The 288,358-nt window shown below is 33.6% G+C and overlaps 4 protein-coding genes and 1 long non-coding RNA gene across 5 annotated transcripts in view; 3 read left to right on the top strand and 2 right to left on the bottom strand.

The window, feature by feature from the left end:
• Nucleotides 1-16,046: 16,046 nt before the first annotated feature.
• On the top strand, nt 16,047-16,419 carry LOC129905248 (uncharacterized). Its single transcript, XR_008770591.1, has 2 exons — nt 16,047-16,257; nt 16,319-16,419. It is a non-coding gene; the product is annotated as an uncharacterized LOC129905248 (long non-coding RNA).
• A 13,450-nt stretch (nt 16,420-29,869) lies between these two features.
• LOC129907116 (uncharacterized) lies at nt 29,870-33,865 on the top strand. Its single transcript, XM_055983187.1, has 2 exons — nt 29,870-32,197; nt 33,800-33,865. The coding sequence occupies exons 1-2, from the start codon at nt 29,870-29,872 to the stop codon at nt 33,863-33,865; spliced, it is 2,394 nt and encodes a 797-aa protein (XP_055839162.1).
• Nucleotides 33,866-88,856: 54,991 nt separating this feature from the next.
• LOC129905228 (stomatin-like protein 2, mitochondrial) lies at nt 88,857-235,543 on the bottom strand. The gene is made up of 7 exons (XM_055980667.1): nt 235,411-235,543; nt 235,186-235,278; nt 234,906-235,113; nt 231,485-231,684; nt 231,289-231,433; nt 148,256-148,371; nt 88,857-89,157 (listed from the first exon to the last, which is right to left on the bottom strand). Exons 1-7 carry the CDS (start codon nt 235,450-235,452, stop codon nt 88,897-88,899), a joined length of 1,065 nt encoding a protein of 354 aa, XP_055836642.1. The 5' UTR covers nt 235,453-235,543; the 3' UTR covers nt 88,857-88,896.
• Nucleotides 235,544-249,471: 13,928 nt separating this feature from the next.
• On the top strand, nt 249,472-250,089 carry LOC129907077 (uncharacterized). Its single transcript, XM_055983123.1, has one exon. It carries the CDS (start codon nt 249,472-249,474, stop codon nt 250,087-250,089), a length of 618 nt encoding a protein of 205 aa, XP_055839098.1.
• Nucleotides 250,090-287,064: 36,975 nt separating this feature from the next.
• Nucleotides 287,065-288,358, bottom strand: part of LOC129905218 (mediator of RNA polymerase II transcription subunit 25) — a 2,642-nt gene continuing 1,348 nt past the window's right edge. The window contains exon 1 of the mRNA XM_055980644.1: nt 287,065-288,358. This exon is cut by the window's right edge and continues 1,348 nt beyond it. Within this exon, the coding sequence (XP_055836619.1) occupies nt 287,421-288,358 (938 nt within the window). The 3' untranslated portion in view covers nt 287,065-287,420.

Below are 288,358 nucleotides of genomic sequence, written 5' to 3'. Positions count from 1 at the left end.
CGATAGAAAATCTCAATCAGGCTTCGTGTTTCTTTATGCTGGCGGAGCGGTCCACTGGGGATCTCGAAAACAAAAAATAGTGGCCACATCTAGTACTGAGGCCGAATACATAACACTGTCATCGGTCGCAAAGGATGCGGCATATTTTCGTAGCATTTTAATCGAGCTTCAACTACACGTCGGACATGTTGAAATGTTCTGCGACAACCAAAGTGCAAAGCATATAGCAACTGATCAGTCAAACCAAGGTAGAACGAAACATATTGATGTGCGGTACCATTACATAAGAGATGCAGTAGCAGAAAAAATCATCAACATCAATTATCTGAAGTCTGAAGACATGAAAGCGGATGCATTTACGAAGCAGTTGCCATTAAAACCACATTTCAAACATTTCAAGGAGATGGGTATGATTTTTGAAGAGTAGAGTAATTTTTGATTATATTTGATTAACTTAAATGAATTATAAGATTTTTGCTTTTTGAAGTTTTAACGTAACTTTATTTAATTTATAAAATTTTGAATTTGAATTAAAAGATGTAATTTAAATTATTTCGACAATTATGAATTTGAGTAGGGGTGTTGACACCTTAAGAAAAGGCATTGTGTTTATAGAATAACAATCAACTGTCAACTTCATTATTTGCCTCTCCTATTTTATTCTTCCCTTTTGCTTTTATATTTCACCAGAGGAAGTTCACAATAAAGTAATCTCTTAAAATAAAATAAATCTATCGTTTCTTTTATCAGTTATATATCGTCGGCGTAAAGCAAAATTGTTCTAAGTACATAGGATTCCTTAAGGACTAAGAACAATTTTGCTTTACGCCGACGATATGTACATAAACTGTATGTAATTGAAAATATTTTATAAGAGAGTGTCGGCTGGTTTTGAGATTCACAGATTGTTCAATTGTGTGTAGACATATAGACATACATATGAGGTGCAGAGTGTTGGTGAAATATGAACATGAGCATAGTGTGCGTATCTGCTTATACATTAAGCCGATGTCGTTGGGCGACATGACGTCTGCGTGCATAAGGCGGCCGGCCCATAGACAAGTGTGGTGTCTGGTGTGTATGCGTCGCTTAAATCTGTGAAAATTTTGGTAGATGGATAGGTAGGTAAGCAAGTTCTTAGATGAACTTTATTTTTTTTGATAGAAGCAAGAAAAAAAAGCAGGGTTGTAAAAAATCTTTTTTAAAACAAATATTTACTGCAACTTGATATTGTTTCGCATTAAAAAAATACTATTGCACCATCTTTATTGACAAAAACAATATTTCGCCTTAAAAAAAATTGTACCTATTGCAAATAAAAAAAAATCTCCATAGAAAAAACAAATCAATGCAAAGTGTGGGGGTGTGGGCAATAAATAGTTCATTTTTAATATTCGTCGAACTTCTAACAATTTTAGTTGCAATAATTATTTTTTTTTAATGAAAATATTTTTCTGCTGTACCTTATACAATATTTTGTATTGATGCAATTTTTTTCAGTTGCAATAAAACGTTTTTTTTTTCAATTGAATTTTTTTTTCCAAAAAATATTCTTTTAAATTTAAATTCATTTTTTTACTTGCGGTTTACGATTTACGGAAAACTTAAGAATTCGTAAAAAAATCGAACTCGAGATAACAAAAAGCGAAGATTGGGTCTCGCAATAATTTTGACTGTCTGCCTCTATCTCGATCTGTAGCGATTTTCCTACTTGAAAATTGGTAACTAAGAGTGATTCCGTAGAGGGAAAATTTGCTTTAGGACCAAAATAAACCTTTTATAGAAAAGGTCGGGTTTCTCAAAAATTTTTAAATTTTTTTGAAATTTTTTTTAAACATTTAGACTTAATTAAGGATACAATAAAGTGATACCGTATTGGATTAACCCTGAATTGATCAACTTTTTTCATTGATAACACCTGAAAGCTCACCTGAGAATTTTTCTTACTATGTCTGGGGTGCTCGCTGCCCATGGATTCTAGCTGTAAGGGTCTTAAGGCAGTATAATTGTTTTATTTTTTTTATAAAAAACAATGAAATAGTACTTGCGCAAGCAGTTCAAAATAAAGAAAGGACTTTTTAAATCATATTCTTTGATTTTTAAAGGTTTCAAGAGAATCATTTTTTCTTAGATAACATTTGAATTCTTATCCTTCGTATTTGCCATTTCTTGTCCTCGATTAATCTTTTGGATGTACATTATTATTTGTTATTCAATTTCCATTAAGAAATTGCCTAAAACCCCTTAAAGCTAGAATCCATGAGCAGCGGGCACCCCAGACATAGTAAGAAAAATTCTCAGGTAAGTTTTCAGGTGTTATCAATGAAAAAAGTTGATCAATTCAGGGTTAATCCAATACGGTATCACTTTATTGTACACGGAGAGAAAATAAGGCATGTACCACCTTATTTCTGGTACATTTAACTATAATGTAAAGTTAATATAGGGATGACTCCCCAATAAGATCAAATTTACCTAATTGTTCTAGTAAATTCGTAGCTTCTGATTTACTTTACAGTAAAGCCTTTTTTATTATGAATTTCAAACAAAAATTACTAGAAGTAAGGTACATATTTTACCTTACTTTAAGGCTGAAAATACTTCTTTTTAAAGTAACTTGAACTGGTGTGGAAGGTAAATAATGTATGAGGAAATAAAGTCAATTTCATACTATTAATGTCAGTTTCCTAAAGAAGTTATTGTAATGCATGAATCTACCAATATTATAATAAAATAAAAGTACTAATAATAACAATTATTGGAAAACATAACTTAGGTAACACGTATTTCCCCCTCTAAACCATTTAGTACGAAGTAAGTGAGCGTGAGCCAGTTATCTTTTTCAATAATTATTATTAATCCAGTCAAATAAGGGTTTAACCTCGGAATGAATGTTAGTAGACATTTTTTTTGCTCAATATCTTCCTTTTGCCATTCTATAACATATCTCAAAAGTCTAGAAAAATCTCATGTCCGCTTGTCGCGATTTCAAGGTCAAATCGCGAAATGGAGATTTTTAAAATTAGCAAAAATAGGCTATGGTATTATATACACATATGATACATGATTTCAAGGTATTTTTTAATGCAAATTCCAAAAAATCTAAAATCAAGACAATCTGACGTCTCTGGAAAAAGTTATACCTGTTTTTCATCTGTCAACTCATATTATTATAACAGTTGCAAACTTACTGCCGAAAAACCCTTAAAAGTTATGGTAGATGAACCAAATTTTGCATGAAGATTTTAGAATCCATCATTATTAAAAATCAAAACAATCCATTACAAAAAATATATATACCTACGAAATAATGTTTTTTTTTATGGAGGGGCAAATTTTAGGATATGCACTAAAGAAGATTCTTGTTCATCTTAGGAATAAGTGCTAATAGGCTAATTTTTTCATTTTAATCTTTGTTTGGATATTCTTTAACTACCCTCAAAAATCTAAAAAAATCTCATGTCCGCAAGTCCTACTTTTCTTGGTTTGAAGATAAGTTGCAGATTTAAAAAAATTGAAAAACTACACTTCAGATATTTGTGTCAGATCAACATGAATAAGGTGCATTACTTTTCAAGGATGGTCAGGTTGACTTGTTTGTGAGTTTTATTGGAATAAGTGTTAAAGAATACCTTTATATCATGTCGCTTATGTTGGTATACATATAAAAATTTAAACTTTTCTTATTAATTTTTTAAAATCTGCACCTTATTTTCAAACCAAGAAAATTAGGACTTGTGGACATGAGATGTTTTTAGATTTTTGAGGGTAGTTAAAGAATATCCAAACAAAGATTAAAATGAAAAAATTAGCCTATTAGCACTCATTCCTAAGATGAACAAGAATCTTCTTTAGTGCATATCCTAAAATTTGCCCCTCCATCAAAAAATGCCATTATTTCGTAGGTATATATATTTTTTGTAATGGATTGTTTTGATTTTTAATAATGATGGATTCTAAAATTTTCATGCAAAATTTGGTTCATCTACCATAACTTTTAAGGTTTTTTCGGCAGTAAGTTTGCAACTGTTATAATAATATGAGTTGACAGATGAAAAACAGGTATAACTTTTTCCAGAGACGTCAGATTGTCTTGATTTTAGATTTTTTGGAATTTGCATTAAAAAATACCTTCAAATCATGTATCATATGTGTATATAATACCATAGCCTATTTTTGCTAATTTTGAAAATCTCCATTTCGCGATTTGACCTTGAAATAGCGACAAGCGGACATGAGATTTTTCTAGACTTTTGAGATATGTTATAGAATGGCAAAAGGAAGATATTGAGCAAAAAAAAATTTCTACTAACATTCATTCCGAGATTTACCCCTTTTTTCTCCTTATTTGACTGTATTATATCACTTTTATTTTATTACAATATTGGTAGATTAAGATTAAGATTTGGGTGAGAGGTGGGAATAATTCGCCTTATCACTGCGGCCTCTGATGGGCCTATTGTGATTTCCTCTTTTTAAAGTTCACGTAGAAATCCTGAGTTTAGAAAACTTAGTATGTTTTTGGGTGAACTAGCGGCAATGTTTTCCGCTTCGAGATAATACCCTCCGAGGTGACGTCGACGTGTATTGATTAAGCAATTACAGTGACACAGTATGTGTTCTGCTGTTTCTTCGTCTTCGTTGCACATTCTGCAGGTATCGTCTTGTGTAATGCCCATGGTCTCGAGGTGTTTTTTTACTGAGCAGTGTCCAGTAAGGAAGCCTGTGGTTATGCGAATCTGACTCCTGGTGAGTGTGAGGAGTTGTTTCGTTCTGGCGTGGGAGATGTTTGGTATAAATTTTTTGGCTTGTCTGTTACCTTCCGTATGCGTCCAGTAATGATTAGCCATATCTCTTAGCCATTTATTTATGTAATGTTTTGCAGTACTAGTTGGTATGCCACAGAATGGTCTTGGCATCATGAAAGGAGATGCGGAACCTTTTCTGGCTAGTGTGTCTGCTATTTCATTCCCAACGTGACCGCTGTGACCAGGTATCCAAATGAGTTGAACTCTGTTTGTACTGGCAAGCTGGTGTAGAAGTTGTATACAGTCCCATACCAGCTTTGAGGTGACTTCATTGCTCCTAAGAGCTAGGAGTGCGGCCTTGCTGTCAGAGAGAATATAAATTCTTTTGTTTATTACAGCTCTGTTTAAGTTTTCTCTGAGGCAGAGTTCAATTGCGAATATCTCTGCTTGGAATACGGAATTGAAGCTGTCCATGCTCTGATGCAGATAAGTTTTGGTGTTCATTCCGAATACTCCGGCCCCAACACCTTCATTTGTTTTGGAGCCATCTGTGTACCATACATGAGACTCGCTATTGAAGATGGGTCTGTTCTGTTCCCATTCATGTCGTGAGGGGAATGTGACCTTATAATTTTGGGTGAAGTTATATCTTGGGAGACAATTGTCTACTAGCGATATTTTAAGTAATTCTTCCCTATTTAATTCAGTGAGAATATCAGAGTGAATTATCTTGGAATTAGAGTTATCTTCTGCGATGAGCCTGTAGCCGTTGACCATGGCTTCTTTCTTTAGTAGGAGATGGAGTGGTGGTAGATCTGTGATAACTTCTAACGCTGCTGTGGGGGCTGTTCTCATTGCTCCTGTAATATTTATACAAGCTAGTCTTTGTAGTTTATTGAGCTTGGCTTGTACTGTTTTTTGTTTTGTTTTATGCCACCAGACCGGTGCAGCGTATGTTATAATTGGTCTGGCAATGGCTGTATAGAGCCAGCGAGAGATTTTGGGGTTGGCACCCCAGTTTTTACCAGTTAGACATTTGCTGGTCCATAAGGCAGTCCTGGCTTTGTCAATGGTTTTCTGTATATGAGAGTTCCAGTTGAGTTTTTCGTCTAGGGTAACCCCTAGATATTTAACTTCCTTTGAGAATTCTATCGCTTCACCGAATAGGGTAGGCTTTATAAGTTTGTGTTTGTTTCTTTTTCTGGTGAAGGCGACTATGGTACTTTTTTTAGGGTTGACGTTAAGTCCAACTTTTAGGCACCAGTTTGCGACAAGATTGAGTGCTCTTTGTAGAAGATTCGAGATCGTGTCTTCGAATTTACCTTTAATGAGAATCACAATGTCGTCAGCATAGCCCTGAACATAAAATCCTGCATTGCTGAGTATGACAATCAGTTCATTAACTACAATGGACCACAGAAGTGGGGAGAGAACCCCGCCTTGAGGGCATCCTTTTGCAGCTGTGATTCTGATCTTGTCATTGCCCAGTGTGGCATTAATTTTTCTGTGACTAAGCATATGTTGAATCCATCTGCATGTGGTAGTATCTACCCCTGTGCTGAGGATGCAGCGTTGTATTTGTGCATAATCAGTGTTATCGAAAGCACCCTCAATGTCTAGAAAGCAACCTATCGCAGTCTCTTTGTCGTTAAGGGATTTATCAATCCGCGTTGTTAATTCCTGAAGAGCAAGCGTGGTCGATTTTCCTGGCTGGTAGGCATATTGGTTGTTGTGAAGAGGTGTTGTTTTCAGTGGCCCGTCCCTGATATGCCTGTCTAGTATTTTTTCCATTGTCTTCAGGAAGAATGAGGTGAGACTAATTGGTCTGAAAGATTTGGCTTGGTCAGATGGTCGTCGTCCTGATTTAGGAATGAACTTGACCGTTACTTCTTTCCAGCTTGTTGGTAGGTAACCCCATGCGTAGCTTGTTCTAAATATGTTTATTAGCATAGGTGTAATTAACTCATTTCCTTTCTGAAGGAGTGCTGGAAAGATTCCATCTTCTCCGGGAGATTTATATGGGTCGAAAGAATTTATCGCCCATTTTATGTTTCCCTCATAGAATAGTTCCCTTGCTCTTTTCCAGTCTTCTCTGTTTGGTCTGGTAATCCTGAACTGGGGAGAAGAACTGGTAAGATCGGAGGGTATGACTACAGAATTTGGAAAGTGAGTGTCCGTAAGGATTTTTAACGTATCTGGACCATTTTCCGCACACGTACCATCTGTTTTCTTTAAGAGGCCAATATGATTAGTGTGCTCCTTAGCAAGAATTCTGTGGATGCGAGCACTGCTTTGTATGTCAGATAGATCATTGCAGAACTTTCTCCATGATTCTCTTTTGGCTCTTCTAATCTCTGTATTGTAGTTGGTTAGTGAGGTGCGGTATGAAGTCCAGTCTCCGTTGCGCTTGGCTTTGTTAAATAGTTTTCTGGTCACCGTTCTTAGCTTAGAGAGCTTGGCATTCCACCATGGTGTTTTTCGAGTGCCTGATTTAGTTTTCTCTGGGCATGCGTTATGGTAGGCAGTGGTGATTGTTGCATTGAGACTATTGCAGCTTATTTCGAGGCTGTCGATGTCTCTGATGCTGTTTGGACAGTTCCTGATCGTTTGCGATATTTCTAGGCAGTAGTCGTCCCAGTTCGTCGCTCTCGGTTGTCTGTACGTTAAGGAGGGTTTTTGTTCTATACATATATCAAAGCAAATTTGCCTGTGATCTGACATTGATGTTTCAGTCGAAACATGCCAGTTTTGAATAGCATTACCTATGAATGGAGTGGATAGGGTAAGGTCAAGGACTTCTTCCCTAATTCTGTTCATAAAAGTAGGGCTATTCCCATGGTTTAAGATTTCAAGATTATTTTTGAAAATGAATTCTAAAAGGTACTCACCCCTTTTGTTTATGTTGGAGCTGCCCCACACAGTGTGGTGGGCATTGGCATCACAACTGATGATGATTTGCCGGCCTGTTCTGCCACAGTAGTCTATAAGATCTTGCAGTGGTGTAAAGCTGAGGTCGGCAGAATCCCCTGCGAGATAGGCTGAGCATATGATAGCTTCTGACCTCCCCTCCGAGGTGTGCAGCTGGATGATAGCTGCAACCATGTCCTTGCTGGTGTGCTGTGGAATAGGAATGGTTTTTATAGATTTATTTATCATTATGCAAGCTCTAGGTCTACCTTCACTACTTGAATCATAAATTAGCTCACCTGATAGGCCTTTTATCTGGTCTTTCACTAAATAAGGTTCGTGGATAAAGGCTATATCGAGGTGTTCCTTGTTAAATCTGTGGCTTAGTACTGCCGAGGCAGCCTTCGCATGTTGCAGATTTATTTGGATACACCTCAATCCCATGGTTATTGTTGGTCGGGTTTACTGGCAGGGGCGCCAGCATCAGCTTTAGGTGCAGTGGAAGGGGTATCTCCAGGGGTCTCATCGGTCTGAGATAAGTCTTCAGACGTCTTAGACTTCCTGGGGTTGGTAACCTCTACCATTGACCCACTGATTACAGGAGCATCTTTGTTGGCTTCCTGTGGTTTTACAAGACCCTTAGACTCTTGTGTCCTGGTGGCTTCCTGCCTTGAACTTCCCTTGATCCTAATTTGGATCTGAGAGAAGTTCAAGAACAGTTTGCATTTGGACTTCAGTATGGAGTCCTTGGATTTATCATCGACGGAGAAAGTGACGTGTTGTCCGCCGCTTTTTTCCTTGATGATCCTGAGGACTCTCCAGCCTTTAGTGTTTAAACCGGTGTTTTGTTTACCAAGCCGATTTATAAATATGTCCTTGGTGAGGTTATCATCTTCCGGGACATATGTGACGCAAACGTGTTGCTTGGGTATATCGTTGCCCTCAGTCACACGTAGTTTTGCATCCTTCCATGGCTTTATTTTACCTGCTGTGGACATGAGCCATTTCTTGGTCTCTGTGTCGTGGCAGGTAAAAGAAAGCCATCCGTCTCTGTCCGAAACGGCCACAAACTTGATTGTTGGACAGTTTTTGTCTGCTTTGTCCATCTCTTCCAGAACGCTTTTTCTCACCAGTTTGGTTTCACGCTCAGAAAGTGTTTGTAATGGGTGGAGTAAGTGCATAATCGCGACCTTACATTGGGCTGTGGCGTCCCGATAGGAGCTCCCTGATGTGCTTGGTCGCGATTGTTCGTCTGCTTTTCCACGGTTTCGTTCAGTTTTGGCGGCACTGCTGGGTTTGTCTTTGCTAGTGCTTGGGCTCAAAATGGTCTTCTCGTGAGCACGATGCTTCTTCGAGGCTGCTCCCGCAGGGGAGTTGTCAGCCGACCGTTCCCTTTTGCCCTTATTTGTTGCCTGCACTGATACGCCTGCCTTTTTGTCCGCTAGTACTTTTGCGTATCTGGCTTTTTCTATGCGCCTAGCTTCTTCGGGCTCAATGCCGTCTCTTATCTGCGCAGCTATACGACGTCTTTGTGCCCCAGTGAAATAGTCTTTCTGCTGGGGCTTTTTGACGTGTTCGTTACCCTCAATCGTAGAGCTTGGACCTTGTGGTGCCTGAGCATCTAGATTGCCCTTTGCATTGGGAACGGGCACGGCTCCTGTATATGGGGGTGGTTCGACGAAATCCACATCCATATCAGTTCCTGGTGAGCGGAGTAGAGCTTCTTCATCTGACTCCGTTATTATTTGGTCAATCAAAAGATTTTTGTTTTTGTTTGTGTTTTTTTGTTGTTTGTTTTTGTTTTTTTCCATTTGGGTCCCACGAGTATGGCGAGAAATATGAGGTCAACTATCTACAGAGCTCCCATGTAGACGTAAGGCTAGTTACTATGCGAGGTCGCCCGGTATCGCATAGGGACAGTACGTTCGCGATGCACATGTTTTGTTCCCTGCACCATTCAGTCCTCGGCACGTATTCCAACTACCTTGACTTGGGAATTTTCTTTGGAGGAGGGTAAGGAAAGGTAAGTAGAGTAAGGAAATAGGAAAAAGGCGGGGAAGGGGGGAGGGGAGGGGATGGCTGCATCTTAGCTTCGTATCTCCTCATAGGGAATGTTTAGTCCCAAGAGTCATTGACCTCTACTAAGCCTCTGCACCGCGACAAGGTGTGCAACCACGCAAAGGATATTATATATATCAATATATATATTGGTAGATTCTTGCATTACAATTTTCTTCAGGAAACTATTATTAATAATATGAAATTACCTTAATTTGTTAAGAATATCCCAGCCGCAATTACGGAGAAAACGATGCAAAAGATAAGACAGAAAATAGGTACTGAAAGAAAAAATTATATTTTCCAAAAGAAAAAAAAAAACACATGATGATGTAAAATTCTGGTGTAAGACTTCGTTCCAGAAATCGAAGATTAAATCCTCTTTTATTGAATCCTTGAAACAGTGCTCCTCCATTAGGCATTTCATGTTAAAACTCGTCGACATGAAAAGAATCATTTCCATTGGAAGCTTAAAGAAAACAATTATTGTTTGTTTTTGTTAATGATTTAATTTATTAAAAAAATTTCACATAACTACAAATTATAAAAACAAATTGAAAAGACACTTACTTTTTCTAGAATTATTCCGCACTCAACTATGTTAAAGAAAAAAACACACAAAGGGAAAACGAAATGGCGCACTTTTAAATGTCACCATGAGTCTTTTTTTTTGTATCTAGGACACTGTTCTGTAAGGTAAAACTTGCAAAATCCACCCAGAAACACTTAAATAGTTTTAACTAGAATTTTAAATTAAAAAAAGTGATACAATGTTTTAGTTGAAAATATATTTTACCTTACATAAAGAAAATATTACTACAGGTAAAGTTTGTACTACTTTATTCTATTCACCATAGTTTTCTTGTCAAAATAACTTTACGGAGCCAAGAAATGTTCAATACGTAAGGTAAATTTTACTTAAAATCTAGGGCTTTTTACTTTAATTTCCTTACTAGTCATATGGAGTATAAAATACTAGATTCATTTTTCTCCGTGTATCCTTAATTAAGTTTAAATGTTTAAAAAATAGTTGACGAATGGTTAATGTTTCATAAATCAATTTATCAACAAGTCCAGCCATGTAAAAACAAAAAATAAAGAGGTTTCTTAGAAAAAAGTAGTTTTGGTTTTTTGTTAATTTTTCGAAAATCACAAAATATTTTTCAATTTGTTTTTTTGTTTTTGTTTAAAAATGAATAAGTGCATCGAATTTAAAAAACTAAATTAGTACTTAATTACATGAAATTTTGAAAAAAATTACTTTGAAATTTTTTGTCCACTTTTTTTTCAAAATTTTTATTATAAAAAATTAATTTTTCAAAAACTGTGCCATAAAATGGCTTTGTTTAAAATATTTGTAAAAGACTAGGGTTTTGGCTTTACAAAATGATGTAACACGTTATTATTAGTATAACCTTTGATTTTTAATATTTTTTTTTCCAAAATAAGTCAATTTTTTTTTAAATTGCCCCTCCCCGCTAAACGAAGGGGAATAGACCCTCCCTCCCATACGATGTTTCTCTTGTTTCGACCTAACCTACACGCTCTAGCTTTTTGGCACATTACTCCTGAATCACCCTGTATAAATCACTCTTGTATGCATATAATATAAGAAAAAAATATTGTTAATTAATGTACTTAGTAGCTGATGCAGAATCAATAAATGTTATGTATTAAATTATCATCTGAATTAAATTGATTAGTGAAGTAACTAAATCATTTTTTATGGTTTAGGTATCTTATAATAATTTTCATAATTTTATGGGTTTAAATTTCACTGTAATTGCTCACTACGTGACCTTTCTTCTATACCTACTAAATATTAAAAGAAATGAAAGATAAGTTCAAAATTCTGAGTTTGGGGACCAGTTTCTCAAATCGTCGCCTCAATAAAATATTTTCGTATGTGCAAAATTGAGGTTTTGAGATTTGAATGCAGTTTTGCTAATTGATTTTTTCTCCTTCATTCTGTGAAATCCGTTTTTCGATATCTATATCCGTTTCCGAGATAATCGCTATGCATTTTGTCGTATGTGTAGGTTTACAAACATTTTCAGTAGCTTTTTGTCGTAAGTGCACAGAAAACGTGCACATACGACAAAAATTACCACATACTACAATTTTTTCATACAAATCTGTGTTTTTCTTCGTTCGGTAAATAATTGTCGTAGGTGCTGTTTTTGCAACACATACAACAATATTTTACTGGAATTTCAGTAAACGTTTGTCGTTTGTCCCATAAGGAAATACACTGATGAGTGTAATTTCAGTTGCAATCAAGATGTCGAGCAGGTCGGACGAGTCGACCTGCGCCAAGTTTATCCGAGGAGCTTTATGCTCTATTTTATGCATACAAAATGCATGTTTTATTATTTTATTAATTTAGCATACGTAACGAAATATTGGAAGATGAATTCTTTGATGCCGATCCTTTAGGTTCCCCCAATGGATTTTTCTATGGGGATTGTCACTTTAGTCGCCTGCGACTTACGTTCACACGGGTCGAAAAGCTTCGCCGCACCGCAAAAATCGACTAGTGAAAAGTACCCAAAACTTAATTTTCGTAAACTGTAATCTCATTAATTCTAAAATTGCTTTAAAAATAATGTACCTATTATTTTTTTTTTCTATTTATGTGATTTTATCTTAAGGAAAGAATTTTGTTGTAAAATCAATAACCCATAGTAATATACCTACCCGAATTAGGCGAAACCTCGATTTTAACAAAAAATAAAACATTCATCTCACTTCCAAATTAAAAAAGTTCTATCATTTTATAGGTGAACTGCTTCTATCTAAACCAATTGTTTAGAAGTTAGATGTAGGTATGTTATTTTACCATTGATGTTTTTGTTAAAATCGAGTTTTGCTAAACTCGGGTTACTACCAAGAGCCAATGTGATTTTAAAAAGTTAATAAATTAACGTTAGTTATTTGTTTTTCGCATTGAATTTGACATCTATTTGTCGTATGTCGTAAACAAGTTTCGAATAAAACTTTGTTTATTTTTGTCGTATGTGTCATCAATTTGTCTTATGTGTTTGGCTAACAAATAGTTTCTGTGAAAACGTAACATACGACATCGCCATATTGGAGAAAATTGACTATTATTTGTTTCTGGATTGGAATATTGAAATAATTCTAACATAATTCAATAGACAAATATTTTTTGTATATGTCATGATATTTTTTAAAAAATTCACCGTACAGTTTTCGAGAAAAAAAAATCTGAACTTTAATTGTGTTTTCCCAAAAGTAGCCGAATGTAACATACGACATTATTTTATTGAGGCGACGAAATACACTGCTTTCAATTTCCGTATACCTACTTGATTTTGAAATTTGTCAATTTGTTAGAAAATTGCTTCTGCCGCTTTAACCCTTAACTATAGTGGTGGGTCCAGGGGACCCACATCAACTTTTAAAAAGTTAATAAAAACCGTTGAAAATGAATTTTCTCTTTTTTTTTTTTATTTTTTTATTTTTTTTTAAATTGTTATCTTTTGATGCTTAAAAACAAAATTTATGAAAAAATTCAATTTTGTATTTTATTTTATCATTTCAAAACACCACAAATTTTCACCACTATAGTTAAGGGTTAATAATGTCTTCAAATAACTCAGGCAATCTTTTCATATCATTTAGGAATTTTTTTTTTTTGAAAAAAAAACCAACAAAACACAAATTAAAGTCTTAAGTAATTTAAATTTTAAAAGCAAAACGGAAGCAGTGCAATTTTTCAAGCAATTTTTCATAGAGATAAGAGTATTTTTAAATTACCGACGTTTGTAAGAAAAGATCATGAATATCGGATCTGTTTCCGCCCTTTACAACATTTTTTAGCTTCAGTTACTTCACTAAATATTTTTATTGTTAAAGCCCAGTACGCAGATCGCGCTAAACTAAATTTTATCTTTACAATTTTTATCTCTACACGCGTTCGCTAAAAGCCAAGATAAATAATTAAAATTTAAAAATAACGGCTGAATCACAGTTTCATTTCCTTATACCAACTTACATTCAATATTACATTACATATTTTTTTTACCGGAAGAATACCTTTTTACGCTCTCATTTTGTTTTATTCCTCTTCTTTTATATATTCCAAGGTTTTTTTGCCTCTTACTCCTCGCAGCAACAACAACAACCACAAAAATGTCAAAATTTATCTGTGAAAAAATGCGCTGAGCATTATTTCGCGAGCTTAATTGAGTGGAGACTTTTTGCAAAAGTAGTAGATGAGAATTCGAATTTAGCGCGTGAACTGCGTACTACCTGGCTAAAAATCCTCGCTAAAATTTATCTTTGGAGGAAATTTGTATGAAAGATAAATTTTAGCGCGATCTGCGTACTACGCTTAAATTAGTAATTTTCTTAACTCTACACAAACGAAACAACAACAAAATTAGAATGTGTAATTCCTTTAGTTTATCTACAAGACATGAAAAATAAAAGAACTAAATAAACTAGGAATTTATTTCCTTTTTTTTTCCAATTTAGTAGGTAGTAAGGTATTTAATTTGGTTCTGCAATATGGATCAAAAACAAACCAGCCATGTGCATGTTCCCCGTTTCCGCTGTTCTTGATATATAGATAACACTGGTCAACAAGGTTTTTGTTACAGACACCAAGATATACTTTTCTATAGGTTTTTTGGGTGCTGAGCTCGAATCCGAAGTCACATCACGTTTTTGAGATAATCCCGTTAGAATATCGAAAATGCCGCTTTTTATCAGTTTTCGAGGTTATTTCCTAGCATTTGTTTATTTGTTATAAATAAATTTGTAACGGCTTCTAAAAGAACTAAATCTTGTCTTTATAAATCCGTTAAATCTCTTAAATATCTCTTTTCTTCGTCGAGAAATGTTTGTAGTATTGTAATTTTTTTTTGTATGCAGCGGTGCCCCTTTTTCATTTTGCCACCCGGGCCCTTTTGCCCCAGTCCGACTTGTTTCACCTACCTAATTAGATACTCATGATTTCATACCCCAGTTCAACAAGACAAAAAAAATACAAACCAAATCAATGCGCAAACAAATAAAACTGTGCATGCATTCTTTTTTCCTTGACTTCCAAAAAATATCCCAAAACCAGATCTCATTTGTATATTCCTAACCCTAACCTATCCTATGAAAAAATATTAAAGAACAAAATTTCATTCATTGATCAGGTAGGTAGTACTAGGTACCTACCTACTTTCTTAAAATGCATTCACAATCGTTTTGCATACCTACACACAATTACTCAATCGCGCCATCCAAGGAAACAAAAACAAAACTAAATTGCAAAAATAAAAAAACAAACAAACAAAAACAAAAAACCAACCCAAATATGTATGTAGATACAAGTACATATTCCTTATTCTTTCTTTCTCTTCTAATAGATCTTAAGGGAATTCCCTTCAAGCAAACAGGTCCGACCACGGTCCGAATCCGCTCCGCCTGAGGCGGAGCTGAGTCCGACTTCGGATCAGAAACTGGTCCGAAGGCGGCTCAAATTAGTATGGAAATTATAATCACCGCGAAGTCGATTGCATATGTATTGGTGTGGTGAAAATCTCCATTCCGAGAAAACGGAGCCGAAGGCGGACCTGAGTCGGAGCAGCGAAAACCTACCAGAAAGAGGAATAAAAAAGGGATGACGTATCGCATTTGCGACAAAAACAGAACAAGATTTATTTTTTTTTTTCACTGAAACTGTTTTTTTTTTTATTTAATTTTGGCAAACGAAATTTTCACAATATATACAATATAAAATACAATACATTTTTTTCATTTTATTTTTTTTGTTGTTGCTGCTGTTGTTGGTGTTTCTTTAGATGCCCAATCGCATGTTTCACCTTCTGCCTTTTTCTTTATCATTAGAGATTACATCTACAACACAAACAGAAACACATCACTTTAATCCAAACACTTTGAGCTATATATACAACATACCTTTTTTTGTTTCCATATTGTTAATAGTTTGATATAATTGTTTATAATTATACTTTTATTTTTTTAACAACGATACGAGACACGACGCGACTAAACACTTCAACAAAAAATAACAAAATGACACTTTTGCTCTTGTTGGATATGTCGGTCTACTTTTTTTTCCTTTTCTCAGTTTTCACCACGATGCTCTTAGACTTTGTGTTCATACACAAAAAGTTGCAAGTGTGTGAGTGCAACCCCGCTTTTCTCGGTCGGAGGTCGGACTATTTTTTCTGGACTCCGTTTTCTTGCTTGAAGGGTTTTGTCATTACCCTTCAAGCAAGAAAACTGAGTTCAACAAAGAAACTCCGACCTCAGACCGCGAAAATCGGGCTTGCACTCACAAACTTGCAACTTTTTGTGTATGAACACAAAGTCGAACGAGAATAGTGGTGAAAAATGAGAAAAGGAAAAGAAAGACAAGGCCAACAAGAGCCAAAGCGTCATTTTGTTATTTTTTGTTGAAGTGTTTGGTCGCGTCGTGTCTCGTGTCGTTGTTTGTATAATGTTAGTTTATTAATTATAAACAATTTTATTAAATTATAAACAATATGGAAAACAAAAAAAGGTATGTTTTATATATCGCTCAAAGTGTTTGGGTTAAAATGTTGTTTCTTCTTGTGTTGTAGATGTAATCTCTAATGATGAAGAAAAATCTAGAAGGTGAAACATGCGATTGGGTATCTAAAAAAACACCAACAACAGCAGCAGCATCAAATGAAAAAAAATGTATTGTATTTTATATTGTATTTATTGTGAAAATTTCGTTTGCCAAAATAAAATAAAAAATAAAACAGTTTCAGTGAAAAAAAAAATAAATCTTGTTCTTTTTTTGGTCGCAAATGCGAAATGTCATCCCTTTCTTATTCCTCTTTCTGGTAGGTTTTCGCTGCTCCGGCTCAGGTCCGCCTTCGGCTCCGTTTTCTCGGAATGGAGATTTTCACCACACCAATACATATGCAATCGACTTCGCGGTGATTATAATTTCCATACTAATTTGAGCCGCCTTCGGACCAGTTTCTGATCCGAAGTCGGACTCAGCTCCGCCTCAGGCGGAGCGGATTCGGACCGTGGTCGGACCTGTTTGCTTGAAGGGAAGATCTATTAGAAGAGAAAGAAAGAATAAGGAATATGTACTTGTATCTACATACATATTTGGGTTGGTTTTTTGTTTTTGTTTGTTTGTTTTTTTATTTTTGCAATTTAGTTTTGTTTTTGTTTCCTTGGATGGCGCAGTACCTACCCTTCAAGCAAACAGGTCCGACCTCGGTTCGAATCCGCTCCGCCTGAGGCGGAGCTGAGTCCGACTTTGGATCAGAAACTGGTCCGAAGGCGGCTCAAATTAGTATGGAAATTATAATCACCGCGAAGTCGATTGCATACCCTTCAAGCAAACAGGTCCGACCTCGGTCCGAATCCACTCCGCCTGAGGCGGAGCTGAGTCCGACTTCGGATCAGAAACTGGTCCGAAGGCGGCTCAAATTAGTATGGAAATTATAATCACTGCGAAGTCGATTGCATATGTATTGGTGTGGTGAAAATCTCCATTCCGAGAAAACGGAGCCGAAGGCGGACCTGAGCCGGAGCAGCGAAAACCTACCAGAAAGAGGAATAAGAAAGGGACGATTTATTTTTTTTTTCACTGAAAATGTTTTATTTTTTATTTTATTTTGGCAAACGAAATTTTCACAATAAATACAATATAAAGTACAATACATTTTTTTTCATTTTATTTCATTTGATGCTGCTGCTGTTGTTGGTGTTTTTTTAGATACCTAATCGCATGTTTCACCTTCTAGATTTTTCTTCATCATTAGAGATTACATCTACAACACAAGAAGAAACAACATTTTAACCCAAACACTTTGAGCGATATATAAAACATACCTTTTTTGTTTTCCATATTGTTTATAATTTAATAAAATTGTTTATAATTAATAAACTAACATTATACAAACAACGACCCGAGACACGACGCGACCAAACACTTCAACAAAAAATAACAAAATGACGCTTTGGCTCTTGTTGGCCTTGTCTTTCTTTTCGTTTTCTCATTTTTCACCACGATTCTCGTTCGACTTTGTGTTCATACACAAAAAGTTGCAAGTGGGTGAGTGCAAGCCCGATTTTCGCGGTCTGAGGTCGGAGTTTCTTTGTTGAACTCAGTTTTCTTGCTTGAGGGGTATGTATTGGTGTGGTGAAAATCTCCATTCCCAGAAAACGGAGCCGAAGGCGGACCTGAGTCGGAGCAGCGAAAACCTACCAGAAAGAGGAATAAAAAAGGGATGACGTTTCGCATTTGCGACCAAAAAAAGAACTAGATTTTTTTTTCACTGAAACTGTTTTTTTTTTTATTTAATTTTGGCAAACGAAATTTTCACAATATATACAATATAAAATAGAATACATTTTTTTCATTTTATTTTATTTGTTGTTGCTGCTGTTGTTGGTGTTTCTTTAGATGCCCAATCGCATGTTTCACCTTCTGCCTTTTTCTTCATCATTAGAGATTACATCTACAACACAAACAGAAACACATCATTTTAATCCAAACACTTTGAGCGATATATACAACATACCTTTTTTTGTTTCCATATTGTTAATAGTTTGATATAATTGTTTATAATTACACTTATATTTTATTAACAACGACACGAGACACGACGCGACGCGACTAAACACTTCAACAAAAAATAACAAAATGACGCTTTTGCTCTTGTTGGCTATGTCTGTCTACTTTTTTTTCCTTTTCTCAGTTTTCAACACGATTCTCTTAGACTTTGTGTTCATACACAAAAAGTTGCAAGTGTGTGAGTGCAACCCCGCTTTTCTCGGTCGGAGGTCGGACTGTCTTTTCTGGACTCCGTTTTCTTGCTGGAAGGGTGAACTACTGAGTAAGTTTTTGAAGTTATACTTCTTATGTGTCGTTGGACCAAAAATTTTCTTTTTGACAAGAACTGTCAAAGGGATTATCTAACTAGGTGCGCCCTCTAGATGCAAAAGGCCCCATGGACTAATATGGAATATGAAACAAAGGGTGCGTGGTAAGAACATCTTGATGTTTCAATGATTAAGCTGTAAACGCATTTGAAATAATTTCTATGTAGTGTTTATTACACACTGCGATTGGGTTAAATATTTAGCCGAGGCTAATTTATTTGACATTATTAAGGTTAATGAAAAAAATTCTGCTGTTAAAAAGTTACCCTGCTCTGGGACCCGGTTAAGTTTTTATGTTCAGAGGATAATTTTTTTGCAGAAGGATTTAAAGGCTTCGCCAAACCGGAGACCGGAGGGTACAAGCGGTAGCGGTACGGGTAATTGTATGAAAAGAATTCCAAAGTGACACATCAACGTTCAGATGTGGAATTTTTTTCATATAAATACCCGTACCGATACCGTATTTTTTTTTTTTTTTTTTTTTGATAAAAATAATAATCAAAAACTGAAAATGAAGAAAGAAAATCAGGAAAGCAAATACAACAGTATTAGTGTGTTTAGGGAAACTCAATATTTTTGACTATTTATTGATGATGGAAAAAAAAAAATTGTTAGTGAATGTAAACACAAAAATATAATTCACGCTTGGTGTTGGTGGAAGTTTGTAAATTGTATAAATATTTATAGAATAGGCGCGTCCCACCAAGAAAAAATCTCTGAGGGCTAAATGTCATTTTGAAACAAAATAATTTTGTGAGACAAGTTTCTAGAATGAATCCAATATTTTTCTAATCCAACACTTCAACTCAAACTTCACAAAAATGCAAAGTTTGTTTAAACACTCATTTGTGATAAAAATTATTTCAAAATAAAGTATTTCGTGAATCATGCGCCAAATAATAACATTTTCTTCAATTTTTTCATGTTTTTAACACTTTTATAACTGCACACCACCTAAAAACAAACGTCAAAACAATAAGGAAACAATTCAAAGAAAGGGAAAGAAAACTGAGAAATGAATCCAAAAAATGTTCGTCTCAGAAATCTCCGAAGAAAAGTGAGAAAAGTGAGTTTTTCAAGATTTATGTATGTGCTTGTGCATTTGTATGTACAAGCCGACCCAGCCTTCGAAATTCGAGTGCCAATTTCTTTATTTTGTTTTTATTTGCAACAATTTTGAACACAATTATACCAAAATAGTTTCTTTATTTTTTATTGTATTTGTTGTTGTTTTCTTTCGATTAACTACACTTTTTGAAGACAAAATACACATACACAGGAATATATAATATTCCTACTTTTTGATATATTTCAAACCTGATTTATATATTTGTTGAACTACGTTTAAACTAAGCTCAACTACGTAAAAAAAGTATCGAAAAAGAAAATGCAAAGTGAAATCGCCTCAAGGGCATTGTGTTTGCACCTTGCATGTTGGGATTCAATTCAAGCTGTTTCATGTTCCATTCGTTCAAATTCCATCATTCAATCATTCAACCTCCACCAACTTCACTCAAATTTGTCTTTCACACATCACACTTCTTTTTTTTTTCATTTAGCCTGTACCTGTAGAAGTTTAAATTTTTTGGAAGGGAGAGGGCATTATTTATCGCACAAAATAAAAAAAAAATGTCGCTGGTTTTTCGTTTTGTGGAAAGTTAGTTTTAGATAATAACAATTAAATAATAAAACTGAATGATAAGTGTTGTGCTAGTGAAAAATATTATTAAAATGTTTTTTTTTGTGTGTGTCAACATTGTAAAATGTTGTTTCCATTGGCTTTTTTATTTTGTTTTTCATTATTTGTTTTCAGAACCATTCAGGCTTGCCATGGGAATCAGTGCTGGTTTAATTGTTGTTGTGTGAATATTGAACAAAAAATACAAAGTCTGTCTTGAAATGGAATACCTACGAATTTTTAAATTTTACAAATAAAGTATAAAGCCCGAATTTTTTTCAAGATTCACACAAACGCAATTTAATCAGCACTAATTCACATGGCAAGCCTGAATGTTTCTGAAAACAAATAATGAAAAACAACAACATAGCCAATGGAACACAACATTTAACAATGTTCACACACAAAAAAAAAAAACATTTTAACACTTTAAATACATAATATTTTTCACTTCAACACTTGTGCCCTTAATTATGAAAGTGGACTAAGTCACTTTCAAAAATGGTCTCAAATCTAGTCTTAAAATAATTATTATTTAAGGGGTAAAGTTTATTTGAAAGCAAAATTGCAGTAAATAAACTTCTTTATTGCTCCTCTAGTGATTTTATAAAAGAAACATAATTAAATCGTTATAAGAAAATTATTATGTAAGTTTTTCTTTAAACAATGCAAAAAGTGACTTAGTCCACTTTCATAATCATGGGCACACTTATCGATCACATTTATTATTCAATTTTTATAATTTAATAATTAATTTTCCACAAAACGAAAAACCACCGACATTTGCTTCTTTAGAAATTATGTAATAAACTAATAAGACATTTTTTTACATCATCCTTATTTTATTTCCTACCATTAAGCTAAGGGTGGTATAACATTGCCATATTTGAAAGTGCAGGGATATGATCTTGTGGATTTTGCCTTTTTGAAGTTATATTTCTTTTACGACGCGTCGGGACCAAACATCTACTTTTTAACAAGAAATATCAAAGTAAATCAGTAAATCAATTATGGTCTGAGCCTTAGTGAATTTCTGTGAGACAGAAGTATAACTTCAATCGCGTGTACATGTGTACACACACGCTTTTTTTTTGTGTTGTTTTTTAATGAATCGTTCTCATTGAGGCAGACTGACCAGCGTCAACCGTATATTCTTTTGATAGAAAGAAACAAAAACGTGCGCCAGGACGACTCGATACTCGAGCTACAAGGTCTACTTCTATGGACAGAAAAAAAAAACACATATGTGCACAACGGTTTTGAGTTGTAATCGTATCTGAGTACTATTTTACTTTGTGCTCTTATACTTCAAATACGAGGATTTTCTGTTTGCCTTTCCATTTTTTTAATTGACAAACAATATTGCAACACCACAGATCACCTCATATTTTTATTCCTCATCTCGACCTGAACCTAGCTTATAAAAAAAATATTAGAGAAAAAAATGCATTTATTGCTCAGGTTTTTATTTTTAAATACGTCCACAATCCATCTGCACACACACAGCTCTATTTTTCTTCCAAAAATCCCGCCTTAAAAAAGAAACAGTTAAAGCGCGATTTTGCAATGCAAAAACACAACAAGAATACAAGAACAAATTTCAGAGATACAGAAAAATAACGATTCCAACTCAAGAGTCAAGACCGTTATGCCCATGATTTTTTTTTCTTTTCTATCCATACAAAAAGATCTTCTCGCTCTGTCTGAGGCAGAGCCGTGAAAACACATGATACTCACTCTCAAAGACGACGTAAAAGAGAATCAGAGCATAAATAATCAAAATTCCAAAGAGAAACAAAAGCATTTTAAAATTTCTCAAATTTTGTATTGAAAAGAGCTTTTTTAAAAGCTCTTCAAAGTGGTGATTTTCAGTTTCATATGTCACTTTTTTCTATGAAGATGAGATATCTGTATATAATTATTTGTGTTCCAATCGTGTGGTGGGTACATACAAAATGATACTTACCTTTCGATTTCATAGGAAATAACGATATTGTGGAAAATTCACAATGATCGGTTATTGAAAATTTAAAAATAATTGGGTAAAACTAAATAATAAATAAAAAAATAATCAATAAAAAAAAATATAAAAATAATAAAATAAGTAAATTATAAAAAAAAAAAAAAATAAAATTAAGGTTAGGGTGGGTATTGAACCGGCGATAGTTGAGTGATGATGTGGGTCGGTTCACAGAACCATTGAGCTATCGGAGAGTTGTAGTAAGCTTGATAGTGGTTTAATTTTATCTGTAGAACCATAGGTTCTAAATTAATGTAAGATAAATTAAAGAAAAATAATTAAAAAGAAAAAAAAAGGATTACTGATACAAAGAAAGGCAGTAGTATGAGTGATGGCCTGATTTTTGTTTGTTTGGCTAAATTCTTAGATTTTTACTAAAAATCAAAAAATTTCAATCCTAAAAATAGCAAAAATTCTAAATATTATTGCATGATATAGTCAAAATTACATTTTTAATTGGGATATAAAGATGACCGGATCCACTCCTATGTTTTTAGTACATTATACGTACGAGTACATGTACAAGGGTACAGGTACAAGTACAAGTACTAGCACAGGTACAAGTACAAGTACTAGCACATAGATAGATCATAGATCACAAAAATCATCAGTTGGTTTCTGAAGTTTAGTGCGGCTAATTGTTCGATCCCGGTCTTTGTATAAATTTAAAAATAAAGTTTAAAAAAAAAAAAAAAAATTCAAACAATTAATCCTAAATTTTTAAACTATGATAGTGAGAAAACAAAAAAAAATAAAATCTGTGAATTTACATCGTAGATCTGATTACGTATAGAATATAGGAAAATTCATCGAAGCCATAAAACCAATATCTTGGTTAAATTTATGCTAACAATTCGAAACCATCCAATGCAATCGCAATGCATACGGGTCATAAGAAAACTATTGAAATCAGTGAGCATTGGTTTGGATACGAATATCTTCTAAACGGTTAAAGCAATCAATTTCATTCCAAGGAATTTTTTGTAGAACGTTTAAGCCCCTACAAGAATATATCTTGCTAATTTGAAAAAAAAATGAAGTTTCAGTGAATTAGAAATTTTTTAAAAATATAAAATGCTTTTATATTTTTTTTTAACTTTGACCTCGAATATCTTTAGAATGGTTAGATTAATGAAAAAAAATAATAAGACCTTTTTTGTGGAGCAATCAATTTCCAACAAGAATATGTCTTGCGCGTTTGATCATTATAAATTTTCAATTTGTTACAAAATTAAGAACAAAAAACGAATTTTTAAAGATTTTCTCGATTTTTGGACCTTAAATATCTATTCAACGGTTAGATAAACGAAAAAAGTGTCTAAGGCCTTTTTTGTAGAGCGTTCAATTTCCTACAAGAATATGAAAAGAAATTTGCTAAAAAGTCAATTAATAAAAAAATTATTTATTTTTAGTAGAAGCTTCATGTAAAAATGGAAAATTGCAAAGCGGAGGACCTTCCCATTAATATAAAGAGCTCATATTTGGTGTGTATATTCTAGAGGGGTCTAGCAATCGATTTTTCGGAGTACCAATTCAAAAAAAAGAATTTCGATTTTTTTGACCCACCCTAATATACATACCTACTATATGGTTGTAGATAGTTCATTTATATTATATCAATTTTTTTTTAAAAACCATCCAGGTTTCGAATTTAAACGAAACCCAGAAACCAACGATACAAAACAAAATTTAAAATAAGAATAAAGGCCATAAACATATGTGGCTCAAAAAAAAAACCAGCCGTAATCATCCATCACGCCAAAGTCAGCACGAAATCGACTTCGTTACGACCAACGAAAAAGCAGCAAAACCCAACGACCCAACAACTAGCAGCAGCCTAAAGCACCCCGCATTGTACCACAGCAAAAGCGCACAACAGCGACTGCCTAAAGCAGCTTCCTACAACGTGCGAAAGCATAAGTGCACGACAATATTTGCCTCATGCAGCGAAGCCCTACAACAACGAGTCCATACAACAACACATAAATCAACCCTTAAATCCAACCTCCAATTCACCAAACATCTACGAAAAAGTCAAACAACAAGTTTTCATCTTTAAAACAACACAACAACATAGAAATTACTAGCTACAAAACACCACAGAACAAAAAATCTTAAAAGCTAAGTACCTACACTTATTCGAAAACAAATTTTTTATAAAAAAAAATACATAGTCTAGTAATATACATAAAATCAAAACTAGAATTCTATAAAATCAATCAATTCAACTAGTTTAAAACTTGAAACTTATTTATCTAAATTAAAAATTTAACTAAATATTATAAACTACAATCTAGGAAACGAAAACTTACATACTAGCTTTAAAACTTAAATATCTAAATTAAAATCTACAAACTAGAATAAAACTTAAATAACTAAGCTAAAACTTACAAACTAATTATAAAACTTAAATATCTAAATTAAAATTTATCGAATTTTATTTCAAATCTAATTCTATTTTAATAGGTAATTTTATTAAGATATAACAAACCAACAAACTACAAAATATACGAGCAAAGCATACAAAAAAAAACATAAAATCATCAATCCCATCGAAGCGGTGCACCTCCTCGACGGCGAACGCCATCTACATAAATAAAAGTCAAGTAAGCAGTAAAGCTCGGTAAGTCAATTCTTATTAGAATATATTTGAATGAATTTGATGATCGAAATCGAAAATTGCTTATCATATACATACATCAACCTGAACTTTATATCCGAAAATAAAAAGCTTTTTCATATAAATTTTATTTTAAAGCATACTTTGAGGCTAACATTTTTTATTTTTGGAGAACAGATTTTTTTTTCTCTATTGAAATTGATTTGCATAAAATCAGGCTAAAAATTGGCAAAGATAACAAATCGTCGTTAATTCGAATATAATTCAAAAGTCATTGATACACACACACTGTATATACGACGTCGGTTCGATTAGTTTTTTTTTTATTAATTCGAACCAAAATTCTTTTTTTATTTCGTTATCATCTCACACTAATTCGGCATGATATTAAACGTAACAAACGTTCTCGGTTACTATGGCAAGAATCCACCCATTTCGACGAGTTAAGCCTTGGCTTCAAGCAAGCATGCCGAGCCGTAGTAACCAGGACACCCTTCACTTCAGCTGCCAGGATTGGCCTATAGGATCCTGTAGCCTATGGGTCATAATGGTGGCATAAGAAGTGAAGGTAAATAAGTACACAAAATTTTAATAGTGATAATTAATTGTACTTGGGTATTGCTATTTTAAGAGTTATAGTACCTCCCCTTTTTGGGAGATTCGAAATTTTATCCTTATTAAGATGAGTGCTTATTCGAACACCATAGGTTCCGTTACAAGTGGCGCCCAACGTGGGGCCCGAATTCGTCCTTTTTGATATGAAAAAGGATATGCCAAAAAAACAAAAAAAAAAAATTATTTTTGATTTTTTTTAATTCTTGGTTTTTTTAGGTTTTCAGTTTAAAATTTTTTTTGATACATAGATGCTGTCAGCTGACGTCCAGTGGGTGGATGATAGAGTCTCTGCTCAGACTGTTGCGTTCAGCTAAGGCACATGTGAACTACAAAAAATTAAACATAATTATTTCAAGGACTAAAACAAATCCGAATCTTGGATTGATTTCATTCGATTTTTGTTGTTAATTTTTAGAATTTGATTTTAAGTTAGAGGAACAATACAGTGCTTGACCCAAGTATTCGAGTCTTGTATTGTAGATATTGGTAGCAAGTACTTAAAAGTTACCTCAAATCTTTAAAATAATTTATAATAGCCAGACCAAACTTGTTTTTATTTAAAAAGTAATTTTTTTTATGGCAATTGTTTGTGTTTTGTTAATTTGAGTAATGAGTGAGTTGATGAAGAATAAGGTGCGCTGGTAGAGTGGAACACTGACATGATGTAGCTGCTTTTCTTAAAGTTTTTAACATGTCACATCCACCCTTAAATTTTATGATAAATACACTTTTTTTAAACGTAGTTTTTTTTTATTTCTTTTTTTTTTGTTATATACCAAATTTTTTTATTTGTTTTAATTTGTTTTTGATACAAAATTTTTTAAAATTTTTTTATTTCGTTTTCATACCATATATTTTTTTGAAGTTGATTGAAAAAATTCCTTAGTTCTAATTTTTTTGGTAATTTTATTTTTACAATATATTTTTTTTTGATTTTTGAAATTTTTTTTTCTTCGATTTTTTTTTTTGTTTATATTTTTTTTATACTTTTTTGGGTATTATGTTTCTTGCGTTTAGAATTGTAAGTTTTTCTTTGGTATTGAAATACCTAAAAAAAAAATATAAAACATTAAATTTTCTTAGGTGATCGGGAGTTTTCTTTAAGACATTTTTTTTGTTGATATTTTTTATTTTTTTTTACTTTCTTTGAATTTTTTTGTTTTCATTTCGCCTAGATTTAGTTGATTGTTTTTATTTTCAATTGTTTTTTTTTAAAGTGAAGTTTCTAATTTTTATTTGAAATTCATCTCTACAAAAAAAAAAAAAAAATTTTTTTTTGAATTTTATTCACCTACAACTTTTTGATTTTTAGTACGTAATATAGAGACATACAAAGATTTTTTTTTATTCGGTAAATTTTGATAAAAAGGTTAGTTGATTTTGTTACCACAAAGATTTCGAAATGAGTAGTAGAAGATTATCCTTTGTTGAATTCAGAAAGCGTCGTTGTTTACGGAGTAATCCAAATGCACTAGCTGAAAGCATCGACGAATCAAACCAAACTCAAAACCAGTCCACCGACAGTAACAATCCAACTAAGGAAATTCCGGAACAAGGTGTGGCAGGACAGGAAGGGGCTGCTTCGTTGTCGGCTCAAATGGTTCAAAACGGAACAAATGGAAATACAGTTCCAAATCAGGATGATCCTGCAGCTATAAACACTAATAATCCTCCACAATACAACACCACAGAGTCCGAGGAAGATGAGCTGTTGGGTGATTACATCGAGGAAGTCGTTACTGCTGCTATTGGTTTGAATCGAGCACAGGACTTGGAGTTTTTGAGGGCGGAAGCTGAGCGCAGTAGAGTGTATCTACAGGAACAGGTGCAAAACATAGTGCGCCAAACTCTAGTGGCATTGACACCGACGGCCACTCCACAACGCTATAATCCTCCTCCCGTGAATCCACATCCTGTAAACACCGAAAATCATGGTTTACACCAGCAATACGAATCAACCTTGCATCCACCGAATCCTAACCGTGTGAATCCCGGTCAAACTTATAACGCGGATGACTTTTTGCGACGAATAAACAACCTTTCGTTAAGTGACACGCTGGGAAGTACTTCTCATCCTGCTCCTACAATTGGTCCTACTACTGCTCCTATGACTTCACCTACAGCTACTCCTACAACATCCTTGCCACAGTGGTTCCATCACTACCACAAATGGGAAACAAAATTCGATGGTAAAAATATGACCGTGGATGATTTCCTGTTTAGGCTTAATAGGTCGAGGGTGGGTTATAATCTCAGTTGGGAACAAATAAATAAAAACTTTCAATATTTTATAACTGGGTCTGCCGAACGTTGGTTTTGGGTGTACATAAGGTCTAATGAACACGCTGACTGTAATACCCTTAAATCTGCTTTAATAGAACAGTTTCGAAGTTTGGAGACCGACTCTGAACTGTGTAGAAAACTTTTTGACAGACGTCAACAGCCCACGGAGTCCTTTGACGACTTCTATTCAGCCATCTTGGAAATAAACAGCCGATTACGAATTCCTAAACAAGGCCACGAGCTAGTGGAGTTGTTGAAACTGAATGCGAAGATTCGAATGGGTGAACTCTTAATTACGTTCTCTACTCATAGTTTGGCGGAGATGGTCTACGTCTGTAGAAACATTGAGAAACACCAAAAAAGTAATGACGTGAATTCGCAGAGGCCAAAAATTCAGTTTCAACAACCTCTACAAACTCGGAGGAACGTGTCTGAGTTAGATGTCGAATATTCCGATAATCTTGAAACAAATGATCCAACAGTAGAAGCATTCCTTGTTTGCTTCAACTGTAAAGGAATAGGACATACTCGTCTTGAGTGCCCCGTGCCTCAACAACATCTGTTTTGCTATAATTGTGGTCAAGATAATACGACAGTGTCTCACTGCCCGCGTTGTTCGGAAAACGATCCCAAGAGCAGTCCCATGTCCAAGGCAAACTGCTCTCAAAAAACAATCCAGGACAAACAATAAACAATAATTTTTCTCAAACTCAAAACTTGACAAAATCTGAAAAACCGGTTACCATCTTGAAACCGGATATAAAAACAGAACCAATTCAACCTCAGAAACCAATAGAACCTCGTAAAACTTTGCACGAACGACTGCAAAACTATTATAAAGTTAGGGAAAGAATTTTCGGAACTGAAACAAAAACACCAGTTTCAGCGAAAGTCCTTAAACTCAGACAGATTTTCAAGGAAAAGAAACGCGAAATCAAAGCCATAGAAGCCACAACTTTTTGTAGTTCGGAAGATCCTAGACCCTACGCCAACGTAAAAATCTTCGGTAAGTCCATGTTAGGTTTACTCGATAGCGGGGCTAGCATTAGTTACTTAGGAGAGGGAGGAGAGGAGTTTCTTGCCAAAAACAATCTTCAATATGTCAAATTGAACCAAAATATCAAAACCGCTGACGGAATGAAACAAGCTATTGTAGGCAAAATCTTGGCTAAAGTTTCATACAAGGGAGTAACTAAAGAGATACATTTGTATATAGTACCTTTGTTTTGTGATGCTGGCAACGTCAGTCTAATATAGTTTCAGTCTCTTCTTAACTTTCACATAAAACAGTCAATAAATACTCGTCCAATAATAAATGTGTTTTGTTTCATTTCAACTTGTGTGACCTCACATACGATAAAACATGGTCCTTCGAGCTATTTTAACTTTAATCAATGTCAATCGTGTTCGCATTTTATATTTCAATTAATGTTAAATTTATTTTTTACTTTGCAAAATATAGTCCACTGCCATACATTAAATTAAATAAATTCAAATCGTTCGTATATACCAGCATACATATGTACGTACGGTTATCGTTTTAGCCGTAACAAAATACACTCGCAAATTATCTATGCAAAATTTTTATAATATAACACAAATAAATTCTTAAACTATACAAACATACACAATACCTACATCAGATTCCAACAATTCACGCACACAATCAACAAACAAAAAAAAATATATTTCAACACACTCAAGTCACACAACTCATTTCTATGAGAATATTCACACACACAACTTTTATACCTGCAATAAAATTATACAGAAACACACAATAGCATCAGAACAAATTTCAAACACACACCTAATTCCAAAGCACTTTCACACATTCACACATTCACACATTCACTCATCAACACATTCACACACCGCAAACACACATCCAAGTCACAAAAAACCTACTAATCACAAGTTTACGAAAGCGAGCTAACCTCCAAAAACCAAAAAAAAAAAAAAAAAAATTGCAATAAATTAATATAAATCTTAAAATAATATTTTATTCAAAAATTTTCATAATTATGACGACCGATTTACCAACGCTGAAACAAAAAAGAGGTAGAGCGCAAGGAACAATTTCAAGACTGAAAAATTATATTTCTACACTCGCTGAAGGTTCCGATGCAGTGGATATTGAAAGCCGCTTCAGTAACCTCAAAGACTCATTCCGTGATTTTTGTGAATACGATGATCAAATTGCAACATTTCCAAATGAATCATCTAACATAGAGATTGTGGAAGAAATATTCTACACAGCCCAAGCTGCATTTCGTCGTCATATAAACCCAGCAAATACAAATCAACATGACATTTCTCAACATCAACAACCACACGTATCACTTGATGAGACCCTCAATCTTTTAGCCTCACAACAGCTGAACTTAATTGGTGCATTACATGAACGTCCACAAAGTGAACTCCGGATGCCAACTCTGACAATTCCCCAGTTTAATGGGTCATATGCCACTTGGCCTTCGTTCCAAGATCTTTACAAATCCATAGTTCACACAAACTCGAGACTGTCCAAAATACAAAAGTTCCAATATTTAAAAGGATTGCTTATTGGAGATGCTGCGGATCAAATTCGTCATATACTCGTCACCGAAGAAAACTATGACACTGCATGGGAAAAGCTTGTTGACAGGTATGATAAGAAAAAACAAATTATCAATAATTATATCAAAACTTTCATCGAACAACCTCAACTCAATTTTGCAAGTGCAACCCAGCTTAGGCGACTTGCAGACACATCGGATGAAGTGATAAGAGGATTGGGTACAGTTGGACCTGATGCACAAAAACGTGACCCATGGTTGATATACATCTTGCTTCAAAAAACAGACGATTACACCCGACAGCTATGGGCTATCAAAGCTTCAGAAAAAAAACTTCACTCATTCGACGAATTTATACAATTTATCAACGAAAGGTGCGATGCACTAGAAGCTTACACTGCACATAATCCATTTTTTGAGTCAAATAACAGTCAACAACAACAATATGCAGTATATACACAATCAACTAACAGGTTTGGCTCAAGTTCACAACCAGGTCGGTGCCCCAAGTGTAGCGGTGCTCATCCACTGTTTAAATGCCAGCTCTTTAAAACATTGCCTGTCCCAGAGAGACGAAAATTAGTTCTTCGTGCGAAGCTCTGTTTCAATTGCATGCATGATGGTCATCAGACATCGTCGTGCAGTTCAACATATAGATGCCATTATTGCAATGATAAACATCATTCTTCTCTTCACCAGCATGAGCAAATTAGAACGCATTACACTGATGTCCCAAGCATTACTGAAAGATCAACACCCAGCTACAGCTTGACAGAAGCACAACATCAGGAGGAGCACCAAGAACCATTTCCCACTCAATCATACTCAGCATCACACATCACACAATCAGCTTGTCCAACTGTACTACCAGCGGCGTTGGTGTACGTTCAAGACGAACAGGGCAAATCAAGACCATACAGAGCCCTGTTGGATTCTGGTTCGATGGTATCTTTTGTATCAGAGTCATGTGCACAATTACTGGGTATCAAACGTAAACATCATCGTTCTTCTGTTTGTGGCCTCTCATCGATCGAAGTTGCAGTCACCAAAGGTGAAGTCGTACTCAAACTATATACATTAAACGGCATAATTAACTTAAGAGCGTTGGTTCTTCAAAAAGTTACATCGCCATTGCCTTCGGTTGACATATCTACGAAAGCATGGCCATGGATTCACAAACACAAATTAGCTGATCCATTCTTTTACAAGAGCCAAAATATCGACATACTCATAGGAGCCGATTACTTTTTCCAAGTTCTTGAGAATGGACAGATTAAATTTTCACCTAATGATCCCATTCTCCAGAAAACGGTTTTCGGCTGGGTAGTAGCTGGTCCGCACTATCAATGTGAAAATCAATCAAATGATAATCCCAAGTCGTATCAAGTAACCATTATTTGTGACATCGACAGAACTCTAACCAAATTTTGGGAAGTAGAAACTGTTTCAGCAACAAACAACTATTTGACCGATGAAGAGAAGCATTGTGAGACTCATTTTAAAACTCACCTTTGCTTCAACTTGGATGATCGTTTAATTGTGCGCTTGCCATTTACAAAATCATCTGAACATCTTGGAAATTCTAAAAGAACAGCAGTATCATGTCTTCTTTCTATGGAGCGTCGACTGGCTAACGATCCCGAACTGTATCAACAATATCGCAACTTTATGAATGAATACATTGCTATGGGGCATATGCAAAAAATTCCTTCAAGTGAAGTCAACATTGCTGACAATAAGGGATTTTATTTACCTCATCACGCTGTTGTGAAACCGTCAAGTACAACGACGAAGGTAAGAGTTGTTTTTAACGCCTCACGTAAAACATCGTCTGGTGTGTTATTGAATGATATCTTGGGTGTTGGCCCTACAATTCAAAGAGATTTATTTTCAATTTTAATTAATTTTCGACAATATATGGTACCAATAAGCGCAGATGTGACTAAGATGTACAGACAAATTAAGATGAATTCTCAGGACTGGAATTATCAAAGAATTGTGTGGAGAGATGATCCATCAAAAAAAATACAAGATTTTTGGCTTACAACTGTGACATATGGCACGTCTTCAGATCCATTCCTTGCTACTCGTGCATTATATCAAATAGCTGACGATTGCAGTTCAACTCACCCAACAATATCAAGCATAATTAAAAATCATTTCTATGTGGATGATTTGCTAACGGGGGCAGACAGTCCCGAGGAAGCAACAAATATTAGAGAGTTATTGGAGAGCATCTTAAAAAAAAAGGGGATTTGAACTTCGTAAGTGGAAAAGCAGTTCAAAGGAATTTATCAACAAAGTTCCCACTGATAAAAGAGAATCGGAATGTATAGATTTTGATTCCGAGCCCACAAAACTTTTGGGTCTATATTGGAATCCCGACGGCGATTACTTCAGTTTCCATGCTTCGCTCTCCGATAAACTTTTAATTACGAAGCGAACAATCTTATCCGAGTCCGCAAAAATCTTCGACCCACTCGGATTGCTGTCACCTGCAACTATCACCTTAAAAATTCTTTTCCAACAGCTTTGGGTAGAGCTACCAGATGGGACGAAGTTAAACTGGGATGATATCGTGCCTGAAAGGTTAGCTGAAAAGTGGCGTGTTTTTACAAACGAATTCAAATTTTTTAAGAACATTAAAGTTGACCGATGGATTCATACCAGAAATGTTACAAATTGGGAGTTTCACGGATTCTGCGACGCTTCTGAGTTGGCATATTCAGCCGTGGTTTATTGCAGAACCGAGCATCAAGGAAACATTTTCGTCAAAATTGTCGCTGCCAAAACTAAGGTAGCTCCACTTAAACAGCAGTCACTTCCACGTCTTGAACTCTGTGGAGCTCTTTTACTTGCTAAACTATTCAAGTCCATACGAAAGGCCTTCAACGATGATAATCTGCAACGCATGACAGCTTGGACTGATTCTCAAATAGTTTTGAGTTGGTTAAATTCGCAGCCGCGGCGGTGGACAACATTTGTCGCAAACAGAACGGCAACAATATTAAACATCTGCGATGCGAATTCGTGGCGATACGTCTCCTCACAAGATAACCCTGCTGACAGTGCATCAAGAGGAGTATCTCCAAAGACTCTTACATCTTTAGAAATCTGGTGGCAAGGTCCTTTATGGCTAAAGAAATCAAAATCACACTGGCCATCGCTACAACCATCATCTCCGTACCAAACCAAAATTGAGGAAAAACGAATCAACATTCAAACATTCCACACAAACGTGTCAAATTCTTCAGTCTGTGAAGTCATACTGGCGATGTCATCATCGTTTGGGAAAATTATTCGCACAGTGGCGTACTGGTTGCGCCTCAAAAGCATGCTGCAGTTCAAGGTGATTCTAAAAAAAACTGATATTAAAACACCATTACCTACTTTCAGCTTTCTCTCGACACTCGAACTGAAAGCTGCTACAATCATTTGCCTTCGTTGGGTACAACAAGCTGAATTTTCCGAAGAACTAAGGTGCCTTAAAACTAAGAAGTCAGTTCAAAGCAGCAGCAAACTGTCGTCTCTTTTTCCGTTTGTCGATTGTGATGGCCTCTTGAGGGTTGGTGGCCGACTTCACAACTCATCGTGCAATTATGACGCCCAGCACCCAATCATATTACCAAAGCAACACAGTATAACTCCGAAATTGATAGACCAGTATCACAAACGACATTTGCACCCAGGTCCAACCCTACTTCTTTCAATCATGAGGCAAAAGTACTGGATTATCGTCGTTATATACACAAATGTCTCAACTGCTTTCGACTTAAACGCATCAAACAACAACAACTTACGGGAAGCCTTCCCGAGCAGCGCGTCCATCCAAGCAGGCCATTCTTACATTGCGGCGTAGATTACGCTGGTCCAATCAAGATTCGCCTCAACAAGGGACGATGTGTCAAAACAAGTAAAGGATACATCGCACTGTACGTTTGTTTTAGTACAAAGGCAATACATGTGGAGATGGTATCCGATCTTACAACCGATGCGTTTATTGCATCATTGAAACGTTTCATTGCGCGAAGGGGAATTCCAGCCGGGATTTACAGCGACAATGGGACCAATTTTATTGGTGCAAAAAGAAGGCTGTCAGATGTCTACAAAATGGTTTTATCGAACAACTTCAACAGCATCGTAGCGACGTTTTTATCACAAAATGAGTGCCAGTGGCACTTCATCCCTCCTGCGTCGCCCCATTTTGGTGGATTGTGGGAATCCGGAGTAAAAGCAGTAAAAACACATCTGAGACGTGTAATAGGTGATGCTTTACTCACGTTTGAAGAGATGGCCACACTACTAACACAAATTGAAGGAATTCTTAATTCCCGGCCATTATCTCAAATCAGCGACTCCGATGTTAGCAGCTTAGACCCTTTAACACCGGGGCATTTTTTAATAGGCACAACCATCGCCGCACTCCCAGAAACGAATCTTATAGAGACAAAACCACACAGACTTAATCGATGGCAACAAATTCAGAGGATGGTACAATCATATTGGAAGCAATGGTCACGTGATTATCTAGTAGATAATATCTACATACTCTCAACCAACGTCCTAAATGGAGAAAAGAATCTAAAAACATTGCAGTTGATGATCTAGTCCTTGTACACGAAGATAATCTACCTCCAACCGCCTGGCTTCTCGGGCGAATCATCGCCGTACATGGGAGAACTCAAGCGTCCCATCGTAAAAATTTCAAAATTACCTATTAATTAAAGGGAACTTTAATGGGGGCAGAATGTTTTGTGATGCTGGCAACGTCAGTCTAATATAGTTTTAGTCTCTTCTTAACTTTCACATAAAACAGTCAATAAATACTTGTCCAATAATAAATGTGTTTTGTTTCATTTCAACTTGTGTGACCTCACATACGATATTTCAACCTTCGCTGCAGCAACAGCTTTACTTAGGTATAAATTTTTGGCGTGAATTTAATATAGCTCCAAACCTTCTCTCTGAAATTTCGCTTGATATGCCAGCACGAGAACTAGATGCAAACGCACATATTTTGACGGATTATCAATCGGAGGCATTAAGGAAAAGTATCGGCAGGTTTCCTTCCTCGGTTGTATAAGGCCTTGGAAAAACTTCGCTTTTAGAACATACCATTGACACGGGGGATGCCGAACCCATCAAACAACGTCACTATCCGATTTCTCCGGCAGTGCAAAAGCTGATGTATGAGGAATTGGACCGGATGCTGGAGCTAGGAGTGATAGAAAAAAGCTCTAGCGCATGGAGCTCTCCAGTAGTCCTAGTTCAGAAGCCAGGAAAGAATAGACTATGCCTTGATTATAGGAAAGTGAACGCAAAGACAAAAGGTAATGCGTATCCAATGACTCATATAGAGGGTTTGCTCGCGCGTCTTCCAAATACTCGCTATATCTCAAGTATAGATTTGAAGGACGCGTTGTGGCAAATCCCTCTGGAGAAATCGTCTAGACAAAAGACAGCGTTTACGGTGCCAGGCAGACCCTTGATGCAGTTTACAGTCATGCCATTTGGTCTCAAAAACGCTTGTCAAACAATGTGTGAAGTCATAGACAAAGTGGTACCGTATGAACTGCGAGATCAAATTTTTCCTTATGTTGATGATTTGCTAGTAGTTTCTAGTGATTTTGATGAGCATATCAAGCTTTTAGGGATCCTCGCGGATAGGCTTAGACAGATAGGCTTGTACAATAAATGTACAGAAATCTAAGTTCTGCTTTAAAGAATTGAAGTTTCTAGGTTATGTAGTGGGGGATGGTTGTCTTAAGACAAATCAAGACAAAGTATCAGCGATACAAAATTTTCCGGTACCTACAACACAAAGGCAAGTTAGGAGATTCTTGGGGATGGCAGGCTGGTACAGAAGATTTGTCAAAGACTTCAAGAAAGGTACAAAATTTGTCTTTGGAGAAGAAGCTAGGTTAGCTTTCGAAAAATTGAAAGAGACTTTAACATCTGCGCCTGTCCTGATAAATCCTAAATACGACAAGGAATTTATAATTCTCTGTGATGCATCTAACACAGGCATCGGTTGTGTGTTGTGTCAATTAGACGATGAAGGGAATGAACGTCCGATCTTTTACCACTCTCAAAAACTAAACAAGGCACAGCGTAACTACAGTGTTACGGAGCGTGAATGCTTAGCCGCAGTTGTGGGTGTTAAACAGTTTAGGCCATATGTAGAAGAACAACAGTTCAAGATAATCACCGACCATGCAAGTTTAAAGTGGTTGATGAATCAAAAGGATTTAGCAAGATGGAGCTTGAAGCTTCAAGGATTCGTCTTCACAATCGAACATCGGAAAGGAACACAAAATGTGGTTCCCGATGCGTTATCTAGGGTTTATGAAGTTGATGCTTTGAATCCCGATGCTTTAATTGTGGACGAAACCTCTGACGTACTGCACATAGATCTGGAAGATCCCAGTTTTAAATCTGAGGAATACTCCAAGATCGTCGACACCGTCATAAATCAAAAAGATCAGCTACCAGATCTTCGAGTATCGAACTGTTTCGTTTATAAGAAGGTCAAACATTGCACAGGTAATCCGTTAGAGGATGACCTTGTTTGGAAGCTTTGGGTTCCGGAAGCATTGACCCATCGCTTATTGACCTTGGCTCATCAATCACCGCGTGCATCGCATGGCGGTATATCGAAAACCTTGTACCGACTACGCACTAGATTCTTTTGGCCCGGCATGGCAACTCAGGTTAAAGCATTCATCGCGAATTGCGATATCTGTAAGACTTGTAAAGCACCTAATAGTACCCTTCGACCACCAATGGGGAAAGCCTTTACGGCGGAGAGACCGTTTCAGATGATTTACATCGATTTTCTAGGTCCTTAGCCTCGCTCTAAAAGCGGAAATACACATATTGTCATTGCTTTAGACCAACTCACGAAGTTTGTGATGATCAAGCCACTCAGGAAAGCAACCACGGAGACGGTCAAGAAATTCTTAATTGAAAACATTCTGTGTTTATTTGAAGTGCCAGAGACAATACTATCCGACAACGGAAAGCAGTTTACAAGTAGGGAGTTTGACAAGCTGATGTCCTCGTATGGTATAAACCATGTCAAGACTGCTGCATATTCCCCTCAAGCTAATGCGAGTGAGAGGGTGAATAGATCGATTTTAGCGGCCATTCGATCGTATATCGACGCAGATCAGCGTAATTGGGACTTACATCTTCCCTCGATCTCAAGCGCGCTTTGCACGACAGTCCATTCTGCGACTGGGGTATCACCATACGAGGCTCTGTTTGGTCAAACTATGGTGGAACATGGTTCCGATTACAAACTGTTAAGGGACCTTAACGGTCTAAACAACTCGGAAATCAAATTTGTCGAAAGCCTCCCAAATGAATATTTTGCATTCCTATATAAAAGAATCATTAGCTAAGGCACACACCAAGTACGAGAATGTATATAATACTCGCAGTAAATCTGTTAAATTTTCTGTAGGTGAAACAGTGTATAGGAGAAATTTCATCCTAAGTGATGCGTCGAAGAAAATCAATGCCAAATTGTCTCCAAAATTCATTAAAATGAGAGTTAAAAAAGTTATAGGAAACAACCTATATGAATTAGAGGATATGAATGGGAAAAGAATAGGTATCTATCATTGTAAAGACATTCGTCGATAAGACATTTTTATTTTGCCCGGCTGTCAGTCTGTGCACGAGACTCTTGTTAGGATGTTCACGTTTCCTGTTCCTTTTGCCTCGTTTGCACTCGAAAAAGTAAGCAGGTTTGTAAGAAAATTAATTATATCACATGTATAACAGTTTAGCATTTGAATTCGAAACTCATTACTAAGTGGTAATACGTTCCAAAGGGTTGGAAAGTGTTGCATACCTTTGGGGTTATTTTCAATTTGTTCCAATCGTGTGGTGGGTACATACAAAATGATACTTACCTTTCGATTTCATAGGAAATAACGATATTGTGGAAAATTCACAATGATCGGTTATTGAAAATTTAAAATTAATTGGGTAAAACTAAATAATAAATAAAAAAATAATCAATAAAAAAAAAAATATAAAAATAATAAAATAAGTAAATTATAAAAAAAAAATAAAAAAAAAAAATTAAGGTTAGGGTGGGTATTGAACCGGCGATAGTTGAGTGATGATGTGGGTCGGTTCACAGAACCATTGAGCAATCGGAGAGTTGTAGTAAGCTTGATAGTAGGTCAATTTTATCTGTAGAACCATAGGTTCTAAATTAATGTAAGATAAATGAAAGAAAAATAATTAAAAAGAAAAAAAAAAAGGATTACTGATACAAAGAAAGGCAGTAGTATGAGTGATGGCCTGATTTTTGTTTGTTTGGCTAAATTCTTAGATTTTAACTAAAAATCTGAAAATTTCAATCCTAAAAATAGCAAAAATTCTAAATATTATTGCATGATAAAAATGAAATTTTTGTAGTCAAAATTACATTTTTAATTGGGATATAAAGATGACCGGATCCACTTCCATGTTTTTAGTACATTATACGTACGAGTACATGTACATGGACAGGTACAAGTACAAGTACTAGCACAGGTTCAAGTACAAGTACTAGCACAAGTACAAGTACGAGTTAAGGATAGATCCTAGATCACAAAAATCATCAGTTGGTTTCTGGAGTTTAGTGCGGCTAGTTTTTCGATCCCGGTCTTTGTATAAATTTAAAAATTAAGTTTAAAAAAAAAAGAAAAAAAAATTCAAACAATTAATCCTAAATTTTTAAACTATGATAGTGAGAAAACAAAAAAAAAATAAAATCTGTGAATTTACATCGTAGATCTGATTACGAATAGAATATAGAAAAATTCATCGAAGCCATAAAACCAATATCTTGGTTGAATTTATGCTAACAATTCGAAACCATCCAGGTAAATCTCGGCACTAGGCCTTTTAGAATTTTATATTACATATATACATACTATATGGTTGTAGATAGTTCATTTATATTATATCAATTTTTTTTTAAAAACCATCCAGGTTTCGAATTTAAACGAAACCCAGAAACCAACGATACAAAACAAAATTTAAAATAAGAATAAAGGCCATAAACATATGTGGCTCAAAAAAAAAACCAGCCGTAATCATAATCATCCATCACGCCAAAGTCAGCACGAAATCGACTTCGTTACGACCAACGAAAAAGCAGCAAAACCCAACGACCCAACAACTAGCAGCAGCCTAAAGCACCTCGCATTGTACCACAGCAAAAGCGCACAACAGCAACTGCCTAAAGCAGCTTACTACAACGTGCGAAAGCATAAGTGCACGACAATATTTGCCTCATGCAGCGAAGCCCTACAACAACGAGTCCATACAACAACACATAAATCAACCCTTAAATCCAACCTCCAATTCACCAAACATCTACGACAAAGTCAAACAACAAGTTTTCATCTTTAAAACAACACAACAACATAGAAATTACTAGCTACAAAACACCACAGAACAAAAAATCTTAAAAGCTAAGTACCTACACTTATTCGAAAACAAATTTTTTATAAAAAAAAAATACATAGTCTAGTAATATACATAAAATCAAAACTAGAATTCTATAAAATCAATCAATTCAACTAGTTTAAAACTTGAAACTTATTTATCTAAATTAAAAATTTAACTAAATATTATAAACTACAATCTAGGAAACGAAAACTTACATACTAGCTTTAAAACTTAAATATCTAAATTAAAATCTACAAACTAGAATAAAACTTAAATAACTAAGCTAAAACTTACAAACTAATTATAAAACTTAAATATCTAAATTAAAATTTATCGAATTTTATTTCAAATCTAATTCTATTTTAATAGGTAATTTTATTAAGATATAACAAACCAACAAACTACAAAATATACGAGCAAAGCATACAAAAAAAAACATAAAATCATCAATCCCATCGAAGCGGTGCACCTCCTCGACGGCGAACGCCATCTACATAAATAAAAGTCAAGTAAGCAGTAAAGCTCGGTAAGTCAATTCTTATTAGAATATATTTGAATGAATTTGATGATCGAAATCGAAAATTGCTTATCATATACATACATCAACCCGAACTTTATATCCGAAAATAAAAAGCTTTTTCATATAAATTTTATTTTAAAGCATACTTTGAGGCTAACATTTTTTATTTTTGGAGAACAGATTTTTTTTTCTCTATTGAAATTGATTTGCATAAAATCAGGCTAAAAATTGGCAAAGATAACAAATCGTCGTTAATTCGAATATAATTCAAAAGTCATTGATACACACACACTGTATATACGACGTCGGTTCGATTAGTTTTTTTTTTATTAATTCGAACCAAAATTCTTTTTTTATTTCGTTATCATCTCACACTAATTCGGCATGATATTAAACGTAACAAACGTTCTCGGTTACTATGGCAAGAATCCACCCATTTCGACGAGTTAAGCCTTGGCTTCAAGCAAGCATGCCGAGCCGTAGTAACCAGGACACCCTTCACTTCAGCTGCCAGGATTGGCCTATAGGATCCTGTAGCCTATGGGTCATAATGGTGGCATAAGAAGTGAAGGTAAATAAGTACACAAAATTTTAATAGTGATAATTAATTGTACTTGGGTATTGCTATTTTAAGGGTTATAGTACCTCCCCTTTTTGGGAGATTCGAAATTTTATCCTTATTAAGATGTGTGCTTATTCGAACACCATAGGTTCCGTTACAGGTGGCGCCCAACGTGGGGCCCGAATTCGTCCTTTTTGATATGAAAAAGGATATGCCAAAAAAACAAAAAAAAAAAAAATTATTTTTGATTTTTTTTAATTCTTTTTTAATTACATAGATGCTGTCAGCTGACGTCCAGTGGGTGGATGATAGAGTCTCTGCTCAGACTGTTGCGTTCAGCTAAGGCACATGTGAACTACAAAAAATTAAACATAATTATTTCAAGGACTAAAACAAATCCGAATCTTGGATTGATTTCATTCGATTTTTGTTGTTAATTTTTAGAATTTGATTTTAAGTTAGAGGAACAATACAGTGCTTGACCCAAGTATTCGAGTCTTGTATTGTAGATATTGGTAGCAAGTACTTAAAAGTTACCTAAAATCTTTAAAATAATTTATAATAACCAGACCAAACTTGTTTTTATTTAAAAAGTAATTTTTTTATGGCAATTGTTTGTGTTTTGTTAATTTGAGTAATGAGTGAGTTGATGAAGAATAAGGTGCGCTGGTAGAGTGGAACACTGACATGATGTAGCTGCTTTTCTTAAAGTTTTTAACATGTCACATCCACCCTTAAATTTTATGATAAATACACTTTTTTTTATACCTAGTTTTTTTTTATTTCTTTTCTTTTTTTATATACCAAATTTTTTCATTTGTTTTAATTTGTTTTTGATACAAAATTTTTTAAAATTTTTTTATTTCGTTTTCATACCATATATTTTTTTGAAGTTGATTGAAAAAATTCTTTAGTTCTAATTTTTTTTGGTAATTTTATTTTTACAATATATTTTTTTTTGATTTTTGAATTTTTTTTTTTCTTCGATTTTTTTTTGTTTATATTTTTTTTTATACTTTTTTGGGTATTATATTTCTTGCGTTTAGAATTGTAAGTTTTTCTTTGGTATTGAAATACCTACAAAAAAAATATAAAACATTAAATTTTCTTATGTGATCGGGAGTTTTCTTTAAGACATTTTTTTTGTTGATATTTTTTATTTTTTTTTTTACTTTCTTTGAATTTTTTTGTTTTCATTTCGCCTAGATTTAGTTGATTGTTTTTATTTTCAATTGTTTTTTTTTAAAGTGAAGTTTCTAATTTTTATTTGAAATTCATCTCTACATTGAACCGGCGACAGTTGAGTGATGATGTGGGTCGGTTCACAGAACCATTGAGCTATCGGAGAGTTGTAGTAAGCTTGATAGTGGGTCAATTTTATCTGTAGAACCATGATAGGTTCTAAATTAATGTAAGATAAATTAAAGAAAAATAATTAAAAAGAAAAAAAAAAGGATTACTGATACAAAGAAAGGCAGTAGTATGAGTGATGGCCTGATTTTTGTTTGTTTGGCTAAATTCTTAGATTTTAACTAAAAATCTGAAAATTTCAATCCTAAAAATAGCAAAAATTCTAAATATTATTGCATGATAAAAATGAAATTTTTTAGTCAAAATTACATTTTTAATTCGGATATAAAGATGACCGGATCCACTTCCATGTTTTTAGTACATTATACGTACGAGTCCATGTACAAGGACAGGTACAAGTACAAGTACTAGCACAGGTTCAAGTACAAGTACTAGCACAAGTACAAGTACGAGTTAAGGATAGATCCTAGATCACAAAAATCATCAGTTGGTTTCTGGAGTTTAGTGCGGCTAGTTGTTCGATCCCGGTCTTTGTATAAATTTAAAAATAAAGTTTAAAAAAAAAAAAAAAATTCAAACAATTAATGCTAAATTTTTAAACTATGATAGTGAGAAAACAAAAAAAAATAAAATCTGTGAATTTACATCGTAGATCTGATTACGTATAGAATATAGGAAAATTCATCGAAGCCATAAAACCAATATCTTGGTTAAATTTATGCTAACAATTCGAAACCATCCAGGTAAATCTCGGCACTAGGCCTTTTAGAATTTTATATTACATATATACATACTATATGGTTGTAGATAGTATCAATTTTTTTTTTAAAAACCATCCAGGTTTCGAATTTAAACGAAACCCAGAAACCAACGATACAAAACAAAATTTAAAATAAGAATAAAGGCCATAAACATATGTGGCTCAAAAAAAAAAACCAGCCGTAATCATCCATCACGCCAAAGTCAGCACGAAATCGACTTCGTTACGACCAACGAAAAAGCAGCAAAACCCAACGACCCAACAACTAGCAGCAGCCTAAAGCACCCCGCATTGTACCACAGCAAAAGCGCACAACAGCAACTGCCTAAAGCAGCTTCCTACAACGTGCGAAAGCATAAGTGCACGACAATATTTGCCTCATGCAGCGAAGCCCTACAACAACGAGTCCATACAACAACACATAAATCAACCCTTAAATCCAACCTCCAATTCACCAAACATCTACGACAAAGTCAAACAACAAGTTTTCATCTTTAAAACAACACAACAACATAGAAATTACTAGCTACAAAACACCACAGAACAAAAAATCTTAAAAGCTAAGTACCTACACTTATTCGAAAACAAATTTTTTATAAAAAAAAATACATAGTCTAGTAATATACATAAAATCAAAACTAGAATTCTATAAAATCAATCAATTCAACTAGTTTAAAACTTGAAACTTATTTATCTAAATTAAAAATTTAACTAAATATTATAAACTACAATCTAGGAAACGAAAACTTACATACTAGCTTTAAAACTTAAATATCTAAATTAAAATCTACAAACTAGAATAAAACTTAAATAACTAAGCTAAAACTTACAAACTAATTATAAAACTTAAATATCTAAATTAAAATTTATCGAATTTTATTTCAAATCTAATTCTATTTTAATAGGTAATTTTATTAAGATATAACAAACCAACAAACTACAAAATATACGAGCAAAGCATACAAAAAAAAACATAAAATCATCAATCCCATCGAAGCGGTGCACCTCCTCGACGGCGAACGCCATCTACATAAATAAAAGTCAAGTAAGCAGTAAAGCTCGGTAAGTCAATTCTTATTAGAATATATTTGAATGAATTTGATGATCGAAATCGAAAATTGCTTATCATATACATACATCAACCTGAACTTTATATCCGAAAATAAAAAGCTTTTTCATATAAATTTTATTTTAAAGCATACTTTGAGGCTAACATTTTTTATTTTTGGAGAACAGATTTTTTTTTCTCTATTGAAATTGATTTGCATAAAATCAGGCTAAAAATTGGCAAAGATAACAAATCGTCGTTAATTCGAATATAATTCAAAAGTCATTGATACACACACACTGTATATACGACGTCGGTTCGATTAGTTTTTTTTTTATTAATTCGAACCAAAATTCTTTTTTTATTTCGTTATCATCTCACACTAATTCGGCATGATATTAAACGTAACAAACGTTCTCGGTTACTATGGCAAGAATCCACCCATTTCGACGAGTTAAGCCTTGGCTTCAAGCAAGCATGCCGAGCCGTAGTAACCAGGACACCCTTCACTTCAGCTGCCAGGATTGGCCTATAGGATCCTGTAGCCTATGGGTCATAATGGTGGCATAAGAAGTGAAGGTAAATAAGTACACAAAATTTTAATAGTGATAATTAATTGTACTTGGGTATTGCTATTTTAAGAGTTATAGTACCTCCCCTTTTTGGGAGATTCGAAATTTTATCCTTATTAAGATGAGTGCTTATTCGAACACCATAGGTTCCGTTACAAGTGGCGCCCAACGTGGGGCCCGAATTCGTCCTTTTTGATATGAAAAAGGATATGCCAAAAAAACAAAAAAAAAAAATTATTTTTGATTTTTTTTAATTCTTGGTTTTTTTAGGTTTTCAGTTTAAAATTTTTTTTGATACATAGATGCTGTCAGCTGACGTCCAGTGGGTGGATGATAGAGTCTCTGCTCAGACTGTTGCGTTCAGCTAAGGCACATGTGAACTACAAAAAATTAAACATAATTATTTCAAGGACTAAAACAAATCCGAATCTTGGATTGATTTCATTCGATTTTTGTTGTTAATTTTTAGAATTTGATTTTAAGTTAGAGGAACAATACAGTGCTTGACCCAAGTATTCGAGTCTTGTATTGTAGATATTGGTAGCAAGTACTTAAAAGTTACCTCAAATCTTTAAAATAATTTATAATAGCCAGACCAAACTTGTTTTTATTTAAAAAGTAATTTTTTTTATGGCAATTGTTTGTGTTTTGTTAATTTGAGTAATGAGTGAGTTGATGAAGAATAAGGTGCGCTGGTAGAGTGGAACACTGACATGATGTAGCTGCTTTTCTTAAAGTTTTTAACATGTCACATCCACCCTTAAATTTTATGATAAATACACTTTTTTTAAACGTAGTTTTTTTTTATTTCTTTTTTTTTTGTTATATACCAAATTTTTTTATTTGTTTTAATTTGTTTTTGATACAAAATTTTTTAAAATTTTTTTATTTCGTTTTCATACCATATATTTTTTTGAAGTTGATTGAAAAAATTCCTTAGTTCTAATTTTTTTGGTAATTTTATTTTTACAATATATTTTTTTTTGATTTTTGAAATTTTTTTTTCTTCGATTTTTTTTTTTGTTTATATTTTTTTTATACTTTTTTGGGTATTATGTTTCTTGCGTTTAGAATTGTAAGTTTTTCTTTGGTATTGAAATACCTAAAAAAAAAATATAAAACATTAAATTTTCTTAGGTGATCGGGAGTTTTCTTTAAGACATTTTTTTTGTTGATATTTTTTATTTTTTTTTACTTTCTTTGAATTTTTTTGTTTTCATTTCGCCTAGATTTAGTTGATTGTTTTTATTTTCAATTGTTTTTTTTTAAAGTGAAGTTTCTAATTTTTATTTGAAATTCATCTCTACAAAAAAAAAAAAAAAATTTTTTTTTGAATTTTATTCACCTACAACTTTTTGATTTTTAGTACGTAATATAGAGACATACAAAGATTTTTTTTTATTCGGTAAATTTTGATAAAAAGGTTAGTTGATTTTGTTACCACAAAGATTTCGAAATGAGTAGTAGAAGATTATCCTTTGTTGAATTCAGAAAGCGTCGTTGTTTACGGAGTAATCCAAATGCACTAGCTGAAAGCATCGACGAATCAAACCAAACTCAAAACCAGTCCACCGACAGTAACAATCCAACTAAGGAAATTCCGGAACAAGGTGTGGCAGGACAGGAAGGGGCTGCTTCGTTGTCGGCTCAAATGGTTCAAAATGGAACAAATGGAAATACAGTTCCAAATCAGGATGATCCTGCAGCTATAAACACTAATAATCCTCCACAATACAACACCACAGAGTCCGAGGAAGATGAGCTGTTGGGTGATTACATCGAGGAAGTCGTTACTGCTGCTATTGGTTTGAATCGAGCACAGGACTTGGAGTTTTTGAGGGCGGAAGCTGAGCGCAGTAGAGTGTATCTACAGGAACAGGTGCAAAACATAGTGCGCCAAACTCTAGTGGCATTGACACCGACGGCCACTCCACAACGCTATAATCCTCCTCCCGTGAATCCACATCCTGTAAACACCGAAAATCATGGTTTACACCAGCAATACGAATCAACCTGGCATCCACCGAATCCTAACCGTGTGAATCCCGGTCAAACTTATAACGCGGATGACTTTTTGCGACGAATAAACAACCTTTCGTTAAGTGACACGCTGGGAAGTACTTCTCATCCTGCTCCTACAATTGGTCCTACTACTGCTCCTATGACTTCACCTACAGCTACTCCTTCAACATCCTTGCCACAGTGGTTCCATCACTACCACAAATGGGACACAAAATTCGATGGTAAAAATATGACCGTGGATGATTTCCTGTTTAGGCTTAATAGGTCGAGGGTGGGTTATAATCTCAGTTGGGAACAAATAAATAAAAACTTTCAATATTTTATAACTGGGTCTGCCGAACGTTGGTTTTGGGTGTACATAAGGTCTAATGAACACGCTGACTGTAATACCCTTAAATCGGCTTTAATCGAACAGTTTCGAAGTTTGGAGACCGACTCTGAACTGTGTAGAAAACTTTTTGACAGACGTCAACAGCCCACGGAGTCCTTTGACGACTTCTATTCAGCCATCTTGGAATTAAACAGCCGATTACGAATTCCTAAACAAGGCCACGAGCTAGTGGAGTTGTTGAAACTGAATGCGAAGATTCGAATGGGTGAACTCTTAATTACGTTCTCTACTCATAGTTTGGCGGAGATGGTCTACGTCTGTAGAAACATTGAGAAACACCAAAATAGTAATGACGTGAATTCGCAGAGGCCAAAAATTCAGTTTCAACAACCTCTACAAACTCGGAGGAACGTGTCTGAGTAAGATGTCGAATATTCCGATAATCTTGAAACGAATGATCCAACAGTAGAAGCATTCAACAAGGATGTCCGAAAACTTGTTTGCTTCAACTGTAAAGGAATAGGACATACTCGTCTTGAGTGCCCCGTGCCTCAACAACATCTGTTTTGCTATAATTGTGGTCAAGATAATACGACAGTGTCTCACTGCCCGCGTTGTTCGGGAAACGATCCCAAGAGCAGTCCCATGTCCAAGGCAAACTGCTCTCAAAAAACAATCCAGGACAAACAATAAACAATAATTTTTCTCAAACTCAAAACTTGACAAAATCTGAAAAACCGGTTACCATCTTGAAACCGGATATGAAAACAGAACCAATTCAACCTCAAAAACCAATAGAACCTCGTAAAACTTTGCACAAACGACTGCAAAACTATTATAAAGTTAGGGAAAGAATTTTCTTAACTGAAACAAAAACACCAGTTTCAGCGAAAGTCCTTAAACTCAGACAGATTTTCAAGGAAAAGAAACGCGAAATCAAAGCCATAGAAGCCACAACTTTTTGTAGTTCGGAAGATCCTAGACCCTACACCAACGTAAAAATCTTCGGTAAGTCCATGTTAGGTTTACTCGATAGCGGGGCTAGCATTAGTTGCTTAGGAGAGGGAGGAGAGGAGTTTCTTGCCAAAAACAATCTTCAATATGTCAAATTGAACCAAAATATCAAAACCGCTGACGGAATGAAACAAGCTATTGTAGGCAAAATCTTGGCTAAAGTTTCATACAAGGGAGTAACTAAAGAGATACATTTGTATATAGTACCTTCGCTGCAGCAACAGCTTTACTTAGATATAAATTTTTGGCGTGAATTTAATATAGCTCCAAACCTTCTCTCTGAAATTTCGCTTGATATGCCATCACGAGAACTAGATGCAAACGCACATATTTTGACGGATGATCAATCGGAGGCATTAAGGAAAAGTATCGGCAGGTTTCCTTCCTCGGTTGTATTAGGCCTTGGAAAAACTTCGCTTTTAGAACATACCATTGACACGGGGGATGCCGAACCCATCAAACAACGTCACTATCCGATTTCTCCGGCAGTGCAAAAGCTGATGTATGAGGAATTGGATCGGATGCTGGAGCTAGGAGTGATAGAAAAAAGCTCTAGCGCATGGAGCTCTCCAGTAGTCCTAGTTCAGAAGCCAGGAAAGAATAGAATATGCCTTGATTATAGGAAAGTGAACGCAAAGACAAAAGGTAATGCGTATCCAATGACTCATATAGAGGGTTTGCTCGCGCGTCTTCCAAATACTCGCTATATCTCAAGTATAGATTTGAAGGACGCGTTTTGGCAAATCCCTCTGGAGAAATCGTCTAGACAAAAGACAGCGTTTACGGTGCCAGGCAGACCCTTGATGCAGTTTACAGTCATGCCATTTGGTCTCAAAAACGCTTGTCAAACAATGTGTGAAGTCATAGACAAAGTGGTACCGTATGAACTGCGAGATCAAATTTTTCCTTATGTTGATGATTTGCTAGTAGTTTCTAGTGATTTTGATGAGCATATCAAGCTTTTAGGGATCCTCGCGGATAGGCTTAGGCAGGCGGGGCTTACAATAAATGTACAGAAATCTAAGTTCTGCTTTAAAGAATTGAAGTTTCTAGGTTATGTAGTGGGGGATGGTTGTCTTAAGACAAATCAAGACAAAGGCAAGTTAGGAGATTCTTGGGGATGGCAGGCTGGTACAGAAGATTTGTCAAAGACTTTTCGACTGTAGCCAGTCCCCTAACCGATTGCTGCAAGAAAGGTACAAAATTTGTCTTTGGAGAAGAAGCTAGGTTAGCTTTCGAAAAATTGAAAGAGACTTTAACATCTGCGCCGGTCCTGATAAATCCTAAATACGACAAGGAATTTATAATTCTCTGTAATGCATCTATCACAGGCATCGGTTGTGTGTTGTGTCAATTAGACGATGAAGGGAATGAACGTCCGATCTTTTACCACTCTCAAAAACTAAACAAGGCACAGCGTAACTACAGTGTTACGGAGCGTGAATGCTTAGCCGCAGTTGTGAGTGTTAAAAAGTTTAGGCCATATGTAGAAGGACAACAGTTCAAGATAATCACCGACCATGCAAGTTTAAATTGGTTGATGAATCAAAAGGATTTGAGCGGTCGGTTAGCAAGATGGAGCTTGAAGCTTCAAGGATTCGTCTTCACAATCGAACATCGGAAAGGAACACAAAATGTGGTTCCCGATGCGTTATCTAGGGTTTATGAAGTTGATGCTTTGAATCCCGATGCTTTGATTGTGGACGAAACCTCTGACGTACTGCACATAGATCTGGAAGATCCCAGTTTTAAATCTGAGGAATACTCCAAGATCGTCGACACCGTCATAAATCAAAAAGATCAGCTACCAGATCTTCGAGTATCGAACTGTTTCGTTTATAAGAAGGTCAAACATTGCACAGGTAATCCGTTAGAGGATGACCTTGTTTGGAAGCTTTGGGTTCCGGAAGCATTGACCCATCGCTTATTGACCTTGGCTCATCAACCACCGCGTGCATCGTATGGCGGTATATCGAAAACCTTGTACCGACTACGCACTAGATTCTTTTGGCCCGGCATGGCAACTCAGGTTAAAGCATTCATCGCGAATTGCGATATCTGTAAGACTTGTAAAGCACCTAATAGTACCCTTCGACCACCAATGGGGAAAGCCTTTACGGCGGAGAGACCGTTTCATATGATTTACATCGATTTTCTAGGTCCTTAGCCTCGCTCTAAAAGCGGAAATACACATATTGTCATTGCTTTAGACCAACTCACGAAGTTTGTGATGATCAAGCCACTCAGGAAAGCAACCACGGAGACGGTCAAGAAATTCTTAATTGAAAACATTCTGTGTTTATTTGGAGTGCCAGAGACAATACTATCCGACAACGGAAAGCAGTTTACAAGTAGGGAGTTTGACAAGCTGATGTCCTCGTATGGTATAAACCATGTCAAGACTGCTGCATATTCCCCTCAAGCTAATGCGAGTGAGAGGGTGAATAGATCGATTTTAGCGGCCATTCGATCGTATATCGACGCAGATCAGCGCGCTTTGCACGACAGTCCATTCTGCGACTGGGGTATCACCATACGAGGCTCTGTTTGGTCAAACTATGGTGGAACATGGTTCCGATTACAAACTGTTAAGGGACCTTAACGGTCTAAACAACTCGGAAATCAAGTTTTGTCGAAAGCCTCCCAAATGAATATTTTGCATTCCTATATAAAAGAATCATTAGCTAAGGCACATACCAAGTACAAGAAGGTATATAATACTCGCAGTAAATCTGTTAAATTTTCTGTAGGTGAAACAGTGTATAGGAGAAATTTCATCCTAAGTGATGCGTCGAAGAAAATCAATGCCAAATTGTCTCCAAAATTCATTAAAATATGAGTTAAAAAAGTTATAGGAAACAACCTATATGAATTAGAGGATATGAATGGGAAAAGAATAGGTATCTATCATTGTAAAGACATTCGTCGATAAGACATTTTTATTTTGCCCGGCTGTCAGTCTGTGCACGAGACTCTTGTTAGGATGTTCACATTTCCTGTTCCTTTTGCCTCGTTTACACTCGAAAAAGTAAGCAGGTTTGTAAGAAAATTAATTATATCACATGTATAACAGTTTAGCATTTGAATTCGAATCTCATTACTAAGTGGTAATACGTTCCAAAGGGTTGGAAAGTGTTGCATACCTTTGGGGTTATTTTCAATTTGTTCCAATCGTGTGGTGGGTACATACAAAATGATACTTACCTTTCGATTTCATAGGAAATAACGATATTGTGGAAAATTCACAATGATCGGTTATTGAAAATTTAAAATTAATTGGGTAAAACTAAATAATAAATAAAAAAATAATCAATAAAAAAAAAATATAAAAATAATAAAATAAGTAAATTATAAAAAAAAAAAAATAAAAAAAAAATTAAGGTTAGGGTGGGTATTGAACCGGCGATAGTTGAGTGATGATGTGGGTCGGTTCACAGAACCATTGAGCTATCGGAGAGTTGTAGTAAGCTTGATAGTGGGTCAATTTTATCTGTAGAACCATAGGTTCTAAATTAATGTAAGATAAATTAAAGAAAAATAATTAAAAAGAAAAAAAAAAGGATTACTGATACAAAGAAAGGCAGTAGTATGAGTGATGGCCTGATTTTTGTTTGTTTGGCTAAATTCTTAGATTTTAAATAAAAAACTGAAAATTTCAATCCTAAAAATAGCAAATTTTTGTAGTCAAAATTACATTTTTAATTGGGATATAAAGATGACCGGATCCACTTCCATGTTTTTAGTACATTATACGTACGAGTACATGTACAAGGACAGGTACAAGTACAAGTACTAGCACAGGTTCAAGTACAAGTACTAGCACAAGTACAAGTACGAGTTAAGGATAGATCCTAGATCACAAAAATCATCAGTTGGTTTCTGGAGTTTAGTGCGGCTAGTTGTTCGATCCCGGTCTTTGTATAAATTTAAAAATAAAGTTTAAAAAAAAAAAAAAAAAATTCAAACAATTAATCCTAAATTTTTAAAATATGATAGTGAGAAAACAAAAAAAAAAATAAAATCTGTGAATTTACATCGTAGATCTGATTACGTATAGAATATAGGAAAATTCATCGAAGCCATAAAACCAATATCTTGGTTGAATTTATGCTAACAATTCGAAACCATCCAGGTAAATCTCGGCACTAGGCCTTTTAGAATTTTATATTACATATATACATACTATATGGTTGTAGATAGTTCATTTATATTATATCAATTTTTTTTTTTAAAACCATCCAGGTTTCGAATTTAAACGAAACCCAGAAACCAACGATACAAAACAAAATTTAAAATAAGAATAAAGGCCATAAACATATGTGGCTCAAAAAAAAAACCAGCCGTAATCATCCATCACGCCAAAGTCAGCACGAAATCGACTTCGTTACGACCAACGAAAAAGCAGCAAAACCCAACGACCCAACAACTAGCAGCAGCCTAAAGCACCCCGCATTGTACCACAGCAAAAGCGCACAACAGCAACTGCCTAAAGCAGCTTCCTACAACGTGCGAAAGCATAAGTGCACGACAATATTTGCCTCATGCAGCGAAGCCCTACAACAACGAGTCCATACAACAACACATAAATCAACCCTTAAATCCAACCTCCAATTCACCAAACATCTACGACAAAGTCAAACAACAAGTTTTCATCTTTAAAACAACACAACAACATAGAAATTACTAGCTACAAAACACCACAGAACAAAAAATCTTAAAAGCTAAGTACCTACACTTATTCGAAAACAAATTTTTTATAAAAAAAAAATACATAGTCTAGTAATATACATAAAATCAAAACTAGAATTCTATAAAATCAATCAATTCAACTAGTTTAAAACTTGAAACTTATTTATCTAAATTAAAAATTTAACTAAATATTATTAACTACAATCTAGGAAACGAAAACTTACATACTAGCTTTAAAACTTAAATATCTAAATTAAAATCTACAAACTAGAATAAAACTTAAATAACTAAGCTAAAACTTACAAACTAATTATAAAACTTAAATATCTAAATTAAAATTTATCGAATTTTATTTCAAATCTAATTCTATTTTAATAGGTAATTTTATTAAGATATAACAAACCAACAAAACTACAAAATATACGAGCAAAGCATACAAAAAAAAACATAAAATCATCAATCCCATCGAAGCGGTGCACCTCCTCGACGGCGAACGCCATCTACATAAATAAAAGTCAAGTAAGCAGTAAAGCTCGGTAAGTCAATTCTTATTAGAATATATTTGAATGAATTTGATGATCGAAATCGAAAATTGTTTATCATATACATCAACCCGAACTTTATATCCGAAAATAAAAAGCTTTTTCATATAAATTTTATTTTAAAGCATACTTTGAGGCTAACATTTTTTATTTTTGGAGAACAGATTTTTTTTCTCTATTGAAATTGATTTGCATAAAATCAGGCTAAAAATTGGCAAAGATAACAAATCGTCGTTAATTCGAATATAATTCAAAAGTCATTGATACACACACACTGTATATACGACGTCGGTTCGATTAGTTTTTTTTTTATTAATTCGAACCAAAATTCTTTTTTTATTTCGTTATCATCTCACACTAATTCGGCATGATATTAAACGTAACAAACGTTCTCGGTTACTATGGCAAGAATCCACCCATTTCGACGAGTTAAGCCTTGGCTTCAAGCAAGCATGCCGAGCCGTAGTAACCAGGACACCCTTCACTTCAGCTGCCAGGATTGGCCTATAGGATCCTGTAGCCTATGGGTCATAATGGTGGCATAAGAAGTGAAGGTAAATAAGTACACAAAATTTTAATAGTGATAATTAATTGTACTTGGGTATTGCTATTTTAAGAGTTATAGTACCTCCCCTTTTTGGGAGATTCGAAATTTTATCCTTATTAAGATGTGTGCTTATTCGAACACCATAGGTTCCGTTACAGGTGGCGCCCAACGTGGGGCCCGAATTCGTCCTTTTTGATATGAAAAAGGATATGCCAAAAAAACAAAAAAAAAAAAAATTATTTTTGATTTTTTTTAAATCTTGGTTTTTTTAGGTTTTCAGTTTAAAATTTTTTTGATACATAGATGCTGTCAGCTGACGTCCAGTGGGTGGATGATAGAGTCTCTGCTCAGACTGTTGCGTTCAGCTAAGGCACATGTGAACTACAAAAAATTAAACATAATTATTTCAAGGACTAAAACAAATCCGAATCTTGGATTGATTTCATTCGATTTTTGTTGTTAATTTTTAGAATTTGATTTTAAGTTAGAGGAACAATACAGTGCTTGACCCAAGTATTCGAGTCTTGTATTGTAGATATTGGTAGCAAGTACTTAAAAGTTACCTAAAATCTTTAAAATAATTTATAATAACCAGACCAAACTTGTTTTTATTTAAAAAGTAATTTTTTTATGGCAATTGTTTGTGTTTTGTTAATTTGAGTAATGAGTGAGTTGATGAAGAATAAGGTGCGCTGGTAGAGTGGAACACTGACATGATGTAGCTGCTTTTCTTAAAGTTTTTAACATGTCACATCCACCCTTAAATTTTATGATAAATACACTTTTTTTTATACCTACCTAGTTTTTTTTTATTTCTTTTCTTTTTTTATATACCAAATTTTTTCATTTGTTTTAATTTGTTTTTGATACAAAATTTTTTAAAATTTTTTTATTTCGTTTTCATACCATATATTTTTTTGAAGTTGATTGAAAAAATTCTTTAGTTCTAATTTTTTTGTTAATTTTATTTTTACAATATATTTTTTTTTGATTTTTGAATTTTTTTTTTCTTCGATTTTTTTTTGTTTATATTTTTTTTATACTTTTTTGGGTATTATATTTCTTGCGTTTAGAATTGTAAGTTTTTCTTTTGTATTGAAATACCTACAAAAAAAATATAAAACATTAAATTTTCTTATGTGATCGGGAGTTTTCTTTAAGACATTTTTTTTGTTGATATTTTTTATTTTTTTTTACTTTCTTTGAATTTTTTTGTTTTCATTTCGCCTAGATTTAGTTGATTGTTTTTATTTTCAATTGTTTTTTTTTTAAGTGAAGTTTCTAATTTTTATTTGAAATTCATCTCTACAAAAAAAAAAAAATTTTTTTTGAATTTTATTCACCTACAACTTTTTGATTTTTAGTACGTAATATAGAGACATACAAAGATTTTTTTTTATTCGGTAAATTTTGATAAAAAGGTTAGTTGATTTTTTACCACCAAGATTTCGAAATGAGTAGTAGAAGATTATCCTTTGTTGAATTCAGAAAGCGTCGTTGTTTACGGAGTAATCCAAATGCACTAGCTGAAAGCATCGACGAATCAAACCAAACTCAAAACCAGTCCACCGACAGTAACAATCCAACTAAGGAAATTCCGGAACAAGGTGTGGCAGGACAGGAAGGGGCTGCTTCGTTGTCGGCTCAAATGGTTCAAAATGGAACAAATGGAAATACAGTTCCAAATCAGGATGATCCTGCAGCTATAAACACTAATAATCCTCCACAATACAACACCACAGAGTCCGAGGAAGATGAGCTGTTGGGTGATTACATCGAGGAAGTCGTTACTGCTGCTATTGGTTTGAATCGAGCACAGGACTTGGAGTTTTTGAGGGCGGAAGCTGAGCGCAGTAGAGTGTATCTACAGGAACAGGTGCAAAACATAGTGCGCCAAACTCTAGTGGCATTGACACCGACGGCCACTCCACAACGCTATAATCCTCCTCCCGTGAATCCACATCCTGTAAACACCGAAAATCATGGTTTACACCAGCAATACGAATCAACCTGGCATCCACCGAATCCTAACCGTGTGAATCCCGGTCAAACTTATAACGCGGATGACTTTTTGCGACGAATAAACAACCTTTCGTTAAGTGACACGCTGGGAAGTACTTCTCATCCTGCTCCTACAATTGGTCCTACTACTGCTCCTATGACTTCACCTACAGCTACTCCTTCAACATCCTTGCCACAGTGGTTCCATCACTACCACAAATGGGACACAAAATTCGATGGTAAAAATATGACCGTGGATGATTTCCTGTTTAGGCTTAATAGGTCGAGGGTGGGTTATAATCTCAGTTGGGAACAAATAAATAAAAACTTTCAATATTTTATAACTGGGTCTGCCGAACGTTGGTTTTGGGTGTACATAAGGTCTAATGAACACGCTGACTGTAATACCCTTAAATCGGCTTTAATCGAACAGTTTCGAAGTTTGGAGACCGACTCTGAACTGTGTAGAAAACTTTTTGACAGACGTCAACAGCCCACGGAGTCCTTTGACGACTTCTATTCAGCCATCTTGGAATTAAACAGCCGATTACGAATTCCTAAACAAGGCCACGAGCTAGTGGAGTTGTTGAAACTGAATGCGAAGATTCGAATGGGTGAACTCTTAATTACGTTCTCTACTCATAGTTTGGCGGAGATGGTCTACGTCTGTAGAAACATTGAGAAACACCAAAATAGTAATGACGTGAATTCGCAGAGGCCAAAAATTCAGTTTCAACAACCTCTACAAACTCGGAGGAACGTGTCTGAGTAAGATGTCGAATATTCCGATAATCTTGAAACGAATGATCCAACAGTAGAAGCATTCAACAAGGATGTCCGAAAACTTGTTTGCTTCAACTGTAAAGGAATAGGACATACTCGTCTTGAGTGCCCCGTGCCTCAACAACATCTGTTTTGCTATAATTGTGGTCAAGATAATACGACAGTGTCTCACTGCCCGCGTTGTTCGGGAAACGATCCCAAGAGCAGTCCCATGTCCAAGGCAAACTGCTCTCAAAAAACAATCCAGGACAAACAATAAACAATAATTTTTCTCAAACTCAAAACTTGACAAAATCTGAAAAACCGGTTACCATCTTGAAACCGGATATGAAAACAGAACCAATTCAACCTCAAAAACCAATAGAACCTCGTAAAACTTTGCACAAACGACTGCAAAACTATTATAAAGTTAGGGAAAGAATTTTCTTAACTGAAACAAAAACACCAGTTTCAGCGAAAGTCCTTAAACTCAGACAGATTTTCAAGGAAAAGAAACGCGAAATCAAAGCCATAGAAGCCACAACTTTTTGTAGTTCGGAAGATCCTAGACCCTACACCAACGTAAAAATCTTCGGTAAGTCCATGTTAGGTTTACTCGATAGCGGGGCTAGCATTAGTTGCTTAGGAGAGGGAGGAGAGGAGTTTCTTGCCAAAAACAATCTTCAATATGTCAAATTGAACCAAAATATCAAAACCGCTGACGGAATGAAACAAGCTATTGTAGGCAAAATCTTGGCTAAAGTTTCATACAAGGGAGTAACTAAAGAGATACATTTGTATATAGTACCTTCGCTGCAGCAACAGCTTTACTTAGATATAAATTTTTGGCGTGAATTTAATATAGCTCCAAACCTTCTCTCTGAAATTTCGCTTGATATGCCATCACGAGAACTAGATGCAAACGCACATATTTTGACGGATGATCAATCGGAGGCATTAAGGAAAAGTATCGGCAGGTTTCCTTCCTCGGTTGTATTAGGCCTTGGAAAAACTTCGCTTTTAGAACATACCATTGACACGGGGGATGCCGAACCCATCAAACAACGTCACTATCCGATTTCTCCGGCAGTGCAAAAGCTGATGTATGAGGAATTGGATCGGATGCTGGAGCTAGGAGTGATAGAAAAAAGCTCTAGCGCATGGAGCTCTCCAGTAGTCCTAGTTCAGAAGCCAGGAAAGAATAGAATATGCCTTGATTATAGGAAAGTGAACGCAAAGACAAAAGGTAATGCGTATCCAATGACTCATATAGAGGGTTTGCTCGCGCGTCTTCCAAATACTCGCTATATCTCAAGTATAGATTTGAAGGACGCGTTTTGGCAAATCCCTCTGGAGAAATCGTCTAGACAAAAGACAGCGTTTACGGTGCCAGGCAGACCCTTGATGCAGTTTACAGTCATGCCATTTGGTCTCAAAAACGCTTGTCAAACAATGTGTGAAGTCATAGACAAAGTGGTACCGTATGAACTGCGAGATCAAATTTTTCCTTATGTTGATGATTTGCTAGTAGTTTCTAGTGATTTTGATGAGCATATCAAGCTTTTAGGGATCCTCGCGGATAGGCTTAGGCAGGCGGGGCTTACAATAAATGTACAGAAATCTAAGTTCTGCTTTAAAGAATTGAAGTTTCTAGGTTATGTAGTGGGGGATGGTTGTCTTAAGACAAATCAAGACAAAGGCAAGTTAGGAGATTCTTGGGGATGGCAGGCTGGTACAGAAGATTTGTCAAAGACTTTTCGACTGTAGCCAGTCCCCTAACCGATTGCTGCAAGAAAGGTACAAAATTTGTCTTTGGAGAAGAAGCTAGGTTAGCTTTCGAAAAATTGAAAGAGACTTTAACATCTGCGCCGGTCCTGATAAATCCTAAATACGACAAGGAATTTATAATTCTCTGTAATGCATCTATCACAGGCATCGGTTGTGTGTTGTGTCAATTAGACGATGAAGGGAATGAACGTCCGATCTTTTACCACTCTCAAAAACTAAACAAGGCACAGCGTAACTACAGTGTTACGGAGCGTGAATGCTTAGCCGCAGTTGTGAGTGTTAAAAAGTTTAGGCCATATGTAGAAGGACAACAGTTCAAGATAATCACCGACCATGCAAGTTTAAATTGGTTGATGAATCAAAAGGATTTGAGCGGTCGGTTAGCAAGATGGAGCTTGAAGCTTCAAGGATTCGTCTTCACAATCGAACATCGGAAAGGAACACAAAATGTGGTTCCCGATGCGTTATCTAGGGTTTATGAAGTTGATGCTTTGAATCCCGATGCTTTGATTGTGGACGAAACCTCTGACGTACTGCACATAGATCTGGAAGATCCCAGTTTTAAATCTGAGGAATACTCCAAGATCGTCGACACCGTCATAAATCAAAAAGATCAGCTACCAGATCTTCGAGTATCGAACTGTTTCGTTTATAAGAAGGTCAAACATTGCACAGGTAATCCGTTAGAGGATGACCTTGTTTGGAAGCTTTGGGTTCCGGAAGCATTGACCCATCGCTTATTGACCTTGGCTCATCAACCACCGCGTGCATCGTATGGCGGTATATCGAAAACCTTGTACCGACTACGCACTAGATTCTTTTGGCCCGGCATGGCAACTCAGGTTAAAGCATTCATCGCGAATTGCGATATCTGTAAGACTTGTAAAGCACCTAATAGTACCCTTCGACCACCAATGGGGAAAGCCTTTACGGCGGAGAGACCGTTTCATATGATTTACATCGATTTTCTAGGTCCTTAGCCTCGCTCTAAAAGCGGAAATACACATATTGTCATTGCTTTAGACCAACTCACGAAGTTTGTGATGATCAAGCCACTCAGGAAAGCAACCACGGAGACGGTCAAGAAATTCTTAATTGAAAACATTCTGTGTTTATTTGGAGTGCCAGAGACAATACTATCCGACAACGGAAAGCAGTTTACAAGTAGGGAGTTTGACAAGCTGATGTCCTCGTATGGTATAAACCATGTCAAGACTGCTGCATATTCCCCTCAAGCTAATGCGAGTGAGAGGGTGAATAGATCGATTTTAGCGGCCATTCGATCGTATATCGACGCAGATCAGCGCGCTTTGCACGACAGTCCATTCTGCGACTGGGGTATCACCATACGAGGCTCTGTTTGGTCAAACTATGGTGGAACATGGTTCCGATTACAAACTGTTAAGGGACCTTAACGGTCTAAACAACTCGGAAATCAAGTTTTGTCGAAAGCCTCCCAAATGAATATTTTGCATTCCTATATAAAAGAATCATTAGCTAAGGCACATACCAAGTACAAGAAGGTATATAATACTCGCAGTAAATCTGTTAAATTTTCTGTAGGTGAAACAGTGTATAGGAGAAATTTCATCCTAAGTGATGCGTCGAAGAAAATCAATGCCAAATTGTCTCCAAAATTCATTAAAATATGAGTTAAAAAAGTTATAGGAAACAACCTATATGAATTAGAGGATATGAATGGGAAAAGAATAGGTATCTATCATTGTAAAGACATTCGTCGATAAGACATTTTTATTTTGCCCGGCTGTCAGTCTGTGCACGAGACTCTTGTTAGGATGTTCACATTTCCTGTTCCTTTTGCCTCGTTTACACTCGAAAAAGTAAGCAGGTTTGTAAGAAAATTAATTATATCACATGTATAACAGTTTAGCATTTGAATTCGAATCTCATTACTAAGTGGTAATACGTTCCAAAGGGTTGGAAAGTGTTGCATACCTTTGGGGTTATTTTCAATTTGTTCCAATCGTGTGGTGGGTACATACAAAATGATACTTACCTTTCGATTTCATAGGAAATAACGATATTGTGGAAAATTCACAATGATCGGTTATTGAAAATTTAAAATTAATTGGGTAAAACTAAATAATAAATAAAAAAATAATCAATAAAAAAAAAATATAAAAATAATAAAATAAGTAAATTATAAAAAAAAAAAAATAAAAAAAAAATTAAGGTTAGGGTGGGTATTGAACCGGCGATAGTTGAGTGATGATGTGGGTCGGTTCACAGAACCATTGAGCTATCGGAGAGTTGTAGTAAGCTTGATAGTGGGTCAATTTTATCTGTAGAACCATAGGTTCTAAATTAATGTAAGATAAATTAAAGAAAAATAATTAAAAAGAAAAAAAAAAGGATTACTGATACAAAGAAAGGCAGTAGTATGAGTGATGGCCTGATTTTTGTTTGTTTGGCTAAATTCTTAGATTTTAAATAAAAAACTGAAAATTTCAATCCTAAAAATAGCAAATTTTTGTAGTCAAAATTACATTTTTAATTGGGATATAAAGATGACCGGATCCACTTCCATGTTTTTAGTACATTATACGTACGAGTACATGTACAAGGACAGGTACAAGTACAAGTACTAGCACAGGTTCAAGTACAAGTACTAGCACAAGTACAAGTACGAGTTAAGGATAGATCCTAGATCACAAAAATCATCAGTTGGTTTCTGGAGTTTAGTGCGGCTAGTTGTTCGATCCCGGTCTTTGTATAAATTTAAAAATAAAGTTTAAAAAAAAAAAAAAAAAATTCAAACAATTAATCCTAAATTTTTAAAATATGATAGTGAGAAAACAAAAAAAAAAATAAAATCTGTGAATTTACATCGTAGATCTGATTACGTATAGAATATAGGAAAATTCATCGAAGCCATAAAACCAATATCTTGGTTGAATTTATGCTAACAATTCGAAACCATCCAGGTAAATCTCGGCACTAGGCCTTTTAGAATTTTATATTACATATATACATACTATATGGTTGTAGATAGTTCATTTATATTATATCAATTTTTTTTTTTAAAACCATCCAGGTTTCGAATTTAAACGAAACCCAGAAACCAACGATACAAAACAAAATTTAAAATAAGAATAAAGGCCATAAACATATGTGGCTCAAAAAAAAAACCAGCCGTAATCATCCATCACGCCAAAGTCAGCACGAAATCGACTTCGTTACGACCAACGAAAAAGCAGCAAAACCCAACGACCCAACAACTAGCAGCAGCCTAAAGCACCCCGCATTGTACCACAGCAAAAGCGCACAACAGCAACTGCCTAAAGCAGCTTCCTACAACGTGCGAAAGCATAAGTGCACGACAATATTTGCCTCATGCAGCGAAGCCCTACAACAACGAGTCCATACAACAACACATAAATCAACCCTTAAATCCAACCTCCAATTCACCAAACATCTACGACAAAGTCAAACAACAAGTTTTCATCTTTAAAACAACACAACAACATAGAAATTACTAGCTACAAAACACCACAGAACAAAAAATCTTAAAAGCTAAGTACCTACACATATTCGAAAACAAATTTTTTATAAAAAAAATACATAGTCTAGTAATATACATAAAATCAAAACTAGAATTCTATAAAATCAATCAATTCAACTAGTTTAAAACTTGAAACTTATTTATCTAAATTAAAAATTTAACTAAATATTATAAACTACAATCTAGGAAACGAAAACTTACATACTAGCTTTAAAACTTAAATATCTAAATTAAAATCTACAAACTAGAATAAAACTTAAATAACTAAGCTAAAACTTACAAACTAATTATAAAACTTAAATATCTAAATTAAAATTTATCGAATTTTATTTCAAATCGAATTCTATTTTTATAGGTAATTTTATTAAGATATAACAAACCAACAAACTACAAAATATACGAGCAAAGCATACAAAAAAAAACATAAAATCATCAATCCCATCGAAGCAATGCACCTCCTCGACGGCGAACGCCATCTACATAAATAAAAGTCAAGTAAGCAGTGAAGCTCGGTAAGTCAATTCTTATTAGAATATATTTGAATAAATTTGATGATCGAAATCGAAAATTGCTTATCATATACATCAACCCGAACTTTATATCCGAAAATAAAAAGCTTTTTCATATAAATTTTATTTTAAAGCATACTTTGAGGCTAACATTTTTTATTTTTGGAGAACAGATTTTTTTTTTTCTCTATTGAAATTGATTTGCATAAAATCAGGCTATAAATTGGCAAAGATAACAAATCGTCGTTAATTTGAATATAATTCAAAAGTCATTGATACACACACATTGTATATACGACGTGTCGGTACGATTAGTTTTTTTTTTTTTTCTCTTTGTGATTTTTGTGAGATACGCTTTATGAAGCTTGAATTTAAGACAAAATTAAAAGCTATACAAAACCATACATTACAAAAACAATTAGAATTACAATTAAACCAACAAAAGCAAACAAATTATAAAAATAATTTTTAATCATTTCAATCATGTAAATATAATATTTTTCTTTATTATTTTTTTTGCATACTATTTTTATTTATATTTTTGTAATAAAATGATTTATAACGTTTTATGAAAAATAATGTATCCTTATTTTCGAAATTGAATATGGGAAGTTATTTGAGAAATTTTAAATGAATTTTTTTTTAAGAAAACTTAAAATGGAATTTTAAGAACATTTTTTAGGGTGGATGTGGCGGACTTAAAGGACCTTTTTTGGGAAAAAGGCAATACATCATGGTGTCCTAAGTATATTTTTTTAGGACACAACGGAATTCATTTAGGGGGCCTTTGCAAATAAATAACGAGGTCTCAATGGCCATGGACGCTTTATTAAATATTGCGTGGGGGGGGACTTTGGACTACAACACCAAAGTCCTTTCCACTCACCAGGGTTGCCAAGTCATCATTTTTCTCTCTCATTTCACATTTTATTAAAACACGAATAGTAATCTATTTTTGTTTCAAAATTGGATGAATTTTGGGTCTCGTTTGTTTTTTTTATTAATTCGAACCAAAATTCTTTTTTTATTTCGTTATCATCTCACACTAATTCGGCATGATATTAAACGTAACAAACGTTCTCGGTTACTATGGCAAGAATCCACCCATTTCGACGAGTTAAGCCTTGGCTTCAAGCAAGCATGCCGAGCCGTAGTAACCAGGACACCCTTCACTTCAGCTGCCAGGATTGGCCTATAGGATCCTGTAGCCTATGGGTCATAATGGTGGCATAAGAAGTGAAGGTAAATAAGTACACATAATTTTAATAGTGATAATTAATTGTACTTGGGTATTGCTATTTTAAGGGTTATAGTACCTCCCCTTTTTGGGAGATTCGAAATTTTATCCTTATTAAGATGTGTGCTTATTCGAACACCATAGGTTCCGTTACATATTTTATGATATTATTAAGTCTTAAATATGTTGAGCAGACGTTTTATCCTTGTGACGTACTTCAGATACGGATAAAATGCATTATTGCAACATGTTGCTAGCTGCAAAATGTTGCGAGAGCGAGGGAATTCCTTTCGTTTTATTTCTTCTGTTTTTTTTTTATTTTGTTTTGCTTCTTACGGCAAGTGTGCCGATGACGATCACTGTGGTGGAGTTTCTTTTTTTTTTACTTTTTGCCAGTTCGTCTACCCAGATCTTCCCTCTTGTGAAAGGATATTTTGCATTCCCGTTTTTTCCTTTTTTTAGATTATTTTTTTTATATGAAGACTACGAATTTAATATTTTGTAGAATATTTTTTAGCCGAGGGTGTTTTCTGCTTTTTATTTTTTTGTTCTCTTTTTTATGGGATGGCAACGCACAGGTGCATTGGTTTCAGGTGTGTCTGTGTATGTATCTTTTTTTCGTTTGCCACGGCAATCGTCCTTGAAATTGTTGTTTTTTTTTTTTTTTGTGGTGGAGGATAATTGCCTGGCAAAATCTTCTCTTTTTTAAGGATTTTCTTCATTCCAGTTTTTTTTTTCTTTTTTAGATATTTGTATATTTTTCGTGGAAAATTTTTATTTATAAAATGATTTATTACTATTACAGGTAAAATAGGCTTTAAATAAAATTGTTACACTCATGAAACTTGGCAAAAAGTCAGACACTTTTTTTTAAATTGTTATGTTTCAGAAAGCTTCTAAGCTATCTTAACCAAACTTTGAAGACATTTTAAGACATATTTTATCATAATGTTGCAACGAAAGTTATAATTATAGAATGAATGAGAGCATCACATTAAACTAAAATGTAGAAAAGGTCAAAACCCCTCACTGTTTGCAAAGGGTGTGATCAGTGAGATAGGCTAAGCGCTAAGACGAACAGTGAGACGGACGAATAAAACAGAAACAAATCTCCCAAAACGTCAAATAAGTAAGTAAACTTATATAACTATGTTGTTTTAACTCATTTCTTCAAAAAAGTTACAAGAAAACAGAAAAAATTAACAAAAGGAAAAACACTACAAAATCAAACTGAAACCTTTTCCAATTCATAGATTTCTGTAAATGTACATATGTATGTCTCACATAGCTTAATCATTTTAACTGTTCAAAAACCAAAATTTTACAATTTCATTATTTTATTTTTCTCTTAAAAATTGGGGATTTGTTTTCTGATAAAATGATGATTAATTTTACAAAGGCTATTTATTTAGCTTCAAGATTCTTTTTGTTTCAAACTTTTAAGATATTTTTTAGACTGCAAAATCAGTCATCAAACCAAAAGCCAACTCTTGACTTTTACTATCAATACCTCAGCCACGGATCACTTTACAGAAAATTCAAATATACATTTAAAAGCTTTATTCAATTTTCTACTTTATTTTTAATTTAAAATTATTAGTATTTTTGGATAGTTTTAATTATTTTGAAAATTATTGATTTCTCATTGGTTTATGTAGAATTTAAACCTTAAACGATATTTATTAATAAAAAAAAACAATATGTAAATATTTAGTTTTTCCATATGTGGGTTTTTATTGTCATTTAGTTTCATTGCAATAATTGGCAAATATGTACATTATTTTATTACTTTTTATTTCTTATAAATCGATGAACCAGGGTAGCTACCACGAAAAAGTGACGCCATTTTCTCCGGTTCCACTTGAAATTTTTAGCAGTGCGGCAAAAATTTCAATTAAAAATTAAAAATCAATTGACCTAATTTGGAAAAAAAAAGATTAAAAATCAAAGTAAAACCAAGTTAAATCAAAATCTTTCGAATTCTGATGGTTTTAAATTTTGTATTATTGTAACAAGATAATTTTCACTACGATCCGCACTAAATAACTCCTTAAATACCTTTTCTTCCCTTCCAAAGTAAAAATATCAAAGCTCACAACAAACCAAGAAAATATGTATACCTATTTCAACAAAAAAAATTCAACTTGCAATTCCAAGGACGATTGCCGTTGCAAACGAAAAAAAAAACCTACGTATTATCCCTGCAAACCAAACCTCAGTAGTTTAGGAGAAAATACAACCACCAACAAAGTCTACTTTGTAGATGTATGTGTTTCCTTATTTACCAAAATCTTTCCCCTTAAAAGATAGTAGTTTTGTTTCTCCTGAAAAAATAAACTTTTCTTTGGCAAATGGGAGGAAAAGAGCGCAATATATGCAATGCACAGTTTTGTCTCTTTTGTTCGCGTTTGTTTTGGCTTTTGCTGCATTTTGTATTTTCTAGTGAAACCTTGATAGCCGTAGCCGTAGCAACATAACTTTGTTAAGCAAATAATTTTGAATTGTGTGTTCGATTTTTTCTCTGTACAGACAAAAACGAAAAATATATTAAAAAAAAGACTTGTGTCACTCGAGGACTGCCGCGGTAAAGCTATTGCATTGCATTTTTTATCGACTTATGCAATTATAATTTATTTACCTACCCTACACAAAACCAATGATTATGTTTTTTTTGTATCTACCTATCAATTCATATACAACAACAAGGTCACATTTGAAAACATGCATACACACAATCTCATGTCATAAACTTCTCCAGACAAAAAAAAAATAAGAAAACACAAGAATACTCTTTTTCTCTTCTGATTTAATATCGCAAGCGCATTGCAACGCTTTACTCGTTCACAAATCACAAGAAGTTGAACAAGAAACAGAAGAATGGGAAGAGAAAAGAAAATACAGATAATTTTTTTTGCTTCTGATTTATTCTGCAGACACAGCATTTATGGTCTTCTTCCTTACTCCTCTCTTTGTTGTCTAACACAATTTTTATAACCCTCTCTGTCTGACTTAAGGAAGTTGAACAAGAAACAGAAGCAAATAATAAAATACAGATCATTTTGTTTGCTTCTGATTTATTCTGCAGACACAGCATTTATGGTCTTCTTCCTTACTCCTCTCTTTGTTGTCTAACACAATTTTTATAACCCTCTCTGTCTGACTTAAGGAAGTTGAACAAGAATCAGAAGAAAATAATAAAATACATACACACCATACCATACACGTATAGCGAATTATCTATGTGTGGGGTGTACTAATTTTTCGTTACGAAATTTCTTGGTTAGCTCCCCATGCCAGGCCTGCGTTAAAATCTGTGCAATAGCTTAAAAATTCCACAAAAATTGATTTCTAGTTTCCACCATCTAAATGCGTTGTAAATTATATTTTGCTGTTTACTCGGGAAAGTTTGACATCGCTTCTCAGCTTCAGCCTTAGGCTTTTATAAAAAAAAAATCCTAAAAAAGATACAAAAACCACCACCAAAGTGCAGAGTAATTTTTTCTTTTTCACTATTCTCAACTGGCCAGGCCAGAGATTTTTTTAAATTTATTTAGTTTTCAAAAAAAAAAAACTATTTTGTGTGTTTCCAATAAATATTAAATAAATATTAAATATAAATATATTGTTTGTTTTTTTTTTAAGATTTTTTTTTTTATTTAAAGGGAAATTACAGTTTTATTCTTAATGAGACAAAAGTTTTTTTGAAATAACATATTTAACAAATTTATATGTTAAATTGAAGTTTATAAATAATTTTTTACTTAAAGCCAGTGAATTAAAACTATTTATAAAATTCAATTTATCATATAAATTTGTTTCATGTGTACCTAATTTCAAAAGATTTAGTTTCACTAGGAACAAACTACTTCCTTTACGTACAAATTTCACCACTTCTTCTAGAATCGAGCAGCCATGGAATTTTAGCTGATCCGTACAGCAGGTGAAATATGTACTCCTAATAAGTACTTTTAAAGTACAATTTTCAGTGGTTTTTCTGTATCTAAAAAAGTACTGGCAAATATACATCAGAAGCACTTCCAGATGTGCTTCGCTGATGTACTTTTAAAGTACATTTGTCTGTACTTTTGATGGAGGGGAAATTTATTTCATCTTGCATGCGAGAAAGAGATAGTTGCTTCACGTATTCTTATGTTCAGGAAGTATATAACTGAGTTTTTTCCCGAGCTCCTATCTTTTTTCAGTGGGAAAGAAGTACTTCTTTTAGGTACATAATTCACCGGTTTTTTTCTGTAGTTCTACGTTTGCTGGGATGTGTGTACACCTGAAAGCGATGCGCCTGTGCATCACGATCATACAAAAGAGAAAACAAAATTGTAAATAAAAATCAAAACAGAAAACTACCCTCGACTTCTGTTAAAACAATTTTTTTGAAGTAATAAAAAAAACAAAATGGCGGCTCTACAGCCGTTTAAAGTTGATGCTCCGCATTTGCGCCGTGCAATGCCCAGGTCCAGTTTATTATTATTATAATCAAAAGAAAATTTTTTTTCCATTAAAATATATTTATACGCAATGCATGAACCTAAATTTAGCAAAAAAAAAGTGCAAAATTAAAATTAAAGACCAAAAAATCGAAAAAACACACAAAAACAAATTGTTAAAAAAAATATTTATTGTGAAAATTATATTAAAATTTTAGGTTCATGCAATGACCAATGAGTTAACGAGTGATTTGCACTTTATTTCAAGTAGATAGCTTTATTAGTTTTTGAGTTACGTTGCACGGCACGGAAAAAAAAACTTGTTTCGAGAAAAATTCGTTTAAGGTTTTCATTTTTGTACTGTGGTAGGCTCGGAACCCATGGGTTTCAGGACTATCTGGGGACTTTTGAGGTTTTATTTCAGGCTAAGACTACTAAAAAAGTTTCTTCGGTTGATAAATGATTTTTTAGGCAAAAAATTAATAATGCAAAAATAAAAAAATTACAGAGGGTTTTCTCCCCTTAAGAGATTCCAATTTTTTAAGGAATTCCCTCGCTATCGCAACATTTTCCTACTAGAAACATGTTGTGGTACGCCATATCACGTACCACCCGAAAAATTTGAGGTTCCGATAATTTGTATGGGATGCGACATCTTTGTATTCTATAATCTTTGGTTTGACACATGATTTTCGCAAAAAGTACGTTTTGCAACAGTTACAGTGTAAACTCCGATTAATTTTATAGAAAATTCTGAAATTTCATTGAAAGTTTTGTTGACACATGTTTTTCGCAAAAAGAATGTTTTGCAACAGTAACAGTGTGAACTACGAATAATTTTATAGATAATATCGTAATTTCATTAAAAGTTGTGTTTGAACAAAGATTATAGAATACAAAGATGTCGCATCCCATACAAATTAACGGAACCCCAAACTTTTCGGGTGGTATGGCGTATCACGATATGTTGCTAGTAGTTGCGAGAGCGAGGGAATCCCTTTAAAAAATTGGAATCTCTTAAAAAAAATTACTTTGACGTTTGACCTTCTTGGCTTGGGTTTATTTCTTTTTTTGTTCTTATGTGCTCCTTGTGGCAGAGGTGATGGTATTTTTTTGTCTTTTTTCTGTTATTCTGCTGAAGTATTTCCTAAGGATTTTATTTATTTTGTATTTTTTTTGTCCTTGTTTTGATTTTTTTGTAATCTTTGTATTGAAGACTTTTTCAGAAGCCGAGGGTAGTTTTCTGTTTTGATTTTTGTTGACAATTTTGTTTTCTCTTTTTGCCTGTGCATCACGAAGGCGCATCGCTTTCAGATTTACACACATAATACGTGTTTATTTTTTTTTTCTTTTTTTTGCTACCGCAATCGTTCTTGGAATTGCAAGTTGAATTTTTTTTTTGTTGAAATTGAAATAGGTATACATATTTTTTAGGTTTCTTGTGAGCTTTGGTATTTTTACTTTGGAAGGGAAGAAAAGGTATTGAAGGAGTTATTTAGTGCGGATCGTAAGGGTAGGAAAGGTTTTAAAAAGTATTTAGTGCGGATGGTATGGGTAGGAAAGGTATTAAAAAGTTTTTAAGTGCGGGTAGTAAGGGTAGGAAAGGTATCAGAAGTTATTTAATGTACGTAGGTAGGTGAGTAATTCCATGTGAAAAGAATATACGAAAAATACCTATGTCATAAAATCTTTTTGTGTCATATTTTACCGGTTCCTTAGCTCAAAATATGAATTTCTGTATATGAATAATTTCCCAAAAAAATTAGCAAGTGAGTAGAATGAATTAATTCCCTAAGTCACTCAATTTTTGAGAGTAAAAAAAAACATTATCTTAAATTACTTTTTTGCATATTTCTTGCGCCTTTATACATAATTGAATGAATGTTTTTTTGCATTTGTAGGGTGATATTTAGACCTTTCCTACCCTTACGATCCGCACTAAATTACAATACCTTTTCTTCCCTTCCAAAGTAAAAATACCAAAGCTCACAAGAAACCAAAAAAATATGTATACCTATTTCAATTTCAACAAAAAAAAAATTCAACTTGCAATAATTCCAAGAACGATTGCGGTAGCACAAAAAAAAAAAAAAATAAACACGTATTATGTGTGTAAATCTGAAAGCGATGCGCCTTCGTGAATCGTGATGCACAGGCAAAAAGAGAAAACAAAATTGTTAACAAAAATCAAAACAGAAAACTACCCTCGGCTTCTGAAAAAGTCTTCAACACAAAGATTACAAAAAAATCAAAACAAGGACAAAAAAAATACAAAATAAATAAAATCCTTAGGAAATACTTCAGCAGAATAACAGAAAAAAGACAAAAAAATACCATCACCTCTGCCACAAGGAGCACATAAGAACAAAAAAAGAAATAAACCCAAGCCAAGAAGGTCAAACGTCAAAGTAATTTTTTTTAACAGATTCCAATTTTTTAAAGGGATTCCCTCGCTCTCGCAACTACTAGCAACATATCGTGATACGCCATACCACCCGAAAAGTTTGGGGTTCCGTTAATTTGTATGGGATGCGACATCTTTGTATTCTATAATCTTTGTTCAAACACAACTTTTAATGAAATTACGATATTATCTATAAAATTATTCGTAGTTCACACTGTTACTGTTGCAAAACATTCTTTTTGCGAAAAACATGTGTCAACAAAACTTTCAATGAAATTTCAGAATTTTCTATAAAATTAATCGGAGTTTACACTGTAACTGTTGCAAAACGTACTTTTTGCGAAAATCATGTGTCAAACCAAAGATTATAGAATACAAAGATGTCGCATCCCATACAAATTATCGGAACCTCAAATTTTTCGGGTGGTACGTGATATGGCGTACCACAACATGTTTCTAGTAGGAAAATGTTGCGATAGCGAGGGAATTCCTTAAAAAATTGGAATCTCTTAAGGGGAGAAAACCCTCTGTAATTTTTTTATTTTTGCATTATTAATTTTTTGCCTAAAAAAATCATTTATCAACTGAAGAAACTTTTTTAGTAGTCTTAGCCTGAAATAAAACCTCAAAAGTCCCCAGATAGTCCTGAAACCCATGGGTTCCGAGCCTACCACAGTACAAAAATGAAAACCTTAAACGAATTTTTCTCGAAACAAGTTTTTTTTTCCGTGCCGTGCAACGTTACTCAAAAACTAATAAAGCTATCTACTTGAAATAAAGTGCAAATCACTCGTTAACTCATTGGTCATTGCATGAACCTAAAATTTTAATATAATTTTCACAAAAAATATTTTTTTTAACAATTTGTTTATAAAAAAACATTGTGTTTTTTCGATTTTTTGGTCTTTAATTTCAATTTTGCACTTTTTTTTGCTAAATTTAGGTTCATGCATTGCGTATAAATATATTTTAATGGAAAAAAAATTTTCTTTTGATTATAATAATAATAAACTGGACCTGGGCATTGCACGGCGCAAATGCGGGGCATCAACTTTAAACGGCTGTAGAGCCGCCATTTTGTTTTTTTTATTACTTCAAAAAAATTGTTTTAACAGAAGTCGAGGGTAGTTTTCTGTTTTGATTTTTATTTACAATTTTGTTTTCTCTTTTGTATGATCGTTATGCACAGGCGCATCGCTTTCAGGTGTACACACATCCCAGCAAACGTAGAACTACATAAAAAACCGGTGAATTATGTACTTAAAAGAAGTACTTCTTTCCCACTGAAAAAAGATAGGAGCTCGGGAAAAAACTCAGTTATATACTTCCTGAATATAAGAATACGTAAAGCAACTATCTCTTTCTCGCATGCAAGATGAAATAAATTTCCCCTCCATCAAAAGTACAGACAAATGTACTTTAAAAGTACATCAGCGAAGCACATCTGGAAGTGCTTCTGATGTATATTTGCCAGTACTTTTTTAGATACAGAAAAACCACTGAAAATTGTACTTTAAAAGTACTTATTAGGAGTACATATTTCACAGCTAAAATTCCATTGCTGCTCGATTCTAGAAGAAGTGGTGAAATTTGTACGTAAAGGAAGTAGTTTGTTCCTAGTGAAACTAAATCTTTTGAAATTAGGTACACATGAAACAAATTTATATGATAAATTGAATTTTATAAATAGTTTTAATTCACTGGCTTTAAGTAAAAAATTATTTATAAACTTCAATTTAACATATAAATTTGTTAAATATGTTATTTCAAAAAAACTTTTGTCTCATTAAGAATAAAACTGTAATTTCCCTTTAAATAAAAAAAAAATCTTAAAAAAAAAAAACAAACAATTCTTTTAATCAACCATTATATTTATTTAATATTTATTGGAAACACACAAAATAGTTTTTTTTTTTGAAAACTAAATAAATTTAAAAAAATCCCTGGCCTGGCCAGTTGAGAATAGTGAAAAAGAAAAAATTATTCTGCACTTTGGTGGTGGTTTTTGTATCTTTTTTAGGATTTTTTTTATAAAAGCATATGGCTGAAGCTGAGAAGCGATGTCAAACTTTCCCGAGTAAACAGCAAAATATAATTTACAACGCATTTAGATGGTGGAAACTAGAAATCAATTTTTGTGGACATTTTTTTTAAATATATTTTTCGTTTTTGTCTGTACAGAGAAAAAATCGAACACACAATTCAAAATTATTTGCTTAACAAAGTTATGTTGCTACGGCTACGGCTATCAAGGTTTCACTAGAAAATACAAAATACAGCAAAAGCCAAAACAAACGCGAACAAAAGAGACAAAACTGAGCATTGCATATATTGCGCTTTTTTCCTCCCATTTGCCAAAGAAGAGTTTATTTTTTCAGGAGAAACAAAACTACTATCTTTTGAGGGGAAAGATTTTGGTAAATACGGAAACACATACATCTACAAAGTACACTTTGTTGGTGGTTGTATTTTCCCCTAAACTACTGAGGTTTGGTTTGCAGGGATAATCGTAGGTTTTTTTTTCGTTTGCTACGACAATCGTCCTTGGAATTGCAAGTTGAATTTTTTTTGTTGAAATAGGTATACATATTTTCTTGGTTTGTTGTGAGCTTTGATATTTTTACTCTGGAAGGGAAGAAAAGCTATTTAAGGAGTTATTTAGTGCGGATCGTAGTGAAAATTATCTTGTTACAATAATACAAAATTTAAAACCATCAGAATTCGAAAGATTTTGATTTAACTTTGGTGTTACTTTGATTTTTAATTTTTTTTTTCCAAATTAGGTCAATTGATTTTTAATTTTTAATTGAAATTTTTGCCGCACTGCTAAAAATTTCAAGTGGAACCGGAGAAAATGGCGTCACTTTTTCGTGGTAGCTACCCTGGTTCATCGATTTATAAGACGTTATCACGTCAAAAAATAAAAAGTAATAAAATAATGTACATATTTGCCAATTATTGCAATGAAACTAAATGACAATAAAAACCCACATATGGAAAAACTAAATATTTACATATTGTTTTTTTTACAGAAATCTATGAATTGAAAAAGGTTTCAGTTTGATTTTGTAGTGTTTTTCCTTTTGTTAATTTTTTCTGTTTTCTTGTAACTTTTTTGAAGAAATGAGCTAAAACAACATAGTTATATAAGTTTACTTACTTATTTGACGTTTTGGGAGATTTGTTTCTGTTTTATTCGTCCGTCTCACTGTTCGTCTTAGCGCTTAGCCTATCTCACTGATCACACCCTTTGCAAACAGTGAGGGGTTTTGACCTTTTCTACATTTTAGTTTAATGTGATGCTCTCATTCATTCTATAACACGGTATAACACTCAAAATATACGCGGGCGGAGACCTATCAGGTTTAGTAGAGCTCGTCGCACTGAATACGAAACGGTATTTGAAAATCCCCTAACACCCCCAAAATCTGGAGTTACGGGCAAAAAACGGTTTTTTGGACCTTCACCTATTGAAAAAATTCTAGCTTCGACAATTTTTTACCCATTTTCGATTTTTTTTACAGTTTATGATAGAAGATAAATATACCTTTTTAACAATGTATAAAACTTGTAGCTCGGTTAAATCACTTAGAATTTATAAGCTGTCAAAGTTCAAAAATTCCATTTTTTTCGTCATTTGCCCAACTTCGGCATCAATTTAAAGTATATGTTTTCAAAACAACATGCTATTTAAAAAATATATTCTAAAACTATATCTATTTCCCAATTGATCGATGTATTTTTTATGAAAATCACTTCAAAATTGGCTCAGAAAAAAAAAATTTTTCGATTTCAACCCAGATACAGAAATTCGAACTTTTAGGTATAGAACAAAAATGTTGTTTCGGCACGTAGTAGGATAAGTTGGACGCCAGGATTTGATGAAGGGTTTTTGTAGAAGAGCTCAATACAAACATTTTTTTTCTTTAAGAGGGGGGTCTATCTCCCCCTGTTTAGGTGGGAGGGGCATTTTTCTAAAAAAAAATTATCAAAATAAAAAAAAATTATTAAAAAACAACGGCAACACTTACAGTAATAAATGATACCATTTCCAAAAGGCAAAATTGTGCATTTGATTCTAATTTTTAAATCAATATAATATTATCAATAGTTTTTGAAATAATCGATTTCAAAGTTAAAAATAGGGGAAACAAAATTTTTGAAAACTCATTTTATACTATTTTTGTCCAGACTGTGAATTTTAGTAAATAAATTACTTAGACAGAAAACTGCCTCAATTAATTTCTTATCGAACAGTGAAAACTATATGTTTCTATGTCTTCTACTTTTTGAGAAAACTGAAAAATAAAAACAAATAAAAACAAAAAATATTTTGAAAAAAGAAAAATCTGATAAAATAATTTTTCAATTTTCCCAAAAACTAAAAGACATAGAAACATATAGTTTTCACGGTTCGATAAGGAATCAATTGAGGCAGTTTTCTGTGTGAGTAATTTTTTTACTAAAATTCGCAGTCTGGACACAAATAGTATAAAATGAGTTTAAAAAAAAATTTTTTCCCCTATTTTTAACTTTGAAATCGATTATTTCAAAAACTATTGGTAATATTATATTGATTTAAAAATTAGAATCAAATGCACAATTTTGCCTTTTGGAAATGGTATCATTTATTACTGTAAGTGTTGCCGTTGTTTTTTAATAATTTTTTTTTATTTTGATAATTTTTTTTTAGAAAAATGCCCCTCCCACCTAAACAGGGGGAGATAGACCCCCCTCTTAAAGAAAAAAAATGTTTGTATTGAGCTCTTCTACAAAAACCCTTCATCAAATCCTGGCGTCCAACTTATCCTACTACGTGCCGAAACAACATTTTTGTTCTATACCTAAAAGTTCGAATTTCTGTATCTGGGTTGAAATCGAAAATTTTTTTTTTCTAAGCCAATTTTGAAGTGATTTTCATAAAAAATACATCGATCAATTGGGAAATAGATATAGTTTTAGAATATATTTTTTAAATAGCATGTTGTTTTGAAAACATATACTTTAAATTGATGCCGAAGTTTGGCAAATGACGAAAAAAATGGAATTTTTGAACTTTGACAGCTTATAAATTCTAAGCGGTTTAACCGAGCTACAAGTTTTATACATTGTTAAAAAGGTATATTTATCTTCTATCAGAAACTGTAAAAAAATCGAAAATGGGTAAAAAATTGTCGAAGCTAGAATTTTTTCAATGGGTGAAGGTCCAAAAAACCGTTTTTTGCCCGTAACTCCAGATTTTGGGGGTGTTAGGGGATTTTAAAATACCGTTTCGTATTCAGTGCGACTAGCTCTACAAAACCTGATAGGTCTCCGCCCGCGTATATTTTAAAACCTCATTTTTGTAACACCGTGTAATTATAACTTTCGTTGCAACATTATGATAAAATATGTCTTAAAATGTCTTCAAAGTTTGGTTAAGATAGCTTAGAAGCTTTCTGAAACATAACAATTTAAAAAAAGGTGTCTGACTTTTTATTTATTTATTTATTCAATCTACGATAATTAATCTACAGATTTGCTTAATTTAAAATATTTACAATTTCATGTTTATATTAAATATAAATAATATTATGTACATTAGCTTAAGCATTTTTAAGAAAAGTTATTGTGTAATAACATAATTAAAGAATTTTTAAATTGATTTCTTGATAGATATATATCTAGATCCTGATAGTACATATTAAAAAATTTACAACTATGAGAAATAGGTTCGCGCTGTCCATAGTTTGTAGAATGAGGATTTTCAAATATAAAATTTCTCGTTCTCAAAGGCCGACTTGGTGCGTAAATATTAATTAAGGATAACAAAAAATCACAATTTATATCATTTGAAAGAATATCGCGAATGAACAAAACACTAAACATTCTACGTCTTGATTCAAGAGTTTGCATTCCTACCAATAAACATCTGGAGTTATAATCAAGGTTTACATAAGCATTTGTCCCGAAATTTCTCAAAGCAAATCTCAAAAAATTCTTTTGAATATTTTCAATTCTTGTTATAAGTTTTTTCGTACCGGGACACCAAATGACTGAACAATACTCCAATAATGGTCGTACAAGAGAACAATAAATGGCTTTTAATGTGTACGGATCCTTAAAATCAGTAGAATTCCGTTTAAGGAAACCTAACATTGAATTGGCCTTTGAAACAATATATGAAACGTGTGAACTAAAATTAAGCTTATCATCAAAAAATACACCTAGGTCTTTAACCTGATGTACTCTTAACAATTTGAAGCCTTTAAGAAAATAATCAAAAATTATAGGGTTTAATAAATGATTGTAAGATATTACTGAACACTTTGATAAATTAAGGTCAAGGTCATTTTGTTTGCACCAAACTTCAAAATTAATTATGTCTTGCTGAAATGCAACACAATCATTATAACTTTTTATTATTTTAAACATTTTGATATCATCAGCAAAGATTAAACATTCAGCTGTTGATAAAACTGATGGAAAATCATTAATAAATAAAACGAACAAGGGCGGACCCAAATGACTTCCTTCAGGAACACCAGAGTGAACCGAAATCGATTCAGATTCCAAGTCACCAATCTTTACAATTTGTTTCCTACCCGTAAGGTAGGAGCTGATCCAGCTTAGCAGGCTGCCATCAAAACCATATAATTTTAATTTTTTTATTAAAATAACGTGATTGACCCTACTAAAAGCTTTGACAAAATCAGTATAAACCACGTCCATTTGAGATCGTTTTTCCACTGCGTTAAAGCAATGATGTGAAAAACAAGCCAAATTTGTTGTTGTTGATCGACCACTTATGAAACCATGTTGGAAATTGGAAATATGGCATTTAATAATTTCATATAACTTATTCTTTACTATTTTGTCAAATAGTTTTGGAATTGTTGAAAGTTTACTTATTGGGCGATAGTTTGTAACTTTTTTCTTATCACCTGACTTGAAAATTGGATTTATATAAGAAACTTTCCATTCATCCAAAAAATGACCATTTGACAAAGATTGGTTAAAAATAAACTGAAGAGGCGAAGATAGAGATTTATAACAATGTTTTAACATTATTGGAAACACTCCATGGAAATCTGGTGAACTAGATGGAACCAGTTCATGTAAAGCGGTAGAAACATCTTCCAATTCACAAAGAAAATTACAACAATCTGTTATTGGTAATAAAGTTTTACAATCGTAGTTATTGCCAACTACCAAATTCGTAGTATTATAAATACCTTGGAAGCATTCAGCAAACCAATCAACAATAATTTGTGGATCACTGGAAGCATTATCATTGTAAACCATTATTGAAGGAAAACCAATTGAACTACGCTTTGCATTAACAAATTTCCAAAAATTTTTTGGATTTTGCTTTAATTCAATCTCAGTTATATGAACATAATTACTAAAACAAAATTTTGATAGAAAAACATATTCTTTCCTAAGACGTGAATATAAAGTAAAATTTTCAGAAGTTCTGTTGTTTTTAAAATTTTTAAAAGCATTATTTTTTGCATTTTTTAATTTACGCAACCTCGAATTAGACCATGGGAGATGAGAATTAACTTTCAAAAGCGAACGTGGAACAGCGGTTACTAATTCTCTAAAAAGAGTATTTACAAAATATTCAAAATTATATTTTAAACTATTTTTACAATTTAATTGCCAGTTAAAATTTGAAAATTTCTCATTTAATAAATTTAAATTAGAAGAATTAAAATGATATTTGTATTTATCGACCATTTTAAAAGCATTATAATTTTTGAAACAAATATTTTTAATACAAATTGACATGGCAACATGATGAAATGAGTTTGAAATCAAAGGGATGCATTCTACAATTTCAACTTCAATGTTATCATTTATAAAAACTAAATCTAGCATTCTTTGCAAAGAATTGTGAATAAAACAAACTTGACTTAAATTTAAAGCAAACAAGGAATCTATGAGCTCAAATTCTTTTTCTGTTGAGAGCACAATTGGGAGCACTTTATTTTCGTATTGCATCCATTTGATTCCACCCAAATTGAAATCACCAACTATACAAACAGAAATGTTATGCTCAGAATAATTAGATAATACGTTTTCAATGTTATTTAAATGAGATAAATAAATAGAAATGTGAGAATCAGGTGGAATATAGCAAACAAATATTAATAATTTACAATCATATTCGCCTTCGATACATACGCATAATTGTTCAATGATGTCTTCTGAAGATGGGTGTACAAGATCTATAGAATGGGCTATAAGTGACTGTCTAGCTGCCAAAAGAACACCACCGCCTCTTCTGCTTCCCACATCATGACGATCACGACGAAATACACAGAACTCTGACGTATTGAGTAATTCCTCATTCCTTATTTCATTGAAAAGCCAAGTTTCGACAAACACATAGACATCATACTCGGAAGAATCAACATTCATGGAGAGGGCGTTTAATTTAGATCTCATTCCGCCCATGTTTTGATAATAAATTGAAATTTTATTTACTTCGACGCCACCACTGGCTGATTCGTTTTCGACGAAAGAGTTGCCACCACTTTGTCGTTTTTTGGAATAAACTCTCTTACAATTGTATTCGTAGGCCAATTAGATCCGCACATAGCTGATTTATAGAAATTAGATGGAATACCCACCTTGAAATTAATGAATTTCAAGTCTTTAGAATCTTTTTTCACCAACTTGAAACATTTTACATTTGATTCAGCAACACCAATTTTTCCAGCAACATATTTGGTAACAGCTTCCACAGACGTTGATGTATCAAATTTAGATACATGAAACCATTTATGGTCAACAATAACCTTTAGTCCATCAACATCAGCAACATCTTCACCATGTATACGCAAGTTTTGTTTTTTATTTATACTTTGCGTTCGAACGCCAGAATTAGCTTGCTCATTATTATCAATATGTACATTTGCTTCATTAGCTGCCGCATTAGAAACCTGTTTTTGCTTATGCGAGCGAGCCCTCACAGCAACCCAGTCATTGTTTACTTGTGCCTGATTGGGAAGTATACCTTCTTCCTCTCCAACCGCACCACCAACATCAGCAACTGCAACAACATCCACCTTCTGCGACACAGAGCTAGAGAATTTTTCCAAATTATTGCTTATCTCAGCTTTTCTCTTTCCACCATCAATAATGTAATTTTCGTTTTCTTTATGCACACCAACAACATCAAGAAGTTTCCGTACATCAGTTTGAAGAGAATCGACATCACACATTTTCAATGTCAACGAGCCAACGACAGAAATGAGTTCATTGACCCTTGCATACAATACATTTAAATTAAACTTTGCACAATCAGAACATCGATAACAGATGTTAGCATTATCTTTAACAATTTCTTTTTGAGTATCCTCTGATATTTTGGCACAAAGTTTATGAAAAGTCTTTCCACAAAAGAAACCACATTTAATTCCTTCATCTTGAACTAAATTATTACATGCAAAGCACTTTTTATTATTATTTGTATTTTTGTTAGACATTAGAGAAAAAAAATAAAAGCAACCGCACACGATGGAAATTCACTGAGAAGTGAAAAGTTTCATGAGTGTAACAATTTTATTTAAAGCCTATTTTACCTGTAATAGTAATAAATCATTTTATAAATAAAAATTTTCCCACTTTCTTAGAAAAAAAAAAATAAAAACAAAAAAAATTTTAAAATTTTGGTTTTTAAACAGTTCCTATGATTTAGCTATTTTACCTTTTGAAATAAAACATTTGGTAGGTACTAAAATCCTAAAACAAGAAGAATATAACCTTCACATGTTTTTGTTTTGTCATAATACGATGATTTTTTACTGAAATACAGCCTATCGAAAATCACTTAAAAAATCACTTAAAAAATCACAGTTTTTTTTGTTGTTCCTTGCGCTAGTCTATGTGTGTACACCTGAAAGCAATGCATCTGTGCAATAGCATTAAAAGAGCTCAAAAAATAAAAACAAAACCTACCCTCGGCTAAAAAATATTCCACAAAATCTTCAACACGAAAAATATACAAATATAAGATTTTGCCAGGCAATTATCCTCCACCACAAAAAAAAAAAAAAACAACAATTTCAAGGACGATTGCCGTGGCAAACGAAAAAAAAGATACATACACAGACACACCTGAAACCAATGCACCTGTGCGTTGCCATCCCATAAAAAAGAGAACAAAAAAATAAAAAGCAGAAACCACCCTCGGCTAAAAAATATTCTACAAAATATTAAATTCCTAAAGTCTTCATATTAAAAAAAAAATAATCTAATAAAAGGAAAAAAGGGGAATGCAAAAAATCCTTTCACAAGAGGGAAGATCTGGATAGACGAACTGGCAAAAAGTAAGAAAAAAAACTCCACAACAGTGATCGTCATCGGCACCGTTGCCGTAAGAAGCAAAACAAAATAAAAAAAAAAAAAAACAGAGGAAATAAAACGAAAGATATTTCATTTTTTTAAGGAATTCCCTCGCTCTCAAAACATTTTGATGGGAACCTCCTCCTCCTTTTGTACATGCTGCCCGGATTTTTTTCCTCAGGCTAATCAGACGTTTCTGTTCAGCTTTAACAATTTGAATATCATATCATACACTGTGTGATGACTTCCTATGACCTCCTTAACCAAAATACTCTTCTAGAGTCCGTACAGTTGCCCGATGGATTTTCGAAAACTTTATTTTAGGGAGTTCCTCAAATAGTTTTTAACAATAAGATTTCTCAGCGAAGGGAACTTTTGTAAGGCTTCGCGGATAACCTTGGTTGACACGACTAAGAGATGAAACGTTAACAGCATGACGACAACAGTACCGACACGACCAATACCAGTCAAGTCTTCACGTGTTCCAGATTGGAAGATGACTCTGACATGAGTCTGTTCAAAGTGGGTTTCCGCCAGTCAGCAAGTGAATTACCTCAAATGAATGCTTGACAATGCCCATAAATATGAGTTTCTGGCTATTGTTGCATCTCAATACGTTCGGCAATAAAGCAATGAGCCTTCCGAATGCAAATAGCGGCATTACTTTTCCTTTACAGCTATGAAATTCTGCAGATAAAGGTGACACACGTTAACATCATCGCAGCTCTATTTTCCGAAGTGCGTGATATTGGCCGGTTGTGGAAGCAAGAGAATTTCAAGATTTCAACGTCCATTATTTATTGTATGTGAAAAAAACAACCAATGCAGGCAGCAATGCGGAGATGACGCGACAAAATTAATTTAAATAAATTAAAAACTTTTTCTGAGCTATTGTGGTTAAGAAAAGAACAAATAGATAAAGCTCAGAAAAAGTTTTTAATTCATTTAAATTATTTTTTGATTTAAAAATAATTTTTTTTTTATTCACTCAGTTTGTTTATTTTTTTTTTAAATTACTTTCAGTAGCCTTTTTTATGAAATAAAACTTTTTTTTTATAAAAATAAACTGGGCTTTAATAAAAAGCACAACAAATTAATACTCATTAACGTGTTATTTGACTTAAATGATATGAAAGTGTAAAAAACAACTTAAAAAACGAAGAAAATTGTGTTTTGATGCAAAATTGTGGAGAAACGGTTGTCCGCAGAAAAAAAGTTTTGAGACAAACTAAAACTGTAATAAACTCTTGATTGATTGTAAAAAAAATCTTTCGAATAAAACGTGCAAAGATAAGGCCAGTTAAAGGACAAGAGAGCAAAAATCATAAAAACCGTGGTAACTCGAAAATAGTAAAAAACTGCATAAGGGAGGGTTCGTCATCAACAATTGGGGAGGCTTCGACAAAGTGTCAAATACTCCTTTTGCTGCTTTTTATTAGGATTATTTAACTTTTAGTTTATTTAAGTGTCGGAAATCTAATTTTTTATTCAGATATTGCAGAAACTCCTTCAAGTACCTACTTCAAAAAAGTACTAAATTAAAGAACAACAATTTTGTCCCGAATCAAAAAACAACGACAAAATATTATCTTTTAGTCATGTATTATTACAGTAAGTAAACTTTATTACAATCAATTAGAATACATTTCTGCATTATTGAGCTTTTCTCTTGTTTTAGATTGAAATTTCTCTATTTGTCATCATCTTCCAACCTATGCCGGAGGTTGACGAATCCTCCCTTGATGGGGGAGGATTTGACAATTTCACTTTTTTTGTTTTTTTGTGTTATAATTTTTCAAAAACAAGTTGTAACTTTAAGAATTTCCTTCAATAGTAAGGCAAAAAGGTATAAAGTTAAAAATACAAACATATAAATATTTTTTTTGTTAAATAACTAAAATTTATTAACTGTTAGGGTGTCGAAACCTCCCCCATCTACCCTATGGAAAATTTTTGTTTACCTTGAAGGTTCCATATTTTTGTTATTTAAATTAGTTATAAAAGATTTTGAAGAAGAAAATTGTTTAAATGTATGGTGTTCGGAATTAGGCACCTAGTGTTCAGCTTTTGGTGAAAACGACATACCTTCGGGTTTTATTTTTTTTATAATAAATTCTTTGTACCTACTCAATGACGCAATTTTATTATGTTTATAATAAAGTATTCTTACACCTTTCGTAAAAAAAATATTTAAATTTTTTTTCTCCAATGAATACCTAATTATAATTCTTAACAGTGTTTATACTTTTGAATTTCCGTTCATTCACCTACTTGCTGCTGAGTTAAAATTACAACCTGCTCGCATCTAAAAAGTACAAAAAAAGATGATTTTTAAGAGTCCTATGGGTGAGGTTGGCCATGTGTTACGGATTGTATGCAGTGTTGTTCCATGTAAACAAAAAATGTAGACTACGTGATACTAAATTATCCCACGCCTCTTCCCCCCCAGATACCGCACGCGCTGGGGTCCATTTACACCTAATATGATGGCACTTGCGGTGGCTAGTCATATCGGCACTTAAATTGGATTTTTTTTTAAGAAAAGAAAAACACGAGATAAGAGCGTTGCTGCTTATTACAAGCAGTTACAAAATGTAAAAAGTAAATATCTATATAGTATCATGCGGAAGCATAGAAAAAAATAAAAATGAATAGTCTAAGAGCCGGCAGCCTATTTTGGCAGTTTTGATATAACCGAAATTCGAGTGTGCACATATCAAGATATGCACCACAGTATGTCAACGGAAAAAGTCTGGCAGTGATCTTTTTCAGCTTTCCCTTGCCAGACGCATCCAAAGTGCAGCAAAAAATCAACTTTTGGCGTTTTGGTATAACCGAGTAAATGATACACACAAAAATCATAAAAAATCCCCTGATTTCGAAACTGTGGGTACCGCAAGTTTCTTTTTCAGCTTTCCCCCCGCCAGACCGCTTTAAAGCATTTTTAAGTGCATTTTTCTAATAAAAAACCTAATTATTTATTTTCTGTTAGGTATAACCGTATGATGGTAACAAATTAATATTCTATGTCTATTCCAGGTCTAGAAAATATAATTTTTAGCCAGCTATTTTTCAGCCTTCCCTCTGCCAGACGCATCCAAAGTGCAGTCAAAAATCAACTTTTGGCGTTTTGCTAGGTATTAACCGAATAAATGATACACCAAAAAATCATAAAAAATCCCCTGATTTCAAAAATGTGGGTACTAGAATTTTTTTTCAGCTTTCGGCCCGCCAGACCGCTTTGAAGCATTTTGAAATGCATTTTTCTAATAAAAAACCTAATAGCTTATTTTCTGTTGGGTATAACCGTATGATGGTAACAAATTAAAATTCTATGTCTATTCCTGGTTTAGAAAATATAAGTTTAAGCCAGATATTTTTCAGCCTTCCCTCTGCCAGACGCCCTTAAAGGTTTCCCAAACAGGTTTTTCCATACAAAAAACACCTAGTTTCTGTTTTTTTCTTATAAAATTGAAATAATATTTTTTTGTTTAGAGTAACCATATGATGGCCAAATATTAACTTTCTCTGCCTTTTCCTGATTTAGAAAATGTAAGTTTAAGCCAGTTTTGTTTCAGCCTACCCTCTGCCAGACGCCTTAAAAGGTATCTCAATAGTACGGGAAAGTTAGATTTTGCTATATGAGGGTGTGGGAAGAAATCCGAAATGCATTTTGACATATATATATATACATATATTGTAGAAAATTAAATTATTTCAAGTTTGTCATACATTGTTTTTCTGTAGGTTCAAAAATACGCGAGTTATGTGAAAAACTAAAATTTTTATTAAAAAAAATGGCGGCCAAATGACTTTTGGTGCGATTGTACAAAATGTGGTTTAAGACTCGTGTCTTTATGCCTTTCGAGCCCTGAAGTCAAAATGCATTTCGGATTTTTTCCCACACCCTCATATAGCAAAATCTAACTTTCCCGTACTATTGAGATACCTTTTAGGGCGTCTGGCAGAGGGTAGGCTGAAACAAAACTGGCTTAAACTTACATTTTCTAAATCAGGAAAAGGCAGAGAAAGTTAATATTTGGCCATCATATGGTTACTCTAAACAAAAAAATATTATTTCAATTTTATAAGAAAAAAACAGAAACTAGGTGTTTTTTGTATGGAAAAACCTGTTTGGGAAACCTTTAAGGGCGTCTGGCAGAGGTAAGGCTGAAAAATATCTGGCTTAAACTTATATTTTCTAAACCAGGAATAGACATAGAATTTTAATTTGTTACCATCATACGGTTATACCCAACAGAAAATAAGCTATTAGGTTTTTTATTAGAAAAATGCATTTCAAAATGCTTTAAAGCGGTCTGGCGGGGGGAAAGCTGAAAAAGAAACTTGCGGTACCCACATTTTTGGAATCAGGGGATTTTTTATGATTTTTTGGTGTATCATTTATTCGGTTAATTCCTAGCAAAACGCCAAAAGTTGATTTTTGACTGCACTTTGGATGCGTCTGGCAGAAAGAAGGCTGAAAAATAGCTGGCTAAAAATTATATTTTCTAGACCTGGAATAGACATAGAATATTAATTTGTTACCATCATACGGTTATACCCCCCGGTCTGGCGGGGGGAAAGCTGAAAGCATATCTAGATATGTGCACACTCGAATTTCGGTTATATCAAAACTGCCAAAATATGCTGCCGGCTCTCGGTCTAGAAGTATTAAATAAAGAAAAAAAATTAAAAAAGTGTAGAAAAAATAAAATGAGAAAGCATGCTTAAGCACTTGTTAAATCAGTACAAAAAAGTCCAGTTTCAGTTTCTCTTTTACTATTTACTAATATTAAGGTCCAAGAGAGCTATAAAATACCATATAGGAGGTTTTTTTGTGTGATCTTGCTGTTAGTGCAATCAAAAATATTACAGTTTTTATTAACATTCCTTAACATTCTCGTAATAAATTGCGATGTGATGAAATTGCGGGGTCGTTCTGAAAGAGTAGGAACTTACATTAAAACTAATTTGCTCAAGGAGGTGGAGCTTTCAATTACATTAGACAAAATTTGGTGTATGAAAATACATCGGCAACTTCGCGACTTTTTTCTAGAGATTGTAAATTAATGAGTCGCAACCGTTCTTGATATGGGGGCAGGTTGAAATTTTCAACCCACGGGAGACCTCTAAAGGCAAAACGAAGGAATCTGCGCTGTATTGATTCAATTCTTTTTATGTGGACTTGGTGATACGGAGACCAGACTTGGCAAGAATATTCAAGTAAGGGCTTAACAAAAGTGGTATAAAGTGAATTCGTAACATAAAGGTCAGAAAACTCTTAAGACCAGCGCTTGACGAAACCTAAAGCCGAATTTCTGAATTAGCCCTGGATACTATATTGTCATAATGGGACCTAAAGTTAACTTCACTATCACAAATAACACCTAGATCCTTATAGTTGTTACTCCTAAAGCAATACAGTCATTGATATAATAGTCCCGCGGTGGCGGAGGGAAACGTTTACCGAAATATGTAATTGCTTGGCATTTTACAACATTAAGATCAAGATTATTTTTCTGACTCCAAACGAAAAAATTGTTTAAATCGGCTTGCAGAATTAGAGCGTCGTTAGACGTTAGACGAAGAAACTGTTCAAAAAATTTTCATATCATCCGCGTAAGTTAAAATTTTGGATTGAATTACTGATTTACCTCATTGATTGTCAAAATAAAAATGATAAGGCCTAAATGACTTTCTTGTGGAACGCCCGGCTTTCCAATGAATAATGATTGTCTACGTGTAGTGTGTAGACAATTCAAAGTAGACAATTCATCATTTTCTACATGTCAATGTAGACAATGTATACAATCAATTTTATTTCACATTTTTCAACTTTTTTTGCCTTCTTAACACCCACAGATTAAGATGCCGTTGGTGATTTGGATGGTATGATAAATGATAAACATTATGCTTTTAAAAATATGTAATATGATTTTATAATTTATTTTATATCTACATTTTTATTTTTTTTTACATTGTTGACAGTGTAAACAAATCGCGAAATGGAGATTTTCAAAATTAGCAAAAATAGGCTATGGTATTATATACACTATATGATACATGATTTCAAGGTATTTTTTAATGCTGATTCCAAATCTAAAATCAAGACAATCTGACGTCTCTGGAAAAGGTTATACCCGTTTTTCATCTGTCAACCCACATTATTATAACAGTTGCAAACTTACTACCGAAAAACAATTAAAAGTTATGGTAGAGGAACCAAATTTTGCATGAAGGTTTTCATATCCATTATTATTAGGAATCAAAAAAATGCAATGAAAAAAACATTCATATCTATGAAAAATTGGTATTTTTTGAAAACAAGGGGCAATTTTGCACTAAAAAATATCCTGTTACAATCTTGCAATTAGTGCTAATAGGCTAATTTTTTTGTTTCTATCTTTGTTTGGATATTCTATAACTTATGTCAAAAATCTAAAAAAATCTCATGTCCGCAAGTCCTAATTTTGGAGGTTAAATAAAGTTAGGTGCAGACTTAAAAAAATTAGCAAGAAAAGTTTAAATTTGTATATGTATACCAACATAAGCGACATAATTTAAGGGTATTTTTTAACACTTTTTCCAAAAAAACTCACAATAAGTCAACCTGACCATCCCTGAAAAGTAATGCACCTTATTCATGTTGATCTGACACAAATATCTGAAGTATTGTTTTTCAATTTTTTTTAAATCTGCACCTTATCTTCAAACCAGGAAAATTAGGACTTGCGGACATGAGATTTTTTTTAGATTTTTGAGGGTATTTAAAGACTATCCAAACAAAGATTAAAATGAAAAAATTAGCCTATTAGCACTTATTCCTAAGATGAACAATAATCTTCTTTAGTGCATATCCTAAAATTTGCCCCTCCATCAAAAATACCATTATTTCGTAGGTATATATATTTTTTGTAATGGATTGTTTTGATTTTTAATAACGATGGATCCTAAAATCTTCATGCAAAATTTGGTTCATCTACCATAACTTTTAAGGGTTTTTCGGCAGTAAGTTTGCAACTGTTATAATAATATGAGTTGACAGATGAAAAACAGGTATAACTTTTTCCAGAGATGTCAGATTGTCTTGATTTTAGAGTTTTTGGAATCAGCATTAAAAAATACCTTGAAATCATGTATCATATGTGTATATAATACCATAGCCTATTTTTGCTAATTTTGAAAATCTCCATTTCCTGATTTGACCTTGAAATCGCGACAAGCGGACATGAGATTTTTCTAGACTTTTGAGATATGTTATAGAATGGCAAAAGGAAGACATTGAGCGAAAAAAATTCTATTAACATTCATTCCGAGGTTAAACCCTTATTTGACTGGATTACTAATAAAAAAGTCGGATTTCTTTAGAAAATAAATTTTATCTCGGTTATTTATGGAATATTCTCAACAATGTTATACCATTTTGAAAAGAGAATTGAACACACTAACTTTTAAGGTAACTTGCCGCAACATCGTAGTGCATTTTTTTTACACTACGGTTTATTGAATTAGAGTCATGTAAAAATGTTTAGTACTTAGTTGGGCAAAAAATTAATATTTGCTTTAAAACTAATGCAGCTGAGTTAAAATTAAAATTTAATGCATTTGGTAGCAGGGTTATTCAAGGTTCCGTAACAAAAGAAAAATGAGAAAAATTAAGATTTGAAGTCACGGCACATGAAAAACCGTCACAGGGTGACCATTTTTTCGACTTTTTTTCAAAAACCCATAACTAACAAAATATATGGCTGCGATTTTTTTTATTATTTTTCTGATAACTATCACCACCTACCCTATCTACCGTTTTCGTTTCGACGTTAACTTTTGGGACACCCTGTATACTCGACACAAAATTCGGAAAAAATTCATTTTTCAACTCCCCAAAAACCATAGAATGCCGTGAAACAAACCTGTCAGATTTTCAAATTCTTGATCAGGACGCTATTACCTACACATGCATATGACCCATTTTCGGTTTTACCTCCACTCCCAAAATCTGCTGTGGGTTCTTATACTATAAATTTTATATATTTTAATAAAAAACAATTTCAGCTTGTTTGAAAAAAAAAAAAAACAAATAAATATTTCCAACAATATTTTATTCAACATTATTTTTTTTTACAGTTTTTCTTTTATCTCCATAGATAATGTTGAGGGTTTATTCGGCATGACGTCTTTATCCAATACTGTTTCCGTTAAACTTTTTTCGGAAATGTTTTTTTTTGATATCATGTCATAAATGTTAAATGCTTGAAACACCATTGAAGAAATGTCGCTAGAGTTCGAAGGTAATAGCATTGTATTGTTAGTTTTTGCTAGATTACTGAAAGCTGAAATATATTGTTCGGCCAATGTAAGTGAAGCAGCTTTTTGTCCATCCTAGAAAACATTAAGTTAATTATTTAGTTTTGTTTTTGTACGATAACTTCATCTAAAATTAGAATATATATTGTATACACATTGCATTTGGGAAAATTCTATGATCAAACGAGTTGTTGTGCCATTTTCTTAATTGGGAGCTTTGGTGTAAAAGTATAGATCATAGCTACATTCCTACATTCAAATCCACTGAAAGGGCTTATGATCTTAAGAGGTTTAATTATTTTTATTAGTCTCTTAACTAAGGCCGTGTATGAATTGAGTTAAACATTTAGCCGAGAATACATTTTTGACATTTGTGTCTGTTGAATAAAAAATTATATCTGGCTAATATTAGCTGTGTGAATTGGGATACATTTTTGAAGTGGCTAAATATTTTTTTTTAGATGCAAAACAAAAGATCTAATTGTGTTTATAACATTTATAAATATTTAAATTTAGGTACAAACTTCCACCAAGCGTTATCCTGTGAATTTTATTTTTGCGTTTACTTTCACTAACAATTTTGTTCATCATCAATAAAGTGAAGTATATAAAAAATAAAAAAATATTGTTGTTCCCTAATAAACACTCATAACCTTGTATTATTTTCCCAATTTTCTTTATTTTCAGTTTTTCATTATTTATTGAAGACAATCCTAATTATCAAAATAAAACAAAACCTACTTCTATTGACATAAGCTTGGATTTATGGTTTTCTCATGGATTCTATAAAGAGTGATTCAGGAGGAAATGGTAACGGAGTTACGAATAACAGAGTTACGCGCGACAGAGTTACGAGCGTCAAAGTTACGCGAAACCGAAGTTACGAAAAACTAGAGTTACGAATTCTAAAGTTATGTTAAGCTATGACATGTGATTTTTGGGTTGGCAACAATTGCGAGGAACGATATGGAATTATGGAAACATAAATAAGAGAATATCGATTCTCATTGGTTATTTTAATAGATTTTACCGAAAATGGGTGTGGTTTAATCTTTTTATGCAAAGAACATCCCCATTCTAGTCCGGTCAATTTAGACATCCGAGGTTACATTAATTCCCAGCAAGCTGAAAATTGGTAGGATTGTTGGAAACACCATCATAAATTAAATCTGAAAAGTCCTCATCGATCCGAGGTGTGGAAAAAATTTACGGGGGGTCAAAGGTCAAAAAAATGGGTTTTTCACGATTTTAAGCAAAACGGTAAGTCTTATCAAAAAATTTTCAATGCAAGAATTGTAGACCAGATTATTATATATAAAAAGTGTCATGACACTTTTTTTCCTAAGACCCACCGTTTCTTAGGTATAACGATTCAAAAAGTTGAAGTTGAGTTGTAATCGTCCTAATCAGGCCTATTCTGAAAAAAAAACTCCTAACTGAAAAGTTCCTGAAATTTCATTATTTTTTTAGCTTGAATTTCGTTCTTCAATGGTTAAGAATATGGGGAAAGCAAAAAAAAAAAATTTTAAACACCTGTGGTATAAAATAAATCTATGGAAACCTAAGTGGCCAACTTTCTATAAAATATTCTGGTCTAAGGGGAATATTTTTAAGAAAGTTGGCCACTTAGGTTTCCATAGATTTATTTTATACCACAGGTGTTTAAAATTTTTCATAAAATACTTTTTTTACATTTTGCATCAAAAAACAGATTTCAAAATTTTTTTTACGAAAATGTGCAATAGCTTTGCAGTTTTTAAAGCGTTTATGTACTCATACAATTATTGTAGAAAATTATAAAAAAAAGAAATAAATAAAATTCATTCATTCGTGGTTGTAGTGAACGAAAACATAAGATGATAAAATTTAAAATACACTGAACGAAAAAAAGCCAATATTTTATGAACTGGTTGCGATAGAAAATTTTTCTATCTGTTTTTAGAACAGTCATAAGTCTAGCTATCAGCCAATTTAGGGTTGTCCATTCTCTATTGCACACCCTGTATATATTCAGACATATTCTAAACAAAAATTCCTAAGGAAATGGTTTCGGGAGAAGGGCCCCCATTTTGAAAAATGGCAAAAATTTCCATTTTTTTTTTGCTTTCCCCATATTCTTAACCATTGAAGAACGAAATTCAAGCTAAAAAAATAATGAAATTTCAGGAACTTTTCAGTTAGGAGTTTTTTTTTTCAGAATAGGCCTGATTAGGACGATTACAACTCAACTTCAACTTTTTGAATCGTTATACCTAAGAAACGGTGGGTCTTAGGAAAAAAAGTGTCATGACACTTTTTATATATAATAATCTGGTCTACAATTCTTGCATTGAAAATTTTTTGATAAGACTTACCGTTTTGCTTAAAATCGTGAAAAACCCATTTTTTTGACCTTTGACCCCCCGTAAATTTTTTTCCACACCTCGGATCGATGAGGACTTTTTAGATTTAATTTATGATGGTGTTTCCAACAATCCTACCAATTTTCAGCTTGCTGGGAATTAATGTAACCTGACCCCCTTATTTTAGTCTAATTTGACCGGACTATTCCTTGTTTATTTATTTGACACAGGATAAGTTAAAAATCAAACAAAAACCCCACCTAGTAAAAAGAATTCTAATATACCTATATATTTGCCAAATGGGCAGGTCTTTTGTGTCATATTTATGTACCTAGCCAACTATCAGAATTTTATGTTTTTTTTTTGGTTCGTTAGAAGATTGTCACCCCAATTGCTATTGTCAACTATAGTTGATGTTTATTAAAATTTAATAATTGATTTATCATCAATTAATACCTGACAATTGCAGTAAGGATGACAGGTAGATACCTATAGAAAAAAAAAATAAAAAAAGGAAGTAACACACCCACCTTTTTCGATGGAGGTCAGAGGCCAACTAAAAAATAAAACAAATTTAAGCAACAAAATGTTCCATATAAAGTGTTCTTTTTTGGTGGGAGGTGGAAGTGGGAGCAACACAATCACAGCATGAACCTATCTGTTGGACTAGTCGACTACTTCACCCTCTCCACCTTGTGTTATACTTTACATAACACTACAACCGTATTTTAATGACACATTTTTTTCGACTAGTTGGTGTGGAGGTGGGGAGTGTGTGTGAGAAAGATGTCATCTATCGTTGGCTTAGGTTTGTCCTAATCTAACAACAGAAACAGAGTTATATAATGGAAATAAAAATGCGCTTTTTATTTTACTTATTTAGGTGGGAAAATAAGAATGCATTTTTTTTTCATTTAAGATGCAACTGTATTACACTATTATTGTTATGAAAGAGATAACCTAACAAATTTTTGACAAATTTAAGTGTGAGTGAGGTCACGTCAGCTGAATTAAAGTGTTCATTGTTGTCTTTGCCGGTAAGTTAGGCAATTTGTGTGAACCCGCCTAATATGGATGATTTTTGAAATTTGAATTTGTCATACACTCCCAATGTCAAAGAAAAAAGTAAGGTAACAGGGTTCGGAGAGCAAAAGAATTAAATTTGCAGCAAATTTAAGATTCAAACGAAAATTTTTTTTATTTTTTGGATCATAATATAATATGTGTTCACGAACAAATTCAATTTTTTAAAGAACAATTAAATTAAATTTGTTCGTAAAATCGTAATCGGTAAAATAAAGAAAAAAAATATACATAAGTTGTCTTTCATTTGTTTGTATTTTTTTATTAAAAATGTATTCAATTATTAGAAAAGTACCAAAGTTATGAGCGACATAGAAATGGGAGTCAAAGGTGTGCAAAATTGAAGTTATGAAAAACCGAAGTTTTTTGACTGCTCCTTCCTTCTCTTACATCCGCGATCCATTTTTTGTAGAGTTGGGGAAACATTGACCGGCCACCACCATTGTTCTTTCGCAATAGGTGTGCATTGAATTTGTATAATGTTATGTAGGTATCTGCTTTTATTTGTCAGTTATTGTCAAATTTTTTACATAATTTTGAATTTGTTAAACAAGGAAAGACTATGCAACGAGTTAAAAAAAATGGAGTTTCCCCTACCAAACAGAAACGATTGAAATAGAACATTTTCATCTTTAGTTTGTTTTTTTAAGTGGTTCCCTGACCTCCCCAAGTAGGTTGTGGCGTCACATTTTGTCACATATTATTCTATTCAATATTACAAACAAAACAGAAATGAAAAAAACAAACGTCAGCAAATTGTGCCCCATTCAATAAGCAAAAGAACTAAAACCAAGACAAAAATTTAAACATCAAAAACAATTTCAAGGACATACTCTCATTTAAGAGAAAAATTGGAATTCGAATTTTTGCGGCGAAAATTTACATTTACATGCAAAATAAAAAAAAATAATTTTTTAAAAATAATGGATTTAAACCAAAATATTTTTAAAATATTACACTTATTTTTCAAAAATTTAGAAATTAATTTTGATATGTGATTTGTATTTTTCTGGTTAAAATTCATTAAAAAAAATGATAAATCGGAAACCACAAATATTCGTCCATGATGGTTTCGAAGATGTATTTATGTATGTTTTGGTGAGGGAATCATCGTAGGGTATCAAGGGTATAAATACCTGGAAAGAACCAAAAATCTTTCTCTTTGGTGTTTTTCATTCAAGTATAAAAGTTAAATTATTGCGAGTGCGACAAAAATTAAAAATCTTAAGTTTTTTTTAACAAGTTTTTTTTTCAAGTTTTTTTAAGTAGAAGTTTTTTTTATTAAAATCTATAAAAAAATATAAAAACTAAATCATTTGTGTTTGTGACATAAAAGTAAAAAGGTGAGATTTTAATATTTATTAATTTGGCCTTTTCCCTTTAACTTACTTCTTCGTATTTCACCAGGTGTTCCACATAGTGAAAATTAAACAGAAAATTCGACAGAATAAACTTATATAAATTCATCAAATTCAATTTTGCATTTTATGTGCCCCAAGGTATTTTATTTTTATTAAATTCTCGCTCCTTATGTGCGCATATTTATGAAATACATATTTGTTTAAGGTGCTCCAAGGTGAAGAATCTCCAAAAAAGAATCGCCAAATCAAAAGGCAATTTAATTGATCATTTAAACAATCAGACTTTTTCAAGTCTCAACAAAAATCTATAAAAATCTATACCTATAGTAAGTGTATGTGAAGTTGCTTCTTTGGTCACGACGCCAACGACCCAGCGACACCACGATATCCATACGCTTAAAGGTCAAGCACACTTTAAAGCGCTACAAAAAAAAAAAAAATTGCTCGCAAAACACCAGACACAACGCCTCGCAAGATATCTTCATCTTGGCATCTTCATTTCATTCTTCATTTCATTTCATTTTTCATTCTTTTTTTTCAACGTCAAAAAGAAAAAAAAAATATATCAATTTTCACCTTAATCTACAAAAAAAAAAAAAAAGAAATCCATATATATCCATACCAACATCCAAAAACTTCACCAAAAGATCATCCATACAACTTAAAACATCACTCAAATTCCATACAAATCCACGCAACCAGAAACAACATACAAAATTCAGCAAAATCAAACGCCCTGCAAATTCACCTGCTGGATTTGATTCAACCCTTGCATGGTGTACATACATCAATCATCATTCACACAATACACACATACATCACCTATTCTCATACACGTCATCTATGCAAACTACCTACAAAAGCCAATCTATCTAATATCTTAAAAAAAAGCTAAGTACCAATTTCTTTCTTTCTTTAAAAAAAAAAAAAAAAGATTACAAAAAAAAGTTCAATTTTTTTTAAAATCATAAACAATTCGTTCAAATTAAGGTTTTTACATTTAGCATAGCAAAAACAACGAATACAAAAAGTACAACAACAACAAACATACTTTCCTGCGATGCTGTGCACAACATCAGGAGGAATGGACCAGCGAATTATATCAAACAAAGTTTAAAAATACACGTAATAACATACTATATTGAATTGTATTCGGTAAGTGATCTTTGCATTAATTACTTATTTCTTAATTGGAACGAAATATTTATTTATTGATTTTAAAGATTCAAATTAAATTCAAACATAAAAAGAAAATAATACATAAATATTACATTTACAAAACATAAAAAAGAATTAAAAGTGTAATTGAACAAAAAAAAAAAAGTGAAAGAAAGAAAAGGCTACATATATTATAAAGAAAAACGATAATAGAAAAAAAAAAACAAAACAACAAGAACAAGAATATAGTTAGTTCAATTGATGATCGACGATCGAGAAATTGATATTTTTATTTGGTTTTTTTTATTTGAGTTTTGATATCTATTTTGTTAAATACTTTTATTATTTATTTTTTTTTTAGTCTATTAAACCAACACATACATAATTTTGCGACGAATATTTTAAGGCTTTGAACCTAATTTTTTTTTTGATTATCGTTTTTGATTCATAATTCTATAGAATCTCAATTTAAGCAAAGGGTTCTAATAAAAGATAAAGAACATACATAAGAATATTATATTTACATTTTTTGGTGACATTATAAAATTTATATAAGATATATATTACTTTTTAATAAAATCATATTTTTATATTATTTTTAAAAGTGTAACAAAAATATTTATCTTTTTATTGATTTTGGGAAATTTTCAATGGGAATCAAATTTTCCTATTTCTACTTTTGGTCTTTTTCTTGGGATTTAAAATCAACCTGATGATTTTTTTTGTTTTCGAATTTTATTTTTGAACTTTCGTTTTAGAAACCATGGTTATGGTTTAAGGAATTAACTTTTAGGTGGATGTGGCTCGGCGATGACGAGGACGAAGCAATGAAAACATAATTATTTGTTTTTATTTGCGTTTGGGGTTGCCATGTAATTTTGAGGTCTTGGTAACCAGGTTGGTCGCATGGTCTTGCTTATAGAGTGAGATTGTGTGACAATAGGGTGGGATATCCTCTGAGGGCATTACATTTTTGAAACGGCATGAGAAACGTAACGGCCGTCCAAGTTTCCTAACCAAAAGAACCCCGACAAACCGACGAGCTATCCTTTGGCCATGCAAGCATGCCGCGCGTTAGTGAAACTGGACACCCATCCACTTTGCTTCCAGGACAGTTTTAGAGTCCCTGTAAGCTCTAAAACCTACTGTTAGCGAACGGAGTCGATTGTCCGCCCTTAATCGATATCATCTCGAGGTACACGTTACAGGTGGCGCCCAACGTGGGCCCGATTTTGTCTTGTTTTGAAAAACTTAAAAAATTTTGTATAATTTTTTTTTTTGATTTTAGAAAGGCATCGGTTCAGTGGAGGTTGTTTGTGCTATTATTTTACATTCAATTCTTATTTTTCTTTTCATTTTTTTTCTCAATCTTTGTAAATGACATCAGGAAAATAAATTCGAGAACTTGACCAGTACTTTTTTTGTTTTCTAAAAAAAAAAAAAATAAATAAATTGTAAATATAATTTTTTCCGTTATACAGTTTGAGTAAGGATAAGATGTCCAGTAGATGGGTGTGATCCTCGTCTAGTCTGTTGCTTCGGACCTTTTTTCTCTCTGTTCCTTAAATACTTATATTTTTTTTTAACTTTCAAATTAGATGCATTTTTGTTTTTTTCCCTTTTTTTTGTTTTATCTTTTGACCGATAGTGTGGCTGGGAGCCTACTAGTTCGTTGCAAAAGATTAACTCATTTATTTATTTTTTTTTCTTTAAAATTTCATTTTTTCCAATTTTAACTTAAAAGCACTACAATTTTCAAACTGTCCACGTCTTCTCAGATTTTGTCTTTTTGAAAAATAAAAGAAAAAAAGAAAAAAAAAAACATTTTTACTTTTGAGATGCATGTCTTTGCGATTAAAAATTTTGGTGCTTTATTTTATCTTTTTTTTCGAATTAATAATTTTCTTAATTTTTTTTCTTTATAATTGTTATATTGTACAACGAGATTTATGAGAACTGGACCAGTAATTGGGTGATATCCTCAATTAGTCTGCAGCTGGTATACATTAAATCCTTGTTAATTAAAAGAAAAATTTTTTTTCAGCAATATAACTTTTGTTTTTTTTTCTCTCTCAAATTGAGATTGGAAAAGATGTCCGGTAAATGGGTGACACATCCTCATTTAGTCCGCTGCTTCGGACCTTTCTCTTTTTGCAAGCTTAAAGCATTTTCATCTTTTTAATAGTTTCAGTTTAATTTCAAAAATTCTAAATTTTGGTTTGGAAAATTTTTGGTATCATCTTTTGATCTAGTTCGCTGCAGAAGTGGAACAAACTTTTTTCTAATTTTTTTTATTTCATTTTTTTCTACTTTTTTTCTTTTCAATACAACTACTAGTTTCAACAAAAATAATTTTTAATTTCAATACTACAACTTATAAGCACTAAAGATTTTTAATTCGTCCATGTATAGTCAATGAAGATACAGTATCTTTGTGTGCGTAAGTACATTATTCGTCTTCGTCGTTCAGTTTTGGGTGTATTTTAAGTGAAGAGTCACATCCACCTACATCATGAATATTGAGTACAAAATACATTATTTATTTGTTTTGTTTCAACTAAGATTTTTAGTTGAAAGTACCATTTTGAAAATATTTTTTTGCTTTTTTTGGTATTTAAAAATAATTTTTTTTTTTAATTATTTTGACATTTTTTTTTCTGCTTTGATTTATATTTTTTTTATAATTTTTCTATTGATTTCATTTTTGATTTTTGATTTAATTTTTTTTCGTTTCGGAAAAATCGTTTTCTTTTTTTTGATTGATTTTTTTTTATTTTTTAATCGTTTTGAAAATCGTAAAAAAAAGAACAATATTTAACAACAACAACAACTTTGATATTTTTTTAAAATTCTTCTTTATGATTTATTTTGTTTTCTGAATTTATTTTTTTTTTTTATTTTTGATTTCTTTGGTTTTCTTATTTTAATTTTTTTTATTTAATTTTTTTGTATCTATTATTAATATTCGATTTATTTTTTTTTAAATTTAATTATCTTTACTTAATTACAATTTTTTTTTAAATTGTTTAAAAAAATATTGTGCTTTTTCGGTTTATATTTTTTTTTTCCAATTAATTTTTTTTTCTCATTTTGTTATTATTTTGATTTTTATAATTACCTTTTTATTTTTTTTTTAATTTGACTAAAGTCTTGATTTATTTATTTTTTTTTGATTTGCATATTAAGTTTTAAATTTTCGAAAAATTAATTTTCATATTTTTTTTTGCAAACCAACAAATTTTCATAGTTTACTTTTTTGAGCTTCGTTTTAATTTTAAGTTTTTGTAATTCGGTTACAAGCTTTCAAAATTTGGGATCTTCTTTTTTGGATTTTTTACTTTGAGCTGTTGATCTTTTTTTTTTTTTAACAATGTCGAGGCGTGGGCTTCCGCATAGGAAAGGCTCTTTTTATGGCCGAATATGGAAATTGGTCCAATAATTTTGGAAACAATACGGGGATAGGTTCAGATGTTTCAAATGCATCTGACGCAACGGGAGCATCCAATACTGGTGCTGCTGTAGGAACTGGAGCTATTCCAAAAGTTTCTCTAAACTCGCGAAATGAAAAAAGATCTGATCAAAATGAAAAACAAGCTGTACAGAGTGGGCGTAATGAAACTGGAGGCTTAGAAGTTGATGAGGTAGAGTTCTCGGAATATATCCAAAGAATTGTTTCTGCGACGGTTGGGTTAAGTAGAGCTGAAGATATGAAGCGTATCCAACTCGAAATGGAGAGAAATACTGCTGCAATGAGGCAGGATTTGACAACCATCATTCGTCAAGAACTTGCAGCAGCAAGATCTCCTGCAGTTACAGAATCTCCAAATGAATTTGAATTGCGTAAGCGTAGTGAAGCTCCACCTAAACCAGCCTCTGTTAACCCTCCCATTCTGCAGGAACAACAGCAACAAAGACAGACTTCTTCCGCTTCAGTTAGTGCACAACCAACACCAGTTTACAGTTCAGCAAATGAATTTTTAGCACAACTGCAAAATCTAAGACTGAGTGACCATCTTAGCTTCTGGGGCAATTCCACCACCCGCCCAAGCCAATGCTCCATCTTTTGATAGGTCCTATAGTATAGGTCCCAAATTCTTTAGCGGTCATAAATGGCGTGTGAATTTTGATGGTACTAATATGACCGTTGATGACTTCCTGTTCAGATTAGAAATAGCTAAGGATGGGTACAATGTAACTTGGCAGGATATTTATAAACATTTTAACCAATTCGTTTCTGGCTTTGCAGAAACTTGGTATTGGCTTTATAGGAAAAGTCATAGGTCTGGTGATTGGGCTTCGTTGCGAGTAGCCCTTATTGATCAGTTCAGATCTTTGGAGACTGATGCCGAACTATCGAAGAAACTTTATGACAGGCGTCAAGGACCAAACGAGAAATTCGATGACTTTTATGTAGACCTGCAAAAGTTAAATACTAGGCTTGCTGTTCCCAAACCTGATTTTGAGCTCATTAGCCTTATAAAGCAAAATGTGCGTAGAAGAATGGGTGAACTACTTGTGACATACCAAACTCACAACTTACAGGAATTGGTCTACGTGTGTAGAAAAATGGAAAAATTTATCAACGACCAAGAGATTCCTAAGAGTAAGGTTCAAACAAGTGTAGTTCCCCAGTTTCGCAAATACGTCCACGAAGTTGACATAGATAAAAATAATCCGTCAATAGAATCTGAAGACCAAATTGAAGCTCTTCAAAAAGAAACGAGTTCTTTCACATGTTGGAACTGTAAAAACGTTGGTTACGGTAGCCTTGAATGTCCAGTGGCTCAGACATCACTTTTTTGCTTTAATTGTGGAAAAGAGGATACAACATCTCCTCGATGTCCTAATCCGAAATGTCCGGGAAACACGCGGAAGAGCAATTCGAATCCCGAAACTTATTGCTCTCCCAACAAAAATCGGGATCCAAAACTAAATTAAACGAAAACGAACAAAATGTACAACATTCTTTTAAAACTGAAAAAAATTTACAACCAAATAAAGATCAGGCTTTTCAAATTTTAAAACGAACAAATAGCGCTACAAATATAGATTTACCTGAACAAAAATTAGAAAAATTAGAAAACAAACCTAGAAAAACTCTTCACGAACGTCTTCTAGAATATGAAGCAGCAAGAGAAAGAATCTTTGGACCTAAGTCCACACCAGTTTCCAAAAATATCTTAAAAATACGGGAAAAAGTAAAAACAAAAAAGTTAGCTCATAAAGCTGTAGAAGCAACCACACTTTGCTCTAATGGAGACCCTAGGCCATATGCCGAGGTGACCATTTGCGGAGAAACCATGTTGGGGTTACTTGACAGTGGTGCCAGCATTAGCTGTTTGGGACAAGGTGGACTCGAGTTACTAAAGAAATGGGGCGTTTCATGTACAAATTTTGTATCCAATGTAAAAACTGCAGATGGAACAAATCAGCCCGTAAAAAGTAAATTTACTACCTCAGTTTCATACAATGGTCTAAGCAAAGACATAGAAATGTTTGTAGTTCCATCTTTAAAACAAACCTTATACTTGGGTATAAATTTTTGGATAGCATTCAATTTAGCACCTCAAATAATATCAGAAATAGTAGCAGAGAAAGATGAGAAACCCCCCTCACATAATTGTTTTGAACCACATGAGTTGACAGAAGAGCAGTCAAGAAAAATGAAAGCAGTCATTCAAATGTTTCCATCGTTTGCCATTCATGGGTTAGGAAGAACAACTTTAAAAGAACACGTCATCGATACAGGGGATGCCAAGCCCATAAAGCAAAGGCATTACCCTGTTTCACCCGCAATACAGGAAATGATGTACGAAGAACTCGATCGGATGATGAAGATGGGTATCATTCAACCGCGTAACAGTGCATGGAGCTCTCCTGTAGTCCTAGTGCGTAAACCCGGCAAAAATAGATTATGCCTGGACTACAGAAAAGTTAATGCTGTCTCTAAGAATGATGCCTATCCGCTTCATCCGATAGAGGGATTTTTGTCGCGGGTGGAGGATGCGGTTTTTATTTCGAGCATAGATCTCAAAGATGCTTTTCTACAAATCCCACTTGAAAAGTCATCAAGGGAAAAAACCGCATTCACAGTGCCTGGTAAACCCTTGCTAGAGTTTGTTGTTATGCCTCCTGGTCTTAGCGGGGGTGTCCAACGCATGTGTCGGCTTATGGACAAGGTAATGACTCCTGAACTTAAACAAAATGTGTTCCCTTATGTTGACGACCTTCTCGTTATTTCACGAACTTTTGATGAACACGTCAAAATCCTTATGGAGCTCGCTAGTAAGTTGAGTGTAGCTGGACTAACAATTAATGTTGAAAAGTCGAAGTTCTGCTACAAAGAGTTGAAATTTTTAGGATATGTTGTGAGTAATGGTTGTCTGAAAACAGACAGAGATAAGGTTGCTGCAGTAAGTGACTTTCCTGTTCCGACAACACAACGTCAGGCTCGCAGATTTTTGGGTATGTCAGGGTGGTACAGGAGGTTTATCCGCGATTATGCCACTCTTGCTACCCCAATAACAAACACGTTGAAAAAAGGGGTTAAGTTCGAATTCCGTGAGGAAGCGGTGAAAGCTTTTAATCTGATAAAAGAAAAGTTAACGACATCTCCTGTGTTAGTTTATCCGGATTTCAAAAAGCCGTTCATAATTCTCTGTGATGCTTCCGACTCGGGAATAGGATGTGTTCTATGTCAGCTGGACGAAGAAGGAGTAGAACGCCCAATTTATTATTACTCTCACAAGCTGAATGGTGCACAACGGAACTATAGCGTAACAGAACGAGAGTGTTTAGCAGCTGTGTTAGGGGTGGAAAAGTTCCGACAATATGTTGAAGGCTATAGGTTTAAAATCATAACTGATCATGCCAGTCTGAAGTGGCTGATGGGACAGAAGAATTTGAGTGGTAGGTTGGCCCGATGGAGCCTAAAACTCCAGGGATATGATATTGAAATCGAGCATCGAAAAGGCTCACTACATGTTGTGCCTGACGCTCTATCCAGGGTCCATGCAACAGATGCAGTGAGCCTAGAAGCCCTTTCAATTGATCCTTCCGATGTGCTGCACCTAGACCTTACAGATCCTGCTTTCAAATCGGACGAATATCTGAAGATCATTGACAGCATCGAAGAGCAAAAACATCAACTACCTGACCTTCTTGTTTCGGACGGTTTCGTTTACAAGAAGGTCAATCATAGTACAGGGAATTTACTTGAGGATGACCAAACATGGAAGTTATGGGTCCCATCGTCGCTGACCGAAATGCTCATTTCTCTGGCTCATCAACCAGCTAAAGCTGCGCATGGGGGTATAGCCAAAACTTTACACCGGTTTAAATATAGGTTCTTTTGGCCAAATATGGCATCTCAGGTCAAACTATTTATAAACAGTTGCGAAATATGCAAAACTTCAAAACCATCCAACCAAATTTTGAGGGAACAAATGGGGAAAGCTTTTAAGGTTGACTACCCTTTCCAACATCTGTATGTTGACTTTCTTGGTCCATATCCACGTTCCAAGAAAGGAAACATATTTATTATTATTGCTCTCGACCAATTGACGAAGTTTGTCATTATAAAAGCCTTGCGAACAGCGACATCAGAAGTTGCAATTCAATTTCTACATGAAAATCTGTTTTGTTTATTTGGAGTACCAGAGTCGTTAATGACTGACAACGGGAAACAATTTACTAGCTCGTCCTTTTCAAATTTTTTGTCATCATTAGGTATACAACCAGGGGCGTACACACCATTGGGGCAAGTGGGGCGGTGCCCCGGGGCCCCCAACACGCCAGGGCTCCGTAAGGAGACAATGCAGAGAAGCCAACTGGTCATAAAAGTATCGAAGCAAAAAGATAAGATATTTGACATGAATCACTTCGGACAGAAGAGAGACAAAAAAATTACATATTATCTTGGGGCCCCAAAAATTATTATTACTTGCATATTCTTAGCGACCGACAAATGATAGGTACATCAGGGGCTTTTTTTTTGTTCTTATTTTCTATATCAAAGGGGCCCCAAAATTTAGTCTTGTCCCGGGGCCCCCACAACTCAACGTACGTCCCTGTATACAACATATCAAAACCGCATCTTACGCACCGCAAGCTAATGCTAGCGAGAGGGTAAACAGGTCCATACTGACAGCTATAAGGTCATACCTAAAACAGGATCAGAGGGAGTGGGATAACCATTTACCTGCAATTGGATGTGCGTTGCGTACAGCTGTGCATTCGGCAATTGGAGTATGAAGCGTTGTTTGGTCAAAAAATGGTCGAACATGGGTCAGATTTCAAGCTTCTTAGGAAGCTAGGTAAGGTCAACAGTTCAGAGCTAAACATCATCCCAAAATCATCAAAAATCAACATCCAACATGCAAATATTAAAGAAGCACTTGAAAAGGCACATTTACAATATGAGAACAAATACAACACCAGAAGCAAGGTGACGAGTTTCAAGGTCGGTGATATAGTTTACAGGCGAAACTTTATATTAAGTGATGCGTTCAAAAAAAGAAACGCTAAATTGTGCCCGAAATTTTTAAAGGCTAAAATAAAAAAAATAGTTGGTAACCATTTATATGAGCTTGAAGATGACCAGGGAAAAATACTAGGTGTGTTTCACTCGAAGGGCCTTAAAAAGTAGAAAGTTGACTTAAGGCTACTCAGTCTGAACATGAGACACTTTTCTCGGGTGTGGGTTTTTTCTCGTCAGAAAAAAAAAAAAAAAAAAAACAAAAACAGGTTTCTTTTCATTTTCATTTGTAAGCTTTACAGCGTACAAAATGAAAAAGTTTTGTAGGAAACCTGTAGGCTTAATCATCAACTTTGACTTTGTTTCGTTTTATTGGGTAGATTTTAAAATTTTTGTGCTAAGGTTGGTTGTAGCTAAAACCTATTCTTTATAACATCACTGGATTATATTGGTTGGTTCTATTTAAAATTATGTTTATATAAAATTATGTATGTAGGTATGTTATACAGCGTTTTAAGGACTTTTCAAATTTTTTTTTTTTGAAAAAAAAACCTATCTATAAACAAAAAAAAACAGAAATAAAGTAAAATAAAAAAAAAGAAAAAAAGAATAAAGTTAAAAAAAAAAAAGAAATAATATCAAAAATAAAAAAAAATAATTATAAAAAATAAAAAAAAAAAAAAAACATCGGTGCTCGAACCGGGCTCGAATTAGGTACGTCGAGCGCACGAACGGTGTCTCTACCCATCGCACTACGAGAGGCTGGAAATTTTCGTTGCGAAATTACAGTGCATTGGTTTGCACAGTAGGCAAAAGAACTAAAGCCAAGACAAAAATTTAAACATCAAAAACAATTTCAAGGACATATGTACTCTCATTTAAGAGAAAAATTGGAATTCGAATTTTTGCGGCGAAAATTTACATTTACATGCAAAATAAAAAAAAAATAATTTTTTTAAAAATAATGGATTTAAACCAAAATATTTTTAAAATATTACACTTATTTTTCAAAAATTTAGAAATTAATTTTGATATGCGATTTGTATTTTTCTTGTTAAAATTCATTAAAAAAATGATAAATCGGAAACCACAAATATTCGTCCATGATGGTTTCGAAGATGTATTTATGTATGTTTTGGTGAGGGAATCATCGTAGGGTATCAAGGGTATAAATACCTGGAAAGAACCAAAAATCTTTCTCTTTGGTGTTTTCCATTCAAGTATAAAAGTTAAATTATTGCGAGTGCGACAAAAATTAAAAATCTTAAGTTTTTTTTAACAAGTTTTTTTTTTTAAGTTTTTTTAAGTAGAAGTTTTTTTTATTAAAATCTATAAGAAAAAAAAAATATAAAAACTAAATCATTTGTGTTTGTGACACAAAAGTAAAAGGGTGAGATTTTAATATTTATTAATTTGGCCTTTTCCCTTTAACTTACTTCGTCGTATTTCACCAGGTGTTCCACATAGTGAAAATTAAACAGAAAATTCGACAGAATAAACTTATATAAATTCATCAAATTCAATTTTGCATTTTATGTGCCCCAAGGTATTTTATTTTTATTAAATTCTCGCTCCTTACGTGCGCATATTTATGAAATACATATTTGTTTAAGGTGCTCCAAGGTGAAGAATCTCCAAAAAAGAATCGCCAAATCAAAAGGCAATTTAATTGATCATTTAAACAATCAGACTTTTTCAAGTCTCAACAAAAATCTATAAAAATCTATACCTATAGTAAGTGTATGTGAAGTTGCTTCTTTGATCACGACGCCAACGACCCAGCGACACCACGACATTCCATACGCTTAAAGGTCAAGCACACTTTAAAGCGCTACAAAGAAAAAAAATTGCTCGCAAAACACCAGACACAACGCCTCGCAAGATATCTTCATCTTGGCATCTTCATTTCATTCTTCATTTCATTTCATTTTTCATTCTTTTTTTTCAACGTCAAAAAGAAAAAAAAAAAATATCAATTTTCACCTTAATCTACAAAAAAAAAAAAAAAATCCATATATATCCATTCAAACATCCAAAAACTTCACCAAAAGATCATCCATACAACTTAAAACATCACTCAAATTCCATACAAATCCACGCAACCAGAAACAACATACAAAATTCAGCAAAATCAAACGCCCTGCAAATTCACCTGCTGGATTTGATTCAACCCTTGCATGGTGTACATACAGTGGCGGTCAAAAAAATAGCAGTGCATCGAAAAATATTTCAAATAAAGTATAAAACATAAAAAGAGTTTCGATGTTGGATTTATTTTTTAGTAAAACTATTTTAGATACATTCTAGATTAATTTTTAGTATGAATGAAATTTAATTTATTGCTAATAGCTAAGCAATAATCCAAAAACAAAATAAACCTAAAAATTAAGCGGTCAAAATAATAGCAGTGATTTTCTTTTTCTAGTAAATTTAAGTAAAGCAAAGGCACAAAAAGTTCAAATAAACGGTATTTTACTTGGCAAAAGCTAGCATTTGCTCCCTTGACCTTTATTTTTAATTAAAGCTTGGCAAAAACCTTTTATGGGGCCGACAAGACGCTGAGATCTGTGAGGTGTTTTAGCTCACCAAACCTGCTCAACAACGGTCCATAACTGCCGTTATGTTTGGGTTTTGCTTCATAATCTTCTTCTTTTATATCCTCGCAATGATTCTTGAAAAGATCGAGGTCCAAAGACTAAGCAGTCCACTCCATAAGCTAAATCTTAATGTTTTGAAACCATTGTTTGGCTGCTCTCCTGAAGTATTTTGGGTTATTATCTTGTTGGAAGACCCATTTAAGCGGTATTTTGAAGTCGACGTATAGCAGCATACTGTTTTACAAGATATCCAGGTACTACTGCTGGTTTATTTTAGTTTTAATCTAATATAATAGACCAAGTTCGTAGTAGGACAAGTTTCTCCAAATTCTTATACTGGACCCTGGAATATTCTCTGGACTGATGAGAGCAAATTGATTCCGCATGGTGGCAAAGGGTCTCGGTAGTACTACCAAACACGAAATATAACCCTAGGTATAGCAGAAAAACTATTAAACACGGAGGATCCAGTACAATGGTTTGGGGGAACTTGTCCTACTACGAACTTGGTCTATTATATTAGATTAAAACTAAAATAAACCAGCAGTAGTACCTGGATATCTTGTAAAACAGTATGCTGCTATACGTCGACTTCAAAATACCGCTTAAATGGGTCTTCCAACAAGATAATAACCCAAAATACTTCAGGAGAGCAGCCCAACAATGGTTTCAAAACATTAAGATTTAGCTTATGGAGTGGACTGCTTAGTCTTTGGACCTCGATCTTTTCAAGAATCATTGCGAGGATATAAAAGAAGAAGTTTATCAAGCAAAACCCAAACATAACGGCAGTTATGGACCGTTGTTGAGCAGGTTTGGTGAGCTAAAACACCTCACAGATCTCAGCGTCTTGTCGGCCCCATAAAAGGTTTTTGCCAAGCTTTAATTAAAAATAAAGGTCAAGGGAGCAAATGCTAGCTTTTGCCAAGTAAAATACCGTTTATTTGAACTTTTTGTGCCTTTGTTTTACTTAAATTTACTAGAAAAAGAAAATCACTGCTATTATTTTGACCGCTTAATTTTTAGGTTTATTTTGTTTTTGGATTATTGCTTAGCTATTAGCAATAAATTAAATTTCATTCATACTAAAAATTAATCTAGAATGTATCTAAAATAGTTTTACTAAAAAATAAATCCAAAATCGAAACTCTTTTTATGTTTTATATTTTATTTGAAATATTTTTCGATGCACTGCTATTTTTTTGACCGCAGCTGTACATCAATCATCATTCACACAATACATACATACATCACCTATTCTCATACACGTCATCTATGCAAACTACCTACAAAAGCCAATCTATCTAATATCTTAAAAAAAAGCTAAGTACCAATTTCTTTCTTTCTTTAAAAAAAAAAAAAGATTACAAAAAAAAGTTCATTTTTTTTTTTAATCATAAACAATTCGTTCAAATTAAGTTTTTTATATTTAGCATAGCAAAAACAACGAATACAAAAAGTACAACAACAACAAACATACTTTCCTGCGATGCTGTGCACAACATCAGGAGGAATGGACCAGCGAATTATATCAAACAAAGTTTTAAAATACACGTAATAACATACTATATTGAATTGTATTCGGTAAGTGATCTTTGCATTAATTACTTATTTCTTAATTGGAACGAAATATTTATTTATTGATTTTAAAGATTCAAATTAAATTCAAACATAAAAAGAAAATAATACATAAATATTACATTTACAAAACATAAAAAAGAATTAAAAGTGTAATTGAACAAAAAAAAAAAAAGTGAAAGAAAGAAAAGGCTACATATATTATAAAGAAAAACGATAATAGAAAAAAAAAAACAAAACAACAAGAACAAGAATATAGTTAGTTCAATTGATGATCGACGATCGAGAAATTGATATTTTTATTTGGTTTTTTTTATTTGAGTTTTGATATCTATTTTGTTAAATACTTTTATTATTTACTTTTTTTTTAATCTATTAAACCAACACGTACATAATTTTGCGACGAATATTTTAAGGCTTTGAACCTATTTTTTTTTTGATTATCGTTTTTGATTCATAATTCTATAGAATCTCAATTTAAGCAAAGGGTTCTAATAAAAGATAAAGAACATACATAAGAATATTATATTTACATTTTTTGGTGACATTATAAAATTTATATAAGATTTATATTACTTTTTAATAAAATCATATTTTTATATTATTTTTAAAAGTGTAACAAAAATATTTATCTTTTTATTGATTTTGGGAAATTTTCAATGGGAATCAAATTTTCCTATTTCTACTTTTGGTCTTTTTCTTGGGATTTAAAATCAACCTGATGATTTTTTTTGTTTTCGAATTTTATTTTTGAACTTTCGTTTTAGAAACCATGGTTATGGTTTAAGGAATTAACTTTTAGGTGGATGTGGCTCGACGCAAGGGCATTGGCGATGACGAGGACGAAGCAATGAAAACATAATTATTTGTTTTTATTTGCGTTTGGGGTTGCCATGTAATTTTGAGGTCTTGGTAACCAGGTTGGTCGCATGGTCTTGCTTATAGAGTGAGATTGTGTGACAATAGGGTGGGATATCCTCTGAGGGCATTACAGCTAGCTCTCCTTACAAACACAAGGACACAAAATTATCTTCAACAACAGAGACAAGTCAGCTTCGCGAATTTTTTGTACATTTTTGAAACGGCATGAGAAACGTAACGGCCGTCCAAGTTTCCTAACCAAAAGAACCCCGACAAACCGACGAGCTATCCTTTGGCCATGCAAGCATGCCGCGCGTTATTGAAACTGGACACCTATCCACTTTGCTTCCAGGACAGTTTTAGAGTCCCTGTAAGCTCTAAAACCTACTGTTAGCGAACGGAGTGGATGGTTTTAGGGGTAGATATCTTCGATTGTCCGCCCTTACTCGATGTCATCTCGAGGTACACGTTACACCAGTTAGACCAAAGATCAGTGAATGATCGCAACTTCAACGATATAAAAGACCATTGCACATCAGTTCACCACACCAAAATAACGTCTGTAAAAAAAAGGGGTGGTTTGGTTAATATTTTAGGTTAGGTTAGGTTAGGTTATATGGGCTGACAGTTGATTTTGTTAAAGTCACACTTAGATCAATGTAGATCCCGTGTGATACCCTGAAGTATTGGAACTTCATGAAAAAGTGTTAACCTATGAATGCTATGGTTGTTCAAGCCATTTAGAGGACTTGACAAATTTCAGTGGGCTATTGCCTGAGAGTTCCGATAGTTCTTCTAATTCATTAAAGAAGTAGTTTCCTAAGAATTTTTTCCTAGTGCGACAGAGTGCTGGGCAGTGACAGAGGAAGTGAACAGTGTTTTCCTGTTCGTCCTCATTACCGAAGCCTCTGCATAGATCATCCGTACTAAGCCCCATTTGCTTTTTGTGGTATCCTAGTAGGTTATGTCCCGTTAAGACGCCTATTAGGGATCTTAAGGAAGGCTTACTAAATAGTAAGATCTTATTTGATTTTTTCTCGTCGAAGTTCGGCCACAGTTTCCTGGTGTGACCGCAGGTTTCTAGGAGGTTCCATCTTTCATTGGTTTTTTGAGAAATATTGTTGACGATATTTCGTTTTATTTCACATTGTGGGATTCTGATGTTATGGTCTATGAGAGAGGGATCAAGAACTGAGCCCTCCCTTGCAAGCTCATCCGCTTTTTCGTTGCCGAACACATCACTGTGGCCGGGAACCCAGCAGAGTCTTACATTATGCTGCATACCAAGAACCTTAAGCTCTTCGCGACAGCAAGAAATAAGCTTTGACTTGATTAAGGTGGCAGAAATCGCTTTTATTGCCGCTTGGCTATCAATGAAAAAGGTGATGTCAGCAGGTGATATCGCCATCATGGATATTTGTTTAGCTGCATTTTTCACTGCCAATATCTCGGCTTGGAAGACACTGCTGTGATCGGGGAGCCTGAAAGAACTGGCAAGGTTAAGGTTTTCTGAGTAAAATCCTGCACCAACCCTAGTGTTCATTTTCGAACCATCAGTAAAGATGGCGATAGTCGACTCATTTGAGAAAGGTACACTGTTTTCCCAATCTTGTCTGTTAGAGAAACTGACATTAAAAGACTTGTTGAAGTCTAAGTAAGGGGTCATGTAATCTGTACTTACGTTGTTGCCAACGTAGTTAGAAAGGATCGTAGTATGGCCGTTTTGACTAGTATTCCAAATGTTTGTTTGACTGAGTCGAAGGGCGCTGTTTGCTGCTAATTCTTGTACAAATAGATCTAAGGGAGTGATATTAAGAATTGCTTGCAGACCTGCGGTTGGAGTGGACCTCATTACCCCCGTAGTGCTAATGCATGCTGCTCTTTGTACTTTGGTTAGGGTCTTCAAGCTCGTGGATTTCTCCAGAGCTTGCCACCAGACTAAGCTGCCATAAGTCAGAATGGGTCTGACAATGGCGGTATACATCCACATGATTATTTTGGGATTTGGTCCCCAGTTTCTGCCAAGAATTCTATTACATGAGTAAAGTGCAAACGTGGCTTTCTTATATCTTTCTTGAATGTTTGGACCCCAGTTAAGCTTCTTATCCAAGATCACTCCGAGATATTTCGCTTTATCCGAAATCTTAAGTGGGGTGCCATCAATTTTTGGCACTGCAAAAGGAGGAATTTTCCTTCTGTTTGTGAAAAGTACCAGTTCTGTTTTAAGGGGGTTTACTTTAAGACCGCATCTCCTGGTCCAGTTACTGACCTTGGATAATGCGCTTTCTAATTGTTCACTTACAGTGGTTAGGTATTTACCTGTCGCTAGAAGAGCTAGATCGTCTGCGTCGGCTATAACCTTGACACCGGTGTTATTCAGTTTGATGAGAATCTCATTCATCACCAAAATCCAAAGAAGAGGTGATAGAATACCGCCTTGTGGGGTTCCTCTAGATGCGTACATTTTTATATGTGACCCACCTAATTCACTATTTATTTGTCTGTTTTTCAACATGCACACGATCCATTTTATGACCGTGTCTTCTATTTTAAGATCAGTGAGTGCTTTTTCAATTGCACTATTATGAACATTATTGAATGCTCCTTCTATGTCTAGAAATGCTGCGAGGGTATATTCTTTAACCACAAGTGACTTTTCTATTGTTCTGACTGCACAGTGTAAAGCTGTCTCTACACTTCTACCTTTTGTGTATGCATGCTGAAAGGGTGATATAGTCTCCGGTCTTAAATAACTGCGGATATGTATATCGATTAACCTTTCAAGTGTGTTGAGTGTAAAAGAAGTTAGACTGATAGGTCTGAAATCTTTCGGTTCTGTGTAACTGGATTTACCAGCTTTTGGTATAAAGACAACTTTGACTTCACGCCATGTTTTAGCGACATATCCCAATTGTAGGCTATTTTGGAATATTGTGATCAGGTATGGAATAATGAATTCACTACTTTTTTGCAGCATCAAGGGGAAGACGCCGTCTAGGCCTGGAGATTTATAAGGAGAGAAGTAGTTGATGGCCCAGATCAACTTTTCTTTCGTAATAATTTCTCTAGGAATTTCACATATTGAGTGCAAAGAGTTTGTAGAATCATTTTCCAATTCAGAGTTACTACCTGGGAAATGGGCTTCCACCAGGAGTTTTAGACTGTCTTGACAGGATTCTGTCCATCGATTATCAGGTCCTTTTAGGGACCCTATAGAAGTATTCGTCTTGGAGAGTATTCTCCTTAGTCTCGCCGAATGGTTAGTACATTCGATAGTACTACAGAAGTTTCTCCAAGAGCTACGTTTGGCTCGTTGAGTTTCTGTCTTGAACTTTCTCTGACTGGTTTTGGTAAGATTCCCAGTCACTTTCTGCTCTAGTGGGTTTAGCACGGTTGAACAGTTTTCTTGTTTCTTTTCTTATGCTAGTGAGCTCAACAGTCCACCAGGGTGGTTTGTTGTTTTTCTTCTCCGCGGTAATGAGAGGACAGCTTTTGTCCAATGCATCGCATAAAATTCCTGTGAATTCCTCTGTCAGTTTATCAAGACCATTTGTGTTTAGGTTATTGTCAATGTTTAAGTGACTAATGTTTTTTACTATTTCCCTATTGAAGACATGCCAATCGGTACGCCTATTATTCCTAAAAGGCTTATTGTGCCGGGCAGCATCAGGGACATAGAATTCTATTAGGCGATGGTCGGAAAAAGAGATTTCATCTAAAACCTTCCATTGTTCTAATTGGCAAGTATCTGAATTACTCGTCAAGGTAATATCAAGAACTTCTTCCCGTGTTTTTGTAACAAAGGTAGGGGTGTTGCCTCTATTAGCTACGAGCAAGTTTTTTTTCGATAATAAATTCAAAAAGGAACTCGCCCCTGGTATTAGTATCAGTGCTTCCCCTTTGCACATGGTGTGAGTTAGAATCACAACCTAAAATAATATCAAATTTATTCTTACTTGCAAAAGATACCAACGTTTTAGTGATATCTGCTGGTGGTCCTTCTGTACCGTCATACGGCATGTAAGTGGACGAGAGGATGAGCATTGGGAGCCCATCGCGCTCCAATTTTACCGTAGTCTGGTCAATGTTGCTGTAAGTAGGTAGAAGAAAAAGATTAAACTGTTTCTTAGCTACTATGCATGTTCTAGGGTTACTATTTTGACTGTCAAGATTTGACTTGTACAGCAGTAGTTCTTTAGAGTGTAGACCCTTGATATTCCCTCTTACAACCCAGGGTTCCTGTATCAGGGCTTCGTTTTGTCTACTCTCCATGAGGTAGACAAGGTTAGCAGTTGCGGCTTTACTATGATGAAGATTGATTTGTAAGATTTTCAATTCCATTTATATAATAAAGTTTAAGTTCATCGCTTTACTAACCTGTTTTCTTTCGTTGCGAATCAACCTAAGTTTGCACCTGGTGATACCAACGCGTACCTTAAAGCCAGCCTTCCTCAGGAGTGGTAAAGATTTGTGACTCAATCTCACCACCACTTCGGTGCCATCATTCCTTCTTTCACACTTGACCCATTCTTATTCTATTCTCAAGAGATCACTATTCAGAGATAGGATGTATCTCTCAAGCCGTTCGCTGGGTAGGTTCGGGCCTTTGACCAACAGCCTTCCAAGAGGTCTGTTGAGATCTTTTATCTCCTTTACGTCGGTGAGACGCAATTCGGCGCCTTGCCATGGAGCTGATGTTTTCTGTATGAACTCTCGAAGCCATTCGAGAGTCACGTCATTCTCACAGCACATCACCTTGAAACCATGGACAGTTTTAAGGTTACCGAAGAGTGGAACCGTCCAGCTCTTGACGATAGCCTCATTGACTTGCTCCAAGATTCTTAGTACAAGGAGATGCCATTCGTCTTCAGTCAGTTTGCGTGTAGGCTTACCATAGTCAGCTATGGCGACATGGTGACCTTTTACGCTATCCTGAGAGGTTCTACACTTCTTCTTCGTCTTGTTAGGCGAAGAGCTGGTAGGTGAATTAGCGTCGTTCCTAGCTCTTTTGGAGGTGCTAGGTGTGCTCTCAATTCCCTGTTCTGCCACTGCACGAGTTATAGATGTTACGTTAGCAACGGTTTATTTATTTTGTTAAATTTACAAAATAAGTATTTAATTCAATTTTAATTTTTTCAAATTTTAATTTATTTTTATAAAATTTTAAATTGAGTCTATTCTCAAGTAATTAATATTTGTTAATAATTTTTCATAGACATTTTTAAAAAAGTATACTAATATAAAATTAAGTTTAAAACATAATTATAGGAACAAAGTTAAGTTTAACATATTTATTATATTGGCTTTAAATAATCCCAGTCTTGTTCTGTGGATATGTACATTTGTACATATGTAACTCCTCCCTTGCGAGTATGAACTTAATGAATAAATGAATAAAGTTCATAATATTATTTCATAAAAGCAGCTTCTTCGTTGATATGTTATTATGTATATAAAAGTTGATTAGCAGAGTTTGTCAAAATGAACACATTTATCGGTATAAGGGATAAGGATTGGATTTTTATTCAAATTCAATAAAGTTTGAAGTTCATAAAAAGTTTTAAAAATAGGAGAGAAAAAAAATTAAACTTTTAAATCAAGAGCATAATCTGTTCATCAAAAATGAATGATCATAATTGTTTGTTGTAATGGAGACGAATCGCTGCGATATGAAACTAAAATAATTTGAGAGATATTTTTGTTAAAAAAAAAACTTAAGTTTTAAAAGTTTTATTAATATTTATTTGAACAAGCTGATACTTTTCTTTTTGGTTTCTTTCTTATTTTTTGTTTATGGACTTTGCGTTTATTTGAAGTTATTGTTATTTTATGGTTCTTAACAACCTTATGCTCGTTAAATCTAGGAGCCAATTTGTTCCTTCTATCATCTAACTCGTATATTGTCTCGTTTTCTACAAAATCTGGTGGATCAGTTCGATTTTCATTTCGTTTTTCAATATTCTTTTGTTTGTTTTTTAAGCTAAGACCATGAATAAGTTTCGTCAATTTTTTATAGTCTTCTACATGCTGAACTAAGTATTCCTGCTCTGTTTTGGAATTTTCTTTCGTAAATAAAGGGTTTCTTTTACTTATATGACCGTTGAGTAATTCAAAAGGTGTCAATTTTGTAGCAGAGTGTACACTGTTGTTATATGTAATTACTGCCTCGTCAATAACTTCACCAATTGGTTTGTTGTTGTTTTGTGATTTGATAATTCTGATAATTTCGGTTAGGGTAGAGTGAAATCTTTCTATAGGAGAATTACCATTAGAGCTTTTGGCGGATATTGTATGATGGTTAATCATATGAATATCCAAAAACTCTTTGAAGGTAGAAGAGATGAACTCACTGCCATTATCTGAGATCAACAATTTGGGTATACCATGATGAGAAAAGAAGTGTTTCAACGATTTTATAATGTTAATACTGTTTCGAGCCGAAATTAAATAAACACATGCAAATTTACTAAATTTATCTATAATGGTGAAGAAATTTTGTTTACAAACGGAGTAGATATCAACGTGAACAATTTCTAATGGCATAGACGGTGTTTGAGTTACTTCGAATTTTAAAGGTTCCCTTTTGCGATCATATTTCTGTTTTTGACATATTTCACAACTGTTTATTGTGGAAGTTATTGTGTGTTTCATATTAGGAAAATAGTATTTCCTTTTCAAATGATTAAAGGTCTCAATTATACCTCTATGATTCGAATATTTGTGATAGTCCCTTATAATCTTTTCTTGTGTGTCCTTTTCAGTAACATCTTCTAAAAAAATGTTACATCTAACTAATTTTAAATGTTTGTTACTGCTAAAATAACTTGAATAGACTGATTGTACGGTTTTAAATGTGGTATCATCAGTAAGTATGGCTGATACTCTTTTTGTACTAAGAAAATCTTTAAAAATATTAACGATGACATTTTCGTCATTTATTTTGCTATGTTCGATTATAATTCTTTTCTTTCTTTTAAATAAAATGGTTAATTTTGGGTTTATTTTGGTCTTTTTCTCATTATATTTTAAAATTATTTGATTGGAAAACTCATTTAGAGGGCGCTCCGATATAGGTATCCCGTCGTTCAAGTTCTCTTGTGCAGAATGTAAAGTAGATATTTTGTCTTGTTCATCATAATTATTTTGAACAGATATTAATTCCAAATTTTCAATATTGTTCCCTTGGTTAATATTTATTTCTATTCTTGATAGAGCGTCAGCATTAGAGTTTTGTTTTCCTTTCTGTTCTGGGACAACGAACATTTTGGAAATCAAATTGGGTTTAAAACTTAATGGAATTTTTACCTTTTCTGTTTCTAAGAATGAATTTTTTAAATCTATTTTCATAGCAAGTTTTTTCATTATATCGGTTCCAATGAGCCCATCGAAATAATTGTGGAACTTAAAAAGCAAAAAATTTAGAGTTTCATCTGTTTTAAATTCCAATAAGTTCTGTACATTTATTTGTTTATTTACTTGTACTTTATCAAAGATAGTTTTGATTTGTAACGGTTTAATGCACTTTATTTTTTCTTTTTCGATAACTTCTGGATTAATAAAGGATTTGTTACTTCCTGAATCTATTAAAAATTTTAATTGTTTTTTGTATAAACTCTTAATAATTATGTAAGGTAGAAGGTTTGTATTATGGTTGTTTAAATCTAAATACCCAACTGATTGTCCGAGGTTTTCATAGTTTTCTTCAACTTGACTTTCAATATTAAAAGTTTGTCCATTCCTATTAGTTCTTCTACTTGTAGTTCCACTATATGTGTCCATTGGCTCTGGAGGTGTACTTCTACTTAAATTAGATTGACGGCTTTGTATTGAACTACTATTGTTAGGTCTAAAATTATTGATCTGTCTGGAGTTATTTTCTTGTCTAAATCTTTGGTCTTGTCTACTATCTGTATTTTGTCTTGAATAATCTGGAATGTTTTCTTGCCTATAGTTTGTATTTTGTCTGAAATTATTTTGTGAAAGGTCATTGTTATGGTTTTCTCTGGTTATGTTTTGACTAGATTGGTATTGATTGTATGGTTGTTGGAATCTTTGAGTGTAAGTATTAGTATTTGCAAAAAAGGTTCGTCTGTTTTGAAATCTGGGTGTTTGTGGAATCTGTGACCTATATTGGGAGTTTTGGAAATAATAGTAATTTTCTTCATGTTGACAAAAGTTAAAAGCATCAATTAGTTTTGTGGGTCGCATTGACCTAACAGTTGAACCTAAAGGCTCTCTTAGACCGGACAAAAAGATGTTAAGACCCATTTCTTGATAAAGGTTCTGCTTTGCTTCGACAACACTCAAATTTGTTTCATGAACCTTTATGTGATTGATCATCGCAGAAAGTGTTTCAATTACCCTTGAATAATAGGTTTCTAAAGATGATTGATTCTGTCGGAGCTGGTGCAAATCCCTTATCAAGCTAGTTTCGTTTCTTTTATCCGCGTAATGAATAAGCAAATTATTTTTAATATCTTCCCAATTCACATCAGTTCCATACATATTAAGAGCTTCGTTAGCTGGGCCAACAACCTTATTTCGTATGGCTCTTAAAACAACTTTTTTATATGCAGGATTTGAATTCAATTGAGGCATAAGTTCTAAAATTTCCTCTACATTACTGATGAAGTCAAACAATAACCGTTTATTTCCATCAAAAGTTGGAACATCTTTAATTGCATCCGGAATTCGGAGGGAATTAAAGATATGAACTGCTGTATTGGAAAACATGATCGACTTTGAATCTTGATTCGTTAGTGATTCAACAGATTTGCTCAATGAAAGATTATATTGCAAGACTTTTTTATTTAATGTTAGATCTCTTTTAATCCAACTAGGACAAAAAAGGCGACTTCTAACTTTATTTTTTTGAGATTTTGATTTTGGGATAGGTGGCATAGAAAAACCGATAAAAATGCACAAAATTGACTTACCCACTAATCTTCATTTTCGTAATTTATATTTTCCTTCTTGGTGTTGCTTCCAGTTAAAATGTTCCAGTTATAAATGTTTAGTTTCCTTTCTCTCTTTTTTCTATTTTTGTTTTATTTTATGGTTTCTTTTTTCTCTTTTCTTATTTGTTTGATCACGGTGCTTATTTTGTTTTATAGCTTCCTTTTTTTTCTTATTTTCGGGTCCACGGAGCTTAAGATTTGAAAACCACCACTTCAATATTCCGTTGAGGTGTGCTCCAACTTGTATCCAGTCCTTGTTTAGCTACTTAAAATTTTCACTAGTAGGTCTTCTGGATGCAATATTCCCAGTCCGACTGCGCCAGTTATAGATGTTACGTTAGCAACGGTTTATTTATTTTGTTAAATTTACATAATAAGTATTTAATTCAATTTTAATTTTTTCAAATTTTAATTTATTTTTATAAAATTTTAAATTGAGTCTATTCTCAAGTAATTAATATTTGTTAATAATTTTTCATAGACATTTTTAAAAAAGTATACTAATATAAAATTAAGTTTAAAACATAATTATAGGAACAAAGTTAAGTTTAACATATTTATTATATTGGCTTTAAATAATCCCAGTCTTGTTCTGTGGATATGTACATTTGTACATATGTAACTCACGCAAACGCTGTTGTGATTTGTCCAGTGCTACTCGCTCTTTTGCCGTGAGGGACTCGGGAGTCCTTTTGGCAAAGCGACGGACAATCTTCTCAGCGTTTCGATTCTGACGGCGACGAATCTCGCTCTCATCGATCGGTCTAGCCTTGGTCATTTTGCGTATGACCGTAGCTAGGCTCTGGAACGTCGTATAGATCGATTGGTTTTCGGGTTCGGGTTCGGTGGCGGTGTTTCGGTTATCCTGTGGGCTACGGCCTACCAAGTTAGCCTCGCACCCCACTTTGCCTTTTCCCTCGACAGTATTGTCTAACTCACCAACTAACTCAACTTGACCAGTCGTACCACCAGGCGGTAGGACTGATTCGGCGGATGAAAGGCTAGGCACAACGACGTGTGTCCGCATGATCAGATCCGTTTTGTTCTTCTGGCTCTTGAACTTACGGTTTACGGTCACAGATTCGATGGTGGTGTTTTGGGTAACCTGTGGGCTACGGCCTACCAAGTTATCCTTGCACCCCATCTTATCCATCCCCTCGATGGCCTTTCCCATCTCCTTTATCACTCGCACCACCAGACGATACGAATTTTTCGGCTGATGAGCTGTCAGACGCAACGACGTGTGTCCTCACGATCAGGTCCATTTTATCCCGATTGCTCGTCTGCTATCGAGGCGATAGCACCCGACGTAGATGGGATGTCCCCTTTCCCTTGTTTTGAAACATGGGGAGCAGGTGGTCGTCCCATCACAGTCTTACTACTCGGACCTTTTGATGAGGGGGGGTTTGGTGTAAGTCTAGCTTTCCCCAAGCCCTCCCTGTCCATAACGGCACGAGCATTGTGCACCCTCATCCTGTCTGCTTCGGACATCTGGTCCCAGTCCAGCTTTCCTAACCTCTGGATGGTTCTCCTACAGGTGGAGACTCTACTCCGCCTCGACGAGTTCGAGAAGTTGGAGCTCGCAACAGATGATATAACGCTGGCGCAATCATCGACGTCTATCGCGCTGGCTCCGTCCTCCATGTCCAGGTTTGAGAACGGATTGAGAAGTAAATTCTCCTCCTCCTCAGTAAGCTGAAGCTTCTTGGTATTATCCATATTAAGTTCGTTTAAAAATTCGTTTCTCTGCTTATATGTTAATATGTTGGTTAATATTTTAATATAAATAATAACAAAGTGGGTATCACAAAACACGCTATGAATAATTATATTAATTAAAAGAAAATAAAATACGTACGTGCAATATTAGTTGGACAAATAAGAAGTTAATTTCAATTATGTCCCCCAAACTAACATGGTTTTTTTTTCTATTTCAACGTTTTTGCGATCTTCTCACAAAAACAAAACCATATATGAATATCTATACCTATCCAATCAAAATTTTACAACATTAAATAACACCCATTTTCGATTTACTCATTTAGTTCTGACCAATGAGAAAAATGTTAATCTCTTGTTTGTATTTCCGTAATTCCATATCGTTCCTCGCAATTGTTGCCAACCCAAAAATCACATGTCATAGCTTTACATAACTTTAGAATTCGTAACCCTAGTTTTTCATAACTTCGGTTTCGCGTAACTTTGACGCTCGTAACTCTGTCGCCCGTAACTCTGGTATTCGTAACTTTGTCGGTTTCCCCGATTCTCTTATTTGTTTTTAATAAAAACAGAAAACTGGATCCAAAAATATCTTGTCATTTTCGAGAAATTAACAAAAAACCAAAACTACTTTTTTCTAAGAAACCCCTTTATTTTTTGTTTTAACGTGGCTGGATTTGTAGATAAATTAATTTATAAATCACTAACCATTCGTCTATTATTTTTTAAACATTCAGTCTTAAATGAGGATACAACAAAGTGACACAGTATTGGATTTACCCTGAATTGATCAACTTTTTCCATTGATAACACCTAAAAACTTACCTGAAAATTTTTTTAACTGTCACGGCCTAAGTGTTTTTAAAAAATGGATGCAGCGTTTTTTTTTTAGTCAGTAGGTATATACAGGGTGTCCAACAGTCACCGCCCCAAATGAAAACCATGGATTCCTGAGGTCATTTTAAGTGGCTCCGTGAAGCCAGAACTGCGACCTCAAAATTTTTGAACCAAATTTGTCTAATTCGTTTGTCCACCGTTTGTCCATGTTTGTCCACCCAAAATTTTCGTTTGTCCACCTTTCAAAAAAATTTTAGAGCAAATTCTTTTTTTTTATAGGAAGTCTGAAAAATGAAAAATCGTCTAAAACGCTCAAATTTTGAGATGGACGTATAAACCCAACTGCAATCGTTTGTCCACCTCGAGTTCTATATACACACCAAATATTATCGTTTTTCCACCCCCCGTTTAGGAGCAATTTAAAAAACAAATTTTGCACTGAAAAATTAAAACTCCCCTAAAATCCCCAAAAATCAATTTTTATCAAAAATTCAAACTGCTGTCGTTTGTCCACCTCGAGTTCTTTACGTATACCAAAAATCATCGTTTGTCCACCCTCTGTTTAAGAGATATTCCAAAAAGAATTTTTTTATAGCAACTCTAAAAAAAGTACGCATACACCACAGTGTACCTATACTGAAAATTAAAAAGTCCTCAAAAATTATTATTTTTCAAAAATTCAAACGGCAATCGTTTGTCCACCTCGAGAAATGTATACAAACAAAAAATCATCGTTTGTCCACCCTACGTTTAGGAGATATTCAAAAAACAAATTTTGTACTGAAAATTTCAAAGTCCCATAAAATCTCCAAAATTTGACTTTTTTCAAAATTTCAAATTTCTGTCGTTTGTCCACCTCGAGTTCTATACGTATACCAAAAATCGTCGTTTGTCCACCCTACGTTTAAAAGATATTCAAAAAACAAATTTTGTACTGAAAATTTCAAAGCCCCAAAAAATCTCCAAAAATTGACTTTTTTCAAAATTTCAAATTTCTGTCGTTTGTCCACCTCGAGTTCTACACGGATACTAAAAATCGTCGTTTGTCCACCCTACGTTTAAAAGATATTCAAAAAACAAATTTTGTACTGAAAATTTCAAAGTCCCATAAAATCTCCAAAATTTGACTTTTTTCAAAATTTCAAATTTCTGTCGTTTGTCCACCTCGAGTTCTATACGTATACCAAAAATCGTCGTTTGTCCACCCTACGTTTAAAAGATATTCAAAAAACAAATTTTGTACTGAAAATTTCAAAGTCCCAAATCTCCAAAATTTGACTTTTTTCAAAATTTCAAATTTCTGTCATTTGTCCACCTCGAGTTCTACACGGATACTAAAAATCGTCGTTTGTCCACCCTACGTTTAAAAGATATTCAAAAAACAAATTTTGTACTGAAAATTTCAAAGCCCCAAAAAATCTCCAAAATTTGACTTTTTTCAAAATTTCAAATTTCTGTCGTTTGTCCACCTCGAGTTCTACACGGATACTAAAAATCGTCGTTTGTCCACCCTACGTATAAAAGATATTCAAAAAACAAATTTTGTACTGAAAATTTCAAAGTCCCAAAAATCTCCAAAATTTGACTTTTTTCAAAATTTCAAATTTCTGTCGTTTGTCCACCTAGAGTTCTACACGTATACCAAAAATCGTCGTTTGTCCACCCTACGTTTAAAAGATATTCAAAAAACAAATTTTGTACTGAAAATTTCAAAGTCCCATAAAATCTCCAAAATTTGACTTTTTTCAAAATTTCAAATTTCTGTCGTTTGTCCACCTCGAGTTCTATACGTATACCAAAAATCGTCGTTTGTCCACCCTACGTTTAAAAGATATTCAAAAAACAAATTTTGTACTGAAAATTTCAAAGTCCCATAAAATCTCCAAAATTTGACTTTTTTCAAAATTTCAAATTTCTGTCGTTTGTCCACCTCGAGTTCTACACGTACACCAAAAATCGTCGTTTGTCCACCCTACGTTTAGAAGATATTCAAAAAAATAAATTTTGTACTGAGAAATCGAAAAAAAATATTACGCATACACCAGAGTGAAAATTTCAAAATCCTCAAAAATTATTATTTTTCAAAAATTCAAACGGCAATCGTTTGTCCACCTCGAGAAATGGATACAAACAAAAAATCGTTGTTTGTTCACCCTCTGTGTAGGAGATATTCATACACCACGCATACACCACAGTGTACCTACTACAAATTACAAAATCCCCAAAAAATTTTTTACAAAAATTTTAGCACTTATTCTTATTCAAATAACATAGCACTTTAATTTACCAGACTAACTTAAACTATTTATATGAACTAAATATAGTATCCCAAAAAATTTCAGGAACAAACAAAATTCGTGATTCTTTTCGTGATTTTTGATAAGCTGTTTCTCAATGAAAAATAATCGTATGACGACAAAACAATAAGCATGTGAAAGCTTCATTTTTCTTGTTTTACAAATAAAGATTTTATTTCCAATGGTGAAATAGAAATTGAACTATCCCAACATCAAAATTTTCCAAATATGTTTTGTTCTTATTTTCTCTTAAGGAAGTGGGACTTTTTTTCGATAAAGTGATTATTATTTTTTGAATTCATTTAGGTTATTTGTTTTTAAAGACTGCATTTTCAGTCTTCAAACAAAAATTCATATTCATGAATTAAACTATTCATACCTCAACAACGGATCACTTTATATAAAATGCAAGGATACATTTAAAATACCTAATCATTTAATTTTCTAAAAAAAATTTCTTACTGCAAAATTAAAAATTGTCAAAAAAAAACTTTTGGCTTTTCATACCATTTTTGGATATTTCTTTTTCATGCAATTAGTTAAAGTTAACCTAGTAATGAGAGTGTGCTTAGTTATTTGAATAAGAATAAGTGGTAAAATTAAAAAAAAAATTTTTTTTTGGGGATTTTATGGGACCTTGAATTTTTTGTTTTTTAAATATCTTCTAAATGTAGGGTGGACAAACGACGATTTTTGGTATACGTATAGAACTCGAGGTGGACAAACGACAGAAATTTGAAATTTTGAAAAAAGTCAAATTTTGGAGATTTGGGACTTTGAAATTTTCAGTACAAAATTTGTTTTTTGAATATCTTTTAAACGTAGGGTGGACAAACGACGATTTTTAGTATCCGTGTAGAACTCGAGGTGGATAAACGACAGAAATTTGAAATTTTGAAAAAAGTCAAATTTTGGAGATTTTATGGGACTTTGAAATTTTCAGTACAAAATTTGTTTTTTGAATATCTTTTAAACGTAGGGTGGACAAACGACGATTTTTAGTATCCGTGTAGAACTCGAGGTGGACAAACGACAGAAATTTGAAATTTTGAAAAAAGTCAAATTTTGGAGATTTGGGACTTTGAAATTTTCAGTACAAAATTTGTTTTTTGAATATCTTTTAAACGTAGGGTGGACAAACGACGATTTTTGGTATACGTGTAGAACTCTAGGTGGACAAACGACAGAAATTTGAAATTTTGAAAAAAGTCAAATTTTGGAGATTTTTGGGACTTTGAAATTTTCAGTACAAAATTTGTTTTTTGAATATCTTTTAAACGTAGGGTGGACAAACGACGATTTTTGGTATACGTATAGAACTCGAGGTGGACAAACGACAGAAATTTGAAATTTTGAAAAAAGTCAAATTTTGGAGATTTGGGACTTTGAAATTTTCAGTACAAAATTTGTTTTTTGAATATCTTTTAAACGTAGGGTGGACAAACGACGATTTTTAGTATCCGTGTAGAACTCGGGGTGGGCAAACGACAGAAATTTGAAATTTTGAAAAAAGTCAAATTTTGGAGATTTTTTGGGGCTTTGAAATTTTCAGTACAAAATTTGTTTTTTGAATATCTTTTAAACGTAGGGTGGACAAACGACGATTTTTAGTATCCGTGTAGAACTCGAGGTGGACAAACGACAGAAATTTGAAATTTTGAAAAAAGTCAAATTTTGGAGATTTGGGACTTTGAAATTTTCAGTACAAAATTTGTTTTTTGAATATCTTTTAAACGTAGGGTGGACAAACGACGATTTTTGGTATACGTATAGAACTCGAGGTGGACAAACGACAGAAATTTGAAATTTTGAAAAAAGTCAAATTTTGGAGATTTTATGGGACTTTGAAATTTTCAGTACAAAATTTGTTTTTTGAATATCTTTTAAACGTAGGGTGGACAAACGACGATTTTTAGTATCCGTGTAGAACTCGAGGTGGACAAACGACAGAAATTTGAAATTTTGAAAAAAGTCAATTTTTGGAGATTTTTTGGGGCTTTGAAATTATCAGTACAAAATTTGTTTTTTGAATATCTTTTAAACGTAGGGTGGACAAACGACGATTTTTGGTATACGTATAGAACTCGAGGTGGACAAACGACAGAAATTTGAAATTTTGAAAAAAGTCAAATTTTGGAGATTTTATGGGACTTTGAAATTTTCAGTACAAAATTTGTTTTTTGAATATCTCCTAAACGTAGGGTGGACAAACGATGATTTTTTGTTTGTATACATTTCTCGAGGTGGACAAACGATTGCCGTTTGAATTTTTGAAAAATAATAATTTTTGAGGACTTTTTAATTTTCAGTATAGGTACACTGTGGTGTATGCGTACTTTTTTTAGAGTTGCTATAAAAAAATTCTTTTTGGAATATCTCTTAAACAGAGGGTGGACAAACGATGATTTTTGGTATACGTAAAGAACTCGAGGTGGACAAACGACAGCAGTTTGAATTTTTGATAAAAATTGATTTTTGGGGATTTTAGGGGAGTTTTAATTTTTCAGTGCAAAATTTGTTTTTTAAATTGCTCCTAAACGGGGGGTGGAAAAACGATAATATTTGGTGTGTATATAGAACTCGAGGTGGACAAACGATTGCAGTTGGTTTTATACGTCCATCTCAAAATTTGAGCGTTTTAGACGATTTTTCATTTTTCAGACTTCCTGGACAAACGAATTAGACAAATTTGGTTCAAAAATTTTGAGGTCGCAGTTCTGGCTTCACGGAGCCATTTTAAGTCGAAAAACTTAAGAGGTAATTTTCTCGTTTTCGTCCCGTTTTCGAGTTACCACGGTTTTTATGATTTTTGCTCTCTTGTCCTTTAATTGGCCTTATCTTTGCCAAACTACGTTTTATTTGAAAGATTTTTTTTACAACCAATGAAGAATTTATTACAGTTTTAGTTTGTCTCAAAACTTTTTTTTCTGCGGACAACCGTTTCTCCACAATTTTGCATCAAACACAATTTTCTTCGTTTTTTAAGTTGTGTTTTACACTTTCATATCATTTAAGTCAAAAAAACACGTTAATGAAAAAAAAAATTAATTTAAATGAATAGCACATAAATAGCACACCGCCAGACACCTTTTGTTTGAGGTCGTCTAGGAGATCTACTACAAAAATAACGGAACCCAATATTTTTTTAAATACACAGCGAATTCTTTTAATACATTAAATTTGCTATATGGATATGTATTCATAGTAAGAAAAATTCTCAGGTAAGTTTCAGGTGTTATCAATGAAAATTTTTGATCAATTCAGGGTTAATCCAATACTGTATCACTTTATTGTATCCTTATTTAAGTCTGAATGTTTGAAAAATAATTGACGAATGGTAAGTGTTTCATAAATTAATTTATCACCAAGTCCAGCCACGGAAAAACAGAAAATAAAGAGGTTTTTTTAGAAAAAAGGAATTTTGGTGTTTTGTTAATTTCTCGAAAATGACAAGATATTTTTGAATCTGGTTTTCAGTTTTTGTTTAAAAATAAATAAAAGCATCGAATTTTAAAAACTAAATTAGTACTTAATTACATAAAATGTTGAAAAAAATTAGTTTGAAATTTTTTTTTCCATTTTTTTTTTCAAAATTTTGATTTTGAAAATTAATTTTTCAAAAACTTTCCAAAATAAGTCAATTTTTTTTTTAAATCCTGTCCTTGTGTGCAATTTTGTGTATGTACATTTTTATAAATACGGATCGAATGGATGGACGGAGAGCCATTAGCTTTGGTCTTTTGCATAGAAGAACATTTAATACCAACTCTTTTAATGTTTTCAATGGCCTGAAAAATAATTCTTGTAAAATCAACGCCCATCCATGGGGGTAAGCCTTGTCTTGGCGGATGGGCTTACGGTGACTACTACTATGAAGCTTAGTGCTATGCGATCGCGAAACTTGGTTTTGCAGAAGGGCCTCCCATGGTCGAAAGGTCGAAGCGGAATAGGCTGTTGCTACTAATTACCCCCCCCCCCTCCCCCCCCCCGATATCAGAAAAAAAATTAATTCGTTCTTCAACGAATTTTTTTTATCCATACAAAGTATTTTTACAATCATTACAATACAAGGAAAAATTAGACAAAAGGTGTTATGCAAATGTTATTAATATAGGAATTAATGACTCAGTGATGTCAAAATAAAAGTTATAACATCTTCCTTCAAAATTGAGAGGTCTGCCGGATCGAAGCTTGGCATTTCACCCTCAAGCCTGTGGGAACGTTAGAAGTGAAAAACGCTCCTAACTTTAAAACAGGCTGCATGACCTTAGTTCCAATTTCTGACTTGAAAGACCTCTGGTTTTCAAAAGTAGACATTATTAGCTTTAATTCGAGATTAAATTTGCCTTTTTACTCCATAAGTTCAACGGGGCGCAGCGTATAATATGAGACTTTTTCCTGAATTATTCGTAGTTTTGCATATACATTGGGTCGTTGTTAAGAATCTATCAAGCTTTTTCCAAAACACCGTTTTGTATTTTAATGCTAATTCCTTAACTGTCCAACAACCACCAACATAACAACATACCAAAAAACGCACTTCCATCGCTTCTAACCTTAAAGCAGGCTGCTTTATGAAACTGACAACCTTTGACCCTTAAAACATCTGAATTTGAGAAGAAGATGGCATTACCTTTAATTTGACACCACACCAATATCGTCCTTAAGCACAATGCACTTGTAATGATGCATCCTGCAATGCATTACATTTAACCTCTACAACAACAAAGTACTCCCAAAACAACTCATCACCAGCCAACTAAGCAACTACCTACCTCCCAGCATCAGCATCACCAGCCGCCGACGCAAGCGACATACATACCTTCATTACCAACCAGCAACAACAACAACCCCAAACGCATCACCGCTCCCATGTACCTAGCCAAGCATATCCAAATCACTGATAGCAAATTATGATAACACCCACGCAATCGTTCAATGTGCAGTGTGGGGAATTCAAAAGAGAATCAACAAAAAGAATTGTGGTGAATTCAAAACACGAAGAAGACGCAAAAAGAGAAACTACAAAAATCTAATGTTCTTCGTGTGGTAAAATGGTACATCACGCACTGATGGCAGAACGAATACCGCACAAAGAAGAAAAGGTAAAAATATGAAATTATCATGTGTGTTGAAAAACACATGGCACGATAAGCCTGTGGTCAAGTGTTTATACTAAAGCCAAATATGCGTAGCCCGCTACTCGTAACCCCGCCGTGTACCATAAAACACTAAATACACAAATTCTATGAGCACCTGATAAAATAGAAACATTATGTGCAATACAGGGTGCCCTACATATATATAAAACATGTTATAAATTTACATAACAGTTTATATTTCATATAAAGTTGGTACGGTAAATATTAACATATAAGACTATATCAAAATGGAATTCATATTATATTTTATCGTTTGTGTGCTTATAATTCACACCCACTTTGTGCCAGATATATTGATAAGAAGGCACCGAAGGGCCAGCAAAAAGCAGGTTGAGAGTGTTTAACTTAAAGCCTAATACCATACGGATACCGAAGATTTCCCCCCACCAGCGGTAAAGGATCTAAAGTTTATGTATAGCCGGTACCATACCGTAGATAAACCGATTTACAGTCGTAGAAATCCAGAGGAAACTCTGTGAACAACCGGTTAAAAACCGTTGAAAAGCTAAGGGAAACCTTATAGCTAAACCGATTAAAAATCGTTGAAATCCAGAGGAAACTCTGTGAACAACCGGTTAAAAACCGTTGAAAAACTAAGGGAAACCTTATAGCTAAACCGATTAAAAATCGTTGAAATCCAGAGGAAACTCTGTGAGCAACCGGTTCAAAACCGTTGAAAAGCTAAGGGAAACCTTAAAGCTAAACCGATTAAAAATCGTTGAAAACCAGAGGAAACTCTGTGAGCAACCGGTTTACAACCGTTGAAAAGCTAAAGGAAACCTTACAGCTAAACCGATTAAGAGTCGTTGAAGAACCGGTTAGAAACCGTTGAACAACTAGAGGTTAGAACCCAGCATTGCGTTACGCGCAAAACCAGAGAAAAAGGACCGCCAATAGCAGAGACCAGAGTTGCCGTGTTCAGCAAAACACCAGAGATACCGCCGTAAAAGTAAAATAGTGTTTATTATTAAGTTTTATGAATAAATAAAGGATTAAAAATAATAAATGATCTTTTAATATGTCAAGGTTCAGTACCTCCCTTGGTTGACCCTGGACCCGACGAGCATACCTTAGCTATAAAATCCAAGGTACATCACAAATTGGCGCCCGAGCAGGGACCATAAGGTCTTTTCCGGAAAATCCTAGGGAAAGTAAATGGAGCAGAACCGAAAACACCAGAACCGAAAACTACCGGAACCTGATAAACCAGAAAGCCGATACACCAGAAATCCGATATACCAGAACTGAAATTACCTGAAGCCCGGTACACCAGGAATCCCATAAACCAGAAAGCCGATACACCAGAAATCCGATATACCAGAACCGAAATTACCTGAAAAACCGATACACCAGGAATCCACTATACCAGAACCGGAACCGAGAATACCGATACCAAGAAACTAAAAATGACTGAACCCGAAGTACAAGACAATTAACTTCCTAGTATAGGAGCTATTTACCTCTTATCAAAGAAAGAGCTCATCGAGCGAATGAGTAAATTAAACATCAATACTGAAGGGACAGTCAATGTACTCCGTACCCGAGAACCAGGAGTTAGAGATTGATACCCAGTTCCAAATTATGCTCCGCCGATGTTTTCTGCTAATGCTGCTACTTTCACCCAACCTCCTGCAGACGTTGAGAGGTTAAGGGGCGAAGCACCCCACATGTTTTTTTCAAGACCCACAGTATGTCGTGAAGTTGATGTCATGAACACTGTACGTAAATGGGGATTAAGATATGATGGGTCAGGCAGCGCACGCGAATTTATTGAACGATTAATCGAACTTAACGAAAGCTATAAAATTCGTAATAACGAAATTTTGAAAGCACTTTCCGAAATATTTAAGGGGCCCGCCCTTGAATGGTTTGAATAAATCGAGCTGCTTTTGTCTCGTGGGATGAATTCCAAAAAGCTTTCCTAACCTATTTCCTTCCGACAAGGTTTATAAATAAACTGAAATAGCTAGGAAAAGTCAAGGCCCTAGAGAGAAAGCTAAAGATTTTATAAGATCGTATCAATATCTTGTGCATCAACATCCCAACATGCGTTTAAAAGACCATGTCGACAAAATATATGATCGTTTACGTCCAGAATATCATTTGTATATTCGGCGTAAAGATTTTGAGACCCTTGATGAACTCTCAGGTCTGGCGGAAGAATATGAGTATATTCGTAACGAAAACAAGCTCAGCAACCCTGCTAAAGCACCAGAAAAACCGATAGTCGCCTCGCGAAATTTTAGAGAGACAGCTTCGTCGCCCGACCAATATGACCGCCGAACTCATTGCTGGAACTGCAAGCAGCGAGGACACAACAAAACGAATTGTCGACGACCATTCCGCATGTTTTGTTCTTATTGTGGAGAAGATGGCCTATTATCAAAAGATTGCTCTTGTCACCAGCAAAACCCTCAAGCCTCAATAATGGAAAAGAATCCGGTAAATATTGTATTGAATGACTCGAATAACAAAAACTCACAAGAAAATGTCCAAAACAGGCCGATTGCCATGGAGCTTATTCCGATAGAGGCACAAACTAGTGTCGGTCAGACACCCCACACCATAAATCAAAATCACAACAATTCCGAGTCCCGCCCATCAAAGGACATAGCCCAAAATAATGAAATGGAAAACCAAAGCAATCAGAAAATTGAAAATCCACCACATCCACTCGAATTTTTAAACGAAGAACCAGAAAACATCAATATCATCAATCCAACAACCAACTCAAAATCAGTAACACCATGGACTGACCCGCGATGTTTCGTAAAAATAAAAATAAATCAGCAAACTATTACCGCCTTAATAGACACAGGTGCCACACAAACCATTATAGATACAAACACCAGACAGCTTCTCCGAAAACTTAAAACTCCGGTCAGATTCCGGAAAGGCGAAATACATTTAGCCAATGGCAAGCCAGTAGCTATTAAAGAACACTTGATGTTTCACTTAAATTATCCGACCAGGAAATAAAAGTAGAAGTTACATATTTAAAAGAACTAACCCATGCTATCATAGTAGGGATGGACGTTCTTCGAAAACTTAACTTCTCAATGAAAATAAATAATTGTGAACTCGCACTAGAATCTAATAATGTATCTGAGCAACTTCAACAGCTTTGTTCTGTTAGAGGAACCCCCCTTACTACCGAACAAGATAGAAAATTAGCCGAACTATTAGATCGTGAAATTCCAAAATTTGAGGAACTACCTAAAATAACTAATGCTGCCACTCACCGTATTCGATTAGAAACCGACCAGCCTTTCAAACAGCGCTACTATCCCCGAAACCCAGCAATGCAAAAGATTATCGATGAAGAAATAGATAATCTTCTAAAAGATGATAAACTCGAACCTTCAAAAAGTCCATACAGTTCACCGATTGTACTAGTAAAAGAAAAACGGAACATGGAGAACCTGCGTTGACTATCGACAGCTGAACCCCAAATTCTAGCTATACTCGACAAACTCAGGCAAGCAAACTACATCTCTACGATTGACCTTAAGCAAGGTTATTGGCAAATCCCACTAGAAATAGAATCCCGCCCAGCTACTGCTTTTACTGTGCCAGGTCGTGGACTATATCAATGGAAAGTATTGCCATGTGGTTTAAGCTCAGCCCCAGCAACATTCCAAAGAATGTTAGATAACATTTTAGGACCAGATATGGATCCACATGCTTTTGCGTATCTCGATGATATTATTATCATAAGCAAAACCTTCGACGAACATCTTGAGCATCTTCAAGAAGTTTTAAAAAGGCTTCAACAAGCGCACCTACGCATTAATCAAGAGAAGAGTGAATTTTGTAAAAAGGAACTCAGATACTTAGGACACGTCGTCAGTGATCAAGGCATCAAAACAGATCCAGAAAAAGTAAGTGCCGTTAAAAATTTAAATGCACCAAGGAATGTGCGTGAACTACGTCGTGTACTTGGCATAGCCTCATGGTACCGAAGATTTATTAAAGATTTTTCAATAATAGCCACTCCTCTAACGAAATTGTTATCAAAAAATCAAAAATGGATATGGGAAACAGAACAAGAAAATTCTTTTTCCGAATTAAAAACCAAATTAACCGAAGTTCCAGTATTAATATGTCCTGACTTTTCATTACCGTTCACTCTGCAGACAGACGCTAGTAACTACGGTCTGGGAGTAGTTCTTTCACAGAACACAGAGGGACGAGAAAGGGTAATCGCTTACGCTAGCCGCACACTTACCGATTTAGAAAAGAAATATGCTACAACCGAAAAAGAATGCCTAGCCATCTTATGGGGCATTAGGAAAATGAGGCCTTATTTAGAAGGTTACCATTTCACAGTAATCACCGACCACCATTCATTAAAATGGCTTCATTGTCTCGAAAATCCATCTGGAAGATTAGCTCGTTGGGCTTTAGAACTTCAGCAATACGATTTTGAAATACAGTACCGTAAAGGAGCTATGAATGTTGTCGCCGATAATTTATCCCGTGATCCATTACCGATACCATACGGAGAAATCCTAGCCATAATGGAAGATATAGGTGATTGGGTAGAAAAGAAGATCTATCAAGTAAAAGAAAATCCAGCAAAATACCCTGATTACCAGTTACGAGAAGGTTCTCTCTTTAGAAAATTTTCAGCCCATCCTTTATCCGATAAAAGTTTTGAATGGAAATTATGCATTCCATTAAAAGATCGAACAAAAGTTTTATCTGAAAATCATGATGTAGTTACGGCAGGACACCTAGGAGTAGCCAAAACAGCTGAACGAATAATGGAAAAATACCATTGGCCCGGAATGTTTCGTGACATAGCAAAATATGTACAACAATGTAAACTTTGTAACGAATACAAGGTATCCCAGCAAAAACCAAGTGGGTTAATGTACTCCAATATTGCTGACATCCCATGGGATACAGTTTGTGCTGATTTTGTTGGTCCTTTACCAAAATCAATGAAAGGAAATATCATGATGTTAGTAATTGTAGATAAATTTACTAAATGGGTAACCGCCGTACCCTTAAGAGCTGCAAGTACAGCTTCACTGATTAAAACCCTCCGAGAAAAGATCCTCTTTCAGTACGGAATACCAAGAGTATTTTTTTTCAGATAACGGTGCACAATTCACCAGTAACCAATTTAAAAACTTCTTAGACGAACTCGGTATTCAACAAATTTTTACAGCACCTTATACACCGCAAGAAAATCCAACCGAACGTGTAAATAGAGTTATAAAAACCATGATAGCACAATACGTGCAAGGGAATCATAGATTCTGGGATGAATATTTGCCCGAATTAACATTCGCCATTAACACCAGCAAGCATTCCTCGACCGGATTCACCCCCGCATACCTCAATTTTGGAAAAGAACTTAAAAGACCGAAAGAACCCATTACTACCCTACCACCCACACAAATAATAACAGAAGACATAGCAATTAGAAATGAGAGAATGCAAGCACTATATCAACTAGTCGCAGACAACCTGAAAAGAGCAGCCGAGACGTAAGGGAAGTACTACAACCTACGAAGAAGAGCATGGCGTCCCTGTATTGGAGAATATGAGTACAAACGAAAAAAAGTACTATCCTCTGCAGCAAACCAATTCACCGAAAAATTAGCTCCAAAATACGAAGGTCCATATGAGGTAATAAGGCTAGAATCGCCTGTTATTACCGTTTTGCGAAAAGTTGGAATAGACGGGAGAAGGGCACAATTGGTACGTGCTCACGTGAGGGACCTGAAAGGGTATAAAAGGAACGATGAGATTGACATATCGATCATTCAAAGTTCAGAGGTTATCAGCATGGCAGCCCTCAACCCATTTGTGCGCAAACAGACAACTCCAAACAAACCAGGAACCAGCGGAGCCACAACCAGCCGAAGAATAATCCAGCTACCGGACGACCAGGCGCACATAAAATTACCAATAACCACAACCACAACAAAACAAAGACGGCGATTAGTCGTCCAGCACCGTCATCAACAGGGGTACAGGTACAGGGTATTCAACACCCAGTACCAAACAATACGCCGCCACCAAGGCAGCAGCAGCAGCTGCTGGCAGTCGAAGCTGCCATGATGCAACAGAGGAAAATAAAAGCAGAAGAACAATGCCGGATGATCCATTCGCCGGGATAATAATAACTAGCCACCGTTTCTATAAGGCGTCCCATAAACGGCAACGGCTTGTTTTCCGGAGGAAGTGGGGCCAAGTCGTCGCCCACGTTAGGAAGCCGGGAGTGGCAATACTAACTTGCACCGAAAAGCGTCGAATGGTGACGTACTGCCCTGTGCCACCGCAGGATTAAAAATTAAAAAAAAAAAAACAAATATGTAAATATGTAAATATTACCTGAATTTTTAATAAATAAAAACATAAGCCTGAATTTTAAATTAAAAAAAAATAATAAAATAAATAAAAAAAAATGAAGTAAAGAAATTAAATAGCTTTTATTTAAAAGAATTTTTTTATTTGGAAAAAAAATATATATATATATATATATATATGAACAAGTACATAAGACCGCGTTGAACCTTTTCTTTTCTTCTCTACAAAATTAACAAAAAAAAAACCTGTTTACCAAAATAGTCTCCAGACGAGAAGGTTCTCGTCTCCGAAGTGAGAGGGGGATGTGATGATGCATCCTGCAATGCATTACATTTAACCTCTACAACAACAAACTACTCCCAAAACAACTCATCACCAGCCAACTAAGCAACTACCTACCTCCCAGCATCAGCATCACCAGCCGCCGACGCATGCGACATACATACCTTCATTACCAACCAGAAACAACAACAACCCCAAACGCATCACCGCTCCCATGTACCTAGCCAAGCATATCCAAATCACTGATAGCAAATTATGATAACACCCACGCAATCGTTCAATGTGCAGTGTGGGGAATTCAAAAGAGAATCAACAAAAAGAATTGTGGTGAATTCAAAACACGAAGAAGACGCAAAAAGAGAAACTACAAAAATCTAATGTTCTTCGTGTGGTAAAATGGTACATCACGCACTGATGGCAGAACGAATACCGCACAAAGAAGAAAAGGTAAAAATATGAAATTATCATGTGTATTGAAAAACACATGGTACGATAAGCCTGTGGTCAAGTGTTTATACTAAAGCCAAATATGCGTAGCCCGCTACTCGTAACCCCGCCGTGTACCATAAAACACTAAATACACAAATTCTATGAGCACCTGATAAAATAGAAACATTATGTGCAATACAGGGTGCCCTACATATATATAAAACATGTTATAAATTTACATAACAGTTTATATTTCATATAAAGTTGGTACGGTAAATATTAACATATAAGACTATATCAAAATGGAATTCATATTATATTTTATCGTTTGTGTGCTTATAATTCACACCCACTTTGTGCCAGATATATTGATAAGAAGGCACCGAAGGGCCAGCAAAAAGCAGGTTGAGAGTGTTTAACTTAAAGCCTAATACCATACGGATACCGAAGATTTCCCCCCACCAGCGGTAAAGGATCTAAAGTTTATGTATAGCCGGTACCATACCGTAGATAAACCGATTTACAGTCGTAGAAATCCAGAGGAAACTCTGTGAACAACCGGTTAAAAACCGTTGAAAAGCTAAGGGAAACCTTATAGCTAAACCGATTAAAAATCGTTGAAATCCAGAGGAAACTCTGTGAACAACCGGTTAAAAACCGTTGAAAAACTAAGGGAAACCTTATAGCTAAACCGATTAAAAATCGTTGAAATCCAGAGGAAACTCTGTGAGCAACCGGTTCAAAACCGTTGAAAAGCTAAGGGAAACCTTAAAGCTAAACCGATTAAAAATCGTTGAAAACCAGAGGAAACTCTGTGAGCAACCGGTTTACAACCGTTGAAAAGCTAAAGGAAACCTTACAGCTAAACCGATTAAGAGTCGTTGAAGAACCGGTTAGAAACCGTTGAACAACCAGAGGTCACTCTGTTGAAAACTGGTTAGAACCCAGCATTGCGTTACGCGCAAAACCAGAGAAAAAGGACCGCCAATAGCAGAGACCAGAGTTGCCGTGTTCAGCAAAACACCAGAGATACCGCCGTAAAAGTAAAATAGTGTTTATTATTAAGTTTTATGAATAAATAAAGGATTAAAAATAATAAATGATCTTTTAATATGTCAAGGTTCAGTACCTCCCTTGGTTGACCCTGGACCCGACGAGCATATCTCAGCTATAAAATCCAAGGTACATCACACACTTTACCAAGTTTCTGCAGTGGCTGCCCTGCCTAACAAAATCTTGAATGAATTTGAGCAATTTGATTTATTAAGGCGCATTTGGAAAAAAAAAAAATCAAAATCGTTAGAAACCGTTATAAACATTTTTCGGAAAAAAACTATTTTAAGTGAAATTGGTATGAAATTTTGCAGAAATTATTTATCAACATTCCAAATTTCGGAAAAATTTAAATGTATGTAACATTTTCTAAAATTTGACTATTTAAATAAAAATCAAACTTTCTTCATCAAAATATAGAAACTAATAAAAACTAACACTTGATTGCTTTTTTCATAAAATCGTTTGTCAATTTTGAGTAAATTCTACTTTCCGAAAATTGGACATTTATTTTACAATGTAAAAATTCTTGTTTTCGCCAGTTTGCTCTCGGCTTCTTTTTTAGAATATAAAAATATCAATTGAATCACCAATTGGAAAAAGGGAACGAATCCATCTCATCTTATTGTTGGCAAAACGCAAATAACTGCATAACTTATTTATTTGACGGTTCTAAGAATGTGCAGTTAGGCTCACGTTAGTCTTAAAATTTGAAAATTGAAACTTTTCAAACAACCTGTTATATCGCTGAGTGCCATTGCTATCTTGACACAACATTAAAATTTATCAGTAGGAAGAAGGAAATTGTTTCTTTCTTTAAACTAAACTAAAAAGGGGACTTTTTGACCCTTAAATTAAATGGGGAAAAATAAAGTTCAATTTATTTTTTTTTTAAATTCATGTTTCACTGAGTGTGAAACTTCAAAAAAATAAGTTACTTGACTTTTTTAATATATTTTTTAGAAAAAAGTCTTACGAAAAGTATAACCATCGAAATTTAAGAATTCTAGATTTTCTAACCGCACCTTTGTTAAGATTTTTGATTGAAATCTCAATTAAAAGTGAAGTAAAACATATATTTTAGATGATTCAAACTCAGTTAAATACGAATTTAAAAGAAAATCTATACTGAACTTTATTTTTCCCATTTAATTTAAAGGTCAAAAAGTTGCCTTTTTAAGCATTCAGAGGGCTTGGGGCACCTCAAAATGAAATTATTTAAAAATTTTAAATATACAGTTTTGTTCGTTTACTACTACTTTGTATTACTATGCCGATTCGAAAATAAAAAACAAAAATAAAATCACTCCACCTTTAAGTCCAGCCACGTAAAAACAGAAAATAAAGAGGTTTTTTTAGAAAAAAGAATTTTTGGGTTTTTTTTAATTTCTCGAAAATGACGAGATATTTTTGAATCTGGTTTTCTGTTCTTGTTTTAAAATTAATAAGAGCATCGAATTTTAAAAACTAAATTAGTACTTAATTACATAAAATTTTGAAAAGAATTAGTTAGGTATATAATAAAACACTTCTTATCCTCGTACAATAGTTGTAAATACAACTATTGTACGAGGATAAGAAGTGTTTTATTATATACCTAATTATAAAACTCGTGCAGAAATTCCAAATATAATTCAATACAAATTAATAGATAATAAAAGAATTAGTTTCAAAATTTTGGCAATAAGGAACTAAGACGTTCACGGGTTTTTATTGCAGGAATCGTTCAATGGGTTATAAGAGAAGATAAAACCGCGGAGTGCTATTAAATGAGAGGGTGGAAACTGAAGATAGGGGTGCAAAAGCCCCCTTTTTGGTTTTTTTCAATATACCTCGTAAACCAAACAAAAACACAGCGCGTGTTTTAAGAAAAGTGACAAAATTTATTAATAAAATAAAGAGATTTTACCACCCAAACGCTTTATTCCATCATGTAGCCACCCAAGTTGTATGGGTTACCAAACATAAACATGGGAATCCAATGCGGCCAATTTATGAGTCAAATAAACTCACCTTGTTATCTGATATCAAAGCATTTAGTTGACGTTTTTAAACCTTTGGTTGGCTCGTCATAACATAAAGGATTCCGCACATTTTGTGTCAATTTTAAATCGAAAACCCTAATAATGTCATGTGTTAACAACCGCGAAAACCCTTAAAGTTATATTATTAGCCTATACGGAAAGGCAATTCATAAATGTCTTTGCCAGTTCGAGAACTTCCGAATGAAACGCGCGCGTCTTTTATGTGCTTTAGCATTCCTTTAAAGATGTCGTGATTCCAACATAATTCCCATTTGTGTTAAATTAAAACCAATTCAACATATGTGCCCTTAATTATGAAAGTGGACTAAGTCACTCTTAAAAATGGCATCAAATCTAGCCTAAAAATAATTATTATTTAAGGGGTAAAGTTTATTTGAAAGTTAAATTGCAGTAAATAAACTTCTTTATTGCTCCTCTAGTGATTTCATAAAAGAAATATAATTAAATCGTTATAAGAAAATTATTATGAAAGTTTTTCTTCAAACAATGCAAAAAGTGACTTAGTCCACTTTCATAATCATGGGCACATATACATGGTTCTAAAAAAGTTCTAACGACGCACGGTTGTCCAAAATGATTTATCTCGTTGCAAAAATCATAACTTTTGAACGGATTGAGGGAGAGTTACAATTTTATTTGAAGAAATTTCCAGGGCTTTTACACCAATGAATTTCAAGAAAATTGTTTCACAGGGTGTTTACGAATCATCGGCCGAAAACAGATTTTCCTTAAAAAAAAATTAAATTAAAATTGGTATGCCATTTTGTAGAAATAACTAATCCACATCTAAAAACAAAATTTCAATAGAATACAATGTCCCGTTTTCAAAAATTTTATTTTTCAAACTAAATTTTTAAAATTTTTTTAAAAATCCAAAAATTATTTTTTTTTTTGAAATTCAATTTTTGGCTTATTAAGCTATTATTGATTATGTCGAAAAAAACAGGGTAATAACGAACTAAGACGTTCACGGGTTTTTATTGCAGGAATCGTTGAATGGGTTATAAAAGAAGATAAAACCGCGGAGTGCTATTAAATGAGAGGGTGGAAACTGAAGATAGGGTTGTAAAAGCCCCCATTTTGGTTTTTTCAATATACCTCGTAAACCAAGCAAAATTTTGATATACTCATTTAAACCAAAAATGTCCAAGGACAGACTTATGCACAATGAAATTATCTAAAAAATGATATACAAATGAATTCCGTGACTTAATTGAATTCAATTTTATAGTCCGTCAAAGTCCGGGTTCTTCTCGCAAGCTTAGGACAAATTGACATTTTTCAAATATTTTAAGAACTTTTGATTTGTTTGAGATTTTCTTCAAGAATGAATTAAAGCACCTTTTACTTTCTATAAAATGAGCCTTTTATCGTAACTGTAACCATCATAATGTATAAGCAATCTAACATAATTTTTTAGGCTTTCACGGTTTCTAACAGACATAATTTAATAATTCTCGTCTTTTATGTGCTTTAGCATTCCTTTAAAGATGTCGTGATTCCAACATAATTCCCATTTGTGTTAAATTAAAACCAATTCAACATATACATGGTTCTAAAAAAGTTCTAACGACGCACGGTTGTCCAAAATGACTTATCTCGTTGCAAAAATCATAACTTTTGAACGGATTGAGGTAGAGTTACAATTTTATTTGAAGAAATTTCCAGGGCTGTTACACCAATGAATTTCAAGAAAATTGTTTCACAGGGTGTTTAGGAATCATCGGCCGAAAACAGATTTTCTTTAAAAAAAAATTAAATTAAAATTGGTATGCCATTTTGTAGAAATCACTAATCCACATCTAAAAACAAAATTTCAATAGAATACAATGTCCCGTTTTCAAAAATTTTATTTTTCAAACTAAATTTTTAATTTTTTTTTAAAAATCCAAAAATTATTTTTTTTTTTTTTTGAAATTCAATTTTTGGCTTATTAAGCTATTTTATTGATTATGTCGAAAAAAAACAGGGTTATAACGAACTAAGACGTTCACGGGTTTTTATTGCAGGAATCGTTGAATGGGTTATAAAAGAAGATAAAACCGCAGAGTGCTATTAAATGAGAGGGTGGAAACTAAAGATAGGGGTGCAAAAGCCCCATTTTGGTTTTTTCAATATACCTCGTAAACCAAGCAAAATTTTGATATATTGCATTCACAACTTTTTGTAGAGAATTAAATTTCCTAGTGCAATAATGTTTTTTTAAAAATTGAAAAAAAAATTTCCATACCACAATAGTCCAAACAATCATAAAAAAAATATCAAAGAAATCGATTTTTTGAGTTTTTTTAGTTGTACATTTTTTTTGGGTTGAGATAGACATAAACATTGCTCCAAAGAAAAAAGAAGATTAAATTTTCTTCAAAATGCTGTGCTCACTAAATTTTTTCAATGAAAATTAACCGAAGTATGGCCATTTTAATCTATCTTTTTTTTCGCATTTTTAGTTTTACTCAAGTAAAACAGAAACATTTGAGGGGAAAGTACGATAACTTAAGCACCAAGAACTGATAATGAGATTTTGTAGAGGGGTTAAATACAATCAGTGTTTACTATGGGAGGGGGGTCAATGCCTTAATTGATTTCTTATCAAATCATGAAAATCATAATGTTCCTATGCCTTCTACTTTTTGAGAAAATTGAAAAATAGACAAAATACTTTCTTTATCGGAATCACTCGTTTATTTCAAAAAGAATTGATTAAAATAACTTCATTTTAAGATTAATATTAAGTTTATAATATAAAGAACAACGAAACATCCTTCAGAACAACGGAACATCCTTCAAAAAATAATATCTGACCAATAAAAAAAGACAAAACAAAATTGTAAACGCAGTTACAATGCACAATATTTCTTCTAAAAATTAAAACATTAAAATCGTTGCTAGCATAATTAATAACAGAGAACTAAGCGTTTACGTGGGTCAAGGTATGCCAAAGTAAGCGTTTTCTCAAGCCTTTATTTTTTTTTTTTTCAAAGTACAAAATCTCGATAGTGTGCAAGCATGCGCAGCTAAATATTTTTATTTTGGCTCAAAAATTGGTTGGTACACATACCCTATTCGGCTTAATGCATGGACTGGAATGGATTACACTGGTTAACAAGGATTCTGTTGCCGAAACAAAAATATACTTTCCTGAAGGTTTTTGGTGTGCTGAACTCGAAGTCAGAAAAAATTGATCAGCTCCCGTTTTTGAAATATTACCGTTAGAAAATGCAAAAACACGTTTTTGTTTTTCGTTTTTCGAGTTCAGCACACCGAAAACCTTCAGAAAAGTATATTTTTGTTCCGGCAACAAAAAAAAGTTTAATTTTGTTAACCAGTGTTATTAACGGTACCTGCCTTTTTTTTAAATCCGATATTCTCCAAAACGGCTTATTCGATTTCAACGAAACTTTTTGTGAAGAAGCACTTATATAACTCAAATATAAGCCAAAAATAAAATTTCAAAAAAAATAATTTTTGGGTTTTAAACAAAAATTAGAAATTAGAAATTAGAAATTAGATTTCAACGAAACTTTTTGTGAAGAAGCACTTATATAACTCAAATATAAGCCAAAAATAAAATTTCAAAAAAAAATAATTTTTGGGTTTTAAACAAAAATTAGAAATTTTTTTTGAAAAATAAAATTTTCGAAAACGGGACATTGAATTTTTTTGAAATTTTGTTTTTAGATGTGGATTAGTGATTTCTACAAAATGGCATACCAATTTTAATTTAAACATTTTTTTTAAAGAAAATCTGTTTTCGGCCGATGATTCCTAAACACCCTGTGAAACAATTTTCTTGAAATTCATTGGTGTAACAGCCCTGGAAATTTCCTTCAAATTAAAAAAAAAAAAATTGTGACTCTTCCTTAATCCGTTCAAAAGTTATGATTTTTGCAACGAGATAAGTCATCAACCGTGCGAGCGAGGTATTATTAAAGCGATTAATTAGCTCCCATCGAAGTGATTTAAACAATATATAAGTGAAGCTTCATAACATGCACCAACATTTTGCATGGGTTCTAAGTGAAAAAGATTTCATAGTGTGTAATAGAATAACATCTCTGCAAGCAACTAAAACCCAACAACTATGCACTGAAAAACAACAACAAAAGTTTGATAAACTCTCCAACGCGAAAACCACACAACCAGCAGTCAACATGATCGACCTAACTAAAGCCGTTGGAAATTTGTCAAACACTACACTGAGTGCAGCAACGACAAGCATTCTAAGCAAAGGGTTGAACTTTGCACCCACTCCCCGACGCTTAGTGGGGCAGAATAGGTCAATTTATGATATTAATTACTTCTACTAATAATAAGACATTTTTTGCCACTTTATTTGGTTTTGTAACTAAAGTTAACAGATAGATAGATAGATAGATCTTTATTCAATATAATAATTATTACATAAAGTCATTGAGAAAAAAAACTAGAATATTTAAAGGCATGACATATCTGTCGTTTGCCCGAGTGGCAAAATTGCTTGAATGTTTTACAGTATTTTTTTTTTTTACAGTATTTAAATTTTTTTTAAGAGTTAACAGGACTTTTAGTTTAGTTAAAACAAAATTTATAGATAATTTTTACGCATCATAGTAGATTAATAGGACTTTTGGTTTAGTTAAAACTTAATTTAGACATACTTTTTTCAAATCATGAGATTATTTTTTATAAACATTCTTAAATTTTGTTTGTTTGTTTTTTTTTAAGAGTTAATAGGACTTTTAGTTTAGTTAAAACAAAATTTATAGATAATTTTTACGCATCATAGTAGATTAATAGGACTTTTAGTTCAGTTAAAACAAAATTTAGAGATACTTTTTAGCTTGCCAGGATTGATTTTAAATTGATTCTTACTATTTTAAAAGACTTCATTAATTATTTTGGATCTGTAAGTGCTGGCTTCCGTGTAATAATCAAAAAGTAGCTTCCAATCACCACCATTCAGAAATTCATGCACCTCTTCCCTCTCTAAAACATTTTTTCCAAAGAAGACTCGCCTTATTTCCTTTAAAATTGGACAGATGCCGATGAAATGATACACATCTTCCCGTGCTTGTAGGTTACACAAGTTGCAAACACCTGGGCCCTCGTTTCGGTGCGGCATGGCATTCAGCTTGATCAGCTCACCTCTGATTTTGAAAATCGTCCCAATGACATAACAGGAATAACCACTATTGAAATAGTTGCACTCATTTAGAGTGCCTTTGAGTAATTCACTCTTTCTGCGACGCACGAGCTTTTGCCATAAAGGCATACCTTTCATTTTCGTCAGTGAGAATGATGACTTCGTATAAATCCTTTTTCCAGTTAACTATGTTACTCTCCTCCCAGTTCATCGTAACACCACAATCGGCCGCTATTTTTGTCCATTCCTTGACAAACAGAGTTTTATTTTTTATTGCATGGTGCATTATCAGCTTTGGCAGCCTGGAATAACTCATTTTTACCACCCTTAATTTTAGAGTTGAAATGAACATTGTTGGCAGACCAGATTCTAGATTATACATATACTTTGGTGTATTAATTGGTAAGTAAAAAACTTTTCTTAGAAAAAATCGTAACAGATATTCAACGATTTCGAATTTCTGCGCACCCCACACCTGCGCTCCATAAAAGAGAATGGCCTGTGCCGTAGCATTAAAGACATTATACTTTGTACTAAAGGTTATCAGTATGTTGCAAAAGATCCTTTTCCAATTGGAGCAGATTGCTATCTTAGCCTTTTCCAATTTAGTTTTAAGGTGTTTTTCCATTTTCAAATTAAATGTCAGGTCCATACCAAGATATGAATATTTTTTAACAACTTCCAGTGCTTGTTCTCCAAATTTCCATTTTTCACCTCTTGCTAACCTGCCAGCTCCATTTTGAAATATCATCACTTTCGATTTTGCGACATTAACTTCCAAACCCCATGGTTTGCAATACTCAAACAGTTTGTTGATCATTAGTTGAATCGCGCATGGAGTCTCTGCGAGAATAACTATATCGTCTGCGTACATTATTGCTTTTATTTTTGAACTTCCAATTTCAACTCCACACGTTAACCAATCTACTATATCATCTAAAAATAGTACAAATAAAAGGGGGCTCAGATTACAACCTTGTTTAACTCCGCTGTTTATTTCAAAGCTTTCTGATTGCTCTTGACCATTGAATATTTTTGCTGTTGTTTGCTGGTATATCTTTTCCAACGCTCGCACGAATTTAGACGATATTCCGAGGTTGAACACTGTTTTCTCAAAGCACCTCCAAATCTTTTGCCCGGAAACCCGCATTTTAAAGAAGGCTTTAAAAAAGTGCAATCACTTAAAGTCGTAAATGACATGACAGAAAGAGGAGTCAAAATAATAACCAATTTTAATAACCTTTTAACTAAAAATGAGGAACAAAAACAATATGTACTTCAAGTAGTCAGTGAGTGCCGAAAATTGTATCCTGATGCTTCCAAAACTACTTTAAGTAAATCTCTTGACACATTTTTTTTAGTAATTACTTCATTAGTTATGTATTAGAAATGTAACGGGGACTTTTCACGAGTCGATTTTTTCCGTGCGGTGAAGATTTTCGACTCGTGTGAACGTAATTCGCAGGCGACTAAAGTGACAATCCCTATAGAAAAATCCTAGTCGAACGACATATCGTGCGGCTAAAATCGACTCGTGAAAAGTAGGCATAAGACGATAATAAGTATTTTGTTTTTTTTTTATAAATCTGTTAAATATTTCATTTTTTTGTTAAAACAGTTAAAACAGTTAAAAAAAAAGTTTCATTTTAAATCGAGTTTGCCCTTTAGCTCTTTTTGAGGTAAGTACTGAAAATTTAAATTGATGACAATATTTTTTTAGTAAAACTAAACAAATTTAGCATCTGAGTTATGTGTAACAACACTACCTTTAATTTAATATATAAAAAGTGAAAATAACCCCCTCTGTTTGGAAGCTAGAGCTAATTTACTGCGAAAAACAGTGAAAAAACAGAGATTTTTGATACTTTGAGCGAGTGTCGGCACCATTTAGAATTATCCAATCGAGCTGAAATTTTGGCTATCTAAAAATCTGCAAAGGCGGAACATTTTATTGGGTTCCCCCGACCAAATTTCGAAAATCGATTTCTTGCGGTCACTCTATTGAACAGCTTATAAAAGGCTGCTCTAAAATCTACGAAGAAAACATATAATTTCTTCCTTTGATCCAGTTTAATTTGGGCAGTTGAAGTTAGGACGAAGATATTGTCAACTGTAGAATACCCTTTCCGAAATCCAGCCTGGAATTCACTGAGTTTTTGATTGGCATCGACCCAGTTATTTAATCTTTTATAAAGCAGAGTCGAATATAATTTTGCGGATGAGTTTAAGAAAGATATACCCCTATAGTTAGCCGGATCACCAGGATCCCCTTTTTTATAAATTGGCCAGATTAAAGATTCGTAAAACTGCTCTGGCAATGTGTCAAAATTAAAGATAACGTTCAGAGCTTGTGTAAGATGTTTTTTAAATTTTTCTGAGTTATATTTAAAGAACTCTGCCGGGCCGGGTTTCCATTGGTTTTTGCTGCTTTACCGTCTTTTAAAGATTGTAGGGCATTTACAACTTCTTCTATTCCAAAATCTGCATCCAAGTGTTCATTTTTTAAAAAAGGTTCAGGATAATACCATACTGTTTTCTCTGTCGAGTAAAGTAGAATTGAGTAGTGTGCCCGTAGATCACAAACTGCTATTACAGCATCTTCTTTTATAGTCTTTCCCCATTTAGTTTTCTTGTCAATGACCAAAACTCTGCAGAATCTTTACTTTTGCTCAATATTATTGCCATTTCTTCTTCGTGCGCTCTTTTTTCTCATTACATATCCGTTTGTACTCTTTATTTGCTGTAACATACTCTATTTTAATGTATTTTGTATCCAGAGAGTATAATCTCAATAAATTCAGAAGCGCAAGGGATCTCCTTAGACTTTCGCATTCATAGTCATACCAAACAGATTTTCTACGGAAATTCGTTTTTATTTTTGGAGAATTACCTGTTTCTAAAATTATTGATTCCAGGTCACATATCGGAATATACTTGACATTAGAAACTGTTTCCTTGAGGCTAAGTTTAGTATCTATTTTGCCTGGTAATTCATTTTTATAATTGTTTTTCCATCTTAAGCAACTCCTTTCTTTTTGTTTTTCACTATAAGATAAATTTTCGATGATCTTACAAATAGTGACTGTTATTGGAAGATGATCGGAATGGCTCCGCGAAATTAGGCCCCAGGAAATAAGGCCCCAAAAGAAAAAATGAAATAAGGCCCCAAATTGGGGTATTTTTTCATAATGAAAGTATGCCCCAATGAAACAAGGCCCCATCGAAATGAAAAAATGCCCCAAAAATAAATGAAATAAAGTTTGCAGTGCAGCACGATGTTTACATTGAAAAGCATTAGAAAGTAACAGAATAGCTGAAAAAATCGCGCGATTTTTCAGCTATTCTGTTACTTTCTAATGCTTTTCAATGTAAGCATCGTACTGCACTGCAAACTAATGCCTTTCAATGTAAAAAACCATCAGGGATCATTGAAAAAAGCATTAATAAGTAACAGAAGAACCGAAAAAAAAAACACAACAACAGTTTGAAACATCCTTGAGGAACAATTTTAAAAGTTCCGTCCATAAAGATGGTTCTGTTGGTTTGGGGTGATATTTCATTACCAAAAATAAGTTAATTATGAAAAAGAAAAATTGGGGTCGTATTTCATTTTCCTTAAAAAGTTCAAAATAAGTTGGGGCTTTATTTCATTTATTTTTGGGGCATTTTTTCATTTCGATGGGGCCTTGTTTCATTGGGGCATACTTTCATTATGAAAAAATACCCCAATTTGGGGCCTTATTTCATTTTTTTCTTTTGGGGCCTTATTTCCTGGGGCCTAATTTCGCGGAGCCATCTGCAGATAATTTAAAAAAGTAACTCCTTTTTGTGCGATGCAAACTTGAAACATAAGGGCCTATTGAAAACAGCTGTGTTTATATTACCTTCGATGTTTTTCAAGCTACTAATTCTCTAAACTTCTTCGTGACCCTATTTCTGGCCTTTTACACTTGCTTGCTTTTTGCATTGAACTTGTTTAAGATGTTCCGACAGAAAAGCATCATTCATCAATGATAATGCCTCATTAGTTGAAAATTCCAGTGGTTTAGTGGTTCCAGAGGATCAGAACTTAATCTTTTATACATTTTGATCCTTCACTCAAAGAAAATTTGCGGAGAGCGATTCTACTGATTTTAACTATTTCCTAATGGATAGGTACACTTAGGAGACTTTTAACCTTCCGTTTGTTATATTTTTCCCGTTTTTTAATTTTTAAAAATTCTTTTCTACTTTTGTTTCACTATCTACTGTTTTTGTTTATTTAGTTACCACATAATATTGGTCAATGTCATGTTTAAATAGTGTTTCAATGTGTCTTCCACCTTTTTTGTCTTTTTTTCGCTTAACTTGAAGCAAAAAACTTTTATATATGTTTTTAATTTTTGTTTATCGTCAAAAATGTTCCAAAGATAATACCTGCTCATTAAAAGATCAAAAAAACTGTCTTTTGGATCTTATTTGGCAGTTTTGACACATTTTTAGAATTTTTTTTTTTTTGAAAATCTTGACTTCATTTTGAAAAGTGAAAAAAGTTGTATGGCGGTCGCGAAAATGCGCGACATGTAAATAGCTAATTTAATGACAACACTACACTACATTAATTAATTAATTTCAGACCGGAAAAATGCAGAAAAATTAACTTTACCTCTATTTGAAAAACAAAGATATTTTTTTTTCGCATTTCCTAGCCTTCTTACAGAATTTATTTATTTTATTGTAATTAATAAATAAAAATTATAATACTTTACCAACCAACTTTCAAGCTTAGCTTACGCTAATCCGAGATGAAAACAAAAAAACCAAACATGAATTACAGTTACCCATTGTATTGAGAAGCTCAACTCATGATTTAAAATCATGTGGCTAAACTTTTTTTTTTCTATTTTGTCCAGTAAGATTGGCGAATTACCACACTGTGCGCCAGACTGCTTTAAAACATTTTGAAGTGCATTTTTCTATTAAAATACCTAATAGCTTATTTTCTGTTAGATATAAACGTATGATGGTAACAAATTAATATTCTATGTCTATTCTAGGTTTGAGCCAGCTTTTTTTCAGTATTCCCTCTGCCAGACGCCCTTAAAGGTTTTCCAAACAGGTTTTTCCATACAAAAAAAAACCTAGTTTCTATTTTTTCTTATAAAATTGAAATAGTATTTTTTTGTTTAGGGTAACCATTAGACTGATTCAAAAAATTTTTTTTTGTTCAAAGCATTTCCGAAAATATTGTTGGAAATGACGAAAAAAAAATACTGTAAAAGTTTCAGCCCTTAATGTTAACATTTAGTACCGCCGCATCGCAAATTTCTATTTCCCATACGATTTGTATGGGAAAGATTGTGTATTTGTGTTTAGATTTTTGTATCTTTTTAATGGTTCATCCAAAAGGCTTGTTAAAATCATTTTCTATAAAATTGTCCGCTCTACAAAAAAGCTCTTAGTAATGACCGATGGAACATTCTACTTAACATACTTTAATTTTGAACTTACCTCAGAGGCTACTGACTTGGCAATAGTTTGGAGGCCCCTTGCTCTAGCATCAGCAATTGTAAGAATAGCAGCGGCTTCTCCACTTGCTTTGTTAATATTTTCTTGTCGCTCAGCCTCTGTAAGTTAAAAAATGTTTACATATACATATGTGCCCATGATTATGAAAGTGGACTAAGTCACTTTTTGCATCGTTTAAAGAAAAGCTTGCATACATTTTTTTAAAAGAAGTTTATCTACTGCATTTTCGCTTTGGAATAAACTTTACGATATTCTTTGAAAATTCACATAAAATAGCTTTTAATTTCAAATTCAAGAATGAGGTGGTAGAGGATGTTTTAAATAAGTGCACTAAAATTTTCAGACAGATCCACAGTGTGGCGAGCCCAAACAAATGTTTATCATAAATACCAGCACCTAAGTTTTTGGAGATTTATTGTTTTTCTCTTATACAGGGTGATTCAAGTGTAATGTGCCAAAAAGCTAGAGCGTGTAGGTTGGGTTGAGACAAGAAAAAAATCTTATGGTAGGGGGGGGGGGGAGGGAGTTTGTGGCATATTTGAAAACGTTAAGCAGCACTTTATTTTTGGGTGTGATAGAAAAATCGCATTTTCAACTTGAAATAGCTAAAAACCGCAATCCATTTTCTGTCATGATACTAAGCAAAAAAGGCGTATGAACCATTTACTAAGCAAAAAAGGCACATTAGCCATAATTCTTTGCGTATGTGTCCTTTTTTACTTAGTATCTCACAACTTTGTTGGTTCATACGCTTTTTTACTTAAAATCAGTAACTTTGGTTTAGAAATTGTTTTGTTTAATATAAAATAAACTATAAAATATAATAACATCTGTGCCGGCTCATAGACATGCGACATGTACTGAGGACAATTTTTTAAATGACCACTTGACAATTGTGTAAATTCTGTCATAAAAATATTTTTTAGAAGTATCAACATGTGGGATCATAAAAAAATTGTAATGACAATGAATTGTCAAGGATTTTTTAAAAATTTGTCACGAATTTCACGAAAAAATAGTTGTGACAATCTTTTTGTTTGATAGAAAAATAAACAAACAACAATTTTGTCACTATGCTGCAGTGACGAGGCGTGAATAATTTAAAATGGTAAAATGTTTACTTGAAAGTATTTCGTGTAATGCATTTCTGCGTTTCAAGCCATGAAATTAGGCAATTCAAACCAATTGTCAACGACATAAGATAAATATATTTTTTCTAATAAAGTTTCCATTAAAAAGTGTGCAAAGTTCTACGACTTTTTTTATTAAATTCTGAAAGAACACTTTCGTTAAAAAGTCAAGCCCACTTTTAAAAATTAGAATTAAGAAGAAGTGTTGTGTTTCTACTTGTAGATATAAGTGATACATCAGAATGTCTTACTTCTCCTTGAGAATGTCTTAAATAACTGTTATCCATTTTATTTTATTTTATTTTATTTTATTTTATTTTATTTTATTTTATTTTATTTTATTTTATTTTATTTTATTTTATTTTATTTTATTTTATTTTATTTTATTTTATTTTATTTTATTTTATTTTATTTTATTTTATTTTATTTTATTTTATTTTATTTTATTTTATTTTATTTTATTTTATTTTATTTTATTTCGTTAAATACTAACGGTACAGATTATACAGATTTAAGATTAACATTTAACATTGGATAAAAAATTAATTTTTAACGATATTGATTGAAAAACATATTCCTTATACTCTGTGATTTAACAATATCATTACAGGAATTAATAAGAACATAGTTTTTATTAAATACATTAATTAACAGATTGAGAGGACTATAAGCGCCATAGGTATATACAAAACTTTAAGTAAGTGAGTCCTTAATCTACAACTTTGTTTTCTTCATAAAACTAAACTTATTAAAATTATTTGACTCCTCTTAGAGAAAATAATACTTTTAAAGTTACAAAATAGAGCTTGAACCAAACCATACTTTTTTAAAGAATTTTCCCGAAGTTAAAATTGCATTGGACCGTCACGTTATTAAAATACTTGAATATTAACTGTTAGAAAAGGTCTTTTTATAGGTTACTTTTGAAGTGGAATTCTACCATCGCGTATTTTTTTTTTTAAGAATACTAATTTATTGAATCTCAAAAGTCATACTCATATTTAATCGTTTAAAATATATTCTTTTCAATATTATTTTTTTTTTTTTTTTTTCAAAGATACATATGTTCCTATTGGAAATAGAAATTTATGATATTTCAAAATCTTAGAAGTTAGAAAATGACAAATTTGTGACTTGTGATATAAAAGCCATGATTAATCCACTGAATCTTAACACCTAAATATTTTTTTATGATTTTCAAACCTGCTGAATTCAATTGAGGCAGTTGTGCTACTTTATGGAAATTGCAGTTGTTTTATGCACTTTCTGCCAACAAAATTGCTTTATGACATTAAATCTAGCATCCACGAATATTTCTTATCATAGTGGAAACCTCTGACACACCAGCCAGTTGAGAGATACATACAAATTCATATAATATTTAAGTCGGAAAGAAGCGCGTTATTTTCTTGTTCTATACCTATTTTATTCATAACTGTTTTATCAAATAAAACCTACCTCACCGATACACACAAATTCCCCAAATAAGTCGGAGGAAACCGTCTTATTAAGGGGTTATATCTAGTTATAAGTGCAAAAAAACCTTCTTTTTTGTGGATTTTTTGTGAAGAGGCATTTAATTATATAAACATAAAGAATACATATTCATATAGCAAATTTAATGTATTAAAAGAATTCGCTGTGTATTTAAAAAAATATTGGGTTCCATTATTTTTGTAGTAGATCTCCTAGACGACCTCCAAAAAAAAGGTGTCTGGCGGTGAGCAAAATTTCTCCGAAACGGCTGGAGTAATCGGCTTGAAATTTTTACACAATTTTCTTAGATACTTTTGTCAGGTAATGAACGAAGGAAAAAGGTTTTTGACAATAATTCGATTTTTTAAGCCACTTTAAAGTGTAAATTTTCGTGAACAACAACGATTTTTTTCTTTGGGAAGCCGCCATTTTGTTAAAAATCAAAATTTTGACTATTCCTTCGTTCATTACCTGCATTTGTCCATCCTAGAAATGAATCTTTTGGATTTTTTAATTTTAAGTGATTTGGATCAGAGATATCTTGCTCACCGCCATGCACCTTTTTTTTGGAGGTCGTCTAATAGATCTACTACAAAAATAACGGAACCCAATATTTTTTTAAATGCACAGCGAATTCTTTTAATACATTAAATTTGCTATATGGATATGTATGCTTTATGGTTATATAATTAAATGACTCTTCACAAAAAATCCACAAAAAAGAAGGTTTTTTTGCACTTACAACTAGATATAACCCCTTAATTATACATTTTTTTTTTCTTTCTATGAAAGCCACCTCAAGCAGACACTGATATGCGCCCTGCGCATTCATTAGCTCAGAGCGAAAATCAAGAGAGATAAAAATTCACCAAAAAGTAAGACGAAGAATATCGTCTTATTTTCTTCCATGAGAAAGCGTGTATTAAACAGAGAGGTCTCAAGGACAGCGAAAAAAGAATGAAAAAAGAGGAAAGAAAACAAATTTGTTCTATCCAGCGAGAAATTTTATAACACGACATTTTTCGGGTCATCGGCAAACTATACCAAGACTGAAAACCAAAGTTTATAGAATACAAAGATGTCGCATCCCATACAAACTATCGGAACCCCAAATTTTTCGGGTGGTACGTGACATGTTGCTAGTAGGAAAATGTTGCGAGAACGAGGGAATTCCTTAAGAAATTGGAATCTCTTAAAAAAATTACTTTGACGTTTGACCCTCTTAGGTTTATTTTTTTTTTTTTTTTTTGTTCTTATGTGTTGTTTTATGAAGCGAATGCTCCTTGTGGCAGAGGTGATGGTATTTTTTTGTCTTTTTTCTGTTCTTCTGCTGAAGTATTTCCTATTCTAAGGATTTTATTTATTTTGTAGTATTTTCCCTTTTTTTGATTTTTTTTTGTAAACTTTGCGTTGAAGACTTTTTACAGAAGTTAAGGGTAGTTTTCTGTTTTGATTTTTATTTACAATTTTGTTTTCTCTTTTTGTATGATCGTGATGTACAGGCGCATCGCTTTTAGGTGTACACACATAATACGTAGGCATTTTTTTTTTTCGTTTGCTACGGCAATCGTCCTTGGAATTGCAAGCTGAATTTTTACTTGCGATATAGGTACTATATATCAAGTTATGCATTCGTACAAAAAAAAAAAGTTGAGATAACATTTTTCCATGACATTACGATGGTAGACAATGCCAAAAAAGTGGGTCCCGAAAGTCCGTCTGTCTGTCTGTCTGTCAGTCTGTCAGTCTGTCAGTCTGTCAGTCTGTCTGTCTGTCTGTATAAGGACCTACAGCCTAAACGGATGGACCGATTAATGTCAAACTTGGTATGTAGCGTTATTTGGCGACTCTCCAGAGGGGTTTTTGGAATTAATTTTTTTGGACCAAAAATAACGGTACATGTCATATACCGATTTAAGTAAAATTGAAATATCTCAAAAACGGCTCCAACGATTTTGTTTAAAAAATTCAAATGTTAGTTTCAAGCTAAGGTCTATATTTCAATGAAAAAATTTTTTTTTGAAAATCTTTATTAACGGTACCTGCCATAGAACCGTTTTTTTCAAATTCGAATATCTCTGAAAGTTCTTATTCGATTTCAACGAAACTTTTTGTGAAGAAGCATTTGTATAATTTAAATATAAACCAAAAATTAAATTTCCAAAAAATAAGTTTTGGATTTTTAAAAAAATTTTGAAAATTTTTTTTTGAAAAATCAAATTTTCGAAAACGGGACATTGAATTTTTTTGAAATTTTGTTTTTAGATGTTGATTAGTGATTTCTACAAAATGGCATACCAATTTTATTTTCAAACTTTTTTTCCAAAAAATTATTTTAAAAAAATAGTTTTTTTAAAAAACGGCTCTAACGATTTTGAAAATTTTTTTTCTAAAAATGCACCTTAATATATCAATCAAAACTGCATACTTGTTTTGGAGGGCAATTTAATTTCAGATTTTATTTTAATTTTTTTAAAAAACGAATTTTATTTTTTTTCCAAATTTCTATATAAAAAGTCTTAAAAATTTAAGCAACTTTAACTCTAAGAGCAAGTTCGTGCGACCCAGTCGTGCATTTTATTTTTGTTGAAATAGGATACATATTTTCTTGGTTAGTTGTGAGCTTTGGTATTTTTACTTTGGAAGGGAAGAAAAGGTATTGAAGGAGTTATTTAGTGCGGATGGTATGGATAGGAATGGTATTAAAAAGTTTTTAAGTGCGGGTGGTAAGGGTAGGAAAGGTATCAAAAGTTATTTAATGTACGTAGGTAGGTACCAAAATGGAAATTTTTCTTTGATGTGCCCGTGTTGTTATTTGTATTAGAGCATTTTTTTTGAATTAGTAGTAAATTTTGAAAATAAAAAAATTATTAGCAGCATATGGGTGGTTGGAAAATTAAGGATAAATGGTAAATGTATAACAGGGGAAAAATAAATTGCTCACAAACAAATTTTGGGAAAGAGGGTGGGTGGGCCAAAAAGTGGGTTGGGTGTCAAAAATCGTGTTTTTTTCCATTTCTGTCAAAAGTAGACCTCCTATCGAAAAAAGTTAAATGCAAAAGTTGTAGGTAGATTGTAAAAGTGTCTACAACTCTACTCAAACCAATTTTATATAGCCTCAAAAATATTGAAAAAAATGCGAAAAAATTCTATACTTTTTAAAAAGTTTGGAATGCAGTCATTTAGATAAAAACCTTTTATTTAAGATTGTGTGGAAAAATTAAACTTTTGTTTTAGAAAATATTGAGAAAAGTTGAAAAAAAAACAAAAAAAAAAAAAACATTTTAAGATCGATTTTTCCGTATATGACAGTAATATTGGCGTTAAATAAAATTCCATAGAAACCAAACTATATTTTTCTAATGGCCTTTGACACTCTTAATTTGAATCTAGCATTAAAATAGCTCTAACGTGCAAAGTTTTTGAGATATTGAATTTTGAACGCCTAAAACACTATTTCTGTTATGTTTTGTAATGGTAATATCTCTAAAACATGATGTTATAAAGTTTGTCTGACTTCGGATTCGAGCCCAGCGCACAAAAAAACATAGAAAAATATACATTGATTTCTATAACAAAAACTTTTTGACTAGTGAAATCCAACAAGGCAGAAAAATTCGATTGCCTTGTTCAATTCACTAGTCAAAAGACCAAAAACACTAGATTTTGGAAGTATTTAATTTTAGCTGTATTAAATTTTTTGTGACCATTGTGTCGAAAAATAAAGTACCTTCTTTTCTCCTTTACATGTTCAATCTCTTTAAATGCTCAAAGTAAAAAATACTATTCAGTAAAAACGTCAAAAATGTCGTTTTTATCTGTTCTTTGAATAGTTTTTCTTAAGTATTTTACAATGTTTTAATTGTAAAAGTTTTTAAAAGGATGCATATAAATCGATAGAAATTTAACTATCTACAAAAAACTACTCTATAAAAATTTTCAAATTCTCTTTAAATGCTTAAAGTATAAAAATAAACTATTCAGTAAAAACGTCAAAAATGTCGTTTTTATATGTTCTTTGAATAGTTTTTCTTATGTATTTTACAATGTTTTAATTGTAAAAGTTTTTAAAAGGATGCATATCGATAGAACTTTAACTATCTACAAAAAACTACTCAATAAAAATTTTCAAATTCTCTTTAAATGCTTAAAGTATAAAAATAGACAATTCAGTAAAAACGTCAAAAATGTCGTTTTTATCTGTTCTTTGAATAGCTTTTCTTAAGTATTTTACAATGTTTTAATTGTAAAAGTTTTTAAAAGGATGCATATCGATAGAAATTTAACTATCTACAAGAAACTACTCAGTCAAAGTTTTCCAATTCGATTTGCTTTTCAAGTTTTAGACAAGAACAAAAAAAGTAACAAAAACAGTCGAAAATATTGATCGTTACAAAAATGGTCATGTCCTTATAACTTATCCATAGATTTTGAAGAAATTTATCTTGTTACAATAATACAAAATTTAAAACTATCTTAAAAATATCCCCCTTAGACGAGAATATTTTAAAGAAAGTTGGCCACTTGGGTTTCTATAGGTTTAAAATTTTTCATAAAATACATTTTGCATCGAAAAACAGATTTCAAATTTTTTTTTAAGAAAAATGTGCAATAGCAATGAAATTTTTTAAGTGTTAATGTACTTATCCAATTATTGTAGAAAATTATAAAAAAAAGAAATAAATAAAATTCATTCATTCGTGGTTGTAGTAAACGAAGACATAAGATGATAAAATTTAAAATACACTGAACGAAAAAAAGCCAATATATTATGAACTGGTTGCGATGGAACTTTTTTCTATCTGTTTTTAGAACAGTCATAAGTGCAGCTATCAGCCGTTTTAGGGTTGTTCATTCTCTATCGGACACCCTGTATATATATTCAGACCTATTATAAACAAAAATTTCCAGGAAATGGTTTCGGGAGAAGGGCCCCAATCGCAAATTTTTTAAAATTTTAATTTTTTTTCGCTTTCCCCATATTCTTAACCATCGAAGAACGAAATTCAAGCTAAAAAAATAATGAAATTTCAAGAACTTTTCAGTTGGGAGTTTTTTTTTAAGAATAGGCCTGATTATGACGGTTACAACTCAACTTCAACTTTTTGAATCGTTATACCTAAGAAACGGTGGAAAAAAAGTGTCATGACACTTTTTATATATAATAATCTAGTCTGCAATTCTTGCATTGAAATTTTTTTTGATAAGAATAACCTTTTTGCTAAAAATCGTGAAAAACCAGTTTTTGTGATCTTTGACCCCAAGTAAATTTTTTTCCAAGTCTCGGATCGATGAAGACTTTTTAGATTTAATTTATGATGGTGTTTCCAACAATCCTATCAATTTTTAGCTTGCTGGGAATTAATGTAACCTCGGATGTCTAAATTGACCGGACTTTAAATCTATTTTAAATTTAAATATTAAATAAATATGATGATATTCGACAAAAAATTTTTTCAGTATATTTTTGATCTTCCTTTTGTCCGCGAAAAAACACCCTTCAACCCAAATTTTTTTTTAGACTTTTTTTTTTGTCCTTGGTGTTTATCTCAAAAATACACCTTTTGACAAATTTCATGAGTGTAACAATTTTTTTTTAAAGCATATTTTACCTGTAATAGTAATAAATCATTTTATAAATAAAAATTTTTCCACTTTCTTAGAAAAAAATAATAACAAAAAAAAAATTGAAAAATTTTTGTTTTTAAACAGTTCCTATGATTTGGCTATTTTACTTTTTGAAATAAAACATTTGGTAGGTACTAAAATCCTAAAACAAGAAGAATATAGCCTTCACATGTTTTTGTTTTGTCATAATACCTACCATAATTTTTTACTGAAATACAGCCTATCGAAAATCACTAAAAAATCACAGTTTTTTTTTTTTTGTTGTTCCTTTAATTTTTTGGGCTAGTCTATGTGTATACACCTGAAAGCAATGCATCTGTGCAATAGCACTAAAAGAGCTCAAAAAATAAAAACAAAACCTACCCTCGGCTAAAAAATATTCCACAAAATCTTCAACACGAAAAATATACAAATATCTAAAAAAGAAAAAAAAAACTGGAATGAAGAAAATCCTTACAGAAGAAAAGATTTTGCCAGACGCAATCAAACAAGAACAAAAATTTATATAATTATCCTCCACCACAGAAAAAAAAACAATTTCAAGGACGATTGCCGTGGCAAACGAAAAAAAAGATACATACACATACACAGCTGAAACCAATGCACCTGTGCGTTGCCATCCTATAAAAAGAGAACAAAAAAATTAAAAGCAGAAACCACCCTCGGCTAAAAATTATTCTACAAAATATTAAATTCTTAAGGTCTTCATATTAAAAAAAAATAATCTAAAAATAGGAAAAAAGGGGAATGCAAAAAATCCTTTCACAAGAGGGAAGATCTGGGTAGACGAACTACTCCAGTCAAAGCGTCGGAAAAAAGGGCCTCACCTTGCGCAGAGAGACACTGTCAGTTTTAATTTCATGGATCGATTGGGGTATATTTAAAAGGCTTAAACCCAATTTCTCACCACCTGATCATTCTTATTAGCGGAGTTATTCGCAAAAATGCATTTTTTGGGATATTTTACTTCTAAGCTAATATCTTTGCTCCAGATTGTCGTAGACCAAAAAATAAACATACATTTTCTTTCTTATAATATTTTCTATCGTTTTATGTAATTTCATTGTATTTGAGTGAGTAAATACAAAATGGCAGCCATTTAAAGTCAAATTCTTGTTGTTAAAAAACACTTTTTTGTCATTATTTCGAAAAAAGCTTAAGAATCATAATCATAATTGACATTTTTCTAATCTATTTTGTAGCCCTATTCATGTCCTGCGTTTTACAGAAAAAATCAGCTCTTTATCACCAAAGATGGCCGAGCAATTGATAAATGAACGCATGCAAAACCGGTGCGAAAACACCCAAAAATATCGTTTTTTGGGAATAACTCGGCTTCAGAGTGTCCTACGACAAAAAATAAAGCTATTAATTGTTTGTTACAACATTTTCTATCGATTTAGTGCACATTATTTTTATTATTATTTTGTAAACGGTGCAAGTATTGGCTAAAAAAATAAATTACTGTTGTAGTCCTTTACATTATCTACAATTTAAAAAAATTAGCTCTCTACGACCCACAGTGATCGTCTTCGGCACCGTTGCCGTAAGAAGCAAAACAAAATAATAAAAAAACAGAAGAAAGAAAACATAAGAGATTCCATTTTTTTAAGGAATTCCCACGCTCCCGCAACATTGATCACATACGACACTTCAAATTTTTGGTTTCGATAACTTCTATGGGATGCGATATCTTTGTATTCTATAATCTTTGCTGAAAACTGAACACAAACACAACGATAGCTTCACGACCTCTCAGTTTCCAGTCTTGGTATATTTTGTTTATGTTTCGGGTTACCTTTTTTTTTGCTTTAGTTTTGTGTGTGTTTACTGTTAATGGAGTGAGTTGAAAAGATAGCAGATAGGTGTGTAGAGAAGAACTGAAAGCAAAGTTGTAGTTAAAATAATGTTGACAGCGTGTGCAGGTGTTGATTTAAATTATATTCATGTTGCCAGAAGTTTATGTTGTTGAGTTTGAGAACTTCAAAAGGTAAGACGGAAATAATCGAGTTATATGAACCCTTCGTCACTGCTTTGTTGTTCGCAAATGTGTCAGGCCTCAGACAAATGAGTTTCCGCCAAGAATTGATAGTGAAGTGACAAGTTTTAACTATTTGAAATACATATTTACTTCTCCAATGAAAGTGATAAATATTCCGAAATGCAATTAAGTGAAGAACGCTTTCCTTGGCTTAAAAAAAAAAGATTTAACAGATTAATGACAAATTTTTCGGCTGTACCTATAAGTAAAACAGAAAAATCGGTCATAATGCGAAGCATCCCATAAAAAGAAATTATGCCCTTAGTGCTAGAACCCAAGTATTATGTGCGTAAGGCCTAGTACATACTTTTAAAGCAAGTCGTGAATCCATACAAAATTGTATTATGTGTTCACCCGTGAACGTTCCTGTGAACCCTGGGGAAGAAGAAAGTGGAGAGTTTTGCTTCACGAGCGATAAAGTAGTTCACGTGCAAAATGTACGGGAATCTCTTTCACACAGATGAAATAATTAAAATGTTTGAATTTTAGCATGAGTTTCCATGTCTTCTTTATATTTTTACGAACAAATGAATTTGAAAATTGAAGAAAAAAAGGAATGTGTAAATTTTGTTGGTTGTGTGCGTGTTCATGAGATAAATAAAATTGAAGTGAGTACCAGCGATGAATGTCAAACGTTCACAAGTGGAGATGTGTCCATGTTCAATTCACCAGGAGTATGTACTATGCTTTATACTGAATTAAGTTTTCTGAAAGCAAATGTCATAAAATATGGGATCAAAATGCCTGTCGCAAACAAATCCCTCGAGGTATCTCGTTAACCAGGAAAACAAATCTTATCCAAAAAATAAGCCAGATTTTACCAGAAAACCGGCTTAATATCTGGAAAACACTTCCCGTTTTGTTTGGAAAATGACTGAGATACATTAGCGAAAAAATTTTAACGATTTAGTAAAATTCTAAACCATTTTTAGTAGTTTACTAAGTCCGTGTTTTATTGGTACTCAGTATTTTACAAAAAAAAAAATTGAAAAATTTTGGTTTTTAAACAGTTCCTATGATTTAGCTATTTTACCTTTTGAAATAAAACATTTGGTAGGTACTAAAATCCTAAAACAAGAAGAATATAGCCTTCACATGTTTTTGTTTTGTCATAATACCTACCATAATTTTTTACTGAAATACAGCCTATCGAAAATCACTAAAAAATCACAGTTTTTTTTTTTTTTTGTTGTTCCTTTAATTTTTTGGGCTAGTCTATGTGTATACACCTGAAAGCAATGCATCTGTGCAATAGCACTAAAAGAGCTCAAAAAATAAAAACAAAACCTACCCTCGGCTAAAAAATATTCCACAAAATCTTCAACACGAAAAATATACAAATATCTAAAAAAGAAAAAAAAACTGGAATGAAGAAAATCCTTACAAAAGAAAAGATTTTGCCAGACGCAATCAAACAAGAACAAAAATTTATATAATTATCCTCCACCACAGAAAAAAAAAAACAATTTCAAGGACGATTGCCGTGGCAAACGAAAAAAAAGATACATACACATACTTAACGTCCGATATTCGAGTCGGCTCGTCGACAAGCTGAGTTAGGTGGTTTAACTCAGCAAAGATCTCGGCATACCTTCCTTCGGGTGTTGTCTGGCCAGAAAAGCGAAGCCACGAAGAATTGTGTACATTGAAATCGCCCGTAATAACGATTTCAGTGCGAGGATAAAGGGTAACAATCCTTTGAATGGAGTCGGACAGAGCATCAAGTTCGTTAGAAGTTGAATTACTGTCCAGATTGGGGCTCCGATAAATAAAACAGGTATGAATGATGCGCTTATTAACCGTGAATTTAAACCACATGAAATTAAAATATGTGTTTGTACATGGACCGTATTGTGGTTGAAGTTGGTATGCGACATCGTTTCAGAACAGTCTGTATTTTCACCTATTTGCGTTTCACTCAGTGCCAAAACAGCTGGCCTGTTTTGTACAGTGTAAATATACACGTCACAGAAATTGGATCTTAGCCCACGAACGTTGGCATAATCGACCCTGAATTTACAAACCATTAAAAAACTCAAAACTTTCTAAAACCTATTCGGACAATTACCTATAATGATTCTCTTATCTAAATCCCAATTGAAACTTCACAAAACAAATTGTCACTAGTGTTATGCCTTAGTGACACTTTGAACTGATCCGCCCCTGTTGGCTATTTAGTAAGACAATCAATAATCTATCCGAGTCAGATTGATAACAACTGTGAATATGTACGAAGAGTTTCTTCCCACAATACCACAGTTGCTATACAAAAACTAATTGCGAAAGAAGATGGGAAGGGAAATGAAAGGATTACTCACTGTGCCATTTTGTAACGTATTATTTTAGGCTTTCGGTCAGTGCTGATATGCTAGTTCCCATTTTAGCTCGTCGGTGGGGTGGGTTGTTTGACCTTATTATACCTTACAAAAAAAAATTTAATCATATCAGACTTTAAGCATCTATAGGTGTTTGAAGATGCGCGAGAATCCTTCCTGCCCTCCCTACCATTGTCGTCGTACTCGCTTAGACGATCCCTTAACTAGGTATCTTTCTCACTCCTAGAACATCATTCTCTCAAACTGCCCTCCTCATCTCTTTATAAATTTACTCTATTCACTCTTCCTTAAAACTCGTTTGATTTTCGTTATCGTGTAAGTCGGCTTGAATTTCATTTATCTGTGGTAACAAATTGAACTCTTTCCAAAAATTCATCCCTAGATATAGTTTTTGGGTTAAATTTGGGATTAAATAATAAGAAATGAGCTTAGATACGCCATTATATTTGGTAGGAATATTACAATACCCTACAATATCGTGGGACTTGCCGTCCGCTGTACGTACGAGATTTTTGTATTGTTTTACTTCGACTCCAATTCTTTTCACTAAATCCCAACACCCGTTACCTAACACCGAGATAGATGCTCCACTATCTAACAACCCGAAATTAGATTCATCCTTAAGTAGTACGTTAGCGTACATCCTACCATCTGTTTCTGAACAGATTATCGAGTCTACAATGAGTTTTTTTATTTTTCTTCGATTTCTATATCTACCTCTACACCTTTGTATTTTTTTATTTACTAAATTTTTTGTTCCCATAATTCTAGCACGGGCTTTTTCGTAATTTACCTTGCGATCATGGAGAGACTTAAGTTCATACGTGTGCCTGGGATGGCTATGAAGCTCTTCCGATACTTCACGTTTCAAGATTGTTGGTGGAACTGACTCTTCGATTTTATTCCCTAATTCCTGACACTGCTGATCTGCTCCCGGTTGTTGTAGGGAGTCAATTTCTTCAGAGGTGAGATTTTTATTATTATTAATGTTATTTATTGTTTGGAAGGGCCTTGATTGGTTTTCGAGGGACGACTTTCCCAGCCCTTCTTCTCGTCCCGTCGATAGTTTCCCGCATGTTTTCCACACTCAACTGTAGTTACGCCTTTTGCTCCACAAAGGTAACAAAACAAGTTACGTGTGTGCGAAGGACAATATAAATAGGAGTGTCCCTTTTCGTCGCAATTATGGCAGCTATAACTTGGTGATGACCCTACCCTATTTTGATGCGAAAAGGCCGCAATTTCTTCATCTTCTAGGTCTGGTTGGTCTTGTTCTTCTTCAAAAGTTATTTCATGAACTTTTGGCGAAGAAACCCGTTTAGCCAAGTATCTTTCTGCTTCCCTTGCCTTATTTCTTACTTGTTCTAAGGTTTTTACATCGGCAGAAAGCAGAATCTCCCCCAACTTATCTCGAACATTACTTCGTATGACGCTTGCCAACTTCTTGTTGTCGAAAGGTTCTTTCATTCTATCATTGATAGTAATAATGGCATTATAAAATTCGTCAAAGGATTCTTTAGACCCCTGCTTCCGAGTAAGTAAACGCATATAAATATCTACATCACTTTCAGGTCTTCCAAACTCCTTCCGCATCTCAGATTTTACTTCTTCTAATTTCGCTTCCGGTTTTTTGCGCAAATATCTCCAAAACCAGACATTAGCCCTGCCACTAAGTATTGTGTGAAACTTTGAAGTAATTTGCTTATCTGAGTATCTGGAAGAAGCTTGACACGTATCTACTTGGAAGAAACTTGACACGTATCTACGTAGGAAATCCCCTACATTAGTTGTGCCATCGTAATTTATGTGCCATCTATCGAGACGGCATTTTTCAGAATCATCTGAGTTTGCTAACGACATTGCACCAAAATCTCCAGTCAAAGGAGACATGAAGTGGTGTCTAAATTGTTCAGATGCAGCCGGTTGCTGATTACTTCCCGCAAAATCAGTGGTACCCTGTGCATTTACAGGTTTGCTGAGTGCATCTATGCGTTTATTAACGCTTTCCATAAACTGTTTCATTTGTTCGAATACCCGCATTTGATTATCGATAAGACTTCTCTCGACCCTATCAGCAAAATCATCACGTTCAACGCTTCCTGTACCAGTGACTGTGTTGGAAGTCCCTGCCCCAGGTGGGACAGCCTGTACTGTCCGTGTAGGATCTATTCCATTCTCAAACGTTTTGTTTGCTAGGTCTACATCTGACTCTGTGCTTTGATTCACCTCAGAAGGTTCTACTGAACCCTCTGCATTCGACATGTCGGCGCTATACTCTGAAATAATTGAATTTAATTCTCTTGAAAAATCTACTGACTGATCTAAGTTAAATCTATCTATCGTGTTATTAAAACGACGTACAAAGCTTTCGAATCTCGCTTCAGATATTGCTCGAAGATTTCCCCAACTACTGCCAAGAAAACTTTTCCTTGGTCCGTCTTGGCTCATGCTTTTGAACCCCAAAAAGATAGTTCTAAACACCTTTCAATTTTTCGTACTGAGTAACCGAAAAGTTTATTCACCAACTCGAACCAATTCAAAATAGTATTTGTATTTTGTTTTATTGAATAGATATGTTTATAATTCAGTTATAAAGATATGTTTATGAATAAATAAATAAGAAAAAAATCAAAATCTATTTTTAAATATATTTTGTTTAAAAAAATTAATGTAAAAACCAAACGTTTTTATATTTGTTAAATTATTTCCTTTTCAGAAACTTTGCATTGATTACTAAAGAGATGAGGATGACGATGTATGAGAGGATTAAAATCTTAAGAATGAGAAGACACCGTAGTCCTGGGAGCCAAGATATACAAAATTAAAATAAACTATTGGTATGTATCTGAAACTAATGTTACAATTATTAATAATGAAATTAAATTCTTTTTCTTTCAATAGGACATCAACAGACGCTTCCCATCTGAAAAGACTCTAAAAAAAGAACCAAAAGAATTCTGAGAATTTGTGGGAAGGACTTCTGCAAACACTCCCGCATTGGCGAGTCTTCTTCCCACTTAAATCTCCAAGCAAGGGCTAAATTTGTTCGGCGTTACGAGTACCAAATCGATACTCACAGACTCGAAACCTTATACCTTCTTGTATATGGATATTTCTTTGGTTTCGTCTTTCTTGTTGCAACTCGATACCGAATGCTGTACATCCAGTCATAGGGACTCACAAGAACGACTCTACCCAGTTGTTCAAAAATCAAAACAAAATTAAAATTCAATTAAAAAAATAAATATGTATTAAAAAAAATCAAATTGAAGTGGCTCAGTAAAATATTAGCCTCACTATATTGTAATAGTGGGCTCCACGTTGCACAGTGCGGCGACTAGTGGAAAAAAATCAAAAAAAAAAATTGCCAAAAATGTGGAGCAAGTATGCCAAATTCAAGGTAATTAGTCTGAGTGAATGAATCAACAGTTAATTTATGATAAAGTTCAATCTTCTGTCGTCAGAGATGCTCAGAAGATCAATAAAAAAAAAAAATAATGAGAGTAAGATTTTTAGTTAACGGTCAAAAGAGCATTTGTTGAAGAAAAAAAGAAGATATGATATTTTTTTTGCTAGATTCATATTCAGGAGAGAAAATATAATTATTCTAACTGCATTATTTTTTTTTGCATGTAAATTTATATTTTTTTTGAGAGTCCAAATCAAAGCTTCTTTGTGCGTGTTAAGTACTGACTTCGATAAGCTATATATTTTTGGAGGGGTCCGATGGGAAAAAAGTGTTTTTATTTAAAGAAAGTAAACAATTATACCTTTTAAAAAAAGTAAGTTTTTTTTGCAGAAGCCTGCTCTTTCTCTTGCAACAAGTGTTTGTTTACGAGTATTTTTTACATAATGTGTTCCGCAAGGGAGCTTTTTGATGCTTGTTTTTCCAACCCAACAGCCCGATTGCGTGGTGTTTTGCAGTTAATGAAGTCAAAACTAAATATGCAATCAAATTTAGAGCCTGAAAATCAAGAAATCTTAGCAAAACACTTGTTTTTTTATTTTTTCCCGAATTCCCATACATACAAGTTCCTGGATTGAATAATGTATACAAAAGTAGGCGTGGCAGGGGGCGAATAGGGTCGACACTATTTTGTATTTTTGAACTCGCCTAGATAATCAAATTTCTTCAATTTTATTCAAATTGTGCAAGCCGTTTTCTAGATATAAATATGCACACTCAGGAGTGGGCGTGGCAGGGGGCGTGGAAATTTTGCTAAAGTTTGTAAAACGTGTTGTAATAACATTTAATAACAATTTTTTTTCCAAACTCAACTTATTTTCAAAAATTTGATTTTTTTCCAACATCTCCATACAATCGCCGCACTGTGCGTTGGGCGCCATTTTGCTTATCGCGACACAAACAAATTTTTTTTTTTCTTTATCATTAAAACCGGTTGATGATGTTTGGTTTTTGTTGCTGTTAATGCAGTGGTTGGTGTTGTTGTTGTTGGTGTTTTGTTTGCACTAATTTGTTAGGCATTTGTTATTATTGTTTTTGTATATTTTTTTTTTTATATGCAGCACTGGGGCGATTAGGTATTCACACAATTTTGTATGTAATACGTATGTATGTATATGCACAAGCACATGCACTTTTGGCTATTTTTTTTTTTTAATTATTAATTATTATTTCACGTCGCGGATTTTTTTGGGGTTTTATTATTTAAATTAATAACTGGGTGGAGTGGTGGGTGACTATTGTTGTTAAATTTTTTTTTTATTTTTGTAAAAATTATAGTTATTATAGACAGAGCAACTGACAAAAAAAAAAAAAAAAAAAACAGAGACACAACGAGAAAACTTAATTAAATGGGACGAAGCTTTCGCAGCGTGCGTTGCCGATGGGAGGCAGATCGGCACTCAAATTGAGTTTTTATAAAACATAACAATACATCTGTTAATTAATTTGCAGCAAAATGGCGTATGAAATATAAAATATTTTGATTGATTAATTATTTCTTATTATTAGGCAATGTTTTAGTGAAAGAATTGTAAAAAACAAAAATCAATTATGAGCGGAAGCAAAATACTATTGCAAAGTCGGGATTTTTCGAAATTTCACAAAAACTTCATTAAATCGAAAACCGAAAGGATTTGGGATGAACAAGTTACCAAATTCTGAGAGGCCTAAAGTTGGCCTATCAGCATATTTCGTTTGATCCATTACTTATGGGACACCCTGTATATAGTATACAAAAGCAATAACAGGTAGTTTTATGTTCATGTTCAATTAAAAGTGTAACTTTTAGTTTAGTCAAAACAAAAAAAAATTAAGAAAAAAGAAATATATTGGTGGTGGGCTTTTAGTTTAGCTAAAACAGATAATAATTTATAAGTGAAAAAAAGCAAAAAAATAGGAAGAAGAACTGCATATTTCTCATTTTTTTTTTAATTTTAAGGGCTTTTAGTTTGGTTAAAACGAAAAAAAGGAGAAGATACAATCACTTTAACATCTTGTTACAACTCAAAACAAATTCAAACACTCGTTTCGATAGTTTCTTGCGTGTGAGACATAGCGTATAATAGGCTTCCAGCCACGGTCTCCGTTTAGTACACCGACACATTCCTCTTGGGAAAAAAAACTAGAACAAAAATAAAGCCTTCGGATTTCCTGTAATATTGGACAAAGTGCTAAAAAATGCAAAACATCTTCGTTTTGACCAAGGTTGCAAAGGGAACATACAGGGTTTAAGTCTGTTCTATGTGGTCTATAATTCAAATCGAGCATTTCCGTTCTGATCTTGAAGATCAAGCTCATTTCAGAAACTGAAAACTCTTCTCTAAAATAGTTTCCTTCACCAAGTTTCAGATTAAGTTGTCTGTATATATTCCTGGATGTTGATGTAGTCCCTCGCGCAACACAAAGCCTATACATCGAGTCATCTATGACAGAGATACATTCATATAATGAATTTTTTAATGCTTCCACATTGTCCACTGGCAATGATATTGAAAGGTTATGTGCTACAGCAAGATCATACCAGTTTTTGACCGGGCTATATCCACAACTAAAACAAAGTTTAAGGAGCCTTTTTTGCAAGTTTTGGTCGGACCGCTTCATAACTTTGATCATAAAATCGGCGTTAGCCTTTAAGTTTTTCAAGAAAATTTGAGGTAAGCCTGACTCCAGGTGGATAGCATAATTAGGAGTGTTAATAGGTAACCTAAAAATTCGCTTGAAAAAATACCTCTGTATATTTTCCATTTCATCCAACTGTTCGAAACCATATACAGTAGGTGGCCACATGATTATGACCGATGAAAATTTTCACAAATTTTTTACGCTAAAAACTAATTTTATTTTATTTTTTCTGCACCAGTAATTATTATTACGGCTTTCTACTACAACGCTAGAGTGTCACGTACTTCCTAAGTAAGAAAAATTAAAGAATAAACAGGCTTGGTAATTTTCCAGGGATGAATTCCACAAATAACGCTCTTTGGGAGTTCTTAGAGAAATGCTGCAGAAAACCTCATACCAACTTGTGGAAAAGCTTAGAGGTGAGTGGCTGAATCATTACAAGCATGGAACAACAGCTCATTCAGGTTAAAAAAAGAGTTCCCAAAAGAATACAGTCAGTTTTGCAACAAAAGGAAAACACACGAAATATTGAAAAAATGGTGGTCTCCTCTATCGTCATTAATTTTTTTGACTTTGCTTCTTTAAACAAAAAATTAGTATTGGCATAATGTACGGTTGTATAAAACATTTTTGCAGCGGTTGTTTTTTCTTTTATAAAGGTTTGAATGTTAAGATTATATGTCATTGTGTACCCAAGATACTTAACCCTTAACCACCTGCCAGCGGTCTCACAGACCGCAACGGTTTTTCAAATTCAAATATTTCTTTGTGTGTGTGTCGGACGATAATGTGCTTCTATGTACCTTTTCTACACCTGAAACAGCATCACGCATGAGCTTTGAGCGTTAATACGTGCACGCGTTCGGCCTAGGTTAGTAAATTTATTTCTCCAGCGGTCTCCGAGACCGCAGGTAGGTAGTTATGTGACTTTTTTTTCGCCGTTCTCTACAAATAAGTGAAGATTTATAGAGCTTACCAAGTTTAGAAAAGCTTAAAATGCGAAAAACAAGCTCCATTAGTGATCCCAAAATGAAACGGGAGACAGTTTACGTATGTTTCATGTACAAAAAAATAATTTTCTTAGAGTGCCCGAGCAAAATTTGCACTGATTGTAGCGAAAAATTGTGAATGTTGGTGCCTTGCAATTTTGTTGAAAAAAATTTGTATGTTCCATTTTTTATTTTTATTTAATTCTTTGATATGTTAGTTTTTAACAATTAATACGAAAAATTCGAAATTTTAATTTCCTACTGTATAAGAGCTCAATGTATGAGCACTAGAGTGACCGCAACTCCCATAGAAAAAATTTTTTGTCGAATTCGGGGGAACCCCATAAAATGTTCCGCCTTTGCAGATTTTTAGATAGCCAAAATTTCAGCTCGATTGGATAACTCTAAATGGTGCCGACACTCGCTCAAAGTATCAAAAATCTCTGTTTTTTCACTGTTTTTCGAAGAAAATTAGCTCTAGCTCCCAAACAGATCGGGTTATTTTCACTTTTTATATATTTAATTAAAGGTAGTATTGTTACACATAATTCAGATGCTTAATTTGTTTAGTTTTACTAAAAAAGAAAAATATTGTCATCAATTTAAATTTTCAGTACTTACCACAAAAAGAGCTGAAGTGCAAACTCGATTTAAAATTAAACTTTTTTTTAAAACTGTTTTATTTAAAAAAACGAAACATTTAACAGAATTCTAAAGCTGTGTGTGAATCAAAATATTTCGGGTTGAATGGTGTTTTTTTTTAGTACGAAAAAACATATTTGAAATGGTACCATTGCAGCACATGGAAATTTTTTGCATTTTTTTTGAACCGCATATATATTTTATACAAATCGTATGAGGATAAAAAATAATCAAACAATGAATTATAATTTACCATGGAATATATTAAATTTTCATACAAATTAATATTTTGAAGGAGTGAGATGCAAAATTAAAAGTATGAACAATAATTGTGCAGCTTGTGATAAAAGGATTAACATGGATCAAATTAATAGGATTGTTAGTACAATATGTAACCCTCATTTTGAGATATTGGGCCACTTAATATTTCACCTATGAGGATGTTTATAACGATGCACAGAAAGCAATTTAAATGAAGTTTTGTGAAATTTGTGGTTATTAGATGGCTCATATGTATATCAAATTAATACAAATGTTTCATTGCATATACTATGATATGCAACAAATCGAGTGCAACACAGAAAAAACCTTGTATCTACCCTTCCGGATGGAATACAAGGTGGCCCAATATCTCAAAATAACTCTTATATTGAGTACTACCAATGATGTAAATTTCATGCTTTTATCACAAAGTGCACGATTGAACACTTTTTTAATGCTAAGCCACCTCACTATTAAAATACACAACATATTATAAAATCATGAATGGCATAAAATAATACACTTTTTAAAAGAATATATGATTTTTTTTTATTTTGAAAAATATTTCATTTAAGGGTGCGAAATCCAGAAACACTTAAATTCATTTATTTCAAAACTAGAAAAATGAATATGCACCCGTTTTGCTTAGCACGGCAGTATTCGCCTTCGTTTAGCGGGAAGGGGTAAAAAATTACCAAAAATCAACGGTTACACCTACAATAACATGCTAACTATACCTTTTTGTAAAGCCAAAACCATAGTCTTTTACAAAAATTTTAAAGAAAGCCATGGCACAGTTTTTGAAAAATTAATGTTCAAAATCAAAATTTTGAAAAAAAAATTTGAAAAATTTCAAACTAATTTTTTTCAAAATTTTATGTACCTAATTAAGTACTAATTTGTTTTTTATTTTTTTTTTAAATTCGATGCTCTTATTTATTGCTAAACAAAAAAAGGAAACCGGATTCAAAAATATCTTGTCGTCGCACAGTGTGTCGAGCCCATACAAAAGTTTATCATAAATACTTGCAGGTAAGTTTTTGGAGTTTTAATATCTTTTTTTGTGTTTTTATGGCAGGAATCAAAAAAAAAAAAAAAACAAATTAACAAATTAAACAACCTATTACTTTTTTTTTAGTATAATTTGCGAAATTAACATTTATTGAAGAAGCCACTTGTGAGCAAAATTAATTTTTTTTTATATATAAACAAATATATACTTTTCGTAAGGTTTTTGGTGTGCTGAACTCGAATCCGAAGTCAGAAAAATTCTATCATATCACGTTTTTGAAATATTCCCGTTAGAAAATCTGAAATGTCGTTTTTTAACAGTTTTTGAGGTTATGTTCTTGAACTTGGTGATTTATTTTAAATAAATGTGTGACAGTTTCTAAAAGAACTAAATGTTTTCTTTTAAAGCCCGTTTAAATCTTTTCAATATCTTTTTTCTACTTTGAGAAATCTTAAGTTGAAGTCCACTTGTTTTGTTTATTTGCGTTTCATAGCAAATCTCGAATAGTTTTTTGTCAATCGCTTTCAAATTTTGAAATAACGTTTTATTTGCATTTTCGTAAATTCTACACAGTAGATACTGGCCGGGTCAAGTAATTATATTAAAAATTTAGTATGCAGAAAAATATAATTTTTTTCTTGTTGAAAACAATATTTAAAATATTTTTAATTACATAAACAGCTTTTTGTTACTTGTGTTTGGCTAAAAATTATTAAAAACATCGATTTTTTCATTTTTGTGATCCCCTTGAAGATGTTTCTCAAAAAATGAATTATTTTGAGTACTTGACTCGTAGCACATAAATGTGAATATCTCTGGTAATCGCAAACAGAAGCAGACCAAACTTTGCCAATATTAAGTATAGGCCTAAGGCAAAATAATATAAAAAAATTATCGATGTGATTTTATATGTTTTTTTTTTAAATTAAGTTTAAAAATTAATTTTTTTTTTTTTTTGGCCATTTATCAAAGAAATTTTAATAACACATATATAATTTTATAAATTTAATTTTTTTTTTTTGTTATATGTTTTACAACAACACTCAAATAAACAAAATAACATTAACAAAATTTTTCAAACAATTACCAAACGTGAAATATACACTCTCAAGGATTCCCATAAATTCCTCAAAATATTTTCGATTTCCGAGGTACTCATGTTTCGGAGCTTATTTTGAATACATAACCTGGGTTATTTTCTAAGATAAATATGTTTTCATATGAGTTGACACTTCTTAATTATATTTTAATAGCAAAAATATTAATTTTGAACAAAAAAAAAGTGATTAATCATAAGGGGACGACACACTGTGCGTCGTGACGACTGTAAATGAAAACTATGAAATTCGCAAAAAATCACGTTGGTAAGATTTCTTTTTTCTTGAACAAAGTTTTCTAGACCGCATCCGAACAAAATTCACTCTTGGTGATTTATGGAGTTCAAAAAAACTTTCATCGGTCCATTAAACCTTGATCCAGAAAAAATTAGGCTTACCAATGTGCTTTTTTGCGAATTTCATAGTTTTCAACATGCTTTCAAGAGGTTAACTAGTGCTTTTCTTGCTGAATAAGTCCCAAAATTGTGTTTCCTAAGTCTCCTGGGAATCTATGCTTCCTGAGGAGGAATTCTTCTCGGGATTTCATTTCCAGCTCCATGATATAAGGGTTCAATCTGGGATTCAAAGTGAACTACGCAAAAAAAAATTGTCTTTTTTTTGTGTATTTTTTTGTTTTGTACAGATTCATGGCTGATTCTACTCAGTACTCGTAATCATGCGTTTCTTTATTAGCTAAGACATAACTTGACGCAAACAAATCAGTTCTCCATTGATTTGTTTAACAGGTAACGGGAATTTTAACTTGTAACAATAAATGCCCTAATTTCAATATTTATTTGCGAAATGTTTCCAATTTTTTTTATGAATCTGAGCCTTAACATGTTCAACATTTTGATACATGCTTAAAATAAACAAAAGGTATTACTTTACCTTACCAAAATTGAAAAAGAATTCTGGTAAAAATACTTTTGACACTCAAAAAATAACACTTCTAATACAAAAAAAGCTGCCTGAAAGCCAAATTTAACTCATATGACTTACTTTGACCACCATGAGATTCACCATAACATACTTAATAAATAACCACTAACTTTACCTATATAAAGTTAAACCGTTAGAAATTATTCTTATTAGATCGAGAATTGTAAATTAGTCAAAATAATTATGCCGACGACTGTATATTTTTATATGAAATTACTAGCTGACCCGGCGGACTTCGTTCCACCTTTCCTAGCATTTATTTCCAATTTTTGACTCTATTGTGTGTGGAACTTTTCTAATGCCACCAGGAATCGGGTCTCAAAAACAAATCTTATACATCGTATCGCGGTGTTTCTTATCAAACTCCTCCGAAACTGCTGAACCTATTTTTATGAAATTTGTGTGCATATTGGTTGGTCTGAGAATCGGCGAACACCTATTTTCCATAATCCATTAGCCTACTCACCTTCACTGGAAAACTCGCGTTATTTAATCCCCCTTAACCCATATAAGAACGCGATGTAAAGCTGCCAAACTATTGAATTCGTTGATAAAACGCATTAAGTTATAAAACTGCGTATTCACATTTCGGTTATACCTCTTCTCTGGGTTCGGTTTTGGGCAAAACAAATACCAAGGATCAATTTCACATTCGATTTTCCAGTTGACACCAAAGAATTCATATCAACAAAAATTGACCAAACTGTCCTTATCGTCACACATTATTTTTCTTACTCTTAACTCTAACTACCAGCCAATAACAAAATCCAACATAAAGGCTTAACTACATACATACACCACTTTTTTAAAAAGTACAAAAGTGAAAAGATTTTTTTTTTGGCTATCGCCATTGTTTTGTGATAAAGAGTATACAAATTGTTTTTTAGACCAAAAAATAAGCTTTCTGCATCATTTGTTTTAATTTTTCATCACAAAAAACTATATACAAAAATGTGTTTGAAAATTTTCACTTTTGTACATTTTCACTTTTTGGGCCAATGTAGTTTTAAGACTTAATTCTTGAAAGATTTAACCCAAAAAAATGCATCTTATTTGGCTTACTATTCATAATAATAAAACGCTTGCACATATTTACTAAACACGTACATATAAGTTTTCCACAAAATGTGATTTGTTTGACATCACAATGATAAAACAATTATATTATTCGACAGAAAAAACAAAAAACATAAACAAATTTATCACAATAATAAAACACTTTACTTTTCAACAAAAAATTGCGATTAAAAAATATTGGTTGATCTTAGAATGTTTAAAATTTTAAGTTATAATATATTTTTCAATAGTGGATCATAAAAAAAAATTAAAAAAATATTTTTCCAAAAATTAACCAAAAAAAAATGCATGCTGGACCACCCTTACCATTTCCGTGTATGAAAAATAGATGTTGGCCTATTCTCAGGCCTACCCGATATGCATACAAAATTTCATAAAAATAGGCCCAGTCGTTTCGGAGGAGTTTTATAACAAACACTGCGACAGGAGATTTTTATATATTAGATGTACTTTTTTTAATAATCCACATTTAGTATAAGTAAGATTACACTGTGCTACAAAATAAAAAAAATTATATACACCCGAAAAGCAACATAATGTAGGCTGTTCGTATGGACGAATAATGCATACAAATATTTTGGTTATATTTTTGGAACCCTCCATTTTTTTTTTTATTTACAAAAAACCGTTTTTACTGACTTTACGAAGTAATCTATCAATATCTCAGTCATTTTTTTAACAATTCTCAATGTGTTATATGTTTTTGAAAAGAGGGTTCTCAGACCTTTTAAATGATGTATAGAAGTCTATTGTTTAAACAAATTAAGTGTATGTTTTTTTTTTTCCTGAAAAAGTGATTTTTTCCTCAATTTTTTCAACTTTACCCATTTCTTATTGCACAATAAAACATACAAAAAAATAAAGTTAGGTTATATTCTGAAAGAATATATGTTTAGCCACAAATTGGTGCATTCGGAATCTATGCTACTTTTCCGTAACTAGAAAATTTGGCAAATCATGATGTGTAATGCAAGGTGTGTATGTGTATATAGGGTTCTCGTTATTTTAACATAATTAGAATTTGTATGGCTATGTGAAGCTGGCACCCCCAAATGCAATTTTCTTTTCCAAACCTGTCTGGTTCGATTGCCCAAGGTAAGCCCAGGATAGCCCAAGATTTTTTTCGCTAGCCCACCCTTAGTTTTAAAATTATAACGGAATTATTTTTGTCCACCTCAAAAATCACAAAAAAAAAACTTTTTTTTATTCTATGTAAAAATTGTTGGTTTTGCACTGTAGTTCGATTGCCCAACGTTAGCCCAGGATAGCCCAACCTTTTTTATTCACCACACCAAAAACAAGTACGTATACACCTCAGTAACCCTTTTTTATTTTATAATTAAGAACAGTTAAATTCACTGGTGTTTGCATTGCGCCTCAAATGTTTTTAATTTGAATTAACATTTTTACTTGATTGAATTTAGTCCATATATCATTCCTGTTAAGAAACTTAAGTTGACATTTAACAACTTCTTAAAAATCAAAATTTGTTTTTTTCAGTGTAAAATGTATCCTTTTTCCATTTTTTATTAATTAACTATTCTAATTCCAACTAATTACATCACTTTTTTTCGTTAGCCCACCCTAAGTTTAAAAGTTATAACAAAAAAATTTTTTTCAAAGTACCAACTTCTTAAAAATAAAAATTTGTTTTTTTTTCAGTGTAAAATTTATCCTTTTTCCATTTTTTATCCAACTAATTACATCACTTTTTTTCGTTAGCCCACCCTTAGTTTAAAAGTTATAACAAAAAACTTTTTTCAAAGTACCAACTTATTAAAAATCAAAAGTTATTTTTTTCAGTGTAAAATTTATCCTTTTTCCTTTTTTTATTAATTAACCATTTTAATTCCAACTACTTACATGACTTTTTTCGTTAGCCCACCCTTAGTTTAAAAGTTATAACAAAAATCTTTTTTCAAAGTACCAACTTCTTAAAAATCAAAATTTGTTTTTTTTTTCATTTTTATCAATTAACCATTCTAATTCCAACTAATTACATCACTTTTTTTCGTTAGCCCACCCTTAGTTTAAAAGTTATAACAAAAAACTTTTTTCAAAGTACCAACTTCTTAAAAATCAAAATTTGTTTTTTTTCAGTGTAAAATTTATACTTTTTTCATTTTGTATCAATTAACCATTCTAATTCCAACTAATTACATCACTTTTTTTCGTTAGCCCACCCTTAGTTTAAAAGTTATAACAAAAAACTTTTTTCAAAGTACCAACTTCTTAAAAATCAAAATTTGTTTTTTTTTTCAGTGTAAAATGTATCCTTTTTCCACTTTTCATTAATTAACCATTCTAATTCCAACTAATTACATCACTTTTATTCGTTAGCCAACCCTAAGTTTAAAAGTTATAACAAAAAACTTTTTTCAAAGTACCAACTTCTTAAAAATCAAAATTTGTTTTTTTCAGTGTAAAATTTATACTTTTTTCATTTCTTATCAATTAACCATTCTAATTCCAACTAATAACATCACTTGATTTCGTTAGCCCACCCTTAGTTTAAAAGTTATAACAAAAAGCTTTTTTCAGAGTACCAACTTCTTAAAAATCAAAATTAGTTTTTTTCAGTGTAGAAGGGTAGATACTTTTTCTGTGTTGCAATCGATTTGTTTTATTAACATTTTACATGATTTCAAGGTAATTTTTTACTCCCGGTCGAATAAAGTCAATACTAAAATATCTGGACCGTCATGTAAAAACTTATTGCACTTTTTATAAATAGTTACATTAAGGTGGGTCAAAAAAATCGAAATTCGTTTTTTTTTTATTTGGTACCTCGACAACTCGATTGCTAGACACCTCTAGAATATACTCACCAAATATGAGCTCTTTATCTTAATTTCTTTTCAATTTTCATTTTTACATCAAGCTTCTACTAAAAAAAAATATTTTTTTTATTAATTGAATTTTTAGCCAATTTTTTACATATTCTTGTAGAAAATTGAACGCTCTACAAAAAAGGTTAAATACACTTTTTTGAATTAGTAGATATTTGAGGTCCAAAAATCGAGAAAATCTTTAAAAATTCGTTTTTTGTGGATCAATCTGTTTCCTACAAGAATATGTCATGCGCGTTTGATTATTATAATATTTCAATTTGTTACAAAATTAAGGGGTTATATCTAGTTGTAAGTGCGAAAAAACGTTCTTTTTTGCGGATTTTTTGTGAAGAGGCATTTCATTATACAAACATAAAGAATACATGTACATATAGCAAATTTAATGTATAAAAATAATTCGCTGTGTATTTAGAAAAATATTGGGTTCCGTTATTTTTGTAGTAGATCTCCTAGACGACCTCCAAAAAAAGCTGTCTGGCGGTGAGCAAGATATCTCTGATACAAATCACCCAAAATTGAAAAATCCAAAATATTAATTTCCAGGATAGACAAATGCAGGTAATGAACGAAGGAATAGTCAAAATTTTGATTTTTGACAAAATGGCGGCTTCTCAAAGACAAAAATAGTTTTTTTCACGAAAATTTACACTTTAAAATGGCATAAAAAATCCAATTATTGTCAAAAACCTTTTTCCTTCGTTCATTACCTGACAAAAGTATCAAAGAAAATTCAGTAAAAATTTCAAGCCGATCGGTCCAGCCGTTCCGGAGTAATCGTGCTCACCGCCAGACACAATTTTTTTTGGAGGTCGTCTAGGAGATCTACTACAAAAATAACGGAACCCAATATTTTTTTAAATACACAGCGAATTCTTTTTATACATTAAATTTGCTTTAGGGATATGTATTCTTTAGGTTTATATAATTAAATGCCTCTTTACAAAAAATCCACAAAAAAGAAGGTTTTTTTTGCACTTACAACTAGATATAACCCCTTAAGAACAAAAAACGAATTTTTAAAGATTTTCTCGATTTTTTGGACCTCAAATATCTACTAAACGGTTAGATAATTCAAAAAAGTGTCTCTACCCTTTCTTGTAGAGCTAAAAATTCAAGTAATAAAAAAAATATTTTTTTTTTAGTAGAAGCTTGATGTAAAAATGGAAAATTGAAAAGCGGAGGATAAAGAGCTCATATTTGGTGAGTATATTCTAGAGGTGTCTAGCAATCGAGTTTTCGAAGTACCAAATCAAAAAAAAAAAACAAATTTCCACCCTAATGTACAGGGTGGCTGATGAATATCGCTACATTAAAAAATTCAAATAACTTTTTTTTCAGTGTATGGAATTTATTTTTCTTTTATTCATGTTAAAGTTAATTCAATTTTATTAAATATAGCTTGGTTAGTTTTAAAAAGAATGGATTTTAAATGCCTCCCCTGATCGTTGATGCATTTGAGGAGCGTTAAAAAAAGTTGTTTTTTCGAGATTTGAGAGAGGAATAACCGTAAATATTTCTCGAATGGATTGTTTTAGTTCATTCAAATTTGTCGGTTTTGCTTTGCGGCCTTCCTGTTTACAAAAAGCTCAAAAGAAAAAGTCGGATGCAGTAATAGCAAGCGATTTGGGGTTCCAACGGAATGGTAAGATCCTGCAAATTAGCTTATCGGAAAATTCTCGTAGCAATTCTGCGAAAACATTATCCATTATCTATTATGCATTTTTGTTAAATCTGTAAAGGATTTAGGAAAAATAAAAGAGCATCAGCTTGTTTTTTTATAATTTCAAATAGTATAAATTTAGCCCATTCACATTAACTGGAAAACTTACGATATTTAACACCCCGAAAACCGTATAAAGCACAAAATTAGAGTTGTCAGACCTTTGGAATCGATATTAAGACGCGTATGGCTGCAAAACTGCTTACTTATATTTTGGTTATACCTCTACTTCCAAAATTTGCTCGGCCTACTAGCTAAAAACTAGCTTTTTTCTCACTTTTGACTAGTACATAGAGAGCTTCGGAGTTAGATTACTGCTACAATACGATGTTTACAATAACGATTGAGAGTTATTTTTGTTGAAAATTAACTGTCTATTCTCTTATATTATGTAAATATATTTCTGTTTTCTTTCTCTCATTAATACTATCATACTTGAATTATATAATCTACATACTTGAATTACATAATCTTTACCAATACATACATAATGGCAATCCTATAAAAGCTCATAGTTAAATCATTTTGATGTTCAGTTATTAGAAATATTACTTTATAACATTATCTTTTTTCTTAATTAAAGTTCTCGTTGAATTTAACTCGGTTGTTATATTCTCTGGGACATTTTTCTACATGGTGCCGAAACCCGGGAAATTCAATCGGTTAAAAGGAAATTAAAAGAATAAAGGTCGTGTTTCGTATCGTGATATCGTGACTCATAAACGAAAACATAGAGCTATCAACACGCGCTGCTTATAGGGGTCAGGTGACCAAAATTGTGAAATCAGGGGGGACATTCTGTATGACGAAAGCGAACAAACGTTTTCGTTTGTGCGAACGATTTGCTTCATGTAACTTGAAAAACGAAAAAAATCGTTCGCGCGTGCGAAAGAAAATAAAAAATAAAGCTGACGTTTTTCATCGTTTCTGATGTTTATTATTCAAAATTGCTTTAAAAATATTCTAAATAAAGCAAAAATATTTTATAACACCAATTTTTATTGCAGACTGTCCAAACATCCGGATAAAAATTTTATACATATGTAGTTCTGAAAGAAAAGCATTTGAAGGCAAACACTTTTTGAATTTTTGGGTGTCTCGGCTTTATTCGAGCGCGTCCTAATCCTATTTTTGGTTGCATTGTAAATTGTATAACGTCTCTTGATTTTGTTAATAATGTAAATATGTTGCAGTTGTTCCCGAGACTTCACCGCAGATATACTGCGGTTTGAATTGTGTGGACCTCCGCAACAGCTCCGGCATTTACATATGTATGTATATGTATCATTGCATGCAATTTTTTTTTTCTTGTTGTTGTGCTTGAAGTCCTTTAGTTCAAAAGACAAATTTATAGACAAATTACATTTTCCAGAGATAAATTGGTATAAATACTTACATTTGTACGAAATTACAAACAAAAAAATGACAGCTAATTCATCAAAAATATAAACACAAATGTAAAATTTTTAAAAGTCAAAATGAAATTTGAAAGTTTGATGGAATAGGCATGGGACTTTTGAATTTATTTTATTGACATAATTCAAAAAAATTGTAATGTTTTGTTGTGTTGTATTGCAAGATTTATTTACTTAGTAATCAGTCAACAATATTTTTATAATGAACTTTTTAGCTACGTAGATCTTTATTATTGGCTAAAATCGTGCACATCTTTTCGATTTTCTACAAAATATTGTAGTTTTGTTATCGATTTCTTATCGATTTCAACAAAGTTCTCATACCTAGGAAGACTTACATACACAATCAAACCATACTTTTTTTTGACACATTTGCGAAGAGAATAAAAAAAGCGAAAAGTGATACAGAATGTGAACTGCAGCTATCGCACAATTTCTTTCGTTTTTGAAAAACGTCTTCTCAAAGAAGACGAAACTCAGAAAAGCATCGAATATCAGGACCAGGCGATAAATGCTCTTTCACGACTAAATACAAGGTTAGAAAGACTGCATAATAAGACACAGGTGCCTGCTACCGCCATCGCTGACATTTCAGCTAACACAAGATTAACGAGCACTGCGTGCAAGCTCCCAAAACTCCCTCTTAAACGCTTTGACGGGAGCTATAGCGACTGGTTGCCCTTTTGGGAGCAATTCCGCAGTGCAGTTCATGAAAATGCAAATTTATCTGCTCCAGAAAAGTTCAACTACCACGATTCAGTGCTAACCGGTGACGCTAAGAAATCTATATCAGGGTTCACACTTTCAGAAATGTGCTACCATATCGCAAGAGCGTTTTTATTTATTTACATAAAAAGTTCGTAAGTTTAAAGAACATTTGGTGACCATGACAGGACTGACTAAAAGAGTTTAGTGGCCTATAAATTACCTAATTAATAAAATAATAAAAAAAAAAAAAACAAAACATCCAACTAATAAAAACGTTGATGTTGTTGTGAAGTGAAGTGAGTCATAATAAGAAGACTAAATAATAGTAGGAGATCCCGCCATAGGACGACCTACCCTCATCGTTATACCAGTTGAGAGTTATATTTTCTGAAAGCTAGTGTCTAAGGAAATAAATTGCACATGGGTTGCCAAGCGATATCCTGTCAAGGCATAGGGTTGCCAGGCCTTAAAGTTCATTTTTGCAAAATTTTGAAAATGCGACCCTGCTTAAATGGCAAGCCTAAGAGTTATAAAAAAAATATAATGTCATAGGAAATTTAATTTAAAAATTTTAATTTTCAGGATTTTTTAAAATTTGAAGTTTGAGTAGGGTAAACAAAGGTAAATTTAGAAAAAAGGCAAAAATCTATTTTCTAAACAAAACGTGATAGAAATAAAATTGAAATTGGAATCGATAGATATTATAAATATATGAAAGCCACACATACAAATAAAAAATGTAAAAAATCTACAACGCGAGATATAGTCTTTTTAGAGTCATGATACTCCAATTCGATATTTGAGAAATAATTCACCAAAAATCAGAATGAAAGATTTTTTAAATAATTTTTATGTGATAAGTTAGGAAAAATAAAATAACTTGACACGTGTCTGTCAAATTTTTAATTTAACTTACCGTTTTTGCGAGGGGATTTTTTGAAAAGGTGCTTATTTTCGTATTTCAACATATTAAAGGAAAAAATCCCGTCATGGGACGACCTATCCACCTCATTATACCAGTTGAAAGCTATATTTTCCTAAGGGTAGTGTCTAAAGAAACAGTTTGCACATGGGTTGCCTAGCGATATCCTGTCAAGGCATAGGGTTGCCAGGCCTTAAAGTTTATTTTTCATTATTTTTGAATACGCCACCCTGCTTATACCCAAAGCCAAAGAGTTGTAAAAAAAATATTATGTCACAGGAAATTTAATTTGAAACTTTTAATTTTCAGGATTTTTTAAAATTTGAAGTTTGAGTAGGGTAAACAAAGGCGAATTTAGAAAAAGGGCAAAAATCAATTTTCTAAACAAAACGTGATAGAAATAAAATTGAAATTGGATTCGATAGATATTATAAAAATATAAAAGCCACACATACAACAAAAAAATGTAAAAAATCTACAACTCGAGATATAGTCTTTTTAAAGTCATGATACTCCAATTCGATATTTGAGAAAAAATTCGGGTTGGTGATGAATGACCAAAACCCATAATCCCAAAGAGAAAATCCCCAAGGCCAAAATCCCCAAGACAGACCTGGGTATAGACAAAATCTCCAGGAAAAAATCTCAAAAAAAAAAAATCTCCGAGCGAAAATCCCAAAATTTCAGATGCGCAAGTTGTCTATCAAGCAATCAAATCGCGCGCGCGATTTGATTGCTTGATAGACAACTTGCGCATCTTCATTTTGGAAAGACCTATTTTTACACATATTTAATTGTAAGCTGTGATAACTTGCCTCAAAAGATTATGCTTAGTTCAACTTGCTGTATCCTTCCAGTATATTAGAATCATAGGTCAAACAACGAAGATTCAAGTCACGGTTGTTTACATAAATTATTTTTTCTGCTCCGTTTTAAAAGAGGAACCTTTATGATTTCAAAATTGTCGTGTTTGGTTTTGATTTTGCTTGACTTAAGGTGTTTTTGTATCATTCTATATCGTTTTTGTTTCTACTAGTTCGAGATTTTTTGGGATTTGGAGAAAATGGGAGAAAAAATTATTTATTGGAGATTTTGTCCATTGGATGCCTTTCCCCATGTGGATTTTGTCCAAGGGGTCAAAAATTTTTTGGAGATTTTATCCGATTGAGATTTTTTTTTTGGAGATAGTGTAGGTTTCCCAAAAAATTCACCAAAAATCAGAAAGAACGATTTTTTAAATAATTTTTATGTGATAAGTTAGGAAAAATAAAATAACTTGACACGGGTCTGTCAAATTTTTAATTTAACTTACCGTTTTTGCGAGGGGATTTTTTGAAAAGGTGCTTATTTTCATATTTCAACATATTAAAGGGAAAAATCCCGTCATGGGACGACCTATCCACCTCATTATACCAGTTGAAAGCTATATTTTCCGAAGGGTAGTGTCTAAAGAAACAGTTTGCACATGGGTTGCCTAGCGATATCCTGTCAAGGCATAGGGTTGCCAGGCCTTAAAGTTTATTTTTGCAAATTTTTCAAAATGCGACCCTGCTTACATGGCAAGCCTAAGAGTTATGAAAAAAATATAATGTCATAGGAAATTTAATTTAAAAATTTTAATTTTCAGGATTTTTAGAAATTTGACATTTTAGAAGGGGAAACTGAGGTAAATTTAAAAAAAGGTCAAAAAGCTATATCCTTAACAAAGAGTGGTAGAAAAAAGATTGATACTGGAATCGATAGATATTGTTAAATTATATAAGTCACACATACAAACCAAAAATGTAAAAAATCTGCTACTCGAGATATGGACGTTTAAAAGTCAAAACCGTGAAATTCGATGTTTGAGAAATAATTCACCAAAAATCAGCGCGAAAGGTATTTGAAATAATGTTTATGTTATTAGAGAGCATAAATAAAATAACTTGACACGTATCTGCCAAATTTTTGATTTGACTTAGTTTTTGGTTCCTGTGTATTTTTGAAGAATAACACCGAAACAGTGAATTGAATTTTAAAAATCTGTAATTCTTCAAAAATACACAGGAACCAAAAACTAAGTCAAATCAAAAATTTGGCAGATACGTGTCAAGTTATTTTATTTATGCTCTCTAATAACATAAACATTATTTCAAATACCTTTCGCGCTGATTTTTGGTGAATTATTTCTCAAACATCGAATTTCACGGTTTTGACTTTTAAACGTCCATATCTCGAGTAGCAGATTTTTTACATTTTTGGTTTGTATGTGTGACTTATATAATTTAACAATATCTATCGATTCCAGTATCAATCTTTTTTCTACCACTCTTTGTTAAGGATATAGCTTTTTGACCTTTTTTTAAATTTACCTCAGTTTCCCCTTCTAAAATGTCAAATTTCTAAAAATCCTGAAAATTAAAATTTTTAAATTAAATTTCCTATGACATTATATTTTTTTCATAACTCTTAGGCTTGCCATATAAGCAGGGTCGCATTTTGAAAAATTTGCAAAAATAAACTTTAAGGCCTGGCAACCCTATGCCTTGACAGGATATCGCTAAGCAACCCATGTGCAAACTGTTTCTTTAGACACTACCCTTAGGAAAATATAGCTTTCAACTGGTATAATGAGGTGGATAGGTCGTCCCATGACGGGATTTTTCCCTTTAATATGTTGAAATACGAAAATAAGCACCTTTTCAAAAAATCCCCTCGCAAAAACGGTAAGTTAAATTAAAAATTTGACAGACACGTGTCAAGTTATTTTATTTTTCCTAACTTATCACATAAAAATTATTTAAAAAATCTTTCATTCTGATTTTTGGTGAATTATTTCTCAAATATCGAATTGGAGTATCATGACTCTAAAAAGACTATATCTCGCGTTGTAGGTTTTTTACATTTTTTATTTGTATGTGTGGCTTTCATATATTTATAATATCTATCGATTCCAATTTCAATTTTATTTCTATCACGTTTTGTTTAGAAAATAGATTTTTGCCTTTTTTCTAAATTTACCTTTGTTTACCCTACTCAAACTTCAAATTTTAAAAAATCCTGAAAATTAAAATTTTTAAATTAAATTTCCTATGACATTATATTTTTTTTATAACTCTTAGGCTTGCCATTTAAGCAGGGTCGCATTTTCAAAAATTTGCAAAAATGAACTTTAAGGCCTGGCAACCCTATGCCTTGACAGGATATCGCTTGGCAACCCATGTGCAATTTATTTCCTAAGACACTAGCTTTCAGAAAATATAACTCTCAACTGGTATAACGATGAGGGTAGGTCGTCCTATGGCCGGATCTTAGACTATAAGTAAAAAAAAAGAAGTTCATTTTAATTCTAAATCTTTATCTTTTTTTTATCTAAATCAGTTTATTGTGACTTGGGAAATAGCTTTCCACGCCATCTACCACTTGTAGAGACAACCTGAAAATGATATAGATTTTTTTTTCGATTTGCAATTCAATGTAGTTTAAATAAGAAATAAACAAAAAAGATCTCGAAAAACATTTATTTTACGAATTAATTTTATATGTACGAGTATCAATGTTATGATTATAAAATGATAATACCTAATATGTGTTTACCATTTTACAATCATAACATTGATACTCGTACATACACTCAGTCACAAAAGTAAGTATACACCCCTAACTTTGTTTAACCAAGACCTCAAAAAAAAATTCTAACACATTTTGGAAAAAAATTTAAACTGACAGACTGACCGACTGACCGACTGACCGACTGACCGACTGACAGACTGACAGACTGACAGACTGACAGACTGACAGACTGACAGACTGACAGACTGACAGACTGACAGACTGACAGACTGACAGACTGACAGACTGACAGACTGACAGACTGACAGACTGACAGACTGACAGACTGACAGACTGACAGACTGACAGACTGACAGACTGACAGACTGACAGACTGACAGACTGACAGACTGACAGACTGACAGACTGACAGACTGACAGACTGACAGACTGACAGACTGACAGACTGACAGACTGACAGACTGACAGACTGACAGACTGACAGACTGACAGACTGACAGACTGACAGACTGACAGACTGACAGACTGACAGACTGACAGACTGACAGACTGACAGACTGACAGACTGACAGACTGACAGACTGACAGACTGACAGACTGACAGACTGACAGACTGACAGACTGACAGACTGACAGACTGACAGACTGACAGACTGACAGACTGACAGACTGACAGACTGACAGACTGACAGACTGACAGACTGACAGACTGACAGACTGACAGACTGACAGACTGACAGACTGACAGACTGACAGACTGACAGACTGACAGACGGACTTCCGGAACCCACTTTTTTGGCATTGTCTACCATCGTAATGCCATGGAAAAATGTTATATCAACTTTTTTTTGTACGAATGCATAACTTGATATCTATGTAGTATCTATATCGCAAGTAAAAATATCTATGGGGATGACTGCCTAACAGGGCAGATACACTTGAGGAAGCCAAGTTGCTTCTCAATGAAACAATAAAATTATTAAGTCAAGTAAATTTTAATTCAACGTTTTGTTCAAATGATCCACGTATTCTAGAAAATATTCCAATGGAAGATCGAGAAAGAATGTTAACAATCTATCAGTCGGAGGTAATTAAAACCCTTGCACATTGGGAACCGCCATAGGTCAAAAACAAAAAAAGTAAATGTCAGATTTTTTAAATCCAATGATTAAACAACGCGTCGCCCGAGAGTTGTTTTGTCGTAAACGCCAAAATGCACTTTTTTAAACTGGATATGTAGAAATAGGTTTTAGAACGTTCTCTTTTCATTTCTGTTATCAGATTTGTCCTATCGTTTACCGTTACTGAGATAATTAGTGTGCATTTTGTCGTATATCCACAAAATAAGCATCGGATTAGCGTTGGTTTGTCGTAAACGCCAACTTTTGGCGTTTACGACAAAAATTCTATGTATTTTTCAGCTTTTTTTTCTTCAGTATTGGTTTGTCGTACGTCGTACAAAACAGATAGGGTAGAAAATTTCGAACTTGAAAATAAGGACTTCATGTGCTATAAGGACAATTAATTTAAAAACTAAGGGCTGCATTAAGCTTTGCGCTACTTGAGGTTTTGCACTATTCCTAGAGGTGCAAGGAAGAAAAATGTGCATCTGAGAGACATCTCAAATGTTGTATTTAATTTTGTCATGGTTCTTGTCGTTTGTTCCTGCCACTAGATACTTGACCTCATCCTCGGTCACAAGTACCGCTTATAAATATGTACACTTGTTGATCTTCTATCGAACACAAGATCAAGAAGTCGACCGTCGTCGGCGGGCGGTCAACTGTAGTCGTGGGCACCGAGCCCGTGGCGCCTCTTCGTTCACGCGCGTTGTCGTGAACGAAGCGAAAAAGGTCGAAAATTATTTTTTTAAGGCGCCATTGTTTTTCGCTAAATTTGCGTTATTGTTTTGCAAATTGATGATACTGATGATACTTTTACACTATTTTATAAAGCGAGCGGTAGAAAAGTGGAATATAAAAGCTCATCAATATTTAAAACATATAAAAAGTCTACCATAGCAACTCCTGTAAATTTGTTCAGCCAATGTCTTCAAATTACTAAAAAATCTAACTCGATAACTAAGGATAACATTATTGAAAAGCCTTTTCATATTTATGCCTAAATCAGACCAAGAATATTATGAAGCGTCAAATCAAAAAATTAGAATAAATTCTTTAGTTTGATATTTATTTAATTTACTTTTAGCAGGTGGCCATGGCACAGAGGAATGAGTAGATGACTTCAGAGCCAGACATCGTGGGTTCGAACCCAACGGTCGGCTCAGAAGTTTTTTCTAAATCGCCAGCTTAACTGAAGCCACCTGTGCGATAACATGAGACAATTGTCAACGATGTCTCCCCCTCTGTGCCACGTAGTTATGTGTTATATGTGTTTCTGTTGTTCTTTCTTTCTTTGTCTTTCTCTCTGTTTTATTAATGTCTTGTGCTGTATCAGCAAAATGGACTAAGTTTCCGAAGCTGTAGTGTGTGTCTAATCCGTAGATTTATCTTCGGATTAGATTAATATGTAATGTAATGTAATGTAATTTACTTTTATTTATGACCATATATTAATTTAACCAAACTTGGTTTATTTTTATTTTATTTCTTTCATATTTCATAGCCATAGGATGACTTTTATTTTTTGTTAAGAAATTTTTTAAATTTTTTTTATGTTTATGGTCATATTTTTTGGTTTTTCTTTATTTTAGATATATTTATTTCAATAATTGAGCCTCTAAGTCAAACCAATACTACTTCTATGTAATAAGAAACTATTTTTTAAATATTTAATTAATAAATAAAACAAACTGTGAAAATTTTTTTTATTTATTTTTTAGTATTGGAATGTTGTACGTGCGCCTACTTTGTCGTACGTGTTCGGGATGGAAAAAAAAGTTGATTTTGGTGGCGTTTACGACAAACTGATTTTGGATAAAAACCTTGATAATTTGAAAACTAAAATAGATGTGACAATTTTGACAACATAAATATAAAGAAGATATCGCACAAAATATTCTATTAAAAATTGAAAAAAATCTATCGGCCAGTTTTTTTTTATAAAAACTCAAACCTTAAAATGCGATTTCCCAAAATTCCAAAATTGGCGTATACGACAAAACAATTCTCAGGCGACGATACGTTCTACAATCTCCCATCGAACCAAAACCAAAAAAAGTTTGACGGTTACCCCTTTTTTCATTTCTTAATAGCCATTCAAAGTCGGAATATAAAAAAAGGTAGTTTTCTTATCTCTGCAGTTATAAGGTGTGAACTTGCGATAGTGATAGCGGGTGTTAAAAAATTGTGAACAGTATTAAATTGTTATGGATATTAAACGAGGAGGTTAATACTTCCTAAGAACATAAATTATATTGTTATGGATATTAAACGAGGAGGTTAATACTTCCTAAGAACATAAATTATATTGTTAAATAACATTAAGGCTAATTGTAATGGGGCTCGTTAGCGAAGCAATTTTAATCATTTTTATTTAGCTTAGTTTTCATTGAATCTGAGATTTAGTTAGTTTGCCTTCGAGTGCCCTCTACAATTTTAGTTCTCAAATGAAGAATACTGTCCTACCTTTCGAAATAAAAGCGCCCGTTTTTTCCCCTTTTCTCCCCTTTTCGAGTAATACAAGTTTAAATGACGTTACACGGAGAAAAAAAATTACAACTATTATTTTTATAAAAGACTGAACTAGAGGGTAGGGGTAAGGTGCTCGACTGACAGTCAGGTTCCATTTACGGCATTAAATTTTTTTTTAAATTAAAAAAAAAAAAACAAAAATTTTTAACTTTTTTTATTTTTCTTCAAAATTACGAAAAAACTGACTTGATGCATTTTTGTGCAATAATAAATCATATAAAATGATAATACAGGCGTTTCATTAAAAAAATATGGTCATTATATTTCTGACCGCACTTTGTATGGGAGGGTACCCACTGTGCCTTGGTTTGGTTTGGGACCCAGCTGAAGACACATTCAAATTTCGCTACAAGTATAAGTACACCCAATGACTTACAGATTACAAAACGACGCGTTCTTGCCGACTTGGCAAATTACTAGGAAAAATATTTCTACAAGAACTTTGGAAAACTAAGATATTGTGGGATGAGAATTTGCCTCTAGAACAGGCTTTTAAGTGGGTAAACTATTTGTCAGAATTTTCTTCTTTGCAGGAAATTAATATCACACGCTTTATATTAATAGATTCAGCTACGAAATTAGAAGTGCATGCATTTTCCGATAGTAGTGAAAGCGCATATGGCAAATATGGAAGCCTTCATGTTAAAAATACCATCTCCCAAAAAATTGAACACGACCGACTCAGTTGGTATTGCCATGTTCAAAGGATATATAACGTTCCAACACGAAATAAAAAGAAAGGTAGCCCTTAAAACTTAGAGCTTCAGGCGGCTGTCCTAATGGTGGAATTAGTGCAAAAAATCCTTCCAATAATTAGTAGGACGATCACATCAGTCAGTTATTACACAGACTCTACAACGGTTTTAACATGGGTAAAGGCACCTTCCTATACTTGGGTGACATGTATAGCAAATCGTGGAGCAAAAATCCAATCGAAATCAGATTTGAATCATTGGAATTATGTAAAAGAAGTATTAAATCCTGCAGATCTTATATCGCGTGGGTTAGGAATGCGCGATCTTCTAAGATCAACCATTTGGTTCAAAGGTCCTGAGTTTTTAAGAGAAACTTCAAGTATACAAATGGAGTATTCGATTCCAGAAGAAATCTCTGGGCATCGAAGGCCAAAGGCAGTGCTAAATATATCAATCCAAAATGATATAATAACTTGACATTATTAGGGTTTTCGGATTATCCGCGTTATATATATATATAAATATAAAGTGAGTTCACTACTGAACTCACCCCGAACGTTTCGCTTCAAATTGCAATAAGCGTGGTGACCGGGAAACTGCCAGCGAGATGTTATAAGCGATTTTAACTACGCAAGTTGTAGCGGGGCGTAGGAGGTTCCGTGTTTTATTGTAAGCTTGCAAGTTGGGAGCAAACCGTACTCACTGTATCCTTGTTGGTGTGAAGCGGCAATTGTATAGAACGAGACGAGTTAATTAAAGGGTCCCAAGTACGAGATAGCTTAAAACTGTCGTCCCGATTGAAATTTTGATGTCGTTTTATTTCGATCGCTTCACGAATCAGGCGCGGTATATAGTGAGGCTCTTTTGCTAGAACCTTAGCTTGATCGAAATGGATCCAGTGGTGTTCATCTGGATGATCGAGTATATGTTCACATATGGCAGACTTTTCCCTTTGTTTTTTGCTAACAGCGCTAATGTGCTCTTTTAGGAGTGAAGCAATACTCCTCTGGGTCTGTCCTAAATATGAAGAACCACAGCTGCATGGTACTGCATATATTCCGGGTGTTCCGAGGGAAAATCGATCCTTTGGTGATTTTAGATAGCTTATCACCTTTTTGGGTGGTACAAATAAGGATTTTACACCATATCTCTTTAAAATTTTTCCCGCTCTATAAGTTACACCCTTTACATAAGGCAGAAAAGCTTTTTTGTCAAGTTCGACCTCTTTCTAATGAAAGAGAAAAATATTCAATCAACCATAAAAACTAGAGTTCTTGATACCCGGATACCCGAGTACTCGCCCGAGTACCCGAGTACCCGAGTTTTCGGGTATTACTTGGGTAGCCGAGTACCCGGGTACCCGGTTGTTTAGTTACCCGAATACCCGGGTACCCGGGTACTCGGTTATGGGCTTAAAATGTAGCTAAGAATATACCAATTATTTTTGGTTTTTTGTGAAAAAAAAATTTTGAATTTTTTTTGTATCCAATGGATGTAATGGCCTCCCCACTTCGGAGTTAAAATAAAAAAAAAAAAAACAACAGCAACATTTTTGACAGACAGCTGCCAAAGTGTATGTACAGTGGTGCCAAATGTTTGCATGGATTTCAAAAATCCCGATGTCGTTTTTTTGCACAAAATGTATATAGATAAACAAAAAAACACACCTAATATTAGTGTTTACTGTCTTAAATTGTAGCTTAGAATATACCAATCAATTTTGGTAAAAAAAAAATTCCACCCTTCATAGATCCCATGGCCCTAATACTCTTAAATCAAACGCTTCCAAATAAAACAAACTAATGGCTTTATTGTATCGGGGCATTTGGAAATGGCTCTAAATGCCCCATACGGAAATTCCACGCGTGGGGTAGTTGAAATGTGACCCGCAGTATAAAATATAGACTGTTAAGGATAATGGGGCTAGTATTCTTGTTTGGGGATGTTTTTCTTGGCATGGTGTGGGGCCATTTCATCGGATAGAGGGTATTATGGACCACCTTAAGTACAAGGAAATCCTAAGGGACACTATTCTACCTTTTACTGAGAAGGAAATGCCTTTAAAGTGGACATTTCTACAGGATAACGATCCAAAACATAAGACTAAGTCTGTGAAACAATTGCTATCCGTCCAAAAAATCGGTGTTATGGAATTGCCAAGCCAGTCCCCAGATCTGAATCCTATTGAGGACTTGTAGAGTGACGTGGGAAAAGCGATTAACAGGTCTGATACCTCAAATTTGGACAAACTTTGGCAGGAATTTCGACGAGCTTGGTACTCAGTACCTTTTGAACGATTTCGGAGTCTTGTTACGTCTATTAACCGCTGGTTTTATGCTGTGATAAATAATAAGGGTTACCCAACCAAATGGTAGTTACTTTCTTTTAACTGTGTTAACATTTTTGGTAATTTGTTTTTGTTTTTAGGAAGTGTGCTATTTATTTTGTCCTAAAAAACTTGAGCTGTATTAATGATTTTGTTGTTATTTTTTGTTAAAGAATGCAATGTACTTAATTTCTTTTTTAATAAATCAAATATATCTGTGTTCTTACTTCCTCATTAATAAAACAGCTCTTTTAAGTTAAAAAAGTGCGAAAAACTTTCATTTTAGAAATTTTAGGGTACATGTGCTATTTATTTTGTCGCCACTGTACATAAAAAACATCTACACGTTTCCCATAGAACACTTGTATCCATTTCTCGGCAATAATTTTGGATTTTGAGTATAGGAAGAGAAACACAAAAGGTACTTTCTAAATGCATCCAATGTTTCCGTGCGAAACCCAGATCCATAAATGGGTAATCTACCTAAGGAAGTCGTACCCTCTCGCCCATTCTATTATTCAGGGATGGACTTTTGCGGGCCAATACGAACACATTATAACATTCGAGGGAAAACTCCAACTAAATCGTATCTTGCAGTATTTGTATGCTTTTCGACAAAAGCTGTTCATATTGAAGTTGTATGCAACCTTACAACTGAATAATTTTTTAACTGCTTGAAACCATTTGTAGGAAGACGAGGTGTATGCCATACTATATTCTGTGACAATGCCACAATTTGTAGGGGCAAGAAAACAATTAAAAGATTTTTAAGATTTTCTTGATTCGTCTGAAATTCAATCATCAATTAATTCAAATTGTTTAAAAATGGGAATTAACTGGAAACACATTCCATCACGCTCTCCCCATTTCGTAGGCCTTTGGGAGGCCGCTGTTAAATCCGCAAAAACATTGTTGTTAAAATATTTAGAGAAGCGTCTTTAACTTATGAAGAGCTTTCCACAGTTGTGATTCAAATTGTATATATCTTGAATTCACGCCCACATACACCTAACTCCTCAGATTCTAATGACATGCAGACATTGCCTCCCGGTCTTTTTTTTAATTTGTGCTCCGTTGACATCGCTTCAAACGTGTAATCGAAGTTGTCAAGGGAACAGACGGATTAGTACGAGTGGCATATGTTAAGACAGAAACCGGCACATATCAACGAGCTGTTCAAAACATTTGTCCCTTACCGATTGACCATAAAGAGCAGCAAAAGGTTGCTGCACAGATCCCAATAAAAAAAACATGTTGCTATTGTTTCCTTTAGCTGCCTCTTCAGTCTTCAGATACCGAACCAATAAAAATAACCCAATTTGACCATCCCACAGGGATTTATTTTGAAGATAAAGGTAGTGCGAGCACCGTTAATAGTTTTTGGAACATTTATATATTTTATAATTTATCATCATATTGGCTAGAGCTAGGAGGAGTGAAAACTTACTTACAGAGAATGGATAATATTTGTTTAGATGAATTGAAAATTAATCCGTATTGTTTGCCTACAGTTACAGCTCTCAAACAAAGAGTTATAGTAATCGAATCAAACAATAACCTCATTCATAACACAGCCACACACAAAAAAAAGTTCTGACCTAGGGTTGCGACTAGGTTTTTCATATAGTTTTTGGGTCGCTGAAACCGAATGTGAAGTCCGTTTTGCCCCATCATGTCAGTTTTTCGAGATAACCTCAAAAAATGTCACACAAAAAAAAATTTTTTATCTGGATTTGCGAATATGTTAATCATATAGTTTTTGGTCAAACTTGCCTATGACGTCAGGTTTCCGAGATATCAAGTATTTCTTGATGCTTTTCAATGCTGTTTAAGGATTTTTCGAATATAGTTTTAAAAACTTCATATTGCTGACTGAGTTGCAGATTATTTCGTTTAAGCAGATTTACGGTTGAATCTGCGATTGAGCTCTGCTTTTTAAAGAGATGCACGAGATGCTGTTCATCTTGGTTGACCAAAGAGATCTGGTGCTGTATGTCCTTAGCATCATCTTGATCCAATACCCCAAATAAGCTATGTATGTGCCACGTTTCCGATAAATTTGAAAGGAGATTTAGCAATTCTTATCCTTTTATTGTAAGAATTTATGATAATTACACAGCCACACAAAAAAAATAAAAGTTCGGATTCGGTTTCAGCAACCCAAAAACTATATGAAAAACCTAGTCGCAACCCCAGGTCAGAACTTTATTTTTTTTTTTGTGTGGCAGTGTAATTATCATACTTCTTACAATTAAAGGATAAGAATTGCTAGATCTCCTTTCAATTCAAGATGATGCTAAGGACATACAGCACCAGATCTCTTTGGTCAACCAAGATGAACAGCATCTCGTGCATCATTAAGTAATTGTATTCATTTTTGTATTCCTGTTATAAGAAAAAGAACAAATCCTCCAACAGTAAATTGGTTTAATAAGGATCTAAGACGCTTACGAAACTTTAAAAACGCATGTCACAAAAAATGGAAAAGAACGAGTTGCATCCAGTTTTATAACCGTAACTTATACTATCGCAAGCTATTTAACACAAGTTTAAAAACATCTTACAAATCCTATATTTATAAAATTAAGTGCAATTTATCAGGTAATCCGAAATCATTTTGGAAATATGTTAACTCCAAAGGAAAAAGTTCAACATATCCGTCAACCGTGCAAACTTCATATTGCTGTGATAAAGAAATTAGTAACATATTTGAAGATTTCTTCCAACTGACATATACCTCGAGCAATCCTAATTACTGTGATAATATAGATTTAAGTTTTCCAACCGGTGATATACCATTTATAAGATTGACTGAAGCGGAAGTAGTGCAATATATTGACGAATTAAAAAGTAACTGTTTGTCCGGTCCCGATAAAATTCCGTCCATATTTGTCAAAGCAAGCAAGTCCTATATTAGCCCAGGGAAATTAGTAATTTAAATCGCATTTTTCGCGGGACAAAATTTTTTTCATGGAATGTGTTCGGGTGGTTATCCTTATCATAAAAGTCAATTTGTTGGGAAAATTGGAGGTTGGGAACAGCCGCCATCTTGGAAAAGAGATTGGTATCGTTTTTATTGAATAGCTCCATTGTTATTCATTTTAACAAAAAATGACAAAGGTAAGACTTATTAACAATAAAATTATCTAAAAAATGATATACAAAACAATTCGTGAGTTGAATAAATAAAATTTTATAGTTGGTCAAAGTGCGGGTTTGTATCGCAAGGTTGGGAAAAAATGACATTTGTTCATATATCTGACGAACTTTTGATTTGTTTGGATAATTCTTCAAGAATGAATTATAGTACTTATAATTACCTATTAAATGAGCCCACAATCGTTATTGTAACCATCGTATTGTAGAAGTAATCTAACTCCGAAACTCTCCATGTACTAGTTAAAAGTGAGAAAAAAGCTAGTTTTTTGCTAGAAGGCCTAGAAAATTTTGGGAGTAGAGGTATAACCAAAATATAAGTACGCAGTTTTGCAGCCATACGCGTGTCAATGTCGATTTCAAAGGTCTGACAACTCTAATTTTGTGCTTTATACGATTTTTGGGGGGTTAAATAAGGTAAGTTTTCCAGTTAACGTGAATGGGCTAAATTTATACTATTTGAAATTATAAATATACAAGCTGATGCTCTATTATTTTTCGTAAATCTAGACACCCCAATCTTGAGGATGTGACCAATAGAACTCAAGATATAAGCCGTTTATACGATTATGTTTTAGAGGCTATTTTGTTTAGATTTTTGTTTGTTTATTTGAATTGAAAAGCCTGATATGGTTAGTTAAAAAAGCCTATATCGTGAGTTCTATTAACCCCATAGCCAAGATTGAGGTGTCCAGATTTAGGAAAAATAATAGAGCATCAGCTTGTATATTTATAATTTCAAATAGTATAAATTTAGCCCATTCACGTTAACTGGAAAACTTACCTTATTTAATCCCCCAAAAACCGTATAAAGCACAAAATTAGAGTTGTCAGACCTTTGAAATCGACATTGACACGCGTATGGCTGCAAAACTGCGTACTTATATTTTGGTTATACCTCTACTCCCAAAATTTTCTAGGCCTTCTAGCAAAAAACTAGCTTTTTTCTCACTTTTAACTAGTACATGGAGAGTTTCGGAGTTAGATTACTTCTACAATACGATGGTTACAATAACGATTGTGGGCTCATTTAATAGGTAATTATAAGTACTATAATTCATTCTTGAAGAATTATCCAAACAAATCAAAAGTTCGTCAGATATATGAACAAATGTCATTTTTTCCCAACCTTGCGATACAAACCCGCACTTTGACCAACTATAAAATTTTATTTAATCAACTCACGGAATTGTTTTGTATATCATTTTTTAGATAATTTTATTGTTAATAAGTCTTACCTTTGTCATTTTTTGTTAAAATGAATAACAATGGAGCTGTTCAATAAAAACGATACCAATCTCTTTTCCAAGATGGCGGCTATTCCCAACCTCCAATTTTCCCAACAAATTGACTTTTATGATAAGGACAACCACCCGAACACATTCCATGAAAAAAATTTTGTCCCGCGAAAAATGCGATTTCATGCCCATATTTTGACTAATTTCCCTGAGCTATATATGTTCTATAATTACGTACAGCTGTGTTCAAAATAATAGTAGTGCCTGCAACAAAATAACATTTGTTATATTTACGGTGCTTCTATGGTTAACAATTTAATTTCTTTGATGTCAAAGTTTGTAACGGTCAATTACTAAAAAATGTATCGTAATTTTAAAATGAAAAAGAAGGTGCCAAATAATTTTTCATTGATTTTTGGTTGTTCTTTCGAATTTGACCTGTTCAAATTAATAGTAGTTAAAGTTATTTTTTAAGAATTTAAAAGCGGTTTATAACTTAGAATATTTATTTTTGGTTTAAAAGTAAGTAGGTACTCATATAATTTGAATAATTTTTCAACAAAAAACGATTTGTTTCGGTTGTAATCTATTTAAAGTTCGAAGAGCAAAACGCTGCAGTTCGGATAACGGAAACTTATACGAAAGCTGCTCGAAGAAGTGAAAACCTACTTGGAAATTCAAGTTTATATTAGGATGCTCCCCTACAATGGTAGCCAATGCAATAAAGTCAACGAAAGACCCGAAACGCGAGGTAGAAAAAGAAAAAAGACCGCCGTAGATGACAGGCGTATTGTCCAGACGAGCAAAGTTGAGCCTTCTGCATCGTTGTTTCACATCCAGAAGGCTTTAAGCCTGGATTGCAGTGCAGTGAACATTCGGAGGCGTATGTATATATATCAGGGTGGGTCAAAAAAATCGAAATTCTTTTTTTTTTTGATTTGGTACTCCGACAAATCGATTGCTAGACACCTCTAGAATATACACACCAAATATGAGCTCTTTATATTAATGGGAAGGTCCTCCGCTTTTAAATTTTCCATTTTTGCATCAAGCTTCTACTAAAAAAAAATTATTGTTTTTATAAATCGACTTTTTTGCAAATTTCTTTACTTATTCTTGTTGGAAATTGAACGGTCTACAAAAAAGACTTCATACTCTTTTTTCGTTTATCTAACCGTTTAGTAGATATTTGAGGTCCAAAAATCGAGAAAATCTTTAAAAATTCGTTTTTTGTTCTTAATTTTGTAACAGATTGAAAAATTATAATAATCAAACGCGCATGACATATTCTTGAAGGAAACAGATTGCTCCACAAAAAAAGGTCTTAATAATTTTTTTCAATAATCTAACCATTCTAAAGATATTCGAGGTCAAAGTTAAAAAAATATATGAAAACATTTTTTACTTTTCAAAATTTTCTAATTCACTGAAAATTCAATATTTTCAAATTAGCAAGATGTTTTCTTGTAGGGACTTAAACGTTTTATAAAAAGTTCCTTGGCAGCAAATTAATTGCTCTAACCGTTAAGAAGATATTCGTATCCAAACCAATGCCCACTAATTTCAATAGTTTTCTTATGACAAGTATGCATTGCGATTTGAATACGATTATCTTCTAAACGGTTAAAGCAATTAATTTGTTGCCAAGCAACTTTATATAGAACGTTTAAGTCCCTACAAGAAAACATCTTGCTAATTTGAAAATATTGAATTTTCAGTGAATTAGAAAATTTTGAAAAGTAAAAAATGTTTTCATATTTTTTTTTAACTTTGACCTCAAATATCTTTAGAATGGTTAGATTATTGAAAAAAATTATTAAGACCTTTCTTGAGGAACAATCTGTTTCCTACAAGAATATGTCATGCGCGTTTGATTATTATAATTTTTCAATTTGTTATAAAATTAAGAACAAAAAACGAATTTTTAAAGATTTTCTCGATTTTTGGACCTCAAATATCTACTAAACGGTTAGATAATTCAAAAAAGTGTATTTAGCCTTTTTTGTAGAGCGTTCAATTTTCTACAAGAATATGTAAAAACATTGGCTAAAAAGTCAATTAATAAAAAAATTATTTTTTTTTGTAGAAGCTTGATGTAAAAATGGAAAATTGAAAAGCGGAGGACCTTCCCATTAAGATAAAGAGCTCATATTTGGTGAGTATATTATAGGTGTCTAGCAATCGAGTTTTCGAAGTACAGTGCGGTTCACATGGTTAGACGCACCAATTTTCGTTTACATAAATTTCATTTTTTTTTGTGTGTGTGCAAGAATAACCAAAAAAATTATATTTATTAGAATTGTTATTTAGTTCTTAATAGAAAAACAAAAAGAAATAGTGGGTGAGTTGAAGTTAACGGTACTTTTTAGTCCTTCTTGTCTGTGATGTAAGAAAAAGGGCAGCTTTTCTCGGGTCACATGATTAGACGCACACCTTAAATTAGTTAGTTTGGCGAGATCTATTGCGCTGATTTGATTAAATTTGGAAGATTAAGCATCAAGAAGTTATTTTTTAGTGATTTTCATTCAAAATCTGTTAAAAAAAAGTTCTGAGCGCGAAAGAATAAGGGAAAAATGACGCGTTGGATTCCGAAGGTCTTTCCATAAGCCCCATTGCCAAAAAAATAGGATGAAGTGACTATTTCAAAAGAAATTATTTAAAAAACAGTGCCTCCTACGAAAAAAACTTCAAAGGAGGAACAATAGAAGCTTTAACTCCTCAGGAAAAATGAAAATTTATGAAAAAAGCGTCAAAAACAGCTCTATCCCCGAGCAAAATTAAAGAAAAAGCTCGGCTAACGGGAAGAACATCAATTTTTCGGTGAATTTTTTTGAATGCTGAACATCCTAGATTAAAATAAAACTTAAAAATAGTCTTTAAAAAACGCCGTTTGAAAAAAAGCGGATTGAAACGAAAACTAAATCGAGTGTAATATTAAATGGCTCCCAAAACCATTACTCCTCCTTTTCTTGAATGTTGAAGTGTCAAAAACTTTTCCTCCTAGTGAAAATCATGAAATTTGTGGTAATACCCATGAGAACAATTCAAATTAAATTCTTTTTCATTAGAAAAAACACATTTCGCCAATTTAAAAAAACTTCAAAAACTTGTTTCCCACGTTATGTGAAGACGTGCGATCTCCATCCGCTGTTTCTTTCAAATGGCGTTTTTTAAAGACTATTTTTAAGTTTTATTTTAATCTAGGATGTTCAGCATTCAACAAAATTCACCGAAAAATTGATGTTCTTCCCGTTAGCCGAGCTTTTTCTTTAATTTTGCTCGGGGATAGAGCTGTTTTTGACGCTTTTTTCATAAATTTTCATTTTTCCTGAGGAGTTAAAGCTTCTATTGTTCCTCCTTTGAAGTTTTTTTCGTAGGAGGCACTGTTTTTTAAATAATTTCTTTTGAAATAGTCACTTCATCCTATTTTTTTGGCAATGGGGCTTATGGAAAGACCTTCGGAATCCAACGCGTCATTTTTCCCTTATTCTTTCGCGCTCAGAACTTTTTTTAACAGATTTTGAATGAAAATCACTAAAAAATAACTTCTTGATGCTTAATCTTCCAAATTTAATCAAATCAGCGCAATAGATCTCGCCAAACTAACTAATTTAAGGTGTGCGTCTAATCATGTGAACCGAGAAAAGCTGCCCTTTTTCTTACATCACAGACAAGAAGGACTAAAAAGTACCGTTAACTTCAACTCACCCACTATTTCTTTTTGTTTTTCTATTAAGAACTAAATAACCATTCTAATAAATACAATTTTTTGGTTATTCTTGCACACACACAAAAAAAAAATGAAATTTATGTAAACGAAAATTGGTGCGTCTAACCATGTGAACCGCACTGTACCAAATCAAAAAAACGAATATCAATTTTGTTGACCCTAATATATATATGTAATTGTTCACTGTCAACTGGTGTTTTCCCTGAGCTGTGGCAATCTTCATTTATTGTCCCTCTTCATAAGAGTGGAAATAAAAATAGCGTTGAAAACTATCGAGGAATTGCGAAACTCTCATGCTTACCAAAATTATTTAAGAAAATAGTCTGCAAACATATTAAATTTTACTGCCAAGGATTAATTTCTCCTGAGCAGCATGGGTTCTGCTTGCAGAAGTCAACTTCAACAAACCTATTTTAGTTTGCTAACAATGTTAACATCAATCTGCAAAATGGCCTCCAAACTGATGTTTTCTATGCTGATCTTAGCAAAGCTTTTGATAGAGTATGCCACTCCATACTATTTATTAAATTGGCAAAACACGGTTTTCCTGAATGGTTTCTTGACTGGATAAAATCTTATTTAAAAGCACGAACACAGTTTGTCATCTTTAAGAAAAGTATATCTAAGCAAATTGATGTCTTGTCCGGAGTTCACAGGGAGGCCATATTGGACCACTTTTATATATCCTTTTTCTCAATGATATTACTAAGGATATTTCGTATTGTACTATGCACAAATTTGGTGACGAGTTTAAACTTTTTTACGGTTATAAGAACCCAAATGGCTATTTATTTCTACAACACGACACTGATAGAATATTTGAATGGTGCAATACAAATGGAAAGGAACGTAACAAAAAAAAGTGCAAAGTAATGTCCTATTCCAGGAGCAGGAACCCCTATTTAAAAGCAGAGCTCAATCGCAGATTAAACCATAAATCTTCTTAAACGAAATAATCTGCAACTCAGTCAGCAATATGAAGTTTTTAAAACCATTATCGAAAAATCCTTAAACAGCATTGAAAAGCATCAAGAAATACTTGATGTCAGTCAAAGCTTTTCTGCATATACTTCATATTTGACTTTGTCAATTTCAAACCTCGAAAGAATGCAAGACACATTACTTGACGTTCTCCTGAGTCTTAATAATGTCAAAATGAATCCTCATTTTATTTCGCCGTCACAATTTATTAAACAGCTCCAAATTATTCGGAACAATGATCCGTCCCATCTTAACATTCCGACAGCATCTGTATTAGATATTTCTGTGGCCACAACCAATAACCGCTTAAGTGAGTTAAGATAAAATTTTTTGAGAGGTCTTATGATGCTACCCAATGCTAAATCTACATCTTTTTAATTTTTTAACTATTAAAAACGATAGATTAAAACTATCTAGATCGAGTTAAGAAAAGATTGAGTTGTTTTTGAGGCAAATTAAAAAATGCGGAGCATTATTGTAAAACTAAATTTTGTTTTTTTTTCGACTTAAGCGGTTATTGATTGAGGCCACAGATTTTTAGGCTGTCATCTATTAAAGAACGAAGTCTTAATGAGTCAATAGTATTTGAAATGATGATCCCTTTGGTTGATAACCAACAATTTGAACTTTTTAATTTAGTTCAGTTTCCTCTATTTTAAAATGATTCAAGTTTCATAATAGAATTACACTGGTCAACAAGGTTTTTGCCACAAGAACCAAAATATACTTTTCCAGTAGTTTTTGATGTGCTGAACTCGAATCTGAAGTCAGAAAATTGTTATTGGCCTCCGTTTTTGAAATATTACTGTTATAAAATGCTAAAAAACGTCATTTTGGCTGTTTTCGAGGTTCTGTTTAAATGTGGGGTAATTCATTACAAACAAATTTGTAACGGTGATTATAAGAACAGATATTCTTTCTTTCAAAAACTGTTTAAATCTTTCCGATATCTCTTTTAATGCCCGAGATATTAAAAATTTAAGTAGCGGTCTTTGAATCAGAAATAATACTGGCCAACCAAATCAAAATTTTTTTGCCACAAGAACCAAAATATACTTTTCTAGTAGTTTTCGGGTGCTAAACTCGAATCCGCAATCAGAAAAATTCTATTAGCCTTCGTTTTTGAAATATTACCGTTATAAAATGCAAAAAAAAGTTTTTTTTATAACGGTTATATTTCAAGAACGAAGGCTAATAGAATTTTTCTGATTGCGGATTCGAGTTAAACACCCCGAAAACTACTAGAAAAGTATATTTTGGTTCTTGTGGCAAAAATTCTGTGACCAGTGACTTAAACTTTAGATTAAGTTTAGTTTCTCTTTGGCTTATTAACTGAAACTTAAGATATCTCGAGCAATAAAAGAGATATAGGGAAAATTTAAACAGTTTTTGAAAGAAGAATATTTCTAATAATCACCTTTACAAATTTATTTGTAATGAATTACCCCACATTAAAACAGAACCTCGAAAACAGCCCAAATGACGTTTTTTAGCATTTTATAACGTTAATATTTCAAAAACGGAGGCCAATCAAATTTTTCTGACTTCAGATTCGGATTCAGCACCCCAAAAACTACTAGAAAAGTATATTTTGGTTCTTGTGGCAAAAAAAAAGTTAAATTTTGTTGACCAGTGTTATCCTCCCCTTATTAAGTAGCCACTGCAACAAGAGATATTTTGGAACTTCCCATTAATATAATTCGCAATGCATACGGGTCATAAGAAAACTATTGAAATCAGTGAGCATTGGTTTGGATACGAATATCTTCTAAACGGTTAAAGCAATCAATTTCATTCCAAGGAATTTTTTGTAGAACGTTTAAGCCCCTACAAGAATATATCTTGCTAATTTGAAAATAATAAACTTTCAGTGAATTAGAAATTTTTTAAATATATAAAATGTTTTTATATTTTTTTTTAAGTTTGACCTCGAATATCTTTAGAATGGTTAGATTAATGAAAAAAGTTAACAAGACCTTTTTTGTGGAGCAATCAATTTCCAACAAGAATATGTTTTGCGCGTTTGATCATTATAATTTTTCAATTTGTTACAAAATTAAGAACAAAAAACGAATTTTTAAAGATTTTCTCGATTTTTGGACCTCAAATATCTATTCAACGGTTAGATAAACGAAAAAAGTGTATAAGGCCTTTTTGTAGAGCGTTCAATTTCCTACAAGAATATGAAAAGAAATTTGCTAAAAAGTCAATTAATAAAAAAATTATTTTTTTTAGTAGAAGCTTGATGTAAAAATGGAAAATTGCAAAGCGGAGGAACTTCCCATTAATATAAAGAGCTCATATTTGGCGTGTATATTCTAGAGGGGTCTAGCAATCGATTTTTCGGAGTATCAATCCAAAAAAAAGAATTTCGATTTTTTTGACCCACCTCAAGTAGCACACTTGTGTATAAATTGGTGTAAATTCATTAATTTTGGTGTAAAATTGAGAAAATTGAAAAAATATGGTGTATTTCTCAAAATTAGTGGTATAAAAATTATACCACTGTCTTTTCTGTACAAAATTTCAACATTTTTTTGAGATTCCGTGCAAAAAATACACCGATATTCAGTTGTTTTTATAATATACCATTAATGGTGCATAAAATTATTTGATTCTGAAATCAACCAAAACGGTTTATTTTGTACACTCTGTTTGGTGTAGGAAGCACACCCTGTGGACATAAAATTCACCAAAATGCATATGTGGGATACGCCATATTTTTCATTGGAGGCCATTTAAAAATAGAAGACATCGATTAATTATTTTATTAAAATAGTATATTTATCGACCTAATAGTCCCGCATTCTTAGTTTTTTCGATTCATTATAAAATAACTTTTCTTAAAAAAATGTAAAACAACACAAAAATTATAATTTTTGAAAAATGGATTCTTAAAATCGAAAAAAAAAATCATTAATTCACTGACATTTTTGAGGCGCTCGATTTTTAGAGGGGGTAGCATCTAAAATTAGTAGATAGAATGTGTTTCGTTTTAAAATTTGGCAAACAAAATCATATTTAACCATTGGTTTCTAATGGCAATATTATGAAAGTGAATAAAAATTCATTTTCATTTATTTCATAAGAAATGGTGTGAATTAGAATTCATCAAACTGTTTGAGATAAAAAATAAACTTTGGTTCAAATTTTAAATCAGAATAATTTAAATGGTGTATTTTATCCATAGATTTATTGTGTATTTTTCAATTTCAAAGGGATAATTTTCACCAAAAACAAATCATTTAATATACCACTAGTGCCATTTATACACCAAAATCGGTATATTTTTTTAACCACCGGAGTTTATTTTATACGAGAAAATGGTGTATTTTTTATATTCAAAATGCATATCACGAAAGTGCAAAAAATACACCAAATATTTTGGTGTATCTTAGACTTTTGTGCTACTTGAGACCCTACTATGTATACTTATTATTATTATATTCTGTCATATTTCCACCCAATTCCTACATCGAAATAAGATCCTTTAATAAAGGTTCAATGTTTGGTCTCACGCGCTGAGTGTTCATTATGCTGACTTGTCATTTTTAGCAAGCTACCTTTGAATAATCGGCATAATGGTCACTCATTTTCCAACCACCTTTAACTCCACATCTGTAAATAAATTTATAAAGAGTCAAAAACCAAATTTAAGTGTTTTTTATTTATTTACATAAAAAGTTAGAAAGTTTAAAGAACAACGACCATGGGGACCTGTTTTGGCGATGTTAAACAAAAGCGGCATCCGAGCTTCCCTCCGTTTTGGGGTATACCACAAAACCATTCCCATTCCAAAATTATTTCCTTAACCTTTTTTTTATTAACTTTTTAAATTTACTTTCATTTTCTATATTAAAAAAATATTTCATTACAGCTTTAATAAACTGAATTTTACAAAAAATATAATGAATTACTTTTTCTTAACCCATAGGGAGGTCTATAGACGAGAAGGTTCTCGTCTCCGTAAGAATGGGAGGTGTGTAACGAAACGTTACATTTCTCTTATATATACCCCCGGACTATACAGGGTGTCCCGGGATCAGAGAAGAAGATTTTGAGGGATGATTGTTGGGTATATTCTAAGAAAAAAATTGTTCTACAGTAACTCTCTATCTAAAAAGTTGATACCCTTTAGCGATGATTTAAGAAAACGCTTACTTTGGTATCATGTTAATGTTAATAACTCCGTTAATACTTATGATAAAAACTTCTTTAATGTCTTGATTTTTAGAAGAAATGCTATTCTTTATAAACATAGTGTTTTATAAATTAATTCTTATGAAGAAAACAATAATGAACAAAAATGTTGTTCACAAGTTTGCCAGAAAACTTATAGATTTTATAATATTTGGGAAAACCTGCACCAAGTAAAATCTCTAAAAAATGTGTTTTTTTGCTTTAGTCAAAAATGGGTACGAATTAAAAATTTATTTTTGTAGTTCAAGTTCATTTCTGTTTAAGACCTAGTAACAACAATTATTTAAAAAGTTCTTCTTCATTTTGTGTGCTTGATAGAGCCCGTTTTTTTTTGGATTTTATTGCTAATATTAATTGATGGGGATTCTACAATATGATTTACCAGACGCAATCCAGGATATTTCACTGATTCAATTAGCTACTCCATATTACGAACAAGATGACGCTTCAGCCCACTAAGGACACGAATTTTAAGATTGGCTGATGAAGATTACGGTTATCATTGGATGGGAAGAAATGGACCTGTTCAATAAGTTGCAAGTTCTCCAAACTGCAAAATATTGGCTTTTTTATGAATAGGAGTGAAAAGCGTTACTTATTTGACATCAATAGCACTTCTTGTGGAACAAAAAGAATGTGTTCTCTGAACCATCATTAAAAAACGGCGGACAATAGATAGAATAAATTAATGTTCCCAATAAAATAAAAAAAAACGGGCTCTATTAAGCACACAAAATCAAGGAGCACACTTAAAATAATTGTTGTAAACAGAAAAAAACTTAAACTACAAAAATTAATTTTTAATTCGTACCCATTTTTGACTAAAGCAAAAGCAAACATTTTTAGAGATTTTATCTGGTGCAGGTTTTCCCAAATATCATAAAATCTATAAGTTTTCTGGCAAACTTGTTTCATATATTTGTGTTCATTATTGATTTCTTCATAAGAATAAATTTATAAAACACTATCCCCCTTATTTATAAACTTTGTATAACTTTATACAACTGTTTAAATTTGGAAAATGTGATCAAAAACCTTGTTTATTGTTGTCTTATAGCTGTCAAACTTATACAAAAGAGTAGATTGTCTTAACCGCGAATAATGTGATTTTTGTTTTTATTAAATAAAGCATATTTTCAACAATTTGAAAAAAGTTATGAAGTGTATAAGTAGACAAAAATCTAATAAATACGACTATATGTTTATAACACATTTATCGAAGAAAATCGGCCCCAAAGTCAAAAATTATCATGGGTAAGAAAAAAATTATAGCTGAGCAATAAAAAGAGATAATACAAATTTTTAAATGCAGGTACAAAGAATAGCATTTCTTCTAAAAATCAAGGCATTAATGAAGTTTTAATCATAAGTATTAACGGAGTTATTAACATTAACATGAGTAAAGGCATACCAAAGCAAGCGTTTTCTTAAATCATCGTTAAAGATTATCAACTTTGCAGACAGAGAGTTACTGTAGAACAATTTTTTTCTTAGAATATACCCAAGAATCATCCCTAAAAATCTTCATATCTCATCCCGAGACACCCTGTATACAGATACACCACTTCAATTTTACAACTGGCCGCCCGGACAATTAAAATCATACAACGTTACCACCCGGGCTATGAACCGCACAAACCATCACCACAGAGCACAGCACCATCGACAACAGCAAATTTCTGCATACATATATATTATATTTTGATATATGAATATGATGATGATGATGCTGTTGAAAATGTTGCTGAAAATGTCAATAATTCTAATACACTAATTGAATTTGTTCCTCATGATGCTGTCTTTGTTGCTGATGTTGCCACTGATGTTGCCACTGATTTTATTACTGCAAACGATGTTGATGATGATGCTGTAGATGTTCCTGAAATCCTTGATTCTGATCCTGGGTGTCTCCTCAATTTTAATGTATATTACCAAAATGTTGGTGAGTTAAGAACAAAACTAAATAAACTTTTTGTATATTTTGCCTCTGAAGAATATGATATTATTGTACTAACTGAAACATGGCTTAATGAAAATCACTTAACTTTAGAGTTATTTAGTAGTCAAAAATTTAATGTTTTTCGAAAAGATAGATGTTCTTTAAAAACTGGTCTTGAACGAGGTGGTGGTGTTATTATTGCTGTAAAAAGCATCTATGTTTGTAATCAATTAGAGCTAGTTTCTGATAATAAGGAATTAAATATGGATGTTGATCAGATTATTGTAAAGATTTCTTTTCAAAAAAATCACAATCTATATATAAGTGCAAGCTATATTCGCCCTGGTAGTTCAATAGATATGTATAATTTGCATTTTAAAAATTGTAATTTTCTGAATAATTTAAGCTCATCTGACCATGTAATGATATTAGGGGATTTCAATCTTGGAGATATAAGCTGGAAATTTGATCCTGATGCTAAACACCTAGTGCCTTTTAACATTACTAACGAAATTGAAGCCGCGGTAATTGATTTCTTTAGCCAATTTGATCTCGTGCAAATAAATAATCTAAATAACAATCTAAACCGTATTTTAGACTTAGTATTTGTGGACACTAATTTCGAAGCTTATGTCGATAAAAATGATTTTCCTGGCGTACAAAATTCAATTCATCACATATGTCTTATTATCGATTGCAAGTTTCTATCATTTATTAAACAACCAATGAAATCGTCTGATTTCACTTATAACTATAACCGTGCAAGTTTTGAAGCTATTAATAATCATTTAAAGTCGATACAATGGGTACACATTTTTGAGAATCTGAGTTTAAGTCAAGCGTTTGATATGTTTTTGAGCTCACTTGAAGGTTGGTCTTACTAATTATTTGCAGTATTCTGGGAATATATCTAGTGAAACGAGTGTTATATGTGACTTGTTTGGCGATTTCTTTAGCTCTGTTTACTCAAACTCCTCTTTTACAAAGTTTCCGGATTTCTCTCCTGTTGAAGTTGTGGATATATCAAGCATAAGTTTGGATATCTCTGATATCTTTGAAGCCTTAAATAAGCTTGATATTAATAAAGGTGGTGGTCCTGATGGTATCCCTCCCATTGCACAGTGGGTCCCGCCATAGGTCAAAAATAAAAAAAGTAAATGTCAATTTTTTAAAATCCAATGATTAAACAACGTTCTACAATCTCCCATCGAACCAAAACCAAAAAAAAATTGACGGTTCTCCCTTTTTTCATTTCTTAATAGCCATTCAAAGTCGGTATATAAAAAAAGGTACAGTTTTTTAATCGCTGCAGTTATAAGGTGTGAACTTGCGATAGTGATAGCGGGTGTTAAAAATTGTGAACAGTATTAAATTGTTATGGATACTAAACGAAAAGGTTAATACTTTCTAAAAACATAAATTATATTGTTAAATAACAATAAGGCTAATTGTAATGGGGCTCGTTAGCGAAGCAATTTTAACCATTTTTATTTAGCTCAATTTTCATTAAATTAGAGATTTAGTTGGTTTGCCTTCGAGTGCCCTCTACAATTTAACTTCTCAAATGAAGAATACCGTCCTACCTTTCGAAATAATAGCGCCGTTTTTTCCCCTTTTTTCCCCTTTTCTAGTAATACGAGTTTAAATGACGATACACGGAGAAAAAAAATTACAACGTAAAACTAAAAAAAATCCTTTTGGGCACTATTATTTTTATAATAGACTGAACTAGAGGGTAAGGGTAAAGTGCTCGACTGACAGACATGTCCATTTCCGGCATTAACCATTTTTTTTTATATTTTCAAAAAAAAATTTTTTTTTACCTTTTTTTATTTTTCTTGAAAATAACCAAAATTTTAAAAAACTGACTTGATGCATTTTTTTGCAATAATAAATCATATAAAATGATAATACAGGTGTTTCATTAAAAAAAAATGGTCATTATATTTTTGACCGCACTTTGTATGGGAGGTGACCCACTGTGCATTGCATTAAATAAATGTGCCCATTTCTTAGCTCTACCTCTTTTTCTGATATTCAGCAAATCACTTAATATCGGTGAGTTTTTAGATACTTGGAAGATCTCTTATATAACTCCGGTACATAAATCAGGATCAAAGCAGGATGTGATAAATTATAGACCAATTTGCAAGCTTTCGGTGATTCCAAAAATGTTCGAAATGTTGGTATGTAACAAATTAAATTTCATGATTAAAAATATAATATCTGAATCACAACATGGATTTGTTAAGGGTCGATCGACCGCTACAAATTTTGCTATGTTGTCCGACTCCGTCATAAATAGTTTCAGTGATGGTTTGCAGACGGACATTATTTTCACTGATTTTGCTAAAGCCTTTGACAAAGTTAACAATGAAATCCTGATTTTTAAGCTTTCTAGGCTAGGATTTCACTCTAGCTTTATCAAATGGATTTCTTCCTATTTGTGTAACCGAACTCAGTTTGTAAAAATTGGGTCCTTAAGATCAAAGAAAATAACAGTTACCTCAGGTGTTCCACAAGGAAGCCATATAGGTCCATTGTTTTTCATTCTTTTTATAAATGATGACTTCAGATTTTCTAAATATCTTATGTATGCTGATGATCTTAAAAGCTTTCGATCAATTGAATCAACTAATGATTGTCTTCTTCTTCAGCAAGACCTTCAAAGTCTTGTTAATTGATGCAATGAGAATCAATTGCTTTTAAATGTTAAAAAATGTGTAAGTTTTACTTGCCACAGAAAACTGAATCCAATAGTTTTTGAATACAATATCAACTATGTCATATTAGAAAGGGTAACGGTCAAAAAAGATCTGGGTGTGTTTTTGGACGTACGTTTCTCATTCGCCGATCATATTGACTACATAGTTAATAAAGCTAACAGAATGCTGGGGTTTATTCGAAGAAATACTCTTGATTTTTCAGACCCATTTACGATAAAAACTCTTTATATCTCACTCGTAAGATCGATACTAGAATACTGTTGTGTAATTTGGAATCCCTATTATGAAACCCATTCTTTAAGGATTGAGAGAGTTTAAATTGAACTGGAATATTGAAACACCATCATATTCAACAAGATGCTTGCTTTTCAATGTTCAAACGCTTGATTTAAGAAGAAAATATTTTTGCATAATGTTTCAAAGATTTAATCAACTTCCATTCTAATTGTCCTCAGTTGTTGGAGCGTATAAATTTCTATTTTCCATCTAGAAATCTCCGAGTTAACTTTCAATTTCGTGAAAATTTTTACAGAACCAATTGTGGTAGAAACGAACCTCTTGCACGTTGTATAAGAGAAACAAACCTTGCAATTGATAATATTGATATTTTTGGAAATATATCCAGGGAATTTTTCAAAAAGAATTTGATGATGGTCTTACAATATTATCAATAGTTTTCTTTAAATTGATGTAATATTTATTGTTATTTATCTGCTCCACCTCAGTTTTCTAATAATTGTATTTATTTGTATTTGTATTTTTAAAATTTTAAATTATATTTATAGTTGAATATATTATCATTATTTATATTATTTAATATTATTTACATTAATTTGTTAAAAATTAGTCTATAAGAGATGTTACTCTGCTTGATGAAATAAACAAATAAACAAATACAATGGTCGGAAAAAGTATTTTGACAAAATGAACATTTTTCTAACTGATGAGAATAATCTGTAACGGTTAAACATAAAATAAGGAAGTTGACGGTTATTTATTAAGTATATTATGGTGAATCTCACGATGGTCAATGTCAGTCATATAGTTGGTATTATGCTTCGAGGCTGCATTTTTTGTATAAAAAGTATTAATTTTTGAGGGAAAAAAGTATTTTGACAAACGTTCTTTTTCAACGTTGGTAAGGTAAGGTAATGCATTTTACGTGTTTCAAGCACGTATACAACTGACAGACTTGTTAAGGCCCCTATTTGTAAAAAATTGGGCAAAACGGCGGAACCTAACATTGAAATTAGTGCATCTTCTGTTGCAAGTCATAACTTCTGTGTGTCTGTTAAAAAATCTGTGGAGAACTGAATTTATCGCGGGAAACTAAAAATTATCAAATATACAAACACAAAAATATAATTATACTATTCAAAATTTACCACAAATGGACAAAAAATGAAAAAAATGCACTAAAAAAAATTGAAGCATTTTGAAGAATTCACTTTATCGCGGATTGACTGCAAAAAGTCTGAATTTGGAAATGCCATTCTTTCATCAAAAACTTTGTTAGCAAAAGTACAATTTGCATTGAGCTCAAAGAAGACAATTTTACCATGTTTATGGGAAGCTAATACAGTACTACCTCATAAAACAAGAATTGAAAAAAAAAACTGAATTCTCAAAGGAACATATTGGTATGCTTCTTTCATCCAAAAACAAAGTTTTAAAGACCACAATCTCACAAATTTCTATCTCAATGATCCGGGAAACGAAAAGGAACTGTTGAAGCTCCGTAAAAATTTGGTCAAGTTTATTCCAGCAGCGAAAAGCACAACAACATGTCCCTTTGAGAATTAAATTATTTTTCGATTTTTGTTTTATGAGATAAATACTGTATTATCTTCCCATAAACATGGTAAAATTGTCTTCTTTGAGCTCAATGCAAAGGGTACTTTTGCTAACAAAGTTTTTGATGAAAGAATGGCATTTCCAAATTCAGACTTTTTGGAGTCAATCCGCGATAAAGTGAATTCTTCAAAATGCTTCAATTTTTTTTAGTGCATTTTTTTCATTTTTTGTCCATTTGTGGTAAATTTTGAATAGTATAATTATATTTTTGTGTTTGTATATTTGATAATTTTTAGTTTCCCGCGATAAATTCAGTTCTCCACAGATTTTTTAACAGACACACAGAAGTTATGACTTGCAACAGAAGATGCACTAATTTCAATGTTAGGTTCCGCCGTTTTGCCCAATTTTTTACAAATAGGGGCCTTAACAAGTCTGTCAGTTGTATACGTGCTTGAAACACGTAAAATGCATTACCTTACCTTACCAACGTTGAAAAAGAACGTTTGTCAAAATACTTTTTTCCCTCAAAAATTAATACTTTTTATACAAAAAATGCAGCCTCGAAGCATAATACCAACTATATGACTGACATTGACCATCGTGAGATTCACCATAATATACTTAATAAATAACCGTCAACTTCCTTATTTTATGTTTAACCGTTACAGATTATTCTCATCAGTTAGAAAAATGTTCATTTTGTCAAAATACTTTTTCCGACCATTGTATATTTAACACCCTTTTCAAAAGGTATACACCATTTTTTTAGGACTAGGGGTTTAGTCGGGACATGTATGCCTTTTCTTGGATGAACCCTGAATTGATTTTTCTTACTATGTCTGACGTGCTCGCCGCCCATGGATTCTAGCTGTAAGGGCCTTAAGGCAAGGTTTTTGCTGAACTCGAATCTGAATACAGAAAAATTCTATCACATCACGTTTTTGAAATATTCCAGTTAGAGAACCTGAAATGTCGTTTTTTAACAGTTTTTGAGGTTATGTTTTTGGACGTGGTGATTTATTTTAAATAAATTTGTGAAATTTGTGAACTAAATGATTTCTTTTAAAGACCGTTTAAACCTTTTTAATGTCTTTTATCTTCTTTGTGAAATCTTAAGTTGAAGTCAACTTGTTTGGTTTATCTTCTCTATACAAAAAAAGTCGTATGTTTATTTGCGTATGTTTATAGTCCGGTCAAATTAGACTAAAATTAGGGGTTGAGGTTACATTAATTCCCAGCAAGCTGAAAATTGGTAGGATTGTTGAAAACATCATCATAAATTAAATCTAAAAAGTCCTCATCGATCCGAGGTCTGGAAAAAAATTTACGGGAGGTCAAAGGTCACAAAAACTGGTTTTTCACGATTTTCAGCAACGGTAAGTCTTATCAAAAAATTTTCAATGCAAGAATTGTAGACCAGGTCATTATATATAAAAAGTGTCATGACACTTTTTTTCCTGAAACCCACCGTTTCTTAGGTATAACGATTCAAAAAGTTGAAGTTGAGTTGTAATCCTCATAATCAGGCCTATTCTGAAAAAAACTCCCAACTGAAAAGATCTTGAAATTTCTTTATGTTTTTTTGCTTAAATTTCGTTCTTCAATGGTTAAGAATATGGGAAAGCAAAAAAAAAATGGAAATTTTCACCATTTGCCCGATTGGGGCCCTTCTCCCGAAACAAATTTCCCTGGGAATTTTTGTTTAAAATAGGTCTGAACAATGTTCAGACCTATTCTCGTCTAAGTGGAATATTTTTAAGAAAGTTGGCCACTTAGGTTTCCATAGATTTATTTTATACTACAGGTGTTTGAAATTTTTCATAAAATACTTTTTTTACATTTTGCATCAAAAAACAGATTTCAACATTTTTTTTACGAAAATGTGCAATAGCTTTGCAGTTTTTAAAGCGTTTATGTACTCATCCAATTATTGTAGAAAATTATAAAAAAAGAAATAAATAAAATTCAATTATTCGTGGTTGTAGTGAACGAAAACATAAAATGATAAAATTTAAAATACACTGAACGAAAAAAAAGCCAATATTTTATGAACTGGTTGTGATTGGACTTTTTTCTATCTGTTTTTAGAACAGTCATAAGAGTGGCTATCAGCCGTCTTAGGGTTGTCCATTCTCTATAGGACACCCTGTATATGTTCAGACCTATTCTAAACAAAAATTCCCAGGGAAATTTGTTTCGGGAGAAGGGCCCCAATCGGGCAAATGGTGAAAATTTCCATTTTTTTTGCTTTCCCATATTCTTAACCATTGAAGAACGAAATTTAAGCAAAAAAACATAAAGAAATTTCAAGATCTTTTCAGTTGGGAGTTTTTTTCAGAATAGGCCTGATTATGAGGATTACAACTCAACTTCAACTTTTTGAATCGTTATACCTAAGAAACGGTGGGTTTCAGAAAAAAAAGTGTCATGACACTTTTTATATATAATGACCTGGTCTACAATTCTTGCATTGAAAATTTTTTGATAAGACTTACCGTTTTGCTGAAAATCGTGAAAAACCAGTTTTTGTGACCTTTGACCCCCCGTAAATTTTTTTTCAGACCTCGGATCGATGAGGACTTTTTAGATTTAATTTATGATGGTGTTTTCAACAGTCCTACCAATTTTCAGCTTGCTGGGAGTTAATGTAACCTCGGATGTCTAAATTGACCGGACTATTATTTGAAATAGTTTTTTGTCAATCGCTTTCAAATTTTGAAATTACGTTTAATTTGCATTTTTGTAAGTTTTTATATCGGCGAGGTTGGTGAATACGCTATAAAACACATTAAAGCGTGGCCGGGTCAAGTAATTACATTAAAAATTTAGTATGCACAAAGATATAATTTTTTTTCTTATTCAAAACAATATGTAAACAATTTGTAATTATATAAACAGCTTTTTGTTACATGTATATGGTTAAAAATTATTAAAAACATCGATGTTTTTATTTTTGTGATACTTTGAAGCTCTTTCTCAAAAAATGAATTATTTTGAGAACTTGACTCGTAGCACATAAATGGGAATGTCTCTGGCAGAAGCGAATTAAAGCAGCTCAAACTTTGCCAACACCAAGTATAGACTTAAGGCAAAATAATATCAAAAAGTTATCGATATGATATTCAATGTTTTTTTTTAATGAAGTTTGAAACTTTTTTTTTTTTTTGTTATTTATCAAAGAAATGGTTGTAATCCAAATTTATAAATTTCTAAAGTTTTTCTTATTCGTTATACAACAATACCCAAATAAACCAGAAAACAACAATTTTTTTTTTAATATTAACCAAACGTAAAATATATACTCTCAAAGTTTAAATTCCTCAAAATATTCTTGATTTCCGAGATACACCACGGTGGGCAGGAAGCATCGATAGGTTGCACAAAAATGTCGACAAAAACTACAAGTTGGGTTGTATTTGTTGATGATTATACGTGCAAAATCCGTTGGAATTGAAATCCTAGCTGCTCCTTTTCAAAATTTATTCATATTTTTGTATTTCTAATCGGGACAATTTGGAATAAAAATCTTGGGGAGAGTACGATAACTTAGGCGACAAGAATTGATAAATTGAAAATACGAAAATTACCTTTTTATCAGATTTTCTTTTTCTTAACTATTTTCGCCAACAGCTTTTTAACCCATTTACTACCTCTGTACCCGCTTGGGTACAAAAAATTCATGGAATATTTCGCTTTACCGTTGAATTAAATCTCATTTGTTTTGATCAAATATTATTTTTGTTGGTCTCTGGACATGTTGACAACATATTGCAGTTCAGTTTATGACAAAAAAATGTAAAATGTAATTTTTTTTATTACTCGGAGTGAGGTACGATTTGCGTTTTCGTCGTTTTATTGAGGTTGTTTTATATTTGGTAATAAATCAAATATTTTTTTTATATATTAATTTTGTGTTTTTTCCTAAAAACTTTAAAAATAGTTTTTATAAACAGAAAAAAGAGAAAAATTTTTAAAAAATTTATTACTGCCCGCTTTTAGTAACTTTGAAGTAAGGTGTACCCGCTTGGATACAATTTGAAAATCTGTAGATATATTTTATTTTAGAATGAATTTCAAATCAATGTAGAATGCCACATTTTATGCCTGTTTCTTCTAAATATGAGCGAAGAAAGTATCCAAAATGACGGCTTTGACCTTGAAGCATACTAAAGTAGAGTAAACACCAGGACAATTTATATGTAGTTTGAAAATTTGAACAATGATCCATTCACCAATGACTTCTCAGGTAGCACTGGACTAGTTATTAGGGATGTTGCTTAGGAGACTGATGTTGATTTGTGAGTGATAACAACCTCAATCTTCAGATAATCTCAATCAAGCTGTTGTGTAAATGTGGGTGATTTGACAGTAATTACTCGCAATAAGTTTGAAGTAGGCTATATAAATATGGAGAACCAGATTGGAAAACATTCACTTCACGTTCGAAAAATAAATGGCTAAAATAAGACCTTTTATGACCATTTCATTCCAAAAACGTAGTAGGTTTGCAGACAAAAACTTACAATTGATCAAATATTTTGGTCAACAATGTTCAAAACAGTCCAAAAGAGGAAAACCTTATAAACCCGATTGTAGGGCTGAATGTTTATTACTAGTAAAATAAGAACCTCGAATAAGAAACAATATTTCAAAAAGAATAAAGGCGACATTTTCAACGGAAACATAGAATTATAGGCAATAGCGGGTAATAAGGGTATGGACTGCCGAACTACACCAACAGTTCATCAATTCGTTTTACGTCAGTGCTAACTTGTACACTGGCAAACTGTTGGAATTATTACAAACCCGCAGCCAGTTTCCAAGAAGATTTGCCTACATTTTAGTTGTTCAAACGTGGTTCATTACATTTCAGAATGTGTTTTTTTTTTTTCTTAAAATCTATTGAGATTCTAAGCTTCAAACATTCAAAAAGTTTGCTCTAAGAAAATTTCATATGAAAAATTAGAACCCGTATTCTCCCATTGTACCTGTTTTGGGTACAGCTTAATAAACATATAGTTACTTTTTTAAAAAAATTAAAAAGATTTTTTTGTGTTCCTATGACCGTATTTAATAAAGTTTTGTTACCAAAAATTTGAATTTTTAGTTTTAAAGGACTTTGGGAATAAATGGGTTAACTTAAAAGTATCATGCCTGACTCACTTCGCGGGTTCTCAGGATTTAAATTCTCTTTTTGGGTCCTCTGTCCCGGTAAGACAACTTCGTTGCTTCGCTAAGGCCATTTGAAATTGGTCCTAAGAATCTCGCGGTTTTTTTATAAAAATGGTAAAGATATGAAGTTCAAGGCGTATCAAAGTGAGATGACTAAGGAGGGGCTGCCCCCCTGCAACCCCTCAGCTTGGGCACACTATAGGATTGATTTGGGGTGAGGTCAAGGTTGGGTATGTACAAAGTTTCTTTTGAATTCGAAAAAACTTTTAAATTCTGAAGAAAATTTGCCTTCACCCAAACTCGCACCCACCCCAAATCCTACACTTCGCTTCACTTGAATAGAAACAACAATTTTTCTTTAGAAAATACCGATTGGCGCTTCGGTGAGGTAACTTAGTAGATTTTTGGTTTTGCATTTTCAAAGAGGAACTTTTAATAAACAACGTTGTAAAAACAAAAAACCCAAAACAGAAACCGTATGGCTACTAGTTGCGGTTTTTTCGCATTACTTCACAAAAAACAGTGTTTTTTTTGCGTCACTTGAATAGAAACAAGCTCTTAAATTAGATAAAAATGATGAAAAATCATGGACAACACTAATTTTAGTAAAGCAGTCTTAAACTTTGACATTATTTGCACATTATAACCAATTATGGGCTACGAGCTACCATTAGGCATCACAGAAAATGCACAAATAGAATTAAGCATTGAAAATGCACTTGTACTGTACACAATCGTGGACCTAATTGGAGAAAGTTACTATAGTGTTTGGTAACTTCTTACAAATTAAGAAAATGACATTTTCTACAATTTAAGGTTAGAATAAGTGAAATAAACTTTCGTTTTCATCCGGAATTGGTGAAGTAATGCGAAAAAACGCAACTAGTAGCCATACGGTTTCTGTTTTGGGTTTTTTGTTTTTACAACGTTGTTTATTAAAAGTTCCTCTTTGAAAATGCAAAACCAAAAATCTACTAAGTTACCTCACCGAAGCGCCAATCGGTATTTTCTAAAGAAAAATTGTTGTTTCTATTCAAGTGACGCGAAGTGTATAAAAGTGAGCTTAAGCATACTGCTTGCAAGCATTATGTTTATGTAAACACGAAAACAGCTAAAAAATACAGATCTGATAAAAAGGTAGTTTTTTTAATTTTCAATTTTCTCAAAAACTAGAAGGCATAGAAGCATATAATTTTCAGAATTTGATTATAAATTAATTGAGGCAGTTTATTTCATTGATTTATTTCATATTTAAATTTACAGTCTTGGTGAAAACAGTAGTTAATGTGTTTTTTTTCAACTTTTTTCCCAAATTTTGACTTTGAAGTTGATTATTTCGAGAACAATTAATTGCAATAATTTTATTTAAAAATTAGAATCAGTGTACAATTCTGGATTTTGAAAAAGGTATCATTCATAACTGTAAGTGTTGCCATTGTTTTTTAATATTTTTTGCCCCTCCCGCCTAAACGGGGGGAGATGGACCCCCTCCCATAGTAAAAAATTATTGTATTAAACTCCCCTACAATATACCGTTATCAATTCTTGTCGCCTAAATTATCGTACTCTCCCCAAGATTTTTATTCCAAATTGTCCCGATTAGAAATAGAAAAATATGAATAACTTTTGAAAAGGAGCAGCTAGGATTTCAATTCCAAAGGATTTTTCACGTATAATCATCAACAAATACAACCCAACTTGTAGTTTTTGTCGACATTTTTGTGCAACGTATCGATGCTTCCTGCCCACCGTGACACATGTTTTGGAGCATATTTTGTATACATAACGTTGCTTACATGCTGTGCTTATTATATTTTCATATGAGTTAACACTTATAAATTATGTTTCAATAGCAAAAATATTCATTTCTAATAAAACAAAAAATTATTTATCATAAGCGGACGACACACTGTGCAATATGTCAAATAGTTTTATCGGTTTAGAAATTCAAATAAAATGCATTCAAAAAGTTTTCTCAAAATTAAGAAATCAGAATTTCGTGTGTTGATTCAACATAATTTTTTGCACAAAAAAAACATAGCAGAAACCAACAAAAGGCTTCGAAAATATTATGGATATTTTCCCTATATACAGCCTTGGTCAAAAGTCCTAGGCACCCCAAAAAAAAATGCTTTTTTGGTTATGTCTGCTTACAGGAAGCGCGGATTTGGTTCAGGTTCCATTTTTTTGGCTGAAATTAGTCGTAATGCATGTGAGTGTCTTTAATAAGTACAACTTTAACAATTTATTCATTGGTTCTACTTTTGTTTGCATGCGGTTTTGGACCGATTTCACTATCTCTGAGCATTATTTTTTTTAATTATGTCGGGGAGAATGAAACCGCAAATTTTAATTTTTCCGCCACTACATTAAGGAAATGATGCTTCTTCTTTACTCTTAAACTATGAGTCCTATCAAAAAGTTGTCTTTGAAAAACTGGTAGATAATGTGCTCCTTTATATTACTATTTTTTTTTTGTTTTTTGTTAAAGTAGTCTTTCAAAGAGAAAAAAAAAATTTGATTTGGTCAAAATTCAAAATTTGTGAATTTGTGTACATAGCTTCCAAAATATGAGTTTTTTGACATATATTTTCAACTTGTATCATATACTATAACGCTTTCCACAAAATAGCTGAAGATATGCTTTAGCAACACTTATCGTTTTAAAGGTAGTGCGCTCAAGAGTGGTATATATAGAAATATCGTGTTTTGTCTATTTTCGTCAAATGGCGTTTTTTTAACTATTTCAATTAAGTTTTTATCCCTCGCTGTAATTAAAAAAAAATTATTTGGACAAAAATCAAAAATATTAGTTCTTTATACTTAACTCTTCTGAAATGCAGTTTTTAGAAAATATTTTAAATGTATTTGTATAGCCCATAAAAAAGATAACGATGTACTTTTTCATAGCTGCCATCGTTTAGAAGATATTAGCTTTCAGAGAAAAAATCGTGTGTTTTGTCTTTTATTTTCGACATTTAACGTTGAATAACTTTTTATGCACACATCGTCATACAAACCTTTTTTACTATTGGAGGGGGGGGTCTATCTCCACCCCCCCCCCCCCCCGTTTAGGAGGGAGGGGCAATTTTCTAAAAACATAACTCAAAATAAAAAAAAAATATATATAAAAACGACGGCAACATCTACAGTTATGAATGATACAGTTTTCAAAAGGCAGAATATTACACTTTATTTTAATTTTTAAATCAAGTCATTTTAATCAATAGTTTTTGAAATAATCAATTTCAAAGTCAAATTTTGGGAATAAACAGTTGAAAGTTTCACTTTCAAGGTCATATATATATAACCCAAAAGTAATGGATCAAACGAAATATGCTGATAGGCCTACTTAAGGGCTCTCAGAATTTGGTATTTTGTTCATACCAAATCCTTACGGTTTTCGATTTAATGCAATTTCTATAGGGCGTAGAAATTGGAAGTGGTTGTTTTCATTGTTCAAACTGTTCATGATTTTTCGATCACGTTCGATCACTTCGATCACTTTCGATCATTTCGAGTAAAGCCTAATGTTTATGAACAGTCGATCTGTTTGCGAGTAATTTTGTCCGTGGGTATTGAGGATCGAGTATACTCATGAGTTCAAACAATTTGTATGGTTTTGTTTGTGAGTATTTTTGTTTATGAGTAGGTAAGATGATTTACGAGTATAGAGAGAAAACGATCGAGCACGAACGATCATTTTAAAAAATTGAAATTGTTCGAACAGGTTCGAACATACTCATTTGGATCTCTGATGTGCACCGTTGAGGCCTGCCAGACCAAGATTTTTTTACTTAGCATGCTTAAAACTACCACTGTGAGACATTTTAGCCTTACAAGAGCTACCTTAGTCAAATGTGCCACTAGCTCTTGGACTATAGCTACTTCATATTACGAACAAGATGACGCTTCAGCCCACTAAGGACACGATTTTTAAGATTGGCTGATGAAGATTACTGTTATCATTGGATGGTAAGGAATGGACCTGTTACATGATTTGCATAGTTCTCCAAACTGCAAAATATTGGCTTTTTTATGAATAGGAGTGAAAAGCGTTACTTATTTGACATCAATAGCACTTCTTGTGGAACAAGAAGAATGTATTCTCTGAACCATCATTAAAAAACAATAGATAGAATAAATTAATGTTCCCAATAAAATCCAAAAAAACGGGCTCACAAAATCAAGGAGCATACTTTAAATAATTGTTGTAAACAAAAATTAAATTAAACTACAAAAATAAATTTTTAATTCGTACCCATTTTGGACTAAAGCAAAATAACACATTTTTTTGAGATTTCACCTGGTGCAGGTTTTCCCAAATATCATAAAATCTATAAGTTTTCTGGTAAACTTTTGAACAACATTTTTGTTCATTATTGTTTTCTTCATAAGAATAAATTTATAAAACACTATGTTTATAACACATTTATCGAAGAAAATCGGCCCCAAAGTCAAAAATTATCATGGGTAAGAAAAAAATAATTCCATTAATATCTGAGCAATAAAAAAAGATATTAATATTTCTTAAATGCATGTACAAAGAATTTCTTCTAAAAATAAAGACATTAAAGAAGTTTTTATCATAAGTATTAACGGAGTTATTAACATTAACATGAGTAAAGGCTTACCAAAGTAAGCGTTTTCTTAAATCATCGCTAAAGGGTATCAGCTTTGCAGATAGAGAGTTTCTGTAGAACAATTTTTTTCTTAGAATATACCCAAGAATCATCCCTCAAAATCTTCTTATCTCAACCTGGGACACCCTGTATATTTATTTATATATTTTTGTCAACAAAGTACATATTTAGGTACGTACAAAAATTGTAGAATGCAATTTTCTTTTAATGAATTAACAAGTTTTTTTTAAATCAAAATAAAAATGAGATGAGCACAAACAAAGTACATTTAGGCAAAGCAGAACTCTCTCAAAATATCAATCGTTTCTAGTTTCTATTTCTACTATTTTCACGACCCGACGGAGTTTTTTTGTTTGAGAATACCCTTAAAATGTTATAAAAAATTAAAAACACAGTGCGAGCTTTAAGGAAAAGAGGAGAGGATTAAGTAGGAAAAACCGATGTACACTGATTTTAAACTTCTGTATATTGTAATGCGGAGTCTCATCGAGTCACGGAGAGATGATGATGTGTTCAGGCAACTTTGTCTGCAGCTGCCGCTGCCGATTTACCAAGTGAACAGGATATCAACATGATCGTGGAAGCTTCTGCTGTTGCACAGGCTGCAGTAGCTGATCGTGACAAGGAGTTGTTGGAGTTGCTCGAACTTTAGAAGGTTAAGAAACCATTCCCTTCCGTCTCTGAACCAGCTGTAGCAGCATCTAAATTAGCAAAGCTTCAAATTATTAAACAAATACAGGCTAATCATCAAGCGCTGTTGAACAGTTCTATAGCAAAGTCTAAGGAGATTCCCAGCCAAAACCCAGTCCCATCAACTCCAAACCACTCCACGCGTCATCAACACCAACGCTCATTTGAACCATCTTTTCGAGACCAAGATATGGCATCCCTACTTACGATTTTGAATCGTAGTAACGTTCAGGAGCTGCCCAGTTTTTCGGGTGAGAACAAAAGAGAGTGGCCCTACTTCGAAGAAGTATTTAAGTCTACGACTTAAATACACTCCACGCCTCATAAACACCAACGCTCATTTGAACCATCATTTCGAGACCAAGATATGGCATCCCTACTTACGATTTTGAATCGTAGTAACTTTCAGGAGCTGCCTAGTTTTTCGGGTGAGCACAAAAGAGAGTGGCCCTACTTCGAAGAAGTATTTAAGTATAGGACTACGTTTACGCAAGGCGTTAAAGAGCGGAGCGTATCAGCAAAAATCATATAACAAGTAAGGATGTCGCACGTAGAACAAAATTCTGCGCCAGAAAATTTCAACGATGAAAATTCGCGATGGGTCCTAACATGTGTCTAATGTCGTTTTCTTTCACTCTCAGCCCTATGATGGTAGCCGATCGGAAGAGATTTGTATCCGATTTGTACGAATTTTTCAGTTTTCATATGATTTTTACCCTTCCGACTGTAAAATCGGACAGATTTACGAAAAAAATCTTAGGCGCGTTGAAAATTTAAAATAAATGCGATGCTATGCAGTGAACTGTCAAAATATTTGCGACGGGTTGTGCTTTTTGCTGTTTTTTCTTTCCGATTCTTTCCGACACAAATTCAAACGTGAAATATTATCCGAAAATTATTATTTTGTATTATTTTTTTGAAGACGCAAATTTGACAGTTATTTTCTTTGGTTTTATTTTGTTCTTGTTTTCGTATGACAACTTCTACAGGAAGACGTAGACGCACGAGATGCACATAAGAACAAGGGAGAGAGAATGATCGACTTCTCCTTTGCTCTGAATAAATTAAAAACGTTACTATACACGCAAATAATACACGACCGACGAAGAAGATTCCACAATCGACGAATTAAATTAAAGCAGAACAGCAAAAAAAAGAACAAGATCAAAGGGAAATGTCAAAAAGAGTCACAAAATTTTTTACCGGGACTCACGGTAGAAAATCTTCTTTCCCTTTTTTCGAACTTTGTTTCTCCCTTGCTCTTATGCGCGTCCCTCTTTGCGTCTTCGTGTAGAAGCGGACTTAGTTTTACTTTTGGTATATTTTTCATTATGCTTCTGATCGGTTTTTCACCCTAATTGACACACACCCTTAGTTCGATTTTATAAATTGTAAAATAAAAATATCCCATCAACGCAGAAAAAAATGGGATTTTTTTGTTATATGGCACAGGATTTTTTTTATTGATGAAGAACACTGGCTGAAAATTTTTTTTATTCGGTTTTCAATTTCATTTTGGAAAAAGCGAAGAATTAACGAAAAAATGGAAGAAATATATATGGCGGAATATAATACAGTAGAAAATATATTCATAAGGGTTGTTTTTGTTAATAACAAAAGAGTTTGAAAGAAAAACTTTTCCCATTTTTCAATTTTCAAACAAAATTTAAAAATGTCAAACTTCAAATTCATAAGTGTGTGTGCAAGTCCGTGTGCAAATCGGTGGAAATCTGACTAAAAATGTGGAGTAAATCCGGGGTACTCCGTAGTACTAAAATTGCTCCGGAGTAATTTTTTTTTTTACACTTTTGTGGCGTCAAAGAACACAAAACCTTCAAAAGTGCAAAAATAAGTACTAAAAGGGTACTCTCATAGGAGTGAGAGAAAACGACATAAGAATTAAATTGTTTAGCTACATTTTAAAATTCTTTCATATATGAAGAAGAAAAGAGAGGGTTGATTTTTATAGGTGGAATCATAAACAAAAAATACCAAGACTGGAAACTCGGCGGTCAACTGACGTTTGCCTACAAGCTGCGAGGTGTGGTGCATAAACAAAAAATACCAAGACTGGAAACTCGGCGGTCAACTGACGTTTGCCTACAAGCTGCGAGGTGTGGTGAATGTCGTGAACTTATCGTTGTGTTCGTGTTCGATGTGTGTTGAATGTCGTGAATCTATAAATGTGTGCGTGTTAACGTCATTTACCAACGTGGTGGCTTTCACATATATTCACAGACAACACGGTACACAAAAGGGTTTCGGGGGGAAAGACGTACGAAAGTTTCCAGTCTTGGTATTTTTTGTTTATGGGTGGAATGCATTGAATGGGAGAGAGCGAGATAGTATTTAAATGTTGATACCAACAAGGAAAAGAAAAAAAAATACATTTCTCTTCGAGTTATGAATTAGTTTTTTTTTTCTCAATATATTCATAGAAACTGATATTAGCTTAATATTAGCTTAAAAAATAATTTAAATAGAAACAGTTTTAGCTATACGTGACAAATATAAGAAAAAAATTGTGTGAAAACGAATTTCAACCCTCAAATTGTCGATGGGTCCACTCCAAATCATAACAACGAAGAAATCCTTTGCAACATTTCAAAAAGTTCTTATAATGAGTGGGAAAGAGAGAGTTAATTTTAAATACATTTCTTAAGTGCGAAGGACTGAGATGTATGTAAGTTGAATAGGAACAAATGAAAACAAAAAAGATCGTTTTGCAATGCGGGTATAGATTTTTTTCACAACTGGATTGCTTCGCACAAGCAGAACGACGACGCACAGTGGTTCCTCCCATAGGTCATAAGTCAAAATTTTGAGGTTTATCAAATTGTTTATTTTTAATGCAGTAATTATCTATGATAACGGGACAACTAAGTGACAGTAAGATTTCTCATTAATAATTAGTTGTTGGTTCTCAGTCGCGTCACGAAGTTGAGTGTTTTTCGCAGTTTAGAAAAAAAAATTATATCTGAAAATAGGAGTTCGCATTGATCAATTTTTGTAGAGTGTTTAAAGTTAATTTTGGAAAAAAGGTGTTTGGAATATTAAAAAAATATATCATAAAGGCATTTTGATAGCTTTTTTTTTTTAATTTTTTTTTTTTTCTCATTTTTCGTGTTTTTCTGAGGAAAAAAAACAGCAAATGCCGCTAAATGCCGGTTATCTCTTACACATCAAAATTTAGTGCTATTTTTCTTCTTTCAGAATATATATGACTTATTGAGCGCAGATTGGCGCAAGTCTAAAAATTTTGACCCGCAATAAAACACTGATTTTAGATTCAATCAATATGACCAAGCGAATCGATATTTTTAATATTTGGTATTCGGCTAAAAAAGTTGGCAGTGCTGCAAAAGCCAACGAAACTTGGACAGTTTTTAAACAAACTCATAAAATTGAAGATTTGCAAGCCAAGAAAAAGATACTTAATCTTTGTAAATGCTTTTAAAGAAGGTGGGAGGCCTGCTCAAAGAAGAAAAACGTACTTTTATCTAAAAACAGTGCTTGGCTTGATGTCGAGGAAGATTTTAGTGCTGTACAAGACCAACAAGATGAGAATATCTCACAAAAACCTCATGCCAGACCAAAAAAGCCATTTTTGGAAAGCTCATCTAGGACAAAAAGGAGACGTATTGCAGAGATCGTTGACATCGTAGATGAAGATATCGCTTCATCTTTGAAAAAATGCCAGTCCAAAGAAAATATTCAAATTAAACAACTTGACACGAATGATGCTTTGAAGCTTTTGGTTGAGGTAAAATTGTCAAAACATCAGTACCAAGTCATCAGGAACTTGGTAAACCAAAAAACTGAAGTCGATGTTTTTCCAAGCTACGCACAAAAAAACGTATCCAAGGAGAATTAAGGCAAATTGGGTTGATAGTCGACAAGCCGAAACAAGGTGGAGGCAATTCCAATGATGGAAATACTACCCGCAGATTTTTCGCGAACCCATCTGTATCTTCCCAAATAACTGGAGTAAAACAGTCGATAATAGAAAGATTTGCTGTAATTTTGAAAACTTTGGCAAGCTGTTTTGCAATAAATGCTGAGATAAAGCCAGAGAAATTGTTGCGGAGTATCCTTGGTACCCATTGCCAGCTTCAGTGCACAAGGTTTTAATACATGGCGGCCAAATAGTAAAACATTCAATATTGCCTATAGGGCAATTTACGGAGGAGGCAGCTGAAGCCAAAAACAAAGATGTGAAGTTTTTCCGTTCGAAAAACACCCGAAAAACATCAAGGACGTCAACAAACACGGATTTGTTAAATAGACTATTATTAACTTCGGACCCATTGATTTCTAACGAAAGAAATTTAAAAAAAAATCAAAAATCGACTCTATCCACTGAGATTTTAAATTTTTTGTTGTAATTCTATTAAGAATAAAATAATTTATGTAAAAAATTACTTTTTTAATAATTTAATTTAGTTTCCATCAGTTTTCGTTAAATTTAGAGTTTTGACCGCACTACCCATACAAATGGAACCACTGTGCGACGACGAGATGGCAGTTTTAAAGTTTAATGAAAAAAAGGAGAAAAATGACTTTTGCAAGTGACTGGTGTGCTTGAGGTGTGTACTGCCGTGCTAAGCAAAAAGGGCGCATATCCATTTTTGTAGTTTTGAGATAAATACATTTTACTGATAAGGGAAAAGGTTGAGAATTGTAAATGTAATCATTTTCAAAAATGATTTTAAGCAACTTGTAGTAGGAAAATTATAATTTTTAGTTTACACAATAATTATATATTGTTCAAGCTTTCCAAATGCGTATCTATTTTTTTTTTTTTTAATTTTTAGAGTTAGTAATAAATGCATTTTTCTATTGAGGAATACAGCGGAGTAATATCGTTGTGCTCATCTTCATTGACTATTTTGAGCCACTTGGAATTGAAAATGCGCTGTTTTTAGTTAACTTATAAATGAGGAATTTTTTCAGGATGTCAAATATGCCCTTAACTCAATTTTGGAATTTTGGCTCATGCGCCCTTTTTGCTTAGTACGGCAGTGTAGGTATCAGAGAACCAAACGAGTCGAGTATTGTTTACGAACATTGAGTACTTACTCGAAAAAAAACGATCTCGAACAAACAGAATCAACAAAACTCAAATATGTTCGAGCTTTCCTGTTTACGATGTTAAAAAATCTTCCTCCCTCTACCAAATCCAGGCTAATACAACTCTACAACAACATTCTTGACACAGGCACTATTCCTCAGAGCTGGAAACTTGCAACAATTCTTCCTTTTAAAAAACCAAATAAATCTTATAAAAATGTGAATGGATATCGACCAATCTCACTCATCCCCTGGGCCTCTAAGGTCCTGGAAAAGGTAATTGCCAAAAGACTCATGTGGTTCATAGAATCAAAAAACCTTACTAGTCCCAATCAAGTTGCCTTCAAAAGAAACAAAGGCTGCTCCGACGCCCTACTTCACATCGACTACTACATCACAAAAGCTCTTTCGGCTCGTAACCATGTGACCATCCTTGTCCTTAGACTTTGAGAAGGGTTTTGACAGAATCGGTATTCACCAAATTCTAGATAAAATTAAATCTTGGGGAATTGGCCCCAAAATCTTCAACTATGTCAAGTCATTTTTGTCTAATAGAAAAATCTGTGTTAAGTCAAATAATTGTTATTCAGAATCGTATGCTCTACAAAATGGCATCCCCCAAGGATCTCCATTATCAGTCGTGCTATTTCTAATTGCCTTCGATGAAATTAGTTCTATACTAACCAAATACTCCCAATTAGACCACTGCATCTACGCCGACGATGTATACATCCTATGTAGGCACAACAGCCTACGAGGCTGTTGTGCTCTTTTTTCTAATGTTCTAACAGACATTTTGACTTGGTCCGTCACCTCAGGGGCCAAATTATCCGTAGATAAATGTATGGCAATGCATGTATGTCGTAAAAATTCTCGCACAGATGTTTCTTTCAATTTAAATAATATAACTTTAGAAAATGTTGATAATCTCAGTATTCTAGGTATTTATTTTAACAATAAGTATAATTTTAAGACCCATTGTACTGAAATTAAGAAGAGCCTAGCTGCTAGGGTAAACATAGTAAACTACTTATCTAGTAAAAATCTTTTGCACGTATAAACACACTTTGTAATATAACTAGATCATTAGTCTTAAGTATGATAGATTATGGTCTTCTCATCTACGGTAACTCTCCTAAATCAACGACAAACATCATCATCCTTATCATCAAGCCGCCCGCAGAAGCATAAATGCTTTCCCAAAAACTCCAATACGTACCATATTGGCGGAAGCAGGTCTTCCACTACTAGAATAACGTATTCTTGAGACCAAAACAAAGCTTTATATCAAACTAGCATTCAATCAAGGATCCATCATCGATGAAGATGTCTAAGAAAATCTCTATGTGTAAAGCGAATACCATCAGCTATCTCCACAGCAATAACAACTGGCAAGTCAATGGAATTACCTGTTATAAAATACCAAAAATACTCTCCAGCATTTCCCCCATGGAACATCGAAGTCTCCTCACTTATCATGTTTCTATTTTCACCGCCGAAGCAATAGCAATCCTCAACACAGTGGCAATAACATCAAAATTACGTGGAAGTTTTGTGATATGTTCTGACAGTTTAGCAGTTTTAAAAGCGATACAAAATCCCAACAATATTACCAATATTATAAGCAAAATAAGAGACCACCTTATTAAATTCTCTTCAAAAATAAACCTTATGTGGATTCCTGGCCACACCGGCATTCCAAAAAACGAACATGCCGATAAAGCGGCTAATGATGCCCACCTCTCCCCAGTATATTTCACTCCTAAACTGACAAAACAGGACTTATTGCGTGAAGTTAACCGAAAAGTTAAGGAACACAAACTCAACGACTGGCACAACTACCAACACTTCTACAAACTTAACAACATTGATAAATCTCGACCGCTCTACCCTACCTCTACCTCAAAGCAGATGAATACTACTCTAGTAAGGCTACGACTCGGACACACAACACTGACACATCAATACCTTTTAAAAAAAGAAAATCCTCCAATTTGTGATGCCTGTCAAGCAGCGCTTGATGTTCAGCACATCCTGGGAATTGGAGCATGTAAAGCCCTGACATCTAACTCCAGCGTAACCAACACAACTTCCTCAGCAGCAGAGATTCTAAGAAATCTAGACCCAGAATACATCCGAGAAATTCACACCTTTACAAAACTACATAAATTATAAATTAAAAATTTAATCATATAAAAGTATACTATTAAAAAATTCTTACTTCCAAATTTGTTAATTTCATTTATATTAATTTTACTGTTTCTTAAGAGTCAGAAGCCCAAGCAGCTAAGTCTCTTTCTAATATTAACATGTAAATTTTAATTTATAGTTAATAAACTTTAATAATAATAATAATAAAACCGGTTTCAAATAATAACTGTTGACCCCCTAATCCCCAAGATCTTAGTCTAAAATTTCCACATATTTCCACCTTTTTGTTTAATGCGGGTTTTTAGTCTTGAGGTATTTTTAGTCAAATTGCCTTTTGTTGCTTTAAAAATCTACTTATTTTAAAATTGTTGTTTTCTTTTACCTGAAATATTATCAATATTTAAAAATTTCATGTTAAAATTAGTAATATGAATTAAATAAAATTGAAAAAATTAAATTACTCAATAATGTTTTAGGCCAATTCCAATAAGAAAAACATTAAAAATAATTTTGACCGGATTTTGAGGTCAAATACTCCTGTGTGCGACGCACAGACAATTGGCCTAAAACATTATTTTAAAACTTCCCTTCAAGCAAGAAAACGGAGTTCAGAAAAGACACTCGGACCTCCGACCGAGAAAAGCGGGGTTACACTCACACACTTGCAACTTTTTGTGTATGAACACAAAGTCGAAGGAGAAATCGTGGTGAAAAAACCAATACATATAAAATCGGCTCCGCCGTGATTATAATTTCCATACTAATTTGAGCCGCCTTCGGACCCGTTTCTGAGCCGAAGTCGGACTCAGCTCCGCCCGAGTCGGAGCGGATTCGGACCGAGGTCGGACTTGTTTGCTTGAAGGGTTATAATGCATTAACCCTTTGCTTCCTAGTGGTTTCAGCATGAAACCACCTACTAATTACTTTGTTAGTGTTTTCTTACTAAAAAATGGACTTCTCCTTTTGTACTCTCAGCTCAAAACATTCCTTATACAATGTCATTACTAGTACAAGTACAATCATTATTTTTTTCATTTTAGTGTGTAATTAGAAAATATCAAAACTTTTTTCAAAAAATTTGTATTTTATGTCCGGGAGCAAAGGGTTAAAAAGTTACATTGAAAAAAATTTTCGGGTTAATTAAAAAAAAAAAAAAATTAAGTAATTTTTTTTTTTCAATTTTATTTAGTTCATTTTTAAGGTTAAAGAAAACAAAAATTTGAAAATAAGTAGGCATAAGTAGTATAGCAACGAAAGGCAATTTGACTAAAAAACCCCATTAAAGAAAAAGGTGGAACAATGTGGAATTTTTTTTATGTGCATGAGATGATAAAGATGTACAGTTAAATATATAAGAAAAATTTTTCCCCGTTCATACAAAAACACTTTTTTTTCTAACGGAAATTTCCTAAATTTTCACGTTTTTCTATGCACTCTTGTCATTTCAATTTTTAATATTTCAATAAATTATATGGAAATTTCTGTATTTACATAAAGTACATACCTTGACCTTGGACATGCATCAAAAATTTTTCACAATATTATCACAAATCAAAATAAAAAACAGACTGCAGTGTTAATGATTAAAAAGCAAAATAAGCTTTTGTGGCCTGAGTTTATAAAATCGACTAGATTTAGACTAAGATCTTGGGAATTAGGGGGTCAACAGTTATTATTTGAAACCGGTTTTAGTTAGCATGGGTATTGAGGAATGCGAAAAGCAAAAAATAACGGGTCGAATGCAATTTTTTTTGTTTTCACTTATGACCGGATTTTGGGGTCGAATACTCTTCTGTGCGTCGTACTGATCCTTTTTTGGCTTATAAAACGACAAGTTAAAACTATACTTAAATTCCTGTCTATAAATACGTTTTTGGACGGGATTAGTCGAAGATTCCTTGATACTACGATCAGGAACCTAGGTTCCTTTCATTTATAAAATGTTAAGATGTCTATGAAATGCGCTTTTTCTTCCTTTCTTATAAAATGCACCTCTAAGAGTAGAGTAAAACCGCAAGGAGCGCAGAGCTTAATGCAGCCCAAAGTTTTTAAATTCGTTGTCCTTATAGAACATTGAGTCCTTTTTTCAAAAAATACTTTTATAGTATACTAATTATCTCAGTAATGGTAAACGATAGGACAATTTTCATAATAGTAACGAAAAGAGAACGTTCAAAAACCTATTAATACATACAGTTTAAAAAAGTGCATTTTATCGTTTACGACAAAACAAATTTCGGGCGACGAACTTACTCTCAGCTTTGCAATTTTTATTGTTATGATTAAATCCCAAACATTTAAAACATCTCTTAACATAAAATGATTCTTACACAAAACATCCATGTGTAGTTGAGATTGTTTTTTTTTTTTTGTTAATTATTTTGCACAGGAATATTCGGTTGTGGTAAATAATTTATCATGTGAAAAGATTTATGTCGAATTCCAAAAAACAAAAATATCGATTTGCAGTCGCTACTTTTTCCTTAAATGAATTTCAATGTGGTGGTTGAAGGGAATTCAACATAAGACATTTGTTTTAATTTTGTTACAAATCGAGAATAGAATTTAGCGTGAAACTGGGATTTTTTTTTTTTATTTCAAAATATCACAGAACGGGATTTGAACCCCCTGATATCTCAACCTAAAATTTCAAGATTGCTCGGAAAACTTCTAAATTTTTCGGGACCTGTAAATTTTGAAAAATTTTATATTTGAAAATTTGAAGATGAAATAAGCTTTGAGGAAATTTTCTCAAGTTGAAAATGAAAATCCAAAAGTTGTGTTCAACTTCGAGTGTATAAATTAATTTGTTTGAAATTGAGTTTTAATCCATAAAATAATAATTATCAAACTTATGTCATTTTATGTTCTGTTTCTATCATTTAAATGTTTATTGTTCCTTTTTTGCTGACTCATCTAAACCGTTGAATTTTTAACATTAATTAAAAGTGCCTACTTACCAGAAGCAAGTATTCTTGCTTTTCTTTTGCCTTCTGCAATATTTATTTCAGCTTCGCGGATCCCCTCAGACTCCAAAATTGCTGCTCTTTTTTTTCTTTCGGCTTCAACTTGCATTTGCATGGCTTCATGAACTCGATCTGGCAGCTTTAAATAAAACATGCTATCAAAAGTTTGATAGAAGAAAACAATTCTTACTCTTATATCACGAATTTCATATCGGAGACACGTAATACCCCAAGCTTCACTGGCTTTGTTAATAGATTCTACAATGCTCGCATTAAGGGATTCTCTCTCCCTAAATACTTTATCCAAGGACATCTTTCCCAATTCAGACCTCATTGTCGTTTGCGCGAGTTGAGTGACAGCAAATTCAGGATCTTCAACACCATAAGAAGCTGAACAAAATATAAATCAGTATTTACTCTTTTAGTGGAGTAAAATTAGATTTATGCCTCGGAATCCAGGGAAAGTGGATGAATCTTTAAAACGAGCAGAGGGTTGCATTATTAAAAGGTCAAATAAAAAAGAAAGTTAAAAAAAAATTTCACCGCTCTCGATTAAAACAATTTTTAAGGACCGTTTACTGTCTTTCCGTATGAAAGCATTCAATCGGAATTGCTGTAGCATTTTAGATTTTGCTCAAACTTTGTAGGGATGTTCTCTAGGACTGTAAGGAAGCAAATCCATGATGATTTAATTATAAGTTGCGTTTCCCCGCTACCCGCATTTGAACTTTTGCAAACTTCATTTTCATGTTACCTGCTATAATTTTGCGTCTATTGAAGATATCGAGTTGATTTAAGATTTATTATGTTGAAAAATATCTCTATTTAATATTTGGTAAGTATAAGCTTCCTACATACAATAGCCAAGGTTCCGGAGACAGTCAAAAACCATGAAAAATCAGCAAAATTACCAGTTTTTCAAAAATTGTTTTTAATTCAGGGATAATTCGTTACCTTAGAACAACAGGGTTCTAAGTACACCTAAGTATGTTTTGAGAAAAACGCTTCTCAATATTCAAACACCTTTATACCGTCACTGTGTATGAAAAGTTTGATTTTTTGTTTGCAACTCGATGAGTGTATAGAAAATCTTCAAGATTTTAGCTTAAAAAACTAATAAAAACACATTTTTAACCCTTTAATTTGACTTTAAAAAACCGTATAGGACTTCGTTGCTCAACGATGAGACAGTTAAATTTAGAACAATAAGGTTCTATGTACAGTTTTTGTTCATGTGACCTTAGTTGTTCGATATTGAAGACTTGGAATGCGTTGAAATAAAAAGATTTAAATAATTTATTTCTTTTTGTTTAAGAGTGGTGGATTACAGCAATTATTTATAGTTTTGAGAATAAATTCTATTTCAAAATAATAAACAAAGTCTAGTTGCTCAGCATTTAATTTTTTCGTCTAAACATGTAACAAAGTTCTAACTGCAACGTTGTTTGAAGTGAGAACCCTATTGCTCTCAAATCAAATCGAAAAAGAGGCAGATAGAACTCTGTATCTCTGGATATTTTGTGAAACAAAGTTCTAAGTGGAAGTTAGAACCTTATTGTTTAAATCTCAAATGAAAATTGTGCAGATAGAACTCTGTAGCCCAGCTTATCTTCGAAACGGAAAGAGATAGAGCAAAATAGATAGCGGGAATGGAAAGAGCACCACGATTTTACCTAGATTTGATATACAACTCATTTTTTTCAAAATTGTCGGTTAGAACCTTGTTTTTCTGAGGTCGCGAATTATTACGTAATTTTTTAATATTTATTAAAAAAATTACTATTCTTAAGCTTTAAAATGCCGTTTCAAACAAAAAGATATCTTCAATAGACGCAAAACTATAGTAACATGAAAATGACGTTTTGCAAAAGTTCAAATGCGGGCAGCGGGGAAATAACGCAACTTAATTAAAGCCAGAACTATAATTGGCTGACGGAGTCGGAAGCTTCGGTCAATTATTGTTTTCTATGACTTTTCATCCGTCGAGTGCGGTTGCGAGCGCTGTTCCCCTCCGTTTCATACGTAGCTTCAGTCAATTATAGTTCTGGCTTAAATCTTTATGGATTTGCTTCCTTACAGTCCTAGAGAACATCCCTACAAAGTTTGAGCAAATTCTAAAATGAGACAGCAACTCCGATTGAACGCTTTCATACAGATGACAGTGTAAACGATCCTTAAAAATTGTTGTATTCGAGAGCGGTGATTTTTTTTTTTTTTTAACTTTCTTATTTGACCTTAGTGCAACCCTGTTGGGACCATTGTATATATATTTCCATAGTATTATCATGAAGACAAACGATCTTAGGAACTCTAGTGGCAGCTTAAAAAAGCAGAATTTTTATGAAATAAATGCACTGAGCGCCACCTCAAAATAGTGGTGACTTGAAGTAATACTAAATTCGACTTCATGATAGTACTATAGAAATATATACATATACAATGATTGGCATGGTATAAAAAGACAAGCAGCCCTATTCTGCTATTCGATTCACGTGAAAGTCTAAAATAAGAAGCGTTTAAATGGCGGTTAAAATTAAGTATTAGTAAATTTTTTTTCCTTAGAATGTCTTAAACAGGCGGGAACAACGCTTTGCTTTCAAAAGTAAGAAGTTTTTCAAATCCAGTTTGACGTGATAGTGGAAAGAAATCTTTCGATTCACGTGAATAGAATAGCAGAATAGGGCTGAAGGTATGATCATTAGGGCCGCAATCTTACAAAATGGGGTAATAAGGTTTTTACGTTTAATATTTGGCAAAGTCAAAAGCAACAACAATTTCCAAGACAAATTTGTTTAAAATAACAATTTCAATGGGCAGCTGTCAAAACCTTAAGTAGCCATTTTTAAGTTTTGACAGTAGTTCTCGATATCCCTTCAAGCAAACAGGTCCGAGCTCGGTCCGAATCCACTCCGCCGCAGGCGGAGCTGAGTCCGACTTCGGCTTAGAGACGGGTCCGAAGGCGGCTCAAATTAGTATGGAAATTATAATCACGGCGGAGCCGATTTTATATGTATTGGTTTTTTCACCACGATTTCTCCTTCGACTTTGTGTTCATACACAAAAAGTTGCAAGTGTGTGAGTGTAACCCCGCTTTTCTCGGTCGGAGGTCCGAGTGTCTTTTCTGAACTCCGTTTTCTTGCTTGAAGGGACAGAGTTTTTTTCTAATGATCATACCTTCTCTTTTTATACCATGAATGATTGGGACTAGGGAAATAGCTTTCCGCGCCATCTACCACTTCATTTTGAGGTTCTCAAAATGATATAGATTTCGATTTGCCGTTCAATGTAGTTTCGATAAGAAAAGAACAAAAAAGACCTCAAGACCTCCTACAATTTTACAATTATAAAATTGATACTCCTTCATATAAAATTAATTCGTAAAATAAATTTTTTTCGAGGTATTTTTTGTTTTTTTTCTTATTGAAACTACATTAAACGGCAAATCGGAAAATAATCTATATTACTTTGAGGTTTTGTCGCTATCCACCAGGTGCCGTGATTCCAAGTGTCCATACTAGTTTTACAGTTTCATCGACCTTCCCTGGATTCCGAGATTTTACCAATTTTATGCTTAAATTTTACTCGACTATTTCTTCAAGATTTTTTTAAACCTTTGTATGGATTTATAATTCGTAAATATAAAACTCCATCGATGCTCAACGTAACATTGTCCAAAGAAATAGCTGTTTGTTTAGGAACATCTATAGCTATTTCTTTCAGACTCTGGACATATTTAATCTTATCAATAAATGGCAACAAGAAATTAACTCCAGGATCCATTATTTCATGAAAGCGACCCATTCTTTCAACAACCCATGCCTGTTTTCGTGAGAAAGTAAAGTTATAGAAAAGGTTAGTAATTATTAAAACTATCTCCTAAATAAACCAAACCTCTTGTTGTGGAACAAACATAATGATAGTATTCATCGGCAAGTAGGATTTGTTACGCACTGGGACCTTGAATTTCTGGCATGCGTTAAAATTCTGGGAATATAACAAAAATAGCGATTTCGCAGTGTTACAATGTTATAGATTATGAGAAAGCATAATATTGAATATTTATATATATAATATATAAATGTATAAGCTTAAATATATAATGTTAAAAAATTGAACCTTAAGAATAACATCCGTAGACAATTTCCCAAATTTCAACATTTTACTTTTAACTGTGAATGTTTCACCGAAACCAAATCTGTCAAAAAAATTATGATAATGGCCATCGGGAACTTCCACTGAATATCAGTTCTGGGCTGGTGAATCGTTGTTGTTGTTTTCGTTAGATTTTGTTCGAAAATTTCAACTTTTATTTACGGCCACAAGACTGGAAACTTTCGTACGTCTTTCCCCCCAAAACCCTTTTGTGTACAGTGCTGTCTGTGAATATATGTGAAAGCCACCACCATAAACAAAAAATACCAAGACTGGAAAATTTCGTACGTCTTTCCCCCCAAAACCCTTTTGTGTACATTGCTGTCTGTGAATATATGTGAAAGCCACCACGTTGGTAAATGACGTTAACACGCACACATTTATAGATTCACGACATTCACCACACATTTGACACGAACACAACGATAGGTTCACGACATTCACCACACCTCGCAGCTTGTAGGCAAACGTCAGTTGACCGCCGAGTTTCCAGTCTTGGTATTTTTTGTTTATGGCCACCACGTTGGTAAATGACGTTAACACGCACACATTTATAGATTCACGACATTCACCACACATCGAACACGAACACAACGATAGGTTCACGACATTCACCACACCTCGCAGCTTGTAGGCAAACGTCAGTTGACCGCCGAGTTTCCAGTCTCGGTATTTTTTGTTTATGGCCATCCCTTCAAGCAAACAAGTCCGACCTCGGTCCGAATCCGCTCCGCCTTAGGCGAAGCTGAGTCCGACTTCGGCTCAGAAACGGGTCCGAAGGCGGCTCAAATTAGTATGGCAATTATAATCACCGCGGAGCCGTTTTTATATGTATTAGATTTTTCACCACGATTTCTCCTTCGACTTTGTGTTCATACACAAAAAGTTGCAAGTGTGTGTATTGGTGTGGTGAAAATCTCCACTCCAAGAAAATGGAGCCGAAGTCGTACCCGAGTCGGAGCTGCGAAAACCTACCAGAAAAAGGAACAAAAAAAGGAAATGACGCATTTGCGACCAAAAAAAGAACAATATATATTTTTTTTTCGTTGATTTTTTTTTATTTTGACAAACAAACTTTTATTTTAATCAGAATAAATACAATAGCCGTTTTTTATTATCACTTGATCCATATAGATCATTAATTAAAATGTATTACAACAACTACATGAGATCTTGCAAGATTTCGATTCGTGATCCTGATGAAAAGCAAGATCACGATTCGTGATCCTGATGAAAAGCAAGATCTCATGTAGTTGTTGTAATACATTTTAAGTAATGATCTATATGGATCAAGTGATAATAAAAAACGGCTAATATAAAACTTAAAATACAATAAGTCTTTTAATTCATTTGTTGTTGCTGCTGGTTGTTGGTGTTGTGCAGAATTCTTTCATTTCGCTAATGATGTCGTCTCACGCCAAAATATTTTTTTTTTTCATTTTTCGAACTTCCACTTCCCGGTTGCACATTGAAAATCGCGATTTGCAAACACAACATTTTTCATATTTCATTTTTCATAGTAAATTTTACATAGGTATTTTTGTATTATTATTTAATATATTTTAAAAACAATTAACTAAACAAGACACGACACAAATGGAATAACAAAATGACTTTGTGTTCATACACAAAAAGTTGCAAGTGTGTGAGTGCAACCCCGTTTTTCTCGGTCGGAGGTTGGAGTGTCTTTTCTGAACTCCGTTTTCTTGCTTGAAGGGTTGAAGGGATTGGGCTTAGTTGTTTAGCCCCTTAGAAAATATAACATTTTATTTTCATTTGATGGCTGTCATCAACAAGCGTGATTATTTACAACTGCGGAACCGGACTCTCACTGAAAAACGAAGACAGCGAATCCTATCCATGGCATATGGCGTTACAATGTATTAGGTATAGGAACAAGCACTCCATATATTAGGTGTGTTTTTTATTACCACCGGTCTTACCTGGACAAAAAAAAAACGCAGTCGGGGCTAAGCAATAGAGTGGAGCGTTTTTGGACTTTTCTTTCAGATCACTGCGTGCAACTCATGGTTTATGCCTTGTGCTCTTCTGAACATATTCTGATACTTTTTTTTTATTCGACAATGGAAAAATAAAAATCGGGAACCCTCTGAAGATTGCTCGTATTTCACGAAAATCCATATTTTATGCGGCGTTAGAACCTATCTGAATTGACTTAATCTTTTTCATTTCACTACCAACTGCTCATAACTTATGCTGAGTGGTCTCTAGAACCAGATCTGATCCCCTATTTTGAGTCGTTAATGGAAAAAACGAAATCGGGAAGGCTCCGAAAAATGCACATTTTCGCAAAAATTAAGATTTTTTAAATTGTATAAAATCCCACCCAGAACAAATTTCTTTTCCAACTTGTTTGTATTTGCTATATTTGTTAGAACCTATTTGAACCTTATAAGCTATGGAGCACTCAAACTGAGAACTTTTCTGTAATAATGACGTCGTTTATGGGGGATTTAAGAAAATGCTACTTTGACATCCCTTGACCCATTTCAATAGAATTTTAAATTCAAATACTACACTTTAAAACTTCGTTAATAATTTAGTTTTTATATAAAACACTAACCTTTGTAACTGCATTTAATTTATGTCGATATCTTATTTCAATCCTTAGATATTTGACATTTTGGTGTTTCCATAATTCTTGCCCATACTAAATTCTTGCCCATGCTAAATTTTTATTTTGAAGTCAAAATGGCGTAATAATTATACCGTTTAACGATTTACTCTTATGAATTTAACAATATTAAAAACAAAAGTTTGTGGAAAACAAAAGATTGTATGGTATTTAAGAAAACCGTCTGCAGGTAAAGTTAAAAAAAAATTAAGCATGGTCAAGAATTATGGAAACACCTAAATGTCAAATATCTAAGGATTGAAATAAAATATCGACATAAATTAAATGCAGTTGCAAAGGTTAGTGTTTTATATAAAAACTAAATTATTAACGAAGTTTTAAAGTGTAGTATTTGAATTTAAAATTCTATTGAAATGGGTCAAGGGATGTCAAAGTAGCATTTTCTTAAATCCCCCATAAACGACGTCATTATTACAGAAAAGTTCTCAGTTTGAGTGCTCCATAGCTTATAAGGTTCAAATAGGTTCTAACAAATATAGCAAATACAAACAAGTTGGAAAAGAAATTTGTTCTGGGTGGGATTTTATACAATTTAAAAAATCTTAATTTTTGCGAAAATGTGCATTTTTCGGAGCCTTCCCGATTTCGTTTTTTCCATTAACGACTCAAAATAGGGGATCAGATCTGGTTCTAGAGACCACTCAGCATAAGTTATGAGCAGTTGGTAGTGAAATGAAAAAGATTAAGTCAATTCAGATAGGTTCTAACGCCGCATAAAATATGGATTTTCGTGAAATACGAGCAATCTTCAGAGGGTTCCCGATTTTTATTTTTCCATTGTCGAATAAAAAAAAAGTATCAGAATATGTTCAGAAGAGCACAAGGCATAAACCATGAGTTGCACGCAGTGATCTGAAAGAAAAGTCCAAAAACGCTCCACTCTACTAAGCAATTTACATGTTAAATGCAACAACACTTTAGCCCCTTGGGCATAAACAAAAAATACCAAGACTGGAAACTCGGCGGTCAACTGACGTTTGCCTACAAGCTGCGAGGTGTGGTGAATGTCGTGAACTTATCGTTGTGTTCGTGTTCGATGTGTGTTGAATGTCGTGAATCTATAAATGTGTGCGTGTTAACGTCATTTACCAACGTGGTGGCTTTCACATATATTCACAGACAACACGGTACACAAAAGGGTTTCGGGGGGAAAGACGTACGAAAGTTTCCAGTCTTGGTATTTTTTGTTTATGCCCTTGGGCTTAGTTGTTTAGCCCGGAGAATTCTCTGGGCTTAACTTTTTCAACAGATTTAAATCTGTGCTACCAAATTAACTTGTTCGTAAATTGTTTAGAATTTGTTAAAAAACATCAAAATTGATGTTTGGAATGACAATTATTATTTTAAATATTTATTTAATAGTTATTTAAACTTTTTTTTCTTCAAAAACACACATGAAACCCCAAAAGCAAAAAATATGACAACTTTATATTTTTTGTGTCAGCTGATTTCGGAACATTTAATATGCAGTGCTGCCAATTTTTCTCGCTTAGCCCCGAGGCGTTTTTTTTTAACCAGTTAAGACCGATAGTAATAAAAAACACACCTATTATATCCTCTAAGTTTAGCCCGGAGAATTCTCTGGGCTTAATTTTTTTAACAGATTTAAATCTGTGCTACCAAATTAACTTGTTCGTAAATTGTTTAGAATTTGTTTGAAAACATCAAAACTGATGTTTGTAATGAAAATTATTATTTTTTAATATTTATTTAATAGTTAGTTAAACCTTTTTTTTTTAACACACAAGAAAGCCCAAAAGCGAAAAATATGAAAACTCTATATTTTTTTGTGTCAGCTGATTTCGGAACATTTAATATGCAGTGCTGCCAATTTTTCTCGGTAAGCCCCGAGGCGTTTTTTTATCCAGTTAAGACCGGTGGTAATAAAAAACACACCTACTGTTTCATAGAAATTTATCATACATCATTTTAATACATTTTGTGTGAATTTTTCATACATTTCATACAGCAAGTCTTTATGAGTGTCAACTTAGCGAAACAACATTCACCAATCCAAACGGGACTAGGTGCATAATTTGCCGTTATTTAGTTGTTAATTAGTTGTGGTAATTTTGATTTTGTCGTTCATTGTTTTCATATATATTTTTGATGTTTCGCTAACTTGATATCAACTTAGCGAAACAACAACTCTTAATAGAGGTCTTTTTGAACATTTGAGTATGTCATAATTTGCTATTAATTAGTCGTTAATTAGTTGTGATAATTTCGACTTTGCAGCTCCATAATTTCATAAGGAAATGTGTTGTTTCGCTAACTTGATATCAACTTAGCGAAACATCATCTCTAAAAAAGGTTTTTTTGAAAAACTGAGTATGAGGGAATTTGCCGCTAATTTGTCGTTAATTAGTTGTACCAATTTAAATTTTGTCACTCACTGTTTTCATTCAAATTTTTGACATTTTCCAAATTTGACAAGAATTTACGAATTTTCGCTTAAAAAGTGGCTTAAACCTAACGCATCAAAGCGTGCCTTACACCTGAATTTGCCGTTCGGGGCCCTTGATTTAATTGTGCCAATTTCAATTTTGTCGCTCACTGTTTTCATTAAAAAGTGTGATGTTTCGCTAACTTGACGTGTCAACTTAGCGAGGCACCCTCCAAAAAGTGGCTTAAACTTAATGCATCAAAGCGTGGTTTATACCTGAATTTGCCGTTCGGGACCCTCGAATTAGTTGTGCCATTTTCAATTTTGTCGCTAACTGTTTTCCTTCAAATTTTCGACATTTTCCATATTTGACAAGAATTTACCAATTTTCGCTTAAAAAGTGGCTTAAACCTAACGCATCAAAGCGTGGCTTATTCCAAAATTTGCCGTTCGAGATCCTCGAATTAGTTGTGGCATTTTCAATTTTGTCGCTAACTGTTTTCCTTCAAATTTTCGACATTTTCCAAATTTGACAAGAATTTACGAATTTTCGCTTAAAAAGTGGCTTAAACCTAACGCATCAAAGCGTGGCTTACACCTGAATTTGCCGTTCGGGACCCTTGATTTAATTGTGCCAATTTCAATTTTGTCGCTCACTGTTTTCATTAAAAAGTGTGATGTTTCGCTAACTTGACGTGTCAACTTAGCGAGGCACCCTCCAAAAAGTGGCTTAAACTTAACGCATCAAAGCGTGGCTTATACCTGAATTTGCCATTCGGGACCCTCGAATTAGTTGTGGTATTTTCAATTTTGTCGCTAACTGTTTTCCTTCAAATTTTCGACATTTTCCAAATTTGACAAGAATTTACCAATTTTCGCTTAAAAAGTGGCTTAAACCTAACGCATCAAAGCGTGGCTTATACCAAAATTTGCCGTTCGAGACCCTCGAATTAGTTGTGCCATTTTCAATTTTGTCGCTAACTGTTTTCCTTCAAATTTTCGAAATTTTCCAAATTTGACAAGAATTTACCAATTTTCGCTTAAAAAGTGGCTTAAACCTAACGCATCACAGCGTGGCTTACACCTGAATTTGCCGTTCGGGACCCTTGATTTAATTGTGCCAATTTCAATTTTGTCGCTCACTGTTTTCATTAAAAAGTGTGATGTTTCGCTAACTTGACGTGTCAACTTAGCGAGGCACCCTCCAAAAAGTGGCTTTAACTTAACGCATCAAAGCGTGGCTTATACCAAAATTTGCCGTTCGAGACCCTCGAATTAGTTGTGCCATTTGCCATTTGATGCGTTAGGTTTAAGCCACTTTTTGATCGAAAATTGGTAAATTCTTGTTAAATTTGGAAAATGTCGAAAATTTGAAGGAAAACAGTTAGCGACAAAATTGGAAATGGCACAACTAATTCGAGGGTCCCGAACGGCAAATTCAGGTATAAGTCACGCTTTGATGCGTTAAGTTTAAGCCACTTTTTGAGCGAAAATTGGTAAATTCTTGTCAAATTTGGAAAATGTCGAAAATTTGAATTAAAACAGTGAGCGACAAAATTAAAAATGCCACAACTAATTCGAGGGTCTCGAACGGCAAATTTTGGTATAAGCCACGCTTTGATGCGTTAGGTTCAAGCCACTTTTTAAGCGAAAATTGGTAAATTCTTGTCAAATTTGGAAAATGTCGAAAATTTTAAGGAAAACAGTAAGCGACAAAATTGAAAATGGCACAACTAATTCGAGGGTCCCGAACGGCAAATTCAGGTATAAGCCACGCTTTGATGCATTAAGTTTAAGCCACTTTTTGGAGGGTGCCTCGCTAAGTTGACACGTCAAGTTAGCGAAACATCACACTTTTTAATGAAAACAGTGAGCGACAAAATTGAAATTGGCACAATTAAATCGAGGGTCCCGAACGGCAAATTCAGGTGTAAGCCACGCTTTGATGCGTTAAGTTTAAGCCACTTTTTGGAGGGTGCCTCGCTAAGTTGAAACGTCAAGTTAGCGAAACATCACACTTTTTAATGAAAACAGTGAGCGACAAAATTTAAATTGGCACAATTAAATCGAGGGTCCCGAACGGCAAATTCAGGTGTAAGCCACGCTTTGATGCGTTAGGTTTTAGCCACTTTTTAAGCGAAAATTGGTAAATTCTTGTCAAATTTGGAAAATGTCGAAAATTTGAAGGAAAACAGTGAGCGACAAAATTGAAAATGGCACAACTAATTCGAAGGTCTCGAACGGCAAATTTTGGTATAAGCCACGCTTTGATGCGTTAGGTTTTAGCCACTTTTTAAGCGAAAATTGGTAAATTCTTGTCAAATTTGAAAAATGTCGAAAATTTGAAGGAAAACAGTGAGCGACAAAGTTGAAAATACCACAACTAATTTGAGGGTCTCGAACGGCAAATTTTGGTATAAGCCACGCTTTGATGCGTTAGGTTTTAGCCACTTTTTAAGCGAAAATTGGTAAATTCTTGTCAAATTTGGAAAATTTCGAAAATTTGAAGGAAAACAGTGAGCGACAAAATTGAAAATGCCACAACTAATTTGAGGGTCTCGAACGGCAAATTTTGGTATAAGCCACGCTTTGATGCGTTAGGTTTAAGCCACTTTTTGAGCGAAAATTGGTAAATTCTTGTCAAATTTGGAAAATGTCGAAAATTTGAAGGAAAACAGTGAGCGACAAAATTGAAAATGCCACAACTAATTCGAGGGTCCCGAACGGCAAATTCAGGTATAAGCCACGCTTTGATGCGTTAAGTTTAAGCCACATTTTATAGGGTGCCTCGCTAAGTTGAAACGTCAAGTTAGTGAAACATCACACTTTTTAATGAAAACAGTGAGCGACAAAATTTAAATTGGCACAATTAAATCGAGGGTCCCGAACGGCAAATTCAGGTGTAAGCCACGCTTTGATGCGTTAAGTCTAAGCCACCTTTTAAGCGAAACTTGGTAAATTCGTGTCAAGTTAGCGGAACAACACTCAATTTGATTAAAAACAGTGAGCGACAAAATTGAAAATGCCACAACTAATTCGAGGGTCTCGAACGGCAAATTTTGTTATAAGCCACGCTTTGATGCGTTAGGTTTAAGCCACTTTTTAAGCGAAAATTGGTAAATTCTTGTCAAATTTGGAAAATGTCGAAAATTTGAAGGAAAACAGTTAGCGACAAAATTGAAAATGGCACAACTAATTCGAGGGTCCCAAACGGCAAATTCAGGTATAAGCCACGCTTTGATGCGTTAAGTTTAAGCCACATTTTGGAGGGTGCCTCGCTAAGTTGAAACGTCAAGTTAGTGAAACATCACACTTTTTAATGAAAACAGTGAGCGACAAAATTGAAAATGGAACAACTAAATCGAGGGTCCCGAACGGCAAATTCAGGTGTAAGCCACGCTTTGATGCGTTAAGTCTAAGCCACCTTTTAAGCGAAACTTGGTAAATTCGTGTCAAGTTAGCGGAACAACACTCAATTGGAATGAAAACAGTTAGCGACAAAATTGAAAATGCCACAACTAATTCGAGGGTCCCGAACGGCAAATTTTGGTATAAGCCACGCTTTGATGCGTTAGGTTTAAGCCACTTTTTAAGCGAAAATTGGTAAATTCTTGTCAAATTTAGAAAATGTCAAAAATTTGAAGGAAAACAGTTAGCGACAAAATTGAAAATGGCTCAACTAATTCGAGGGTCTCGAACGACAAATTTTGGTATAAGTCACGCTTTGGTACGTTAAGTCAAAGTCACTTTTTAAGCGAATTGATAAATTCATGTCAAATTTGCAAAATTTCAAAAATTTAATGAAAACAGTAAGTGACAAAATTTAAATTGGTACAACTAATTAACGACAAATTAGCGGCAAATTCCCTCATACTCAGTTTTTCAAAAAAAACCTTTTTTAGAGATGGTGTTTCGCTAAGTTGATATCAAGTTAGCGAAACAACACATTTCCTTATGAAATTATGGAGCTGCAAAGTCGAAATTATCACAACTAATTAACGACTAATTAACCGCAAATTATTGTTATGTACTTGAGTACATAAATTAAAAACTCTTAAATACTTATTTAAGTTAACATTTATTGAAATATAAAATAATACGAATATTATAACATTGAAAGTTTAAGCTCTTAGTTCTTGTTAGTTTAACACGTGTAGTCAGAATGAATGTCAGTTTTGATTCGAGGTTTTACATGAGATCTTTTGCTTCTGTTCGATTGTTAGTTTAGATTATGTTTATACACGACATGACATATGACATGACATGACACGCCCCTTTTATAATAAATTGATTAAACATACATTTTTAGTCAATACTTAAATCATAATCCTTTAATTTGACTCTTGGTTTTATTGCCCTCTTCGAACCGCTTGGTTGTTCAGGAATGTCCGGTATATGTTGAGAATTTGAATTTGCTAGTATATCAGGTACGGCTTTCGATGTTTTCATATCTGGAAATAGTAATTTAATACTCATTATAGAATCTGAATTATCAATTATTGCTTTAGATGAAATCGCTTGATAAATGCTTCTATCAATTAATGAAGTTTTGTTAGAAGAACACTGTTTCGCTGAAGAACAAGTCGGTTCTTCTTCTAAAAATTGAGCTCCAGGCGAAGCGGTCACCGGTTCAATACATAATTTTTTTTATCGAGGAATAACGTGACAGTCTTTATTTATGGAAAAGAACCCATCTTGCATAAATAAAGAAGCTCTGCTCGTCTGGGCATCAACGAGAAAACAGAGCGTTCTTTGAGTTGCAGTAGTGCTTTTTTTTTCTTGAAGACTAGGTGAACCGAATTCGTTTTTTTTAATAATAAAACATCCCCTCATCATTATCGGCTAATCTGCTATTTCAGGAAAAAGATTGGGTTCTTTCCAAATTGTTGAAAACACCATAGCACAAGACCAACACAAAAGGAGCTTACGGATGTTTTTGTTCTACGGATTCGGAATGGACTCGAGGCTCGAAGCTTCTTTATTTATGCAAGATGGGGTATTGTCAAAAAGTACAAAACATCATATTATTCCTCGATTAGAAAAAATAAGTATTGAACCGTACTGGGAATTTTCCGGGCATGAATTCCATAGGAATCGTCTTTTTGTGCTTCTGCCCTATTTCCCCTATTTTTTTTACCAAAATTATGATTTATTTACTTTTTTTATGTTAATTTATATCTACTTGATTAGTATAACCAAATAAGACAAAAAAAATTGCAGGTACTTTGGTAAAAACGAAAAAAATTGAGCAAAGTAAACCAAAAAAAAATTAGCTTGTCCCTATTAATTTGGCAACCCACTGTAGATTTATCATCATTTTGTTTCCTTCGCGAATCACACACGAGTTACTATTATTATTGTCCGATAAATCTAATTTATTCACGACGATTAAATTTACATTTTGTCTTTTAAATTTATTACTAATATTTTTGTATACTTTTGTATACCTTGATTTAATTTAGAAAAACAAACACTTTCGATGTGCCCTTTTCTTCCACATAAATTACACTTTGATTTGAAAAAACCGGCATTTATTGCGTGCATGTAAATATTACAACTTGGATATGATTTAGAAATAGCGGAACCTTGATTGGAATTGTTCGCACCGTGTGATATGTGTTTACCGTTTTTCCCGTTCATCGATTGTTGACCGTTCTATGACGGCTTGAAATTGTGAACACGAGTTTGATTAATTCCCACCAAGGCACTTTCAACAAATGACGGTAGCGGAAGAATTCTATTTTAGAATCAACGGTAGCGTCACCAGTTCCAGTAAGGCCGAACTACTTGGTGAACACCTTATACGAGCTACTCAGACATATTCAGAACACAGGTCTATAAGGAGCGGCTTAGCCAACCTCTCGTCCTTGGAGTCATCAAAGGGCCTGGCCCTCCAGGTTGGGGACTTCTGCCGTCGGGGTAACTGCCCGACCAGAAGTAGGATTTAGTTATTGAATGAGGACAAGCCTCGGAAACGGATGGATTTACTGATGACGACCCTAGCAAACGAAATAAGGACAACGAATTTCGAATCTGCACGTGGAATGTTAGGTCCCTTAACAGACCTCGTGCAGCCGAACAATAAGCGGAGGCCCTCAACTGCTACAAGGCAGATATAACTGCCATCCAAGAAATGCGATGGGAAGGGCCGGGCCGGGCAAGAGAAAATTGAAGACCTCGATATCTACGATATCTACTACGGCGACTGCACCCGCCAACAAGGCACATTTGGATGTGGATTTGTCATCGGAGGCAGACTCAGGCAGAACGTCCTGAGTTTTAACTGTGTCAACGAGCACCTCATTACGATCCGCATTAAGGCTAAATTCACCAACATAAGCCTGATATGTGCACACGCCCCCACGGAAGAGAAAGACGATACCACCAAAGATTATTTCTACGAGCTCCTCGAAGAAACCTTCGGGAAAATCCCAAGCTACGACATTAAAATTGCCCTGGGTGATTTTAATGCAAAGCTAGGAAGAAAAGATGTCTTTGGAAGCACAGTCGGAAAGCATAGCCTGCACTACAACACATCCAATAACGGATTCAGGCTAGTCGACTTTGCTTCGGGGCAAAATATTGTCATAGCAAGTACGCGTTTCCCGCATCTCAAGATTCATAAAGGGACATGGAAGTATCCAGATCAATCAACCGTCAACCAGATTGACCATATTGCGATCGACGCTAGACATTCCTCCAGTATTATGAATGTCCGAACGTTCCGAGGAGCCAACATTGACTCTGACCACAACCTGGTTGTAGCCAATGTAAGGATGCGGATTTCCAGATCGTCGCCAACACAAGGAAATACTGTGAGGAAGTTTAACGTCGGACGACTACAATCGCAAGAGATTACCAGATCCTATTCCGATCGCGTCTCGAATAACCTCTTAAGAAGTCCTACGCCGCCAGCAGCAAGTATAGATAACCAGTGGCAGCACTGCCAAGAAGCCATTAGAGATGCCGCCTCTGATGTGCTGGGTTTCACAAGGACACCACAACGAAACCCCTGCACAATGGGCCCAAAGGACCATTTGCGTCTCAAAAATGGTTTTTATGAAATTTTAATTTTTGGTAATTTCTTTACGGAAATGAATCAAGGGAAAGTCAATCTATATGTTTTCATTAAAAATTGATTTTTAAAATGAGTTCCTCTATTACAAAATTGTATCTGAAGTCTCCACTTGAAAATACTTTGTTTGAGTAACAAAATAAACCAAATCTTCACTATACGTTTTCAAAACTATTTTTGAATCAATTATATAAGTGTTGTATGTCGTTGGAAAGCTTATTTTAACTGCTATTTATATTGCTGAAAATAAAAATTTTTAAAAATATATTTTTAATTAATATTATTTTTTTCACACAATAAGCTTTTATTTGCAGTTTTTTAATTTCGAATTGAGTTTTAAATGTTTCCGCTGTCTACTTTTTTTCACAAATTTGTTCTTTGGTTTATGTACTAAAAGATACAAAAAGAATTGGCTGCTTTTATCTGCTTTTCTTTGATAGAGAACGATATATCTGTCGAAAGACATAGTACAAAAAAACGTATTTTGGTGCATCCTGACCTGTTTCAATACATATCTTGAGTTCTATTGATCGCACTGTCAAGATTGATGTCTTCAGGCCTTGGGGAAATGACAGAGCATCAGTCCTTATATTCAGAATGTGAGTTTGTGTTATTTTAGCCTACTCACATTAATTGGAAAACTCGCGATATTTAACCTCTCGGAAACCATATAAAGCCGCGATTTAAAGCTGCCAGACTTTTGAATTCGTTATTAGAACGCATAAGGCTATAAAACTGCATTCTCACATCTTGGTTATACGCTATACCTCAACTCCCAAAGTTTGCTATGGGCTCTTAGACTTAGTACATATATGCACCCGAAATTGAAGATATTTGTATTTTGAACAATTTAGTCATTGTACTATTAGAAAAAGTCTAAGGTAGCAGAAAAATGTTAGAATTTAATATTGTAATTGTTGAAAAAAATTTCAACTATGGAAAAAGTTTGATCGAGATTTTATTTACTGATTTTGATTTTACTCGAAGATTTTCAAAAGAGCCGTTTAAAGTATTTAATTAAGAAGGATTTTCGTGAAAATTGACAACCATTTTTTTTTTTGTGATTTCTTTTTTTTTGCTCTTTTCTCAAAAGCGTAATTTTTCTACTATTTCACTTTGCCTTACAAACGAAATTTTATTTAAAATGAGTATAATCAATATTTTTCTTATAATTTTTCTTATAAATTTTCGTAACGTAACACAAACAAAGTACATTGAAAGTATTTTTTCTTTATTTTATACTCATACAAATAATTAAGTAATTTTAAGATACGAAGGGAAGGCCTTTATAAAATTAAGAAACCAGTTTTATCTTATTTTGCAAAATTTGAGAAAATAATCTTTTAAGATACAAAAGTTACAGATTTTTGAGACGTTCTAGCTTAGTCAAAATCGTAGTTTTTTAGCTTTGAATAAACGTTTAATACTTAAATAAAAATATTAGCTAAAAAAACAGTGTGTCAAATAATTTATTAAACATTTCAGGTAATATATTCCTAATTTGAGTTAATTATTTTCAGACGCGAAGAAATGACAGATTTTTGCAACGCCATAGTCGAGCCAAAATTGTACTTTTTGAACTTTGTCTAGCTTTTCAAAGCTCAAAAATAATTTGCATTTAAAAAAAGCTACGCTCAATGATTTCTGATACATTAAAGATTATATGTTCCAAATTTGGTTTAATTATTTCAGGAGACAAAAAAGTTACAGATATTTTTAAATACCCAAATCAAGCGAAAATCGTACTTTTTGAATTTTGACTAATTTTTAAAAGCTTAAAAATAATTTTAATTTAAAAAAAAAGTAAGTTGAATGATTTGTTATATATCAAAGGCATTATGTTCCAAGTTTGAAGCAATTATCACAAAAGACAACAAAGTTACAGATTTTTGAGACTCCTAAGGCCATATGGGCCCACTGTGTCCTGGTTTGATGATGAATGCTGGCAAGCACATGCAGCTAAACAGAAAGCATACGAAGCGGCGCTGCACAGAAGGACCAGAGCTGCCAATGAGCTCTACATGCGGAATAGAACAGAGGAACATCAGAAGAAAAAAGAGGCAACACGAGAAAGAAGCGATCGTGGAAATAGAGGGATGCTATAACAGGAATGATGTTCGTAAGTTTTACCAGAAGGTAAAAAGAACATCTCAGGGGTATAAACCTAGAACTGAAGTCTGTAAAGACCAACAGGGAAACATCGTAGTAGAGACGCAAACGATGCTGAGAATATGGAAAGATCACTTCTGCAATCTCTACAATGGCGATGATGAAGCCAACCCCGCCCAAAGACAGATTGCACCATTCAATATCGACGATGAAGGCCAACATTTCCGTCCCCCCGACCTGGGAGAAGTGAAGGCAGTCATATCCAAGCTTAAGTCAAACAAAACCGCTGGAGCTGCCGAACTATTTAAAGCACCAGGAGATGACCTGGTTAGGAGTATGCACCAGCTCAACTGCCGAATATGGTCGGAGAGAAGCATGCCCACAGAATGGAATCTCAGCATCGTGCCCGATCCTTAAGAAAGGAGACCCTCTAACCTGCGATAAATACATAGAAATCAGCCTCCTTAACATCTCATATAAGATATTCTCTGCCGTACTATGTGAATTTTAAAGAAACACTTTTCGCATTTTTCTCTTTTCAAACAAAATTTGAAAATGTCAAACTTCAAATTCATAAGTGTGCGCTCAAATCAGTGTAAATCTGACTAAAAATGTGGAGTAAATCCTGGGTACTCCGTAGTACTAAAATTACTCCAGAGTAACTTTACACTTTTGTGGCGTCAAAGAACACAAGACCTTCAAAAGTGCGAAAATAAGTAGTAAAAGGGCATGGTATAAAAAGAGAAGGTATGATCATTAGAAAAAACTCAGTATCGAGAACTGTCAAAACTTATGGCTACTTAAGGTTTTGACAGCCCAGCAGATTGAAATTGTTGTTGTAAACAAATTTGTCTTGGAAATCGTTGTTGCTTTTGACTTTGCCAAATGCCAAACGTCAAAACCTTATTACCCCATTTTGTAAGATGGCGGCTCTAATGATCATACCTTGTCTTTTTATACCATGGTAAAAGGGTACTCTCATTGGAGTGAAAGAAAACGACATAAGTTCTTTTTTACCTATATCTTCCTAGCCGATTGATGGATTCGCATGAATAAATTATGAAAAATAAAAGCTGATACGAGGATTCCAATGGTATACATAACTCAAAACTATACTATGTGCACTAAGTATATTTTCTCATGGGACCACCGAATGTAAGGATAAAATGTATTCAAACTAAAAAAGTTTTTAAAAAATAAAAATTATTTCTTTATTTTCTTCATTTTGTCTCGTTCTTCTTGACTTATTTTTCGGACACTTCATTGTTACAGATAAAAAATGTATAGTTGAAAAGGAATGTGTGATTTTCGAACTGAATCTGCGCACAACTCTGCTGAAATATATTTTAGCTCGGCTTAACTTTTTAGATAGCTTTTTATGGGAGGAGTTTCATGAAAACCCCTAATATTCGAAATCAAAATATACCATGAAGCATTTGCATGAAGTAATAGGCAGGGGCGATTCCTCTCAGTTAGCTAGTTTAGCGCCGCTTAACCAAGAATATTTATGAATAAAATCTATGAAATACATTTTATAAACCAAAACGTTAAAGTAATTACTAATTAAATATAAACATAAATTACAAAATATCAATCTCCTAAAATAACAAATCTACTTACCCACGTACTTTGTATATAAAATCTATATAAATACCATAGAGGAGGGTATTCCTTCCTCTATGATACATACAAAGTCCACGTATTATAAAATCATATCTTCCTACTCACAACACAAAACTATCAAGTAAAAAGTCTCCCTTGAAAAATTGTTTATCGTTCCAAGTTGCGATATTTTATTCCTTTCAATCTGTATACAAATGTTTGACGCTTATGTGTGTATCGTAAAAAAAGCCCAGCTATTTAAAGCAGAAATACAATCACGTTTTGCCTTCGATTTTGACAACTGCCAAAAGTTCAACCATACGAAATCTGTGTAATCTCACACAATGACGCTTTTTCTACGTACGCTTTTTTTTGACAAACGTAAGGCAACGCAAGAAAGCGAGCAAAAGTTCAACCAGATTGAACTTTTGCTCGCTTTCTGACATTTATCAGACACAGTTACAGTCACCCACATAATAATGGCGCCAAATGTGAATAATAAAAAAAAAATTATTACAATACTAGGTGTGTTTTTTTTGTTTCTCTACATGAATTTTGCACAAAAAAACGACATCGAGATATTTTAAATAAAAACAATTTACGTATTAAAAACAAAAATAATTTAATGATGTTTCAGACTGAGTTTTATTGTTTGTTCTGTTTAAAAAACAATGTATTTTGATTGGTTTTGTTTTTATAACTATAGGATTAAAGAATAAACAAATTTCTATGCATTTTTTAAACACATTAATATCCTTCTTCATTTTTCCACATTTAAATCAAGGTAAAGACTTGGCCCAATAATTTTGTAAGTGGCTGTGTTTTTTTAATTCGAAAGCAGATTTTATTTTTCAACCAGCTGTTCGAAGTCAAAGTGACAGAAGCGCGCTTTGAGGATTTCTCAACGTGACGCGATGACGCGTCTGGCAAAGCGTGATTGTGTTCATAGAGAAAGGAATACTATTCTACTATTCTATTATTCTAAATCTCGGATTGAAAGAAGGTGAACATCTTGGATTGAGTGTAGTTGAACCCAAATCTGTGATTTAGCGAAGTAGATTAGAAACAAATCTCGAGATTTATTCTAAATCTACTTAGCTAAATCTCGGATTTAGAGTATTAATAGAGGAATAAAACTATCTGCTTCTTTCAGAGACGAATAAAAATTATTCTGAGGAATAATCTCAACAAAAATATTGTGTCAATTGTCAAAGCTGTTTCGATAAAAAATACAGCGGAACACAAGAAAACAAAAACAATTATGAATAAAAATAACGTTTAATTTTGAATTATTTTTTTGTTATTCTGTATAATAGATTTTTCTTGATTGAAAAATTCAATGTTATCTGATTGTTTATGAGCCTTATAACTTTATTCGTCGGACAGTTAACTGACTGTTTATTAGAAGTTTGAAAAATCGGCTCTTAATTTATTAAAGTTAAATAGGTAATTTAATTATTATAAACAACTAAAACCAAAAATTTTAATTCTTTCAAACTCCATATTTTCGGTATAAATATATTTATAGTATATATTTATTGTATAACACGGCGAACCCCACAAACGGATCACTAGTGTGAAGCAGTAACGTGGGATAGTTATGATCCCCTCGACATCGAGATCATAACAGCGCCGAGAAAAAGGAAGAAGAAGAAGAAGAAGATTTATTGTATAACAATTTTTAGTCAAAGCTATGTTTTTCTGAAAAAAGGAGTAGATATTAGAGATGCCGTGAACATTGGTTTGGCCGAATACCGAATATTCGGCCCGCTCCTCGGCCGAATACCGTATATTCGGCCAAGGACACTCAGAAAAAAACGTTGGTAATATCAAAAACTGTATAGGTATACTTTGTATAAGAAAATATGTATGTGGCTTAAAAAATTCCCAACAACATCGTATTGTAACGATGAATAACTGAACTACTTTTAAGATAAATGTCTGAACACACTACCTACTGCAAAGGTAGATATCTGAAATCGAATTATATATATACATAAAGACTGTTTTCCAAAATCGAACGGCGGACCCATACCATGGTATAAGAAGACAAGTTATGATCATTAGAGTCGCCATTTTACAAAATGGAGTAATAAGTTTTTGACGTTTAATTTGGCAAAGTCAAAAGCAACAACAATTTCCAAGACAAATTTGTTTACAATAACAATTTCAATGGGCAGCTGTCAAAAACTTAAGTAGCCATTTTTAAGTTATGACAGTTCTCGATACAGTGTTTTTTCTAATAATCATCTTCTCTTTTTATACCATGGACCCATGGACAAGTGGTGGTCAACACATAATACAAAATTTCCAATTTTGACAACATTTGCTAAAGTCTATCTTTCGTCTCCTGGGACAAGTGTTTACAGTAAAAGACTATTTTCCGAAGGAGGAATAGTCTACGAAGATAAACGTAATCGTTTACTACCAACAAATGCGGAACAAATAGTTTTCATTCACCACAACTGCCTTAGTAGATTATAAGTACTAAAATTACAATTTTTTAATAAAACACACATTTTGGTATAATAAATAATTCATGTCTTTTTTCTTCTCCATTTGGTATTCGGTATTCGGCCGAATAGTTAAACTATTCGGCCGAATACCGAATACCAGAAAAATAGGCCGAATACCGAATAGTGGCCGAATGTTCGCGACATCTCTAGTAGATATGGCTTATATTTTGATAATTTGAAGTAGATTGGAACAGAGATTTTAAAATAAAGTAGATTTCGATATTTTTGTGATGGTGCGAAGTAGGAAGCAGATTTTAATTTTTTTTTTGAAAAATAGAAGGATCTACTCCAGTTGAAATTTCAAACATTACAAGTGTAGCTAAACCATTGCACCAGGAATCGCCACTGATAATAGCTGCGTTCCTTTGGAAATATTTATCTACTTTTTAGTACTTAAAACTACTTTGATCTACTTTGCTATACTGAAAAAGTAGTTCAAAGCAGCTTTAAGTACTAAAAAGTAGATAAATATTTCCAAAGGAACGCAGCTAATAGGAGTTCATATTTTTTTAGAGGTAAAAAAAAATTAATTACATACCTACTGCGAATTTTTTTTTTCAGTTCAAAAAAATTTTTCCCTAGGGTTGTTATCACTATTTTCTTCAAGGAAATGGCCATTTTTCTCTTGTCACACACATAATTACAAAATAAAAATTACTCTCATTATGTTCCATCACTGCGGAAAAGGCAGTACAAATGTAGAGAACTCCTAAATAGAGTGAAGGAAAACGATATTAGTCAACTTCCTAGAAAATTTGCCCTCCAGCCTAAACAGAAGGCACAAAACCAACCCCCTCCGCTCAAATATGATTGTCTTATCTTAACCAAATCTACACGCTATGGCTTTTTGGCTAATTGCTAATTGTTTAAATAATAACAAATATTAAGGGGGGGTTTCCATAGCATTTTAATGGAAGATGGTTGACTAATTGTTGTATAACTTTTGCAGTTTATAAGATAATCTTATGAAACATACTTTTTTGAAAAGGTAATAAACGTACTAATATTTTTGCATTTAAATTTTAGAAACATTTCTTGTGCGATTTTTATAAGGGTTTTTTTCCTGCAAATTTAGATTGAATCAGAATTTTGGTTGGGGCATCGCTGTTTATAAACTTTTTATTTTTTTTTGTTTTGTTTTATAATGATCAAATGTATTTTCATGCAGTACGTGAAACAGATTTTTTTTTTTTTTTTTTTTATAAGAAAAAAAGTTTCGTTAATTTGTTGTAATTTCATGTTTTTTTACTCACTCTTCTTAGAATAACTTTACCGTTAATTAGTGTTTTTAGATGAAACAAAAAGAAAACAATAAAGTGAAATTAGGAGAATCCAATAAAATTTCTAAAATTTAATTTGAAGTTAGTTTGAACGGTTAACTTGAAGGAAAGGTGTCAAAATGCACTTTTTTAGCATTTTAGTCGTGGGGGAAAGCGTGATTATTTTTTAAAATGTTTTTGTATTTTTTAATGAGAAGTTAATAAAGTTGTTCATGCAACCCGTTTGCCAAAAAAAATATTTTTTTTATTTACACACTAAAAATTTGATTTTAATAAACCAATATTTGCATTCTGTTTTTGAGGAAGGGGCAGTCAAAGCATCCACAATTTATTTTTATTATTTTTTTTCATTATATTTCAAATCAGTTTCAAAAAAAAAAAATATATTTTTGCTCACAGTATTTTTAATATAAATTGTTGAAAAAGTGTCTATTTTAGCTTTTTTACTTTGAAAATTCCATTGATCACGCACACAAGCAAATTTAGTTCAAAAGAATGCCACGCATAAGCTGGCGCTGATGAACTCTTTTTTTCTGTTCTTTTCTATTTATTGAAAAAAAACTTGCTCTTGTGCTCTCATTTTCTCGTTATATTTCGTTTTTTTTTTTTTGTGTTTACATAATACTTTTTTTTTGTTTCCTATTTGCTCACTCAGGCAGGCAGAAATCATTCATGAAATTATGAAGATGATGCAGAAAGTAGGTAGATAGTAGATATTTTTTGCAAGATCATTATCTTTGGTTTTCAAAAAGGGTTGTTTTGTTCTTGTTGACTCTTGGGTTTTTCCTAACAATTCATTTCGTGTTTATAATATCGCACCCGCGCTTGCGAGTTGACACTTTTGGGTTTTTTTTGTGTCAGCGAAATTCTTTGCATTGTGTAATATTCGCATCGCTCGTGCGGGGATATAGGTAAAGGATTAGATATGTGGTATGCATTTGTTTGTGTGTAAAAATGTGTATTGACATTTGACATGGGCTTGTGCACAATGATTGATTTCCATATTTAGGTTGATTTCTGGGTTGTATTGTTTATTATACTACACTCGCGCGTGCGTGCGGGGTTATATAATATAAATATGTCCTTTTGTTTTTCATTGTCTACAGAAGCAAAAAAGTAGCTAATGCCTATCTGAATTTATAAATAAAATATCAGTTTGAAAAAATAGATCATTGTTTTTCAAAGTGTTGAGCTTGAAAATTATTTTTGAAAACTTCCCTAAACTTTGATTACATAATTGAAAAATTAATTTCAAGGTTTAAAAAAAAGTAACTTATAAGTTATTAATGCTGCCTTATTTTTGTTTCCTAATAATGTAGGTAGGTATAAGTAAATAAAAAACAAAATCGATTCAGTTACGAACTGAGTTCATTACATTGGTGACTTTGAAAAAAATCTTTATTAAAAAGGTTTTGAAAGTAAATTGGATTGATATCGAGTCCATCCTCAAACAACATACACATAAGAACCTAAACATTCTATATATTGTAAGTAAATACATTTCCATGTCAGCCGGCACGCGCGTGTGCAAGACAAAAAATTTCTCAACGAAGAACAACTCAAAAGTGAGCAAGAACCTGAAAATCAATCCTTCTGCGCATCTACCTACTCATATTTTTATACAAACTACACAAAGGATACTGTCAAGTATATTATATCAATGCACCCATATATCACATCCTCTACCTGCTTCTCCGCTGAACAACTATAATTATTATTATAATGCAAAAAATTTCTCTAATACACAAAAAACTCAAATGCCATCCACAACAGCAACATGGAAACAAGTTTCTTTTTCATTTCAAAAATAAATAGGTATACACTCCAGAAATCTTTCATGAAAATATTGAATTTCAAACCAGTTTTCGTCCACAAACACCATATCCATATAAAGATCTATGTAGTATACCTACATCCATTTGCATGTCACCCCGCACGCGTGAGTGCGATGGCGATCTCACAAAGAGACAATGAATGAAAACCATAACCAACATCCTGAGAGTAAAAAACCAGAGAATTCGATGGCGAGAGAGCGAAACACATTCACTAATACACACAAATGCTTTTACATGAGATTTGACTTTGCTGAAAAAGGGAACCCAGTCTTAATAGTACAATCCTCAGAAATTCAACTTCACCATAGATTCGGGGTCCCTAATTTCAGTGGTGGTGTGAGCTTTTTGAAACCGTGCCGAAGAATGCAAGACCAGTCACTTACGAGCTCTTTCGGATGCCTGGCAAGGTCCAAAATAGACTAGCCTTACCCCGGTACACGGCTCTGCCGGGGCTGACCTTTTCTTTCCATTTCTACTCGTGGGACCTCCTATGAATTCTTTAAATTAAAAAACAAAACAAACAAACAAAACCAAAAAAACATGGTGGGAAGCAGGACTTGCCGACCACTTGCTCTAAAATAGCAAGTGATGCAGCAGTCATGCCAACGTCTACTACTTGCAGGACGGAGTCAAATCTTAATGCTAGTAGTATAAACAATCTTCCGGGAACGGCGCCTCTGCTGCCACCGGTTCGCGATGAGGGAGTGAAAAACAACCAAACCGTAAACCTAGGTGGCGGAATGTCTCTCCTGGAAAGAAACAAACTTCCGGAGTTGCCAACTCTGCTGCCACCGGCTAGCGGCGAGGGAGTCAAGAACGACCAAACCGCCAACCAAGGTGACGGAACGTCTCTCCCGGAAGGAAGTATGAAAATGTGTGGAAAGGGGACAGTGTCGCTGCTGCCACACCGGTCTGTGTCACAGGCCAAGGTGACGGGGCACCCAAACCAGGAAACAACAATGTCCAAGGCAGGGATGCTATTAGCAACTCTGTCTCTACCTCTAATGGCCGTAATACCCTTGAGACGGGGAAGAATATCGTGGCGGGAGGGGTTAGTGATACTAAAACCGCTGGCCACGATAAGTCATCCTCGAATCCAGCTGCTCCTTCCCTTGGTGGAGCTGCAGTTCTGAACAAGAACTCCAGCTCGGCCAAGGAAGGGGGCAAAACGAGATCCAGACCCGCTAATGAGCGTCGCCGAGCGATGAAGATCATCGAACTCGATGCTGAAAAAGCCCCGGGGGAGAGAAGTTGTTCTGAACTCGGCAAGCTCAAGTGAGCGAGGAAAGTGATGGAGAGGATCAGCAAAGACACTACGTCTAAGCGTGAAAGGTCCTTTGAGGAAGAAAATCCACAACCCAAAAAAGCAAGGGTGTTGGATGGCGTACCACCGACACTTCGAATTGGGAATACCTTTAGTGACGTGGTCAAAGAAAAGGTTACTGTTGCGGTCATCGACAGAGGCAATTTAGATGGAAACATCTCGCCTGATCATTGGGCGGACGTCAGGGCTCACCTCGGGTTCAGGTTTATCCCTGTTCTCGAGGCGAACCCAGGCCCCCTTCCATAGGTAAGCGACGGAGGATGGCACCAAAATAGGGTCAAAGTCATCGTTTGCGAGGATCAGAGATCGTTACATCTCTATAAGCTTGCTGTGGGTGATTTGGGTGAGATCTAGCCAGGTGCTAAGCTGGAGGTTGTGCCAAGGGAGGAAATCCCCTGCAGGCCAAGAGCTCGTATTCTGGTCCCGGCCTTACACACGTCATCAGAGATGGTTCTCCGACTGATTCAATTCAGTAACCCTTCGATGCCCACTCACGATTGGAAAGTCCCAATCATCGAAAAAGAGCCGGTGGGGCGCTATCGTTCTGCTCTTGTTATTATTAACAAAGAATCACTGGATCCTCTGGCTGCAACCGGGGGAGTTATCCAGCATGGATTTGATAGCCTTGTGCTAAAAAATTACAAAAAAGATGAGGAGATGGCAAGGCTTGCAGGCCATACGGCGGAGTCTGAAATGGAGGAATTGGGCATATGTAAAGCACTTTCAGCAATGGAAGTGGATGCATCATGCAGCTCTTCCATTCCAGATCAGTCGTCATCATCGACAGTTCCCGAAGAGGGAACAAAACAAACCCCAGTGTCAGTAAATGACGCGAACCAAAACCCAGCGTCCGAAAAGGACGCGAAAACAATATCTTCCGTATTGGAAGATGATGAGATGGCTGGAAGTTTGTCCGACATGGACACTGTCAGCGTTGCGCAGGAGGATCTTCTATCTGAGGATGAGTTATTAAACTCTACCTCAGAAACGGAAGACCTAAATGCCACAGTGGTGGAGGTTGATCGTACTGGTTGTAGCCATGCTGCAGGTAGTACAGATTAATCTCCAACACTCCATAAAGGCTTCGGCCGCCCTTCTTCTCCGACTAAGCAAGTCCGGAGAGGATATAGTCCTGATCCAGGAACCCTGGATTGTAAAATCCTTGGTGAGAGGTCTCGGGACGAAAGATTATGCTCTGCTGTATGTGACGGATAAAGGTGAGCCTAGATCCTGCATACTAGCAAAGAAAACACTAACAGTATTTTTACTACCTAATTACAGCGATCGTGATATCACAACCGCTACACTGCAGACCTCCAAAGGAACATATTGGATTACGTCTGTCTCCGGGGGAGACACTTCGGCGAATGATCGCAGCAGCAGCGAGCCAAAAAGTAGATCTCCTCATTGGCAGTGATGCTAATGCTCATCACACAGTGTGGGGGAGTACTGACGTAAATGAAAGAGGTGAGTCACTTTTTGATTTTATTCTAAGTACTAGTCTCCTTATTTGTAATATTGGTAATGAACCTACCTTTGTCACAAAGAACCGACAAGAGGTATTGGACATTACCCTTATATCACAAACAATTCACCACAATATAAGGAATTGGGCTGTATCTAATGATCACTCATTCTCAGATCATAGGTATATCCAATTTAGTCTCGAAGATGAATGCACAAAACCCACCGGTTTTCGTAATTATAGGAAAACGGATTGGGTGAAATATAGGGAAACTTTTACTACATGCTACGATAATCAGGACAATATTTTCCCTTCTAATACAGATGATCTTGACTTAAAAGTCAACGATCTCACCAAAGCTCTAAACAATTCCATGGCTAACTCTTGTCCCCTTACCATAATAAGAGGAAAGAAAAAACCGCACTGGTGGAACAAAGAGCTAGAACCGCTCAGGAAAGACTGTAGAAAGGCTTTCAATAGGGCTAAACAGACAAGGAACCCATTAGACTGGGACCTGTATAAAGTTTCTCTAAAAAGTTACAAGAAACAACTACGGAAAAGTAAAAGATCCTCCTGGAGGAACTTCTGTAGTAAAATTGAAGATTCCTCTGAGGCATCTAGACTTAGAAAAATCCTTTCAACTAATCCAACCATGCCGAGCTCCCTAAAAGACTCAAATGGCGATTGGACTAGCTCCTATGAGGAATCGCTAAACTTGGTACTAGACACTCATTTCCCTGGTAGCTCGAACTCAATAAGTGACATTGGTCACCGACCCAACCAATTTTATCAAATTAGCAAAGATCTTATTTCCAAGGATAGACAAATATGGGCAATAAATAGCTTCCATCCATACAAATCACCTGGGCCAGATGGTATCATACCCGCTGAATTACAACACGTCTCAGATATCATACTACGAAAGTTGGAAATTATAATGATAAGCTGCATAAGCTTCTCGTATATTCCAAAGGCCTGGAGAGAAGCAAAGGTGGTTTTTATACCAAAGGCGGGAAAATGCTCTCATGTCACTCCAAAAGATTTAAGACCTATTAGTCTATCATCCTTTCTGCTTAAAACTCTAGAAAGAATGATAGATATCCATCTAAGACAGGAAATTGAACCATGTCTGATCTCTAAGGCACAACATGCCTACACTAAAGGGAAATCAGTGGAAACTGCTCTCCATTCTCTGGTAAGCACCATTGAATACTCTCTACACTACAAAGTGTACACTCTTGTCGCCTTTTTAGACGTAGAGGGTGCTTTCAATAATGTCAGGAACTCAGCAATCATGAATGCTCTTGACAATCTCAAAATAGAAGACCCGCTTTAGAACATGATAGAAATCATGCTTAGTAGCAGGATTTATCAGTTCAGAGTTGGGAAACTTCAAAACCCGTAGAGCAGCCAACAGAGGGACCCCTCAAGGAGGGGTCTTATCGCCTCTCCTATGGAACTTAGTAGTCAACGAACTGCTGCTAGACCTAGAGGGAGAAGGTTTTAAGGTTATCGCCTACGCGGATGATGTGGCAATTGCCGTATCGGGCAAATACCCACAGACACTTGCAGAACTTCTACAAACAGCTTTAAACAAGCTAATTCACTGGGCTAGAGGATGTGGATTGGATATTAATCCCCACAAAACGAATCTTGTCCTCTTCACGAGGAAATACAAGATTCCAGACTTCAAACTCCCTACAATTAAAGAGGTAACACTTACTCTATCCGATCAAGCTAAATATCTAGGACTCATTTTTGATAAAAAACTGACCTGGAAGCTCAATATTGAAGAAAGAGTTAAAAAAGCCAATGTGGCACTCTTTTCATGCAAAAAAGCCATTGGTGGCAAATGGGGATTTTCTCCTAACATTGCACACGGGCTGTACACATCGGTCATAATACCAATACTTACATATGGGATGGTAGTTTGGTGGACCGCACTGGACAAAACGATAAACTTAAACAAGCTTATCAAAGTCCAAAGGTCAGCAAGTATGTGCATAAGCGGTGCGCTGAGGTCAACCCCTTCTGACGCCCTAGACATACTTCTAAATCTCACACCCCTAGACATCTTCAGCAAACAAGTAGCAGCTAGCTCAGCTACTCGTCTAAAAGCAACCTCTCAGTGGACCAGTAATCATATTGGCCACACAAACATTCTAAACAACTTCGGATTCCTTCCGGATCGTCTAGACTATACCACACCTCAACTGGTGTTCGATAATAATTTCCACAACTCCATTCCCTCCAGAACTGAATGAGAGAACCTTAGTACTCTGGATAATGACTCTTTACACTTCTATACTGATGGTTCAAAAACCAACGAAGTTGTAGGAAGTGGCATATTTTCGGAAAAACTGAATCTCAGTCTCTTCTTCCGCTTACCAGACCAATGTAGCGTGTTCCAAGCAGAAATTCAGGCGATTAAGGAGATTCTCTCTTGGCTCAGAGAAAACGTAATATCCAACACGGATATTCGGATCTTCTCGGACAGTCAAGCAGCCATTAAATCTCTTGCCTCTGTCTCTACAAACTCAATCACGGTCCTCGACTGTCAAACATCTCTAAGGGAGATGTCTGAGCAGTTTAACATTCACCTCGTATGTGCCGGGACATAGAGACATCCCAGGCAACTGCAGGGCAGACGAACTTGCCAAACTAGGAACAATTACTCCTCTTCAACCAGAAAGGAACAATATAGGAACACCTATCGCTACATGCAAACTTATGCTAAAGCAGGACGCTTTAAAGAAAACCAACCTTAGATGGACTCAGAGTAATACTTGCCTAGCTACTAAACAAATATGGCCTTGTATAGACTTGAAACGTTCAAAGGGTTTGTTAAATTTAAACAGAATGCATATTAGCTCCACCATAGGTGTCCTTACAGGACACTGTCTAATAGGTAGACACGCAAAAAGAATGGGCGTGTTCTCTAACGATTTCTGCAGAAGTTGCATGGATGAAGAAGAAGAGGAAACTGTTCAACATCTTCTGTGCACCTGCCCTGCTCTCTCTAATAGAAGAAAACTCCATCTAGGAGAATTCTTCTACGAATACACTAGCGATCTAGTGAAAACGGACGTTAAAAGTCTATCTTCATTCATAAGAAGCACCGAGTGGTTCGGCTAGTGAGTCCCAACTTGCTAGTCTTTTGTGGTATCACAATGGATCCATAAGGGTCTAAGTGTGTCGGGTAATTTGCCTGACAGCCACTACTACCTAACCTAACCTAAGAATCCGGTTTAGGGTGCATGGTTGCGCAAGTGTAACGAATGCAAAGCTTTCATTTATGCAAATGACAAATGTCAGGTGTTCATAAATGTAAAACGCAAATATTTGCAGCGCAAATGTGCAAAAGAAAAAATTCCCATGCGCAATGAATTTAAACACAAAGAAAGAAGCAAAATGCGGTAAAAATGATACAGCTTTTCTTTATTTCTCAAATTCGTCAAAATATTGATTTGAAATTCAAAGTTCAAGGCAAAATAACAAAAACAGCCGCGAATTTCTTGGATATAATAAATTTGTTAATATTAAGAGAAATGTTAAAAAAAGTTTTTTTTCTTCTTAAAGAAGATATGTTTGTTTTGGAGAAGAGGGTGAATTGAAACTTAAAAATTTTGCCAAATGACGCAAATCAGAAAAAGTGTTCATAAATTCAAAGTAAAATACATGCGCAAATAGTTTTTCTGACATTAGTCTGATCGCAAATGACCGCATGTAAACAAAGCAACCATGCAATTATGAAAGCACCCATATTGTTCATATAAATGCGCAAAGTATTTTATAAAAAATTGATGAATTTAGATTCTTATTTGAAGGTTCGAAGGTTGACGTTGTGTGTGTCTCAGAGACTTGGCTTTCAAACAATGTTGGTGATGCTGTTTGTTCCTTAAATGGATTTCATAAGCCTTTTCGTTGTGATAGGATTGGAAGATGCGGTGGGGGTGTAGCTATTTTTGTGCGCGGTGAGATAAATTGCAAAATTGTAAGAAAAGCGGAACCTGGAAGTAAGATAGATTATGTGTTTGTAGAGGTATTGTGTAACAAAAATAAAATCTTGCTAGTCTCAGTATACAGACCCAACAACAACACCGATATTACACCTGTCTTAGCAGTAATTGATGAATTATCTTTTATATCACCTTTTGTTGTTGTTGTTGGTGATTTTAATTGCAACACATTAAATGATTCATCTCTTGTCAACAATAGGTGTGTTTTTTATTACCACCGGGCTTAACTGGTTAAAAAAAACGCCTCGGTGCTTAGCGAGAAAAATTGGCAGCACTGCATACTAAATGTTCCGAAATCAGCTGACACAAAAAAATATAAAGTTGTCATATTTTTCGCTTTTGGGAGTTTCTTGTGTGTTTTTGAAAAAAAAAGTTTAACTAACTATTAAATAAATATTTAAAATAATAATTGTCATTCCAAACATCAGTTTTGATCTTTTTAAACAAATTCTAAACAACTTACGAACAAGTTAATTTGGTAGCACAGATTTAAATCTGTTGAAAAAGTTAAGCCCAGAGAATTCTCTGGGCTAAACAACTAAGCCCAAGGGGCTAAAGTGTTGTTGTATTTAACATGTAAATTGCTTAGCCTCGACTGTGTTTTTTTTGTCCAGTTAAGACCGGTGGTAATAAAAAACACACCTAATATGAGGAACCTAAATCTCTTTCCTGTTAACACTTCATCACCCACTCATTTTACTTCACACAGTAGCACCCTTCTTGATGTATTTTTCGTCAGTCATATGTATAAAGTTCTCAAGTTTAATCAAATATCCGTGCCTGCCTTTTCGCGTCATGACCTAATTCATATGACATTGCAATGTGAACCATTGATTTCGAGTAAAGCTATTAGTTTTAGCGATTTCAAACGACTAAATGTCAGTCAATTAGGAGATGATTTAAAAAGAATTGAATGGTTTCGAGTTTATGAAATGCCATTTGTTGACGATCAAGTTTTTTTTATTCAAGAGAACATAATAGTCCAGTAATTTTAGGTTTCATCTGCGGAAAAATTCCTACTGGGCTCGATTTTGGTATAGACCTTCATTACGGCGTTGTTATGAAGATGTGAAAAATCGACATTGATATCGCGTCCGCGTTAGAAGTTATAGAGGTCAAAAGGTCACGAAAATCAGTTTTTCGCATTTATATCGCGCAGTGGCGAAGGGTTCATATAACTCGATTATTTCCGTTTTACCTTTTGAAGTTCTCAAACTCAACAACATAAACTTCTCGCAACATGAATATAATTTAAATCAACACCTGCACACGCTGTCAACATTATTTTAACTACAACTTTGCTTTCAGTTCTACTCTACACACCTATCTGCTATCTTTTCAACTCACTCCATTAACAGTAAACACACACAAAACTAAAGCAAAAAAAAAGGTAACCCGAAACATAAACAAAATATACCAAGACTGGAAACTGAGAGGTCGTGAAGCTATCGTTGTGTTTGTGTTCAGTTTTCAGCAAAGATTATAGAATACAAAGATATCGCATCCCATAGAGGTTATCGAAACCAAAAATTTGAAGTGTCGTATGTGATCAATGTTGCGGGAGCGAGGGAATTCCTTAAAAAAATGGAATCTCTTATGTTTTCTTTCTTCTGTTTTTTTATTATTTTGTTTTGTTTCTTACGGCAACGGTGCCGAAGACGATCACTGTGGGTCGTAGAGAGCTAATTTTTTTAAATTGTAGATAATGTAAAGGACTACAACAGTAATTTATTTTTTTAGCCAATACTTGCACCGTTTACAAAATAATAATAAAAATAATGTGCACTAAATCGATAGAAAATGTTGTAACAAACAATTAATAGCTTTATTTTTTGTCGTAGGACACTCTGAAGCCGAGTTATTCCCAAAAAACGATATTTTTGGATGTTTTCGCACCGGTTTTGCATGCGTTCATTTATCAATTGCTCGGCCATCTTTGGTGATAAAGAGCTGATTTTTTCTGTAAAATGCAGGACATAAATAGGGCTACAAAATAGATTAGAAAAATGTCAATTATGATTATGATTCTTAAGCTTTTTTCGAAATAATGACAAAAAAGTGTTTTTTAACAACAAGAATTTGACTTTAAATGGCTGCCATTTTGTATTTACTCACTCAAATACAATGAAATTACATAAAACGATAGAAAATATTATAAGAAAGAAAATGTATGTTTATTTTTTGGTCTACGACAATCTGGAGCAAAGATATTAGCTTAGAAGTAAAATATCCCAAAAAATGCATTATTGCGAATAACTCCGCTAATAAGAATGATCAGGTGGTGAGAAATTGGGTTTAAGCCTTTTAAATATACCCCAATCGATCCATGAAATAAAAACTGACAGTGTCTCTCTGCGCAAGGTGAGGCCCTTTTTTCCGACGCTTTGACTGGAGTAGTTCGTCTACCCAGATCTTCCTTCTTGTGAAAGGATTTTTTGCATTCCCGTTTTTTCCTTTTTTTAGATTATTTTTTTTTAATATGAAGACCTTAAGAATTTAATATTTTGTAGAATAATTTTAAGCCGAGGGTGGTTTCTGCTTTTTATTTTTTTTGTTCTCTTTTTATAGGATGGCAACGCACAGGTGCATTGGTTTCAGCTGTGTATGTGTATATATCTTTTTTTTCGTTTGCCACGGCAATCGTCCTTGAAATTGTTTTTTTTTCTGTGGTGGAAGATAATTATATAAATTTTTGTTCTTGTTTGATTGCGTCTGGCAAAATCTTTTCTTTTGTAAGGATTTTCTTCATTCCAGTTTTTTTTTCTTTTTTAGATATTTGTATATTTTTCGTGTTGAAGATTTTGTGGAATATTTAGCCGAGGGTAGGTTTTGTTTTTATTTTTTGAGCTCTTTTAGTGCTATTGCACAGATGCATTGCTTTCAGGTGTATACACATAGACTAGCCCAAAAAATTAAAGGAACAACAAAAAAAAAAACTGTGATTTTTTAGTGATTTTCGATAGGCTGTATTTCAGTAAAAAATTATGGTAGGTATTATGACAAAACAAAAACATGTGAAGGCTATATTCTTCTTGTTTTAGGATTTTAGTACCTACCAAATGTTTTATTTCAAAAGGTAAAATAGCTAAATCATAGGAACTGTTTAAAAACCAAAATTTTTCAATTTTTTTTTTTTGTAAAATACTGAGTACCAATAAAACACGGACTTAGTAAACTACTAAAAATGGTTTAGAATTTTACTAAATCGTTAAAATTTTTTCGCTAATGTATCTCAGTCATTTTCCAAACAAAACGGGAAGTGTTTTCCAGATATTAAGCCGGTTTTCTGGTAAAATCTGGCTTATTTTTTGGATAAGATTTGTTTTCCTGGTTAACGAGATACCTCGAGGGATTTGTTTGCGACAGGCATTTTGATCCCATATTTTATGACATTTGCTTTCAGAAAACTTAATTCAGTATAAAGCATAGTACATACTCCTGGTGAATTGAACATGGACACATCTCCACTTGTGAACGTTTGACATTCATCGCTGGTACTCACTTCAATTTTATTTATCTCATGAACACGCACACAACCAACAAAATTTACACATTCCTTTTTTTCTTCAATTTTCAAATTCATTTGTTCGTAAAAATATAAAGAAGACATGGAAACTCATGCTAAAATTCAAACATTTTAATTATTTCATCTGTGTGAAAGAGATTCCCGTACATTTTGCACGTGAACTACTTTATCGCTCGTGAAGCAAAACTCTCCACTTTCTTCTTCCCCAGGGTTCACAGGAACGTTCACGGGTGAACACATAATACAATTTTGTATGGATTCACGACTTGCTTTAAAAGTATGTACTAGGCTTTACGCACATAATACTTGGGTTCTAGCACTAAGGGCATAATTTCTTTTTATGGGATGCTTCGCATTATGACCGATTTTTCTGTTTTACTTAGGTATAGGTACAGCCGAAAAATTTGTCATTAATCTGTTAAATCTTTTTTTTTAAGCCAAGGAAAGCGTTCTTCACTTAATTGCATTTCAGAATATTTATCACTTTCATTGTAGAAGTAAATATGTATTTCAAATAGTTAAAACTTGTCACTTCACTATCAATTCTTGGCGGAAACTCATTTGTCTGAGGCCTGACACATTTGCGAACAACAAAGCAGTGACGAAGGGTTCATATAACTCGATTATTTCCGTCTTACCTTTTGAAGTTCTCAAACTCAACAACATAAACTTCTGGCAACATGAATATAATTTAAATCAACACCTGCACACGCTGTCAACATTATTTTAACTACAACTTTGCTTTCAGTTCTACTCTACACACCTATCTGCTATCTTTTCAACTCACTCCATTAACAGTAAACACACACAAAACTAAAGCAAAAAAAAAGGTAACCCGAAACATAAACAAAATATACCAAGACTGGAAACTGAGAGGTCGTGAAGCTATCGTTGTGTTTGTGTTCAGTTTTCAGCAAAGATTATAGAATACAAAAATATCGCATCCCATAGAAGTTATCGAAACCAAAAATTTGAAGTGTCGTATGTGATCAATGTTGCGGGAGCGAGGGAATTCCTTAAAAAAATGGAATCTCTTATGTTTTCTTTCTTCTGTTTTTTTATTATTTTGTTTTGCTTCTTACGGCAACGGTGCCGAAGACGATCACTGTGGGTCGTAGAGAGCTAATTTTTTTAAATTGTAGATAATGTAAAGGACTACAACAGTAATTTATTTTTTTAGCCAATACTTGCACCGTTTACAAAATAATAATAAAAATAATGTGCACTAAATCGATAGAAAATGTTGTAACAAACAATTAATAGCTTTATTTTTTGTCGTAGGACACTCTGAAGCCGAGTTATTCCCAAAAAACGATATTTTTGGGTGTTTTCGCACCGGTTTTGCATGCGTTCATTTATCAATTGCTCGGCCATCTTTGGTGATAAAGAGCTGATTTTTTCTGTAAAATGCAGGACATGAATAGGGCTACAAAATAGATTAGAAAAATGTCAATTATGATTATGATTCTTAAGCTTTTTTCGAAATAATGACAAAAAAGTGTTTTTTAACAACAAGAATTTGACTTTAAATGGCTGCCATTTTGTATTTACTCACTCAAATACAATGAAATTACATAAAACGATAGAAAATATTATAAGAAAGAAAATGTATGTTTATTTTTTGGTCTACGACAATCTGGAGCAAAGATATTAGCTTAGAAGTAAAATATCCCAAAAAATGCATTTTTGCGAATAACTCCGCTAATAAGAATGATCAGGTGGTGAGAAATTGGGTTTAAGCCTTTTAAATATACCCCAATCGATCCATGAAATAAAAACTGACAGTGTCTCTCTGCGCAAGGTGAGGCCCTTTTTTCCGACGCTTTGACTGGAGTAGTTCGTCTACCCAGATCTTCCCTCTTGTGAAAGGATTTTTTGCATTCCCGTTTTTTCCTTTTTTTAGATTATTTTTTTTTAATATGAAGACCTTAAGAATTTAATATTTTGTAGCATAATTTTTAGCCGAGGGTGGTTTCTGCTTTTTATTTTTTTGTTCTCTTTTTATAGGATGGCAACGCACAGGTGCATTGGTTTCAGCTGTGTATGTGTATGTATCTTTTTTTTCGTTTGCCACGGCAATCGTCCTTGAAATTGTTTTTTTTTCTGTGGTGGAGGATAATTATATAAATTTTTGTTCTTGTTTGATTGCGTCTGGCAAAATCTTTTCTTTTGTAAGGATTTTCTTCATTCCAGTTTTTTTTTCTTTTTTAGATATTTGTATATTTTTCGTGTTGAAGATTTTGTGGAATATTTTTTAGCCGAGGGTAGGTTTTGTTTTTATTTTTTGAGCTCTTTTAGTGCTATTGCACAGATGCATTGCTTTCAGGTGTATACACATAGACTAGCCCAAAAAGTTAAAGGAACTACAAAAAAAAAAACTGTGATTTTTTAGTGATTTTCCAAACAAAACGGGAAGTGTTTTCCAGATATTAAGCCGGTTTTCTGGTAAAATCTGGCTTATTTTTTGGATAAGATTTGTTTTCCTGGTTAACGAGATACCTCGAGGGATTTGTTTGCGACAGGCATTTTGATCCCATATTTTATGACATTTGCTTTCAGAAAACTTAATTCAGTATAAAGCATAGTACATACTCCTGGTGAATTGAACATGGACACATCTCCACTTGTGAACGTTTGACATTCATCGCTGGTACTCACTTCAATTTTATTTATCTCATGAACACGCACACAACCAACAAAATTTACACATTCCTTTTTTTCTTCAATTTTCAAATTCATTTGTTCGTAAAAATATAAAGAAGACATGGAAACTCATGCTAAAATTCAAACATTTTAATTATTTCATCTGTGTGAAAGAGATTCCCGTACATTTTGCACGTGAACTACTTTATCGCTCGTGAAGCAAAACTCTCCACTTTCTTCTTCCCCAGGGTTCACAGGAACGTTCACGGGTGAACACATAATACAATTTTGTATGGATTCACGACTTGCTTTAAAAGTATGTACTAGGCTTTACGCACATAATACTTGGGTTCTAGCACTAAGGGCATAATTTCTTTTTATGGGATGCTTCGCATTATGACCGATTTTTCTGTTTTACTTATAGGTACAGCCGAAAAATTTGTCATTAATCTGTTAAATCTTTTTTTTTAAGCCAAGGAAAGCGTTCTTCACTTAATTGCATTTCAGAATATTTATCACTTTCATTGGAGAAGTAAATATGTATTTCAAATAGTTAAAACTTGTCACTTCACTATCAATTCTTGGCGGAAACTCATTTGTCTGAGGCCTGACACATTTGCGAACAACAAAGCAGTGACGAAGGGTTCATATAACTCGATTATTTCCGTCTTACCTTTTGAAGTTCTCAAACTCAACAACATAAACTTCTGGCAACATGAATATAATTTCAATCAACACCTGCACACGCTGTCAACATTATTTCAAATACTCTTCTTTTAGTTCTACTCTACACACCTATCTGCTTGTCAACTCACTCCATAAACAAACAGAAAACTAGAGCAAAAAAAAAGGTAACCCGAAAAATGTCGTCTTATAAACAATAGAACAAATTTGTTTTCTTTCCTCTTTTTTCATTTACTTATTACTGCCGTTGTGACCTCTCTGTTCAATACACGCTTTCTTATGGAAGAAAATAAGACGATATTCTTCGTCTTACTTTTTGGAGAATTTTTATGTATCTCTCATAATTTTCGCTCTGGGATCTGGGTTAATGAATGCTCAGTGCGCATGTCAGTGTCTGCTTGAGGTAGATTCCATTTTTCATAGGAAGAAAAAAAAGGTGGAATAAGACGGTTTCCTCCGACTTATTTGGGGAATTTGTGTATATCGCGCAATCGCTGAGCTGATGAGCCAAATTATGTATGTTGCGCAGGTTGTGGGTGAGGTAAGTTTTATTTGAAGAAAATCTGTTAGAAAAATAATAAAAGGTATAGAACAAGAAAATAACACGCTCCTTTCCGACTTATTATATGAATTTGTAGGTATTTCTCCACTGGTCTGCTGTGTCAAAGGTTTCCACTATGATAAGAAATTATGTTATATTTAATGTCATAAGGCATTTTTGTTGGCAGAAAGTGCATAAAGTAACTGCAATTTCCATAAAGTGGCACAACTGCCCAAATTGACTTCAACAAGTCCTAACTCCTAAGCAGAACGCAGTGCGAGTGCAATTTTGAAAATAATAAAAATTTAGATGATTCAAAAATTGTGAAAGTTTTTTAGATACCTAGTAAGATTTAGTGTTTTGATAATGACTTGAATATCATTGTTCGACAAACAAAAAAGTCGAGAGCAAGAACTTTGCTTTCTGGTTTTTTATAAATTTAGTGTTCTGAATTCAGAAGTCACAAATTGTCATTTGCTAACCTCTAAGATTTTGAAATATAAATTTCTATTTGCAATAATCTTTGAAAACAAATAATTTTGAAAAGAAATAAATATATTTTATACAATAAAATACGAGTATGACTTTTTGACATTCAAAAATTAGTGTTCTAAAAAAATACACGTTGGTAGAATTCCACTTCACAAGTACCAAAAAATAACGTTTTCTACCAGTTAATATTCAAGTATTTCAAAAACGTGAAGGTCCAATACAATTTTCACTTCGGGAAAATCCTTTAGAAAAGTATGGTTTTGTTCAAGCTCTATTTTGTAACTTTATAGGTATTATTTTAGGATTTGAGGATTCAAATAATTTTAATCAGTTTAGTTTTATAAAGAAAACAAAAGGACGCTCTTACTTATAGTTTCGTAAACACCTAGATAACTGTTGCTTCTGTCGGCGTCGAGAGATCTTTTTAGTTCTAAGGCAATTTCATGCATACCTGTTTAAGTCATTCTCAAGGAGAAGTTAGACTTTCTGATCTAGCACTTTAATCTATATTCTAATTACTAAAAGTAGACTTGACTTTTAAGAAAAAGTTCTTGCAGAATGTTATGAAAGAAAAACGTAGAATTTTGCACACTATTTAATGGAAACTTTATTTAAAAAAATTATAATATATAATGCAGAAGTGCATCAAAAATTTGGAATTGAATTTCTTGGTGACTAATTTTTCTTCGACTTACCATTTGAAATCAATCACGCCTCGCCACTGATATCGCGACCTGTTGCTCGGAGGTCAACAGGGGTCTATGGAAAAATTGTTCGTCATAAAATTATCTACAAATATTGCCTTATGCATTTTTCTGTGAAATCAACCGTTTTCGGAATAGAGCGATTTCAAGCGTAGGCATAATACATGATACGTAATAATAGGTTTGTTTTATTAAGAGTGAATAATTTTGTATTTGAATACTGAAAAATACATGTGTAAGCTCTTTTTTTTATTATATGCATTTTTTTAACTTTGACTTGTAATTGACATTCAAACTAACTTACTAAACTTGCTAACTAGCTTACTAATTAACTATATAATTAAATCTTAGCAGTTAGTTTAGACCTTCTTCCAACCATCGTGTCGAACTGAAACTTTATATATGTATGCAGTTTGGATGACAACATATAATTTTGTTGGTTTGGTCTCAGGGTAGCGGCACCCCAAATCCGCAGATAAGTAAGTTAGTTAGTAAGTTAATTAGTAAGTTAGTTAGTTAGTTAGTAATTAAGTTAGTTTAGTTAATTAGTAAGTTAATTTGAATTTCAATCAAAGTGAAACTTATAAAAACGTTTTAATAAAAAACAAAAGAGCTTACACATGTATTTTTCAGTATTCAAATACAAAATTATTCACTCTTAATAAAACAAACCTATTATTACGTATCATGTATTATGCCTACGCTTGAAATCGCTCTATTCCGAAAACTTTTGATTTCACAGAAAAATGCATAAGGCAATATTTGTAGATAATTTTATGACGAACAATTTTTCCATAGACCCCTATTGACCTCCGAGCAACAGGTCGCGATATAAATGCGAAAAACTGATTTTCGTGACCTTTTGACCTCTATAACTTCTAACGCGGACGCGATATCAATGTCGATTTTTCACATCTTCATAACAACGCCGTAATGAAGGTCTATACCAAAATCGAGCCCAGTAGGAATTTTTCCGCAGATTGGGGTAAAAAATGCCTAAAATTACTGGGCTATAAGGGACTTATTCGAAACACATGTTCCTCTGATTACGAAAACGGTTTCAACAAAACAATCTTCGTGGTTTAACACCCACATACAAAATCTAATATCTGAACGCGAACAGGCCTATAACGTTGGAAGCGTTTTAGACTAAATTCGTTGTATACTGCGTTTAAATGCCTAAGAAACAAAGTAACAATTGAGATAGGAGAAGCAAAAAGACGTTATTTCGCACCAAAATTAGATCCCTCACAAACTGGACGAAATATGTGGAAAAATCTTCGTGAAATTGGCATAGGCAAGCAAAAAAATAAGATATATGATGATGTTGACCGCAATGAACTGAATAAAATTTCTGTCGCTTCCTAATTCGGATGTAATATGTGAAACATCGTCTGCTTCAATAGAGAATGCATCTTTTTCATTTCCCTGTTTTAGTTTCTCGCAAGTAACTGATGCTGACGTTTTACAGAGTTGCATCAATGTTAAATCAAACTCTATTGGAATAGATGAAATTCACCCCGTCTTTGTTAAAGCTATATTGTCTTACATTCTAAGATACTTAACACACGTTTATAATACAAACTTAATGTCGAATGTTTTTCCTTCAGCTTGGAAACAAGAGAAAATTGTTCCCATTCCAAAAAATGACGGTGAGTTTCGACCGATTGCGATCTTACCATTTCTTTCTAAGGTTCTAGAGAGGATAATGAATACTCAGATAAGGGCATATATAACTGAAAACAATTTGCTTTGTGGTAACCAATCTGGGTTTCGTCCTAAGCACAGCTGTACCACAACTCTTATTAACGTTGTAGAAAATATTAGACAAGCCATTGATCGCGACAATGTCACCTTTTTAGTTCTCCTTGATTTTTCTAAGGCGTTTGACACTGTCAATCATAAAATACTGCTTAGTAAACTAATAAACCAGTTTAATTTTACTAACTGTGCAGCGAAGCTTGTTCATTCTTATCTGAACTTACGATCCCAGGCAGTTATTGCAAACGGTTCCGTTTCAGAATTTCTCATGGTCAAAAGAGGGGTTCCACAGGGTTCCATATTGGGACCACTATTTTTCTCTATTTATATTAACGATTTACCCTTATGTACGCAAAACTGTCAACTGGATATGTATGCTGACGATGTCCAAATACGAAAATGTTGAAAACGCTGCCGTTGAAGTGAATGAAGACCTTGCCAATATTCATTCTTGGTCGGAGAAAAACGGACTTTGCCACAATCCAGTAAAATCAAAATGTTTGGTAATTTCAAGAAAAGCCATCGACACGTCTTATTTTCCTGAGATAGTCTTAAATAATAAACAAATTGAGTTTGTCGAATCGGCCAGAAACTTAGGTTTAATGTTTACAAAAACACTTTCTTGGAATTACCACATTAGATTGACAATAGGTCGTATTTACGGAGGTCTTCGTCTATTATGGACAAACCATAAGATAACACCACTTAAAACACGCATTCTCTTAGCCAAAACATTGCTCGTACCTATAATGCTCTATGGTTGTGAAATTTTTCATAACTGTGATTATGAGCACAAGCGCAAACTTAATGTTGCGTACAACAGCATAGCTAGATATATTTTTGGACTAAGAAGATACGATCACGTTTCTGAATTTTCAAGATCTATCTATAGACCAGGGTCGATAATTTTTGAAACCAAAAAAAATCATAGTAGAATGAAACCCATTGGAAAAGGAGGTGAATATGATGAAAATCAAAGGAAAAATAAATTACGGGCGAGTCGAGTTCGGGAAGTGGGTGGGTTGAGTTTTTAATGGTAAAAAATGGTATATCTCGATTTCCGGCAAAACTACAAATCCTATAGAAAAAAGTTGTATGGCAAAGTTGTAGGTAATAAAAAGATCTACAGCTTTTGTATCAACAATTTTTTCACATAACCTGAAAATTTATGTGAAAAATTCAAAAAACCGAGTTTTTGGTTTTTTATTTTTATCTTTTTCAAAAATAAAAATTTTTCTACGAAATTTGGTGAAAATTTACCTTATTATGTCCCAAATACACTGTAATTTATTTGATTTAAAATATTAATTTGTTCACCTTATTTTGACTTAATACCAAAAAAAAACTCTAATTTTCAATCGAAAATTCACGTGTCAAAATATCAGCTTTTTTCAAAAAGTCGGTGGGCATTTCGTTCGTTAAAATGTCTATTTTCTGATGGTGTAAAAAAAATTTTACAATAGTATACTATAGAACATGTTCTAGTAAAATTCAAAAAATTAAAAAAGCTTGAATTCGAAAAAAAATTTTTATCATTGTTTACAATTTTGGCCTATTTATTCAAATTTACACTTTAATTACTCAAAAAACGTAAGATTAATCAATGTTACATGAAATCTTACGTTTTTTGAGTAATTAAAGTGTAAATTTGAATAAATAGGCCAAAATTGTAAACAATGATAAAATTTTTTTTTCGAATTCAAGCTTTTTTCATTTTTTGAATTTTACTAGAACATGTTCTATAGTATACTGATGTAAAATTTTTTTTACACCGTCAGAAAATAGACATTTTAACGAACGAAATGCCTACAGACTTTTTGAAAAAAGCTGATATTTTGACACGTGAATTTTCGATTGAAAATTAGAGTGTTTTTTTGGTATTAAGTCAAAATAAGGTGAACAAATTAATATTGTAATGTTTTATTTCGGGTTCACAATAAAACTTATTTAATTTCCACTTATATTTCCGTTCAAATAAGAACACACTTTATTTCAACTCAATTTACTTTTATTATTCGCTCAAACAAACACACTTTTAAATCACTTTATTTACTACTAACAATTCGCAACACAAAAGACTATCTTAAAAGTAGTTCAGTAATTCATCGTTACATTGCCCCCCTCTTAGGATTGTTCGTCCCGAACAACTCCATTGCTTCTATCACCATTATAACGATGTAAACGGTCACAATGAACTACCTTTAGTTTGCCTCTTACCCTCCTTTGTATACGGTAAACCACGTCGTTAATTCTGGTTATTACCGTGTAAGGGCCTTCCCAGTTTTGTTGTAGCTTCGGTGATAGTCCCTTTTGTCGGTGGGGATTGTAAAACCACACAAGTTCTCCTTCTTGAAACCCTGTTGCTGTCACTCGTGCGTCATATCTTGTTTTCATCCTGTCACTAGACGCTTTTATATTTGTCCTTGTCCGTTGGTGAATGTCAGCCAGTGTTACTTTCAGGTTATCTACGTACTCATCCATTTCATGTGGCTCGTTTGGAACACTTCCAAATTTTATCTCACTTGGCAGACGTATTGTTTAGCCAAATAGGACTTCCGATGGTGTATGTCCAGTAGAACTATGTATTGCACTTCTATAAGCCATCAAGAATAATGGAATATGTCGGTCCCAGTCTCGTTGATTATCATTGACTACTTTTGACAGGTGTTCCTTAAGTGTCCTGTTAAATCGCTCAACCATCCCATCAGATTGTGGATGAAGCGGTGTTGTTCGCGTCTTCTTGATGCCAAGGAGTGAGCAAACCTCTTGAAAGATCTTAGATTCGAAGTTCCTTCCTTGGTCGGAATGAAGTTCCATGGGTACTCCGAACCTGCTCACCCAATGAAAGACAATCTTATCCACAACTGTTTTGGTTTCCTGGTTTGGAATGGCAAATGCCTCAGGCCATTTGCTGAAGTAGTCCATCACTACAAGGATGTATCGATTTCCGTTGTTGGTTTCGGGAAAAGGACCTGCTACGTCTATTGCAATTCTCTCAAAAGGTGCACCCACATTGTACTGCTGCATCTTGCTTTGTATTTTTCTAGCTGGTCCTTTGCTAGCGGCACAAGTATCACATTTCCGGCACCACTTTTCAACGTCTTCTCTCATACGTAACCAGTAGAATTGCTGTCGTAGCTTTTCCAGCGTCTTGTTGATGCCTAAATGGCCTCCAGAAATTCCACCGTGCATCTCTCGGAGAACATCATTTACCTTTGACTGAGGTACGACTAGCTGCATTACATAGGATTTACCATCTGCGGATTCCCACTTATACGCCTGAGTAGCCCTTCTTGCACATGAAGTGAGTCCCATTGTGCCCAATATGCTTTAAGAGTGGGGCTTCGGTCGGAGATGTCGGCCCATTCTGGTTTCTCTTGATGTTCCTTCCATGCAAGGATGGGTTCGATGTCCGAATCTTCTTGTTGTGCCATTCTGAGTTCTTCATTACTCCAGCCGCAAATGGGATCAGCTCTCGTTCTTCTAACAGCGACAACTTCCTTTTCTTCTAGTCATGTGCAATGCTTGCAGTCTTGCTTGCAAGGGCGCCGAGATAATGCGTCTGCATTTGAATGCAGCTTTCCTCTTCGATGTTGAATCTGACATTGATACGTCTGAAGTATCTCGATCCATCTTGCTACTTGACCCTCTGGATTTTTGAAGTTCAAAAGCCAATTTAGCGCACCATGATCTGTGCGAAGAAGGAACTTCTGTCCATAGATGTACTTATGGAAGTGCTTTGTTGCCAATACTAGAGCTAGAAGTTCCCTTCTGGTCACGCAATAATTTCTTTCTTGTTTTGAGAGTACCTTGCTGAAATAGGCAACGACCTTTTCTTCTCCGTCATGAACTTGCGATAAAACAGCACCAACTCCAACATTACTTGCATCTGCGTCAATGATGAATTGTTTGCCTGGAGTCGGATAGGCCAGCACAGGAGCTTCACATAACCGCAGCTTTAGTTCCTGAAAGCTTTTCTCACACTCACCTGACCATTTAAAGGGTTTACCCTTCTCCGTAAGTTGGTGCAAGCTTTTGGCGATTCTCGCAAAATCCTTCACAAATCGTCGATAGTACGTTGCCAGACCCAGGAAACTCCGAAGTTGATGCTTGTCCTGAGGGGTTGGCCAGTTCTTCACAGTGTCAACTTTTTCAGGATCAGTTTTCACTCCTTGGGATGAGATGATATGTCCCAAATATTTAACCTCGGTCTTGAAAAGTGCACATTTCTTTGGATTCAACTTAAGATGTGCTTCTCGTAGCCTCTGGAATACAGCATTTAGGTTTTCACAATGGTCATCAAATGTTTTTCCGTAAACGATGACATCATCCAAATAGACTAGGCAAGATTTCCAGGTTAATCCATTCAAAACGCACTCCATCAAACGCTCAAAAGTAGCTGGGGCATTACATAGCCCAAACGGCATGACATTAAACTGCCACAGACCATTTCCTGTGGAGAAAGCCGTCTTTTCCCGATCTTCTGGATGGATTTCCACCTGCCAGTAGCCACTCTTCAAATCCAAAGTCGAAAACCATTGTGCTCCTTCCATTGCATCTAGAGTATCACTGATTCTTGGCAGTGGGTAGCTGTCTTTCTTCGTCACATCATTCAGCCTGCGATAGTCGACACAAAATCGAGTGCTTCCATCCTTCTTTTTGACGAGAACTACCGATGATGCCCAAGGGCTTTTGGAATTTTCGATTAGCCCGTCTTTCTTCATTGTTGTTATCATTTCTTCAACTTCACCTTGTTTGGCCAAGGGGAGACGTCTTGCTGGTTGACGAATCGGCCTAGCATCTCCTGTATCGATTCGATGCTGCACCAGTTGTGTTCGGCCGTATTGCCCGCTGGGTGAAGAGAAGATATCAGCATATTCATGAAGAAGTCTTCCCGCAACATTAAGCTGATGTTGACTCAGGTTGTCTGAATTGAGAATTTGTTTCTTTAGTTTCTCCGAGTTCATAGTCATCTGTGTATCCACCTCGTTGATCTTAGTTATTGCGGCCACACATTCACATTGCCCAACAACTTCTCCTTTCTTAAGCTTGATTGGGTACGGTTTGATGTTAAGTATCCGTACAGTAGAGTGGAGCGTTTTTGGACTTTTCTTTCAGATCACTGCGTGCAACTCATGGTTTATGCCTTGTGCTCTTCTGAACATATTCTGATACTTTTTTTTTATTCGACAATGGAAAAATAAAAATCGGGAACCCTCTGAAGATTGCTCGTATTTCACGAAAATCCATATTTTATGCGGCGTTAGAACCTATCTGAATTGACTTAATCTTTTTCATTTCACTACCAACTGCTCATAACTTATGCTGAGTGGTCTCTAGAACCAGATCTGATCCCCTATTTTGAGTCGTTAATGGAAAAAACGAAATCGGGAAGGCTCCGAAAAATGCACATTTTCGCAAAAATTAAGATTTTTTAAATTGTATAAAATCCCACCCAGAACAAATTTCTTTTCCAACTTGTTTGTATTTGCTATATTTGTTAGAACCTATTTGAACCTTATAAGCTATGGAGCACTCAAACTGAGAACTTTTCTGTAATAATGACGTCGTTTATGGGGGATTTAAGAAAATGCTACTTTGACATCCCTTGACCCATTTCAATAGAATTTTAAATTCAAATACTACACTTTAAAACTTCGTTAATAATTTAGTTTTTATATAAAACACTAACCTTTGTAACTGCATTTAATTTATGTCGATATCTTATTTCAATCCTTAGATATTTGACATTTTGGTGTTTCCATAATTCTTGCCCATACTAAATTCTTGCCCATGCTAAATTTTTATTTTGAAGTCAAAATGGCGTAATAATTATACCGTTTAACGATTTACTCTTATGAATTTAACAATATTAAAAACAAAAGTTTGTGGAAAACAAAAGATTGTATGGTATTTAAGAAAACCGTCTGCAGGTAAAGTTAAAAAAAAATTAAGCATGGTCAAGAATTATGGAAACACCTAAATGTCAAATATCTAAGGATTGAAATAAAATATCGACATAAATTAAATGCAGTTGCAAAGGTTAGTGTTTTATATAAAAACTAAATTATTAACGAAGTTTTAAAGTGTAGTATTTGAATTTAAAATTCTATTGAAATGGGTCAAGGGATGTCAAAGTAGCATTTTCTTAAATCCCCCATAAACGACGTCATTATTACAGAAAAGTTCTCAGTTTGAGTGCTCCATAGCTTATAAGGTTCAAATAGGTTCTAACAAATATAGCAAATACAAACAAGTTGGAAAAGAAATTTGTTCTGGGTGGGATTTTATACAATTTAAAAAATCTTAATTTTTGCGAAAATGTGCATTTTTCGGAGCCTTCCCGATTTCGTTTTTTCCATTAACGACTCAAAATAGGGGATCAGATCTGGTTCTAGAGACCACTCAGCATAAGTTATGAGCAGTTGGTAGTGAAATGAAAAAGATTAAGTCAATTCAGATAGGTTCTAACGCCGCATAAAATATGGATTTTCGTGAAATACGAGCAATCTTCAGAGGGTTCCCGATTTTTATTTTTCCATTGTCGAATAAAAAAAAAGTATCAGAATATGTTCAGAAGAGCACAAGGCATAAACCATGAGTTGCACGCAGTGATCTGAAAGAAAAGTCCAAAAACGCTCCACTCTACCGTACAGGTACCATGTTGTTCTTTGGTGCCACAAGAGTCTTCCCGATGATGATGTTTTCGGAACTTTGCTCAACTTCTGGTTCAACCATGAGGTATCGATGGCTTCCAAAGTTCCCCTTTAACTTGGTCCACACAAAAACTTCTGAAGAAGGAGGCAGGCACATGTCTTCTTTGATAACAGTTCTAATTGTTGTCGAGTTTTCAGTGCCATAGACCATTGGAATCTCTACATTTCTGTATTTCAGGACTTGATTACCTATATCCAAAATGATTCCATGCTCCTTCATGAAGTCGATTCCAATGATGCACTCGTCACATATATCTGCCACCAAAAACACATGTGAAAACTCTAGTTCTGCTACACGGATCGTAAGACGAACTTCTCCGTACACTCTTGCTGCTTCTCCCGTGGCGGTCTTCAGACGGTAGCTGTTGGTGTTATGTAGCCATGTCATCTTCACCAAGTCTCTTCGTACAATGGAGGCGGTGGCACCGGTGTCAATTGTAGCCACGTGTTGTTTGTTGTTTATGGTCGCCTCCACTGTCAGACTTTTGTTGTCTCGTTTAGTCTGTGAGACTTGAATTGTGGTTCTGGGGCCATCGATACCAGAAACCAGCTTCTGCCCCTCGAAGTTGGTTCTTACTCGTTTTCCCGAATGGGAATCAAGATGAGCATGAGTGTTAGTTGTATCGCTTACCTGTTGTTGGGCAATATTCCTGTTTCCACAGTGTTGGCAAGCAGTTCTTCTTGGTGGCAATCTGCACTGCCGCTGGAGATGTCCGGTCTTGTTACAGTTCCAGCATCGAGCAGCTCCGTCCCTCTGGTTTCTTTGGAATGCGAGTTTTTGACAAGAGCATTCTTCCACTGCAACTTCTCTTACCCGATGAACGCCTTGAGAAGCCTGTTCTGCTGCTTCCATAGTCAGTGCAAAAGCTAATGCTTCAGGAAGGGAACGTTTTCCAGCTGTTCTAATTGCTCGCTGAAGATTTATATCAGATACAGCACGTACAAAGGCTTCTGTCGCAAACTGATTGATAATGTCGTCTCCTGCTGTCGGATATGCCAGATGAGCTAACCTTTCAATATCTGCTTGGAGTTGTTGCAGAGTTTCTCCTCTTTTCTGGACTCTTGTATTGAGTTGGACGCGGAAGACTTCCTGCATATGGCCATCTCCAAAGCGTTTTTCAATGACCTGGACAAGAGCGTCAAAGTTACCATTCTTTTCTGGTGGTAAAGTTTGTAACAACTCAGCAGCAGGACCTCTAAGAGCAAGAGTCAGCGCTATACATTTGTCTTCGTCATCCCAGCCATTTGTTGTTGCAGCTGCCTCAAACTGTTTCTTGTAGATCGACCAAGAACTTTGTCCATCAAATTTTGGTGGATGCATTTCCTTCTTCTTTGGGTACTCACCAGAACTTTCTCGGATCTTAATTTTCCGAACCTTGTCAAGTTTCTCAGTAATACTTTGCATTTTAACTTCCATTTTTTCAAATTTGTCATCCACTTTCTCGAACTTTCCTTCTACTTTCTCGAGTTTTTCTTCAACTTTCTCGAACTTTTCTTGAGATTGCTTTTCAACGCATTTGATGGAAGCATCAATAGCAACGAACTTGTTCTCGATCGCGTCAAGCTTACCTTGGATGATGTTTTTCTGTTCATCTAATTTTTCGAGAAGATTCTGTTGTTCACTCTTTTGCTCTGTTCGTTGTTGTTCCATATGCTCTCTTTGTTCATTGCGTTGTTTTTCTAATTGTTCTCTCTGTTCCTTGCGTTGTGTCTCAATTTGTTCAAGAAGATTTTTCTGTTCATCCTTCTGTTCATTACGTTGTTCTTCCAATTTGGCAAGGAGAACAGCCACCATGGACGACATATCGGGTGTATTACTTACTTGTTCTTCTGTCATTTCAACTTCAAATTCAAATGTATCCAAATTTTCGTTCTTCTGGGTTAAATAATCCTGCAGACGAATAATGAGGTCATTTTTCGATCCAGCAGTAGGAAGACCTCGCTTTGTTAATTCCGCCTTAAGCTCAGTCAAACTTAACTGATTTAATGTTTTACCCATTTTAACTTTTCAAAACGCGAGCACTTTTACTTATTTCAAAATGTTTTACACTTTGTTTATTGTTAAAACACACGCGCACTTTTTATTTTATTCGCGAAATTATCTGATTCGCACAAATAAATAAGTTTTATTCCACTTTTCTGACACCAATGTAATGTTTTATTTCGGGTTCACAATAAAACTTATTTAATTTCCACTTATATTTCCGTTCAAATAAGAACACACTTTATTTCAACTCAATTTACTTTTATTATTCGCTCAAACAAACACACTTTTAAATCACTTTATTTACTACTAACAATTCGCAACACTTTATTTCACTTTGTACTGTACTCTTTCACTTTCAAGATTAAACTGTCCCCGGTCGGTGTCTACGCTGCCTTTTATACCGGAATCTCGAGACTCGAGAACGTCCTCGAAGGCTCTCGTCCCTGTCTCTCGAAACTTCCTTTCCAGGAAGGGCACTTCATACTTCCAGTCTAGTGGGATATTTTGAGATGTGTTCAGTGTGGGATATTTTGAGATGTGTTCAGTGAGATATTTTTAGATGTGTTCAGTGGGATATTTTTAGATGTGTTCAGTGAGATATTTTTCTTAATTACTAAAGGTCCGTTCACATTTCTACCTTTGCAGTAGTAGGTAGTGTGTTCAGACTTTTATCTTAAAAGTAGTTCAGTAATTCATCGTTACAATATTTACAATCAAATAAATTACAGTGTATTTGGGACATAATAAGGTAAATTTTCACCAAATTTCGTAGAAAAATTTTTGTTTTTGAAAAAGATAAAAATAAAAAACCAAAAACTCGGTTTTTTGAATTTTTCACATAAATTTTGAGGTTATGTGAAAAAATTGTTGATACAAAAGCTGTAGATCTTTTTATTACCTACAACTTTGCCATACAACTTTTTTCCATAGGATTTGTAGTTTTGCCGAAAATCGAGATATACCATTTTTACCATTAAAAACTCAACCCACCCACTTCCCGAACTCGGCTCGCCCGTAATTTATTTTTCCTTTCATTCTTATCATATTACCCTCCTTTTCCAATAGATTTCATCCTACTATGATTTTTTTGTACTTTTTAATGTTTTTGAAGGCATCGGCACTGGTCTACTATGGCATTACTCTTGAAAGTCTTTTCAAATTCAGATCTCTTTTATTACTGAATAATATTATGCAAACGCGTCAACCACCGTACCTTTATGATAAGATATGTCACTCGCGTTCGTCTAGATCTTTAAATCTTGTACCTCTTCGTTACACGTTCTTAATATCGGAACGCCAATTTTTCATAACTGCGATTCGTATGTGGAACTGCCTGCCGCGATCTATAAGAATGATATACTCTACTAAACTCTTCGAATTAAAACTGAAAGAATATTTGCAAACTTTGAGGTAGTGATGATTTGATTCTTTATTTTTATTCTTTATTATTAGTATTGTTTTTTTTTTAATTTTTTCTTTATCGTTTAACTATAACTATTTTTTTTTTCTTTTTTCTGAAAACTGTTCGCATACATACATATTTTAAAACTTTACAATGCAACACATCTTGTAAAATTAATTAAGTTTATACTACTTTAAAAGATATTGTATCTTATTGTATAAATCTATACAAATAAATATATGAAAATATGAAATATGATTCGTTAGGTTAATAAATAAATTAATCTAAATTTTCAAGAAAGGTTAATATCGTCGTTTATCCATTCTTACATCATTAGTCTTAGAGCCCACAGCAAATTTTGGGAGTGAAGGTATAACCAAAATGTGAGTATGCAGTTTTATAGCCTTAAGCGTTCTTATAACGAATTCATAAGTCTGGCAGCTTTAAATAGCGGCTTTGTATTGTTTTCAAGGGGTTGAAAAATGTGAGTTTTCCAATTCATAAAAGTAGGCTAAATTCACATTGTTTCATATTTTTTATACAGCAACTGATGCTCTGTCATTTTCCCTAAGCCTGAAGACATCAATCTTGACGATGAGCTTAATAGAACTCAAGATATTAGCTTTTTAAGCGGCTTTGTTTTGGAGACTTTTCTGTTTAATCTTTTGTTTGTTATTTTGAACTCAAAACTCTCCAAGAAGAGAGTTGATATGGTTAGTAGGGTGGGTCAAAAAAATCGAAATTTATTTTTTTGGTTTGGTACTCCAAAAAATCGATTGCTAGACACCTCTAGAATATACACACCAAATATGAACTCTTTATATTAATGGGAAGGTCCTCCGCTTCGCAATTTTCCATTTTTACATCAAGCTTCTACTAAAAAAAATCATTTTTTTTTATTAATTGACTTTTTAGCAAATTTCTTTGCATATTCTTGTAGGAAATTGAACGCTCTACAAAAAAGGCTTCATATACCTTTTTCGTTTATCTTACCGTTTAATAGATATTTGAGGTCCAAAAATCGAAAAAATCTTTAAAAATTCGTTTTTTGTTCTTAATTTCGTAACAAATTGAAAAATTATAATCATCAAACGCGCAAGACATATTCTTGTAGGAAATTGATTAATCCACAAAAAAAGTCTTATTAATTTTTTTCATTAATCTTACTATTCTAAAGATATTCGAGGTCAAAGTTAAAAAAAATTATAAAAACATTTTTTACTTTTAAAAATTTTCCAGTTCACTGAAAAATTATTATTTTCAAATTAGCAAGATATATTCTTGTAGAGGCTTAAACGTTCTACAAATAATTCCTTGACATCAAATTGATTGCTTTAACCGTTTAGAAGATATTCGTATCCAAATCACAATGCATGCGGGTCATAAGAAAACTATTGAAATCAGTGGGCATTGGTTTGGATTCCAATATCTTCTAAACGGTTAAAGCAATCAATTTGATGTCAAGGAATTATTTGTAGAACGTTTAAGCCTCTACAAGAATATATCTTGCTAATTTGAAAATAATAATTTTTCAGTGAACTGGAAAATTTTTAAAAGTAAAAAATGTTTTTATAATTTTTTTAAACTTTGACCTCGAATATCTTTAGAATAGTAAGATTAATGAAAAAAATTAATAAGACTTTTTTTGTGGATTAATCAATTTCCTACAAGAATATGTCTTGCGCGTGTGATGATTATAATTTTTCAATTTGTTACGAAATTAAGAACAAAAAACGAATTTTTAAAGATTTTTTCGATTTTTGGACCTCAAATATCTATTAAACGGTAAGATAAACGAAAAAGGTATATGAAGCCTTTTTTGTAGAGCGTTCAATTTCCTACAAGAATATGCAAAGAAATTTGCTAAAAAGTCAATTAATAAAAAAAATGATTTTTTTTAGTAGAAGCTTGATGTAAAAATGGAAAATTGCGAAGCGGAGGACCTTCCCATTAATATAAAGAGTTCATATTTGGTGTGTATATTCTAGAGGTGTCTAGCAATCGATTTTTTGGAGTACCAAATCAAAAAAATGAATTTCGATTTTTTTGACCCACCCTAATGGTTAGTTAAGAAAGCTTATATCTTGATTTCTATTTGTCGTATCACCGAGATTGAAGTATTAAGGCTTAGAGGAAATGGCAGAGCATCATTCCTTATATTCAGAATGTGCATTTTTGCTTACTTAGCCTACTCACATTAATTGGAAAACTCGCGTTGTTTAACCCCCCGAAAACCATATAAAGCCGTGATTTAAAGCTGCCAGACTTATGAATACGTCATTAGAAGGCATAAGGCTATAAAACTGCATACTCACATATTGGTTATACCTCCCCTACCAAAATTTGCTGTGGGCTCTCGGTCTGCATAGGCATTGTGGGTATGTCTTTTCAATTCAATTTCTACCTTCAGTCTTCTTCTTTTTTTTTATTTCTACAATCGGCATATTTCTTTTGAGATTGAGCGAGTTAAAGGGGAAAAACCACCCATTTCGACGAACCTTACCCGTGCCCGAAACAAGCAAGTACCGGACATACACAACAGGAAATCCTGTTTGGATCAATCAAAAGTACGCCTGCCGAGTGAACTACAATTCGAATGTATTCGAAATGAGCCACTAGGAATAGATGAGTTTGCTTAAAAAGACTGGCTGACATTCACCAACGAACAAGGTATATAGTCATAGGATGAAAACAAGATATGACGCACGGGCAACAGCAACAGGATTTCAAGGAGAACTTGAGTAGTTTTACAATCCCCACCGCCAACAGGGACCGGCCGGCAAAATTTCGTTGCAGGCCTTTTTAACCTAACTGTAATTTTTTGGCTCTACTCGACGCGATTTCCAACAAAACACTAAAAGGCTCCATGTGAATATTTTGGATATGAAAACTTAGTTTAACAAAAATTAATTTTATTGTTGAGTTAAATAGAATGTAAATAATGATATAAGAAATTAAAAGAAACTATATCGTCGTCGCTCAATGAAAACTCCTTATGTCCATTTTTCGTTTTGCAGAAATCGCAAATCAGAATCCGTTATCCAATATTAAAAATAAAAAAAATGGTTTTTGGTGCGTGTTCCTTAAAATTGTAGTAAAATAGTTGTTTAGTTACAATTGGAAAATATAATATAAATATTGGTTCACTAAGAAAATGTAAGCGAAGTCGAAATGGACTTAGGGAGTTTTCATTGAAAGGCGACGATATATGAAACCAATCTTTCTATATTGATATTAAACGCGAATACTTTTTACATAAAATCAAATCCTTGATCATCAAATTGGCCTCCCCTATTTTGTATATGTGGTGCGGTACTAATATTTGGACTATTTATTGCCGTCAGCTGCGGTCTAAAATGATTCACAGGAGTAGATTGCTGCTGCAAAAGATGCCTTAATCCTGGATTATTACTGATCATGGGTCGCACCATTCTCTGTTGTTGCATACCATGCGAAACTTGAGGTGGAACACTCATACTAACAGACATTCGTGGTTGTTGTTGCTGGACCATTCCCATATTATGCTGCTGCTGTTGTCCACCTCCCAAACCTTCTTGCATTTGTTGAACAGATAATTGGGCATATTGATTATAATGCTGAGTATGTTGATCTTGCATTTGCTGTACTTCCAAAGATTTTTGTTGATTCACTTGAAGTTGCTGCTGTTGAACAGTTTGCTGTTGCAACGTATTTGGAGCTTGAATACTGTTCCCGGTTATATTAGAGATATGAGGTTGTTGCTGCTGGGTTTGATGAGTCGGTTGTTGCTGTTGTTGTATGCCTGCTGGAGGTCCATGTTGGCCCATATTTTGTTTTTGCTGGATAACTTTGCGCAGCCTATCGACGAACATTGTTTGATTGTTGGGTATAAAACCTAAAAACGCATTCTTCTCAGCTGTATAAAGTAGAATGAGCACCTTTATTTCGCACGAAGGCATTGAGGAAGGCGTAGAGAAGTGAACACATCCAGCGAAGCCACCAGTCATGACTTTCGAAAGAGTTTCTAGAGCCTCACAAGGATTCGGACGGAAAACAACCATTTTGGAATCCTTAAGATATTGACCGCCAATGTTGCCAACAAGATGTTTTGGCATCAGCTGCATCAGAAGTTTAGGAGGCCAATTTTCAGCCCTAATTTCCGGTTCTCCGTCTTTAATGTTTGTAGTTACATGGCAAGGAACTTGGCGTG

The sequence above is a fragment of the Episyrphus balteatus genome, chromosome 1, assembly GCF_945859705.1.
Source record: "Episyrphus balteatus chromosome 1, idEpiBalt1.1, whole genome shotgun sequence".
Lineage (NCBI taxonomy): Eukaryota > Metazoa > Arthropoda > Insecta > Diptera > Syrphidae > Episyrphus > Episyrphus balteatus.
Note: the sequence above shows the minus strand (reverse complement) of the source record. Positions and strands in the feature narration are given on the sequence as shown.

Coding starts and splice junctions, on each gene's coding strand:
- LOC129905228 (XM_055980667.1), bottom strand. CDS start 235,452: ATGTTGAAATTTGGGAAATTGTCTACGGATGTTATTCTTAAG. Junction 235,279..235,410: donor CTACGGATGTTATTCTTAAG/GTTCAATTTTTT, acceptor TTATATTCCCAG/AATTTTAACGCATGCCAGAA. Junction 231,434..231,484: donor ATGAAATTCGTGATATAAGA/GTAAGAATTGTT, acceptor TTTTATTTAAAG/CTGCCAGATCGAGTTCATGA.
- LOC129907116 (XM_055983187.1), top strand. CDS start 29,870: ATGACGACCGATTTACCAACGCTGAAACAAAAAAGAGGTAGAGCGCAA. Junction 32,198..33,799: donor CGTCAAGTACAACGACGAAG/GTAAGAGTTGTT, acceptor ACCTACTTTCAG/CTTTCTCTCGACACTCGAAC.
- LOC129907077 (XM_055983123.1), top strand. CDS start 249,472: ATGGGCCCACTGTGTCCTGGTTTGATGATGAATGCTGGCAAGCACATG.